This window comes from Staurois parvus, unplaced genomic scaffold, assembly GCF_062004578.1.
Source record: "Staurois parvus isolate SC_StPar_1 unplaced genomic scaffold, SC_StPar_1.0 ptg000087l, whole genome shotgun sequence".
Taxonomy (NCBI): Eukaryota; Metazoa; Chordata; class Amphibia; order Anura; family Ranidae; genus Staurois; species Staurois parvus.
This window is the reverse complement of record NW_028317883.1, coordinates 516868-770327: the sequence shown is the minus strand read 5'-3', so window position 1 is coordinate 770327 and position 253460 is coordinate 516868. Positions and strand designations below refer to the sequence as shown.

At 42.2% G+C, this 253460-nt stretch overlaps 3 protein-coding genes across 5 annotated transcripts; 2 read left to right on the top strand and 1 right to left on the bottom strand.

Annotated features, from left to right (window-relative positions):
* The first annotated feature begins 28418 nt into the window (after nt 1-28418).
* Nucleotides 28419-62888, top strand: TAGLN (transgelin). Of its 2 annotated transcripts, none has more exons than XM_089670141.1 (5): nt 28419-28590; nt 48159-48353; nt 49602-49779; nt 61763-61865; nt 61961-62888. In XM_089670141.1, the coding sequence occupies exons 2-5, from the start codon at nt 48171-48173 to the stop codon at nt 62103-62105; spliced, it is 609 nt and encodes a 202-aa protein (XP_089526267.1). In that variant the 5' UTR covers nt 28419-28590; nt 48159-48170; the 3' UTR covers nt 62106-62888. The 2 variants fall into 2 exon arrangements, with proteins under 2 accessions (XP_089526267.1, XP_089526268.1); XM_089670142.1 differs by lacking the exon at nt 28419-28590 and adding an exon at nt 28909-28926.
* Nucleotides 62889-66382: 3494 nt separating this feature from the next.
* On the bottom strand, nt 66383-170656 carry PCSK7 (proprotein convertase subtilisin/kexin type 7). The gene is given in 17 exon segments (XM_089670139.1): nt 66383-74272; nt 74275-74583; nt 77144-77261; nt 80881-80974; nt 81430-81524; nt 83012-83168; nt 125337-125439; nt 125987-126094; nt 134984-135151; nt 139448-139548; nt 143872-144010; nt 144486-144540; nt 146209-146299; nt 147083-147248; nt 147357-147491; nt 162744-163228; nt 170599-170656. Coding segments are annotated over 16 exon segments (2397 nt in total). The 5' UTR covers nt 163182-163228; nt 170599-170656; the 3' UTR covers nt 66383-74152.
* Nucleotides 170657-170678: 22 nt separating this feature from the next.
* RNF214 (ring finger protein 214) lies at nt 170679-224677 on the top strand. 2 transcript variants are annotated; one of them, XM_089670137.1, is made up of 15 exons: nt 170679-170753; nt 181469-181649; nt 183417-183479; nt 183566-183706; nt 187648-187787; nt 190880-190948; nt 194103-194199; nt 195949-196037; nt 198512-198602; nt 209249-209347; nt 210741-211060; nt 213078-213228; nt 217634-217726; nt 217799-217876; nt 224491-224677. In XM_089670137.1, the coding sequence occupies exons 2-15, from the start codon at nt 181518-181520 to the stop codon at nt 224554-224556; spliced, it is 1629 nt and encodes a 542-aa protein (XP_089526263.1). In that variant the 5' UTR covers nt 170679-170753; nt 181469-181517; the 3' UTR covers nt 224557-224677. The 2 variants fall into 2 exon arrangements, with proteins under 2 accessions (XP_089526263.1, XP_089526264.1); XM_089670138.1 differs by having other exon boundaries at nt 170741-170764.
* The last annotated feature ends 28783 nt before the right edge of the window (nt 224678-253460 follow it).

Below are 253460 nucleotides of genomic sequence, written 5' to 3'. Positions count from 1 at the left end.
TCTGAACTGAGGCAGCGTAGCACTTGCTGCTAATTACCTCTTTCACACAAAATATTCTGGAAGCTGTAAAGTATTGATATAGACTTTGAAAGATACTTTAAAAGCACCTAAAAGATTAAAATATTTTCAGTTAGTTTTCTGATAACCTGCAACGGTTTTCTTGGTTCTGATTTGGTCCCTAAGTCCTCATGCACACTGGATGTTTTTGCTAAATCTCCAAGACACCTTCCCTCCTTGAAGTGGTGTTTTTTCGCAGAAAAAAAAAATGCTTGAAACTTGAGGTTCATCAAGTGCTTAGGTGTTCAATTCATCGGCTAGAATAATTCATTTTTGGGGCCTTTGAAATAATTTAACCCTCAAGCGCTAAATGTGCCTAGTGTTAACATGAATTTAGACACTGGTACACACGTCTAGCTTTTTTCCACCAAAATGACGATGCTGCTCCTGGACGTGCTGGAGGTGGGGTTTTTTGGGGGGGGATTTCTACTTCGAAACTCCTTTGTATGCTTGGACACATAGGCTGACATGCTAGGGCGTTTAGAGGTATAAAAAAACACCAGATGCAACTAAGATATCCAGTGTGCATGAGGCCTTAACCTACTGACATGTGTCACCCCTTTCATTATTAGCAAGCTATTTTTTGTGTTCAACGCTTTGATATGTTGACTGAAAATTACTTGGTCAGCCAACACTATTCAAATGAAATGTATTTCATTTTTTGGGATAGATAAAGCTTTTTCGAAGGCATTTAATAGTCATTGGGTATTTATTTTTTTACTAGATAATGGAAATGAAACTAATTTGAAACAAAGACTCCCTTACGTTCTGTTTTTAATCCATAGCAAATTCAAATGTCAGGACAGTAGGAAAATACCAGCAATGATTCCTTTTTGGAAAGTAGACCCCCCCCCCCCAAGGTGATTTGAGTTTTTGCCACAATGAAAAAACTTGCTGGTATTGCAGGAGTTAGCATATGGCACTTGGTAATGGTGCTCTAGGTACATTAAATGTGCAGATCATACACAGAGGAATCAGGAGTTGTACAGATTACATACAATTAGAAAATGGAGTCAAAGGGGTAAATGTTTAGATGTGCAGGATAAGGTAGGTGAGGGGTTAATATACAGGTCAGATCAGAGACGGGATGGAGCTGACACATACAGGAGAGGGGTGAATGAGGGTCGGGGTGGAATTTAGTAATGTCGGCACTGTACTGTATTGCACTGATAATGGTTGAAGGTCAAGAGGCTTTCTTTCCTCGCACCCTTTGGTGTGTTAGTGCTTCCTGATCACATGGCTGCTAGCTACCTGAGCATAAATACTGTGATTGGTTAGTGATCACATGGTACAGAGCCACTCACATATAGCTTTTGTCTGTGATCCACTGTGTCCAATAACAATCACAGGACTGTGCACAAGCAGGCATGCACAAAAGCTCAGTTTTCAGTGTGTTCTTCGTGGAACAATAGGGGAGTGGACCAACCATATATGTGTAGGCTGGTCCTCGAGAAGTCATCTTTGATTTCAATCTGGAACTCCCATGCAGTAATTCTTTGCTGCCCCAACATGCCCTCAGTTGATGGCCAGCATCATTCAACCCACTTGCTCTTAGCCCGCACTGTCCTGGACCCACCCCAACCTGTTATTCCACATTAAAAGCAGAAGCTGCACAGTGAAGAACTAATCTTTCCATCATTGGATTCTGTTTCTATCATTCTATCATCATGATTCTTGTCGGCACAATAACTCATTGGCTCCTTGCTCAGCCTACGCCTTTCACAATCTAGTTCTCCTGTAAGGGGAATACAAGAAGTTGATACCAGGTCAGTTCAGGTATTTCGCTTTTCTTGCATTTAAAGAATATATGTAATATATTAATGATTTACAGAACTACATTATTTTGTGTCTACACTGTGTGCACATTTATTAGGCAAGTGAGTATTTTTGACCAAATCATCATTTTTATGCATATTGTTCAACTCCAAGCCCTATAAACTTGAATGCTTATTGGATGGAAGCATATCAGGTGATGTGTATTTGTGTAATGAGGGAAGGTATGACCTATGGAGATCAACACCCTATATCAATGTGTACATAATTATTAGGCAGCTTCTTTTCCTCAGGCAAAATGGGCCAAAAAAAAAGATTGAACTTAGTGTTACTGAATCCAGGACCCTGCATTCACTATATCTGGTTTCCCACAGTACACAGAAATGCAATTATTTTAGTAAATATAAACTGCTAAATACCTTTCCTCATCAGAAGTTAGAGCAGTCTTGTGACTTCCATCAGTGTCCAGTTCAGCACTAGCTAAAGCTTGTAGGAGGAGTTTTCTTTCTGCTCTAGGAGGATGTGAAACCTCTGACCTGTCTGAACAGAGCCGATTGGCCCTGTGCTGATCACATGCACTCTCCCAAGAAAAAAAAAAACCTCTCTAGCAATACACACCAAACTGAGCATGTGCAGAAGGGCTATGGGTTCAGTCTTTATCGGGTGGTCATTTAAACAAGAGGAGGGGCATAGAAGAAAGGATCACACAGCCTTTTTACACAATGCAGAGAATTAACCCCTTACTCCACACTGAGTATAACCAGCATGATTTACTGCATATACAGACTGATTTTACTGTTGTGGGTTTAGCAACGTTTGATTCGGCAATTAATTTGTCTTTTTGTTTTTTTTCAACGCATTTCTTGTGACCCTGTTGACTATTTGCAATAAACGTTTGATGGTTCTGTGATCACGTCCCAGTATCTTAGTGATTTCAATAGTGCTGCATTGCTCTGAAAGACTTGTAAACATTTTTGACTTTTCAGAGTCAGTTGAATCTTTTTTTGGCCCATTTTGCCTGAGGAAAAGAAGCTACCTAATAATTATGTACACCTTGAAATAGGGTGTTGATCTCTTTAGGCCACACCCTCCCTCATTACACAAATACACATCACCTGATATGCTTCCATCCAATAAGCATTCAAGTTCATACAGCTTGGAATTGGACAATATGCATAAAAATGATGATTTGGTCAAAATGCTCACTTGCCTAATGTGCATACAGTGTTTTACATTTGATTTACATTCGATTTACTAACCGACATATCAGACTGGATGTCACACCACTTCCTAAAACTCAATCTATCCAAAACTGAGTTCATAATATTTCCTCCACCATACGCGTCTTCTCCTGAATTCTCGGTCAGGGTCATTAGTACCACTATCAACCCGTCCATGCATTCTAGGGTGCTAGGGTTAACCCTGGATTCTGAACTATCCTTTCAGGCCAACATCCAATCCCTGTCCAAATCTTGTTGTCCCAGCCTCAGCAACATCTCCAGCATCCACTCCTTTTTAACCAATGATACCACAAAGCTCCTAATTCACTCCCTGGTTATCTCTCGCCTTGACTACCGCAACTCCCTCCTCATTGGCTTACCTTTACATAGACTATCCCCCCTCCAGTCCATCATGAATGCTGCTGCCGGGCTCATCCATTCGCCCAACTAATAAAATTAAGAACACTGACAACAACTTACAGAGCCATCCACAACTCTGCCCCCAGCTACATCACCAACCTGGTCTCAAAATATCAACCAAACCGCTCTCTTTGATCCTCCCAAGACCTTCTGCGCTTTAGTTCCCATGTCACCTCCTCCCATGCTCACCTCCAGGACTTCTCCCGAGCTTCTTCCATCCTATGGAACTCCTTACACAAATCTGTCTATCTCCTAATCTATCCACCTTTAGACGATCTCTGAAAACCTTTCTCTTTAAAGAAGTCTATCCTCCTTCTAACTAGTAAACTGCCTTTTATTTCCTCCATCAGCTCATCCCCCACAGATCTTACCTTTTGTATCACTCAACCCTTCCTCCTAGATTGTAAGCTCTAATGAGCCGGGCTCTCTGTTTCCTCTTCTACCAAATTGTATTGTAACTGTAATGTCTACCTTCATTTTGTACAGCGCTGCGCAAACTGTTGGCGCTATATAAATCCTGTATAATAATAATTTGCCTGGAGCTCAACTTTACATTTTCATTCTTTCTCCATCCGGGCTCTTTTGATTTAATGTTCCTTTAGCAAATGATAAGACTCATGCACTCCTACTCATTTCTCTTGGAAGAATCGTACACAAACAATGTTGTATTTTTAGTCTAAACACGTTTCTTCAACACGTTTTGCAGCTGTAAGGCTTAGGCTGGATTCACACTTCATACACTTGTGTTACAGCGTGATTATCAGAAGCATTTATGACGCATTGTATTGCCATTCTTATCCAAAGTGCAATGTTCATTAAACAAAAAAATGACATGAGAACATAATCAATTTTTTTTGCAAATGCACTGTATTGCCAAAAGTATTGGGACACCACTCCAATTCATTGGATTCAGGGGTTCCGATCACCTCCATGGCCACAGGTGTATAAAATCAAGCCCCTAGGCATGCAGACTGCTTCTACAAACATTTGTGAAAGAATGGGTCACTCTCGGGAGCTCAGTGAATTCAAGCGTGGTACTGTGATAGGTTGCCACCTGTGCAATAAGTCCATCCATGAAATTTCCTTGCTACCAAATATTCCACGGTCAACTGTTAGTTTAGTGGTATTATAACAAAGTGGAAGCAACTGGGAACAATAGCAGCTCAGCTATGAAGTGGTAGGCCACATAAAATGAAAGAGCAGGGTCAGCGCATGCTGAAGCACACAGTGTGCAGAAGTCACCAACTGACTGCAGAGGCAATAGCTAAAGACCTCCAAACTTTGTGTTGCCTTCAGATTAGCACAACAGTGTGTAGAGAGCTCATGGAATGGGTTTCCATGGCCGAGCAGCTGCATCCAAGCCTTACATCACCAAGTGCAAAGCATTGGATGCAGTGGTGTAAAGCATGCCGCCACTGGACTCTAGAGCAGTTTTTCAGGGGTTGGGCTTGGCCCCTTAGTTCCAGTGAAGAGAACTCCCTAGGGCATCAGCATACCAAGACATTTTAGACAATTTCATGTGCATAACTTTGTGAGAACAGTTTGGGGATGGCCCCTTCCTGTTCCAACATGACTGCGCACTAGTGCACAAAGCAAGGTCCATAAAGACATGGATGAGCAAGTTTGGGGTAGAGGAACGTGATTGGCCTGCACAGAGTCCTGACCGTAACCTGATAGAACACCTTTGGGATGAATTAGAGTGGAGACTGCAAGCTAGGCCTTCTCGTACAACATCAGTGCCTGACTTCACAAATGCACTTCTGGAAGAATGCTCAAACATTCCCATAGACACACTCCTAAACCTTGTGGACCGCATTCCCAGAAGATTTGAAGCTGTTATAATTGCAAAGGGTGGGCCAACTCAATATTGAACACTGGAAAAAGACTGGGATGCCATTAAAGTTCATGTGCGTGTAAAGGCAGATGTCCCAATACTTTTGGCAGTATAGTGTATGTGACCTAGCAACATTAAAAACAGTGGCAAATGTTTACCTTGTTAAAATGCATAGGTGTGAATGAGCTCGAAATGTGCTGTACTTAGCTATTATAAATGCATAGTCAGACCAACATCCAAATCTCCCAGTATTTCCCCTGGAATTTGTATCTTAAGGATAGTATACAGTAAAATGGCTAAGTACAGCACTTTAAGACCAGTGGTATGGCCATACACATAGTGATTTGTGATCAGTCTAGGAAAGCGCGATTGCAAACAAATGATTCATCATCAATTTGAATTGTAAATGAAGTTACAGACAAACAAAAAAGGAAGGAAACCGTTCTATGCTTATATGCCCATGTCCTATATTTCATAAATAGAACCAGAAATTTGTGTAACCAAGGACTTTAAAGGGTATATCCATCAAATAAAATGGTAACACAAATTTCATACAATTAAAAACTGAAATGTTGTTATACAAAAGATTAAAAAAAAAAAACATATATGATCATGTCCTTCTATTACATCAAGGGCCTCACATACATGATTCTATCAAATGAACAGTCTATGTGAGGTCTCAATGTTTCAAACATTCATGTGAACAAAAAATATGTTACCCTGGATAGTCAATCGTGATCTCTAAAAACCTGTATAAATTATCATTTCTGCAGCATAATCCGTGTGAAACAATAGAGACAGAAGGGAGAATTGTGACACAAGGGACTCCAAAATAACTGCCAAAATGTTTTCAAATGGTAAATACCATGCAAGGAGAACAGACAAATGAAGGAGAACCCAAACATCCTCAAACAATATGTTCAGATTTCTAGATGCTCGGCCCAAAAGATGTCATCAACAAATATATCTCCAACACACAACGCCTATTAATGATTGTTTCATTGCTCTGTATTACGATTGGTTCTCTAGCACAAATGCAGATATTTGTTAGATTAATTTACAAGTTTCCACATTGGTTGTTCTGCTTGGCAGAGTTGATTTGTGATTTTTCATCCAGAGGGTCTTTGAAGTTTAATTGATTGATCATATTAGTACACATGTGGTTGACATTATACTGTAGCTACCAATTCCAAGAGTACAGTTGTGGCCAAAATTATTCAACCCCCAATGCTGTAAAGGGGTTTAGGGACTATAGTGTACATTTGGAATTGTATTCAGAATCAAATCCTACAAGGACGTTGTAACTACCCAAATGCAACTAAAATGACATCAATTGTTTATGTAATACAGTAGTAAATGGTTCTTATGTGGTTTCTTCATTGCCACAATTATTCAACCCCTTAAAGACTACCACTCTGAAGAACAGAGGTTCATACAGGTGCTTTCCATCAGGTATTGAAAACACCTGTGGATGTCACCGAGCAGCAATCAAGCATAATAAGCACCAATTAGGCAGCTTTAAAATGACTGTGATACTCAGCTCCTTCTAGACATTTACTGGTGTGGTTACAAACATGGTGAAGGCAAGAGAATGGTCCAGGAAGACAAGAGAAGAGGTGATTTCTCTTCACAGGAAGGGCAATGGCTATAAGAAGATTGCAAAGATGTTAAACATACCAAGAGACACCTTAGGAAGCATCATTCGCAAATTCAAGGCAAAGGGCACTGTTGAAACGCTACCTGGTCGTGGCAGAAAGAAGATGCTGACTTCGACTGCTGTGCGCTACCTGAAGCGTAGAGTGGAGAGAAGTCCCCGTGTGACTGCTGAGGAACTGAGAAAAGATTTGTCAGATGTGGGTACAGAAGTTTCAGCCCAGACAATAAGACGCACACTGCGTAATGAAGGCCTCCGTGCCAGAACTCCCAGGCGTACCCCCTTGCTGTCTCCAAAGAATAAGAAGAGTCGACTGCAGTATGCCAAAAGCCATGTGGACAAACCACAAAAGTTGTGGGATAGTGTTCTGTGGACTGATGAAACAAAATTAGAACTGTTTGGGCCCATGGATCAACGCTATGTTTGGAGGAGGAAGAACAAGGCCTATGATGAAAAGAACACCTTGCCTACTGTGAAGCATGGTGGAGGGTCAATCATGCTTTGGGGCTGTTTTGCTTCTGCAGGTACAGGGAAGCTTCAGCGTGTGCAAGGTACCATGAATTCTCTTCAGTACCAGGAGATATTGGATGGAAACGTGATGCAGTCCGTCACACACCTGAGGCTTGGGAGACGTTGGACCTTTCAACAGGACAATGATCCCAAGCATACCTCCAAGTCCACTAGAGCATGGTTGCAGAGGAAAGGCTGGAACATTTTGGAGTGGCCATCGCAGTCACCAGACTTAAATCCGATTGAGAACCTCTGGTGGGACTTAAAGAAAGCAGTTGCAGTGCGCAAGCCTAAGAATGTGACTGAACTGGAGGCCTTTGCCCATGAAGAATGGGCGAAGATACCCGTAGATCGCTGCAAGACACTTGTGTCAAGCTATGCTTCACGTTTAAAAGCTGTTATAACTGTAAAAGGATGCTGTACTAAGTACTAAGATTGAATGTCACTTGGGGGTTGAATAAAACTGATAATGCTGTGAGCACAGAAAAGACATTTGTGGTTATTTCATTATAACTGTTATGTTATATTTGTCTGACCTACAAGTGCCTCTTTAATGTAAATGTAAGCAAGATGACTGAATGATCAAAAGCAATGTCAAACTGGCCAAAACACTCAATTTCAGTGGGGGTTGAATAATTTTGGCCACAACTGTAGAAGCATTCACTCATATTTTTGAATCACATAGACCAGGGGTGTCCAAACTTTTTTCAAAGAGGGCCAGATTGGATGAAGTGAACATGGTGGAGGGCCGAACATTTTTCCAAACATTCTTTGAACCATTACAATTAAATGCAAATAAATTATTTTATGCCAAGTTAATTGCAAACGACATACTTTTCATTTCATAACATTAAGATCAACTGACAGCTGAGTTTTCACAATGTATTGAAAATAAATTTTAAAAAAACTTACCTGCACTAATGTGAAGGGTGAAAAAGGTAGCTGGAGCTGAAGTCTCTGCTCAGCAGCTGGGAGGGGAAGAGAAACACACTTCACGCTGGAAGCCCGGCCCTGACGTCACCGCCCTCTGTCGCTCCCAGCGCAGCGCAGTCACGCATGCGCACTGCTCTCAAGCAGAAGACTCTCTGCCACAGAAGGGAGGGCCGTACGACAGCCGCATTTACACAGACCAGGGAGAACGCGCTGCAGTCAGGCATGCGCACTGCCCTCTGCTCTCAAGCAGAAGACTGTCTGCCATAGAAGGGAGGGCCGTGGGAGGGCCACATTACACAGAGCAGGGAGGGCTGTTGGAGGGCCGTATTAAACCGACCCCCGGGCCGTAAATGGCCCGCGGGCCGGACTTTGGACATGCCTGACATAGACCGTTCTATTTTTGGCCACTATAGACTGTACCCATACACACCAACTTTGTATACATACTAACTGGAAAAACATTGGAATAACAGTCGATAGCTGATATATTTCAAATATTCTGGAGTGCTGGATGCATGAAATGTAGATCGTATGTAGTATCTGTTTTTTCCTGTAGCTGGATAAAACTGGCCATGGAAGAGCAGATGTCTCCAGAAGGAAGGAGAGATATCTTCCTGTTGTCTATTGTGTTTCTTGTGCATAATAATACATTATTAATAATAAAAATTGTTTCACTCTATCTCCCAACCATCTGTTTGAGCCAGAACTCCTGTTCACATGCCACAAAAAGGTGATAGAATGCAGCAGCACATTCGGTGTATAAAATATCTTTTACATTACATTACATTACATTGAGTTTATATAGCGCCAAAGGGTTTGCTCAGCGCTGTACAATAGAGGGGGGGACAATACATGAAACATTACAGCAACTACAAACAGCACACGAGGGGTTATAGGGCCCTACTCTTTCGAGCTTACAATCTAGGAGGGAGGGGGTAGTGGTACAGGAGGAAGTGGCTGTGGGGGATGGAGTGGTAGGAGGAATGAAATAGAGCAGCAGTTAGGTGAGGGTGGGGTAGGCTTCCCTGAAGAGGTGGGTTTTCAGGGAGCGCCTGAAGGTGAGGAGGGAAGGTGACAGTCTGATGGATTGGGGTAGTGAGTTCCAGAGGATGGGGGAGGACCTGGAGAAGTCTTGCAGACGTGTGTGTGAGGAGGAGACCAGGGAGCAAGATAGGAGGTCCTGTGAAGAGCGAAGGGTACGGGTAGGGTGGTACTTGGGAATCAGGTTGGTGAGGTAGTTAGGGGCAGTGTTGTGAATGGCTTTGTAGGTCAGAGTGAGTAGTTTGAATTTGATGCGTTGGGCGATAGGGAGCCAGTGGAGGGAGAGGCAGAGGGGGGTGGCAGAGGTGGAGCGGGTGGTGAGGTGGATGAGTCTAGCCGCTGAGTTGAGGATGGTCTGAAGCGGGGAGAGCCTGCACTGGGGTAGGCCGGTGAGGAGGGAGTTGCAGTAGTCAAGGCGTGAGATAATCAGGGAGTGCACAAGTAGTTTAGTGGTGTCTGGGGTAAGGAAGGAGCGTATTTTGGCGATATTGCGGAGGTGGAGTCTGCATGTGTTTGTGAGCGATTTGACATGAGGTTGGAAGGAGAGGTTAGAGTCCAGAATGACTCCAAGGACTTTGGCTTGCGGGGCGGGATTGATGGTGGTGATGTTAGTAGTGATGGATAGGATGGGGGGGGGGGGCGCGGGCAGGAGGGAAGACAAGAAGCTCGGTTTTGGAGAGGTTGAGTTTGAGGAAATGGAGCGACATCCAGTCAGAGATGTCGTTTAGGAGGTGAGTGATGCGGGCGGAGAAAGTGGAGGTGAGGTGAGGGGTGGAGAGGTAAATTTGAGTGTCATCAGCATAGAGATGGTAGTTGAAGCCATGGGAGTGTATGAGTTTGCCAAGGGAGGAGGTGTAGATGGAGAAGAGAAGGGGTCCAAGGACAGAGCCCTGGGGGACCCCAACAGAGAGGAGGAGAGGGTGTTAATCAGGTTTACCAAGTAAGCCTGCTTGGCGGCGTGGAGGGAGGAGGTGTAAGTGAGGAAGGCAGATTTGTAGAGGGAGAATGAACGGGGGGACCTGGTTTTGCGCCATAGTCTCTCTAGCGCGCGCCTGCGACGTTTGAGGCATTTAGTGTGGTCGTTCTGCCAGGGTTGGAGCGGTCTGGGTTTGATGTAGCGTGTGGTTAGGGGTGCCACAGAGTCTAGGGTAGCTGATAGTGAGTCGTTGTACGTGTTAGTGGCTAGGTCAGGACAAGACAGTGGAAGGATGCTGTCGTGTAAGCGGTCGGCAGCTGAGTGGAGGGGGGCCGGGTTCAGGTTGCGGAGGTTGCGGCTGGTGATGGTTTGGCGCTCTGGGGGGGGGGAGTTAGGGGAAGGGGAGATGGAGAACGTGAGGAGGTGGTGGTCGGAGAGAGGGAAGGGGGTGTTAGAGAACTGGTTGAGGGTACAGAGGTGGGAGAAGACGAGGTCCAGGGTGTTCCCAATGATGTGGGTGGAGGATTGAGTGTGCTGTGTGAGCGCGAAGGAGGAGGTTAGGTGGAGGAGTTGGGAAGTAGCCAGGCTGTTGTCATTGATGGGGATATTGAAGTCCCCGAGGATGATGGTTGGTAGCTCAGAGGAGAGGAAGAAGGGAAGCCAGGCAGCGAAGTCATCCAGGAAGCGGGGTATGGATCCGGGCGGCCTGTAGATCACTGCGATCCTTAGGGGGGTGGGGGTGAAGAGCCGGATACAGTGAGCCTCGAAGGAGGAGAAGGTTAGGGAGGGAGGATTAGGGAGGACCTGGAAGGTGCTCAGCGGTGATAGGAGCAGGCCGACCCCACCACCTTTGTGACCACTCAGTCTTGGTGAATGGGACCAGACGAGACCTCCATAGGAGAGTGCCGCAGGGGAGGTGGAGTCAGTGGCCTGTACCCAGGTTTCGGTGATGGCTAGGAGGTTAAGGGAGCGGGAGATAAAGAGGTCATGGATGGCAGTAAGTTTGTTGCAGACCGAGCGGGCGTTCAGGAGTGCAACCGAGAGAGGGGGGATGGATGCGGGGAGAAGGGGCACAGATATGAGGTTGAGGGGGTTACGGCAGCTGGCGGGAGCAGGGGGGTCTCTAGAGGAGGGGTGAGGTGGCGAGGGGCCAGGGTTCGGGGAGATGTCCCCAGCAGATAGGAGAAGGAGAAGGGTGAGGAAGGTGGCATGGGGATGGGAAGTGTAGGAGCGTGTGGGTCTGATAGTGGTGGCACGTGGGTCGACGGGGGAGTGGAGTAGCAGGAGGAGGTGGTGAGTGCCGTAGTGGGGAGAGGGGAGAAGTGAAGGGGCAATGTAGAGCTGTTTTGGGGGGGTAGGCGGGTAGAGGGAGGTGATTTTTGGGATGGTGGAGAGGAAAATGAGGAGGAGGAGTGCAGGAGGCATGTTGGGGTGGGTGGGGTGACAGTTGGGTCAGGGGAGGTGAAGGGATACAGGTCAGGGCAAGGTGGTGTGGGGAATCTGTATTACCGTGGGATAGTCATTTGAGTCCTTCTGTAGGGGTAGAGTGAGGGTGGAGGGCGGCAGCTGGTTGGCAGCAGTCTGTGGGTGCAGTAAGCTGGCGACCATGGGTGCTGTGGCATGTCTTCAGTGGGTACGGTGGTTCGGCTAGTGGAGGGTCGTAGGGTGCGATGGCTGGGGGCGATGGTAGGCACGGCGACTGGTGATGCTGGCGGCTCGGTGTCTGGGGTTGTTGAGGCCAGGCGTCGGGTGCTGAGGGCTCGGCGTCGTGAGGCGCTGACGGTGTTGAAGGATCGTCATCAGGGTCGAGCGGGGCGTTGCGGTAGCGATCGTTGACCCTGCGTGGTTTGTGCTCAACCGTGATCTGTTGCGGCCGGTAGGAGAGACCGCGGCTTCAAGGGTCGTGGTGGGCCATTAGTCGCCGGGGCATCGCCAGAGGGAATAGCGTGCCAGAAAGCAGGGTGCTGGGCGAGCGGTCCCTGGTGTGGTGGCTGGCTGGTAGTCCCAGGTGGGGTGGTGGGCAGGGGATCCCCGGTGGGATGGTGGCCGTGCTATCCCTGGTGGGGTAGTAGCGATCCCTGGAGGGATAGTGGCTTAGGGTCCCTGGTGGTTTGGGGTTTCAGGTGGATGGTGGGATCCCTGAGTGAGTCCCTGGAGGCTGGCGGTGTGATGGTGGTTGGGCTCCCTGGTGGGTAGTGGGCGCCCCTGGTGAAGTACCTGGTGTCCTGGGGCGTCGGGGTGGAGGTGGATCCCTCCTGGGTTAGCAGGACCGTTGGTGGTGGTGGTGGTAGCTTCCCGGAGGAGCGGAGGCATCCCGCCGCGGCCGCAATTCCCGCCGCGATTCCAGCCACGGCTGGCAGGAAACACCGCGGCTTCGGGTGCCGTGGTAGGCCTCAAGCTGCTGCGAACCGCCGGAGCTCCGCTGGAGGGACGGAGTGACTGTGGGTGTTGGTGGGGACCTCGGCAGCAGGCACAGGGGCCCGGATGGGCCCTGATGGCAGCGGTAGGGGCGCAGGGGTGTTTAAGCTGACCATCCAGTGGCTGCTCCGGGCGATCTGGTACCCGGTGGTCGGGGATGGACCCAGAGTCGGTGAGGGGGGCCCTGGGGAGGCTGGCTGATGGGTGGGGACCGAGGAGCGGAGCGGCAGTAGTCCGGGCTGATGTCCGGCCGCGCCAAAAATATCTCTTAATTTATGACTTCACTATACCAGTTGGTTCAGTTTAGAGATAACATCCTTGGTCTGCTTTAACTGATATTCTCCCTTGGATATAAATGAAGAAGTATTTTGGACAATGGGCATGCTGCTGTTTTTTGTCTCCTTGTGTTACCTTACCTAATGAAAGTTCAAAGTGCTTATCATCACCCCCTAGGGTATTTATTTATTTCAGGTACTTATATAGCTCCGTCAATTTACGCAGTGCTTTACATATATATATTGTACATTCACATCAGTCCCTAACCCTCAAGGGGTGTACAATCTAAGGTCCCTAACTCACATTCATACACTAGAGCCAATTTAGACAGGATCCAATTAACCTACCAGCATGTCTTTGGAGGGTGGGAGGAAACCGGAGTACCTGGAGGAAACCCATGCAGGCACAGGGAGAACACGCAAACTCCTGGGAGGTAGTGCCGTGGTTGGGATTCGAACCAACAATCCTAGTACTGCCAGGCAGACGTGCTAACCATTTAGCCACTGTACGCCTAGAGTTCCTCCTCCTTGCCTGAGAATCATTTCATAAACAGCAATACAGTCTCCTTTATCACTAGATCTATTACCAAAAATATACAATATGTGTTTTGTCTGGAACTGTCCTTTAACAAAAACTGGGTTGGACAACTTTCTGTGGAGGGTATTTTTTCTGAATTTTTGTGAAAACATTTTGATAAAAAAGGGGTAGATAGACAGCAAGGAGAATTAAAAGGTATTCCTCATCCCTATTTTAAATAATGAAAACATAATACTACATAATTGTAGCAAAAAAAAAAAGCATTTTGAAGATGATGCAACCAGGTGAGATAAAGGAACTTCCACCTGAATTGCTCCAGATCCAGTATGATATTTTAGTACAAAGATGGCTAAGTGCAGACATGCTCAGAAAAGCCTCTTCTAGCAGTTAGTATGATGTCTGGAACTAGTGTCCTTTATAATTTTGAATAGAATTTGTCAATTCCTTGGCCTAAAATGGCAAGAACGTTAGTTATAACAGGCCTCAATTTTTTTTTTCTAGTAACAACCTAATTTTTGCAAGACATTTTGGCAGATAGATGGGTAATGAAGTTCTGGACCCCATCTTTGAAGTGGATGTCACAATGGACTGTGTCTTCCTCTTGAGTAGAGTGATCATGGTTGGGACCTTGGGGCACCATGTTGAGGAGCAATAGGAAAAGAAGCACCACACAGTGTCAGGAAACCTGGAAATTTTGTATTCTAGATTAGCCATCTGAGCAGGTTTTGTAATGGATATAATTTTATAAATCAGGATATTAATCTATCCAGAGTATTTCTAAAACGTTGTTAAAGTGTTACTGAACTCATGACTCTGTATTCACTATATCTGGTCTCCCACGGTACATAGAACATGGAAATGCAATTATTTTAGTAAATATAAACCGCTAAATACCTTTTCTGATTGGCATTTAGAGCAGTCTTGTGACTTCTATCAGTGTCCAGCAGAGCACAGGTTAAAACTTGTAGGAGGAGCTTTCATTCTCCCCTGATTATCCTTTGAGGCTGCAGGACCCCTGATCCTCTGTTTGGACAGTGCTGATTGGCCCTGTGATGATCACATGCACTCTCCCAAGAAAAAAAACAACTCAGCAGTACACACCAAACTGAGCATGTGCAGCTTGCCCCCAAGGCTCTGTTCTATCAGCAAATGGATTGGGGACAGTGGAAGAAGGGGAGGATCAGGGAAGACAGGATCAAACATCCTTTTTACACAATTCAGAGAATTAACCCCTTAGGTTCCACAGTGAGTATAACACTTTACTGCATATACAGGCTGATTTTTCTGTTGTGGGTTTAGTGACACTTTAAGCCCGATGAAGGGGACTTCTAAAGTCTCAGAATGCACTAGATGTGAGCAAAGTTTGTAACCTATAAAACTTTTCTTGACTATATGTACAGGGTGGCACTCCGGGAATGACCAGAGGTGTGTGGACTGACACAGGGAAACACAGACTTCAGGTATAGCGTGTAAACAAGATAATTTATTCAGGACAACACAAACATAAACGCAGTGCAACAAACCAAACCCAAAACTAACACAAATACAGTTGCAAGAAAAAGTATGTGAACCCCTTGGGATTACGTGGAGTTTTGCATGAATTGGGCATAAAATGTGCTCAGAACGTCATCCAAGTCAAAACAATAGAAGAATACAGTCTGCTGAACATAATACTACACAAACATTAGATGTTGCCATGGTTTAATTGCACGTAACATGTAAACATTCACAGTGCAGGGAGGAAAAAGTATGTGAACCTTTGGACTTAATAACTGGTTGACCCTCCTTTGGCAGCAATAACCTCAACCAAACGTTTCCTGTAGTTGCAGATCAGACCTGCACAACGATCTGGAGTAATTTTGGACCACTCCTCTTCACAAAACTGTTTCAGTGTAGCAATATTCTTGGGATGTCTGGTGTGAATCGCTCTCTTAAGGTCATGCCACAGCATTTCAATCGGGTTGAGGTCAGGACTCTGACTGGGCCACTCCAGAAGGCGTATTCTGTGCTGTTGCAGCCATTGTTTTGTTGAATTACTTGTATGCTTTGGGTCATTGTCCTGTTGCATCACCCATCCTCTGCTGAGCTTCAGTTGGCAGACAGATGGTCATACGTTTTCCTGCAAAATGTCTTGATAAACGCTGGAATTCATTTTCCCATCAATGACAACAATCCATCCAGGCCCTGAGGCAGCAAAGCAGCCCCAAACCATGATGCTCCCTCCGCCATGTTTTACAGTGAGGATGAGGTTTTGATGTTGGTGTGCTGTTCCTTTTTTTCTCCACACATAGTGTTGTGTGTTCTTCCCAAACAACTCAATCTTGGTTTCATCTGTCCACAGTATATTTTGCCAGTAGTGCTGTGGAACATCCAGGTGCTCTTTTGCAAACTTCAAAGGTGCTGCAATATTCTTTTTGGACAGCAATGGCTTCCTCCGTGGTGTCCTCCCATGTACTCCATTCTTGTTTAATGTTTTCCTTATTGTAGATGTGTCAACAAAAATGTTAGCATGTGCCAGAGATTTCTGTAGGTCTTTAGCTGACACTCTGGGATTCTTCTTTACCTCATGCAGCATTCTGCGTTGTGCTCTTGCAGTCATTTTTACAGGATGACCACGCCTAGGGAGAGTAGCAACAGTGCTAAACTTTCTCCATTTGTAGACAGCCTGTCTTACCGTGGACACATGAACATCGAGGGTTTTGGAGATACTTTTGTAGCCCTTTCCAGCTTCATGCAAGTCAACAATTCTTGATCGTAGGTCTTCTGAGAGCTCTTTTCTGCGAGGCATGGTTCAAAACAGACAGTGCTTCTTGAAACCAGTAAATCCAAAACAGGTGTGTGTTTTTTAAGGGCAGGACAGCTGTCAGCAACACATCCGATATCATCACACTGGTTGGAGTCAAGGTTGGCTCACTCCTGGCTCCAATTAGCTCTGGGAGAAGTCATTAAGCTAGGGCCTCACATACTTTTTCCTCCCTGCACTGTGAATGTTTACATGTTATGTGCAATTAAACCATGGCAACATCTAATGTTTGTGTAGTATTATGTTCAGCAGACTGTGTTCTTCTGTTGTTGTGACTTAGATGACGTTCAGAGCACATTTTATGCCAATTCATGCAAAACTCCACGTAATCCCAAGGGGTTCACATACTTTTTCTTGCAACTGTACATACAACAAGGTGAAACAAACCCAAACCTAAACTGATATATATATATATGTATATATATATGGAGCACAACGTATTCAGGCGGGCCGGGTCAGTAGCTAATGGGAAAACGGTACCAGGAGCGAGCGGAAGAGTGGTCAGGACAGGCGGAGTTCGTTCAGAGTCAGGATCAAAGCAGGATCAGGCAGGAAGCAGACAGGATGCAGGTACAGGGGCTCATGGGAAACATACACCAAGGCACTGATCACAGGCCTGGTCCTGCTTAATACACCTCCTGCAATCAGCCTCAGGTGATGGCCTGATTGCAGGAGTGAGATTCTGGCTGCTGAGAGCACCTGCTGGCCAGCCTTGGTACTGCAGCCCACAAGGCAGGTGAGTCCCACCACCATTGGCGAGTCCATTCCTGACACTACTAAAACTTGCCATTTTGCATGACAACGTTGACTATGCTATTAAAATATCGTAGTATCTTGTGAATAAACACATAATGCGTCATACAAAAACGTTAGCTTTTAGTAGATATGGTTTGCAAAGAAATTAAGTTGCTAAAATTTCAACAGCAAACTATTTTGCCCCATCAATAATTCAGAACAGTTTAAATGTGGAAATGTAACGTTGCACTATTACTAGAGAAGCAGTGGTATTCTAAGAAAAAAGTTCTCAATTGTACACAGTAATGAGAGGTTCATTCAGCACTATAGTGATTGGAGCTTGCTGCCTCTTTCTGCCTCCGAAAGTAAATACATTGCTCAAAAAAATTATAGGAACACTATTTAATCAGAGTGTAGCATCAAGTCAATTAAACTCCTGGGATATTGATCTGGTCAGTTAAGTAGCAGAGGGGGTTGTTAATCAGTTTCAGCTGCTTTGGTGTTAATAAAATTAACAACAGGTGTACTAGATGGGCAACAATGAGATGACCCCCAAAACAAGAGTGGCTTTACAGGTGGAGGCCACTGACCTTTATTTTCCCTACTCATATTTTCTGACTGTTTTTCACTAGTTTTGCATTTGGCTAATTGCGCTGGTCAGTGTCACTACTGGTGGCATGAGAAAAATACCTGGACCTTACAGAGGTTGCACAGACAGTCCAACTCCTCCAGGATGGCAGATCAAGCTGGGCCATTGCTGTGTCTCCCAGCACAGGCTCAAGAGCATAGAGGAGATTCCAGGAGATAAGCAGTTATTCTAGGAGAGCTGGACAGGGCCGTAGAAGGTCCTTAACCCATCAGCAGGACCGGTATCTGTTCCTTTGTGCGAGAGCAGGGTAAGCACTGCCAGAGCCCTACAAAATGACCTCCAGCAGGCCACTGGTGTGAATGTCTAACCAAATAATCAGAAACAAACATGAAGGTGGCCTGAGGGCCCGATGTCCTCTAGTGGGCCCTGTGCTCACTGCCCAGCACCATAAATCTCGATTAGCATTTGCCATTGAACATCAGAATTGTCAGGTCCACCACTGGTGCCCTGTGCTTTTCACAGATGAGAGCAGGTTCACCCTGAGCACATGTGACATACGTGAAAGGGTCTGGAGAAGCCATGGAGAACATTATGCTGCCAGTAACATCGTTCAGCATGACCATTTTGGTGGTGGGTCAGTGATGGTTTGGAGAGGCATATCCATGGAGGGATGCACAGACCTCTACAGGCTAGACAATGGCACCTCGACTGCCATTATTTAATGGAATGAAATCCTTGGACCCATTGTCAGACCCTAAGCTGGTGCAGTGGGTCCTGGGTTCCTCCTGCTGCACGATAATGCCCAGTCTCATGTGGCGAGAGTATGCAGACAGTTCCTGGAGGATGAAGAAATTGATACTATTGAATGGTCCCCATACTAGCCTGACCTAAATCCAATAGAACACCTCTGGGATATCATGTTTCGGTCCATCCGCCGGTTGCACCTCAGACTGTCCAGGAGCTCAGTGATGCCCTGGTCCAGATCTGGGAGGAAATACCCCGCAGCTTCCGGTTTTACGTCTACGTCCGACGTCATGTCACTTCCGTGACGTAAAACAGGATGTTGTGGAGCGGCCATCTTGATTGAGGTTTTCATTCATTGATTGACATTTTCTGAGGATTCATGTTCCCTATTATGGAGGAGTAAAGTTGTTTACATTTTTTTTATTGTTTACACGGATTTAAAGAAATGTCTCCATGAAGGTGAATTAAGAGACTGTTCCTTTGACTTTTTGGACATTCGGGGAGAAAGTGAAACTTTTGCTTCTAGGGAGACATAGCATTATTTTGATTGATTGTTTAGTTTGGGTTAACTGTATTTTTGTGACCATTTTGAGTTACTGCAATGAAATTTCAGCAAAATGGACTAGCCTCCTGCATCATTCTTTCACTTTCATTTTCAGGGTGTCTTTGAATTCAGTCTTCTGTAGGTTGATCATTTTCATTTCCATCAAATGATGGGGCATCCTAACATTCCTAACACATTACCCAGTCCATCTCAGTATAGATATCCAGCATGATATTTCTCCCCATTGAGATTTGATGTTTTCAAAGTGTTCATTTAATTCTTTTGAGCAGTGTACAAACAATTTCTCTTTCTGTAAGAAGTATTCAGTGTATACACCTGCCCAGGGGCGGACTGACAACTCATGGGGCCCTCAGGCAATAGGGGATCATGGGGCCCGTGTATCCTTGCTCAAACTCAAAAAAGCCTATGAAAAAGGTACCAGGGGCATTTCATGGGGCCCCCTACTGACCCCGGGCCCTCAGGCAGTGCCCGAGTTTCCAAATGGTCAGTCCGCCCCTGCGACCTGCCTACCTAACACACACCATCCTCATCCTCCAAACATGAAATGGCAGAGGCTTTACACTTAGCTGCTGCAGGGGTAAGCAAGCCATGTCCTGGAGCCTCGGGTATATCAGGGATTTTAGGAGGCCTTTCTATCTCACAACAAGTGCACATGTGCTACCAAAATGGTGCTGTTCTTGTGAGTTCTGATTCATGCCGTTTGATTAATTCTTCTCTGTTGGGCTCCATTCACACTAGCATTTAGCCACGCTCAGGGCTGGTGTTACCACTAGGCAAACTCAGCAGCCACCTGGGGTGTACTTCAACCTAGGGATGCAGCTACAGCCACTGGTTTCCCTACTCTACGCCATGGCCGGATCTAGAAGGGTGCTGGAATGGGCTTTAGTCTAGGTTCACACTGATGCAGTTTGCATTTGATCCGTTTCTGCATTGCTTTTTGCGGTGCATTTTTGCACGTGTTTTTGACATTTTGATGTTTTTTTTCCAACTTGTTGCTGGGCAGATTAAAATGCAAAACGCGTCAAAGATGCATAAAAAACGCACTACATGGTTTTCTGCAGCGTCTCCATTGAAGTCTATAGAACCAAAAACGCAACGTTTTGCATTTAAAAAAGTCCCTGACCCCTTCCAAAAAATGCACCGGGAGAAAACGCAGAGATGTGAACTTGTCCCATAGGAAATCATGTTAAATAGTGTATAGGGATAAATATGATCCTTACTATCTCCTCCATCATAACAGTACATCTTAATGAAAATGTTCAATGATATCATAAGTAAGTACATGAGTGTCTTATTGTAAGGTCCATTACACTAATAGTGGCTATTATTATGATGCATATATACATATATACAATCAGAAGTTGATATATATAACATTTAACATAAATTGCATTTTTCTATTTGTAATAAGCAGCTAAAATGTCGTCCGAATAATTTCTGTTTTCTTAACCGCATATTCCTCTTGGTCCACTATACATACAGGTGTTGGTAAACTGATAAGTAATGATGAGTGTAGCCTGTGCTAAAGAAACCCTATAAAAATGTGAACTGTGATCAACGTAGTCAGATCACTAGGTGGCCAGAAGGAGTGCTCTCATATAGCTGTATCATCACCAATTAATATATAATTTGGAACTCTCGTGCTGACAGGTTGATTATTTCAGGTTGAAACCACAAAATTACATACTCAATAGACTGTTGTGCATTTCTGCAAAATGCAACAGAGAACGCATAGGTGTGAACCTAGACTTAGGAGGATTTGGGTAAAGTGGGAGGATTTTATGCTGGGAAGGGTCATTTGGAGGGGGTTTAACTAGAGGAGGGATTTGGGGGAATTTGTCCTAGGTGGGGGGATTAAAGGAAGTGGTGTGATGCTGGGAGGAAGGATGGTGGGGGGATTTTTGCTAGCAGAGGGGATTGGGAGGACTTGTGTTAGGAAAGAGGATTGGGAGGATTTTTGTTAGGAGAGAGGATTGGGGGGGATTTGTGTTATGAGAGAGGATTGGGGGGGGGGATTTGTGTTATGAGAGAGGATTGGGGGGGGATTTGTGTTATGGGAGAGGATTGGGGGGGATTTGTGTTAGAAGAGAGGACTGGGGGGGATTTGTGTTAGGAGAGAGGATTTGGGGGGGATTTGTGTTAGGAGAGAGGATTTGGGGGGTATTTGTGTTAGGAGAGAGGATTGTGGGGGATTTGTGTTAGGAGAGAGGATTTGGGGGGATTTTTGTTAGGAGAGAGGATTTGGGGGGGATTTGTGTTAGGAGAGAGGATTTGGGGGGGATTTGTGTTAGGAGAGAGGACTGGGGGGGATTTGTGTTAGGAGAGAGGATTTGGGGGGGATTTGTGTTAGGAAGGAGGATTGGGGGGGATTTGTGTTAGGAGAGTGGATTTGGGGGGGATTTGTGTTAGGAGAGAGGATTTGGGGGGTATTTGTGTTAGGAGAGAGGATTGTGGGGAATTTGTGTTAGGAGAGAGGATTTGGGGGGATTTTTGTTAGGAGAGAGGATTTGGGGGGGATTTGTGTTAGGAGAGAGGATTTGGGGGGGATTTGTGTTAGGAGAGAGGATTTGGGGGGGGATTTGTGTTAGGAGAGAGGATTTGGGGGGGATTTGTGTTAGGAGAGAGGACTGGGGGGGATTTGTGTTAGGAGAGAGGATTTGGGGGGGATTTGTGTTAGGAAGGAGGATTGGGGGGGATTTGTGTTAGGAGAGTGGATTTGGGGGGGATTTGTGTTAGGAGAGAGGATTTGGGGGGGGGGATTTGTGTTAGGAGAGAGGATTGGGGGGATTTGTGTTAGGAGATGGGATTGGGAGGACTTGTGTTAGGAAAGAGGATTGGGGGGATTTGTGTTAGGAGAGAGGATTGGGGGGAATTGTGTTAGGAGAGAGGATTGGGGGGGATTTGTGTTAGGAGAGAGGATTTGGGGGAATTGTGTTAGGAGGGAGGATTGGGAGGGATTTGTGTTAGGAGAGAGGACTGGGGGGGATTTGTGTTAGGAGAGAGGATTTGGGGGGGGGATTTGTGTTAGGAAGGAGGATTTGGGGGATTTGTGTTAGGAGATGGGAGTGGGGGGATTTGTGTTAGGAAGGAGGATTGGGGGGATTTGCGTTAGGAGATGGGATTGGGGGGGATTTGTGTAAGGAGATGGGATTGGGGGGGATTTGTGTTAGGAGATGGGATTGGGGGGGATTTGTGTTAGGAGAGAGGACTGGGGGGATTTGTGTTAGGAGATGGGATTGGGAGGACTTGTGTTAGGAAAGAGGATTGGGGGGGGATTTGTGTTAGGAGAGAGGATTGGGGGGAATTGTGTTAGGAGAGAGGATTGGGGGGGATTTGTGTTAGGAGAGAGGATTGGGGGGAATTGTGTTAGGAGGGGGGGATTGAGGGAAATTGTGCTCGGCAAGAGGATTGGGTGGGTTGTGCTAGAAGGGATGATTGGGGGGATTTGTGCTAGGAGGGGTGATTGGGGGGGGGGGGATTTGTGTTAGGAGAGAGGATTGGGGGGGGGATTTGTGTTAGGACAGATGATTTCGGGGGGGGGGGGGGGGAATTTGTGTTAGGAGATGGGATTGGGGGGATTTGTGTTAGGAGAGAAAATTGTGGGGGGATTTGTGTTAGGAAGGAGGATTGGGGGGGATTTGTGTTGGGAGAGAGGATTGGGGGGATTTGTGTTAGGAAAGAGGATTGGGGGGAGTTATGTTAGGAGGGGGGATTGGGGGGATTTGTGTTAGGAAAGAGGATTGGGGGGGATTTGTGTTAGGAGAGAGGATTTGGGGGGGGGGATTTGTGTTAGGAGATGGGATTGGTGAGGACTTGTGTTAGGAAAGAGGATTGGGGGGGATTTGTGTTAGGAAAGAGGATTGGGGGGGATTTGTGTTAGGAGAGAGCATTGGGGGGGATTTGTGTTAGGAGTGAGGATTTGGGGGGAATTTGTGTTAGGAGAGAGGACTGGGGGGAATTTGTGTTAGGAGAGAGGACTGGGGGGGATTTGTGTTAGGAGAGAGGATTTGGGGGGGATTTGTGTTAGGAGAGAGGATTGGGGGGGATTTATGTTAGGAGAGAGGATTCGGGGGAGTTATGTTGGGAGGGGGGATTGGGGGGATTTGTGTTAGGTGAGAGGATTGGGGAGGATTTGTGTTAGGAAAGAGGATTGGGTAGGGATTTGTGTTAGGAGATGGGATTGGGGGGATTTGAGTTAGGAAAGAGAATTGGGGGGGACTTGTGTTAGGAGATGGGATTGGGGGGGATTTGTGTTAGGAAAGAGGATTGGGGGGGAGTTGTGTTAGGAGAGAGCATTGGGGGGGATTTGTGTTAGGAGTGAGGATTGGGGGGAATTTGTCTTAGCAGAGAGGATTGAGGGGAATTTGTGTTAGGAGAGAGGATTGGGGGGGATTTGTGTTAGGAGAGAGGATTGGGGGGATTTGTGTTAGGAGGGGGGATTGAGGGAAATTGTGTTCGACAAGAGGATTGGGGGGGTTGTGCTAGAAGGGATGGTTGGGGGGATTTGTGCTAGGAGGAGTGATTGGGGGGGGGGGATTTGAGCTGGGAGGGGGGATTGGGGGGTATTTGTGCTAGGAGGGGGATTGGGGGGGTATTTGTGCTAGGAAGGGTGATTGGGGGGGATTTGTGTTAGGAGAGAGGATTTGGGGAGGGGGGGATTTGTGTTAGGTGAGATGATTTGGGGGGGGGATTTGTGTTAGGAAGGAGGATTGGGTGGGATTTGTGTTAGGAGAGAGGATTGGGGGTATTTATGTTAGGAGGGGGGATTGGTGGGGATTTGTGTTAGGAGGGAGGATTTGGGGGGGATTTGTGTTAGGAGGGGGGATTGGGGGGAATTTGTGTTAGGAGAGAGGATTGGGGGGGATTTGTGTTAGGAGATGGGATTGGAGGGGGATTTGTGTTAGGAGTGAGGATTGGGGGGGATTTGTGTTAGCAGAGAGGATTGAGGGGGATTTGTGTTAGGAGAGAGGATTGGGGGGGATTTGTGTTAGGAGAGAGGATTGGGGGGGATTTGTGTTAGGAGAGAGGATTGGGGGGAATTTGTGTTAGGAGGGGGGATTGAGGGAAATTGTGCTCAGCAAGAGGATTGTGGGGGTTGTGCTAGAAGGGATGATTGGGGGGATTTGTGCTAGGAGGGGTGGTTGGGGGGGATTTGAGCAAGGAGGGGGGATTGGGGGGTATTTGTGCTAGGAGATGGGATTGGGAGGACTTGTGTTAGGAAAGAGGATTGGGGGGGATTTGTGTTAGGAAAGAGGATTGGGGGGGATTTGTGTTAGGAGATGGGATTGGGAGGACTTGTGTTAGGAAAGAGGATTGGGGGGGATTTGTGTTAGGAAAGAGGATTGGGGGGGGGATTTGTGTTAGGAGAGAGCATTGGGGGGGATTTGTGTTACGAGAGAGGATTATGGGGGATTTGTGTTAGGAGAGAGGACTGGGGGGGATTTGTGTTAGGAGAGAGGACTGGGGGGGATTTGTGTTAGGAGAGAGGATTTTGGGGGGGATTTGTGTTAGGAGAGAGGATTGGGGGGAGTTATGTTGGGAGGGGGGATTAGGGGGATTTGTGTTAGGAGAGAGGATTGGGGAGGATTTGTGTTAGGAAAGAGGATTGGGTAGGGATTTGTGTTAGGAGATGGGATTGGGGGGGATTTGTGTTAGGAAAGAGAATTGGGGGGGGACTTGTGTTAGGAGAGAGGATTGGGGGAATTTGTGTTAGGAGAGAGGATTGGGGGGGAGTTGTGTTAGGAGAGAGCATTGGGGGGGGGGGGATTTGTGTTAGGAGAGAGGATTGGGGGGATTTGTGTTAGCAGAGAGGATTGAGGGGGATTTGTGTTAGGAGAGAGGATTGGGGGGGATTTGTGTTAGGAGAGAGGATTGGGGGGGATTTGTGTTAGGAGAGAGGATTGGGGGGGATTTGTGTTAGGAGAGAGGATTGGGGGGGATTTGTGTTAGGAGAGAGGATTGGGGGGGATTTGTGTTAGGAGGGGGGATTGAGGGAAATTGTGCTCGACAAGAGGTTTTGGGGGTTGTGCTAGAAGGGATGATTGGGGGGATTTGTGCTAGGAGGGGTGATTGGGGGGGGGATTTGAGCTAGGAGGGGGGATTGGGGGGTATTTGTGCTAGGAAGGGTGATTGGGGGGGATTTGTGTTAGGAGAGAGGATTTGGGGGAGGGGGATTTGTGTTAGGAGAGATGATTTGGGGGGATTTGTGTTAGGAAGGAGGATTGGGGGGGATTTGTGTTAGGAGATGGGATTGGGGGGATTTGTGTTAGGAGAGAGGATTGGGGGGATTTGTGTTAGGAGGGGGGATTGGGGGGATTTGTGTTAGGAGGGAGGATTGGGGGTATTTATATTATGAGGGGGGATTGGGGGGATTTGTGTTAGGAGAAAGGATTTGGGGGGGATTTGTGTTAGGAGGGGGGATTGGGGGGAATTTGTGTTAGGAGAGAGGATTGGGGGGGATTTGTGTTAGGAGATGGGATTGGGGGGATTTGTGTTAGGAGTGAGGATTGGGGGGGATTTGTGTTAGCAGAGAGGATTGAGGGGGATTTGTGTTAGGAGAGAGGATTGGGGGGGATTTGTGTTAGGAGAGAGGATTGGGGGGGATTTGTGTTAGGAGAGAGGATTGGGGGGGATTTGTGTTAGGAGGGGGGATTGAGGGAAATTGTGCTCGGCAAGAGGATTGGGGGGGTTGTGCTAGAAGGGATGATTGGGGGTATTTGTGCTAGGAGGGGTGGTTGGAGGGGGATTTGAGCAAGGAGGGGGGATTAGGGGGGATTTGTGCTAGGAGGGGAATTTGGGGGGGGGGGGGGAAATTGTGCTAGGAGGCAGGATTAGGAGCGGATGTAGTAGGAGGGGGGGGGGGGGATTTGTGCTAGATTAGGGGATTTGGGGGGGGATGCAAGTAGCTGGTCTTGTCTAGAGTGCAAAATAGTCTCGTACTGGCCCTGGCCACGCTGCAAATCCCAGCAGTAAGAATCTAGTGATTCCTGCAGTTGGAATTAACAGCTGCATGTGGATGGCTGATAGTGAATGGCTACCTGACTGCGCAGCCGTTGTTTACCTGTGGAGGTCACAGTTGGCTGCGCTCAAAGTGCGTCCAGCCACAATCACCACAGGTAATTACTGACACACGCAGCTGTCAATCCCAGCCGCAGGAATCACTAGATTCTTGCTGTTATAATTCGCAGTTTGGCTAAATGCCTATGCAAAAGCAGCCTTGAAATAATAGGCACTTAAAGTGTTACATTGATTATTTTCCTGCTGATGCTGACCATGGTAGGTATCTGGAAATACATACAAAGAAAGTCTTTGCATATAAAGTCTATCATGTCACTAATCCTAGTCAATGAGACAATAACACTTTACCCATCTTTAAGGTGATATTAAACCCCAAAGAAAACATTTATTATATCACAGCTTACCAAGTCTTAGATGTGCTGGCTGCATTCCTTTTCTTTTTTAGACTTTATTTCCATTATTTTCGTCTGGTGATCCAGTTAGTGAGTCTTTTGTTTTTCAACAGAGCAAGCTGTCCTGCAAGTGTATCAGTTTGAGTGTTGAGATAAACCATTTAACAATGCCAGGGGTGTTTACAATGATCGTGTCATATTTATTCATGTAAAGCCTTTATCCCAAAAGGAAAAAACCTGTTTGCTGGAACTGCTTGTGTGTGAGCTGGATTCATTTTGTTAGTGTATTCAAATCTGCTAATACATCTAACACTCCCCTCCCCCCAGACTGACAATGCTGCTGTCCAAAGGTACCTCATGTGCTCCTCCATCCAGAGTGGGGGCACTCTAATCCAGGAGGTGTGTTACTGGTCAGATTACCAGGTGAAAACAGAGGGAAGAAATGCCTAAAAAGGAAAATGAATGCAGCCACCACATCTAACGATTGTTCAGCTGCAATATTTTACATTTTTGGTTTTGTGTTTAATACAAGCTCATTTAGAATACAAACATGACTGTAGTTCTGCGTTCATTACTGCAGCAGCAAGTACCTGGATTTTACATGCATTCACTGTACAGCAGAGCTCAGGCTGGAAGAGGGAGGAGCAGCACAAACAGCCAGATATTATTTCAGGTACTTAGCACCATCAATTTACATATATATTATACATTTACATCAGTGCCTAACACTCAAGAAGCTTACAATCTAAGGTCTCTAACTCACATTCATACACATAATAGGGCCAATAAGCCTACTAGCATGTCTTTGGAGTGTAGTAGGAAACCCAGAGTACCCCCACACAGGCACAGGGAGAACATGCAAACTCCAGGCAGCTAGTGCTGTGGTTGAGATTTGAACCAACAACCCTAGTGCTGCCGGGAGAAAGTACTAATCATTTAGCCACTGTGCAGCCAGAGTTATTGTAGTGCTCATGCACTAGTATGTACCATGCAGAAAGCAGGAGAGAACAGAGTGACAGAAATGAGCTCATCAGACTGCTGCTTCTCCTTTCACTGTCCATTCACAGGCTGGGGGAGGGATAAGACTTGTAAGTGTTACTGAGCTACAGCAGAGAAAACTCCGGTCTCCTGTCCGGCCAGACGGGGCTGTGTCATTCCCAGAACTGGAGGGAGAGAAATACAAATCCTTTGGCAGGTTAAACAACCCCATATTGGCTGTTTTACCTTGAATTTAAATTTAAAAAAAAAAGTGAAAAAGAAGGGGTTTTATTAAAAGTGGATACAATATGTGGTAAAAAAAAACAATTTCTAGTTACAAATATGTCTTGGGTAACAGTTTTATTTAGAGAAAGTGGGAAAGTGGTTGGAATTCCACCAGACAAGCATAATGTACATAATGGAAGACTCCTGACCAGGGGCGGACTGACAACTCATGGGGCCCCTGGGCAATAGGGGATCATGGGGCCCCTGTGTCCTTGCCCAAACTCAAAAAAGCCTATGAAAAAGGTACCAGGGGCATCTCATGGGGCCCCCTACTGACCCCGGGCCCTCGGGCAGTGCCCGAGTTTCCAAATGGTCAGTCCACCCCTGCTCCTGACTCGGTCTATGAACACTGCCATGTATTCACTGCTAGCACAGAGGTTCAGGCCATCTAAATTGTCATCTCTGTTCAAAAGGAAGAAAGCATGTACAATAGATCCTCCATCATTCATCGTGGACGACATGGAGATACTAGATAATAAAGTCATGGAGGAGAAATGAAATGGTTAACTGTCTCTTGCATTGCATCACTGCAATCATCCGCAGCCCCCATGAAGTGTGAAGGGTTTATATGAAATCTGTTACCCCCGAATTGAGTCTATAAAAGGATTTGCTGGAGGGAGATTTCCCCCCTCCCAGTGAGTCATTAACACTGCCCCTTTCCCGCATCCTTTAGGTATCCAGAGAATGTCTTCAGATCCCAAAGTCTGCAGATCAGTGAGACCTTCCCCTAATAAGGAGAAGGGATGATCAGGGCCTGGAGGGGGGAGAAGGTGGGCTGAGACTCCCCCACTCTGCATGCACAGCCACAGGGAGACTTTTATCTCCCCATCCTTCTCACTTCTCACTCACTACTTTGCATCCTGGAGACAGAAACAAGCAGCCAGTAACAACCTGTGAGTTGGGGAGGGATGGATGTGATGGCTGGGGAGGGGGGCTTGGGTGATCCTCACCGCTCTACATATATATATAACACTGTATCCTGTCTGGTATATCAGCAGAGCATGCATTATGGGAAATATCACCAGTTGTGTTAGCTTACTGTATGGGTGATATGATCTACCCAGCTGTATGTCATAAGAGGCAGATGACGGCGCCCGCTGCTCACTTTTCTGTCTGCTCGTTGCCCGGCGTTCATTGAACAACATGAATTCTGAATGATCAGCTTCTGACATTTCTCCTACTGATCAGTGACTCCAAGTATTGAAGCTGGGAGTCACCGAAACAGCCAGGTACCTAGCATTCTCAGAAGGGAGCTCTTGCTCTGTATTAAACCAAAAATATAATATATTGTGGTTAGCAGTCCTTAGATGCGGTGGCTGCATTTGTTTTCTCTTTTTAGGTTTTCTTCTCTCTGTTGTCACCTGGTGATCTGGACATTGGCACACCTCCTGCATTAGAGTGCCTTCATTCTGGATAAAGGAGCAACAGAGGCACCTTTAATCAGCAGCATTGTTAATCTGAGTGGGGGGGGGAGTGTTAGATTGACTAGCAGATATAAAAACACTAACCCATCGAAGCCAAAATCTAGCTAACACTTTATAAACAGTTACAGCAAACAGTTTTTTCCTTTTGGGATAAAGGTTTCACATAAATATACTCTGAGCACTGCAAGCACCCGTCAGTGTTCAATGATTTGTCTCAATCCTGTAACTGCTACATCTGCAGGACAACTTGTTCTGCTGAAAAACAACAGACATATTGGCTGGATCACCAGGTGAAAATACAAGAAAGAAAGCCTAAAAAAGAAAACAAAAGCAGCCGTCACTTCTAAGGATTGGTAAGCAGTAATATAATTAATGTTTGCTTTTGGGTTCAATTCCTCATAATACCATGAACAGCACAGTAACCCAAAGCAAACACTGAATGCAGTCTACTCCGATGATTGAAAGCTGCACTCTGTTTTCTACAGGCTGTATTACTGAGAACATTGAATATAACAGTCATAGGGCTGTAGAGCAGAAACACAATAGATTTGTGGATTACTTCAACAGAGTGCTTTTCCAATGTTATTGTCTTTATAATATACTGTCAGCAATATGATGTCATGTGAGATTGTATTGAAAAAAGAGTTTCTATATGAATATGCATTTATCATTGCCATGTGCCGTCCATACCGAACAAAGCAGTGCGGTTATTTGATTCCCTTGCATTGGTCACAATTATTATATTGGGAAATGTATATTTTGTCCTAATATGCCATATATGTAAAATGTACACAGCATATGTGTATTCTGGTGCAGCTCCAATATTTGATTGGAAAGCGAAGAAAATATATGTGATTTTGAGTAACAGCTTTAAAGGAGAACTCCTCCAACAATTTTGGATGAAAAAAGTTTAGAAATCCAGCAGCTGTTATGCTAAGCTTGTCCTGGTTCGGATGCTCCGCACCCTGTAACTCCACTAGTCCAGTTTGTTTGTATAAAGTGTCCGGTATTTACCGATATGTCATTTTCAGCAAAAACAAAATGTGATTACAGTGGTGGCTTTAACTTGTTAGTAGTAATGGAGCAAATACTTGGGTACAATTTCATGGATTTGCCACATAATTATGCCTCTATTTAAAAGTCCTAGGTGTACTTTTGTTTAGATTTCCTTTCTTAATTTTCATTGCTAATTTCAATTCATTTTTTTGAAAAAAATCTGTTCGATGACCACATTCTACAATGTATTATCATGCATACTGTATGTAAACAGAAAATGACTTTGATGAAGAAGCTTCATAGATAAGTTCTGTTTTTTTTATTTCAAAACTTGATAATTGTAGGTACTGACAGGGATGATTGTGTACCAAGATCAGCAATTCCCAGCTGGGCAACATGTGTGTTAGGGTTGTTCTTGCAGGGTGACCATTGTCCTTAATGACTTCATCATTGCTGATGTTTCATATTCTTCTTAGGAAATGAACTGTGGAGTGGTAACAGGGGGTTTGTGTGTCAGCTGCATCAGCTTTGGAGATCTTTAGCTCTTTTCTTACTTTGCTGTTTACAGTGGTCATATGGTGAGGGATGGAGTGGCCAGTAGCGTCCCTAGGCAGATGTGGGGGGTGCGTGCCGCACCGGCTGACACCTATCACACGGGGTGACACCGGACTCTCTCCACGAGCTACAAGAAAAGGAAAGTTTTAAAGCAAGCCGACGATCCCCGCAGGATGGATCGGATCTGCGGATTGAACATAATGGATCGGACTACGATTCATTATACTCCCCAGTCCACAGATCCGATCCATCTTGTGGGGATTGTCAGCTTGCAACCTATACGGGGTTAACTGATCTAGGTAAGGCTGTGCAAGATCCAGGACTTGTCTGTAACCAGGAAATGCGGCCGTGATAGCAGGAACCTCCTCCATCTGACATGACTTCTCGAGCATGTGCAGACTGGACCGGTGTTCAAAGATCAGTTAACCCCGTATAGGTTGCAAGCTGACGATCCCCGCAAGATGGATTGGATCTGCGGATTGGGGAACATCATGAATCAGACACCGATCCATTATGCTCAATCCACAGATCCGATCCATCCTGCGGGGATCGTCGGAGGGGTGACACCTCACCGGGTGACACCAACCCTAGGGACTCCCCTGGGAGTGGCACAGTGTATTATATAAGACATTATACACTACTGTATATCATATTGGGGAGTTGACTGTTCAGGGTTGGAAAACAAGAGGATTCTGAGTAAAGCCCAGCAGCAGTTCCCCATTTGGATATAAAGTGGTATGGTTAAAGGACAAAGAAGCCAATGAAGCCTTGAGTTGGTTTGATTGAGTTAAGCCTTGAGTGATTTGGTAGATAATCTGGTAAAAGAGAATGCTATAGTGGCTTTATACATTAGGTGCAGCCATCAAACCAGGAAAGGATGGGGGAGAAAGAGAATCATAGGATATCAATATAAAATGAGGTTGTTGCCTTGATACCTAAAACATTACACTTTTTAAAATATAATTATGTATGTCTGTAGATGTTCTCATTTAACCAGGTCATGGTAATGCTAATAAGTTAGTTATAATTAATTTGACTTCAGCATACTGGTTTCTACTTTGTAGCACAGCTGCTTTGGCTTCTTGTTTCAGGCCCTTGTCCATTCTTCCAGACAGTCTCACAAAGCTCTGTGCTAATATGCACACACTGTACACCTTACAGTTCCCTACTGTACTGGCCCACACCCTTACTTCTGGGCAGAGGCCTCCTGCCCCCTGGGAAGAGCCTTGAACCATAGTCAGTACCCATATTAGGAAAGCACATCTGCACAATCAGGATGCTGGTTGCTGACAATTGGGGATCCAAGGTTGGAGCTTTCATACCACATAATATTCTGCAAATTCTACCGGCTTCGGGACCCTATCCAGGACCTACTAATTCTGAAGGTAACTGACAATTAGGGGCGGACTGACAACTCATGGGGCCCCCGGGCAATAGGGGATCATGGGGTCCCTGTGTCCTTGCCCAAACTCAAAAAAGCCTATGAAAAAGGTACCAGGGCATCTCATGGGGCCCCCTACTGACCCCGGGCCCTCGGGCAGTGCCCGAGTTTCCAAATGGTCAGTCTGCCCCTGCTGACAATCCAGTCTTTTCCACATCCTGGAGCTTTTCAACCTGCACGGGTGAGAACCCTGGGTGCCACTAACTCCTCTTCATACCATAACAAAGTGCAGCACCGTCACAAAGGAAATGGCAAAATCAACTGTATTCCATTAAAAATTAAAATGGTAAAGGCCTCAGACTAATGCACTTTGTTAATTAATGACCCAAATTTGGAATTCTAATACTATTTTATGTTTAATTTAGTTAACCACTTGCCTACTGGGCACTTATACCCCCTTCCTTACCAGGCCAATTTTCAGCTTTCAGCACTGTCGACACTTTGATTGACAATTGCACAATCATGCAAGATTGTACCCATATGAAATTTTTATAATTTTTTTCTCACAAATAGAGCTTTCTTTTGGTGGTATTTAATCGCAGCTGGTCACTTTACGTTTTGCGCTATAAACAAAAAGTGTGCAAAAAATTAAAAAAAAAAAAGTTTCTTTGTTTCTATTATAAAATTTTTCAAACAGGTAATTTTTCTCCTTCACTGATGTGCGTTGATGAGGCAGCACTGATGGGCACTGATAGGCGGCACTGATGGGCACTGATAGGCCGCACTGATGGGCACTGATAGGCCGCACTGATGGGCACTGATAGGCCGCACTGATAGGCAGCACTAATGAGGTGTCACGGAGAGGCGGCACAGATAGGTGGCACTGATGATGGGTACTGATAGACAGCACTGATAGGTGGCACTGACTGGCATCACTGCTGGGCACTGACTGGCAGCACTGCTAGGCACTGACTGGTGCAACCGCTGGGCACTGACTGGTGGCAGCATTGCTGTGCTGCATTGATAGGCACTGATGGGTGGCACTGGTGGGCACAGGTGGGTGGCACTGTTGGGCACAGGTGGGTGGGCACAGGTGGGTGGCACTGCTGGGCACAGGTAGGTGGCACTTCAAGGCACAGGTAGGTGGCACTGCTGGGTGGCACTGGTGGGCACTGCTGGGCACTGGTGGGCGGAGCTAGTGGGCTCCACTGCTGGGCACAGGTGGGCGGAACTGGTGGGTGGCGCTGCTGGGCACCAATCATCAGGGCACTGATCATCAGTGCCCTGATGATCGGTGCCGATTCCTGCTCTGACAACTGCCGGTTCTCGGCAGTACTTTCCTCACGCTCTGACAGCGTGAGGAAAGTGCAGCCGAGATTCGGCAATTGCATTTCCTGGTGATCATTGGACACGGCTAATCACGTGGTAAAAGGCCGTTGTGATTGGCCTTTTACCACACCACATGATCAGCTGTGTCCGTAGGACACAGAGATCATGGAGATCGCCGGGTGCGCGCCCCCGGGGGTGCGCAGGAGAGCGCGTTCTGGGAGGACGTCATATGACGCCCTCCCAGAACTAGCCGGCCGAAGTGTAGCCATCATTCGGCTATCTGCGGTTGGCAAGTAGTTAAACAATACAATAATATTAAAGAGGAACAGTGTTGTATTTGAAGGGGGGGGAAACATCTGCGCTGGGCTCCTTGTGAACACGTTTCCTAGATAGCCAGACTACCAAAACAGAGTGAGAGTGAGTGTGGGCATTGATTAAGTGGTGCTTTCAGGTAGCTTCCTTGATGAATTTGGTAATTCTCTTTAAACAATTTCTTTACGACACTTAATTACAATAATTTAAACATTACATTTACCTTCCAATATGATTACAGCGAGATCAATTTTTTAGATTTAACACTTTTTATCGATGGGACCAGTATCTTTACTAAAAGTTTTTTTAAAGCAACAGACAGGAATAGTTTTATACCGAAGGATAGCTGTCATCACCCAAGATGGCTGGATAACATCCCCAAGGGGCAGTTTCTGCGTTTACGCAGGAATTGCGATAAAACTGATAATTACATCTCCCAATCAGAGATCTTGAAAAAATGCTTTATGGAGAAAGGTTATAATGCCGTCACCCTGGATAAAGAGATCAAAGAGGTAGGTGACCTCAATAGAGATATCTCCTTGTCTCTAAAAACAAAACTAAGGGTGAAAGATTTTGCCCATTTATAACCAAGTTTTCAGTGCAGTACAAACAAGTAGAATCATCAGAAAAAACTGGACAATACTTAAAAATGATTCGGTTTTAGGTGCAGCATTACCTAATTTTCCTGAAATTACCTACCGAAAAGTACCTCCTCTAAGGAATATGTTAGCCCTCAACATCATTAATCCACTCAAGCAACTATCCTTCCATTTTAGTCAGAAAGGGTTATACCCATGTAATCGATGCATGTTATGCGTAAATAATGGTATTCACAAAAAAACAGTGATAAACGTTCGCTCCAATTCCACTGGCAAGTCATATGACATTCAATCAGTCATTACGTGCAATAGCACGCATGTCGTGTATCTCCTTGAATGTTCATGTGGAAAACAATACATAGGAAGTACCACTAGGAGATTGAGAGACAGACTGAGAGAACACCTGAATAATATTAGGAAAGGTTTTAAGGAGCAATCTGTTTCTATGCATTTCCGGGAAACGCATAACAGGAACCCAAACCACTTAAAATTTATCGATATAGATACTGTGAAGAAACACTGGAGAGGTACCTTCAAACGTCGAGCGGTATCCATGTTAGAGACCAAGTGGATTTTATTACTGCGTACCCTCACACCACTTGGTCTCAACATAGACCTCGACCTTAACTGCTTTATTGACACCAGCTAATTTATCTCTATATTAAATCAACCATGCAGACATGATAGTATCTTTATGTATACAAGGGGTACCCACTAACTGCTGGTATCCCATAAGTTTTATACAGCATCTATCATGTATATTTTAGACATCTACTTATTCTTGATATTTTACCCGGCATAATCCTAACATCCAGTTGGATTTAACTATTTACTATTTTTTATTGATAATTATAATTATTCTTTTATGGTCTCCTGAAATTGATTATTATATATAAATATTTATGATCTCGTTGTATATATTTAATTTTTTTCATTTTTTTTTTTCTTAATTTTACATTTTGCCATAAATCCCATGGTATTCTGGTTTTTACCTTTGAGGCAATTTACTGTTTTAGCGTTATTTTCCCTGCTGAGGTTAAGTTTTTAATATTTGGAGTTCATTATCTCTAGGGGTCTTTTTCCCTATATTTTATCTAAATTTTTATATACACATTTATTTATTCATTTCATGTATCATCATTAATAATCAGCAATCTAGGTTTTTATTTTTTCCATTTTGGATATTTTACATTAAGTAAAAGTTTTTGATTTTTATCATATACCCTTTATTATATGTTTGTTTTACATATTTTTATCATTATATCACACTTGTATTTGTATGTCAGCAGCATTTTATTATCATTAATTATTATTAATTATTTTAGCTATATTTATGTATAACTTATGTGTTCATTATTAGATTGTTGGATTCTCCTACATTATGCCTTATCAACATGTGAATACTTCCAATATCAAGTCCATCTCGGTACTTGTAGTCCCACTTATTATACCTGATGGTCAGTGCCCACTTTAATCATTTCACGATATTATTAGGGTGGTAGTCCATTTTAATACATACCATGTCCCATATTTACTACCAACAACTAACATACCATTGGACGAATAAATTACACTATTTAAATGATTTGATAACATATTGCGTTTGGTGATTAATCTTCACCTCCATGCTTCTTGGCTGGGATGTCTTCAATGTGTGTCTTGGCATAATGTTTTTCAAGAAAATGGCCGCCGTTCGCATGCTTCGTGCATGCGCGAACGGATAATAGCTACAGCGAATGGTACTGCACATGCGCGCAATACAGTATAAAATAACTGTCAATAGACATGGCACGCTCCCTTTGATAACATGCATGCGCACGAAACATGTAAGGGAGTGCCTTATCTCGTGACGTCATCTTGTGCGGCCCACGTGTACGGCCAGCGGCCATCTTTGATTTCATCTTTATGTGAGTGTGATCTTTGTAATACCATTTATCCCCATTATTGAAATAAAATACTACACTATGGGAGTTCTTTTTGCTCTGGCTCGTTTGTTATGAGCCCCCCCCCATAAAGAGATCTGTGAAGACCCTGTATTATCTACACGTGTGGTTGCCCCTGGTGTTGAATGTGTGTACTTCTGGTACCTGGATGTCTTGATGGTTTGCTGCCTGCTAAACTGATGCCTACCTGATGACCCCTAGTGTTCCTGCTACCAGATGTTGATGACCAGGAGTTGGTCCTATATATATACTCAAACACGCATTCATTTGCACCCTCTGGTTAGTGCAATCTACACTCGTTTATTGCAACACGATTGTCACGGATCTTCACCTAATTTTTGGATTTTGTTCACTTATTTGCACCTTATAAACGCCAAACCAGGACGTTTTTACATGTGAATTTTATACAACGCCCTAGTGCGCTTATTCATTGGTTTATTTGCTTAAAGTTATTGCTACTTATTTCATATAGTCACTGCACAGTCACCTTTTATTGGACTATTAATTGGATGTATTTTATATATTTATATATTTTTTTTATGATATTTATATCTTCTAATTTCATCACGTTATCTAGCGCTGCATGTTTATTTATATAATTTGGCAATTGTAGGAAGTTAATTCATTCTATTGTATTCAGATTATAGAGATTATTTATGGGACTTCAATTGCAGATTGTCCATAATATATTTTTTATTTGCACATATTAGCATAGACTGGACTGATACTGCTTCACTACAGACGGTTGCTCTGGTATAACTGTTAGTTGCAACAGCTAAACCATGTTTGGTGTTCTACTAAGAAATACAGTATTGTTGATGTGTAAAAGGTATACTCACCCACTGAACACTGGGTATCAATATTATTCCATCATTTCACACCTGGATACTGCCCAGTAATCAAATAAATAAGAACATTCTATTTTTTCTATGGTTGAACTGGATGGACAGCCAGACTAACTATGTAATTATCCATGAAAATAGGGTGATAATATTAGATAATAGGGTAGTTGAAAAAAATTATGTTCCAGCTTTTATGTTGAGTAGATAACAACCTTTTCCTTTTAACACTTTAGAACCTTGTTATTCATTAACTAAATTAGATGAACTAATAAAGAAATTATGATATGATGCCCAATTGCAGAATTATAACCCATCTCGCTCCAAGTTTCCAGTTCTGCTGGCATCCATGTGCTCATTCTGGCATATTTGTTTATACAGTTGCCAGACGTTCAAACAGAAATGTGGACAAGAAGAAGGAGCTAGGAGCACAAAATGTTTTCTTGAGCTTTTCAATAACAGGATCAGATTTAGTGCCAGTAGAAGTGCCAAAAAACATGGACTAATTTTCATGGGAAAGTATTATTTTTTCTGAGTAGGTGGCATGAACAAGAGGTACAAAAAATTAAGTAGCATGGAGCTATAGACCTTTGTTAATGCTGTCTAAGGACCTTTTCGGGAGATTGCTCTGTAGTCTATTCAAGTATTGCCCTATAAATAGCCAAAGTATTATTTTTTTACCTGTATTCTGGAAGAGTATGGCATCAAAGGACTTAGAAAAAGTGGATAGAGATCCTTTACTAGATGTGGGAAACTAGGACCATTTATTAAGAAATTAGATCCTAAGAAGTGGGTCGCTCCCACGAGCTCAGTGAATTCAAGCGTAGTACTGTGATAGGTTTCCACCTGTGCAATAAGTCTACCCATGAAAATTCCTTGCTATTATATATTCCACAGTCAGTTAACTGTTAGTGGTATTATAACAAAGTGGAAGCAACTGGGAACAACAGCAACTCACCCACGAAGTGGTAGACCATGTAAAATGACAAAGAGAAGTCAGCACATGTTGAAGCACACAGTGCGCAGAAGTTGCCAATTGTCTGCAGGGTCAATAGCTAAAGACCTCCAAACTTCATTCGGCCTTCAGATCAGTACAACAGCAATGCGTAGAGAGCTTCATGGAATGGGTTTCCATGGCCGAGCAGCTGCATCCAAGCCTTACATCACCAAGTGCAATGCAAAGCATCGGATGCAGTGGTGTAAAGCACGCTGCCACTGGACTCTAGAGCAGTGGAGATGTGTTCCCTGGAGTGATGAATCACGCTTCTCTGTCTGGCAATCCGATGGATGTGTCAGGGTTTGGCAGTTGCCAGGAGAACGGTACTTGCCTGACTGCATTGTGCCAAGAGTAAAGTTTGGTGGAGGGGGGATTATGGTGTAGGGTTGTCTTTCAAGGGTTCGGCTTGGCCCTTTAGTTCCAGTGAAGGGAACTCTTAAGGCGTCAGCATACCAAGACATTTTGTACAATTTCATGCTCCCAACTTTGTGGGAACAGTTTGGGGATGGCCCCTTCTTGTTCCAACATGACTGCACAGCAGTGCACAAAGCAAGGTCCATAAAGACATGGATGAGCGAGTTTGGGGTGGAGGAGCTTGACTGGCCTGCACAGAGTCCTGACCTCAACCCGATAGAACACCTTTGGGATGAATTAGAGTGGAGACTGCGAGCCAGGCCTTCTCGTCCGACATCAGTGCCTGATCTCACAAATGTGCTTTTGGAAGAACGGTCAAACATTCCCAGAGACACACTCCTAAACCTTGTGGACAGCCTTCCCAGAAGAGTTAAAGCTGTTACAGCTGCAAAGGGTCAGCTCAATATTGGACCCTATAGACAAAGACCGGGATGCCATTAAAATTAGTGTGTGTGTAACGGCAGGCGTCCCAATACTCTTGGCAATATAGTGTATCTGCTGTTTTTAAATCTTTCTGTAGTTCAGCTGTAAGTAGTGGAGCAGCGAGTGGAGTTGTTGAACAAGGAAAAAACTGCAGACTGAGAGAGCAAGATGTTTCACTATTTGGAATGGTGTTCATCTTTGTAAGGAAAAATCCACTCAAAAATACAAAAAACAAAACAAAAAAAATACCTATGGGTCCTGCTAAAGTATTTCGGCAATGTAATCAGCCATACCAATGTAGAGTATGCATGACTGTCTTGTGCCTCCCAAGCAGATACAGATTTTAATTTTCAATAGCTTTGGCAATAATGGCCATGATGCACGCATAGCTCAGCGGCCAAAGACTTTAAAGGTGGTTGTGGAAGCAAAACAACTAGTTGGCAATACATCCCCCATCATGATTGAAATATTTTTCACAATTCAGTGGAGCTCTATTTAGAGTGTTGAACTATATCATGGAAAAAAATATGCCGTGTCTTTATTTATTTCAGAGGTGGTGAGATCAGGAATAGTTGCTGAGTGAGGTTCAGCAGGTGCACAATGATCTTTTAAAATTAAGTCGACTGATGTGTTTGTTGCAAGAGACTCGGTAAGGTATTTTACAGTATGCAAACTATGTGTGATACACTGATAGTTTGTTGCATGAAATCCCAACTGAAAAAAATCAACCCATGTACCCAATATCGTGTATCAAGAAGTAGAAAATGTATTCGGACAGTGGGCCAAACCAACTGACCTTTTTCAAATGAACAAAAGCTTGAGGTTATTGGTGCATTCATGCTCAGATTACTGGATATAAATAGTTTGGTTGAAAAAATACACAAATTCATCTAGTTCAATCAATATACTGTACATATCCCTTGCAAACAGAGCACTCTATTATTGCCCAGGAAAGAGCTTAATATTTTTTCTTATTGGATTTTAAGGGAGTCCTGTAGGAGTCCTGATACATCAAAACTGAAGTCAAGTAAAAATTGTCTGTTTAAAAAGTTTTCAGTTGGGTGTGCATTCTAGATTTGAAAGGAGAAAACAAAAAGGGGCCACTATCATTACAAAGATCAATGCATTTATTTAGTTTATTAAAAAAACAATCATTTTGTACACTGAAAGAATTGATATCTAAAATGAGAAGCCTAATTCACCCACAAATAATTTTTCTGAGGCATTTTAGCTAATGGCAGCTGTGCAAATTGGAAATGAATGTGTACAATATATGTCAGTAAGAGTCTGTGAGAGTTAGAGTCACATTTTTTTTCTTTTTGGTGTTTTTCTTGAGCGCACATAATTGAGCTACAACATACTTAAAGTTTCATTATTCCATGATAACCACACATGATTCTAATATATTTACAAGGATCACAATATTACAATGGTCAAAGACATTTCTGATCAATTTGCTACCCCAGGCCAGACATCTACCGTTCCCCGCCCCTCCCATACTAGTACTAAACAAAATTATACCCACTGCCATAAAATGAAACTTAGAATGAGGATATTATGTAAGTTTACATTGCTGACCTCTTGTGCTGATTTTCTTGTGAAATATATACACACTCTGTTTTATTGGTACAAGGGAGTCAAACGGTAAAACGTCTTCTCCTTTCATACACTGCCAATAAAACTGTCCCTGTTTCACAATTTACTCGGCTATTTTGTACCATAGATTTCTGTTCATATGAGATGTGTGGATGCCGGCAGTTTACACCATGCATGGGTAGAAGTCTGCAGAACAAAGAAGCATGCACACTGAAAAACAAAAAAGGTGCATGTACAAGGGGTAAAAGATCAAGTCTTTAAAAAGTTAAGTGAACTTGGGCCAATACATAGTATGAGAACAATTTACAAATTATTTAGTGCAATATTGTTCCTCCCTTAAACCTAACATTGCCTTTATTATTTGCCTTATAATCACCAAGTTTACCTATGCATAGAAACATCCCTGACTGATGGAATATCTACAGGGATGGTATCCTTAAGCCTTTTTAAAGTATTACCTTTGTGGATGGAAAAAACATTTCCACTGCCAAGGAATGCCCAGACATGCCAGAAAAGATACCAACAAGCTGTCCCAAAGGCCAGAACTGACGTTGGATTTTGCCAGAAATGATGTCCTCTGTGCAGATCTGTAAAGCAGCAGACCCTTCACCAAATCCTAACTTAGATCATAAAAGGAAGCAAAATAAAAAAATAATTATTCACCTTCTGTAATATCTGTAGCAACATCATCATCATGTTATCTTCTCTTAAAAAAAATGGAAACACTGGCAGCATTAGGGTCTCTGGGGTCCTCCTTGCTTAATATCTGTAGGACTCACAACAGGAAGTAAAGAAGACTTTCTGGGTTCAGAACCAAGCACCCCAGCTCTTCAGAACATGACAACCACATACCCTCAACACTAGGACAAGAAACTGATCGCTGTCTACAATTCATATAAATTCTCTTTTGCTTAATCCATAGAAACATAGCTGTACCAAATGAATTACATTCAGCTGCTCATAATTAACTTCACATGGAAGTGCCAGATCTTCTAACCCAAATTTTCACTACATCAGGATGCTTCACAATAATAAAGTTAGGACATGTCACTCATGTCAGCACCAATGTATACCTCCTTCAAAGCAGCCTTTGGTTGTCATAGTGGAAACAAGTTCCCCAACATGATAATATTTCCTAATGCATTTCCTAACAGTGTTAGAGCCATGTTCCTGCAGAGAATACCTTCCCCTGACTTCTTACTAAGCCTTAAATGACTAGTAAAAAACAATGCTGTATCTGGTTTGCTTCCTAATAATTAGATTTTAAAAACTGTAAGGCGTCGTTTACATCGTTTAGAAAAACTGATTGAAACTGACGCGCAGATTTCACAGACATCAGTTTACATCAGTTTTCAAGTACGTTTCAATGAGTTTTATACATGTTGCAGATTCCTGTGCAGAATATCTGCATGTGATACTAGTGTTATGGTGTGAATAAGGCTCAGAGAGAACAATTAGTTTCATTGTGCCCTTGCAGAACGCATGCAGAAAAACTGATGTCTCTGCAGCATGGTGTGAACAAGCCCTAAGACATTAACTTTTATCACAGTTAGAATCTGGAGAGTATTCAAGTAAGCTGAATAACTCATGTAAAATGAGAGTGTTGAGAGTGTTTGTAATTTGTGATTGGCGTTTGAGTTTATCAGTTTTATCTTGAAGAGAATTGATCCTGAGGGAGGAATCCTGTACGATTTTTCCCAAAAGACCACAAATAGTTAATAATTTGTTTTAGGGCATCAGGGTCAAAGTGATTGTGGTATTGGTTGAGTGGAGTTTCGTGATTTTTTTTAGGTCCAAAAGAATATTGGTAAAAATATGGAAAAGATATTGTATTCTCGTTAAAAATTATTTTTGTGGAGTCCATTGGGGGGCACAAGAAGTCTTTCACCTTTGGGTTATATTACCACCTACACTAGCAAACAAAAAACACTGTAGGCCAGCCCAAGAAAACCCCTCCTGCTACCAGCATGCATCTGTTTTGTAGCAAAGCAGTACCGAAAGCATGATCATAAACCAGGGGTGTATTTACCACAAGGCAAACAAGGCACTTGCCTAGGGTGGCATTTTTCAGGGGGGCAGCACCTCTCCCCAGAAGAAGGGAACCAGGTGGGATCCAAGAGAGGCTGCGGGCTGCTTGATGGTGTATGTACAGCCTGACTCTCGTTCCTGGGGATGTCCAGAGCTGTGAAGATGTGTGTATTTCTCTCTATCGCCAGAGTAGGGGGGTAGTGGAAGGCTCTCCCAGATGGGGTGGCAGGGGTGTTGTTGGTCATTGTCAGGCTCTCTCTGCGGGAAGGAGAAGGGGTGGTGGTGTTGGTCGGTGTCTGTGGGGGCAGACGATTTTTGTGTTGCCTAGGGAACCAGTGCCCAAAGGTTAATTCTAGGGCATCCAAACAACTCCAGTCCAGCAGGATCGGCACATGGCATTCTAAAAGCCAGTCTGAAGACAGCTGCAATCTCTCAGCTTTGAATAACTGCTGTCCACTATACTGTATATCCAGAGCTGTGGGACTAATATGCTACCTGAACTGATAAACAACGATGGTGTTCACTTGGGTTCAAATCTATTATATAGGTTATGCAATGTAAGCAATATATGGCCATTGAACTTGACTAAAGTGTGAACATTCTGTTACGTATTGGTATTTTTGCATTGTATATATGTTTATCTTATTATGTGCTAATTCTTAGTTACTAACTGCTGGATCTCCCTTTGGCATTTTAGGTTTTTTGAGTTTGCTGATTTTTAATAGGCGATAGAAACCAAGCAGAATAGGCGCAAAAACCAGCTGGTTTAGGATTTACAGTATATGCCTGATTGCTGTGCTTTGCTAAATAAAGAGAACGATGACATATAGCATCTATGTTGATGGTTGCTGGATATTTTGATACGATTCTACACTGCTCAAAAAAAATTAAAGGAACACTTTTTAATCAGAGTATAGCATCAAGTGAATTAAACTCCTGGGATATTGATCTGGTCAGTTAAGTAGCAGAGGGGGTTGTTAATCAGTTTCAGCTGCTTTCAGGTGCACAAGATGGGCAACAATGAGATGACCCCCAAAACAGGAATAGTTTTACAGGTGGAGGCCACTGACTTTTTATTCCCTACTCATCTTTTGTGACTGTTTTTCACTAGTTTTGCATTTGGCTAGGGTCAGTGTAACTACTGGTAGCATGAGGCAATACCTGGACCCTACAGAGGTTGCACAAGTAGTCTAACTCCTCCAGGATGGCACATCAATACATGCCATTGCCAGAAGGTTTGCTGTGTCTCCCAGAACTGTCTCAAGAGCATGGAGGAGATTACAGGAGTCAGGCAGTTACTCTAGGAGAGCTGTACAGGGCTGTAGAAAGTCCTTAACCCATCAGCAGGACCAGTATCTGCTCCTTTGTGCAAGGAGAAGCAGGATGAGCACTGCCACAGCTCTACAAAATGACCTCCAGCAGGTCACTGGTGTGAATGTCTCTGACCAATCAGAAACAGACTTCATGAGGTTGACCTAAGGGCCCAACATCCTTAGTGGGCCCTGTGCTCACTGCACGGCACCATAGAACTCAATTGGCATTTGCCATTGCACACCAGAATTGGCAGGTCCACCACTGGCGCCCTGTGTTTTTCACAGATAAGAGCAAGTTCACCCTGAGCACATGTGACAGACGTGAAAGGGTCTGGAGAAGCCATGGAGAACATTAAGCTGCTTGTAACATCATTCAGCATGACCGTTTTGGTTGTGGGTCAGTGATGGTCTGGGGAGGCATATCGATGGAGGGACACACAGACCTCTACAGGCTAGACAATGGCATCCTGACTGCCATTGGGTATCAGAATGAAATCCTTGGACCCATTGTCAGACCCTACGTGGTGCAGTGGGTTCTGGGCTCCTCCTGGTGCACAACAATTCCCGGTCTCATGTGGCGAGAGTATGCAGAAAGTTCCTGGAGGATGAAGGAATTGATACCATTGAATCGCCCCCACTCTCGCCTGACCTAAATCCAATGGAACACCTCTGGAATATCATGTTTTGGTCCATCCGAGGACACCAGACTGTCTTGCACCTCAGACTGCCCAGGAGCTCAGTGATGCCCTGGTCCAGATCTGGGAGGAAATACCCCAGGACACCATCCATTGCCTCATTAGGAGCATGTCCCGATGTGAAAACAATGGCATGCACATTGGGGCCATACAAACTACTGAGTAGTGTTTTGAGTTGCAGTGAAATTTCAGCAAAATGGACTAACCTACTGCATAATTTTTTCACTTTGATTTTCGGGGTGTCTTTGAGTTCAGTCCCCTGTAGATTGATAATTTTCATTTCCATCAAATGATGGGGCATCCTTACGTTCCTAACACATTACCCAGTCCATATCAATATAGATATCCAGCATGATATTTTTCCTCATTGAGATCTGATGTGTTCCTTTAATTTTTTTTAACAGTGTATAATTATTAATCAAGATAATTTTGTACTATTATAAGTTTCTCAGCATTTTTTATATTCCATGTGAGTCCTATAGAATCATCCTCTCTATTGGACTAGAGCCTTTCTCTGGTCACTAGCAAAAATTGGTTACTATTTCACACAACAGAGAAGATTTGTGAAGGTTTTCCAGGGCTGACCCATGGTTTTTTTTTGTTTGCCAAGTGTCCAGTCCTCCTATAGGTATCATTATTACACAAAGATGAAAGACTCCCTGTGTCCCTCAACCTATCATCCACCACTCTCTTGGCTTCCATATATTGGGCCCTTTGTAGATGATAGCGATACACTTAGGAAGCCTAAATATTGATACTGTTCATTTTAGCATGGTCTGATATGCACCTTTTTCTGGGCTGAGTTATCTATCAAGATTTGCTGCAACATAGCCATCAGATTCTGTTTAGAGACAAAATATTAATATGTTGGTTGGTATATATAACCTCTGTTTTCACTTCATACATCAGACAGGAAATATCTGTTCCATCACCTTTGTTGTGGTTTATTCTTTAAATTATTACTCCATTCAGCCAAATACACTGTTGAACTACATTTATTACTTGTTCTACCTGCCAAGAAATCGATAGCTCTGCTTAATCAGTCCTGTGATCCAGGTGCCCATGGCAGAAAGCACAGCCAGCGACTATACTCCTTGGGATCTCTGTGAAGAGTACACTATGGTTGAGCAAGTTAATGTGCAAAAATAATCAAACTTGTTTTATAATAACATAATATCTTGGATTAAAAATAGTTTCTATTTTCTTTTTTCTAACATTTTTTTATGTCCACGCTCCCCACTCACACCACCTACTGTAGGAAGGAGTTCCACACTTTTACCACCTTAACAGTAAAGCACCCCTTGTGAAGTTTAAAGTTAGACTGCCTCCTATATTGAGTGGCCAAGTGTCTTCTTAAGAGATCTGAGACTGAATAATATACTCCCTATGTTAGAATGACCTTTTAGATATATGTATATTGCTACCATACCTCCTCTTAAGTAACTCTTCCCCAAGGGGAATAGGTTTAATGTTTGCAGTTGTTCCTCATAACTGAGGTCCTTCAGCCCCCTTATTAGCTTTGTTGCTCTTCTCTGGAATCTCTCCAGACTGAGCATATCCTTTCTGTGGGAACTGGATGGCATACTCAAGATGTGGTCAAACCAATGTTTTGGTAAGTGGTAGAATAGTTTTATCTCTTAAGTAAATAACCTTTTTAATGCATGCCAATAGTCTGCTAAGCTTTACTTGCTGCAGCTTGGCATTGCATGCTCTTGCTAAGCCTGTGATCCACCAGATCCCAGATCCTTTTCCATCCTCAATTCTCCCCACTGAGTAACTTGCATTCAAATACTTTACATTTTTCAATATTAAACCTCATTTGCGATATAGTAGCCCACCCCTTTCATTTATTGAGGTCTTCCTGTAAAGTTGCTATATCCTGTTGTGAAGTTATTACCCTGTTTAGCTTTGTAACATCAGCAAACACTGAGATTAAACACTTAATACCAACATCTCTATCATTTATGAACACGTTGAACAGAATTGGTCCCAGGACGAAGCCTTGGAGTACCCCGCTTACAAATCCAGACTATTCAGAAGATATGCCATTTATCACCACCCTCTGGATGTGCTCCTGTAACCGGTTTTCTATCTAAGTTCACACAGTATACTATTGTCAATGCCAACTAACCTCAATTTGTATATTAAGTGTTTATGGGGCAGTGTATCAAATGATTTGGCAAAATCCAGATACACCACATCCACAGGCCTTCCTCTATACATATTACAGCTCACTTCCCCATAAAATGTTAACATGATGGTCTGGCAAGAGCAATCCTTCATAAATCCATGCTGGTCACCACTAATTACACTATATTACTCTTGTGTATAGTCAGTTTTTACTTGTAAGTGGATGTGGCAAATTAGAAAAAGAGACACCAATCCCTTTGTAAGTTTATATGTCAATAAAATATTACTGCCTATAAAATTAAAAAGGACATAAAGTGTATGCAATAGTTTTGTCCACGCAGGCATACTTAGCGATACTAAAGGCTTATTTTTTTTTGCACAGAGCAACCCGAATCCTCATCTTCTTAGGCTCCCTGCAGGCTCTCCTGGCCCCTCCCTCCTGTCGGATGCCGCCACAGCAAGCAGCTTGCTATGAGGGCACCTGCTACTTTGTGTGTCCATTCAGAGCCCCCTCTCTCTTCTTATTGGCTCACTTGTTGTGATTGAAAGCAGCGGGAGCCAATGTCTCCAGCTGCTGTTTCAGCCAGTGAGGAGAAGAGGTCCCAGGATAGCCAAGACTCCAGTGCACATTGTTGGATGGAGAGGGGGCTTAGGTGAGTATTAGGGGGGCTGCTGCACAGAGAAGGTTTTTACCTTCATGTACAGAATGCATGAAGGTACAAAAGCTTGAGTCTTTACAACCATTTTAAGTGCCCTTATTGTTCAATATTAGATATTTCCTAAAAATGCAACATAACTCAGTTTCCTATCAGTATCCTGTTGATATTTATTGTGCTATATAGTCATTTTCTGTTTTTTTATTGAAAAACAAAAATGACTTAACTTGTGTTATGAATATATGTTTGACCATCGTGTGGTAAACAAAGTGCACACTTCTCTGATGTGAAACTTAAATTTGTGGTTGTCCTTCTGTCCATCAACAGCCTGTTCTACAGCAGCCTGTTCTAAGACCCCCTCCAGCCTGTGATTAGACAATGAATGAGTAGTGGGACCAGGGGCGGACTGACAACTCATGGGGCCCCCGAGCAATAGGAAATCATGGGGCCCCTGTGTCCGTGACCACACTCAAACCACACCTAAAAAAGCCTATGAAAGGTACCAGGAGCATCTCATAGTGCCCCCTACTGACCCCGGGCCCTCGGGCAGTGCCCGAGTGCCTAAATAGTCAGTCCGCCCCTGAGCAGGACACTGATGAGATCATTCACCAGGAAGATTCTGAGAAAGCTCTGTGTTAGATGGACAGTGCAATAGTCAAAGGTCATTTTTAGCATTAGTCTACATTCAGTGTTTGTTATGCCCATACATTTCAGTGTGTCTGTTTATGTATCTTATCAAAGTACAAGAACATAAGTCTGTGGTACTGCTTTTGGTATGAATTCCTCATGACTTTAGATTAACAAACCTTTCTAACTTTTTCATGTATGCAGGTCTAAGAAGCCATGGCTAATAAAGGCCCTTCATACGGCATGAGCCGTGATGTCATGTCCCGCATAGAAAAAAAGTATGATGACGAATTGGAGGCACGTCTACTGCAGTGGATTAAGCTTCAGGCTGGTGCTGATGCAGGGGAACCACCAGAGCAAGGACGATATGGATTCCAGCAATGGTTGAAGAATGGAGTGGTGAGCATGGAGTCAGAATGGGTTATAATTCATAGTTCTTTTGTTCAGAATCACACATGGGAATTTCTGTACAGGAATGCTAACTGCAGCCATTATACCATTCTATCTTGAAGGCAGGTTTGGAAAAAAAATGCAAAATTCAAGTACCCATCTATTCTCCAAACAATCACCCAGTAGCAGTACAGACATTAGTCTTAGGCTATTGAAGAGTGTTAATCTGATTCATATTACAGTTCCAGTCATCTCCTTGCATTACATTTTAATTAGTTAATTATATAGGAGAAATTCTAACCAAAAAAGTTAAAGCCTGACTCCAGTTTTTTCTTTGGATTTGGATAAAGTTGGGAGGAAATGAAGAACAACTATCATTACACATTTTTCATAATGGTCTGCCCCATGGGACAACATACATGAAGTACTTTGACCCATATAACTAGGTACTTCCTAAGTCTAGTTATGAAGTCTGACCTGACGCCTTTTCTTATCCGTGTGGCAAATCCGACAACAGCTTGGAAGGAGACAGACCTGACGTAACTGCAGCTTGTCTCGATGCAGAGCACTTTCCTGAGACAAGCTGCAGGAGGAGGGAGACAGTGGGCTGACACTTGCCCCTTCTCCTTCTGCAATCCTCTTTTCTCAGGGAAAGTGCTCTGAGGCAAAACTGTCAGCAGTTATGATAGATCAATCTCCTTCCAAGCTGTTATGTGATTTGTGCGTGAGGAGGGGATATGGGCAGGTCTAACTTCATAACTAGACTTAGGAAGCACCTAGCTATATTGGAACAAAGTACTACATACTTTGTCCCATGGAGGGATGAACAATGTAAATGCATTTGTAATGATAGTTCTTCTTTAAAAATTTTGTCAGGTTTTTATTCCTGTCCATGACTCCAGGGATTCCCCTTCACTACCTGTCCCGGTGACACCCATACAGAAACTGTGAGTGTGGTTGTCACTGGGACAGAAATGGAAAATATTGTCAGAGGCTCTAACCCTTTCTTATGCTATTCTAAACTTTTTTTTTGTTTTTCTTGGTATTCCTGTTGCAGATTTCACATCACTTTCTGCATAAATGAACTATTCCAACAGTCACACAAATGTCAATAAAAACATGAATGAGGCTCTAGCCCTTCCTCTTCTATTCAAAGCAACGCAGAAAGTTTAGCTGACGCTGGGCTGTAAAATACTTTTGACAAAGAATCACAATAAATCCAAGTAGTCTAAAGATTATCCTTTGGCCTTTTCATAGGTTCTTTCAAAACTGATAAATAGCCTATACCCAAGGGGCTCACAGCCTGTTAAGATCCCTGAACCCCCTCCCAGCATGGCCTTCAAGCAAATGGAACAAGTGGCGCAGTTCTTAAAGGCAGCCGAGGATTATGGAGTGGTGAAAACCGATATCTTCCAAACCGTAGACCTGTATGAAGGTAAACCCTGCCCTTACTAAGTCACATTCATAACAGACAAGAGATTCTCATTTTTAGATATTGGAAACATATCATATGCTGTTATAATGAGGTATAAAGACTTTTAATAAGAAATACAGTTTTTTTTCTTGTCAATAGATCATTTACACATCATTGGGGATCTTGTTGAAAAGCAGAAAAATCTGAGGTTTTCATCTAATCTAACTACTGTACATGATGGTGATCAACCTACTTACAAAGCATTGAGTTCAGTGTGTTGGAAATGTAGGAGCTTGCCAGCAAGATGCTAAGTAACTCAGTAGCATAGAAATTAACCATACAGTTTAATGCTAATTGTGAGCTGTCTTTCATCAATCCTGAGGATCTTCATTAGCTCCAGGTTGTCTATGAAAAACAGGGGGACAATGTATATATTAGTAGGGCTGCCACCGGTCTGGTATTTTACCATCATGGCCTGTAAAAATTGGCTCACTGTCAATGTTAATATAAAACAGATAATAGGGCCACCATTTTTTAGAATTGTCTATTGGCTGTTGGTGATAGAAGAAAAAAATAGCAATAGAATCGCCCCAGTCTATTCACGGCCATGACCTATGCCTCCAAAAGCAGGATTTTCTTTCTTTTTTCACTTACCTGTAATATTCCTTTCTTGGAGTACACTATAGGACACAGGATTGTTAAAATATTAGAAAATTGGGTTCATTTCCACGGCCAGGTGGACACAGGTAAATAGCAAAGTTTGACATTGTTCAGTATATGAGTATCACCTCAGTTTTGTCAGCAAGCAATATCAGAGTTAATGTAGTGGGGAGAGACCTGTGTCCTATGATGTACTCTGAGAAAAGGAATTTTACAGACAAGTAAAATAAAATCCTGTTTTATTAATTGTACATCACAGGACACAGAAGAGTTAATTATTAGATTAGTTCGACATCCAAAAGAAAACCCCATGGGGGGCAGGCAACAGCAAACAATGGCTAAGAGGAAGAGGAATAAACTTTGAAGGCCCCTACAAGGCCACCTTTAGGAATTTCCAGCTGAGGACATCATCTGCCCAAGAATGAACATGTACCTAGTAAAACTTTGTAAATGTATGATCAGAAGGCCAGGTGACCACCTTATGCACCTGATGTTGAAAAGGCCACAAAGCCCCAACACATCTGCTGAAGTGGACCCTCACAGGAAATGGAGAAACCCCACCTTTCAGGTCATACGTTTGAGTGATAATTTGTCAAATCCATCTAGCAATTGTGGATCTAGAAGCAGCCAATCCTTTCCAGGAGACTTCAGGCAGCAGGAACAAACGTTATTGGGAGAAAGTGAAGGTACATTTATTAAATACCTTCTCAAGCTTTGTCTATACAAAGGAAAATGGTGGGATCTTAAGTCCTTAAGGGGGGTAGTATTGATTTAGCTCCAAATGATCCTCAATGGCTCATAGTTGATATGGTTCAGAAACACTTAGACCAGGGGTTAGCAACCCATAGATTGCAATCTACCAGTAGATCACGGTCTGGGCTTGTTGACCCATCATTCCAGAGCATCAGAGTGCAATGCAGAAGGACTACTTGTAAAGTTGGAGCTGTAGTAGGGAGCAAGAGCCACATAAGTTGATGCCTCCTCTGTAGTGCTGGCTCCTCTCCCATGCTGAGTGATACCACTGCACTCCACCTCTTATCCCAGCTACAGGTCTCCAGAGTGAAGCCAACAGCAAGAAAGAAGAGGTCTTCAGGTCAGTGTGAAGCAATACACTGGGCATAATAGTATAGGGCTGCTTTCACCTTGGTGTGCTGTGATTTACCCACAGCGCGGGGGTAGTGCAGTGTACATGCAGCTTTCCTGCGGGTTTGCTATGCTTAGCCATAGACTTCTATTATATCCCAAGGGTTTGGTGCACTTTCTGAAATTTCACCAAAACTCCGGAATGCAGTAGTTTTGGTGCACTTTTTGCACCACACCTGAAAAATATAATAGAAGTCTATGGTAAAGCACAGCTAACCCAGGAAAGTTTCAGATGCGGTGCAGGTAAACCCCAGCACATCAGTGTGAAAGCAGCCTTTTAGGGGACTCAGAACAGTAAGGGTTCATTTACATTTGCAGTTTTTGGGGGTGGTAAAAGCCCATAGTTAAGATCTGTTTTTACCACTCCCTCCCCAACCGCTCCCCTTTTAGCTGCAGTGGCCAGGGGTGTACACATGTCGCAGCCACAGCAGCCATTATATGCTCTATCATGGTTGGTGGGTGTACCTGCATGATTCAAGTCAATGAGGCCGCTCTGCAAGTTCCCTGCACAATTTTACAGTACAGCCAAGAAGGGGTTAAAGCAGGCAGTGTTGTTTTGCTTTCTCACCACCTGCTTTAACCCCTTGGATCCTGCTGAAGCATGCAGTTGTGGGACGCTTGCTGAGTGGTCCTATTTACTTGAATGGGTCGCAATTGGCAGATAGTAACACCTACCCAAAGCAGGGGGCTTAATTAATACTGCGGCATGTGTACACCTTTGGCTGCTGCTTCAGCAGCTAAAGGAGGTAGGGATTGGGGCAGTAAAACCGTGACTCAACCACAGGGTTTTACCACCCTCTACTTTACGTGCGAACAAGCCCTAAGTGTGCCACTGCTAAATGCAACCAAGGGCTCATTCACAAATGCAGCAGGCAATGCTGCAGCTCTGAAAAGCAATGTGAGTGTTGGGGTTGGTTTCTAAGCCATTGTTTCTAATTTTCAGAGATTTGTTAATGACTGGCATAGCACCATTGGATCATGTAAGGCCAATGTGGTGCCAATATTTAACCGCCTCCCGCCTGCAATATAAGAAAATGACAGGCGGGTGGCGGTTCTCTCGTTCTGGGAGGACGTTATATGACATCCTCCCACTCTAACTGCCCTTGAGGGTGCGTGGCACAGCGATCGGCAGTGTGCTGTGTCCCTGGGACACAGCAGATCACTGATCACTGTAAAGAGCCGATGATGTTGGCTCTGTCATGTGATCAGCTGATCACGTGTAAATAGGAAATGCCAGTTATTGGCAGTCCTCTCCTCCTGCTGACAGCTCTTGAGGACAGGAGAGCCGATAATTGGCATTACTCAGAGTGGACATCTACACTGATGATCAGTGTAGCCCCATCAGTGTCACTTGTCAGTGCCCATCAATGCCACCTGTAAGTGCCCATCAATGCCACATACCAGTGCCCATCAATGCCACATATCAGTGCCTACTAGTGCACATTAATGCCACATATCAGTGTCCATCTGAGCTGCCTTTCAGTGCTGCCTATCAGTGCCAGCCAGTGACACCTATCAGTGCCTGTCAGTGCCGTCTATCAATGCCTGTCGGTGCCACCTAATAGTTCCAGTCAGTGCCACCCATCAGTGCCATGAGTGCTGCCTTTCAGTGCCCAGTGATGCCTGTCCATGCCCATCAGTGCCCATCACTGCAGCCTCATAAGTGCACCTCAGTGAAGGAGAAAAATTGCTTATTTACAAAATTCTATAACAGAAACTAAGAAACAATTTAAAAAAAGAAAAATTCAGTCTTTTTTAGTTTGTTTAGCAAAAAATAACAACCCCAGTGGTGATTAAATACTACCAAAAGAAAGCTCTATCTGTGTCAAAGAAATTAAACAAATTTTGTTTGGGTACAGTGTTGCATGACCGCACAATTTTTATCCTTTTTTTCACACAAATTGAGCTTTCTTTTGGTGGTATTTAATCACCACTGTTTTTTTTATATTTTGCACTATAAACGAAAAAAAAACCTGAAAATGTTTAAAAAATTTGTTTTCGTTGTTTCTTTTATAAAGTTTTGCAAGCAAGTAATTTTTCTCCTTCACTGATGTGCGTTGATGAGGCTGCACTGATAGGCACTTTTGGGGCTGCACTGATTATCAGTGTAGATGAATCCTTTCACAGTTGCCGGTTAACAGCAGCACTTTCCTCGCACTGTGACAGAGTGACAACCGACAAGTGTATTTACATGTGGATCAGCTGTGATTGGACACAGCTGATTACATGGCAAAAGGTCGCTGTGATTGGCCCTTTACCATGTCATGTGATCAGCTGTGTCCAAAGGACACAGCGATCACAGAGAGCGCCAGGTGCATGCCAATGGAGGTGCGTGTTCTGGGAGGAAGTCATATGACGCTCTCCCAGAACTGGACGACCGTGCTGTAGCTGTCATTCAGCTATAGCGCGGGCAAGGAGTAGTTAATAAGAGACCACCCACAAGAGTTTTTGTTAGTAAATAATATTTTAATCAATAGTCAGCATAAATTCACGAAAGACAGAAGTTCTCAAATCCCATTTCTTTTTATGAGGAGGTGAGCAAAACTTTAGACCAAGGTGTGGCGGTGGACGTGGTATACTTGGATTTTGCAAAAGCGTTTGACACAGTTCCCCACACACAGCTAATGTGTAAGGTAAAGTCTTCGGGCTTGGAAAAATCCATATGTAAATGGATAGAAAACTGGCTAAAAGATCATATTCAGAGAGTAGTGGTTAATGATTCATATTCTGAATGGTTTAGTGGTGTACCCCAAGGTTCAGTGTTGGGACCCTTACTTTTTAATATTCCGGTATTTATAAACGATATAGGGTCTGGGATTAAAAATCCCATTTCAGTCTTTGCAGATGGCACCAAGGTGTTTAATTGGGCAACTACAGTATGCAGCAAATGAGGTTTAATGTTGATAAATGAAAGGTTATGCACTTGGGGCTAAACACAAGCATGTATCATACACTCTAGGAGGAGAACAGCTGGGGGAATCGGTAGTAGAGAAGGATCTGGGTGTTCTAGTAGATCACTAACCTAATAGTATGCAATGGCAAGCTGCAGTTTCTAAAACTATCAAAATCCTTTCTTGTATTAAACTGCTATTAAACCCAAAACCAAAAAATTAAACCAAAACCAAACAATTTTTCCTTTTGGGATAAAGGTTTTACATAAATATATAAAAGCTGGTCATTTTAAGCACTCTACCAGGTTTTGTTTTGGTTTAATACTGGTATGGACTCCAGAGAGAGATACAAATATTTGATCCTGTACAAACCATCATATGCAGTTCAATTATGGGCACCAATTCACAAAAAGGATATTGGAGAACTGGAGTAAGTGCAGAGAAGAGTAGTCAAACTGACAATGTATATGGAGGTTTCCTATTTTTTATCGGTTGAACTAGATGGATTTGTGGTTTTTTTTAACCTAACTGCAACTATGTGACTGTGAATTAGACTGATAGAGCCTTAACCACATCCAGGCAGTGAAGAACAATCACCTTAGTATGACTTGGAGCCAGACAAAAGGAAGCAAACAATCTGTCCTACTTTAGAAAAAATGCTGAGACCACTTAAATCCAGCCATAGATGGATCAATGAATCAGCTGGCTCAGCAGAAACCAGATGAATTTCAATCTATCTATGGGTAGGCTGGATCTATTGATCAACTTCAGTACAACCAGCTTGTTGTAGGGTGATTTTGTGCGATCACTGCTAGAGGCTATAACTACCAGCGGTAATCATTGTATTCTGCTGGTGGGGAAGGCTGGCAGAACACAATAATGCTGCGTGAGGGATTCCCCCATCAACACTGACTGTGTTGATAGGGTAATTGAGCACTTTTCTTTCTTTCAACTCATGGTTGAAGATAAGAAAATTGCACAATCTATGGCTAGCCTTAGGTAGGAAGAGTTTTGTAACCCCAAAACAACCTTGTCCTTGTAAAATACAAGAAGAGATTCTTTAAAAGGACAAACTCAGACACCCTAATCAAGGTGCTAGCCACAGGAAAAGCAACCTTGGTGCTAGGAGAGGGAGAGAAATATCCTGAACAGGATCAAATGGTTGCCTCTGACCTTTTCTAGTCAGGGCTAAGAACTTGTACAGTTCTGACTGAAGAAGGATAAAATCTGCTTTTCATGTGCAGTAGTAAACCCTATGAGAAGAGGGCTTTCTGGCCTTCAGCCAAGTGGGAATCAATCAGCAGCACCCCTGTCCTTTTGGACTTGGGCTGCGACAACAACCAAGCCATCAAATCACATGACCATAAATTGGGATGGAGCACGTGACCTTGAGAGGTCCATACTGTCCGGTATGGCCCAAGGAGAGTCTATGTCCTAGTGCCACCCCCTCCTGGGCCAATTCACAGCACTGCCTTTCCTCTCTATCCTTGGAAGAAGACATTCAGGAGTTTTGAGAGAGGGAAACGCATAAACCAGGTTGAACTGAGTCCAAAGTTGGTGACACACCTGTGGGTGGAGGTTCCACTCTCTGGGATTCAGCCTTTGGCGGTTTAAGAAGTCTGCTTGCCAATTATCCACTCCAGGAAATTTGCACCAGAAAGAATCACAACATGTAGTTCCACCCAAGTCAGAGTTATTTTTGTTTCTCTAAAGCAGCGGTTCTCAACCTGGGGGTCGAACGACACTTTCCCAGGGGTCGCCTAAGACCATCGGAAAACACATATTTCCGATGGCCTTAGGAACCGAGACACCGCTCCTTGACCCGTCTCCAGGTGTGGGCGGGATGACATGCCGTCCCTGTCATCTGGACACACCCCCGGGATCAATCCTTCCTCGTCGGTGATTGGCCGCCGGAACTGTAGCTCAAGAGAGGCACACAGGCGGCCAATCACCGGCGAGGAGGTGGAGCTTGGAAAGGAGGAGCCGAGCGGCACCGCGAAGCACGAGCGAGTGAAGAGGAGGAAAGCGGCCGGAGAAGGAAGCCATCTGACCGGTAAGTGTTTGTACCATGGGAGAGGGAGGGAGCGAGCGAGCCCAGGCTGGAGCAGGGGTCAGCAAGGTAAGTATCAGTGGTGTCAGTGGGAGGAATAGTGCCCAATCATTGGTGTCACTATTACCAATGATGGGGCACTATTCCTCCCCCCACTGACACCAACGATGGGGCACTATTCCTCCCACTGACACCAACGATGGGGCACTATTCCTCCCACTGACACCAACGATGGGGCACTATTCCTCCCACTGACACCAACGATGGGGCACTATTCCTCCCACTGACACCAACGATGGGGCACTATACTTCCCTCTGATACCAACGATGGGGCACTATTCCTTCCACTGACAGCAATGTTGGGGCACTATTGCTCCCCCTGATGCCAACGATGGGGCACTATTCCTCCCACTGACACCAATGATGGGGCACTATTCCTCCCACTGATACCAATGATGGGGCACTATTCCTCCCACTGACACCAATGATGGGGCACTATTCCTCCCACTGACACCAATAATGGGGCCGTATTCCCCCCACTGACACCAATGATGGGGCACTATTCCTCCCACTGACACCAGTGATGGGGCACTATTCCTCCCACTGACACCAATGATGGGGCACTTTTCCTCCCACTGACACCAGTGATGGGACACTATTCCTCCCACTGACACCAGTGATGGGGCACTATTCCTCCCACTGACACCAATGATGGGGCACTATTCCCCCCACTGACACCAATGATGGGGCACTATTCCCCCCACTGACACCAATGATGGGGCACTATTCCCCCCACTGACACCAATGATGGGGCACTATTCCCCCCACTGACACCAATGATGGGGCACTATTCCCCCCACTGACACCTATGATGGGGCACTATTCCTCCCATTGACACCAACGATGGGGCACTATTCCTCCCCCCACTGACACCAACGATGGGGCACTATTCCTCCCACTGACACCAATGATGGGGCACTATTCCTCCCACTGACACCAATGATGGGGCACTATTCCTCCCACTGACACCAATGATGGGGCACTATTCCCCCCACTGACACCTATGATGGGGCACTATTCCTACCACTGGCACCAATGATGGGGCACTATTCCTACCACTGACACCAATGATGGGGGCACTATTCCTACCACTGATACCAATGATGGGGCACTATTCCTCCCATTGACATCATTAGAAAGCATTAGAAAGGTTGAGAACCACTGCTCTAAAGTGTCCTGACTTATAGTACCCTTGATGGTTTTTGTACTCCACTGCCATGGGGTTGTCAGATTGTACCCTGACTGGCACTCTCAGGAGCAGGGGGAATTGCCCAGAGTTCCTGGATGTTGATTGACATCCACATTTCCTCTGATGGATGCATGCCCCACACTAACAGGGAGTCCAAGACACCCCTCTTCCAGCCTGACAGGCTAGTGTTCATTGTCAGTACTTTCCAAAGCATTGCACCACTTGGAGAAAGGTTTTCTGCAATTCCAGCACAGAGCTGGACAGCCACCATTCCAAGAGTAACCTGGTCTTGGTACTCAGAGACATAGGGTGATCCAAGAACAGAGTCTCATAGTCCCATGCTGTCAGGATGTTGAATTGCAACAGTCTGGAGTGAATCTGAGTGTACGGGACTGCCTTGAAGGAAGCTTTAACCCCATCACCATCATCAATCCCTTCTACCATCAACCCCAGCACCCTCACACAGAAGTGAATGAAGGGGCATTCCAGGGAATTCAACTCCTATTCTTAGAGCTGATGGGTCTGAAGCTTTTCTTGGGGCTGTGTCGAGGACAAGGGTCATATATTCTAGGTGCTGTGATGGCCCCTGGTTGACTTCTTGAGGTTGAGGCTTGCACCATTTCTTGCAGGCCTTGCACCATTTCACTTCAGGCCAAAAAACAGAGCCACAAACTGAAAATGTTGTTCCCCTACTGCAAAGAGCAGGCAGCCCTAAAGAAGCGGAAAAATAGGGATGTGAAGAGTAGTCATCATTGATGTCCACTAAGGTCAGGAAATCCCTCCTAGATGGAGAGAAGCAGCCACTAACCATACAGATTCCATATGGAACTTTTGAACATGTAAGAACCTACTTAGGTGCTTCAGCTCCATCAGCATTTGGCTTGGGCCCAATGAACAGGTTGGAATAGTAACCATAAAACCTTCCTGTTCTGGAACAAGGGCAATGAGCCTCAGAGTGCAACTGATCCAGAGCAGTAAACAGGGCTGTTTTAGTCATGTGCAGTAGGCACATTCGATGGCATGACATGTTGAGAAGGCAAGATGTGAAACTCCAGTTTGTAGCCTGTGAATACATTGTGACATGGTTTTGGGCCCATATGGCCGTGAAGGCTGCCAAGCATCCATCCTCTTGCAGAAGTGGGGTGTTCCTTTACTGGGAAAAAGGTTTGTTAGTGATCTTGGCGGGCCTGGGTCTCCAAGTACACTTCTTAAAGAAAGATTTATTTTTTGATCTTGAGTTCTGAAAAGAAAGTAAGGAACCCTTCTTGGTTTCAGATAAAAACAGCTTTTGCTGCTTTATTAGAGGTAAGAGTGCTCTTTCCTCCTGTGAGTTTTTTTTGAATACACGTATCCAGAGCATTGCCAAAAAGGATTTAACTTTCAAAAGGCATATATTCCAACTGCCTCTTGCTAGTAAATTTTGCTGACCAGCATTTTAGCTACAGCAATCACCTTATGTGCACTGACACAAGCTCCAAATCCATCCACATAGCACTTCCGGAAAGAGCTACAAGTGCTGATAGGCCAGTGAACTGGATCTAAGGTTCCAGGTTCTTTCATTAAAGGCTATGCCCAACCAGTAAATCCAAGCAGACTGCCATAGATGCATCGGTGGGTTGCATGGCTGTCCATGGAAAAGAATGACTTAAAAGGGACTGCATGGTCCTTAAACATTTGCTTGTTATCCACTGGTACTGTAAGGGTTCTATTTATGTGAGACACTGCAAAGACCTGCTTTTCGTGAAAACTGTTATTCATTAGGTATTGTACAAATTCCTTGTATGGGTGAGCCCAGTCCTTGTATAGATCCTTTTCAGTGTAAAGATGTAATGGACAAGTTTTCATTGGCTTGGACACGGTCAACCTTAGGCCCTGAAGGTTTCAGTAGTGACACTTTTTGTTACGGGACACCTCAGTGAAAAGGCTCACTGTGGATCATTGAGATGGAGACACATTAGCAGTCTGGGCATCCTCTTCAAACGATTTGTCCACCTCAGAGGTGTCTGCTTCTTCAGACCCTCCCTTCTCAATTTCCATTCCAAGGGTGGTAAGGGAAAGTTACAAGGTAGCTTCGGTGGGGATGGAGACCTAGACCTGAGTCCGATCCCTCTACTGCCAGATCTGCCATGCCTTCAAGGCTTACAAGAGGCTGAAATAATCACAATCCTAAAGTACTGACACCAATAATGGGGTATGGGTAGCCTCACAGTATTCCACCATCTGAAGAGCTTCAGGATCCCTGGTTATGCCATAGCCTGTGCTGTAGGAGCTCTGCAGTACACATTCTACTCATCTGGTGTTTTCTGTGACAGGGAGTTTCCAATATGGCACCCACACATGTCCAGTGCGGTCTCCCAGTTGCACTTGTGCAGTAGCACAGATGGGTGGGCCATGCCTGTGCAATAGTCAGTGGTCCTAGCACTGACAGGCTGACTCCCCACCCCTTCAACGTCTGCATCAATTCTGTCAGCACTCATACGTCTATTTCCCAAAGAATCTCTGGATTATGATGCTGAGCACGTGCACTCAGCTTCTTTGGTTGACCATGGGGAGGCCTGTTCTGAGTGGAACCTGTCCTGTTAAACCGCTGTATGGTCTTGGCCACCATGCTGCAGCTCAGTTTAAGGGTCTTGGCAATCTTGTTTTAGCCTAGGCCAGGGGTGGGCAATCGTTTTGACGTGAGGGCCGCAATGGGTTCATATATTGGACCCGGGGGCCGGACCAAGAGTAGATGAATGATGTGTATGTGTCATCCATAGTAAGTATAGTAATATTCCCCCATAGTAAGCATAGTAATTAATCCCCCATATAGTAATTCATCCCCCATAGTAATTCATCCCCCATATAGTAATTCATCCCCCATATAGTAATTCATCCCTCATATAGTATTTCATCCCCCACAGTACTATTCCCCCCCAAGTAGTAAGCCAAGTCCCCCCTGTGTCAATTCACTTACATTTGCTCCGCGCGTTCCTCTCGCCGTGTTCCCGCGCCGTTCCGGTCTTCAGGGCGGACTGTGAAAGGAGCCTAGCTCCCCTCCCCTCACGTTCGTCACGCTGCCCCGCCTACACACATCCTGACAGCCACATCCGCGGGCCGGATTAAAAGGTCCGCCGGGCCGTAGTTTGCCCATTGCTGGCCTAGGCTATCTTTATGTAGAGTAACAATTCTTTTTTTCAGATCCTCAGAGTTCTTTGCCATGAGGTGCCATGTTGAACTTCCAGTGACCAGTATGAGAGAGTGTGAGCGATAACACCAAATTTAACACACCTGCTCCCCATTCACACCTGAGACTTTGTAACACTAACGAGTCACATGACACCGAGAGGAAAAATGGCTAGTTGGGCCCAATTTGGACATTTTCACTTAGGGGTGTACTCACTTTTGTTGCCAGCGGTTTAGACATTAATGGCTGTGTGTTGAGTTATTTTGAGAGGACAGCAAATTTACATGTTATACAAGCTGTACACTCACTACGTCACATTGTAGCAAAGTGTCATTTCATCAGTGTTGTCACATGAAAAGATAGAAGAAAATATTTACAAAAATGTGACGGATGTACTCACTTCTGTGTTAGTGTGTGTGTGTTAGTGTGTTAGTGTGTGTGTGACACGCACAGTTCAGCCACGACTTTATCACTGCTGACAGGTTAAGTGAGCAACAAAATAAAATGGGAGTGCGTTGGTTGGGCTCTGTCACAGGTGTCACAGGCACTTGGCTAAGACAGCTGCATCCACCCGTCCCTAATTTATGGGCTGCCTTTCCTGTCCTACGGATATTTATGAACAGGAGAAATCAGCTTGCTTTTTACAAACTGTCCATAAATTTATGAACAGTTGGCAACACTGCCCAAAAGTTCTGCCTAAAGAGAATAAAAGTTGATATAAAATACTTCGCATTTACCTAAAATACTTTAAAACGTCATGTTTTTGTCTTGACAACAGTAAAAGAATGATGTACAAAATTGTCATATTTACATTGCTATACACATATATGGAAATGTCTTTACAGGAAAAGATTTGGCTGCTGTTCAGAGGACAGTTGTGGCTCTTGGAAGTATTGCAGTCACTAAAGACGATGGCCAGTATCAAGGAGATCCCTCCTGGTTCATGAAGTAAGTGGTAGGACTCAATAAGTATATTATTTCCCAAACAATTGATCATTTTGATGTTTACTATATACAATGACCATTTATATTGGTTTCCCTAGGAAAGCCCAGGAACACAAACGGGATTTCACTGAAGACAAGATGAAACAAGGAAAGAATATAATTGGTTTGCAGATGGGTAGCAACCAAGGAGCCTCCCAGGCTGGCATGACAGGCTATGGCCGCCCAAGACAGATTATGAGTTAAAGCCAAAAAAAGAGGCAAGAATTGTTAACCTCTTCACTGCTCTAAGAGTCCCTAAGCAAATCTGCAGCAATGAAAGGGTGAGACCAAATCTGGTTCTCCTAGTCATTCCACTATTTCCATGGAAGAAGAAACGCAAGCATAGCCATTCCAATGACATATCTAACAACGAAGGATCCACCGCAAGAAAACACTTTCACTTTTGTATCATAAAAGTGGTCATTACTATCCAAAACAATTTTATGCAGCCTTCTAACTATATTTTCAGCTACTGAAAGTGAAATGTTATTAAACATAACAAGGTCTTCTGAAATATGGTTGGCTGCTTGAGATCCAGTCTTCATTCATGACATCCATTCCATCCCCTTGGTATATGTCCATCCTAGTAAAAATCCTGTCTTGTTCAGAAACAATATTTCTCTCAAGACATCTCCAGAGTGCTTATTCACCAACTATAGCAGTTTTGAAATGATTAAAAACTCAATATTGTTCATCTGCATTTCATGCTCCTCTCTTATAGCCCTCATTCAATGCTTTAGCTCATTAGCTCACACTTGGCTATTTTCATTTGTAGAAACAGATCTCTATGTAACAAGGTCTTCACAAATATTGCTCATCATTTCTTTGCTATGCAACAGCATGTTTTCTATTCAATCTGACAGCAGTTAATGAGGTTAATTGTCACCTACATTTTCAACCGTAAATTTCTCTACCCAGTTAAATCAGTGTTTATTATAAGGATTTTTTATTCTTTGTTGGTCAAAATAAAACATTTTAAACCATTAAGACTGTATTTTGTTAGTACATTGTGCTACCTACACTGCTATATTTAGCCATAATGCAGAGTTCCAAAAACTATGAACTTTGTTCAGTGTTGGTGATGGTTGGACACTTGTCATTTTTCATTTCCCTGGGCACTTCCACCTCCAGACTGCCTGTGTCATGTGTGCATCTGGAGATTTGCCAGTTCAAATCTGGCACAAGCCCTACACAGGTATAGTGGACTGCAAGCAGAACTGAAGCACAGGAATTAAAACTGCAGCAGCCAGAGAGAAAGGCAAGCAATTTGTTTTCATGTAGGGCTTGTAGCTTTCTATTTCCGAACAGACTTGGGTATCATTACAGTGGTTTACAGTGACTGCCAACTAAAATTCATTGGGTTTTCACATTAAAAAGTGGATGGGAAGCCATGGATTCTCAAGGATATTGTCACACCTAAAGATTTGCTTTATGGAAATGTGCTTCTTAGAATATTTATTTTTTTTAAGTTTAATTTTATTAACATAAGGCAGTATCCATGACAGACAATATATATGGTTACAGGTACAAAGGCAGGTTTCAGTCCAAAGACTGAATACAAAGAAACTTCCAAGAATAACAGTTATGTCAAAATCCATATCCTGAATCAAATTACTGGAAAAGTAAGGAAACAATGCAGTGCAAAATAAATAAATAAAACCACAGACATCATAGATGCATAGGTACTTTATTTGCACACCGAGGATAACGAAACCCTGCATCCAAGACATATCCAACCATAGCTCCCTTATACGGAGAAAGGGTACTGCCCATTCTTGGAATATTTTAACAAACTATATGTTAAAGACACAAGCCAACACCAAGTATACCCAATAAGTTAAAGTGTACCTAAAGCAAAAACATTTTTTTTTTTAATTATGAAATGGTGAGGAGTTATAAACCCTGTTGGGCTGTTATTGCTGTCTGTGCTCTCAGTAGCTAGGAGAGGAGAGAGTTTTAGGTCAGACAATGCAGCGACTGTCAAACTTCAGGTGACCCCTAACCCCTTTAAGAGGACCTTTCCCTTTTTCACTAAAAATTACATCAGCTTGTAACTCTGCATGCTGACATATAATAATCTTGCATTATTTAAACATTTTATTCACTTACAAGTACTGTTTTTCCACTTTTTGGTTAAGTGAGGCACTGGTGATGTAACTAGGGCCTCACAGATGCATTCTGGGAAGGTTCTCCCTGCTCAGATCATATGCACGGTCACATGTTCCAAGAGGCAGACCCAGAATTGCACAAAGTAAAGGAAAATGGATTAACTTGCCCTTAGTGAAAATGGCCACTGTGAGAAGTGCAAAGGGTTTATTTTGAACACTTATTAGAGCTGAAGGGGTGGCTTGGATAAGGTATGAAAATGTCTTCAACATTAAAGAACAAGCCAACTGCAAAGCTACATTTCATGACAGTTTAGCTGCAGCCCTGACCTACCCAACCTACCTGTGGTCATATTTGGCCAGCACAACTTCTGTCTTACCATGCCCCATCCCTTTTATTTTGAAATAGAATAAAAACCCTGCTGCCTTTGACAGCATGATATTCTCTATATATGAAGTGTGCATGGTTTGACTAGAAGAACGGTCTGGATAAAAGCGCACAGATGTGTCCCAAAGGAAATAAGTGAATGGTATATGTCAACTATGATTGGTGGGGAAAAAACTCACTGCTGCCATGGTAAAAACACATCGGTTTGTGGGAAGTATGAACAGGAGCCAGGCGCTGTGTAGTTTTGTGATAAAAGTAATACACCTTGTATGGAGGTGTGCCTTTAATAGTCATACGGTAAAAAATAATTAACCAGCCTGTGGCTTTAAGAAGCCAGGTTCCAAGATAGACGGCCCGTCCGCTCAGAGGGAAGCAGTGGAGTAGAATACCTGTCAGTGCAGGGACCACGTGTACCCGACATCCCAGCGTCCTGGATGACGTCACCACGATGTGGAGAGACAGAGGGGGGGGGGGGGGGGAACTCTTGCAATCCGATCCTGTTGTGAGACGAGCCATCCGCTCCTGATTATCCCTTTGATTATTCCCCTGGTTGTTAAGCCAGCCCCTTCTGTTGTGCAGGTCTGCTATAAAATGGCCGATTGCTGGACTTTTCACAGACTTGATAAAGTGCATGCGCGCGAAACATGTTGTCCCGGCAACCGGCCTTTTCCTTCTAAAGCTGCGGCTCCTGCAAGAGTTCCCCCCCCTCTGTCTCTCCACATCGTGGTGACGTCATCCAGGTCGCTGGGACGTCGGGTACACATGGTCCCTGCACTGACAGGTATTCTACTCCACTGCGTCCCTCTGAGCGGGTGGGCCGTCCATCTTGGAACCTGGCTTCTTAAAGCCACAGGCTGGTTATTTTTTACCATATGAATTATTAACCTCCTCGGTGGTATGATTATTTCCGATTTTTTGTGCTGAAAGCGGTACCATTTTTTTGCATGGAAATATGTAGTTTTTTATTGTAGGCTCTAATTTTTAGGAATAACTCACTAAAATCTGTACGAACAAGAGTCTAGTAAACATCCCGGATATGATAAAATTTGAAACACAAAATCATAAATTATAATTTAATAATCATAAAAAATAATAATATAATAATAAATTTAATTCAATAATATAATCAAACCAAAAACACTGAAATTTGAAATACAGACGCAAATTCGCACATCGCTGAGCAAAGTCGCAAAATCGTTGTCAGTGTCTGATGACGAATTTCCCCACAAATCATTATCACTCAATTCTGCAAGTGGTTCTGATTTACTATCGCTGTTCTCTAGCCGGTCTAAAATCGATTTTGACCTAAAGGGACGCTTTTTGGACGCCATGGACTTTTCTAAGTTTCCAGGCAGAAAGAACGGTCAAAATGCAGGCAGGGCACAGGACAAAGCAGTAGGGACAAAATATATGTGAAATGGTTTGATACAGCAATGTTTTACTATGTAATAATCATTTAAAAAAAAAATTACATTTTTTAAAAATTTCAAATTTGCCGCCGGTTCCGGCGCCCGTACGTCCCGACGTCACAGGGACCGGAACACGAAAGCCGGATGCTGGCATCGACCGGAGGAGATGGCCGGGGATGCTGCAGGGGACACATCGTGGGAGCGAAGGACAAGGTAAGTGCTGCAGGGACTCCCTGAGCAACGCCGCATGGTAAGTCCGAGTGTAGCTCGGGGTTACCGCTCTTGGTACTCAAATTTTACCCCGAGCTACACTCGGGAATACTGCTAGGGAGGTTAAAGGCACACCTCCATATAAGGTGTATTACTTTTATCACAAACCTACACAGGCTCCTGTTCATGGTTTGACTAGTCATACATTATTTGCCATTTGTTTCATCTTTAGAATCCTATTAAACCCTGTCAATCAGCAGCATACATTCAGCAGCACATTTTCTTTGTAAAACTATAATAATGAATTAGAACATAGTGAGTCAACACTCCTCTTTCTTTAATGTACAGAAGACAAGGAAACTAGATGTGTTCATGTAAAACATTTTATTGCTGTTAAAATAACATTTTCATCAAGCAAATCATATTCATCAGAACACACAGAAATTCTTCTCCAACAATCATACAAATAATAAATTAACTCGGTCGCGTAAAGCTCTCAGCATTTAATGTTTCATGTAATATGGTGAAACATTTTCATTTCTATTTTTATTTTATTTAATTAACGGGTAAACAGGATCACAGTGAAAGTAAAAGGTCCAGCATGTCTCAGGGCATATACTCTAGAATCGGCCTCAACCAATGTCATCATGCCACTGGCCCTGGGACCCTTCAAAATATGGTTACCAACAAAACTCATTTTTTTTTCAATGAAAAAATATATAATAGCTGATTTTGTTTAAATCTGAGCTTTGGGGAAAAAAACCTAATTAAATAAATACCTGAATAGCCAAAAGGACAGAAAATCCAATTTGTTTGCATTAAATGCCTTTGCAATCCCAGATATTACCTTGTAAAAGTAACATCATCACTATGCTGCACAGATCCAGTGCAGAGAGAAGAGCAAGGTCCTCCCACCCCAGGCTTCCTTGTAGAATACTACAGGCGTGAGGCAGACACAATACTACTCACTCTGCAGAATGAGAGCAGCAGTGGTTGGTCTCTATGCCAGGAAACTCATGCAAAAAGGCAAAATACAGAAGTTATTTCATGCTGGATTACTGCACAGGTCTGGAAGGATGAAGGACATTAAGATTTAATGTAAGAGTGCATATTTCTTGTATTTGGCCAATATTTACTCAGCCAGGATTTCAGCTTTACATTTTTAGACGAAGTATAGAACTTCTAAAAGCTAAGCTTGGTGTTGGGCGGCCAAAGTAAAGCAACTACTTCCCCTAACTGGCGTTGCTCTATTGCTGGCCTGGAACACTGCTCTGTAGTAACAGTAACTATGGAGCAACACCTTGCAGGTCCAGCCAGTGAAAAAGCATCTCTATAGGAAATAAATTGGCCTCTTTGGGATTCTGTAGATGGTGAGTTTTTACTGCCGTCTTTATCCCTACTATGGAGATTTTCTCACGTCCTGTTTATAGGACAATAAAGTGAGGAAAACCCTTCCAAATGGGGACAATGAAAACTACAAAAACCACATAGATATTCCCAGCCCTTCTTCCACTATCCAAAACCAAAAAAAAGGTTTGGTCTAAAATACACTCCAAATCAACAAAGAACCTTCCAATTTGTGTGTGCGTGCGTGTGCGTGCCAAGTTCTTGCATAAAGTGGATCTTATGTTCTGCAAAGTGCATAAACTAAAAGTATTCATTCCCTTTGTGTCTGGGGAGGACTCTGGATCCTCTTCCCATGCTGTATACTTAAAATGTTACTGAACCCAGGACTCTGCATTCACTATATCCAGTCTCCCACAGTACACAGAACATGGAAATGCAATTACTTTTGTAAATATAAACTGCTAAATACCCTTTCTCATCAGCAGTTAGAGCAGTTTTGTGACTTCTATCCGTGTCCAGCTGATCACTTTTTAATTCTGTAGGAGGAGTTTTCATTCTCCCCTGATTGTCCTATGATGCTGCATAACAACTGACCCTCTGTCTGGACAGTGCTGATTGGCCCTGTGCTGAATCATATGCACCCTCCCAAAGAAAAGAAAAACTCTCTAGCCATACACACTAAACTGACCATGTGCAGAGAGACACCTAGAGCTCTGTACTATCAGCAGATGGATTGGTGACAGTAGAAGAAGGGAAGGATCAGAGAAGTCAGGATAAAACAGCCTTTTTACACAATGTAGAGAATTAACCCCTTAGGTTCCACAGTAAGTATAACAAGCATGCTTTACTGCATATACAGACTGATTTTACTGTTGTGGGTTTAGTAACACTTTAAGTAGAGAGTAAGCCTTGCCTCCTCCGCACACCAAGCCCCTGTCCTGTGCTTTAACTGTCAAATGGCACAGCCTCAGTGGCCAACAGAGGCTCTACCATTTAATAGTTGAATGGTAGGGATGGCTTAACTTTGATTTGAAGAGAAACGGAGGTCCTGTGTATAGCCTGTGCCTAGGAACTTCCAGAAGCTCTGAAGACATGTGTAGGTTCCTGCAGGAAACAGAAGGTTCTTGGATATCACTAGTAATATTCAGTTATATACTTTGGTGACGTGAAAGGGTCACTTTAAATATGAAAGTTTAGGAATGTTTGTCTAATAGTCTGGATGATAAAATCCATCCAGCAAATTGTGCAATATAGCTCACAGTAACCATATTGTACAACAATCTGGTCTGGAATCTACTATTTTGGAAAATAAACTCTCACTGCTCTTTGATACGTTTGCGATTTCACTAAATTACAGCAATGCGTTTATAGAAAGCCTGGTATGGTATGGATTCACACACGCAGTCCGGCAGCAGTGAACTCAAGTTTAGGTATATAAACGAGAAGACTTATTTACTATATCAGAGTGTGCACAAAGCAGAAACCCACAGCAACCAATCCATATTAACATTTCACTGATCTTTGCCCTTCCTTTCTGAATAAGCCCCCCCCCCAAGAAAAAAACCCCCCAAAAAAAAGAAAGGATCATATAAAGTGCTTTGGAACTGAAAACAGCTCTTGGGACTTCTAAACACAATACATACTGTTTAAATATCCCATGTCAATATTTACTCAAGTGATAAAACCATATTTTAGGCATTATCCAAATCAAAATGATACCAGTGTTAAACAAACCATAGCAATTCATTAGATAAGTCCATTCTATACACTTTTTAAATTATCATAGCAACACACATAATTGCTCTCACAGCTCCTAACAACAGTAAACTAGGATAAATACGGGCTGGAAGCAGAGATTAAGCACTGTGTGATCTCTGTGCATGGTTGCTGTATGTAGCACTTACTGAACTATATCAGTTAGACCACCAAAGAACTATATTACTATAGATCAGGGGTAGGCAACTTGCGGCTCTCCAGCTGTTGCAGGACTACAAAATCCATCATGCCTCTGCAAGTCATAGCTGTAACTGTCAGTTTTGTAATGTTGCAATGCCTCATGGGAAATGTAGTTCCACAACAGCTGGAGAGCCGCAGGTTGCCTACCCCTGCTATAGATAGAGGTGATCATAGTCTCTAAAATCTCAAAAAATATTTAAAATGTCTACTTATTTAAGCAGGGCCCCCAATCCCATGGCAAAACACTGTTAAAGTGTAAAAAATATATATATATCGTGTATGTATGTATGTATGTATGTATGTATGTATGTATATATATATATATATATATATATATATATATATATATATATATATATATATATATATATAGATAGATATAGATAGATATAGACACACCCAGGAAAAAGTAAATATATGCTTTCTTTAACCACATCCTCCCCCTTCTGCATTGCAAAGTATTATGTTATGAACCTTCAGACAAGATCTTGGGAACCACTGGCATCCTATATCTTAGTGTCTTCTCCTCACAATTCCCAGGATCTCTGAAGAATCAGGACATCACCCCTTGCTTAGGAGTTATAAGTAAAGTAACTACATACATGTATATATAATTTTTAATACAATACATTTTTTTTGGTCCAGTTTTTTTACACTTTAATGCAGCTTGTTGGCATGGTGGTGGGGCCCCTGAAAAAAAAAAAAACAGACTTTTTGGTGCAAGGTCCTCTTTAAACAAATATCTGGAGCCCTGCCATGAAGGTCCTTGTTCAGACACGATTTGTTATGGTGTCACAATGCTCTCTCCCTGTCTCACAATTGCATTACTACCTTGTCACCATTGCATGTGCTTCTGGTGGAGACCATTAGGCTGCATTCACAGCGATTTGTAGCTTGAAGCTCAAAGCTCCAAAAACATTCAAACTTAAAAATCATTTGTCCTCTATGATGCCTGTTCACACCGGATCATGCAAACAGGCACCATAGAGAACTACTGATCTTTTAGGTTTGAGTGTTATTTGGAGCTTCCAAAATGCAGCCGTCTGAGACAAGGATTATTGCACTGATACTATGAGCATTAGAAAGCCTGCCCTGAGCAATGACATGCAACCACCACTGCTGATGTGCAAGCATGTAGACAGGAAGTGCCTGAATGAGGCTGGAAGAGACCTACAGAACTAGTCATTCAGAAAACAGATCTAAAAGAAAAAAATAAAAACATAGTAATTGTGACAGTATTTTAACACAATAAATATTATCCAGCTAAAGTTTACACTTACTTTAAAACACTATTTAACATGAGAAAAGTATTCTATTATCTCTTTTAAATGGCTGGAAAAACAGCTTTGGTTCCCAATCCTTTCCTAGGTGCAACCAATATACAGCAAATGATGCCACCAAAAAAAACTGTCAACCAAAGTCCATTATTTAAAAGGTATTTTTTTTAAAGAATAGAAGGAAACCTCATTTTGCCCTTGTTTAACATCATCTGATATCAAAGTACACACTCTAGTCTAGACCAAAGTCTAAAAAAAATGACTATGAGTCAAAATTTTAATTTTTGTTTTGCAAAGATGTCTGTATTTCAGAGGAGTTGGATAAATACTCTTCAGTGGCCTACAAATTTTGCATATTGCTGTTCCCAAGACATCAAAGGCGATTTAACTATTTTTCAAAGATTCAACTCTAGTTTTTTTTTTTTTTTTATTAAATAAGGAGCAATCACTACCAGGAGTATGCTACAGGGTCATGTCTAGCTGCCTCAACATTCCTTTTTATTAATTGATTTTTAGTTTTTCCTTTGGTGCTTTTTGTTTGCTTCCAGATCACGAGCAGAGTTCCCTCTGCGGTTAGCCCAGGATAACAACTACTGTATGTATTCAGGTGACAAACTTTAGCAAAGGTGGAAAAAAGGCTAAAGAGAATAAAAACGGATCTGTTGAAAAATACAGAAAAGTAGGCATTGGTGATGACGTTTCAACGATGTTTAAAAATGGGCAGTGCATTGCCAGGTATAATTATAAGGCTCAATAATAAATTACTTAAAGGGACTGTAACAAAGTCTAGATTAGTCACTAAAATTCTAAGCATATTACAGACCAGTATTTTAATAAATTAATTTTAAGCACTGATTTACTTTGCCATGTTCACAGTGCCATTGTACAACACATTTACCATTGTAGAAAAAAGCTTGTGAGTCCTTGGGGACTTCTAGATTTTGGCATGAATGGCTCCTTAAAATGATCTCAGTCATAGAAATATAGTATTACCTAATGGGCCAGACATGAACCATGTATTGCCATGGATTTACTAAAGAAAGGATCAAATGGTAATCGGAGTCAGGTGCTCACATTAATGAGTCCAGAGATCCAGCCTATTACAAGATTTACACATTTTTACAGCTATAAATCTGCTCTTAGGTGCTTTGCAAATATGCAAAACAAACATAATATGTAACAAATAAAAATACAGGACAAAAAAACCATGCCTTTTGCAAATCCTAATCTAACTGTGCAATTGTTTTTGGCATTATATAATGGACTTCACACAGCAGCAGTCTGATTAAAGGGACACTAAGCCTTGTACACACATTAAGGCCTCATTCACACCATGGTGCAGAGACGTCTGTTTTTCTGCACGTGTTCTGCAAGGGCACTAAAAAAAAACAATTGTTCTCTATTGCACATAGAGAACCTGGGCACCTGTTCCCACCACAACACTGGTATCATGTGCAGATTTTTTTCTGCGCAGGAATCTGCAACGTGCATGCACTTTTCTGCACAGAAAAAAAAAAGACATCAACACTCTGGTGTGATTAGTTATGTGCACTATTCATTCACACTGTTGTGTGAATAGTGCACATAACTAATCCAATCACAATATTCCCCCTGAAAATGGCTGTTTGGTGTCAGGTGCTGCAGTGGTCACAGGCTGGGATATGTCACTAGCACACTAAGAATTTCTCAAACAGGTCCAAAGTTTTTTTTTTTTTCTGTGGTCACATAGTGCAAACAAAGGCAAAGTTTCACAGCCACGGAGGGGCCCTGCGTGGCTCCGAAATGTTGCCTTTGTTCTCACTATGTGACCACGGAATAAAAATTAGTGCACATAGCTGACGAGCATGAAAACTGCTACCAACGTGCATGAAAACTGATGTGAAACCAATGTAAACTGATGTCTCTGCAAATGAAATCTACGCAGTTTTCATGCACGTATGGTGTGAACGTGCCCCAAATATTTTTTCGCTCAACCCAACGGGCTACAAAAACAGAGATCACTGTACTAACAGAAGAGATGTTAGAGCACCGATCTCTCCCATTGTGCCTTTGTGTTATGACAGCAGGACTGCACAGCCCCCCCCTGCCAGAACACACAAATCAGCTCCTGCAGCCATTGGCTGATCGAATGCTGGGTTTCTAACATGCCCCTTTGATAAAAGCCAGTAATTAGACTAGCTTCTGTCAGAAGACATGGACCTTGCTTTATAAATAGTCCAAGTGTTAAATAGAAGTCTTTTGTTAAAGTGAACTTGACATGTCCATGAAGGTGGATAAACAAACATTCCCAGTAAAATGCAGCTTGATCTTGCATTTGTATTCAAATCAGCCAGATGATCTGTGATGTCTGATGATGAAGGGACGGAGCTTAAAAAAATTCTGGAGAGAAAGCTTGGGCCTGGCAATCAGGGTCCTCCCTTGCCATAAATGAATTGATGTGAAGAGAAATGCAGGAGCATTTTATATGTATTATTGACTTTGGTGGCCACAACCGGTTTGCTTTAAAAGGGTTTTCTACTTGAACTGAAACATATGAGATCTTTCCTGCAGAACAAGAACAAACACTATCATAGAAAGGCTACCGTTCATAGTCTATGAAGTGGACTAAGTGATCTTCTAGTTCAAGAGGATCAATCTTTTCTAGGATTGTAAATCTTAAAAGAGCAAAAACATGGTCAGACTTTATGTAATAAGGCAGTATAAACAGCCACAGGAGAAAATCTAAAGGGGCCCCCAAAGTGTTGATGAGTACATGGGTATGACATAAGGGTCTCCCTTTCACAACAAACAGTATACAACTGTAAGCACAAAAAACAATGCAGTAGAATTCCTTTAATTTGGCTACCTGAACCTATTCTGATGAAAAATTCTGATAACCCAGCCTATTAAATATTTAACATTATACAGAATTTTTAATGTTCATTTAAAACTGCTTATAACATTGTTCAATGCTGTAAATATTACAGAATTGTCACACATACCTAAAAAACAGTGTTAGGAACAATAAGAAAGCTTTGCTTGTAAAATGTTTTAGTTTCATCCAAATAGTTTAAAGTAGACCAATAATCTGAGTTACAACTTACTAGCCCGGTCTTGTAGATGCTGAATTAAAGGAATTCCACTGTATCATAGGTAGAAAAATATCTTGCTGGGAAGGAAGAAGTGAAATCTATTTTAAAGAAGTCATATCTTCATAAAAATACACTGAAAGTTTGTATGTAAAAAGATTTTTTTGTAGAATTTTTTTTTTTTTTTTAAAGTTGAAGTGTCCCTTAAATATACTTTAAAAAATGGTCACCCGTATTAAAGTTAAATCAGTAAAGAAATTCTGTGTACAATATGCTTGTTTACAGTCCCAAACTTCTAGCAGCTGAAGAAATTGTCTAAAACCATCATGTAGGGAAGATTCTAGAAGCTGCTTTCCATAATCATCAATTAACAAGATAAGATAAGGCAAAAATCCAATATTACATCTGGACAAGCACAGACTGTTCTGTATAAACTGCTTGATCCTGTTCTTAACATTTTCTTTTTTCCTGGCTCAATTATCATTTTACTTTTACTTGTATCCAATATCCTTTAAGTCATATATATTTCCATCGACTTCATGAGCAACTTGCCTGCTATCTTTGTGCAAATTAAAGTTGGAGATCATACTTTGCCTATGTCCTGTTGTCCTGTAGATGCTATAGTTTCTCTAATGTGATTTGAAGAGTAGTGATTTCTGTGAATAGTACTGCAATCTTCATCCTCCTCCTCTTCCTCACCCTCCAGAACAGTATCTTTTAAACCGCACAGAGGTAAAGATTCAGTCTCGGTGCCTGCTTCTAGTTGCCGGGGGCTGGGTACAGCTCGGTGTTGGGTCCAGATGCAAGGGGAAACATCACAGCTAAGATCGAGATCTTTACTACTTGATATCCGAGAAAGGTACAGCTCCACAGTATAGTACAGGGACCAAAATACAGCAAAACAGCCCAGGAGCATCAGGGTCTGAGAAGATAAAATCATACAATCATATATTATACCAAGAAAAAGAAAAAAAAAACACTTAGAACAGTTCCAACTAAATGAGGTGTAATAACGATATCATTCGTTTTATAGCTCTGATTAACAAAGAAGACTATGCTCTGAAGATCCATGATCTTTGTGAAGTTTCTGCATTCTCTCCCCTCACATTTTCTACTGTATCGGTCAGTGTCTTAGCAGATTTTCCATGTAAAATAGATGTAAAACCTCAACCACTGAGCTCTCATACTGCAAAAGTAACAGATTGAAAATGACTTTTAAAATTTCTCTAAATAGGTTTAAAATTTGCAACTTTCAATAAAATAATATCTGGCATTTCTGCCATAAGGGTCCCTGTTCAGGAACCTCTTGTTATGGGGTGACATTTTCAAATGCTGTCCTGCACTGTCACTTTTTCATGCAGGCCTCCAACCGAGACAAAATGTGGCTATTCCAGCCTGTCCTAACACATGCTATGCAGCCATCCCTGGAGAGCAGGTAGACTGGAATCACCTTCACAGACTGCAAAAGAGAAGCAGCATGGAGATGGAAACAAAAAAGTGAAAACAATTATTCTACAATTGTTTATGATACACAGTGCTTTTAAGTGAAACTGAATTAAAAATGAAGATCTGCTAAGTTATAAGACAAATTTAGAAAAGGTAATTGTGCATAGGAAATACCCTTACAATATGTACCTTTTGTCTGGAATCCCTCCTTAAAACAGCAGTGGACTTTTTGTTATACGAGAGTGACTAGACAATCCTGTGCCTACAGCCCCATATCTGTAATTCTGCAGTAAAAGACTGAGGTACTGTTTCCTCTGACTGGTAGTCTCATGAAATTGGAAGTGAAATCGGGTCACTACTGTGCTGAACATTGTTCTTGCTGGACATACTAACACAAGGACTATCAAGATGGCCACATCAACACAAAGTATCTGATGTGTAAATTCAAAATGTATCAACAGTGAATCATGGTAAAGACTTTTCTCTGTAAAGTTCTACTATTCCCCTCTCTCTGAGAGTGCCAGTTATGCTATGTCCCAAATCACTTGAGATAAATGCAAAACCTAAGGCTCTTTCACATGGGGCATGCTTGGATTTGGATTGGAGATAGGTGGGTGTAAACAGGCAAAAGTCTGTTAACACCAGCTGGTCCATAGGAATGAATGGAGGGTCCGATCAGGTCCACCTGAAAAACTGACAGGCAGACCTGATTGGACCCTTCATGTGAATCTGAGTGACAATTGGTTTGTTAAAGAGGAAGTGCACTCTGGAAGCTGTGCCCAAAAACAAGGCAGGCAAAGAGCAAATAACTAGTCCCCTGTATTGCATGAGAGACTGGGACTATGTAAGTTCTGACAAAGCTGTGAGAGGACAAAAGCATTCAGAGAGCTCACTGGCTCAGGTTAGGCTGCTCACAACAGACAAGGCTACCCATAGATAAAGGTTTTTAGTATTTGCAGGAGCAATCAAGATAAGAACCTTTATTTACTGGAAGGTAGCCTTGTCTGTTGTGAGCAGCCTAACCTGAGCCACTGAACTCTCTTCTACTATTCTTTTCTCTTGTAGAGAGAGGAGAACAGTAGAATTTTACAGGAAGGATTTCCACATAGGATACTATAATCATCTAGTGCCCAGAATGTTTATATGAGAACATCATCAAAACTACTATGTCAGGTTTATAATCATATGCTTCCTGAAGAACCCCTTCGGAGCAAGATTACACAATATAAAGTCAGTGGGGCCACAAGTGTAACTGATTATGGCAGTGAAGGGATGACACTGATCAAAGATCTTCGTAGAGCGCTCTGCCAGTAATAGTTTAAACTGTATATCTTAAACATCTTTTATGAAAAACAAACTTACTGTTAAGGAAACGAAAAAAAAGAGACATTGCAAGCATTTTAACAAAGTTTGTTGCAGATTCCTATCTCTTGTTCCTCTGAAGAAATAGCTGCTAGTTTGTCTGAGTCCATGTGCAAAGTTAATGTGAATCGGAGTGATTTTATAGTTATCAGTCAGCTGATGCATTTGCAGGGATCTAATGAGAAAAGTGGCAGGGTCTGCATCCAATTACAAGTGCTTTCCCATTGGGAGTATCTCACGAATAATGGCATTTTTGTTATAGGGGATGCCCAAAATCAGACTTGTATCTTAGTGCAGACCTCTGGGAAAATTAGTAAGCCAATAACACAAGCAGGAAATTACATTTCTGTGTACAGAATGCCTCCAGGTTGCCATATTGCTTTGCAATTTACAGAAAATTACAGTGCTGCAGATTGAAAGGTACTCTTTATTAATATTCAATCACAATATGACTTGTTTAGCAATTGTATATGCCATGCTATTTTTTTATTTCCTATTTTTTTCCCCAGGAAAGTGGAGTCACCCTTTAAGAAAATGTGGTGGTGGTGGTGGAGTAATGGATAAATGTCCAAGAATTATTAATAAAATTGTGTATGACAAACTAGTATTCACTATGCATTATTTACTAATCATGCACCATTGCAAAAAATGGGTACCTTCTCAATGATTCTTACCCGCAGGGTGTTATTTGTAATGGTGTAACTTTCCTGTTCAGATATCTCTAGGCCAGGAGGACAAGGCAGAGAAAAGTTTTCATTGAGAAATTCACCACTCTGAGCAAGTTCCACCAGCCTGATAAACAGAAACCAAGGTTACATCCTTACATACATCCCACATACATCAGTTTTTTTTATAGATAGTAATAGTTAGTCCTGCACAACTGAATGTGCTCTGTAAAGTTAAGGACATTTCATATCTTATCCAAGCATATTCTTGAGTTCCAGGAACACAACTCGGCATTTATAGCCAAATGTGTAACTCAGTCAACTTCAGCTGATCACTATGAAATGTATCAAGGCAGTTGACTGTCCAAGAACAGGATGGGAAGTCTGAAAGTTTGTGAAACCTCCCTGATCTAATTGCATAATCCAATCACATAGTGCCATTCAGCCTGGGGCAGATCCTTCATTTTACATGGCTGAAAGTGTGAATTGTCAAGATCGCCATCGTAGAGATGTTAAAATGGCATTACATGTGGGTAGCAGATAGTGTCAAAGGGCTCCATTCCTGTTTAAAAATGATTGTTTAGGTGGCCTCCCTAATTATGATAATCGACTGGTTCCATGGGACATCCACTAAGCTTTGGACCTTGATAGAACATGACTTAGTAGATCCAGACCTTACTTACCTACCACAAAGAGACCATCCATGACTTTCCTTCCGCTATTGACCTCTGCTACTCTACAAATATGGGACACATACATTACCAAAGGTCTTCTTTCTTCTCAAACAAGTCCTATGACCCCTTTATTTTTGGGTGGTCGGTCTATCCCCCTGCAAACCCTTGGTTAGGTCACACTCTTTACAGAGGTAAATTACTTTCCCTAGCTTTATAGAGGTAAAATACTTTCCCTAGCTCAGATACTGTTGAATTGCCAGAACCCCCTAGGAGTCTGGTTGTAATATACTCAACTTCAACACTACCTCAAGAACCTATTACCCTTGGACTCCTTCACCAGACCCTACACGGACTTGGAGTCCTTGCTTTCCCAGTTCACTAGACCAGAACGTCCCCTTTCGTTACTATACTAGATCTTGTTAAAGGAATTTTTTCCAGAGCCTCCAGCTTTTATCGCCAAATGGGAGAGGGAGTTGGATGAGTCCCCTGACCATCTAGATAGGGACAAGACACTGGCGTTGGCATACACACTATTGATCTCTTCTTTAGCCCAAGAATGTCCAGGTGCTCCATGATTCTGCATCTATCCCGGATAGGTGCTGGAGACGCCTACAGGCCATGGGCACTATGACCTAAATTTGGAGCACATGTTCTAGGCTCATTCCCTTTTGGGATAAACTATTACAGCTGTATGAAAGATTGGTAGTGGATACGATTCCGAATACATGTCAAATTACAGTTCTCTCTATGCTCCTAGGTTCTTATAAACAAATCAAGAACAGCTTGATTAGACATTTTCTGATAGAGGCACGGTCTGTAATCACTAGACACTGGAGGAAATTTTAACCCCTTTCCCTGGCTGAATGGGAATACAAAGTAGATAAAATGGATCACATGGAACATATGATTGCTAGGGAAAATGACAAGCTGGAATCCGTTTCCGTATTTCCTTTATTCATCTGACTGACTCCTTTGTATCCTGAGTGTGGGCTGGCCTGGTCTGTAATGATATTATCCAATCCTATAAGAGCATAAAGCTACACACCTCTTTCTCCGTTTCCTTTACCCCTTTTTTTTCTCTTTGTTTTCCTTCCTCCCTATTTTTTTTTCTCTCATTAACAGTATGAATGTTGTATTGGTTCACAGTTTGGTTTCATTGTTTATACTAGCCATAAATCAGAGCATTTGATTCCTAGGGCATGATTTATCCTATTAAATGTCTTCAAGTGATGATAAGTATGGTTGCTTTTTGGGCATCTTATGCTCATAGAATCTGTCTTACACAATTATACCTATTGCTTCATGTTCTTCTTTTCGTTCCTACAAGGAATTTGTACCTACAGTTGTTCTGACTTCTGATATTTGTTCTTATTTGTGAGCTTCATATTGTGCTTGATACCTTTGTATCCAAATTCTTGTATTATACTCACAATGCAGTACACCTTTGTGTTATATGTCTTTAAACTCTAATAAAAGATTAAACATAAACACATGGTTGTTCCAGAAGGTCATCTGTCATATTTAAGGATGTGTTCCTTATAAATCAAACAGCCATTGCTGATTAGGGGAACCATAATGACCTAGCGCAGTCATGCTAAAACAGAAAAAAGCCTTCCCCATTGTGTTTAAAGGATGGATGGAGCAAATGGTTGAGAAGGAAACTTCAATACAAACCATTATTTCTACTGATAACTACGTATCTTAGTGCTGTTTCTTTGACAGTGAGGCAGTCTGGGCGAAAACCTGTCAGTCAGTTTCCTTGTGCACACCTCTGTGTATGACTTGGGGAGGACCTTTTCACTGTATAGATTTAAGCATGGGTACTAGGAGAAATACATCTGTCCATCAACACAAATATTGGGGCTGAGGCCTACCCACAAAAGGAGGGACTCAACTCCAAGACACATACAGCTTGTATTTCAACCCCTCATATTCCCCAGCACTCCAATGACAGATCACTGGGGACAACTGTATCAGCAGAATCACCATCTTTTTCAATACCACCTAATGAAGAAAGAAGACTGTTAGCAAGTACCTTCTTCGACAGGATCAGAAATCTGTGCTGGTGGTAGAAAATGTAATGACCATAAAGTAGGGTGTAATTTGTGCACTTAACAATATGTACTAATACACATTTTGACTAAATTTCCACTGTAAAGCTGAACTCCAGGCAATGGGTAAATACACAGATAAAATACATAGAAGGGATTTGTTTTAACTACTTAAGTTTATGTATTTCTTTACATTCAATTATTATACATACACAGGAGACCTAATTTTTCTCTCCTGCAGTTAAGGAATGCTTAAGCAGGCCATAGATTACTCAATTTTCTTTCCTTTCAATATGGGTTAGTGTTGATGGGGGAATGCCATCTGCATCATGTTTTGTCAGCACGGGCGTATGGAGTGCCTTCCTGGCGAGCAGAACACAATGGTTACAGCTAGCAGTTATAGCTGCTGGCAGTAATCGAATGTCAAAAAATCAGACAGGCTGGTTGTACCCAAGTCGATCTATGGATCGACTTGGGTACACTCAGCCTGCCCATACATGGATCAAATCTCAGCCAGTCCCTGCTGAACCAGCCAAATTTCGATCCATTTATGGCCGACTTTAGAAGTCTTTTACCTTCCCCAACCTGTGGCCGGACAGTACAAAGAGAAGCAGCAGGCTGATAAGCTCATCTCTTTGTCACCCTGGTCTCCTCTCCTTTCAGCATATTCCTTGGAAGCACAAGAGCACTGCTTCACAGCTGACTGACTCATTGTGCTGCTTCTCTCTCCTAATCTCAGCTCTGCTGCACATGAGATTGCAAGATGTTTCTAGGTCAGACTCAGGGACTTACACTGCTCACATAAAAGAAATTATGTATTAATTAATGTAAAATTGTATTAATTTATATCGTTTATATCTGACTAGAGTTTAGCTTTAAGCAAACTTATTAAGCAAAGGTAAACAATCTAAAACAGACACACTCCAGATTAAAGTGAACCAACCAGCTAAAAAAGGAAATTCTGGTTATTGCTCCCATATAGTACAAAAGTAAACATTTCCTTTTATTGCTAATTATTCACCTTCTTCTCTCTGCCACATCATCAGGTGTCCAGGAAGAACCATAAAGTGTTAGCTGCCAGGTCTGAAAAACGCCTTTTTTTAAAGTTTCATCTCCTGTACAGAGTAAATACATGATTATTAGATTTATCAAGATGGCAAAACATCTCACATGGCTACATATGCAGTGTTCAAATCAGAAAGTTTCAGCAGTTTTTGGCTTTTACACAATTAATTTTCATATGCAAGTAGGTACATGAGGACATGATGTCAAACTATCAGGAGGAAAATTAATCTTAGTAAGTTTTATTTTAGAGAATGTAGTTTATGGTTGGAATGGACTTCCAGCAGAGGCAGCTAGTCAGTCAACAGTAAGTAGATTTGCTTGGGACAAAACATAGATCTATATGCAGACAAAAAAAGGTAAAAATATAAAAAGTAAAAAATATAATTACAAATGGGGCAGATTTGATAGACTACTTGGTCTTTTTTTTCTGCGGCCACTCTTCTATATTTCTGTACCATCTGGCAGGGCCTAAATCGAGGCTCTTCCTCAGCCAATGAGAGCTTACCTTGGTCAGTTACTAGCACTCTGTACATTCCTTCAGCATTTTCTCCCCAACAGCGGACAGTTGAAAATGTCCAGTCAGAAAAGCCAGTTGGATCACTTAAATGAGAAGGATATCCGTTATATACCAGGCACTTGTCAACAAAAAAATGTGAACTTTATATAGTCTAATAATTCTAGATTTCTCTATATACTATATGTCTATACCCACTTTCCTAGCAGACACCACTACACTACACATATATTTGTAATCTGAGTACATTTGTATGCAGAAACACTACCTGGCACTCAAGAAGAACTGCATATACATTTAGATCAAAAGAAAGTCCAGGAGGCCGCACTTAAGCAAATATCCACATTATTATATAGAGAAGCAGATAAAACACCATACTGTATGGCAGTGGGGGGGGGGGGGGGGGGGGGAAAGTTTACTCATATCGCGTTAACCTCAGAGCTGAATCGTAACCCATTATTAATAATAATGAGTTATGATTAAGCACTGAGGTTAGCGTGATACGAGTAAACCTGTGTTTTCCCCCACTGGCATACAATATGGTGTTTTTAGGCTGCTTTTCTATACAATAAAGTGGATCTGTGCTTCAATGCGGCCTCCCGGACTTTCCTTTGATCTACAGCACAGGCGTGCCAACTGGGCCAGCACACATGCTGAAGGGCTGAAGGATTGTGGAGTGTGGGGGGGGTGAGCCTACCTGGAGCAGTGCTACCTTCTCTCTATATTGCTGAACTTGAATACACATTGAGTTATTTATTTCTGAGATTGTTGGGGTTATGTCAACATGTAGATAAAAAGCTATTTCAAAGGAAGCAAGATAGAGGTACAAGCTATAGGCCCATAAAGCATTCCTGGATGTGTTTCTGCATGCATGTTCTGATGCATTTCAAAGCATTCCCCCCCCCCCCTTTTTTTTTCTTCTTTCTCTCAGGGCATGTGTTCTGCGTTTTGATGTGTTTTGCAACATTCCAGATGCATTCCATACAGAAAAATGTAGCATGTTCTACTTTTGTTGACTGCACTGGAATGCACTGAACTGGTGTGAACTAGGGCCTTTGAAATTCATGCTAAACACTGTCCATGTGTTTTTGATGCAGAATAAAAGTGCACTGGAATGCATCTGGTGTGAACCAGCCCTAAACAAAAAAAGAGTAGATATGTTGCATAAAAAGCTAAAAAAAACACAACCCTAAATTAAATCTAAATATCTTGAGTTAATTTATATATTTTTAGATTTAAAATGTTTCTAAAAAAGGTATAATTTTTTTTAACCTCAATGCACTCTATGCATAAAGGTAAAAAACCTTCTCTGTGCAGCTCCCCCCTCCAGCCCCCACTTATACTTACCTAAGCCCGATCTCTATGCAGTGCTGTGCATGAATGCAGCGGCTCTCCCGCTCTCTCTCTTCACTGGACAGAGGCAGCAGCAGGAGCTAATGGTTTCTACTGCTGTTAATCACAGCCAGTGAGAAGTGAGCTCTGTGTGTCACTTTAGAATCACTTTAAGTGTAAAGCCAGATATAACCTAACGTGTTCATTCAGCATGAAATACATCTCATTTCATAACACCTACTTGTCTATCTTCCTTGTGGCTCCAATGAGGGATGACACTCCACTGGGACAAAAGAGTTGTATCTGCAAATTACCACGTCGCGGGTGTGTGATAGTCACTGTCACTGCTACATGCTCCAAGGTCCTCATTCCAGAGAGCAGGAGATCAGAAGCAGTCACTAGAAACAGATAAATTAGCATGTCATATTTATGTATTTATATATTATAGGTACTTACAGTCAGGTCCATAAATATTGGGACATCGACACAATTCTAACATTTTTGGCTCTATACACCACCACAATGGATTTGAAATGAAACGAACAAGATGTGCTTTAACTGCACACTGTCAGTTTTAATTTGAGGGTATTTACATCCAAATCAGGTGAACGGTGTAGGAATTACAACAGTTTGCATATGTGCCTCCCACTTGTTAAGGGACCAAAAGTAATGGGACAGAATAATAATCATAAATCAAACTTTCACTTTTTAATACTTGGTTGTAAATCCTTTGCAGTCCATTACAGCCTGAAGTCTGGAACGCATAGACATCACCAGATGCTGGGTTTCATCCCTGGTGATGCTCTGCCAGGCCTCTACTGCAACTGTCTTCAGTTCCTGCTTGTTCTTGGGGCATTTTCCCTTCAGTTTTGTCTTCAGCAAGTGAAATGCATGCTCAATCGGATTCAGGTCAGGTGATTGACTTGGCCATTGCATAACATTCCACTTCTTTCCCTTAAACTCTTTGGTTGCTTTTGCAGTATGCTTTGGGTCATTGTCCATCTGCACTGTGAAGCGTCCAATGAGTTGTGAAGCATTTGGCTGAATATGAGCAGATAATATTCCCGAAACACTTCAGAATTCATCCTGCTGCTTTTGTCAGCAGTCACATCATCAATAAATACAAGAGAAGCAGTTCCATTGGCAGCCATACATGCCCACGCCATGACACTACCACCACCATGCTTCACTGATGAGGTGGTATGCTTAGGATCATGAGCAGTTCCTTTCCTTCTCCATACTCTTCTCTTCCCATCACTCTGGTACAAGTTGATCTCGGTCTCATCTGTCCATAGGATGTTGTTCCAGAACTGTGAAGGCTTTTTTAGATGTCATTTGGCAAACTCTAATCTGGCCTTCCTGTTTTTGAGGCTCACCAATGGTTTACATCTTGTGGTGAACCGTCTGTATTCACTCTGGTGAAGTCTTCTCTTGATTGGTGACTTTGACACACATACATCTACCTCCTGGAGAGTGTTCTTGATCTGGCCAACTGTTGTGAAGGGTGTTTTCTTCACCAGGGAAAGAATTCTTTGGTCATCCACCACAGTTGTTTTCCGTGGTCTTCCGGGTCTTTTGGTGTTGCTGAGCTCACCGGTGCGTTCCTTCTTTTTAAGAATGTTCCAAACAGTTGTTTTGGCCACGTCTAATGTTTTTGCTATCTCTCTGATGGGTTTGTTTTGTTTTTTCAGCCTAATGATAGCTTGCTTCACTGATAGTGACAGCTCTTTGGATCTCATCTTGAGAGTTGACAGCAACAGATTCCAAATGCAAATAGCACACTTGAAATGAACTCTGGACCTTTTATCTGCTCATTGTAATTGGGATAATGAGGGAATAACACACACCTGGCCATGGAACAACTGAGAAGCCTATTGTCCCATTACTTTTGTTCCCTTAACAAGTGGGAGGCACATATACAAACTGTTGTAGTTCCTACACCGTTCACCTGATTTGGATGTAAATACCCTCAAATTAAAGCTGACAGTTTGCAGTTAAAGCACATCTTGTTTGCTTCATTTCAAATCCATTGGGGTGGTGTATAGAGCCAAAAATGTTAGAAATGTGTCGATGTCCCAATATTTATGGACCTGACTGTATATAGCACCATCAATTTACGCAGCGCTGTGTGTATATATATATATATATATATATATATATATATATAGTACATTCACATCAGTCCCTAACCCTCAAGGGGCATACAATCTAGGGCCCCTAACTCACATTCATACATATACATACAAGGGGCAATTTAGACGGGAGCCAGATAACCTACCAGCATGTCTGTGGAGTATATAGAAAGAATTGTAATGCATGGGTTGTGAATCTAAAGGGCACGTAGGAGAGTAAGGGAAGATGGAATTTGACGGGGGAACGGGGTCAGGGAAATAAGGGGAAAAAAATAAAAAAATGAGCCTAACATTCTTGTTTCCCAGTGTAGCAGATACTTCAAAATGCTGTTACAAGTGTGATACAAATAACTACTTTATGGGAAGTAAGTAGCTGGACACCTTTAGCTGCAATGACTGAGACTGAAGGTTTCCTGTAGTTGAAGTCTCACATCACTGGGAAGCAATTGTAGCCATCTCTTCTGCACAGAGTGCCTTTATCTAGCACAGCAACATTTGTAGGTTTTTGAGCATTAACAGCTCATTACAGGGCAAAACACAGTATTCCAGCTGCACTCAGGTCAAGGCTTTTTTTAATTGTACAATCTTGCATTTATATGCTTCTTTCTCACATACCGTGGGTGTTCTATTCCTCAATGACAGAGTTTTCAGTGAGCAGTGGTGTCTGTCTCACTAATCTGCTGTGCATCACATTTTTTGGAATCTTTTTTTGTTTGTTTAGTTGTTGGTATGAATCAGAGTCAATTTATACAATTCCCTGGATGTTGATTCTTTTCAAACATCTTACTGATTTTACGCCCAGTTCACAGAGCACAGTATCAAAGCCTATCCTGCTGTTAATTATGGCGTCCTATACACAGCTCAATAAAAAAAAAGTGATGTTCTTGTTTTCAAATGGTGGGACTGATTTATTAAACAGATGGAAGCATGCTGACTTTGCAAATTAATTTTCACATAATGTAGTGAATGCGGTGAAGCCAAGTGGAAATTCAATTTGTAAACATCACCAAATTATATGCAAGGAAAATGGGGGGGGGGGGGGGGGAGAATATTTTCCTGCAACATGATTGGATGAAGTAACCAAAGCTTCCCCTCATTCACCAAACTAAATGAAAAAATTGAATGAGGTGAAGCTACGCCGAACTCAATCATGTGTGAACAAAAATCCTGTTTTTTTTCCTTGGACAAGACTGGCTATTCTTTGCAAAATGAACATGCTCTACTACTTTATAAAACAACCCCTCTCCTTGCAGCTATCCAGCCATTTTTTCCTCTCCTTGAGGTAAATCGTTCACAAACTCAGTTTGTGTTGTTAAATGCATAAGCAGAGGTTACTTTCAGTGAAAAGCATATATCAAAATAATCAATAGATCCAGACACAGGTAGCTGAATTTATATGCAAAGCTTGACTTTTCCTTTGTTTGCACCCTCCTCCTCCTATCCCAAGTTTCATACTGATAGTTTATTGTGTCAACTGATTTTGCTGACCAATGGGAAGGCTCGACAACAGGCAGGCGATGGTTCCTTTACTCTTTTACAAATCACAAATTGATGGGCAGTTATTTCCCCAATGGACATCACAGGAAGATACTGTATGTGACAATCTATAGCTGTTGGTATAACTGGAGGTTTTTGCGAGTGGAGAAAATTAGAAATTAGGTAAACACTTCTTCCCTCACTGTAGAGTGTAGAATTGGAGGAAACAATGCACAGTCAGCAAAAGAAAATATGCCAGTAATAAGTTAAAGCCGTCAGGGACCTTCACTTCATAGATCTCGCTTTCAGATGTGAACTACCATATATGGTGTCAATGTGGAAGAAAGAATGTTAGAACAAATGCTAAAACAATTTGTAAGGAAAAGTGAGGTTGATGATAAACAAAGCTGATTGTGTCAATGTGCATACTGTATATATAAAAAGCTTTGTGCGCACATCTTTGTATTACATAAAATTTTATTGGATCAGTGAAGTAGTCATAGAAAGATAAATAGACAGACAGACAAAAAGAAAAAACAAACAAACAAACTGGAAAAGACAGAATCTGAAGCAGCTATGCATGGTAACCAATCCACTTCACCTTGGGTTTGTTCAGCTAACCTTTGAAAATGCAAGCTAGAAGCTGATTGGCTGCCATTTACAGCTGCTCCAGATTTTGGCTGCTTCTTTTTTGATAAATTCCCTTCAATATGTTTTTATGCATTATCCTTGGTGAGAAAGATGTGACATATGTAAATCATAGAAGTAAAAATGTAACTGCCCCTTACAGATTCCTTGAACTATTAATCATGATCCCACCTACTTGCAGTTATTCCAGTTGGTGCCTTAGATAACTACCAATAAGAGTATATAAAGCCTAAACTTTTTTTTTATATATATTTTTTTAGTTGTATTTACACTGTGTACACAATTATTAGGCAAGTGAGGTTTTTTTTTTTTTTGACCAAATCATAATTTTTATGCAAATTGTCCAATTCCAAGCTGGATAAACTTGAATGCTTATTGGATTTAAGCATATCAGGTGAGGTGTATTTGTGTACTAAGGGAGGATGTGGCCTAAGGAGATCAACACCCTATATCAAGGTGTGCATAATTATTAGGCAGCTTCTTTTCCTCAGGCAAAATGGGCCAAAAAAGATTTAACGGACTCTGAAAATTAAACAATTGTAAAAAGTCTTTCCAGAGGGATGCAGCACTATTGAAATTGCTAAGATATTGGGGCGTGATCACAGAACCATAAAACATTTTGTTGCAAATAGTCAACAGGGTCGCAAGAAACGTGTTGAGCAAAAAAACAAAAAAACAAGACACAAAATAACTGCCAAAAATTTGAAGAGAATCAAACTTGAAGCTATCAGGAACCCATTATCCTCCAGTGCTGTCATATTCCAAAACTACAACCTACCAGGACTGCCCAGAAGTACAAGGTGTTCAGAGCTCAAAGACACGGTCAATGTAACAGAGGCTGAAACCAGACTACCACTGAACAAGACTCATAAGTTGAAACGTCAAGACTGGGCCAAGAAATTTCTGAAAACAGATTTTTCAAAGGTTTTGTGAACTGATGAGATAAGAGTTACTCTTGATGGACCAAATGGTTGGGCCTGTGGCTGGATCAGTAACAGGCACAGAGCTCCACTTCATATCAGACGCCAGCAAGGTGGAGATGGGGTACTGGTATGGGCTGGTATTATTACTGTAGCAATACACTGGCACAGCTCTCGAGGACATCCCCCCCCCCTCCCCGGGTGCCTCCCCTATATACCTGTGATATCTCAGTTTTGTAGTAAGCAATGCAGAGTAACCAAGGAATGGAAGGGTAGGCAGCCTGTATCCTGTACTGTACTCCAAGATATTTTACAGGGAAGTCAAAATTCCTATTAAGGTAATCATACAGTAGGGAACACAGGCAAAGTATTCATAGACCCTGAGATGTCCACAATCAATGAATGAGAAGGATGGGCAATAACTAGGAAAACATAACAGTGCCAACAGGCCCAACATCATCCCAGGTAAAAGCACCCAACCCAGAATGCTGCCTTAAGAACCTTGCAGACAAAATATGCATTCATAGAAAAGTGGACATCTACCTGGTAGAAGTTTGAAAAAGTATGAACTGCAGATCAGGTGGAGGCCTTACAAAACTCGGTTACAGAGATCTGGTGCCAAAATGCCCAGCAAACACCCACTGATTTGGTGGAATAGGTGAGTAAAAGATTTCTTATCCATCTTGTGATAATGGACTTGGAAGAAGAGTGTCCTTTACAAGGTCCTGCGGACAGAACAATATAGAGAATCTAATGGTCTATGGAAATAGAAGAAGGGGATGGCATATTTGTCACAAGTCCTAGAAGAAATAACAGCTTTAATACGTCTATTTTTGCCCAGGAATCATACAGTAGATGCAGAAAATTCTGCTTTTGTCAGGTAAGCTGCTTGTTGCATGTTTGAAACAGAACTAGAAGCAGATGCAGAGACTGGTGTAATAGCTGGCTCTTGCTCCGATGCAAAGGGCACATCATCACTCAGATACTGAGTGTTCTGTGGGTCTTCAGCAGAGCAAACGTTCACCTGCAGTTCTGTAACGGCTGCATTTCGCCTGGTCTCCAGCATAGCTATATGTGAGGGTATTCACGGTGCTTACTGAGTAGTCTGGGGAATATATTATGTAAACATGTCAAGAAGGAGAATGCAGCAACCACGTGCATTGTGCTCGGCTGTGGCAGGGTGATTCTGCATTTAAGGGGTTCAAACGGGCATTGAGGAGGACACATATCGTCTTCTCACCACCTGTCAAATTAATTTGAAAAGTGATCCAGATAATTTTTCAGAGGAGCAGCCGGCCTTGCCACCATTGTGAATGAGCCCTAAAGAGTAGTTCAGGTCATGCAGGATTAGGGTTCAAAATTAAAAGTAATGTACATATATACATGCACACACACCTATATAAACATACAAACACTCACATACATACAAACATACAGTACATACAGGTGAAACTCCAAAAATTAGAATATCTTGCAAAAGTTAATTAATTTCAGTAATGCAACTTAAAAGGTGAAACTAATATATGAGATAGACTCATTACATGCAAAGCAAGATAGTTCAAGCCGTGATTTGTCATAATTGTGATGATTATGGCTTACAGCTCATGAAAACCCCAAATCCACAATCTCAGAAGATTAGAATATTGTGAAAAAGTGCAATATTCTAGGCTCAAAGTGTCCCACTCTAATCAGCCAATAAAGCAATAACACCTGCAAAGGGTTCCTGAGCTTTTAAATGGTCTCTTAGGCTGGTTCAGTAGGAATCACAATCATGGGAAAGACTGCTGACCTGACAGTTGTGCAGAAAACCATCATTGACACCCTCCATAAGGAGGGAAAGCCTCAAAAGGCTATTGCAAAAGAAGTTGGATGTTCCCAAAGTGCTGTATCAAAGCACATTAATAGAAAGTTATGTGGAAGGGAAAAGTGTGGAAGAAAAAGGTGCACAAGCAGCAGGGATGACCGCAGCCTGGAGAGGATTGTCAGGAAAAGGCCATTCAAAAGTGTTGGGGACTTTCACAAGGAGTGGACTGAGGCTGGAGTCAGTGCATCAAGAGCCACTACACACAGACGGATCCTGGACATGGGCTTCAAATGTCGTATTCATCTTGTCAAACCGCTCCTGAACAAACAACGTCAGAAGCGTCTTACCTGGGCTAAAGAAAAACAGACCTGGTCTGTTGCTCAGTGGTCCAAAGTCCTCTTTTCTGATAAGAGCAACTTTTACATCTCATTTGGAAACCAAGGACCCAGAGTATGGAGGAAGAATGGAGAGGCACACACTGCAAGATGCTTGAAGTCCAGTATGAAGTTTCCACAGTCTGTGTTGATTTGGGGAGCCATGTCATCTGCTGGTGTTGGTCCACTGTGCTTCATTAAGTCCACGGTCAACGCAGCCGTCTACCAGGAGATTTTGGAGCACTTAATGCTTCCTTCCACAGACTAGCTTTATGGGGATACGGACTTCATTTTCCAGCAGGACTTGGCACCTTCCCACACTGCCAAAAGCACCAAAACCTAGTTCAATGACCGTGGGATTACTGTGCTTGATTGGCCTGCAAACTCATCTGACCTGAACCCCATAGAGAATCTATGGGGCATTGCCAAGAGAAAGATGAGAGACATGAGACCGAACAATGCAGAAGAGCTAAAGGCCGCTATTGAAGCATCCTGGTCTTCCATAACACCTCAGCAGTGCCACAGGCTGATAGCTTCCATGCCACGCAGCATTGAGGCAGTAATTGCTGCAAAAGGGGCCCAAACCAAGTACTAAGTACATATGCATGCTTATACTTTTCAGAGGTCCGATATTGTTCTATGTACAATCCTTGTTTTATTGATTGCATGTAATATTCTAATTTTCTGAGATTGTGGATTTGGGGTTTTCATGAGCTGTAAGCCATAATCATCACAATTATGACAAATCACGGCTTGAACTATCTTGCTTTGCATGTAATGAGTCTCTCATATATTAGTTTCACCTTTTAAGTTGCATTACTGAAATAAATGAACTTTTGCACGATATTCTAATTTTTCAAGTTTCACCTGTACAGTATATACACTGCTCAGTGTGGACTGTCACAAGACAGATGGCTTAGGAAAGGGGGCAAAAATATAAATCTAGCCTTGTTAGTAGGCAAACTTGAAGCTTCTCTGTGACTTTCGCCACCATCATGTCATGCAAGTCTGAGCATCACTTTGCGGTCAACAACCCCTTGGCACCGCCATGTCACCTGCAACACCTGGGCACCTCCATGTAACTAACACATGGGCATCGCCAAGTCACCAGCAACAACTAGGCACCTCCATGTCACCAGCAACAGCTGGTAACCCATATCACCAACACCATCTGGGCACCTCCATGTCACCAACACCACCTGGGTACTGCCATGCCACCAGCAACACCAAGGCACCAGTACGCCACTTTTCAGACCTGGAGACAACTATACTTCATTATCAGAGCAATGGCAGCCTGCATGTAACAAAGTACAGAGCAGTTTGTCCTGGGCACTGACCCTGCCTGTCACCTCTGGGCTCTGTTAGCCTCACTTGGTGTAGAGCACTGATGCCATCTTGGTTGGTGGTGTCAGTGATCTCCTTTCCCCTCCACCTCCACCAGGTCTTCCCCAGCACAGGCAACCAGGAACTCTGCCTTCTTCTTGAACTGTACAGCACTACCAGCGTTCTCGTCTGCCTGGACTCCCTGCTCACCCAGACACCTCCTTCACCTTTGCCAACTGGATTCAGCTGCCTCCTGGTTGATGCAGTATCCTGCACACTGGCAGAGCTGCTCCTTCTGCCTGCCCTGATTAAGCTCCTGCTCTGCCTATGTACCATTAGGCAGAACAGTTGGAGCTCAGTGTGATCTGATTGAATGCCATTCTCAACACAGATGCTGTGGCACCCTGGATGACCTGAGACAGCACCCAGGTTGAGAAAGGCTGCTGTAGTGAATACTCATAAGGAAAGGGTGAGAGGAAGCAACTGAGTACCTTCATTTGTTTGACTAATGGTGTGATGTAACACCTGGTCATCCATCTGAGACTAGGTTCTGAGTGGTTGTATTAATGTGCCAAATTTGAGATGTTTAGTGTATGCTTTTCAAATATATCCTGGTTTTTGTGCCTTAAGTTGGTGCAAGGTGGTCATTAAATCTTTCTTTTGGTCTAAAACTGGCAGATTGGAAGGTAAAAAGAAAAGAGGGGACAAAGACAGAAACTCCATTTTGAACCCCTTTGAAGTGACAGATTGGACCTAGAGGTCAAGGACATCTTGGATCCAAACTAGCGCAAACTCCAAAAGACATCCAATCCACTTCTAAAAATGAGGTTGCCCCTTCATTTTGAGTAGGGCTTCTGGACAGGCTTGATTTGGAAACTGATGCAATTGAAGATTGAAAAAGTGATGAGTAGAGGTAGCAGCTTCAAGAGAGGAAGACTAAAGCTGTCTCTTATGGGGGTGATTGTAGCCAGTTGTCTTCTCTGGACCAACACAAGTGCAGAAGAATTGGTGTTGTGATTCTATTTGGGGGAACCCTCCCCCAAGTAATTTCCATGATGAATTTATCAAGGGATTCCCTGTAAAAAGGCACGTGCAGAAGATTCTTTTTTGCGAGCAGGTTCACCAGACAAAGCTTTAACTACAAAATCCTCTGCATATGCACACAGATAAGGAACATTCTAGACTTGCACACAGATAAGGAACATTCTAGACTTGGCAGATTACAGTCTCCACAGCATCAACACAAAACAATAATTTTGAGGAAATTGCTAGATAGCTCAGTTCATCAAGCAGTCAGATCTTGATAGAAGCTTCAGAAAAAGGAAAGTGACCAGTTAAAAGACAAATACTTCTCCAGAGGAGAACAGATCCATCACCTAAGGACACTAGCAAAAACTGGAGGCTCATGGAGTGGGTGAAGGTATATGGGTATGCTCTAGGGGAGGCCCTTGCAAGCATTTTTGCCAGTGTCCAATAATCTGAAGGTACCCTGAATATAACCCATGGTCTATGACAAGTCCTGTGTCCTATACTATACAGTTAAGATATACTAATATTCTGAAAGTCCGTTAATAAAAAAAACAAAAAAAAGTTGAAAAAAACATTAAATACAAAAAAAAAAAAAAATTGTGGAAGACTCAGTGGAACACTTGGTCTTTTTCCTGCTGCCACTCTGTTTTTAAAGAGATTCTAAAGGCTTTTTTTTTTTTAAATAACAAACATGTCTATACTTACCTACTGTGTGCAGTGGTTTTGCACAGAGCAGCCTGGATCCTCTTCTTGAGTCCCAGCAGGCTCTCTTGGCCCCTCCCTCCTGCCAGGTGCCCCCACAGCAAGCAGCTTGCTATGGGTGCACCCACTGCTTAATGTGCCCATTCACACATGGAGCTGCGGCTCAGCCCTGCCCCCTCTCTTCTCATTTGCTATGATTGACAGAGGTGGGAGCCAATTGCTCCCGCTTCTGTCTCAGCCAATGAGAAGAGGGAGTCCCGGGATAGCCGAGACTCCAGTGCACATCGTTGGATCGAGAGGGGGCTTAGATGTGTATTAGGGGAGGCTGGGGGTAATGCTGCACACAAAGTTTTTTACCTTCATGCATAGAATGCATGAATGCAAAAACCTTGAGCCTTTAGAACCACTTTAGGTATTTGCACAGGCTGCTTCAGTGTATCTAAATCTAAGAACTAAAATATATATTGCAGTTTACTAATCTTTAGGATGTGATGGCTACATTAACTTGCTGTTTTAGACTTTTTTCCAATTAGGCCCAGTATATTTGTAAACAGGTAACAGCATTGTAATTTTCCTAGAAAACAAATTCCTGTATTGCAACCTGGGAGTCATATACACTTTTGAGGTACATATAGCCCCTAGAAATCGTAATTTCTTTACACTGCTTTTCCAGGAGGTTTGCATAGAGCCTAAATTCAAATAAAAATCATCTACAACAGCAGTTTCATTTTGGGTAAGAAACTTTCTAAAACTATGGCACTCGCCTAACAAATAGTAGGCCGTAAATCATTACAAATCTAAGACTTATAATATAAATATATAATATAATAATATAAATTACTTGGGACTGTTTTTTTTATCCTTAAAGTTTAATTAAATGTTTTGTCTATATTAAAAATATAGGAAGTTAGGCTGACACTATCCCCACTCTGTTTTGCTCTGTGAACAATTCCTGCTAATGTAAACCATGTTCAAATATTAATTTAACATTTTTAACATTTTTGTTGGATAAAATGTGACAAAGTATGAAGTACTCAACTTTACTAGTGAAAAACTGGATCTGGGTTTTTTTCTTGTGACACTCATAACCAGTAGTCTACATTTTTGATCTCATGATCTTGTTATTGAGTTGTTTTTAAGTTTATGAAAGTCTAACTAAATATACAGTTTAGCTTAAGCCTAGTACACACGATCAGAAAATCGCACAGGAAAAAACGCTTTAGAAGCAATCGTACAATAATCTGTTCATTAGTACACAGCTTTTGTCTGAAATTATTCGAAGGGACAAGTACAAACATTTTTCTTGTACAATACCAGGTTTGTACAATTTTCAATTTAACCACTTCAATACCGGGCACTTTTACCCCTTCCTGCCCAGGCCAATTTTCAGGCTTCAGCGCTTTCACACTTTGAATGCCAATTGCGAGGACATGCAACACTGTACCCAAACTAAAATTTTATAATTTTGTTCACACAACTAGAGCTTTCTTTTGGTGGTATTTAATCACTGCTGGGGTTTTTATTTTTTGCTAAATTAACAAAAAAAAGACAGACAATTTTGAAAAAAAAAACTAGTTTTTCTTTGCTTCTGTTATAAAAGTTTGCAAATAAATAATTGTTCTTCAGAAATTTAGGCCAAGATGTACTCTGCTACATTTCTTTGGGGAAAATAGGCCAAATCAGTATTTATTATTTAGTCTATAGGAAAGTTATAGAGTTCACAAACTATGGGATATATCTGAAAATTGATCAATCCTGAAGTACTGATGGCTAATCTAATTTCTTGAGGCCCAAAAATGTCAGAACAGTACAGATATCCCCCAAATGACCCCTTTTTGCAAAGTAGACAGTCCAACATATTTCATAAGAGGCATGGCGAGTTTTTTGAAGTTGTAATTTTTTTGTCATAATTTTTTGGAAAATTAAAAAAAATGTTTTTTTAATTTTTTTTAACATCCTGTCACCAGTGCAGTACAGCGTCATCATATAACTGGTGTGGCTGTGATCAGGGGCACTGACTGGTGACAATACGAAAAATAAAAAAATTATATATTTTTATTTCATTATTTTTTATGACATTTTTTTTTTTATATTTCAGTATTACCAAAGTAGTATAAGGTTACCATAGTAACATTGTACTCCTTTGGGAAAGTGATCAGTGTTTATTTTTTTTCGTTTACACAATTTGATTGATTAATGCAAAGAATGTATTTGCTGTAAGCAAGCATTTAACTGAATGACATCAATTCATTCTGTTTTTTTTGTTGTAATTAGCTGTGATTGACCATGGCTAATCACATGACACAAATGGGCTGTGATTGGCCAGCCTGTGCATGTACAGTTTGGCAAAAAAGTATCTAGTCAGCCACCAATTATGTAAGTTCTCTTTTATACTGATAACAAGTTCAAACAGGTGCCATTGATACAGGTAATGAGTGCAGGACAGAGATGCCTCTTAAAGAAGGTACAGGTCTGTGAGAGCCAGAAATCTTGCTTGTTTGTAGGTGACCAAATACTTATTTTCTACCATAATTTGCAAATAAATTCTTTCCAAATCAGCCAATGTGATTGTCTGGATTTTTTTTTTCTTATTTTGTCTCTCATAGTTGAGATCTACCTATGATGCCAATTACAGGCCTCTCTCATCTTTTTAAGTGGGAGAACGTGCACCATTGGTGGTTGACTAAATACTTTTTTGCCCCACTGTAATCGCTGTGACTATTCACAGCTAGACACACTTGTATACAATGGATGGCATGCAAGGAAGCCATCCATTGTATACAACTGTCATGTGACCTGCTGTGATTGGACATAGCAGGTCACATGGTACTGGCAATGGGGCCGGTACACAGAACTGTCATCGGCCGTGTCCTAGGTACACGACCAGTGACAGATCTCACCACAGCGCGGCCCTGCAGGCATGTGCAATGCGCATTCCGGGAAGGATGCCATATGGCGTCCTCCCGGAGGGACGGAGTGTTCTGTGGCCAGATGGCGGCCGGGCAGCAACTGGTTAATCAGTACAGTTTTCGTACAAAAATACAACACATATACAATGCAATTTCATCGCTTTAAAATTTTTATTCTGTCGTACAAGAATTTTCGGAACTTTAGTAACCTCTTCTCTTACGAGGCCAGCATGCAAAACAAACGGATGATCATTCGTCCGATATTCTCATTGTGTGTACGGGGCTTTAGCCAAATACATTTCAGGAGCATCAAAACAAAATGTTCAAAATTTTATTTTTTTTCTTTAGAAAGCACCCACAGCCTAAATAGATAAGCCTGTCTCCTCTCAGCATACTTTAGAGAAGGAACCTTGCTCTGTGTGAAAGCAACGGTCACTGTGCAAAGGTCTGACAACTCCTACAGACTCAGAACTAGGGATTTCCAATCAGCAAGGAGGCATGAGCATTGCAGATGTGTAGATCTGGCTCAGCAGGTAGTGTGTTGGACATCTACAAATGCTATTCTCATATGTGTATTTTACCTGTATACATAGTTAGTCTGGTTGAAAAAAAAGACTCAAGACTCAAGTTCATCTAGTTCAACCAATATGGAAAATGGAAAGGAAAAAAAATGTAAAAATATATACAATCCTATACCCACAGTTGATCAAGAGGAAGGCAAAAGAAAAAAACCCAGCAAAGCATGGATCCAATTTGCTTCCTGATCCCCCAAGAGGAAATTTGATATTCCCTGGATCAACTTTACCTATAAATGTTAGTATCCAGTAACCAGTTATATTCTGTGCATTTAGGAAAGAATCCAGGCCTTTTTTTAAAGCAATCTACTGAGCTGACCATAACCAGCTCTTGAGGGAATCTATTTAACATCTTTTACTGTGAAGAAACCTTTCCGTATTTGAAGATTAAATCTCTTTTCCCCCAGACATAAAGAGTGGCGCCTTGTCCTCTTTGATGACCATAAAGTGAATAACACTACCCCGAGTTCACTGTATGGACCACTTATGTGGTCATACATGTTGATCATATCCCCCCTTAATCTCCTCTTATAAAGAGATAATAAATTCAGTTGCTCTAATCTTTCCTCATAGCAGAGTTCCTCCATGCCGCTTATCAGTTTGGCTGCTCTTCTCTGCACTCTCCAGTTCCCGGATATTCTTTTTGTGAATTGGTGCCCAAAACTGAACTGCATATTCCAGATGAGGTATTACTAATGATTTGTACCGGGGTAATATGATATATCTCTCTGGAGTCTATACCTCTCTGGATACAAGAAAGGATTTTGCTCGCTTTGGAAACCACCGCCTGGCTTAATGTATTTACCGTTTTGTTCTGAAGTTCAGCTTTAATATCCCACTTCAACAATATCCTGCTTTAAATGCGAATCTACAGACAAATATTATGACTTTATAATCCCCCACACTTGAGAGCTTCAGTGAGTAATTCACAATGGGTTTGATTTACTAATGGCAAATAAGATGTGCACTTGGAAGTGCACTGAAATTGCATTTGCTGTAGATCTGAGGGGAACATGCAAGGAAAATAAAAAAAACAGAATTTTTGCTTGCACATGAATGGATGAAAGAAATCATCAGAGCTTCACCTCATTTCAGAGCTAACTCTCGGATCTAAAGCACCTGCACTTTCAGTGCACAGCCTATTTGCCATTAGTAAATCAACCCCAATGTGTCACAATGTTCACATCTGAGTGTTGTGTTGCTTGATGCTCAGAAAACTACATGATCTTTTCTGGGGCAGACTTGTGCAATTTTAGCCCCACAAAGTTTAATGGGTGCAGCTGAAAAAAAAAGCATTGCAAAAAAGGTGTTTACACATATTTTTCAGGTGCTTTCATAAAAGTCTATGGGGCCAAAAAAGTGCTATTGTGCTCATGTAAAAATGCACGCACAGAAAAAAAAAAATGCACGAACCCCCCCCCCTTAAAATCATTTGGCTATGTTCATGTTCCAATGTGAATGTGGGCTAACAAGTTTCTTGCTTTCCTGAATCCACCATCACCTCTTCCAGTAGGGTGACCAGTAATCCAGTGCATCGGTCTGTTCCCGCGCCGACCTGTCAGCTTGTGGAGACTTTATGATGTGCCTTCTAAAGCCCAAAAGGACATTGCAACTAGAAAGCCAATAGAAGTGTCCACATCACCCAGGCAGACATGAGGACACCCCAAGAGGGACCCTCTTCACCTGTAGTGAGAAGGATAGAAGACTTGGGACATGGCACACCATATTGCAATGAGATTTAGGCAAGTAAAAAGAGGCTTTAGGGTAGCTTTTCTAACCAGTAATTAGAGGAGTGTGGATGGCTGCATTCAAAGCAGCTTTACTGGTTTTCATTTTTTGAATCCTCTTAAATGAGTTAATTGTGATTACATTGCATAGTCAATCAGAAGCATCAATCGTGGCAAATAGTAGGCAAGAACATTACAAGCCTCATGAAAAGCATCTTTGTATACAAGGTTTTTCACAAGTAAAAACACAAAAAAACTACATGAAAATACTTAGAAAGTGTAAACACTACTTAGTATCCAACTCATCTGCCCTGCTTGCCCATGTTCAACCTTTTTCCCTCATTTCTTCTTATATTAGCATTTTTCCTATACCATAGCTAACTTTTCTATTCACCTTCATTCTATCCAGCGGGTTTACCTCCTCCCTTTCCTATTAATGTCTTCTGCTCTCTCACATTTTACAGGCCAAGTCAGAAGCAGTAAACATTGCCTAAAAAGGAAAGGGAAAGAAATCTTGAATTCAGGTTGGCAGATGCCCAAAAAGCTGAATGTGCCAATTGCACCACACTCAAATTCAGCTCAGGAACAGCACATTAAAAGAAAAAGAAAGAAGAAAAAAAAACCCCTAACACCATAAGGGTTAATTTGCAGGCTCCAGTAATGTTTGGAAACTGTCTGATGCATGTCAACACTCATTACGTAAATTAGGTAGAGGTGATGTCTAGAAAGAAAACATGATGTGTCATCACACTATGATTTATGTAATGTGTTAAATATACATTCCAAGCTTACTGTCGTTCCAACAAACAGCTAAACTTGGCTGCACAGCCTGACTCTTATTATGGGCTGTTTCTGAAACGTAAAAAGATGTTAAAAGAAATCCTTCTATGTCAAACTGTATTATTAGAAGCCTTAGTTCTTCACATGTTTAGCTATATTGTTTTTTTAGGTGAAAGCTATTTTTAGTTTTGTTGTTTGAAATATTTCAGCTTACCATCTAACATATTTTGCTTGACCGTTAAAATACCATTTTGATAGAAATATTCTGAGTCAGCCCAGTGCCCATCTGTTTCATTCCAAACATAACACTGCATCCCTGACAGTTTTTCTTTGCCTAATTGTATTACGGTCAATGGTTTCATGTATCAAATCAGAAGGATTAACCTTACATTCTCTGAAGTTTCAAAGAAACTACCTTGGATACCTACCAATTCTTGTTATGGTAAGGCACTTTGATTCATAAACACAAAGGAGCTCCTACAGTTTCATAAAATGTAATCAGTCTGTAAATGCATTCCTTTATTTCTTACGTAGGGGACAGAAACCTTCTTTGTTACGGAGTCCCTGAAGTCTATGTACCATCAAAGAATGATGATAAAAGCAATATTTGTATCCAGCGCTCAATCCAACTAGTCAGCAAAGGGGATGTAATTAAAACATGTTTTAAAAATCCTGAGGTCGACGTTGCTTATATTTGCATATATACTGTATGTGGAAGCCAAACCATCGTAGACCCTTTGTAAAGTGTGCTCCTACCTTAATCTATGGAAGCACTAACACTAGGACACATATAGTAATGAATAAAATGAGAAACATCACAACTGGAGTAAGTAAAAGTGCCTGTGTGTTTCCTGAGTGCGCTCTCTTTTTGTCCCACCTCTATTCTTGTTTGTTTTATTCAAAGATTTTGTGCTGTGCCAGTTAGGTTGAAACATTTTGTCATTGCAGCAAACACAAAGACTTTGACCTTGGAGTCAGGTCCTTGATTTAAAGCAAGCACTCTTCAAACTGCTTCAAGGGACTCTACATCTATTATTGTGGACAAGGAAGATCCAACAAAATCCATAACAGTTTATCATGTCCTCAACATCTGATTTCTGAACATTACTTCATCTTTGGGTCAGTGTCCCTGATCACCGCCACACCAGTTATATGATGACCCTGTACTGCACTGGTGTCAGTATGTTAAAATAAATAAATACATTTTTTAAAAGTTCTCAATTTTCCGAAATTTTTCAGAAAAAAAAATGACAACTTACAAAAAACAAAAAAAAAAAATCACCGTGCCTCTTACCAAATACCTTGGACTGTCTACTTTCTAAAAATATTTGGGGTAATTTGGACGATATTTGTACTATCCTCGCATTCTTGGACCTCGACATAGGCCATCGGTACATCTGGAATTATTATTTATATATATATATATATATATATATATATATATATATATGATACAAACGCATACACACACAAAAAACATATTTTCTGAAATGTAGCAGAATTATTTAGTAAAAAACCAAAAATCCAGTGGTGACTAAGTACTACAAAAAGAAAGCTCAATCTGTGTGAACAAAATGATAAAAATGTTATATGATAAATTATTAAAATTTTAGTCATTTATTGCAGCACTGTACCAAGGACCGTTGCTCTTGTTTACATTGTAGAATTTTGCTCAATCCTATCAGCATAAACAGGGTTATTGGCTTTAAAATTAAATCTGCCTTTAAGTCAAACTAAAGAGAAATGTTTAACAATTCTAATAATATTCAAACAAAACTTTGGTTCCGATACTTCTCACTTATCGTAGGAGGTTGGTTGTATGTCTTGTTTTAATACGGTGTCTGCAGATCATACCCTAATGAAAATATTATTGACACAAAATCTTTAGAAAGTCTGACAGCCACAGTTAAAGCTGAACTTCAGGCAATCTGCTAAATAAACAGATGAAATACATATATGGGAGCTCTGAGCTGCTAAAGGATTTGTATTTCTGTTCATCCCTTTCTAAGATTTACACATCTCTGCCACACAGCACAGCCTGGTTTTGCAGGGCAGAAGACTTGATTTTTCTTTGTTGCAATCCAGTAACAAGTGTGCTCCCACAGCCTGTGACTGGAGAGTGAAAAGAGAAGCAGCAGACTGATGAGCTCATCTTCTAGTCAGCACCACCTTTCTATCAAGATGTTTGTTCTTAGCACATGAGCCGTGACATACAGCTGGTTCCTTGTGCTGCTTTTTCTTTACCTCAGTCTGAGCACTGCTGTACAGGAACTGCCAGAGGCTGATACCAAATCAAATTCAGTTACTTGTATTAGTTGCATTAAAAACACACTTTCAATGATGTACTACGCAATTTTCTACCAGGGTATTTTTTAAATATTTTCATCATACAATTACAATCTGCATTTTTTGCTAGAAAATTACCCAAAAACAATTATTTATTTTCATAAAGACGTGGCACTGTAAAAAAACAGGTGGCAGTTTCACTTTGTTACATTGCATAATACTTGTACTACTGTTTATCACATAGTTTCAGAAAAAAATATCCTAAAAGTAGGATTTTTGGTTTGCCTGTAAAATCATTTTACTGGAATACATCAGTATGCTGCCACCTGCAGGTTTCCTTCATGGACACTGGCCAAGAACAGCAAGAATCCCTTCCCAGGCATTATCCCTTCTAGCTCAGCTAAGCCTGTAGCCAGTAATGAAGGATACAAAAGAGGAAAGGATCTCTGTGTCGTGTAATGTACTAAGTCCTAATTTTCTTTATAATCATACAACACAGTTTACAGAGGAGTTCATATTCATGACTACTTAGGCTGTCTCAAAGCACTGAACGTGAGGGGTGGGAAACACAGAAACAAGGTCAACATGCCCAAAACAGAGGTGGAAGCCCACCACAAAGCTGTCTGCAAGACCTTTCACCCAAAACTGGTTTCAGCCTCTACCTAGTAAACCGTGGTAAGGTAAATGCACAATAGCATTGTTTTTAAGATTAAAAAAAAACGCTGGCAATAGCGTTCTTTTAGTAGCATCTCAGTAGTGTTTTAGTAGTGTTTAGGAGTCTTAGCATTTTATTAGTGGTTTCTACAGTGCATGCAGGAAAAATGCTAGGGAAAAAAAAACAGTTGTGAGCATTCCAATAGGGTTTAGTAGCATTTAAGCTACTTGCAGCATTTAAGCATTTGCAGCTTTTTTTCTGCTGAAAAAACACACCCAAAAACTCTAAAAAAAAATTATTTTTCTGCTCCTAAACACTGAAGCTTGAAAAATGCTATTAGCCTAAACTTGAGTGCATGAACACATAGGATAACACTATTTAGCTTTCAGAAGCAGACAAAATGCTGATAACAGCTTCCAGGAGCGTAAAAAAACACTGGTGTGCATGGAGCCTTAGCATTTAAGCTCAAAAAACGCTGGAAAAACCACGCTCGTAATAGCGTTTAGAAGCGTTAGCGGTTTATTAGCGTTTTTACAATACATTTAGTGGGGAAAAAAAAAAGCTAGAAAAAAGCTGTTAGTGTTTTAGTAGCATTTAGTGTTTAGCATTTTGTTTTCTGCTGGAAAAATACTCCAAAAAACTCTGCAAAAATATTTTTTCTGCTTTTAGCAGCTAAAGCTCAAAACATTCTAATAGCATAAAGTAGTGAGCATGGACACATAGGATAACACTATTTAGCTCCTAGGAGCAGTAAAAAAAATGCTAACAGCAGCTTCTAGGAGCTGAAAAAAATGTTAGTAGGCGTGGAGCCTTAATGTGTAAAGAGAAGACCAGACGCAGCCCTAAAAACTTGAACAGAAGCTTGATGCTACAGAATCCAGGATGTACAGATATTCCTGGTGGAAGTAGGAAATGACCAGGTTAACAGCAGGAGGACCCTATTTTTTGTAGCATTGCTCCTCCATGGGGTACTGGTAAGCAAAACACCTTGGCAGGGGAAAACACCTTCTTCAAGTGAGCCCAAATCAGCATACATCACCTCCTGTGAGAATGCACTGAAAAAGACAGGTGACCACCTGGACCCAAACCCAATAAATTTAGGGAAAAACAAAAATTCCAGCAGCACTAACTTTGGGTTAGTGCACACCACATCCTCTAGGAAACTGACTGTGGTCCTCTGTATCTGAGACAATCCTGGACCCCAAGTTTGCTCCTGGGAATCCTCGTCTACAGAGGATTTCCAATGACCATCAAGTTTTCTCCTCTTCCTCATCCTGAGGATTTTCCTCATATATCATATTCTTTCTCAAAACGAGAGCCTATGTTCATGTACCAAGCCATTGAAAACCCCTGAGAGACGATATCACAGACCTGAAATGGCTGCAAAAAAAATTCTCCCTTGACACAAAGGAAGTGGAGGACTATGTCCCTGAAACAGTGAAAATACTAGAGAGGAGTAGGAATTGAAAGCCAATATGGCCCTTTGGTTTGCCACTGCAGGCTGAACTGTGCAGGGGGTCCTCCTTACCTGACAAAGGAACTCTGGAGCCCACCCCATGAACGTTCTCCTCATCTCTATGCCTGTGTGAGGGCATGGCTGGCTGAGGGTCTGTAAACCCAGCACAGGAGAGGCCATCCAACTGAAGGTAGTGTAGGCACAGGCCAAACACTGAAGTGGTTGTCAACCACTCTGATCAAAAATTTGCTGCGCTGAGAGAACTATGCCGTGCAGGTGCTGTAGGGTTGCTGGCTGTATGGAGCTGCAGAAGCTGAAACATGTGCTGCCTGACCAAAGGAACCAATAAAATGGCACCCACACATGCACAAAATGTATGCAATGACATCGCCATGCACAAGCATTGTCAGCCTGTGCCTTCCGAATACCCCTACTGCAGCAGAGCACAGAAAAGCCAGCAAATCAACCCAAATACACGGGGACAACCAAATAAGCCCACTCAACAGTCTATGTAGCTAGGTCCACAGATCCAATCTTCATCCATCACAGTGGCCACGCCCCACAGAGTGTTAAAGTGGAATTTTACCCATAAAAACGTAAAAAATAATGTTCTTTAGCAAGGAACGTGCTACAGTAATAATTATGCTACCAAAATAAGTGTCTGTTGTAAATTGCCTACAACACTGTTCCTGTTCATTAATGCTAGAGGCTGTCATTTTAGCAAAGCTCAGCGCTCCAAACAGCAGATTGGCAGCCACACTTTTGGCACAGTGCCAAAAATTAGAGAGCAAATGTGCATGTTCAGAGCAGGGTTAGACAGTGTATTACTGAATTTTAAACCGTATAGGAACTTATTCTTAATGTTTTCCTTAGCTATACCTGCAAAAGGAGCCAGCATGAAGTGATCTAGCAGGACTTCATTTTCTGACTAAGGTTCAACTGTAAGGGACTCCACTCCCCCTCCAGAGGATTACTGCCCTGGACCTTTAGAGTACCCTGCCAATGATTTCACCTGGAATGCTGTACCCAGGAGATTGATGCCTGCAGGATCCAGCACTGACCAGCAGCTTTACAGGCATTTCCCACTCTTGCATGGGGGGGAGCAGGGGCTTGGTACAGTTCTTCATCCCTTGCTGGTTACAATGAACAATCCAGATAATGCTTACCTCTGCCTTATCTGGGCTGTTAGGAATGAGCTAGAATTTATAGGGATAAATGCCCATGAAAGATCTTCACAGAAATACACGGATGTACATCCATCATCTAAGGACAACAGCTGAAAATGAATGCTTAGCTAAGCTGGGAGGGGTTATTGGTGGAGACTCCAGCCAGTGCCAATCATTCGAAGGTGGCAGCATAACCAAAGTACTCTTCTGTGTCCTGTGATGCCCAATTAAATTCTAATGCACACAAACACAATATAATATTCAATTTTTGGTAAAATATAGAGGATGGGGTTGTGTTGAGTAGACACTAAACATGTCAAGCTTTAAAACTGTGTGTGCCAGTGAAGTGGTGATAAAACTATGGCACTCAAAATCAGTCATAGCTGATAGTTAAAAGCCTTTACATGTTATCAATTTCGAATTAGCATTAATGGTGGCCCAAGGTTTCATCTTCACAGTACAGTAAAAGTTATCACTGCCCAGAGCACTTTTACAAAAAAGCCGAGAGCTAGCTTAAAAAAACAATACCAAACTCACGTTGCAGTAGCAGCTGTGAACTAGTTTTAACCCCTTAAATACTAGGACATTTATAAAAGGTACCTTAGTAGACAAAGGGTTAATGAATACAGAGCTGTAGACAAAGGGTTAATGAATACAGAGCTGCATTCATTATTTGTCTATTAGATCTGCATGGAGTGCAGCTTTATCCTTGTAAGGTCTGTACAACATCCACGGGCTCACTGCTTTAAGTGGAATGCTAGCCAAAATCTTTCTATTTTTAGTTTTGTTTACATTGGGAAAGGGTGAGCACCTTTTTCAGATTCTTACTGCTGTCTTTGTGTCTATTGGGGACATCTTTCCTCAATTCCGATCTCAGTGACCACATAGGATGCGAAGGGAATCTCTTTAAATAGGAACACAAACAGAAATAAAAACCCTGAGAGAGGTTCTTTTCCTTCTAAGTTCTACTATACAATGTATTTTATTGCTGCCAGTGTCCACACCAAACAAACTCCACTTTATCAAGTTCCACAACATGAACAAATTAAAACCATTTATGTACTTTATTACAGGTATTATTTTCTCTCTGAACAGTTGTAATAGCACACCACAAGTACCAATGCTGGTTGTAATCTGCAGGTATGAGGTAACTACATGGCTGTATATGTGTTTGTTTTTAGAAGAAGAGTACTGAGGAGCTGGAAATTATTTTATCTCCATCACTGCTGGGGATAATTTACTGTATACTGAATATATGCCATGGATGCTTCTGTTCAGTATGGCATAGGGATATCAGTTACAGTACATTATGGCAGAGGAAGGTATTTTGGAACCCTAGTTCTCCATCACAGTGATTTATTGGCTTCAGTGCTTTCGAAGTTAGTCTACATGCTTGCTCCAGTTCACTTTCTCAGAGAACAATAGTGCCCTCTCTAGCTTTCTGTTGTTCTGATCATTTGGTCTCTCAGTCCAGAAAATGTTCCTGTTTGACATGGGTATTATCTTGTCCTGCCAGTTGTATATATTGTAAAATGATTCAAAGATTTCTCTGCCAGTTTCCGGTCCTACTGCACTCCAGTCCCTCCATGTATATAGTTATACACTCACCGGCCACTTTATTAGGTACACCTGTTCAATTGTTTGGTAATACAAACTGCTAATCAGCCAATCACATGGCAGCAACTCAATGCATTTAGACATCTAGACATGATGAAGACAACTTGCTGAAGTTCAAACCAAGCATCAGAATGAAGAAGAAAGGGGATATAAGTGACTTTGAACATGGCATGGCTGTTGGCGCTAGATGGGCTGGCCTGAGTATTTTAAAAAACTGCTGACCTACTGGGATTTTCATACACAACCATCTCTAGGGTTTACAGAGAATGGTCCAAAAAAGAGAAAATATCCAGTGAGCAGTGGTTGTGTGGACTAAAATGCCTTGTTGATGTCAGAGGAGAATGGCCATTTGATTTCAGCTGTGCTATTCAGATGGTAAGGTCAGAATTTGCCGTAAACAGTATGAATTCATCTTGCCTTGTATCAATAGTTCAGGCTTGTGGTGGTGGTGTAATGGTGTGGGGGATATTTTCTTGGCACTAGCAAGGTGTACCTAATAAAGTGGCTAACGGATTCAAGCAAACAGCAACACAAGGTAGGACCATCCTGCTGAAACACCAACAGCATACAGATAAAATTATATAAAAAATAACTTTAAACAGATTTCTGTACCTAAACATGGAGCAGAACAAAGCAAATACCCCAAATACAGACTCCATTACACAAGCCAAAGCCATCAGGGGGTCTGAGGGTTTGTTTACTCAGAGGGAGAAAAGAGCATACAAACAAGGAAAGACTTTAGAAAAAGAAACACTTAAGCAAAGTCCAGAGACTCTGCTGATTTTTCCAGTACTGAACAGGATAGAAGGAAAACAGATTTGCTATTCTATACTGAAAACACAGAAGCCCGGCACACAGCTTTCTGCAAATACTACAAGAATAATACAAAGGGAGGTATCTGCAAGGGCCGGCAGATTGAGGTCAGGGATGAGGAAGATAACTGTGCGGTACTCACCCTGAACATATACCACAGGGGCATTATCATAGTGCAAGGCACTGAGGAAAAATTAGAGGAGTTCAAGTGGGTCTTCCCCCGAATTAAAGATTAGGCCTTAGGAACCGATTCACCACTCCTCGATCCGTCTCCAGGTGTGGGCGGGATGACATGCCGTCCCTGTCATCTGGACACACCCCCGGGATCAATCCTTCCTCGTCGGGTGATTGGCCGCCGGAACTGTAGCTCAGGAGAGGCACACAGGCGGCCAATCACCGGCGAGGAGGTGGAGCTTAAAAGGAGGAGCCGAGCGGCACCGCGAAAGATCCAGCGAGTGAAGAGGAGGAGAGCGGCTGGAGAAGGAAGACATCTGACCGGTAAGTGTCTGTGCCATGGGAGAGGGAGGGAGCAAGCGAGCCCAGGCTGGAGCAGGGGTCAGCAAGGTAAGTATCATTGGTGTCAGTGGGAGGAATAGTGCCCAATCATTGGTGTCACTAATACCAATGATGGGGCACTATTCCTCCCCCCACTGACACCAATGATGGGGCACTATTCCTCCCCCCACTGACACCAACGATGGGGCACTATTCCTCCCACTGACACCAACGATGGGGCACTATTCCTCCCACTGATACCAACGATGGGGCACTATTCCTCCCACTGATACCAATGATGGGGCACTATTCCTCCCACTGATACCAATGATGGGGCACTATTCCTCCCACTGACACCAATGATGGGGCACTATACTTCCCACTGATACCAACGATGGGGCACTATACTTCCCACTGATACCAACGATGGGGCACTATTCCTCCCACTGACACCAACGATGGGGCACTATTCCTCCCACTGACACCAACGATGGGGCACTATACTTCCCACTGATACCAACGATGGGGCACTATTCCTCCCACTGACACCAATGTTGGGGCACTATTGCTCCCCCTGATACCAATGATGGGGCACTATTCCTCCCACTGACACCAATGATGGGGGCACTATTCCTCCCACTGATACCAATGATGGGGCACTATTCCTCCCACTGACACCAATGATGGGCCACTATTCCTCCCACTGACACCAATGATGGGCCACTATTCCTCCCACTGACACCTATGATGGGGCACTATTCCTACCACTGACACCAATGATGGGGCACTATTCCTCCCACTGACACCAATGATGGGGCACTATTCCTCCCACTGACACCAATGATGGGGCACTATTCCCCCCACTGACACCTATGATGGGGCACTATTCCTACCACTGACACCAATAATGGGGCACTATTCCTACCACTGATACCAATGATGGGGCACTATTCCTCCCATTGACATCAGTGATGGGACACTATTCCTCCCACTGACACCAATGACGTGGCACTACTCCTCCCACTGCAAAATTACAGTTATGAAGTAGCAACGAAAATAATTTTATGGTTGGGGGTCACCACAACATGAGGAACTGTATTAAGGGGTCGCGGCATTAGAAAGGTTGAGAACCACTGGTCTAGAAGCATCAAAAAAACTCCAGTTAAAAATGATGAGGAACAGATATCAACAGAGACATTGTCCAGAGACATGCCTGATCTCCCCTCACCGATGTCCTCAGAGAGTGCTTATCTCAACTAGAGAGGGACTTTATTCATAACAGCTTCAAAGACAGCTAGGTGACAAAAATGTAAAGCTACAACAAACTCAAACTGGAATACAGGTCCAACAGTGCTTGTCGGTCTGAGCTGGGTAATTTCCTTTGCTTCTCGCAGTACAGAAGAGGCTTCAATACTGGGGCCATCTACAAAACAGCAGTCCTAACTCATACCACCATAAAGCCCTACTGACCAATGGGGACCAGTCAAAGCCATGCGGCCTGCAACAACTCATCAGCGCCTGACAAAATCTCAAATAAAAAACACAATGAATGATTCCCAAGAAAAATATGTCGAGAAATGGAGAAATGAAATAGCAAACTCATAGAAATGGTTTACCAATCACTGCAGAGAGACTACAAACTGGCCACGTACCTGGAGGTGCTGCAAGACCCCAAAGACAGACAGCCCCTGAGCCGCAACAGACTGAGTGCCCACGGCCTGGAAATCGAATCAGGACAGCACAGACAGACCTATAAGCCCAGGTAGAGTAGACTGTGCCAGCAATGTGACCAGGGGGTCCTGGAGGACGAGGATCATTTCCTGCCATAGTGCCCCAAGTACTCATCAGTGAGGGGACACTCACTTCCAGGAGACACTCCACTCTCACCCCAGACTTCACTTCTATAGAAGAGAGGAGGAAACTCCAAATTCTACTGGGAGAAGAGGAGCCAATGGTGAAAATAGCTGCACAATATGTGACACTGTGCCACAGACTGACAGGGACAAAAAAAACTGAGGACTTAAAAAGCCATTACATGGACCCTTCCCCCATCCCCTTTATATTACATCTTCCCCCCTACGCCCTTCCTCATACATACTGCTTTGGCAATGCTAAAATGTTATTTGGTCCTGCCAATAAAGCTCTTTTGAAAGAGAGAGAGAGAGAGAAGGAGAGGGAGAGAAGGAGAGGGAGAGAGCGGGAGAGGGAGAGAGCGAGAGAGGGAGAGGGAGAGAGGGAGAGAGGGGAAAGAGAGAGAGGGAGAGAGAGAGAGAGAGAGAGAGAGAGAGAGAGAAGGAGAGAGGGGGGGAGAGAAGGAGAGAGAGAGAAGGAGGGAGAGAGAGAGAAGGAGGGAGAGAGAGAAGGAGGGAGAGAGAGAAGGAGGGAGAGCAAGAGAAGGAGGGAGAGCGAGAGAAGGAGGGAGATAGCGAGAGAAGGAGAGAGATAGCGGGAGAGAGAAGGAGAGAGAGAGAGGGAGAGAGAAGGAGAGAGAGAGCGAGAGAAGGCGAGAGCGAGCGAGAGGAGAGAGAGTGCGAGAGAAAGAGCGAGAGGAGAGAGAGCGCGAGGGAGCGAGGGGGAGAAGGAGAGAGAGGGAGAGCGAGCGAGAGGAGAGAGAGAAGGAGAGAGAGAAGGAGAGAGGGAGAGAGAAGGAGAGAGAGAAAGAGAGGGAGGGAGAGAAAGGGAGGGAGGGAGAGAAAGGGAGGGAGGGAGAGAGGGGGAGAGAGAAGGAGAGAGAGAGAAGGAGGGAGAGAGGAGGGGGGGGGAGAAGGAGAGAGAGAGGAGAGAGAGGGAGAGGACAGCGAGAGGAGAGAGAAAAGGAGAGAGAGAGGGAGAGAGCAAGAGAGAGAGAGCGCGCGAGAAGGAGAAAGAGGGGGGAGCGAGAGAGGGAGGGAGAAGGAGAGAGAGCGCGAGAGAGCGAGAGGGGAGAGAGAAGGAGAGAGAGAGAAGGAGAGAGAGAGAAGGAGAGAGAGAGAAGGAGAGAGAGAGAGAGAGAGAGAGAAGGAGAGAGAGAGAGAGAAAGAGGAGAGAGAGAGAGAGAGGAGAGAGAGGAGAGGGAGAAAGAGGGGCAGAGAGGGGGGGGAGAGAGAGGGGGGAGAGAGAGAGAGGAGGGAGAGAGGGAGGGGGGGAGAGAGGGAGGGGGGGAGAGAGAAAGAAAGAGAGAGAGAAGGAAAAAAAACAAGGCACGCACAGGCAACTAGGAACCAAGGTAACCTTCTGTGGCAATGTAGGAAGGGACGCCAGTGAAGAGGATGCAGGGGAGAGAGAGAGAGAGAGAGAGAGAGAGAGAGAGAGAGAGAGAGAGAGAGAGAGAGAGAGAGAGAGAGAGAGAGAGAGAGAGAGAGAGAGAGAGAGAGAGAGAGAGAGAGAGAGAGAGAGAGAGAGAGAGAGAGAGAGAGAGAGAGAGAGAGAGAGAACCATTAGTGTCTTTTGTTCATTATACCCTTCTTTTTCATTCGTATAAACTGAGGAGAAGAATGTACTTAATACAGTTGCCTTCTATCTGTGGCTTGTGACCATCCTCCCCTGATCATCTTATGGGGCCAGTATGTGGTTTTTTTACTCTACTCAGCACTGTGTTGCTCATAATCTATTTTAGGCGCTCTGATCCATCTCTTGCACTTCTTACTGCAAGCTTTTTCTCATTCTTATGCCACTTTACACTAGTGTTTAACCACGCAGGTTTAACGTTTGAAAAAAAATGTATTGCCCAATAGAATACAATGACGAATGGCATCACTTTTCTTCAGTGTTGCAAGAATTGTATCCCATTTAGAGTCATGTTGTATGAAGCACTGCTTATTAAAATTGGCTCTTTTGAAATTTAGTGTTCTTGTCTTATCCTCGTGTCTCCTTTTTCTATAATTATTGGCAAATGTGATTACTGTGACTACCATTTCCTAAGTTATCCCTTACTTTTACATCCGCAATTGGCTCTGTGTTGTTTAGTAGTAGGTCCAGCAGAGAATCATTTCTAGTTGGGGCCTCCAACATTTGAATCATGAAATTGTAATTTATCATATTCAAGAAATGATGAGCCTTAATTGAGTGAGAAGTTCTGTCTGCCCAGTCCACATTAGTATAGTTGAATTCACCTTGATGATCTCCTAGATTGTAAGCTCCAAGGAGCAGGGCCCTCCTATCCCTCTTGTATTGAACTGTATTGGTGCTGTATTGTCTCCCGTTATATTGTAAAGCGCTGAGCAAACTGTTGGTGCTATATACATCCTGTATAATAATAATAATAATAACAACAATAACACCGCCCTGCCTTCCTGCCATTTCGAACTGTGACAGTCAGGTCTGGAAGTGGCCATAGATAAGGTGGGTCCTGAAGTGAAATTTCTGCTTTTCCTTCAGCATCAAGGAAACAAGTGCAGAATACAAACACAATAGAAGATTTAAAGCCAAAAACCATCCAGTACAGTGCAGGAATAGTGAACATGTTATGAATAGGTGGGTGGAGGAGGGGATGAAGCGTGAAATCGCTACTCTGGCACTGTGCCAAAGAACAAGTCACAGCAGCAGAGCCCTAAAGATCAAAGCTGACAGCAAATGTCATTAGGAAGACTAAGATTTTTAGTATCCCCAGGAGCCATCTGGATGCAGTATACGCAGCTTTACAGATAATGAAGCTTGAACCATCTAAAGTGAAACATTTTTTAAGTCTCCATGTAGCATAATCTTAAATGTTTTCATTGCTTTTTTTTGGTTTGTTCTGGAGTTCAAGGAGGAACTATGCTTGTGGCATCTGTGCATGCTCCCTATGCAGGTTATTTTGTTCTTATAGAAATCACACAGCACTTATACCAACCCAAACATTTGTAACATTATCTGTGTTCTAACATACTGACTGATTACATGTTATAAAATTATCCACAGTTCAGTTTTCAGACCTAGTGACCACTGATGTGTTATAACATGCAGACATTCTCAGATTTTCTATTATTACACTGCATGTATTATATTGTGACAGTTTGGTAATCAAACTATTTTCAGCACACTTCCCCAGACACATTTTCACAGCAGTTATCAAGCAATATATACAGTTGCAAGAAAAAGTATGTGAACCCCTTTGGATTACGTGGAGTTTTGCATGAATTGGGCATAAAATGTGCTCTGAACGTCATCTAAGTCACAACAATAGAAGAACACAGTCTGCTGAACATAATACTACACAAACATTAGATGTTTGCCATGGTTTAATTGTACATAACATGTAAACATTCACAGTGAAGGGAGGAAAAAGTATGTGAACCTTTGGACTTAATAACTGGTTGACCCTCCTTTGGCAGCAATAACCTCAACCAAACGTTTCCTGTAGTTGCAGATCAGACTTGCACAACGATCTGGAGTCATTTTGGATCACTCCTCTTCACAAAACTGTTTCAGTGTAGCAATATTCTTGGGATGTCTGGTGTGAATCACTCTCTTAAGGTCATGCCACAGCATTTCAATCGGGTTGAGGTCAGGACTCTGACTGGGCCACTCCAGAAGGCGTATTCTGTGCTGTTGCAGCCATTGTTTTGTTGAATTACTTGTATACTTTGGGTCATTGTCCTGTTGCATCACCCATCCTCTGCGGAGCTTCAGTTGGCGGACAGATGGTCGTACATTTTCCTGCAAAATGTCTTGATAAACTCTGGAATTAATTTTCCCATCAATGACAACAATCCGTCCAGGCCCTGAGGCAGCAAAGCAGCCCCAAACCATGATGCTCCCTCCGCCATGTTTTACAGTGGGGATGAGGTTTTGATGTTGGTGTGCTGTGCCTTTTTTTCTCCACACATAGTGTTGTGTGTTCTTCCCAAACAACTCAATCTTGGTTTCATCTGTCCACAGTATATTTTGCCAGTAGTGCTGTGGAACATCCAGGTGCTCTTTTGCAAACTTCAAACGTGCTGCAATATTCTTTTTGGACAGCAATGGCTTCCTCCGTGGTGTCCTCCCATGTACTCCATTCTTGTTTAATGTTTTCCTTATTGTAGATGTGTCAACAAAAATGTTAGCATGTGCCAGAGATTTCTGTAGGTCTTTAGCTGACACTCTGGGACTCTTCTTTACCTCATGCAGCATTCTGCGCTGTGCTCTTGCAGTCATTTTTACAGGACGACCACGCCTAGGGAGAGTAGCAACAGTGCTAAACTTTCTCCATTTGTAGACAGTCTGTCTTACCGTGGACACATGAACATCAAGGCTTTTGGAGATACTTTTGTAACCCTTTCCAGCTTCATGCAAGTCAACAATTCTTGATCGTAGGTCTTCTGAGAGCTCTTTTCTGCGAGGCATGGTTCACATCAGACAATGCTTCTTGAAACCAGTAAACCAAAAACAGGTGTGTGTTTTTTAAGAGCAGGACAGCTGTCAGCAACACATCCAATATCATCACACTGATTGGAGTCAAGGTTGGCTCACTCCTGGCTCCAATTAGCTCTGGGAGAAGTCATTAAGCTAGGGCCTCACATACTTTTTCCTCCCTGCACTGTGAATTTTTACATGTTATGTGCAATTAAACCATGGCAACATCTAATGTTTGTGTAGTATTATGTTCAGCAGACTGTGCTCTTCTATTGTTGTGACTTAGATGACGTTCAGAGCACATTTTATGCCCAATTCATGCAAAACTCCACGTAATCCCAAGGGGTTCACATACTTTTTCTTGCAACTGTATTTGTACTATAATGGAAGCATATTAAACCCAAACATGTAATATACTGCAGCTTTCTAATCATTAGAATTAGTTGCGGTGGCTGCATTAATCTTTTTTTTTAAGTTCTGCCCGTCTGTTTTCACCTGGTGATCAGGCCAGTAACACACCTCCTGTATTAGAGTGCCCCTGCTCTGGACGAAGGAGCACAGGGGCAATTTTGGACAGCAGCATTGTCAGTGTGGGGGGGGGGGGGAAAGGAAGTGTTAAATGTACTAGCAGATTTAGATACACTAACAAATTGAAGCCAAACCCAGATCGCACTCTGTAAGCAGTTACAGCAACAGTTTATTTTCCTTTTGGGATAAATGTTTTACATGAATAAATAAAGCATCCCCATTAGTGGTAAATGCTTTGTCTCATCCCGGTAACTGCTACATCTGCTAGAAAGCTTGTTCTTTTCCAAAACAACAGACTGACAGATCACTAGGTGAAATAAAGGAAAGAAAGTCTATGAAAGAAAACAAATCCAGCCACCACATAAAAGAATTGGCAAACTGCTACAGAAGATTTTATTTTTAGTTAATACTACTATAATGATTAGAGAGCTGCATTAGTGTGCAGTATGTGTTTTATAGAATGCAAAAAAGCGTTGCATTGCTTATAATAGAACCCCAAAATTATATATACATAAATATAATATATAATGTGCAAAGTGGTGTGTACAGCCAAAACCCTAGTGCTGCAAGGTTCAAAAATACATTTCAAATGTGTCCAATATCCAGACATTCAAAAGTGACAATAAAAAGTACAAACATAATGAAATAAGTGTAGCACAGAACTCCGGTGCTGTCAACAGAAATATACACTTCTTCATGCAATAATGTAATAAGTGTAGCACAAATCGCCAGTGCTGTAAGCAGAAAAATCACAATACAAAAATGTGATAAAGTGATCATTTAAATCATAGATATTAAAAAAGTACAGTCCACAGATATAAGTCCATATCACATTTTCCTCCTTCAATTTGTAACCTTGGAACCAATGCTGCAAGGATAGCTGCCCATGAATGTGAATAAACGCACCACTGTGTGCCCCACATTAGTAGATCTAAATTGACCTTATCCACACGTTCCCACACAGGGTCTCAAATGCAGCTGTGCCAGGAACACCCAGATAAGGTGACTGCTAGATGCTCTTTCTGTCCTCTACATCTAAAACTGAAACTTTGGCTTCACAAGAACTGGGGCAAAGTGAAAGCACCGCACATGCCTCATCAACTCTGACACAGAAAAAAAGATGGTGGCACTTATGTTGGTTTTTTTTAACATTGCTGACAGAAATATCCAGGGGACAAAATAATACATACTGAGAGGTAGGATTAGTAGACACTTTTGCAAAATATCATAGATTCAGCACAGAAAGCAATTATTGTACTTTGGCCATGTTTTTCTTAATTGTCAGACATGTCTAAACTGCCTAGAGCTATAGTAGGTCTGTGTTTTTAATCACACAGCAGAGAAGTTCTCACGGTTTACCTTTTCCCATAACTAAATAAAATTCCTATCCTGTTTAGGTATTAAGTTTGAATAGATCATTTTAACAAAATTTTCTCAAAGGAAATCCTCTCTGAGAGAACCATGGAGGCTGTCATTGCTGATGTCCCCTGAAAATGCTAGTTGGTTGGCCATCATGCTGACACTCTTGCATCAATATCGCAAATCAAGAACAAGTATCCAGGATAAGGTTTTTTTCTGATCTTTATACTGGTTACAGATTAATTATGAAATGCATGGATGCCAGCGAGCTAGCATGTCCAGCAGGCAGCTAGCTATTTTAGGAGGACAGCAGTGGAAGTTCCTATATTACTATCACAGCTGGTTTACTTTGTCTCCCACTCAGATTCAAAAATCATTGACTTTTCACAACAACTCTCATGGGACAAAAGGTGGAGTATACAGGGGGAACTGGCCCCTTAATAGTCCAACATGAACCAACAGTCACTCATAAAATGGCTGCAGCTCCCCTTAGACAGAGTTCCTTCAAACTTTAGTACTAAAATGTAAAACTTATTAAAAACCATCAGGTTAAAATATATGCACATGTATTTTTTTTAACCTGATGCTTTTAATAAATTCTATACTTAAATAAAAACAAACAAAAAAACAGAAGTTCATGCCTTCTGCTTGGTTTTTCTACTTGACTTTTTATTTCATCTGTTTATGTGGTCTGCTTCTGCCTGTTTTGCAACCACACCTTCTGGATTCCAAAAAAAAAAAAAAAAGTATTGCAGTTTTCTGGCTGAAAAATTGGCTAAAAATCAAATTTTATCATCTGAGGGTTAAGCTAAAAATGCAATTTTAATTTCAATAATTTTTATTGAAGGTTTTCAAGAATCATTTTTAACAGAGATAAACATTAGGTTCAGTTTAGAATGTATGCATACAATACAGCTTTATTAGACAGTTACCCCACCTTTTGGCTGGGGTCGGAGCTATAGTTACGGATAAGCATCAGAGGTATGCTTGTGGTAGACTGAACCGTGGGGCGGTGTAGTAGGAATTGAGGGGGATTAAACAGGGGGGGAGAGTAATAGGGAGGGGTAGTGGAGGGGGGGAGGATAGGTTGTGTGAGGATGGGGGAGAAGTACCAGTCTGACGTGGATAGTTTATGCAATTGTTTGTACAATATCAGGGTTTTACGGAGCAGTTAGGATTTTGTAACCAGTTAGACCATAGAGAATTAAACTTATTTTGGGTGGAGTTATTAGTGGCCAGTCTTTTTTCCATTTTGCATTGGAAGTTAAGATCTGAGATTAGCGAGTGAAAGGAAGGGGTTGTGGTGGTATTCCAGAGTCGGGTTATGTTTAGTTTTGCTGCAAAAAGAATGTGGACCATGATGGTACGGGAGGTATATGGGAATTTGTTAATCCCAATATGTAGGAATGCAAGTGCCGGATTGGGGTTTATCATTATTTTGGAGATTTCAGCTATTAGTTGGAATACGCTATTTCAAAAGGATTTAATAGATTTGCAAGACCAAAGTATGTGAAGAGTGGAACCTACATCCCCGCATTGTCTCCAACAGGAAGGGGAGTGTTTTGGATAGAAAATGGCAAGTCTGGCAGGGGTTAGGTACCATTGATGAAGTATGTTCAAATAAGATTCCCAGTGTGAGCTGCAGTGAGAGGATTTGTAAGTGTAATTAAATGCTGTAGTCCATGAGTGGGTTGGGATAGTTTCCGCTAGGGTTTTTTCCCAATTGGATAAAGAGGTAGATTTTAAGGTAAATTGTAGGTCTGTTAAATATTTGTAGATGGTGGAGATGCCTTTACTTGGGTAATGCGGTTTGGAGAAATAAGTGTAGGCCATAGCCGGGATTGTTATGGCTTGGGGTATGTTGTTCGTTCGGATGCAGTGGATGATTCGTAGGTAGGTGAAATATTCAGCGGCCGGGAGGCTACATTTGGTGTGAAGGTATTGAAATGAGTGTAGGATGTTATTTTTGTAAAGATCTGATATGTGATGTATGTTTCGTTTTTCCAACTGGGTTAAATCTAACGAGGGCGTAATGGAGTGTAGTATGTCTAGTGGGGTATGGAGTTGTTTGGTGTCTGCGTAATCTGTGGATAAAAGATCTTTCCAAGCTTGAAGAGTGGCTTGGATGCATGGGTGTTTTAAGTGATATGTCATTTGTGAGAATATTGTGGTTAAGATTAGATGTGATTTAAGTAGAAGGAAGGGTGAGGTTTCCATTATGGACCAGGATTTTTCTCTGGTTGGGTGCCACCAAAAATAAATTTGGTCCATGAGAGTGGCATTATAGTAAGATTTGAGGTGTGGTTTTAATATCGCTACTCCGCCTATTTTAGATAATTCTGAGGTATGAAGGTTGGCAAATTCTTGGGGTACAGTTTCAAGTAATTTTTTATGGTTCGAATTAAATAGTTGGTCTGTTGTAGCAGAGTTTGATTCCCAGATATGGGATGGTATTTTTTTCCCATGTGAAGGGGAATTGTTTAGCAAGGGATAGTTGAGTGAAATATGGTGTGTGGAGGATTAAAATTTAGGATTTGGGCTCATTTAGTTTACAACAGGAGACTATCATATATTGCTGGAGATAGGTACGAATTGTTTGGAGGGATTTGACTGGATTGGTAATCATCAATATGATGTCGTCTGCGAATAGGCTAATTTTGCTCAGTGTTAAGGTGCCGCATGCCAGTGAACATTGGGTCATCCCGAAGTTTAGATGCTAGGGGTTCAATGAGTAGTGCGAATATGATAGGAGATAGAGGGCAGCCTTGTCTGGTGCCATTGGTAATATCAAAAGGTATCTGATAGTGTTCCGTCTGTTAACACTCTGGCTGAGGGGAGGGAGTATAGTGCCAAATGGCTGTTAACATCCAACCTGTGATGCCAAATTTTTGTAGGGTCATTTGCAAAAATAGCCAGTGATTTTATTTCAGTGGAAGTGATCGGTATTGATAAGTCATCAAGTTGGGTTGAAGAAAGTTGAGGGAGATTAATTGTGTGGAGGAATTGTTGTATGGACGTAGGTGTTGGCTGGATGGTGTTTGGGTCATCTTTAAGGTTATATAGTTGTTGGTAGTAGGTCGCGAAGGCATTAGCTATATCTTGCGGGTTTGTGGTTAAGGTTCGTGAGCATGGATGATAAATTGTGGATATTTTATTTCTTAGTCGTCGTTGTTTAATCATTTTGATTAGTAAGGAGTTGGCTTTGTTGCTAAGGGAGTAAAATGTAGTTTTTGTTTTTTGAAGGTTGAGGTCATATTTGTAGAGCAGGAGGGTTCTAAGTTTATTTCTGTCAGTGGTGAGTTGGGCGGCTGTTGTAGAATTTGTTTTTTTTTTGTTTAATTCTTCTTTTGTTTTAATTGAGAGGAAAAGTTCCTCAATTTGTTGGTTTCTCTGTTTGGAGGTGCGGGAGTTTAATTGTATAAGGATACCTCTCATGTATGCCTTATATACAGACCATAAAGTGGATACCGATATTTCAGGAGAGTCATTTATGTCAAAAAACATGTGTGCATCTAATATAGCTTTTTAGTGGTCCGGGTTCTTCAATAAAAGAGCATTAAGTCTCTAGATACGGGGGATTGTTGAGTGTTGATTGTGATCTAAAGAGATGGAGATTGGAGCGTGATCAGACCAGGTTATGGTACCAATTTCGGAAGATGTGGCATGTTGCAGAGTCCACTTGTGTGTGCTGAAAAAGTCAATTCTGGAGTATGAGAGTTGAGAGGAGGAAAAGTAGGTGTAGTCTTTTTCCGTACTGTGGTGGTATCGCCATATGTCATAGTAGTCATTGTTATGTAGAAAGACGTTAAGAGATTGTTTGGAGGAGCGTTTGCTAGAAGAAGAGTCCAGTACAGGGTTGCCGATGATGTTGAAATCTCCTATAATTAGTTTGCCTTGTTTTTGAGCAGAAATTGTGGAATTGATTTTATTGTAGATGTTGACCAGGGTGTATAGAATTCCATTAATTTTGCATATTAGGATATGGTAGCGACCCTGTGGGTCTGCGACTTCTGAAATGTAGTGGTATTGGAAAGAGTCTTTTATGGCCGTGATGACGCCGTTTTTCTTTTTGGGGTTGGTTGCCATATAAATTGGTGAGAAATGGTGTATGTGGAAGTTGGGGATTTTGTTTGGAAGTGGGATTCTTGAAGGTATATGATATCGGCTTGCAAGGAACGAGCCTCTTTTTGTAGTAGAGATCTTTTGAATGGCGAGTTGAGGCCACGGACATTTAAGGATGAGATTTCTGGATGTAATCTAGTTGTTTGGAGTAGCGGAGGTATTTCATGAGTCATGCAGAGTGAAGGCATATCCTTTTGTCGTTTTGGAGAAGTTTCCACAAAGAAGGGATATCGTGCTGGATGCGGTCGCTGGTTTGGTGTGGAGGTTCCATCTTGTAGGTCGGCATTTAGAGTGAGGAGGGGTTGAGACGATCGACTAGTAGCGGTAGGAGGGAAAGGGGGTAAAAAAAACTTGTTGAAAATACAAGTGGTATGTGTAGCACTTATTGCTACTGAGTGATGGGGGAATTGGAGCATAAATGACTCACGTAGCAAGTCATGTTGACGAGCAACTTGGGGTTCAATGATGGTCGTAATGGAGCCGTCTGCCAGCCATTAGTGGTTGATAGAGTCCCAGCTTGTTGGGTGGTTGTTCATGGTGATGATCTCAGGATGCTGACCACTCAGTTTCCATGCGCTGTATATGGTTGGAGGCGGGTTGGTGAGATTCTGCCGGTAGGATATTCCAGGCTTTCAGGAGATCAATGCCTGCCTCAAGGGATTTAATTGTAAAGAGCCTTCCTTGTTGTTTAAGAATGAGCTTTGTGGGGAAGCCCCATTGGTAGCCAATTCCGTGGTTCTGCAACGCTTTTGTAATAGCAACAAGCTTCTTGCGGTTGAGAAGTGTGGCTTTAGATAGATCTGCAAATAATTTTATATTTGCTTGGACTGGTGGTAATGTTGCAGTGTTTCTTGCGGCAATCATAATTTTTTTTAAGGTTAATCTGTTCTATGTCGGTGCCTTGGTCGGTGTATGCATCTATGAGGTCGTTATGGGCGGTGAACATTTCTCCCATTTTACATTCAATATGGCGGATACGGTTGTCATGTTGTTGTACCGCGGATGAGATTTGGGATAGCACCATCGTTAGGTCATCATGTAAAGTTTGTTGCAGTGAGAGAAGCATACTTTTCATAGACAGTTCAGTGATAGGTTTGTCTGAAGCAGGAAAATTTTCTATTAAGGATGGAGCAGATATAGCAGAATAGGAAGGCTGAGAGATAGGAGGATTTTCTGTGTCCAGCCTAGGTCTGACTTAGCAGGGCTGCTTGTGGTGGGAGACAGGGGCGGAGAGGACTCACCAGGGTCTCCAGGGTACAGGGATGCTTTGTGCCTGGGGTCTGTGGTGTGCTCTTTGCTGCATTCCTGCTGTGTGGTCTCATGCTGTGAGGAGCCGGAACCATCTTGGCTGCAGGAGCTGAGAGCTGGGAAAAAGCTTGTCAGCTTTCCCGGCTTCCCTGGTGATCTGCGGTGTCTGGGCATTTTCGCTGGTGATCCAGAGGAGACCTTCGTCCCCTTATCAGTGTGGGGAGAGGTCTGTGATGTCGCTGGGTCCGGTGAGTGCCGTGTTATGGCTGGCGGGGATACGGAGCTCTCTTCACAGAGCTGTCATCCCGGAGCCGGCCGCGCATTCGCCCCTAGAAATGCAATTTTATCTAGTTTATGGGTAGGGGATTTTTTTTTTTTTTAAAGTTAACTAGCAAGGCCCCAATAAAAAGTAAAGATGGCATGAAGAAATCTTCATATAAGATGACATATGTAACTAAAATTATAAACTTAGCCTATCCTAAAAGTTAGCTTCAGTGGGAAACTTGACATTTACTTTTATTCACAATTTTTTTCATGTCTGGAGAGTAACTGGTCATCAATTCTAATGCAGGAGGTCATCATGAAGGCAAAAGAATTGGTACTGCAAGTTGACTTGCTCGACTAATTCCAAGCCTGGCTGCCTGTTCTGGCTCCAGTGGATTAGGTTCTCGCCTCCGTAAGTAATACTAGGATATTAGGAGGGCAGTGCACAGGGGCCAGTAGTATGCAGGCCAGTGCACAGGGGCCAGTAGTATGCAGGCCAGTGCACAGGGGTCAGTAGTATGCAGGCCAGTGCACAGGGGCCAGTAGTATGCAGGCCAGTGCACAGGGGCCAGTAGTATGCAGGCCAGTGCACAGGGGCCAGTAGTATGCAGGCAAGTGCACAGGGGCCAGTAGTATGCAGGGCAGTGCACAGGGGCCAGTAGTATGCAGGGCAGTGCACAGGGGCCAGTAGTATGCAGGGCAGTGCACAGGGGCCAGTAGTATGCAGGGCAGTGCACAGGGGCCAGTAGTATGCAGGGCAGTGCACAGGGGCCAGTAGTATGCAGGGCAGTGCACAGGGGCCAGTAGTTTCTAGGGTCTGAGTACACAGGTTTGTAGGGCAGATTATAGGGATCAGCAGGGCAGAGTACAGATCGTCAGCAGGGCAGTAGGGATTAGTAGAGCAAACAGGGTTTAGCAGGGCAGAGAACCAGGGTCTGCAAAGCAAAGGAAAGGGGTAAGAAAGGTGGAGGACAGGGATCAGCAGGGCAATGTAAGGAGGACATAGCCGCACTTTATGGACTACCCCCCTCTGCCCTACGGACTCCCCAGAGCAGAGGATGGGGGTCAAAAGGGCAGTAAAATTGGGGTCAACAGGGCAGTGTATAAAAGTCAGTGGGGCAGTGACTTCCCCAATATGCAGAGCATGGAAGCAAGGTGACGAACTGCTGTTTGCTCTTCTGGTGGGCTAATCAGCACCGGCCTTCCTCATTCGTCCACCCACTACGATGTCACACACAAGCGCCTGGGATGGACAGGAAAGGAGGGCCAGCAGGGATCAGCGCAGTACACTAGACATGCTGCTTCCCTGGGCCGCTCTGCAAGTAGGGAAGAAGCACAGGGCCCACCAGTCACTTTCCCATGATCGACGGGGAGATCGTGAATGAAGGGTTGCCGACCTCTGATCCAATTCAAAATTATCTATGAGAACTCACAAGCCTATCTTGTATATCTTGAAGCCTAACTGCATGTTCCACAGCAGTGTTGGAACAATGTTCTGTAGGCAGATGAGACAGAAGTTTAACTTTCCAGTAAATGTACACAGAATCCTGTCTGGAGAAAAGAAAACATACAACGAAACCTCCCTTGCTGCCTCAAGGCTTGGACCGCTTGCAACCGCTGAAGGATCTGAATTCCATTGACAGTGAATTCCAAGTTTACAAGGAGCACAGGGATATACTTGTGATCAAACATTTGTCACGCAATATGACAATGAACAGAAACACATGGGTAAAAAAAAAAAAAAAAAAAGCGTGACTCAAAGAGAAAGAATTCTAAATCCCAAAATATGAACTAAAACTGAAAGTTTTTCATTTTATACATACAAAAGGCTAAAATAGCTGGTGGAGAAATAGTTGGTGTCAGTGGGAGGCATAGTGCCCGATTTTTGTTGTCAGTGGAAGGAATTATGTTCCATCACTGGTGTCAGTGGAAGGAATAGTGCCCCATTGTTGGTGTCAGTGGCAGGAATTATGCCTCAAGGGCACAATAAAGGCAAGCAAAGGCCCGCATCCGGCCCCAGGGCCATAGTTTGGAGACCACTGCTCTAGATGATACATGCATCCACCCCATATGCATCTAATGTGCTCACCTTCTTCAACTGTCCTCAATTTGAATCATGGTCTCAATGCACTTGTTGCCCCACCATGGGGTTTTGATTATCTGTGGCCATGGGAAATGGAGCTCCTATTCTTCTCTATCTTTTCACCAGCTTGACTTCACCTCAGGTAGGTATGCATGCAAAATAAAATGGGACCAAAAATAGTGCTCTCTGTATAGTGCTCTTATAAAAAAGCTCCTCAATGGGTAAATTCACATTAAAGATGCACCCTAAGTGCTATGTAAAGAGCATTAAAAGACACAGGTGGCAGCATCCACAGCAAAAACAGCTCACAAGCTCAGCTCCAGTTCCTATACGTGTTACGCTCCCAGTCAGAGCTTCATCATCTACTGGCATTGAGGAGCTTTTTAATAAAAGAGTATTATACAGAGAGCACTACTTTTGGTTTAGTTTTATTTTACATGCATACTTATCTGAGGTGGAGTAGAGCTGGTGGAGAGTCAGACGAAAACAGGAGTATCACTCCCTACGGCCACAGATAACTTAAAGCACATGGTGGGGCAGCAAGGGTATTGAGACCTTAATTCATATTGAGGTCAATTAAAGACCATGAGCGTATTGGATGAGTATGGGCTGGATGAATATATCGCCTAGAGTTTGGAGGAACTGAAGAGATTATTATTACAGCACATTGGTGGTGGATTTTTATGGACGCTTAAGAGGAGACTGCAGATGGGACTTTCCATTTTGTTAATTATTACTTTATGTTAATGTATATGATTGTGCTGCATTTTACATACTTCATAATAGTTATAGAATATAAAGCATTAGATTGAGGCTAATACCAATAAAGGAAATTCCAACAGATAAAGAAAATACTAAAGAGCTTATTTTTTCTATTTAGTGATATTGATTTATTTTTTAAAAAACACTTGTCTAATAAACATCCAGCAATATAAAATGTGTAAATTTAGTAAACTATTGGAGACCTATACCAATTTTTTACTGTGTGTGAACAATGACTTTTCAAATATCCTGAACTGTTGCTTGCTGTTAAAACAAAAAAAATAACAGCACCAAGCAGAATAAAAACAAAGGAAATGCAGATTTGAATTATGAAAAATGGAAAAAAAAAAAAAGGAGGGAAAAAAAGAGAATAGAATTTATCTTCAGGAAAAGTATAAACATTTTCCCTTTACTTGTGGATGGGTTGTTAAATAATTTACAGCTACATAACTTCCACGGCAGAACGGAGGGCTGTTTAAAGTAGGAGCCTTTTCTGAAATCAGTCATGTCACAACATGAACTGTTTATTTTAGGTGTGTCAGACTAGCTGAGCTTCACCTGACTCTGGCAGCATTTAGCACAGTCCATTTAGGATCTGGAATTGCCCTCCTGTCCACTACATTAAGGGTTTTTCCAACCCTATGATCAATGCTTATGGGATGTCAGTTTAATCTTGGCTGATTTGAAGAGTTCAGTATAGAACATAAGACTTGGCACTCTACACAAAACACACACACATTATATATATATATATATATATATATATATATATATATATATATACACACACATACATACACACACACACACACACACACACAGTAGGACTGCTACTCCTACACATCAATTAAATATAAATTCAACAGGCATAAAAGCCATTCCATCTAGTAGCTAAAATGAAATGAAAATAGCCAGGGGCAGACATAGCTTAAGCAGCATCAAAATACTTATTTAAACCTGGCAGTTCAGAGCTGAAGGCACGGGCAAATTGAATGAGAGCTGCATAGGTCCAGACTCACCATTCCAGCTTAATTCCAGCCTGTTGGGAGCCAGGGGAATGTTCTTGTTCTCTCTTAGCAAAGGACTGACAAAGGAAGCTAAATAAGGGACAGAATCCCAAATCTGTAAATGAAAAAGAAATATACATTTTTTGTTATTTTTAACCAGTAGACTTGCTTGCTTTTTTACTTCTTTTTGAAGGACATGCAAAAGCATTGGTATAAATTAATTTCAGTAAATGCTTATACAGTATTAATATTCCTCCAATATGAACATGTGTACTGTCTAAATGTAGTTATTCGTTAGAAGAAACTCATGCTGAAAGAAATATACTGACTGCTGTTGCTGATCACTCCTGAAAACACTCACTATCTGGCTATTGCGATGATCAAGTGTCATAAAGTCGCTTTCAAAGTAAATGGATCATATCAGAGGTTCAGATTTCATACATCATATGCTTGTTGCAGGTCAGTTATTCGAAAATGAGGTCAGTATAGCAGTTTCCATATTTTTCTCAGCAAAAGGTTTTGATTTAAAAGCTCATGGATAATGACAATGGAAAAAACAAAACTATGGTTATTATTTTGCAGGATGCAACTTTCAGTACCTACTACGCATCTCTGCATAAGGAAATGCCAAAAGATTCAACGGCTTACAATCCTAGAGTCACCTTAGCTGCATTTGTGAGACGCCAGGCATTTAACAAGCCAAAACCATGTTGATGACTGTGACTGAACCCCGCACCATTGGTTTCCCATGCTGCAAAACGGTCTTCGTACTGCAGAGATAAACCACAAAATAAAACTGTATTAATCACCAACAAATAATATTTAGGAACAAAATGCATAGGTTTTAATGTTGTATTTGGCTTCAAGTTGAAGTTAACGCACAGAAATCAACTTCTTCATCTTAAAGTTGACCTCTAGGCAGAAATACAAGGCACAAAAGAAAACAGCTCTGTAATCAATACTACACTTCTAAAGGTATTTTTAATGAAAACAGTGTAAGCACTTGAAGTTGACTTTGTATCAGCCTCTGGCAGTCTACTTTAAAACAATGTTTAGAGACGGGAAGCAGGAAGGAGCCAATCAAGTGTGTTGCAGTGAAAGCACAATGATAATAGAAGGCGAGAGCAGAGTGACAGAGATCATGATTGTGCTGTGTCTCCTTTCATTGTCAAGTTACAGGGTGGGAAATATACCTGTAAGTGAAAGTGAAAATGCAGCAGTAAAAAAGAGAAGATGCCCTCCCTGCTAGGCAGCACTATATTGTGTTGCAGAGACGTACATCCCAAGACTTGGACAGAAATATACTTTTGCTGGGTAAAGCAACTCACAAAAATGTATCTCATATACAGTTGTGTTCAAAATAATAGCAGTGTGTTGAAAAAAAGTGAATAAAGCTCAAAATCCTTCTAATAGCTTTTATTTCCATACACACAAATGCATTGGGGACACTACACATTCTATTCCAAATCAAAACATGAAGAAAAATATATCAAATTTGTGTTGTTCCTCTAAAAAAAATTGAAGAAAAGTGAATATTAGACTGTTTAAAAAAATATCAGTGTTTGTATTCTTCTTTACAAACTCAAACATTCACTATATAAACTGAAAAATGTTTGAAGATCTTGCTTTCCTTTGAATCACTTAATGAATATTTAGTTGTATAAGCACTGTTTCTGAGAACTAATGTACATCTGTGTTGCATGGAGTCAACCAACTTCTGGCATCTGTGATCAGGTATTCCAGCCCAGGATGATTGGACTACATTCCACAGTTCTTCACTATTTCTTGGATTTGCCTCAGAAACTGCATTTTTGATGTCACCCCACAAGTTTTCTATTGGATTAAGATCCGAGGATTGGGCTGGCCACTCCATAACGTCAATCTTGTTGGTCTGGAACCAAGATGTTGCACGTTTACTGGTGTGTTTGGGGTCGTTGTCTTGTTGGAACACCCATTTCAAGGGCATTTCCTCTTCAGCATAAGGCAGCATGACCTCTTCAAGTAATCTGATGTATTCAAACTGATCCATGATCCCTGCTATGCGATAAATAGGCCCAACACCGTAGTATGAGAAACATCCCCATATCATGATGCTTGCGCAACCATGCTTCACTGTCTTCACAGTGTACTGTGGCTTGAATTCAGTGTTTGGGGGTCGTCTGACAAACTGCCTCCGGCCACTAGACCCAAAAAGAACAATCTTACTTTCATCAGTCTACAAAATGTTGCGCCATTTCTCTTTAGGCCAGTCAATGTGTTCTTTGGTAAATTGTAACCTCTTCAGCACGCCTTTTTTTTTAACAGTGGGACTTTGCGGGGGCTTCTTGCAGATAGCTTGGCTTCACATAGGCGTCTTCTAATTGTAACAGTACTCACAGGTAACTTTACACCTTCTTTGATCTTCCTGGAGCTGATTGTTGGCTGAGTCCTTGCCATTTTGGCTATTCTTCTATCCATTCGAATGGTAGTTTTTCGCTTTCTTCCACGTCTTTCAGGTTTTGGTTGCCATTTTAAAGCATTTGCGATCATTTTAGCTGAGCAGCCTATCATTTTCTGCACTTCTTTATATGTTTTCCCCTCTCCAATCAACTTTTTAATCAAGGTACACTGTTCTTCTGAACAATGCCTGGAACGACCCATTTTCCTCAGAATTTCAGAGAGAAATGAACTGTAACCAGCATGTACAACATTTGCTGCCTTCCTTCCTTAAATAAGGGCAATAATTGCCACCTGTTTTTCAAAGAATGAATGACCTCACGAATAGAACTCCACACTGCTATTATTTTGAACATGCCCCTTTCAATTAGTGATTCAATTACACAGAATCAGCAGCATGCATGTCATGACTGTTGGGTCTGTTGGATTTCTATTACTCTACTACACCTGATAGTAAATTATTTGCCATGTAGAAATATTATTTCTACAAAAAACAGTGATTGATCAGGTTAGTGATGTCTGACTGCTATTATTTTGTATTTCAATGGTTTTTATTAATTTTAAAACAGTATAAAACACAAACAACAAAACACACCCACGCAGGGGCTATCAATTGCACCAAAAAAAAGGCATAATAGAGCAGACAACGCTCTAATTCCAATAAGGCAAAACGTATGCCCACGCAGGGGCTATCAATGGCACATAGATTACAATAACATCAGTGAGACTTTGATTATCGCAACTAAAGACAGCTGTCCACTGTCACATCAAAACAAACAGAAAAGGAGAGAAGAAGAGCAGAGAAGAAAGGGAAAAAAAAAAAAAAAACCACAACAAAGAGCAGGGGTCCACGAGCGCCAATACCAAACTCCATTACCTCCCCACACTGGTCGGGGGGAGCGTGGGAAAGGCGTATTGCAACCACGGCTCCCTAACTTTCAAAAATTTATGTTGAGAGTCGTTGCATATACTCGACATCTGTTCGTTGAGCATCATAGTAGTCATACGATCCCGCACCCCCTGGAAAAGTACAAACGGACTCTTCCAGGGCTGAGCAATTGTCCTAGTAGCCGATAAAAACAAATAGGAAGCCAACCGCTGCTGACGAGCCAAGAGGCCCGGTATAGGGCAATGAAGCAAAGCATACCGAGCATTCCGGCGTATAGAGAGATGGAACAAAGTGAAAAGGAGGCCAAACACACGAGACCAAAAACGAACCAACCTCGGGCATGACCACCAGATATGCAGTACATCGCCACGATGGCCACAACCCCGAAAACATCGATCACTACAGGCAGGGTTAGCCTGGGCCAGACGAGCCGGAACCCAGTACCAACGAAACAATACCTTGTAGGCTGCTTCCAGCGTGGTCGTATTAAATGAACATTTAGCTATGAGGGACCAGGCCCTACTTCAGTCCTCCGGATCCACAGCCACTCTCAGGTCGCGTTCCCACTGAACAACATATGAAAGAGAAGTGTGAGACGAGTGTCTGTTCAAAGCTGCGTAAAGAAGGGAGATAAGGCCCGGGGCGCCCGGGTGCTGCTGGCAAAGCCGTTCAAAGGCAGATTTCTGATATGGGAAAGCAGAAGTGGCCCTCAGCGAAAGTAGCCAGTGCCGAAATTGAAGGTACCGAAAAAATTCCGCTGGGGGAACATCCCGAGACTCCCGAAGGACATTCCAGGTGGGAAAGGACCGAAAAGTCAAAAAGTGTTGCACCTGTGAGAAACCATGAGCCACCCACCAAGAGAATGCCCTCGGGTGATCTAGACCCGGTGGGAAAAGAGGGTTGTTAACGATTGGAAGCAAGGGCAAAAAGGGTGACATCAGGCCACTGGAGTAACGTACCGAGTCTCAGACTTGTAGGCCATGGCGCAACATCGGACTCAGCGCCATAGGGCGCAGGGCAGGGGGAAGCCATAGGAGTGTCGACAGTGCGATAGGGGCACAATTAGGTAGTTCCAGCAGGACCCAGAGAGGAACATCGGAGGAAGCATGCAACATAGACAGCGGGGCAATCTGGCTCGCCTGATAATACTTAGTTACATTGGGTACCCCAAGACCACCCTGGAGTCTATGAGCAAAGAGCGTCTTTCTAGAGACTCTGGGGTGTTTATCGGCCCAGATAAAACGCATAAACTTCGCCTGAAGCAACCGAAGAAAGTGAGGGGGAACCCGCACCGGGAGGGTGCGAAAATAATACAACAATTTCGGCAAGATGGTCATTTTCACTGAATGAACCTGTCCTATCCAAGACAGGTGCGGAAATTGCCAGGAATGCATAAGAGAAGATAAAGAGCTAAGCAAAGGATAATAATTTGCAGCAAAAAGGGAGTCATAGGTGAGGGTCAAGCGAATACGCACCAAGTATTCCAGAGAAGAGGAAGCCCACCGGTAAGGGAAGTGGGATTGTAGGCACGAAACCAAATCTAAAGCCAAAGTAATATTGAGAGCGACGGTTTTATCCAAATTGATACGTAGACCCGAAATCAAGGAGAAGCGCTCAAGAACTCGTTGCAAGTTAGGAAGCGTCGTCAGAGGATTAGTAAGGGTCAAGAGGGCATCGTCCGCAAAGAGGCTCAGCTTAAACTCCTGTCCCGCATATGGAACCCCCGATATATTGCAATCGGTCCGGAGCGCTAAAGCCAGTGGCTCAAGCGCTAGGGCAAAGAGCGCCAGGGAAAGCGGGAAACCCTGCCTCGTCCCTCGCCCAACAGGAAAGGGATCCGAGAAATACCCAGCGTATTTAACGGAGGCCGAAGGAAAGGAATACAAGACCTGAATCCAAGAGAGAATAGAATCCCCGAAACCCCAAAGAGACAGCACAAACCACAGATATTCCCAAGATAGAGAATCAAAAGCTTTATATATGTCCAAGGACAGTAGGAATCCTGGGATTTTCCGTTGTTGCAGAAAATGTATAAGGATGGACCACCTTACGGACGTTATCACCCGCCTGCCTCCTGGGGACGAACCCTACTTGGTCCCTGTGGACCAAGCTACACAAACATTTATTGATGCAAAAACTAAGGATCTTGCCCAATATCTTCAGGTCTTCATTAAGAAGAGAAATGGGCCGGAAGGCTTGTGGGTCTTGGACATCGTCGGTCGTCTTAGGAATCATAGAGATATGTGCCCTAAGTGCGTCCGGAGAGGGCAAAGAGCCCTATCGTAACTCATTGAAATAGGCCGCTAAAAAGGGCGCCAATAGGGCTGAGAATTTTTTATAACAGAGACCGGAGAAGCCGTCGGGACCTGGGGCCACGGTGGACCGTAAAGATTTGATCGCTTGGAGCACTTCCGGTACGGTGGCACCAGCATTGAGGGCCGCCTGTGCTGCCTCGGTTAATCCGGGAAGATGGAGGTCTTGAAAGAATGCCTCTGCCTGGGCCACAGGGAAAGGATCCGGGGCAGCATAGAGGCGCGAAAGGAAGTCCGAGAATCGGGAAACAATCTGCTGGGGATTAGAAGTACAGCCACCTGTGGAAAGTCGAATCGGTTTATGGGGCTTCCCCACAGAATTGAGTTTCCTGGCTAGCATGGGACCGGGCTTATTAGCGCAGGAATAAAATTTATGTCTGGTCCAACGCAGGGCCCGTTCCGCCTCCGAAGAGGCAAGGAGGTCCAATTCTGTCACCAGAGCGTCCCGAGCGCGTTTATGGGCCACGGATGGAGATGACTTCCAACGCGCATCCGCAGAGGCCAGGAGAGAATGAAGCTCCAAGAGTCGGCGTTCCCGCTCCCGCTTCCGGACTGCAGCCAGCTGTATAACATGACCCCGCATCGTGGCCTTATGCACTTCCCAAAGGGGCACTGCTGAAGAGACCGATCCAGAGTTTTCCGCAAAGTATGTCCGTAAAAAGAATTCTATTTGTTGGCAGGTAGCCTGAGTGGTCAGCAAAGAGTCATTGATGCGCCAATGAAAAGGGCGCCGTTTTGACCCAGAAAGGGCAAGGAGGAGTACCAAAGGATCATGATCTGACCAGGGTGAGGAGGGAATAGTTATCCGCTGGACCGAGGGGAGCTGCTGGACCTTCATGAATATACGATCAATTCTACAAAAACTGTCATGAGGATTGGAATAGAACGTAAAGTCGCGTTCAGTTGGATGAAGTTCCCTCCAGACGTCCGCTAGCCCCGCCGTCCGCAAAAGAGAGCGCATACGTTCCTCTAGCACCAAGTCATGAGAGGGGGTCGCTCCCCGTGAGTAGCGCCTATCCAATGTGGAATCCAAGGTAACATTCGAATCCCCCATAAGAAGAAGAAGACACTTAGAATGTCGAGAAACAATGGTGCAAAGATGCGAAAAGAATTTATGCTGGAAACGGTTAGGCGCGTAGTAAGAGACAAAGGTAACCTCCTGGTCCCAGAGGGTGCCTTGCAGAAGCAAATACCTGCCCGTGGGGTCCGCTATATGCCTAGAACAGACAAAGGGGAGATTGCGTTTAAAAGCTATCAGAACACCCCGACGCTTCTCAGGAGCCGAGGCCGTGTAAAAGATGGGATAGTGAAGTGAAAGAGAACGCGGAGCGGAGGACTGAGAAAACCTGGTCTCCTGTAAACATACCACATCAATTTGTTGCGATTTGAGGTGATGAAAAACTTTAGCCCGTTTCTGAAGCCTTGAACATTTTGTGAATGTATTTTCAAAAGGGGCGAGGCCATGGCGGTACCAACGCAACACGCTCAGCAGAAAAAAGCCCAAAGCAGCCAGCAATCTCCACTCCCAATGGCGATCGGACCATGGCGTCCCGGAACCCTGCAGAAAACAAAAACGAAAAAAAACAGAGAAAAAGAAAAGAACAAAGAAAGAAAAAAAGACACAAAAAGTATACATAACAGTGCAATTGTGTCACACCAATGGTGACGTGCATCCTACACATGAAGGATACAGTTAGGGGTAACTCTACCACCGGACACATGGCTGCAAATGAAAACATCAAAACAGAAGCCCTCAGAGGGCAAAAAGGCAATAAACATAATATAATGTAGTAAAACTTAATGAAACTAAAAGTCCCAGGAGCAGGGACCTCCGCGATAACCTCCCCATAGGAACCCAGAGAACCATAGGGGCCAACCCCCTTCCACCCAACCAGGCCCACCGGGTCAACCTCCCACCCCGGAGCCCGAGGAGCAGTACCAACCCAAAATGCAAACAAACTGGGGGAGCCCCAAGGGCCAAACTCACGGTCCCGTCAGAGAGTTCATCGGTGAGATGATACATGGAAAATCCAGGACGCATCTTCAGCCCGGAGAAGAACAGGAAGGACTTGATCGCAAAGGGGTCTGAGAAAGGGCCCTCTTCCTATTGGACGACCGCTCCCAGATGCGGCTCGGAGGAAGCGGCCTCGCCGGTAATCCAGATGAATGAACTGGCCTCCGATCCGCAGCCTCCGGCGAAAGAAGGTGTAAGGATTCCAGGAGAGAGTGAGCCACCCATGGTGTAGCCACAGAGTGACTGCGGCCCTGGTAGGTGAAGGTGAGGCGGAACGAAAAGCCCCAGGCGTATTTAATACTATGTTTCACCAGGACCGAAGTGAAGGGCTTCAACTGGCGGCGCTTTTGAAGGGTGGTCTGGGAGAGGTCCGCGAAGAGCTGATAGCGATGCCCCTGAAAGCTGAGATCAGGTTTATTTCTGGCCGCCAAGAGGATGGTTTCCTCAGTGCGGTAATAAGTGAACTTGATGATAATGTCTCTCGGGGGCCCATCCGGTCGTCTGGGGCCCAATGCACGATGTATGCAATCAAATTCAAGACGGTCAATGGGAATGGCGGGCGTCAGCTCCTGGAACAGAGCAGTAGCAGTGGAGGTAAGATCCGTAACCGTTTCCGGGATACCCCTTAACCGCAAATTGCCACGGCGGGAACGATTTTCAAAATCCTCAAGCCGTAGCAGCGTGTCCGCCAATTCTTTCTTGAGGTCGCATAAATCCTGTTCGTGATTTTCAAGGACCGTAGCCGCAGCATCCATTTTATCTTCAAGGTCGTTCGTCCGGCTGCCCAACTCCCGAATTTCCCGTGAGAGACGGTCGGCCAGCTTGGAGGTGGCGGGGGACAATACAGATTGTAACATAAACTGGAAGCAGCGCAGGAGCTCAGCATTCCGCAGAGATGGCATGGGAGACTGCTGGGATGGCTCCAATGGCATGGGAGACTGCTGGGACGGGTCCTCCACACTGCCATGATCCGACCCACCTGCAGATGGTGATGGCATGGAACCCAAAATTGCGGCTGGGGCTCCATTTAAAGTCTCCGGCGGGAGCCGCGAATCCGCGGCCGGGGTCCTGGAAGTGGTCGGCGGCCAGCCCAAAATCTAGGCCGCGGCTTCAGCCGCGACCTCCGGCGGGTAGGCCGCAAACTCCGGCGCCGCCCGCCGGGAGCTGGAGGCACGGGCGGCCGGCGTTTTTTTGCCCATCGGGGCACCAGGGTGACAAGGGGCCAGAGAAGGAGCAGGGGGACCCCCCGAGGGGCAGAAATCGGCCGATGTGTCCGGCGGCCACAGCACAGATCTAGAAGGCAACCATCCTGGTTGCTGCTCACGAGTGCTGACTGCTATTATTTTGAACACAACTGTATATATTTAGCAGTTGGCATGGAGTTTAGCTTTAATAAGAATTCAGTTAAAACCCAACTTCATTCAAACTTCGTCTTTTTTTACTTTCGGACACAGTGGGGGAAAGGCTAGAACCCTTGTGTCCCCCTTACTTCCTGGAACTCAATGTACACAGATGGAACAAACTTTTATAGTAAAATGGTAAAGGGTTAAAACTTGCAGTCTGTGTTGTCATGCTCTAGTGACAACTGCTCCCTTTACTTTACTGCTGTCACAAGGACAGGAAATAAAGTGAACTCTTCCCAAACAGGGTCATGAACAGAAACAAAAAAAAGTGGCAGAAGTATTTGCTGTTCCCAATTCTATCCTACCAGACAGCATTGGCATGTCCTAGACCTCCACAGCAGTTAAGTTACAGTTAAGTCTAATACACACCTTCTGCCGGCTTAAAGGACAACAAAGAAACAGCAATGCACTTTTGAATGACCGCTCATTCTGCCAAGAAGCTATTTTTAGGGCAAATTCTGGTAGTTATAATAGATGCATTTCAAAATAAAATTAACAATTTTAATGAATATTTAATTGCCATTTAATTGAAAACCACTGGAACCTCAGTTCAATGTTCGGTAGAATTAGTCAAAAGAAGAGTAAATAAATAACTCTTACTGTACCTTTGTTGCAGTAAATACGATTATATGCTGGATATCTCTCCATGTCAGGCAAGGTCGGACCTGCAGCATCAAAGCGATCATTCCTGCAGCAATAGGAGCTGCTGCAGAAGTTCCTGTGTGGCCTTCTGTGCAACCTGTGCCTTTCTGCAGGTCCCAGTCTGAAGTCACCTGCAAAAATACAAAAGCAAGCACTTTTTGGTCTAATTCCGTTTCAGCTTAATTTTTATTTTTTGCAGAGTCTCTTTTCTTGACCATAACAATTATATTTGTGCTTGACAAACTGCAGATAAACAATTTATTAAAATCCAAAGGATAAAATGTATACATTGCACTTACATTGATTCAATAGTAACAAGCATTAAAAACCACCAAACCAGGAAGTACCGCTGGATATGACGTCACTACGGTTCTGCAACTGATGCGTTTCACCCCTCCCACAGGGACTCTTTAGAGGTTCTCTGAACACACCCAGTGGGAGGAGCAAAATGTGTCAGGGGAGGAGGACTACAGGTCCCAGAAGAACCAGAATGTCACTTCCACCTAAGCACATTTGACTTGTTGAATTATAAAAGTCCACAGAAGTTGGGGAGTGATTGGGACCATTGGTGGGGAGCACAGCGCATGAATTACAGGATTTCATGAAGAGCACTTAAGCACTTTTTGGAAAATATTAATACCACTTTCACACAAGTTACAAAGGACTTTATTGAGATATATTTTTATTATTATTATATTATTATTATACAGGATTTATATAGCGCCAACAGTTTGCTCAGCTCTTTACAATATAACGGGAAACAATACAGCAACAATACAGTTCAATACAAGAGGGATTTGAGGGCCCTGCTCCTTGGAGGGCTAGTGGTACAAAAGGTAGTAACTGTGGGGGATGGACTGGTTGGAAGAGTAGAAGATTCCAGTATTAGCTGAGGGCAGGATAGGCTTCCCTGAAGAGATAGGTTTTCAGAGATTGCCTAAAAGTGAGCAGAGTAGGCGATAGTCTGATAAATTGGGGTAGAGAGTTCCAGAGGATGGGGGAAGCTCTGGAGAAGTCTTGGAGAAGAGCATGGGAGGAGCAGACAAGGGAGCTAGAGAGTAGAAGGTCTTGAGAGGAGCGGAGAGTACGGTTAGGGTGATATTTAGAGACAAGATCAGTGATGTAATTTGGGGCAGAGTTATAAATGACTTTATACGTTATTATTAGTGTTTTGAATTTTAGCTGTTGGGCAACGGGAAGCCAGTGGAGGGAATGGCAGAGAGGGGTGGCAGATACAGAACGGTTAGTAAGGTGGATGAGTCTGGCAGCAGCATTCATGATAGACTGAAGAGGGGATAGCCTGCGATGAGGTAGGCCAATGAGGAGGAAGTTACAATAGTCAAGGCGAGATATAACAAGGGAGTGAATAAGTTGCTTAGTGGTTTCCGAGGTTAGGAATGGTCGTATCTTGGAGATGTTGCGGAGGTGAAGTCTACAAGATTTGGACAGTAATTGGATTTGGGGCTGAAAGGACAGATGAGAGTCTAGGATTACACCTAGTACCCTGGCATGAGGGGAGGGACTGATGATTGTGTTATTGATCTTGATGGAGAAGTCAGGGGAGGGGGCACGAGCGGGGGGGAATACTAAGAGCTCAGTTTTGGAAAGATTAAGTTTGAGGAAGTGGAGTGACATCCATGCCGATATGTCACTTAGTAGGTTAGTAATGCGAGTGGAGACTGAAGGGGTAAGGTGAGGGGTAGAAAGATAGATTTGTGTGTGATCAGCATGGAGATGGTACTTAAAGCCATGGGAGTTTATCAAGTGACCAAGGGAGGAGGAGGTGTAGATAGAGAAGAGAAGGGGTCCAAGGACAGAACCTTGAGGGACCCCTACAGAAAGAGGGAGTGAAGGGGAGGAGGCAGCATTATAGGTAACGCTGAAGGAACGCTGTGATAGGTAGGAGGAGAACCAGGAGAGAGCAGAGTCTCTGAGGCCAAGAGAGTAGAGTTTTTTTGAGGAGGAAAGGATGGTATCAAAAGCCACAGAGAGGTCAAGCAGTAAGAGCACGGAATAGTGGCCATTGGTTTTAGCAGTTAGTAGATCATTAGTGAGTTTTAGTAGGGCAGTTTCAGTGGAGTGTAGTGATCGAAAGCCAGACTGTAAAGGGTCAAGAAGGTTGTTGTCAGTGAGGTGGGAGCTCAGGTGATTGTAGACTAAGCGTTCTAGGAGTTTAGAGGTAAATGACAGCAGGGAGATGGGTCCTAAGTTGTTCAGGTTGGTGGGGTCCAGGGAGGGCTTTTTAAGTATGGGAGTGATGTGCGCATGCTTTAGAGGGGAGGGGAAGGCACCAGTAGAGAGGGAAAGATTGAAGATGTGAGTGAGGGAGCATAGGATGGAAGAAGAGGGTGACCATAGTAGTTGTGACTGGACAGGATCCAAGGGGACAGGATCCAAGGGGGCAGGTAGTGAGACGGGCTTCTGAGAAAACCTTAGTGACCTCTTCGGTAGTAGCAAGGTCAAAGGAGGAAAGTGTTGAGGGAGGATTAGTATAAGGTATGCTAAGTGGGATGGATGTCAGTGCAGTAGCGATGCCCCTACGAATTGCATCAATCTTGTTTCTGAAATGATTTGCAATCTCATGAGCAGTGAGTGAGGTACTAGGTGGAGGTGGAGAAAGTAGAGAGTTAAAAGTAGAGAAGAGATGACGAGGACTGGATGAGAAGGTATTAATAAGAGTGACAAAGTAGGCTTGTTTGGCAGCATGAAGGGAGGACTTGTATGTTAAGAAAACAGATTTATATAGGGTGAATGCTTGGTGGGATTTGGTTTTACACCACAATCGCTCCAGCACACGACTATGTCCTTTAAGATTTCTGTTTGTTTTGCAATGATGAGGAGACTACACAGTGCAGTGCTCTTATATTTTTGATTGTACATTTGTGAGGGTCAGCACCCTTAATACGAGCTGCAGCCACTTGACATTTTTTGCTGGACTATCTTAATTTTTTTGTGGTTTACGCTATTTGTTTATACAGTTTTTATGTTATATTTTATGGTGTTATCACAGGTTGGTAAATTTACACAAAGTTTATAATCCTGAGCACGGGACAAAAAAATCTTTAATTACTCTTCCCACTTAATCCCCCCAACTCAGGATGCTGGCTCCTGGCGGTCATTGACTGATCCATAAATTCCACCCGCAGACTCAGAAAAAGAGGGGAAGCCACTCACCGAGATAAAAGTCTTATTCAAGTTTTTTGAGTAATCCAATATGCAAACTGTTTTGTCTAGTTCACAGAAGGTCAACACATTTCACTCCTTTGGGAGGTTACTCTTTCTGTGAGTTAGCATATTGGGAAGTTCAGTAAACTTGAAAAAATGTTTTTTGTAAATTATTTATGTTTTCAAGCAGTAGGGGGTCAATTCTTTAGTACATGGCAAATAAAGAGCAACCCACAGTTGTTGAGTAGTAGTGAATCACAACAGAAGGTTTTGAAGTTAACAGCCTAGATATCTTTTCTAAATAAAAAAAAAAAAAAAAAAAAAAAAAAGAAGGATGTGGTGGTCCATCTTGCCTATGAGGACAGGAGGTAGTGAGAAAGGGCAGTAGTAGCAAAGGGATGATGCTACTATATGGTAAATCTGTAGATATTCCTGTGTGGTGATAATGGGTATTACAGACATTTACTAAGTGTTATAACTTTATCACTGTTATTGTGAAGGGTTGATAAGCCAAAAATCATCTGGAGGCAGTGATAGAGAAATTTAATAATTTCCTCAATATTGTGGCTCACTAACATTTAAGAATGCCTCCAAAACTTTGGTTAAAGGGCTATATGAGGAGAAAGTCTGATTACCTTAAATAACAAGGAATGTGCCTACATGGACAAGTCAGCTCACTTTCCCTTCCTTAGAAGGTCATGATGTTGTTTGCTTGAGGCGGGGGGGGAGCTTGCGGTAAGCATGCGTCTGTTGTGATCATCAGCCACGCCATATAATGGAAGGACCCGTGGCGGACAACAGCATCTTTAGTTACATATTCTTGTTATATTTTCGTTATCTTTATCTGTATCTGCCATTGCTTGTAATAAATGTTTATTTATAAGTAATTGTGTGATCTCTCTTTGCACATATCAAAAACAACCGCAAAACATAACAAAAACAGGCAGAATACAATGATAACTGCTAGTTACTATAGCCGCCAGCAGTGATTATTCGTGATAAACCCTACAGGCTGGCTGTACTGAAGTCGATTGATGGATCAACTTTAGTATAACCAGTCTGCCCATAGATGGATTGAATCTTGGCTGGTCCCTGATGAACTGGCTGAGATTTCAACCATCTATGGCTAGCTATAGTTTGCAGAGGTAAGAACAAAAACACAAATTAGATCAAATCAAGAAGCTGAAATACCCAGTCATTTAGACCTTTTGAGGATACAGGATTTAAAGCAGCAGGAGGTACTAAAATAGTTGACAACTTACAATACTCCTCATCTGTCTGTCCCCACTGCTAAAGGTCACTGCCAACATTGAAGCACACTCTTCTGCATAGAAAGGCATTTTACCAGCTTCATTAACAGCACCTGTAAACATACATTAAAACAAGACTGAACTAAATACTCCAAAAAACATTTAGAATACACAAATACCAAAACTCATATGTCAGAGAGTGAACGGTACCAAAACCAAAAACTTACACTTGTGCACAGTGTGAATGTGATGTTGTATCTGAAAAATACAGCAAAAAGTACTTAAGTGTACATCAACCTTTAGACAAGGCCAAAATTCTCAGATAAGGAAAGCCAGACTTTAACCACTTGCCCTCCTGAGGATTTACCCCCCTTCCTGACCAGGCCTCTTTTTGCTATTTGGTTCTGCACAATTTCAACTGGTAATTTCGCGGTCATGCAATGCTGTAACCGAACAAAATTTAAGTCCTTTTTTCCCCCACAAATAGAGCTTTCTTTTGGTGGTATTTGATCACGAAAAAAGACCGAAAATTTTTAAGAAAAGAATATTTTCTACTTTTGGCTATAAAAAATATATTGTAAACTCAAAGTTAGTTATAAATTTAGGCCAAAATGTATTCTGCTACATGTTTTCGGTAAAAAAAATCCCAATAAGTATATTGATTGCTTTGTGTGAAAGTTATAGTGTCTATAAACTATGGTATACATACTGCAATTTACGACATTTTTTTGCTATACAGCGCTGCACTAGTTTAACTGAGAATTGCGGGGTCATGCAATAAAATTTATGTCCTTTTTTTCAAACAAATAGAGCTTTCTTTCGGTAGTATTTGATCACCTGTGCGCTTTTTATGTTTCGCGCTATAAACAAAAAAGGACCTAAAATTAAAAAAAAAAAAAAAAAAATGATATTTTCTCACTTCTGTCATAGAAAAATATCCAAAAAACTCAAATTTCGTCATAAGTTTAGTGCAAAATAAAATCTGCTACAGGTTTTTGGTACAAAAAATACCAATAAGCATATATTGATTGCTTTGTATGAAAGTTATACTATCTACAAACTATGTTATAAATAATGGAATTTACACAGCTTTTACTTTCTGACTGCCCATCACATTTCTTGAGGTGCTAAAATACCAGAACAGTAGAAACACCCCCAAATGACCTCTTTTCGGAAAGTAGACACCCTATGCTATCTGCTGAGAGGCACATTGTGTCCATGGAAGATTTATTTATTTCCACAAGTTTTTTGAAAATGCCAAAAAGATTTTTTTTTTTTAACACAAAGTTGTCATTTAAATGATATATTGCTCACACAAGCTATGGGTATATGTGGAATTACACCCCAAAATACATTCTGCTACTTCTACGGAGTATGGGGATACCACATAAGACTTTTTGGAAGCCTAGCCACATACAAGAGCCTGAAATCCAATGACCACTTTGAAAGCCTGAAGGTGCGTAACTTCCTCATTTCATTTCCTCACTACCTATCACAGTTTGGAGGCCCTGAAATGCCAGGATAGCAGGGGTCCTGTACTTGGCTAGACTGCCAAAAAGTCTCTCACATGTGGTATCCCCATACTTGGAAGAAGTAGCAGAATTTATTTTGGGGAGTAATTCCACATATACCCATGGTATGTGTGAGAAATAAATCATGTAAGTGACAATTTTGTGTAAAAAAAAAAAAAAAAAAAAGTCGTCATTTTCCAAAAACTTGTGGTAAAAAAAATAAATTATTCTATTGACTCAACATGCCTCTCTGCAAATAGTTTGGGGTGTCTACTTTTGGGGGGTGTGGGCATTTTATGCCCAGCATTAGAAAATTATGCCACAATCATTCTCTCTTCTAACCACCTGAAGACCAAGCCTTTTCTGACACTGTTCACATGAAAAAAATCTGTATTTTTTGCTAGGAAATTACTTTGAACCCCCAAACAATATATATTTTTTAAAGAAGACACCCTAGTGAATAAAATGGTAGGTGTTGTAATTTTTTATGTCACATTGTACTCGCGCAGCAATTTTTCAAACCAAATTACAAAAATACACACTTTTTTTACTTTTAATGCACTAAACACAATATATTGGCCAATTACCTGGTAAAATATAAAAGATATAGTATGCCAAGTAAATAGATACCAAACATGACATGCTTTAAAACTGCGCATACCCCGTGCAAATGGCGACAAACTGCATGCATTTTTAATACACATAGGCAACGCTTTAAAAGCCTTTACAAGTTACCATTTTAGATTTACAGAGGTCTAATGTTAGAATTACTGCCCTTGACCTGACGTTCGTGGCAATACCTCACATACATGGTGCAACCGCTGTTTACATACTGTCACAGGGTCATGGGTGAGCGCAGGGGACGAGGATGTTTTTTTTTTTTTTTCTTTTTTTAAAGTTATTTTGATTTTTTAAAATTATTTTTACACTGCCCCTTTCATGTTTTTTTTATCACTTTTAATGCTATCACAGGGAAAGCAAATAAGCCCTATAACTTCAATGGGCATGGTCATATATTCTTTTTTGAGAAATCTGGGGTCTATCAGACTCTAGATATCTCCTCTGCCCTTACATGATCTAATCAAACCAAGATCGGTGTGATCAGATGCTTTCCCAATTTACAAATGACGCTGTTTATATCCTGTGAAACTGAAGTGATGAAATGCTCGCAGCTTCTGATTTCTTAGACTATAGAGATGATTGGCACCATTCCGGTCTCCAATCAGCTCTATGGTCAGCTGGCAGAAACACCGGCTGCATTCTCAGGTTCCCCCGATGGCACAGGGCTGCCCGAGAAGGCAAGGCAGCGGGGGAGGGGGGCACATCTTCTCCCGTTGCTTGTAAAAGCAATCCTGTAGCTAATTAGCCACTAGGATTGCTTTTACGTGAAAGCTGATCGCCACCTGAAAAAAACAATACCAGGATGATGCCTGCAGCCTGTAAGCAGCCACATTCGGCACCATTGTCGGCAAAGCACAGGAGGATTGCTGACTGTCTAGAATAGACTACTGTTTCTAATCAATCAGCAATTGCAATATTGCATATAAGAAACATTTAAGTTTTTATACATAGTAACCAAGGGATTTCATTTTTAACTAGAATTCCACTTGAGCAAATGTGTGTCACCAAATATATATCATGGTGGTATTGCAGCAAACTATTGAGAACTCCAGGTATTGTGGGTGTTTTCCCTTTATTGAGCACTCTTGGGAGATGACTATTTTCAGGAATTTTTGATACTGTGAATAAAAATTATATTTTCATCATAACAAAATATATATATAGAAATGATGCCTTAAAAGTCCATCTTTACTTATCTGAGAATTTCAGTATGATCTAATTAATGTGGTACCGTATGAAATCCACCAAAAACTTAGAATTTTATGGTCCTTTTGAGTGAGACTATTGCAGTGTTATGCTGCACATAGAACATTTCAGCAAGGCCGCTGACCACTACTTAACAATGTTGTTTTATCTAAAGGACAAGTGTTATCTAAAAACAAAAGACTGAGGTTCCGCTGTTTGTTTACATTCAGAGGTGCAAGGCTTCACTGCCTTGGCCGCACCTGCAATATAGTCCCTCGAAGACTTTGATTCTTTATTATCATAATAACAACACAGGATTTATATAGCGCCAACAGTTTGCTCAGCGCTTTACAATATAAAGGGAGACAATACAGTTCAATACAAGAGGGTTAGGAGGGCCCTGCTCCTTGCCAGAGATGACTGGAGATGGTCCAATAAAGGACTTACATTGCTATATGTGGCCGTTGAACCAAGGTAAATATGCATCTATGGAGGAGGAGGGTGGGTAAGTTAGGTCTGGGACAAAAAGGAGAATGCATTACTATTATCTTTAACTTATTTTTATTGTGTATTGAAGGTCTTGCCACATAAACATGCTGCACTAATCGCACACTCTGCTAACAAACATTTTAAGTAAATGTATAGTGTTGTTTTACATATGGTTTCACTTTATATAAGCAGGACTAAAAAATGCATTTGGTCAGGTAAATATGAAATATAACATATAAATGTACTGTATACTTGCTCCCAGAAAGGAGGAGCTATAAGTTTTTTTCCAGGCTCTCCCCATCTCCTGTTGGAAAAAGTCTGTTTACAGAGCCCAATAGCTCAAGATGAATTTTTTTTTTACACTGTTAAATGACTCGGGGCAATGGCTCCTCCTTCTCTTCCCCCCTCTATCTGAGGTTTAAATGAGACAGTGTGAGCCCGAAGGCAAGCCATTATTGCCGAGCACTTTGAGAATACATTGTCATGTATAAAATGTTTGACAACATAAATAGAATATACATAGTAAAAAACGATAAAACGTCACTTTAAAAACATGAATTTAAAAAACAAATAAAACTGACCCAAAACTAATGTAGCTTCCCTTGGAGGTAATAAATATACTTAATTTACCTATAGTGACAGTATAAATAGAGTTGGCATATCCATCATAATTACAGTTGTCATTGTATTGGCCTCCATTACCACTGGCCACTACAAAAATGCTTCCAAATCCTTTCCGTCCAGCAATGACTCCGTGCTGCAGGGCAGCCTAAAGGTGGGAGGAAAAAAAAAAAAAAAAAAAAGACGACATCAATACCATATATTATTATATTACAGCTACAAATATTCTTCTGAAGAAAAAAAATAAAGAAATGTACTGTGAGCCTGACCACTTGTAAAGTCTCCCAATTCTAACCTCAGTACTCCACTCATCGATGTTGTAGAAAAAAACAAACCAAAAACAAACAAACACGAGATAACCACTTCATGGGAGAGTATGGGTTTCTATACATTTAGGGGGAACTAGGATTGCTATAGAGGTTTATGGTAATGGATACATGCAGTAGATTCTAAAAGAGAAATGTTGGTTAGGAGGGGCCACAAAATTAGAACCTGAATATCATCTGAAACAAAGGTCTGTTTTGCACCATATAGAGGCAATTTCTATTTAGTTTCAGGTTGTTTCTGGTTACATAGAGAAGTAATAAAATTTTTAGAGTGGGTAAAAAAAAAAAAAAAAGTACCTTTCCCAGCTGATGAGGTCCATCAACAGTCTTCCCATCATCATCAGGGCCCCAGCTTATAAATACACAAGAAAAAAAACCACACACATTCAGTAAGTTTAGGAAAATCATGCTCTGTGTAAAATTTCCACATCAGGAGTTTTACTTTAACTGGTTGCACAAAATACTTTGTCTTACAAGCAATATCAAGAGAAATGCAGAGCATGACACGTCCCCGATACCTCTGTAATCCTCATGCCGTTGCTTGTCTCACTAAAATGCGCTCTGCCAAGACAAGCTGCAGCTAGAAATAGACCCTCTCCTTCTCAGCCATTGTCAGAACGACCGTGGAAGAAGGGGAAGGAGGCAGGTCAGACCTCATAACTAATAACTAGGTTTAAAAAGCACTTAGAAACATGGAGCAAAAGTACCACATACACTTTGTCACATAGGGGACATAACTGTAAAAAAAAAATATATAAATTCTTCCTTAAAATCCCCAAACATTATATTTTCTGAAAGCAGAAACCCTGTAGAACAAAAATGGGGGCATAATTGTCAACCGCAGCAACTTTGTCTTTCACAGTTTTACAGGTTGCGGGCAGCAGGGCTGGATGGTGCGCCTGCGCCTTCTGTCTGCACCTAAATGTTGGAGTATAATGCACTGAGGATAAACACCCAGTGTGCATGTGGAAGAAAAATCATTCATTTTTGTTTTTATGCTATGTAAAGAACTGTTAATTTATTTTCACCTTTTTTTTTTTACTTCACAGGGGACCAAGTTGTCCTCTAAAAACACCTGTATATGCTGGCTGTAGCTGCACCCCATTTTGAAGACCAAATTGTGAGTGTTCCTGTGGAGGGAGGTACAGCCAGCACAGAGCCCTGCCTCCCTCTAAGCTGAGTGATCTGTCACTATTAGGACTACAACAATCAATCACTGCAGCTTGTTCATTCATAATAGTGAAAGATCATTGAGAGTTTGGCTCAATGTAAAGTATCTGTTCTGAGTGTGTATGAGCAGCTGCAGATACGCGCAGTTAAGCACTGAGCAAACTGTTGGCGCTATATAAATCCTGTATAATAATAATAAGATACATTACACAGAGGCGCAACACAGTGATTTTTTTTTTACTATTTTGAATGAACAAACAGTGCTGCTCATTTAATAACAGTAAAAGATCACCCAGAGCTGAGGGTCTCTGTGTTTCTATCATGACTGCTTGTACACATCCATAGCCTGGATGATGGATCATAAAGCATTGCAGCACTGTGTCAGCTTTCACTATTTAGGAACGAGCGATCCAACTATTCACAGGGCTGTGTACGTTTAAAAGAACTGATAGACACAAAAGTGCTGCCGGCTGTGTGATCTGTGTTTGTGAATGGCAGCAATGGTCTCTGGAGCATCCCATTCTGCCAGAGACCATAGCTGTCAATCACAAACTCATCTCCTTTCTAGCAGCATTGGACATGGGGGAAACTTGTTTGACCATGCTGCTTGGGAACGAAGGAATGGATTTGAACATGACCAAATACTATATGCACTAACAAAATTAAAAATATATAACTTTTTCACTCTCTGTGGGACCCAGTGCATTTAATAGTTGGTCGTATTCAAAATCTGATGATCACCAATAAAAAGTCTGCAAATCAAAGAGCATCAAAGACAATAAAAGAACCAAAAACTATGTCAACGTCATCCGTTTGATCAACGGCTATAGTAGATGTACGGTTTTATCACCTGCAACTGTAGATATCATTGATCTGATAGTGTTTGTTGAAAGCAATTGCCTCCATGCTGTCGGTGAGAGGGCCGTCGAGAACTCTGATTCCTGAAATAAATAAATAAATCAGTATAAAAAGTAATAAAAAAAGAGGAAACATATGTAGATGCTGAGACAGGGGTCATAACATTAACAGATATTCAGCAACTGTTAGGAGAGCTCCCAGTTATGAAAACTGTCTCAATAACCAAGGAAGATCTTCTAGTGCACAGAAATTAAACCATAGCAGTCAGTCACCAGAGCAGACTGACAGTCACCACTCTCTGCTCAGAGCAGCTGTGAGAACTCAGCAATCAGTGGTCAAGTAATTGTCAAGTTCTCGCACTTAGAGCCAGCGGGGGACAGATGCAGTATCAGACCGATGCTGCATCCACCTAGGTAGGTATAAATGATGAAGGGGGGGTGCAGGCAGGGGGAGTCCACACTTCTCTTTTAAGGTGCAGTGCAGCCTTTATATAAACATTTCTCAGTAGCTTTTGCCATCTTGTACAATCCGACCTTACAATGCAGAGTAAAGGTTTTTAAACATCCAAGGCAGAGATGGCAATGCCTTTTTCAGATTCTTTCAGGTCGGACATCCTCTGCCTGAATTCACACATTATTGTCCATCATGGGGTGTATCACACGGCTATTATTGTTGCTTTTTCATCTTCATTACAATGGCTAAGATCATCAGTAGTACCCACATCTGCAGGGAGGATGAACAAGTAACACAGATAAAATGGGAAATTTGTCCTGTCTTGGCATGCAGAAGTAAGCCTTGTGCAGAGAGTAAAATTTAGATAAGCCATGCATCGAAGCCAATTTTACACATTGTTTATACTGACAAACCTGCAATTTTGCTTCCATAGGCCACACCAACTGCACAGAAATTATTGTTGGGCACTGCTGCAATTTCCCCTGCACAGCGGGTTCCGTGATGGTTGTCACTAAATTTGTCAGGATGAGGCATGGGGTCTGGATCATTGGAGTTGAGGTCATAGCTACCTTCCGGACTCTGGAGAAGAGAGTGTTTCAGTTATGATTTTTCATTACATATACTCTATTTAATTGTTATGCTGTTATTGTCCTACATCATAAAGAATTGTCAGCTGAAAATTCTCACATAATTTGACTGAATGTCCTGGTTTGTGTATTGGACACCATCATCAACAACCACCACAGTGACTCCATGGCCAGTAACATTTCTTTCCCACACACCAGTAATATTAATGTCCATTCCAGGGTAACGAGTATTGTTCTGCAGAAAAACACATCATAAAGAGTTATGCAAGTTAGTATTAAAAAACTGCAAGAACAAATGACACCAAAAACACAACTGCCCTAAAAGAAGGCTAACCAAGACCCCATTCTCCCTCATGGGACTGGATGAAGCTGTGCATACTTTACCTGCGGTCATTCTGACAATGACGTTCAAATGAAAAACCCAACTGAAGCATCATGCCTATTCACATTACAGTGCATATGATACAATCTGTGGATATAATACGCAAAATAGCAGGAGCGCTGCCTCAATGTATGTTATATGACATGAAAAGCATGATTAAATAATAAACAGTTGTGAAATAAAGTCCTAAATATGAAATCAAGTGAACAAAAATCCCTTTCACATCCAGAAGTTGATAAGTGCTCTGTGCTCCCCGCCTGTGTGCCCCCTCACTCACCAACTTTAATGGACTCTTATGGTGAATGAAGAGTATTTCACGCTTTTGGTGGGGCATAGGAAGTCATGCTGGAGCTTGTAGTCCGCCTGATTAAAATGTTGCTCGTCATTCCCAGTGATTCAAATGTAGGAAGTCATGCTGGAGCTTGTAGTTCTCCTGATTAAATGTTGCTGGTCATTCCCAGTGATTCAAGCTGATATATATATACACATGTAGGGAACGGAGAGAGGCATTCAAAATAGTGTAATTCCATTTATTAGTAAAAGCAGACACACGGATATTGCATATATCTATCGGCTCTACATCACTGGGAATGACAAGCAACATTTAATTAGGAGGACTACAAGCTCCAGCATGACTTACATTTGAATCACTGGGAATGACAAGCAACATTTTAATCAGGAGGACTACAAGCTCCAGCATGACTTTCTATGCCCCACCAAAAGCGTGAAAGACTCTTTTCACCATAGAGCACTTATCACCTTCTGGATGTGAAAGGGATTTTTGTTCACTTGATTTCACATTTAGGACTTTATTTCACAACTTATTGTTATATGTTCATTATTTAAGAATGCTTTTCATGTCATATAACATACATTGAGGCAGCGCTCCTGTTATTTTGTGTATTATATCGAGAAGGTTGTACCTTTTATAGGAGCAGCAGCCCAGTTTTTGTTTTATATTGAGTGTGCACTACTGGTGTATCCTAAGCGCATGTGATCATTATCTATCACAATCCGTGGATAGGCTGTTCATACATGGCTAAGGAAATGAAAACATATATCCAGATAATCAATACTGAGAGATATATGTATGCCTTCATTGCTGACTTTTCCTAGAAATACTAGCTCCTTGTCAGTCATACTAATTCTAATACTTTTTGATTGACTGACCTGGAACAATTATGCAGATCAGGAGTTCCTATTTCACTGGCTGCATACTTTTTCCAGGATAGTTCCTAAATCAATAATATAACTAGATACAGCCAGGCACCTAGCCCGGGTAGTCAGCATTAGTATTCTACGATTTTCTTTTACGGCTTGTTTACACTTACAACTAGTGTTTTTACCGCCCCTAAATCACCCCTTTTGTGCATGGGCAGAGGTCAGGAGTGTACACAGGCCACTACAGGAATACTCGTAACTCTCAGCAGGTGGTACCAACCGACAAGTGTGACCTATTAAAGTGAATGGGAATATGCTGCAATAACATGGTTGCGGCGTGGTTTTGTGGTATTTAGGGGTTAAAGCAGGCAGTGAGTAGACAATACAAAGCCTTGTCATTGCTTGTCTAATGCTGTCTGACATGCGATCCGAATGGGAAATCACTTTTAAGAGAGCAAAGCATGTGTAAAGAAGCATATTTCCATTGAAGCCTGACATAAAGGATAACTAAACCTAAAAACAATGTAATAAATCATGGCTTACTGCAGCTGCAGTGCTTGCATTAGTATTATCCTTTCAAGTCAGAACATTTTCAGCAAGTACATAAAAATACCTGTTGCTCTTGCCAAAAATATAAAGTTCTTAACCACTCCTGTAAGTATAACAGAAAGAAGAACAAAATCTAATTTTTGTCCTGTAAATAGCTTATCCCATAATGTAATGAACGACGACAGACCTTTTGAAGTCCATAGAAATACAAAAAGGGGCACCAGACAAACACTGGATAAGAGTCCAAGATAAGTTTAATTGTTGATAAAAAAAGGCTTATAAAATCATCTGAGGGCAATACCACTCCCCCTTCATCAGGGTTCAAAACTGGATAAAACTTGGATGGACTAAGAGGAAAACTGTGACTTCACAGATCTATATTACAACCAGTATTGACTTCTCTTCATGGAGGAACAACTATACATAATTAGTGTGGCTGAAAAAAAGACACATTGGTCAACGAATAAAAAAAAAATAAAAATACATTCATACATACATTCTTATACCCACAGTAAATGTTAAAAAAAACCAATAAAGCATGATCCAATTTGTTCCAGCAGTGGAAAAAAATTCTTCCTGAACCCCCAAGAGGCAATCAGATATTCCCTAGATCAACTTTACCTATAAATATTAGTATCCAGTTATATTCTGTGTATCTAAGAAAGAATCCAGGCCTTTTAAATCTACTGAACTGCCCAGAACGCTTTTGAGGGAGTCTATTCCACATTTTTAGCTCTCCTGTGAAAAAGCCTTTCCGTATTTGGAGATTAAATCTCTTTTCCTCCAAATGTAGAGTGCCCCCTTGTCCTCTGTGATGCCCTCAGGGTGAATAGCTCTACACCAAGTTCACTATATGAACCACTGATGTATTTATACATGTTGATCATATCCCCCTTAATCTCCTCTTCCCAAGAGAGAAAAAAAAAATCAGTTCCTCTAATCTTTCCTCATAGCTGAGCTCCTCCATGCCTCTTGTCAGTTTGGTTGCCCTTCTCTGTACTTTCTCCAGTTCCCCAATGTTCTTTTTATGAATTGGTGCCCAAAACTGAACTGCACATTCCAGATGAGGTCTTACTAATGATCTGCTCTGGGGTAATATGATATCTCTCTCTCTCTGGAGTCTATACCTCTTTTAATACAAGAGAGGATTTTGCTCGCTTTAGAAACCACAGCTTGGCATTGCATGCCATTATTAAGCTTGTGATCTACCAGAACTCCCAGATCCTTCTCCACCATTGATTCCCCCAGTTGTACCCCCCTAGTATGTATGATGCATGCATATTCTTAGCCCCCAAGTGCAGGGCCTTACATTTATCAACATTAAACCTCATTTGCCACATACAGTGGATATAAAAAGTCTACACACTCCTGTTAAAAGGTCAGGTTTCTGTGATGTAAAAAAAAGATAAAGACAAATCATTTCAGAACTTTTCCCACCCTAGTGTAACCTATAAACTGTACATCTCAGTTGAACAACAAACTGAAATCTTTTAGGTGGAGGGAAGTAAAAAAAATGAAAAGACAGAATACAATAAAAAAAAATTATTCCCCCATCCACCTTGAATGTATGGATGAGGGAATCAGATCATTTTCTTTTGTTCAACCAACTGGTTGAAAGAAAAAAAAAATAGCCAGTGTATGGGCTGCTTTATTCAGACACCTCACCTAAGGACTGGTAAACTGAAATATATATATATAAAAAAAAAAAAATCAATCTACTGTAACTTTTGTTTAATAGTATGTGTTTCCTCCTTTGAGGGTTGGTCTCTTTGCCAAATGAGCATTCGATTGGTGCCAGCTTCCCCTTAGTGATTAAATTGTTTTGATAGAGGTAAGCTCTCATTTCATACTACATGTATATTTTGTGCACCATGTCAATTGCAGCAACAGAGGTTCTTAATATTTCAGTTTTTATATTGCATGACCCAGTCTAGGATGTGTTTCTCGGTTTTTCCTTTGTAATACTATTAAACCCAATGTAACTGCTTATACAAGTATTGGTGCCTAATTCACCTTTTAAAAAGGTACATCCCTTCCCATTCAATCTTCATAGAATTTTTTGTTTGCCTTTTGGATATTTTTGTCCAATCTCAGTGTATGCTGATGAAGTTTTACAATCTGTTATTTTATTGCCCTATCCAGCTTATGTGGCCCTCCAATAACCATGAGAATCGCCATTTTGTCTGGGCCTTTATGAGATCTTATTGTCCAACTAAAGTGTACCACAATTAAATCGTTATCTCGCATACCATGTGTCACTTATGAGTTATACATGAACTGTTTGGTAAGTTGCCCCACATCAATTTTTGCAATAGGTCTACTAGTGGTGCACTGAAATTAAAATTCTGGTGCCGAAACCAAAAATTCAAAATACACTTGGTCGAAAACCGAAGCCGAAATGTGCAGTTTTTAAAAATAAATATATATTTTTTGGAAAAAAATACAAAAAATTATATATATATATATATATATATATATATATATATATATATATATATATATATATATATATATACATATACATATACACATACAGCGGGGCAAAAAAGTATTTAGTCAGCCACCAATTCTGCAAGTTCTCCCACTTAAAAAGATGAGAGAGGCCTGTAATTGGCATCATAGGTAGACCTCAACTATGAGAGACAAAGTGAGAAAAAAAAATCCAGACAATCACATTGGCTGATTTGGAAAGAATTTATTTGCAAATTATGGTAGAAAATAAGTATTTGGTCACCTACAAACAAGCAAGATTTCTGGTTCCCACCGACCTGTACCTTCTTCTTTAAGAGGCTCCTCTGTCCTGCACTCATTACCTGTATCAATGACACCTGTTTGAACTTGTTATCAGTATAAAAGACACCTGTCTACAACCTCAAACAGTCACACTCCAAACTCCACTATGGTGAAGACCAAAGAGCTGTCGAAGGACACCAGAAACAAAAATTGTAGACCTGCACCAGGCTGGGAAGACTGAATCTGCAATAGGCAAGCAGCTTGGTGTGAACAAATCAACTGTGGGAGCAATAATTAGAAAATGGAAGACATACAAGACCACTGATAATCTCCCTCGATCTGGGGCTCCACGCAAGATCTCACCCCGTGGAGTCAAAATGATCACATGAACGGTGAGCAAAAATCCCAGGACCACACGGGGGGACCTAGTGAATGACCTGCAGAGAGCTGGGACCAACGTAACAAAGGTTACCATCAGTAACACACTACGCCGCCAGAGACTCAGATCCTGCAGTGCCAGACGTGTCCCCCTGCTTAAGCCAGTACATGTCCGGGCCCGTCTGAAGTTTGCTACAGAGCAATTGGATGATCCAGAAGAGGATTGGGAGAATGTCATATGGTCAGATGAAACCAAAATAGAACTGTTTGGTAGAAACACAACTCGTCGTGTTTGGAGGAGAGAGAATGCTGAGTTGCATCCAAAGAACACCATACCTACTGTGAAGCATGGGGGTGGCAACATCATGCTTTGGGGCTGTTTCTTCACAAAGGGACCAGGACGACTGATCTATGTACAGGAAAGAATGAATGGGGCCATGTATCGTGAAATTTTGAGTGCAAACCTCCTTCCATCAGCAAGGGCATTGAAGATGAAACGTGGCTGGGTCTTCCAACATGACAATGATCCCAAACATACCGCCCGGGCAACGAAGGAGTGGCTTCGTAAGAAGCATTTCAAGGTCCTGGAGTGGCCTAGCCAGTCTCCAGATCTCAACCCCATAGAAAACCTTTGGAGGGAGTTGAAAGTCCGTGTTGCCCAGCGACAGCCCCAAAACATCATTGCTTTAGAGGAGATCTGCATGGAGGAATGGGCCAACATACCAGCAACAGTGTGTGCCAACCTTGTGAAGACTTACAGGAAACGTTTGACCTCTGTCATTGCCAACAAACGATATATAACAAAGTATTGAGATGAACTTTTGATATTGACCAAATACTTATTTTCCATTATAATTTGCAAATAAATTCTTTCCAAATCAGCCAATGTGATTGTGTGGATTTATTTTCCCATTTTGTCTCTCATAGTTGAGGTCTACCTATGATGTCAATTACAGGCCTCTCTCATCTTTTTAAGTGGGAGAACTTGCACAATTGGTGGCTGACTAAATATTTTTTTGCCCCACTGTGTATATATATATATATATATATATATATATATATATATATATATATATATATATATATATATATATACACACATACACATACATACATACACAGTGGGGATCGAAAGTTTGGGCACCCCAGCTAAAAATTTGTATTAATGTGCATAAAGAAGCCAAGGAAAGATGGAAAAATCTCCAAAAGGCATCAAATTACAGATTAAACATTCTTATAATATGTCAACAAAAGTTAGATTTTATTTCCATCATTTACACTTTCAAAATAACAGAAAACAAACAAATGGCCTCTGCAAAAGTTTGGGCACCCTGCAGAATTTATAGCATGCACTGCCCCCTTTGCCAAGCTGAGACCTGCCAGTGTCATAGATTGTTCTCAATCATCGTCTGGGAAGACCAGGTGATGTCAATCTCAAAGGTTTTAAATGCCCAGACTCATCTGACCTTGCCCCAACAATCAGCACCATGGGTTCTTCTAAGCAGTTGTCTAGAAAACTGAAACTGAAAATAGTTGACGCTCACAAAGCTGGAGAAGGCTATAAGAAGATAGCAAAGCGTTTTCAGATGTCAATATCCTCTGTTCAGAATGTAATTAAGAAATGGCAGTCATCAGGAACAGTGGAAGTTAAAGCAAGATCTGGAAGACCAAGAAAAATATCAGACAGAACAGCTCGCAGGATTGTGAGAAAAACAATTCAAAACCCACGTTTGACTGCACGATCCCTCCAGAAAGATCTGGCAGACACTGGAGTTGTGGTACACTATTCCACTATAAAGAGATACTTGTACAAATATGATCTTCATGAAAGAGTCATCAGAAGAAAACCTCTTCTACGTCCCCACCACAAAAATCATCATTTAAACTTTGCAAATGAACATATAGACAAGCCTGATGCATTTTGGAAACAAGTTCTGTGGACCAATGAGGTTAAAATTGAACTTTTTGGCCGGAATGAGCAAAGGTACGTTTGGAGAAGAAGGGGCACAGAATTTAATGAAAAGAACCTCTGTCCAACTGTTAAGCATGGGGTTGGATCAATCATGCTTTGGGGTTGTGTTGCAGCCAGTGGCACAGGGAACATCTCACGAGTAGAAGGAAAAATGGATTCAATAAAATTTCAGCAAATTTTGGATGGTAGCTTGATGCCATCTGTGAAATAGCTGAAGTTAAAGAGAGGATGGCTTCTACAAATGGATAATGATCCTAAACACACCTCGAAATCCACGGGGGATTGCATCAAGAGGCGTAAACTGAAGGTTTTGCCATGGCCTTCACAATCTCCTGACCTCAACATAATTGAAATTCTATGGATAGACCTTAAAAGAGCAGTGGGTGACAGACAGCCCAGAAATCTCAAAGAACTGGAAGACTTTTGTAAGGAAGAATGGGCAAAGATACCTCAAACAAGAATTGAAAGACTCTTGGCTGGCTACAAAAAGCATTTACAAGCTGTGATACTTGGCAAAGGGGGCAGTACAAGATATTAACTCTGCAGGGTGCCCAAACTTTTGCAGACGCCATTTTTTTGTTTTCTGTTACTTTGAAAGTGTAAATGATGGAAATAAAATCTAACTTTTGTTGACATATTATAAGAATGTCTGATCTGTAATTTGATGCCTTTTGGAGATTTTTCCATCTTTCCTTGGCTTCTTTATGCACATTAATACTAATTTTTAGATGGGGTGCCCAAACTTTCGATCCCCACTGTATATCCCCCAATTTTTTTTGTAAAATATGAAAGAGGATGTTACGGTGAGTAAATAGACAACCAACATGTCACGCTTTAAAATTGCGCACGCTCATGGAATGGCATGAAACTGCGTTACTAAAAAATCTCCATGGGTGATGCTTTAAAAATGTCTACAGGTTAGTAGATGTAAAGTTACAGAGGAGGTCAAGTGTGAAAATTATTGCTCTTGCTCTGATGTTTGTGGCGATTCCTCACGTGTGGCTTGAACACCATTTACATATGTGAGCATGGCCTACACATGCATTCACCACAAGAGGACTAGGGCACTTTAAACTTTTTTTTTTCAATTTATTTAATGATTTTTTGTTTTTTTTTTGCACTGTCCCTTTAAAAACATTTAAATCACTTTTATTCTTATCACAAGCAATGCAGCATCCCTTGTGATAGAAATGATCAGTGACAGGTGCTCTTTATGGAGAGATATGGGGTCAATAAGACCCCACATCTCTCCTCTGCAATGTAAAGCATTGGATCGAAAAAAAAAGCATTGATCTAGTGATTTAAAATAAATAAATAAAAAAATGGTTGGAACCAGAAATGACATTGCTCGGGTCCTCCAAGGGCATAGAGGTGAGTGGAGGCCATCTTTCCTTCACTCATCTCTATGCCCGGCGCCGGGATCGTTCGATGGTGTCTCAGGAACGGCTGAGAAATACTGAATGGCGGCCAGTGTTCGACAGCATCAGGTGGGCGGCGGCAAGGGGCAGGGTTATTTCGGCAACTGTATCGGTGCTTTTTTTCATTTCGGCTGACGGGTGTTTTTGGCCAAAACGTTTCGGCCACCGAAATTTCGGTGAATCCTTAATGTCTACGTATATGTATGATACATGTCGCACATGATTTGTAGTGATTTAAACTTGTTTTATTTTGATACATGCATATACCACATGTAATCTGTTGGTCAGTTTTGTAGTCAACATGAATCTGTTGTTGTAGGTGTTATATAAATAAAAGAAAATAAATAAAAGAAGCCTGAAATAGGTAAAACATGTTGAGAAATATTACACCGGAAACATTTTTATTGAACAAGTATAACTAACAATGTTGGGACATTAAAATGTATCTTTAATATTGACTCAACAATAAACATTGTAAATTTTAACTTTTGTTGTTGTATTATTATATGGCACCCTTAAAATCCCGCTATTTTTTCTTCAATATGAGGAGCTTTCTCTCCTTTTTTTCTTTGTGTATCTTTTTCTCTCTTCTCTTGATAAAATAAAATGTTTGCTTTTGGGTGAAGGTAAAAAATTAATTTCACACAAACCAGTAAAAGCCAAAAACCCAAAGAAACAGACTCTTTACTTCCTATCCTCACATACTATCTCCTCATAGACTAAAGCTGGCCATACATCAACACAGTAAGTGTTGATAGGGGAAAAACTCCCCTACTGTGCTATTGTATTCTGACAGTGACAGTATTCCCCGCCATCAGAATACAATGATCGTACGGAAAAACCTGACAGGCTGGTTGTACTGAAGCCAATCAATAGATCAATGTCAGTACAACCTTCCTTCTCATCGATGGTTCGAAATTTAGTCGGTTCCTGATGAACCCGCCGAATTTCGATCCATCTATGGCTGGCTTAATTTCTAATTGTTAGTTTTCCAATATTTTAGGCCCTATAACTCCTTACTTTGTTAACCCATCATTCCCCCAGCCTGACTGAATCCCATTTTGGTAAATCTGGAACAAGCTAAGCCACCTTCGACAAACACAAATCTCAATCAGGGATCTCTCCTCTCCCTAGAGACCCTAATATTAGGTACTAACCCAACAACCCTACAATGGTTAGCATACCAACAGCTTCTCTCCTTCCTACCCTCACTGCCAGATAAATAGAACCTTCCTTTTCCAACAAAACCATTCAAGAACTTTATCATATAGTTACTGAGGCTGAAAAAAGACACTAGTCCATCTAGTTCAGCCAACAGAGAAAAAAAAAAAAAAAAAAAGAAGATACTGAAAAAGATACACACAGTTTTTTTTTTTACAGGACTTTCTCCAAACACACACAATCTCCTCACCTACAACCATCCCTCTCCCCCCGACTATACGGATCAATGTTTAATTGAACTTGGGTTTTCTTTCTCTCCCAGAGACTGGGGAAAAAAGGCTTCATCTAACATATGGACTCTCCATAGCAACCAAAGCTCAGGAAACTCATTTCAAAATCCTTGCTCACTGGTTCCATTGCCCCACTGTGCTTCACCTTATCTTTCCCTCTGTCTCAAACCAATGTTGGAAATGCCAAAGCCAGCCTGGCACTATGTCCTACATTTAGTGGGCTTGACTCCCCCCATCAAAAAATTATGGAACACGATCCTGGAACTCTACACTAAGACTAAAAGTTTCCACTTTCCCTAATCTCACATTGTTTACTCCCAATATTACCAGGTTTCATTAAACATGCCAAACAGGATATCCTTCAGCATTTCTTCTTTGCATCCCTCGCCACAAAAACTCACCTCCTTTCAGAGTGGTCACAAAATTATACTTCATCTCCTGCAAGGAACTCTGCCTAGCCCAGGAAAATGATCAAAAAGGACTGCTATACTAAGATCTGGCCCGCTTGGACTAGGGCTTAGCTAGGGTGGGCAAGGAGAGTTCCTAACCCAGGAAAATGATCAACAGGACTGCTATACTAAGATCTGGGCCGCTTTGACTAGGGCTTAGCTAGGGTGGGCAAGGAGAGTTCCTAGCCCAGGAAAATGATCAACAGGACTGCTATACTAAGATCTGGGCCGCTTTGACTAGGGCTTAGCTAGGGTGGGCAAGGAGAGCTCCTATTGCCCTCCCCTCCCCCCACGCTACCTCTGCATCCCTCTTACCACCACCCCACAAACTCTCTCACTAAAACCATTATTTTTCTGTCCCCCCACCCCTTCCCCCCTTCACTTTCCTTCATGCTCTCTCTTAGTCCAAGAGAGCAAATCTAAAAACCAGACACATTATTCTGTGAAATCATACAACTTTTAACAGGAAGCATATATGTATTTTTGCAGCAAGATAGTTAAAGTGGTTGAAAAGGCTCAAAGTCTTTTATGCATAAAGGTAAAAAAATCTTCTGTGTGAAGCAGCCCCTCAATTCAGCGATGTGCACCAGAGCAGCGTCTCTCCAGGGACTCTTCCTCCTCATTGGTTGATACAGCAGCAGGAGCCTTTGGCTTTGGGCTACTGTTGATCACAGCCAGTGAGTCAATAAGGAAGGAGTGTGGGGCGGGACAGAGCCATGCTCCACGTGTGAATGAACAGACAGATCAGTGGCTCGGGAGCGAGCCTGCGTGGGTGCCTCCATACCAAGCTGCTTGCTATAGGGGCACTTGGCAGGGGGGAGGGGCCAGGAGCGCTGGCGGGGAAGCCGGGAAAAGCAAAACTGAGGCTGCTCTGTGCAAAACCGAGGCTGCTCTGTGCAAAACCATTGCACAGAGCAGGTAAGTATGACATGTTCATTATTTGAAAAAAAAAAACAACTGCCTTTGATATCACTTTAAGTATCAAGACAAGATAAGTGACTTAGTAGACATACAGTATTTGTCAGCTATATCCATCTACATTTTGTAACAAAAAGTTCACTTAGTTTTGTTGCTTCACTGAGATCTTTATCACTTGTAAGCTTTCAACTTCACAAAATTTCACATTTATTGCTTAATTAATTAGCTCACTACAGGAAGGTTTCTACCTAGCCCAGAGTTTCTAAAGCTTCTGCTCATAGGATGGCTGGCAAATCAGCGTATATTTTTCAGCAGCTTTTTTAAAAGAAACAAAAAACATCGGGGAAATAGACGTATATTCCAGCAACGTACTAGGTATTTTTTTTTTATCATGCCCATACAAACAATACATCTGAAACCAGCATTATTCCAGAGTAGCTAGGAAAACATTTTGGCTTTTTAAAATTGTATTCAATGAAAGGTAAGTACATGCTGTTACTTTTTATAGCTTTTTAAAACCATATGTAGTCTACAAATGGCTGGTGTACATACAATATGCTCTGCAGATTGCAGCTCTGGAAAAATTTCTTGTATGTCCAAAGATTACTATGTAAACATCATGGTCCGGCCACAGGACAGACAAATATCCGTGTTTTCAACATATGGAACATTGCCCTGATCTTATAGTTCTCTAGACTGAGCAAAGCACAATCCTTCCATCAAATATATTTAGCTCCATAAATGATGACCTTTTACTATACATTATTTGGTAACTGCAGATAAAACAACATGAAGGTAAAATACAAAGTTATAACTAGGTGGAAAACTCCCTTTACAGCGATTCAACCACATAGAGGGCTCAGGGATATGCAAGTGTGTATTCTAGACTTGTGCAAGGATTGCTCGATCTTTTCCTCCAGTTATTTTATAACTACGCCTTCAAAAGGAAATTCACAATTTTTCAAAAACTTGGATACGGCCACAACCACCATTTTGCCCCAAGTCTAGGTTTAGCCTAAATTGGAAGCATAAAAATCAGCACAAGAGCAAAGAGGCATAACTTACATTTATTATATGCTGGTTCTTTTGGTTTAGGAGAAATTTTCGTCTTTCCTACCCCCTTCCAATAATCTTTCGATGCAGTAGGGGGTAATACAACTGAGGGGCTGTCAGGAGCTTTCTTCAATCGAGATTGACTATGGCCACCCAATCCGCACCAATGTGCCGTTCACAGAAGCCATTACTACAGCTTCCATAAATGACACAGGATCTCTGAATGAGGGATAGGTGGGATTGATAGCCCCAGCCCCTCCATTCAGTAATCCTGTGTCATTCATGGAAGCTGTAGTACAGCATCTACAAATGGAGCAGCGAGGCAGAAAGGGCAGGTACAGTCAAGCTCTCTTGATGAGAGATCCTGACAGCCCTCAGTTGTATTAACCCATGCCACACCAAAAGATTATGGCGGCATGGCGAGAGGGGGGTAGGAAAGACGAGAATGCCTCGTAAACCTAGAAGAGTCAGCACAAGGGGCACATTATAATAAATAAGTTATGTAACTTGTGCTGATTTTTATGTTTGTAATTTAGGCTACATTTGAGCCTTATTGAACTCCACATCAAAATGGTTATTTTTTGTCAGTTCTCCAACAAATGATGTTACCCAGCTCTTTCCATTCATATTTACCCAAGCCAGTATGGACGAATAGAAAAGACCCTCGACTGTTCAGTTCATTGCTCCTCATAATCCAGTTCTAAAATATTTTTTCCCTGTTTGTCAAGAGAAAAAGTAGGCAACTCTGACTGCCTGTAAGAGCTCCTCAATAAGTCTACCTTTTAAAGAATAGCCAGAGGATCTGACTATACCTAAACTTGTACGCACCCCAATTCCACCTCATTAAAGCATCTGAAATAAAAGGCTGACTCATCTGAGTAAGTGCATTTACATGATTAGGCAGGTCTTGAGGAGCAGGAAAAGCCAGAAAGGGGACCATAATAATCACAGGCACACTCTCTGGCTGTAAAAGCTTCTTGAACCTTTACTTGAATGGTAGAAATCACAGATTTAACATAAGAGGAACCCCTTTTCAGCCAGAATGATTTCAGGATATCATAAGGGTTCCTATTTGATGATGATAATTTGTTTGGACAAATTCAACACGCATTCTTGGTTTTATAGGCAGTATTCTTTCTCTATATTGGCAACACAGCAAGAGGGAAGAAAACACTAAAATAATTAAAGCCTGGTTCAAAATAGTGAGCTTTGAGTTTTGAAAGCGATTACGGGTACAGTGCAGTGCAATTTTTGTGTAAGTGCTTAACAACTGTAATGTGATTTTTGAGGTGAGCGTTTTGGCTGTAATTTTATGGACTACTACTTAACAAAATTGCATCAAATACACAAGTACATGCCTTTCTGATGCGTTTCCATCGAAGCCAATGACCACAAAATCGTACTGCATTGCACCGAAGCAGCACAGGACTCTTTCCCAAAGCCACACTGCAGCAGCACTGCACTGATGTGAATGGCCACCGTTTAATGTTACTTCCAACGGCATGCAATTCTGTACAACTTAAGCTGCATCAGAAATCGCACTAGTGTCAATCAGGCCTAAAAGTAAATATAGCCTTGCACTATTACTTGTGAAAAGGATAGTGGTATGCAAGGACAGTACATGAAAAGACCACAGGAAGCCATCTGGACCTTACACTGCAGAAGTTTCAGTCTGTGACATAACCCCAGTCCTCTGAGCAGAGGACTGCTGCTACTGTGATGATGAAGGCTGTTGTACAGTCTGCTAGTGCTTCTGTGATTTCATAGTCGCAATGGTAACCCGAATGCAAAAAAACATATACAGTATAACATGGGGAAAAACAAGCTACCCTTTTCCTGATCTACAGGAACTGCCAAATCTGTAAGTGATGTACCTGGTAAAGTACCTTGAGCCATTTGGACTGAAGTGCAACCATGGAACTGCTGCACAAGGAGACCAAAGTAGTCTGAAGCTGCCCACACATGGTTCAGTTTTTTCTGGTCAGCCAGCCGACTTAACACAAAAAAAAAGAAAACTGAACCAATTTCCCCATCCACACATTCGGTGTAGATGCAGAAATCCTCCCCGCTGTGACATTGTGTTATGACAGGTGGAAATGTTTCCCTGCCTACCTGCCATCCTAATACACAAAGCAGTGCTGCAGAACTGATCGAATGGAAATTTTCCAGCAGTCTCGTTTGTGAGAAGTCGATTGACAAATCAACTTCTCATAAACAGGAAAGGCTACACATGGATTGAAATTTGCCAGGTACCTGCTGAACTGGCCAAATTTTGATCCATGTATTGCCAGTTTAATTTTGGGGCACTGGTAGCACCCCCACCCAGAATCTTTTCACCATCAGACTAAAAGAGAGCAAGAGACAATAGTCTAGGGATCACCAAAAAGAAAATAAAAACAATACTGCTGGGAGCTCTGATGTTACCTAGTAGAGACACGAAAACAACTGAATGATTATGTTGGAGTTTTTTTTTTAAACCTTCCTGTATGCTTTTTGTACCTAGTGGGTGGAACAGAGGAACCTCTGGAGGGCCATTTTATGCAAAATCTGTTGAACTTTATGGGTATTTCTTTAAAAGGGATTTTAACAATTTACATCAGCAATATAAATATACAGCCCAAAAACACAATAAACAACTCATTCTAAAGTATGAGAGCTTCCACATTTCTATATACTTCTAGGGAAGGGTGACTGAAGTGATGAAAATTCACAGAGCCACAGTACAATCCACAACTTAGCAGGCAACTTTGAGGAGTTAGGTGCAAGCTGTAACATACCCCCAACCCCCTTCTACACACACTTTACACCACCAAGATTTCCCATCTTGGCACCATCAACCTACCCTGGGTATAGGATCTCACTCTTGCCCCACTATAGATCTAAAATTAGAAGTGAGACCCTTTGGTCATTGGTATATAAGTGGACAAACTGAAACTCAGGCGCAGAGATCTGACTCCTGAATAGGTTTAAACAGTGTTTTTCATACTGTACTGGAATTTCAAGATTCAAAGAAAAGGTCTTACCAAATGCCACTGTAAAGGAAATTTAGGATCATTAAAGTGCAAGCTCCTTTTGGATCTCTTCAGTAGTTTTTGTTCTGAGAACCATCTCACGCTGTCATGTTGTGTGAAAAGGTCATGAACTGTCTGACGAACTTCGTCATGACAATGTGCATCACCTATATGTACAAACAGGTAATGGTCTTTTAATTCTCCAACAACTCCTCGGTTTTCAAGCCCTGCAGCGTCCGAAAGTTCATTGGCGAGGGCATCCAACTCCTCTCTCCGTCCAGAGCCTTGAGAGGGGTCCAGACGGACAGCCCAGGTCAGCTCTTCTGCCAGCCTTGTGGCATCGGCGTCGTTACTGGAGTGAAAGCAGGCAGCATGTGTGGAAGCCAAGAGGAAGACTGACCAGGTGAGAAGACAACAAAGGCACATGTAGAAGCTGGAAAAATACAACATTGTGATGGCCCATTACACAGGAAATGACCCAGCGAGGGCATTGGGACCTGTGGGAAAAAGCACACGATCATTAATAATGAGATCCAAAATAAAATCAAAGATCTGTGGCCTGAGAGGAAATTCATTTTCAAGTTATTTTTTTGTAGTCACCACATTTATCCTCTCCACTATAAAAAAAATTATGTTTTATTTAATGTAACAAAAGCAACATTGTTAAGGTATGATATAGGGAGGCATGTTATAAAAAAAGAAAACTAAAATAAAATAAAAAAAAAAGGTTTAATTTGAGATTATCCAGACTACCCTGACTATCTCAAAGTAAACCTGTGTTCTGAGAAATATGATTGCAACCAATGCTGATCCCAATTTATTGTCTATGCTCCATTTGGAAGTGCCAGATACCTGCCTATCATGCATCCCACTAGATTCAATACTATTTAAGCCAATGACATGGAACAGATATTCAGACCAACCAAGTCAAATAAATGTCATAAATCTTTATCTCCACATTGTTCCAAATCAGTGACTTAAAGCCTGGCCGAAAAACTCATAGTTAGCAAACCCCGTTCTGACTTATTGCTTGGACACTCCAGTCAGTGGGCACTTGCCCCCCCCCCCCCCAATCACAGAGGAAAGCACTAGTCCTCATTCAAAATCCGTCAGCAATGCTGAGCTCATCCAATGCTAAGGGGAAGACCGAGCATGTGTGAAGGACGGGGAAGGATCATTTCTTCAGATACCGATCTCCAACTACCATGTCTTTTACTTTTCAAAAAAAAGGGTCTTTTTACTGAATAGAGATTTAAAATGTATGTTTTATTTTTGTTTTAACAAAATGACCACTATTTTCCAATGAATAAGTCCATTAAAGGATAAGTTCAGGTTTTAGGGCAAAATTTCACTTTTCATAATAAATAGAAGCGTTTTCCAATGTCATTTCTGGCCCAGCCATCCCAATATGTTTTCTCTCACTTATCCATGGGAGGTTTAAAATCTAGTCAGTTTATTTGAATATTTGAACGGATTTCCAGATTCCATCACTTCCTGTAGGTCATCTCTCAGCAATCACTTCCTGTAGACCATCTCCCAGAGGCCTTCACTTCCTTGTTGCATCACAGTCAAGGGTGTGATAGAGTGTGTTCACCACTCTGGACCACACCTCCCTTACACTTACTTTCTATACAATCTGATTGTACAATCACCTTTAGATCTCCCCTCAGCTATGTAGTACAAGGACCTGTCTGATTTGATACAAATTGAATAGATTGTTCAGGTGTGTCCTCCTATTCCATAGGTCTGGTAAATCTAAAGGATATTGTACAATCAGATTGCATAGTGTATGGCCATCTTTATACAAGTACATAGGAGGGAGTGAACAGAGATTCTCAGTATTCAGACCCCGTTCGCATCTCCACGAAGTGAAAACTCACATTCCCACATGCATATGTTTTGGAGCGTTTTCACTCACGCATAGGGCAGCCCATTCACTTGAACAGGCTGCCATAAATGCAACAGTTGCCCCAAAGAAGCTCCAGAACTTTTTTTTGGAGCAGAGAACGGTGCATTAGTGTAGTTTTTTTTGCTTTTGTCACACTTGGGGTGCCTGTAGCATCCCTAGCGGTCTGATTATGTCAGTATTTCTGTGCTCAAAGCGGTACATTTTTTGTATTGGAAATATGTAGTTTTTTTATTGCAGGCCTGTAATTTTTAGGAATAACTCACTAAAATCTGTCCGAACAAGAGTTTAGTAAACATCCCAGGTATGATAAAATTTGAAACACCAAATCATAAATTTCGCACATCACTGAGCAAAGTCGCAAAATTGTTTTCAGTGTCTGATGACGAACTTCCCCACAAATCATTATCACTCAATTCTGCAAGTAGTTCTGATTTACTATCGCTGTTTTCTAGCTGATCTAAAACCGCTTTTGACATAAAGGGACATTTTTTGGATGCCATGGACATTTCTCAGTTTCCAGGCAGAAAGAACAGTAAAAATGCAGGCAGGGCACAGGACAAAGAACTCGGGACAAAATGTATGTGAAATGGTATCATGTTCTACTATGTGATTTTAGTGTATTTAGTGAATGTCACTTTTTGACCTTTTTAAATTTCCCTCCATTTCCATCCCCTGTACGCCCTGACGTCGCAGGGAACGGAACCCGGAAGACAGATGCCGGCATCGGCCGGATGACATTTCCGGGGACACTGCAGGAGGGACATTGCGGGAGCGCAGGACAAGGTAAGTGAAGAAGAGATCCCGGAGCAACGCTGCAAGGAATTCCTGAGTGTAGCTCGGGGTTACCGCTTGGGGTGCTGAAAGTTTACCCTGAGCTACACTCGGGAATACCACCAGGGAGGTTAACATGTAATGACAACACAAACACAATGCACATTTGCAGCGTGTTTCTGAAACGCATGGCAGCATGCATTTTTTGTGTGGTTTGCCATGTGTTCGGAAACACACAGATGTGAATGGAGCTTCGTTGTTCTTGCGAAAACACACCAATATTACTTTCAGGCCCTACTCACACCTAGGGTAGACGCAGCACAGGTTTTTTTGGTTTGTTTTTCCAGTGACACACATAGGGCAGACCGTTGATTTTAATGGGCTGTGCTACATGTGGCAAAGGCTCATGGGACATCTGGTGTGATGTGGGTTGCACGTTTTTTACTGTGCGTTTTGCTGCACTTGTCACTCATTTTTTCACATGGCAAAAATGTGTTTGCTTCTGTGTTTGGAATGTCGTTAACAATTAAAGGCACTGAAAGTGCAACTAGTTCATTTTAGGTGTATGAAGTTGGCCACACACCATACAGTCTGATTGTACAATCTCTGTACGATCACCTTTAGATTTACAAAAATTATATCATAGGAGGACATACCATCTATCCAATCAGGCAGGTCCTAGCACTACATGGTTGATGGTAGATGGAAAGGAGATTGTACAATCAGATTGTATAGTGTATGACAAGCTCTATAGAACCCAGGACACACATCTCCTGTTTTCAATTATACAGATTTACCCACATAGGCTGTTATCTGATTGCTCAGAACACTCTGCGAAATGAACGATGTATGTAAGATGAAATTAAGATAGAAAAAAAATGGATGCCTGTGCATTTAGTGAGAACGGTGGGTGGTAGTGATCTGCTGGAAGAGGGAAGGCAGCCACAGGTGTGTGCTGATGAAATCCTTCCTGTGCCTTAGTGCCCAGTCATACCGGTGCGATTTGGGAATTGAAATCGCACCTGAAGTCACATCTAATGAATGTCAGTGTCTTGACATCTGCGATTTGCTGCAACACAATTTCTAAAGTAGTTCTTGCATTACTTTTTCTGCAGTTTTGTTGCAGGTTTACATACATAGAATATAATGGAAATCGCACTGCAAATTGCAAGAAATTGTTGAAAATCTTCACAAGTTGCAATAAAGTCTTCAGAAATTGCGCTTAAATTGCACACAAATCGCGCAATTTTAAATAGCAGTGGTGTGACTTACGGTTTTTTCTGTCCTAAATCTACATACCAGCAAGTGATGAAACTTTCTAAGAAATACAGCAAGGGATACGAAAGCTTTTATTTTTCTGCAACAGAGATACATTAATGGTATACTGGTATATATGGGAGATGGAATTTAGAGAGAAATAAAAAGGTGAACTTAGTCTTTAATTTGCAGCCATTTTTATGTTCCTGTTCTCTAAAATCGCTTTCAGGCTTGAGAAAGCAGTTACAGTGCCTTGAAAAAGTATTCACACCCCTTGAAATTTTCCACATTTTGTCATGTTACAACCAAAAACATAAATGTATTTTATTGGAATTTTATGTGATAGACCAACACAAAGTGGCACATAACTGTGGAAGGAAAATGATAAATGGTTTTCAAACTTTTTAAATAAATGTCTGAAAAGTGTGGTGTGCATTTGTATTCAGCCCCCTTTACTCTGATACCCCTAACTAAAATCTAATGGAACCAATTGCCTTCAGGAGTCACCTAATTAGCAAATAGAGTCCACCTGTGTGTAATTTAATCTCAGTATAAATACAGCTGTTCCGTGAAGCCCTCAGAGGTTTGTTAGAGAACATTAGTGAACAAACAGCATCATGAAGGCCAAGGAACACACCAGACAGGTCAGGGATGAAGTTTTGAAGATTAAGGCAGGGTTAGGTTATAAAAAAATATCCCAAGCTTTGAACATCTCATGGAGATGTTTTCAATCCATCATCCGAAAATTGAAAGAGTATGGCACAACTGCAAAGACATGGCCGTCCACCTAAACTAACAGGCCGGGCAAGGAGATCATTAGACCGAGAAGCAGCCAAGATGCCCATGGTAACTCTGGAGGAGCTGCAGAGATCCACAGCTCAGGTGGGAGAATCTGTCCACAGGAGAACTATTAGTTGTGCACTCCACAAATCTGGCCTTTATGGAAGAGTGGCAAGAAGAAAGCAATTGTTGAAAGAAGGCCATAAGAAGTCCTATTTGCAGTTTGCGAGAAGCCATGTGGGGGACACAGAAAATATGTGGAGGAAGGTGCTCTGGTCAGATGAGACCAAAATTGAACTTGGCCTAAAAGCAAAATGCTATGTGTGGCAGAAAACAAACACTGCACATCACCCTGAAAACACCATCCCCACTGTGAGACATGGTGGTGGTGGCAGCACTATGTTGTGGGGATGCTTTTCTTCAGCAGGGACAGGGAAGCTGGTCAGAGTTGATGGGAAGATGGATGGAGCCAAATATAGGGCAATCTTAGAAGAAAACCTGTTAGAGTCTGTAAAAGACTTGCCACTGGGGTGGAGGTTCACCTTCCAGCAGGACAGCGACCCTCAACATACAGCCAGAGCTACAATGGAATGGTTTAGATAAAAAAGAATATTTATCTGGTTAGAATGGCCCAGTCAAAGTCCAGACCTAAATCCAACTGAGAATCTGTGGCAAGCCTTGTAAATTGCTATTCACAAACGCTCTCCATCCAATTTTGCAAAGAAAAATGGGCAAAAATGTCACTCTCTAGATGAGCAAAGCTAGTAGAGACATCCCCAAACAGACTTGTAGCTGTAATTGCAGCGAAAGGGGGTCCTACAAAGTATTGACTCCGGGGGGCTGAATACAAATGCCGTCACACTTTTCACATATTTATTTGTAAACAATTTTTGAAAACCATTTATCATTTTCTTTCCACTTCACAATTATGTGCCACTTTGTGTTGGTCTATCACATAAAATCACAATGAAATACGTTTACGTTTGGTTGTAACATGACAAAATGTGGACAATTTCTAGGGGTATGAATACTTTTTCAAGGCACTGCACATGTTTTATTTATTTCAGGTACTTATATAGCGCCATCAATGAACGCAGCACGTTACATATATATTGTACATTCACATCAGTCCCTAACCCTCAAGGGGTGTACAATCTAAGGTCCCTAACTTACATTCATACATATACATACTAGGGACAATTTAGACAGGATCCAGTTAACCTAACAGCATGTCTTTGGAGTGTAGGAGGAAACCAGAGTACCCGGAGGAAACCCACACAGGCACAGGGAGAACATGCAAACTCCAGGCAGGTGGTGCCATGGTTGGGATCCAAACCAACGACCCTAGTACTGCCAGGCGGAAGTGCTAACCATTTAGCCACTGTGCTGCCACTCCTGTTTACCAATTACGATAACTTGCTACCTGAAAGGATTCTCTTGCAGCATCGCCTGTGCACAGCGTGGATGCATCTAGCTACTGGCTGTCGCTGTCAGCAGCATCATTTTCTTTGCTAGTCTTTATTATGCTGCATTCACACTTGACCGTTTTGTAGCTCAAAGCTCTAAAAATGCTCAAACTTAAAAAAAAAAAAAATCAATCTTTCTCTATTGTACCTGTTCGTGTGACCAGGTGTGAACAGGCACCATAGAGAACATTTTAATTTTTTTTTAACTTTGAGCTTTTTTGGCGCTTCAAGCTACAAAATGCTCAAGTGAGAATGCAGCCTAAGTGATCCATCCTAGTGGTCTCCATTCTGTGAAGCTTTGGAAAGCCCGATATCTGAAGCATGGACTTCGTAGACTTAACCTCCTCTGACAGCTCTATGAAGGAATTTTGGCAAGCTTACCCAACATGCTAGGTTGTAGCTGTGTCAGTAACAGGCATTTTAACAGATTTATAACAAGTGAAAAAAACTATAAGAGGGAAAAAAGAAGCTTATACATAAAATAGGAATTTGTTCTGAGTACAGGTAAGATTTCATTTCTGCCCAATTCTAAAAATGCCTAATATCTGCTTGTCAGGCTGATGATCAACACATTCTTCAACGCTCCGTTCACACTTGTACGACTCCAAAGTTGCACGACTTTTGAGTGCAACTTTAATGCAACTTGGATATGACTTTGGCTTTCATTAATGATAATGGACAACGGTTACATGTATAACATTCAGGTGCAACTTTCATACGACTTTTGAGGGTTTTCATTGCAGTCTATGGCACTCACATTGCATGAAAGTCGTACCAAAGAAGTGCATGAACAACTTGAAGTCGCACAGATATGAATGGTACCTATTGGGAAACATGGGGGGTGACTTATCATACAACTTTGGACCACAAAGTTGCATGACAAGTTGCACAAGTGTGAATGGGCTCTCAGAGTGCTGGGAGAACCTGACAGGGGATGGGAGGGTAGGAGAGCTGGACAGGACAGGGGAAAATTAGGAGCCTGACAGACTGGGAGGGGAAATATACAGCCCGACAAAATGGAAATGAGGGGGTGCAGAGCCCGACAGGATGGGAGGGGGGGAGCAGAGCCCGACAGGATGGGAGGGGGGTAGGGCAGCCTGACAGGACGGGGGGGGGTAGGGCAGCCTGACAGGACGGGGGGGGGTAGGGCAGCCTGACAGGACGGGGGGGGGGGGGTGTAGGAAGTTACACAGCCAGGTATTGGAAGGTGTAAAGGAACTGACACACAGAGTGGAGTCAGCAGAAGCCAGGCAGCTTGCACTATTATTAGGGGCCGGCAGTGGAGGCCTCCATACGTCGGCCATGGTAGGGACACTTCACAGTACACCTGTCACCAAACAGCAGCAAAGACAAGTCATAGAAATGTCACAAACTAAAACCAAAGCATCTGTACCACAGCCAGGCAATCAGCATTGTAAGGGGAGGCCAGTAAAAACTCCCCATGTGTATCACTTATGACAACCCCCCTTTAACAAGCCATGCCGATTGTACTATCTAAAGCAAAGCAGTGCCCGGTACACAAGGAGGAGGAAATGACACCCACAGCCTGGCTCACCCCAATGACACCATATCCATAGTGTGTACACCCAGCAGAGGAATATGACTTGTGTATGCCATGTCCCCTCTCCCCCCCGTACACACCTGCCGGGTCCCAGCTCCCACCTCACCTGTACACTTCACATACCTGTCCCCTCCTCTACTACCCGCTCCACTTCCGCATTCACCTCTGTGTTGCGGGTGACGACAGCAACACTTCCGGGGTGGGGCTCGGTGAAACGCACAGACCGGAAGTACACCGGAGTTTCCTGATGCTGCAGATGAGAAGAGGCATGTGTCCAGGTATTGGAGCTGTGAGTGGTGTCGTATGGAGGGGTTATACTGAGTGTCAGCGTTATATGGGTGTAGCACGTGTGTGAGGAAATGGGGGCATATATGGGTGTCAGTCATGCCGCGTGGTCAGCCGTCCCAGGTCTCCATGCCCCCACACAGGGTAGGAAGATGTGGCCCTGTTATATTGGTGTAGTAGGTGTGTCAGTCATGCCGCGTGGTCAGCCGTCCCAGGTCTCTATGCCCCCACACAGGGTAGGAAGATGTGGCCCTGTTATATTGGTGTAGTAGGTGTGTCAGTCATGCCGGGTGGTCAGCCGTCCCAGGTCTCCATGCCCCCACACAGGGTAGGAAGATGTGGCCCTGTAATGGATGTAGTAGGTGTGTCAGTCATGCCGAGTGGTCAGCCGTCCCAGGTCTCCATGCCCCCACACAGGGTAGGAAGATGTGGCCCTGTAATGGATGTAGTAGGTGTGTCAGTCATGCCGAGTGGTCAGCCGTCCCAGGTCTCTATGCCCCCACACAGGGTAGGAAGATGTGGCCCTGTTATATGGGTGTAGCAGGTGCGTGTCAGTCATGCCGAGTGGTCAGCCGTCCCAGGTCTCCATGCCCCCACACAGGGTAGGATGATGTGGCCCTGGCTTTGCTCACATATAATTCATAACAAGCCCTTGTTTCAGGGTATGGCACTCATTTAACATCATATAAAATGGATGTGCGCCCCAACTGAATGACAGTATGCTGTGTTCATCATAAACCATTACCTTGCCTGCTTCTCCCCCAGCTGAACTACAGAACACCTCCTCAGCTCATAACATGGAGGGGAGGAGATCAGTAGCCCAGCAGGCGAGACCGCAGACAGGGCTGATAACAGTGTTTGGGATTTCTGTGCAGCAGAGGCATGGTGTCATCTGACTTCAGGGTGAGGAGTACACTGGCTTTCTGGTAGATCAGCAGAAGGGATGAGGTCAGGTGTGTTGGGATTCCATTCTGAACCCAAGTAAGCAAGCCTCCAGGAACCGCCACCAGTAGTGTGCCCAGGGGTGGACTGACCATTTGGAAACTCGGGCACTGGATCAGTAGGGGGCCCCATAAGATGTCCCTGGTACCTTTTTCATAGGTTTTTTTGAGTTTGGGCAAGGACACAGGGGCCCCATGAGTTGTCAGTCCGCCCTTGACTGTGCCTATCATCTGCAGCTGTGGGCTGGGGAATGCCTCTGCCTGAGATGATTGGCTCCGCACAGGTGACAGCTTCCTGTCAGGCTCACTTATGCAGGCCATAGATGGGTCGAAAATCGGCCGATTTTTCGGCCGAAAATAAAATCGGCCGATTTTCGAATCGTTAGTGGGCGATTTGGTCGGCCGATTTTCGGTATTTTGGCCGTTTTTTTTTTTCGGTAAAGTTGGAAAAAAATCGGCCGATTTTGCCGATCGGCCGATTTTCGCGGCAATTAGTGGGCGAATCGGCCGATTTTTTACCGATAAAAAAACTGCGCATGAGCAGTGACCTGCAAAAGGAAGACAAAAAGAAGAAGAAGAGGAAGAGGATGAAGAAGAGGATGAAGAAGAGGATGAAGAGGATGAGGATGAAGAAGAGGATGAGGATGAAGAAGAGGATGATGAAGAAGAAGAGGATGAGGATGATGATGATGAAGAAGAGGATGAAGATGAGGATGATGAAGAAGAAGAGGAGGAGGATGATGATGAAGAAGAAGAGGATGAGGATGATGAAGAAGAGGATGAGCAAGAAGAAGATGAGGATGAAGAAGAGGATGAGGATGAAGAAGAGGATGAAGAAGAAGAGGATGAGGATGAAGAAGAAGAGGATGAGGATGAAGAAGAAGAGGATGAGGATGAAGAAGAAGAGGATGATGAAGAAGAAGAGGATGATGATGAAGAGGATGAAGAAGAAGAGGATGAGGATGATGAAGAAGAAGATGAGGATGAAGAAGAGGATGAGGATGAAGAAGAAGAAGAGGATGAGGATGAAGAAGAAGAAGAAGTAGGATGAAAATAAGAATAATTCCAGTCCAGCAAAAAGTGTCTCTGCAGAGAGCTCCGCTATTTCTGACAGTTCTCTGACAGTTCCTTGACATTTACAGCGGTTGAAACATTGTATCTATTTGTTTCCGAATAAAAACATCTGTATCCTAAATGGAAATAAATAGATACAATGTTTCAACCGCTGTAAATGTCAAGGAACTGTCAGAAATAGCAGAGCTCTCTTCAGGGACACTTTTTGCTGGCTGTAGAAGGGATGAAAATCGGCCGATTTTTTTTACCATTGATGGCAACGTCGGCCGCTTGAACGACCGAATTTTCGTTTTTTAAAAGAAAAATCTGCCGTTTTTCTCCCCATCTATGGCCTGCATTACTTGAGTTCAGACTGAGAACCTAACACACCTGGGATCATCCCTAATCACAAGGTATTTCTCTATACTTGCAGCAGTTTGAAAGAAACAAAACATGGGGAATGTGCATGAAGTGCAGAGATGTACAGAACATGTTTTCTTTTATTTTCCCGAAGGCTCAGTTCACACTAGCTTTGTTAGCAGGTGTCAGACAGGCTTTTGGGAAGCGTTTTTAACAACCATTCTGCACATGGCAGCACACAGTGCTGTTAACACTGAAGCGTTAGCGTCAAGACGCGGCAAAACTGATGCCTCGTGTCCAGTCAGGAGGAGTTGAAGGCTCCCATTCAAGTCTATGGGGCGACTCTGCAATGCCAGGCAGATGTTTGCGTTGCGGTACGGTTGCGACGTGTTAATACCATTTAAGGTCATTATAGGCGTTTGTGGTGCGGTTTTAACGCTTGGCAAACGCCTGTCAACCGCCTCAAAACCGTGCATAGGGAGTTTGAGGAGTGTTAAAAACTCTTCCCAAACGCCTGTCTAATGCTATAGGGGTGTTTGGCAAGAGTTAGAAATAAAGTCAAGTGTGAACAAATGTACACTTCAGGTCCCCTGTATACAGAATGTAAACCGATTCTTTGTAATAACTGTTAATTGTTTGGCTGATTTGACATGACATATACTGTAATAGCATTTTATAAATATTGCTAAAGTGAAACTAAACCCTCCTATCCTTTTCAGCCATGGAAGCTGCTGTCTTGGCCTCTGTTTGATCTGCAACTGCCATGGTGCTGCACATGAGATCAGTTATGATACCAGCCATTTGATGGTTTGAGTTTGGCTGAGAGCACAAACAACTGTGACAGCATTCCCAACATCTTGGGAATGTAAGGGCTCTTTCACAATGCCGTTCCATATGTCTGTTTTTTTCATCTGTTCGTTTACAGATGAAAAACAGACACCCATGTATTTCTATGGACTAGCAAATGTAAACGGGTGCTCATCTGTTAATGTCTGCATTCGTTAACATCCGTTTTTGTTGAACAGAAGGATCCTTTCACAGGGCATTCTGTGTTTTTCATCAATTCAGTCACGTTTTTTCCGTTTTTTAGTGTGGGCTCTTGGCTTGACAGCCGGGTGCCCAGTGCGCATGCACGAGTAGCGCTGCACTTTGTGAATGGTACGGCATCTTCTGGGACACGTGACAGGTCCCATTCACAAAGCGCAGCGCTTCTCGTGCATGCGCACTTGGCACCCGGCTGTCAGCCGGGTGCCCACACTAAAGGGAGGACAACTCCGCGGAAGTGGGAGCGGGTACCTGTCAAATTCAGGTACCCGCTCCCCCTCCCTCCCCAAAGGTCAGCAGTCATCCCCTGTACTGTCCGCAGTCTCCGGTCACCCCCTGTACTGTGTCCGCAGCCTCTTGGTCACCCCCTGCGCGGTCCGCAGCCTCTTGGTCACCCCCTGCGCGGTCCGCAGCCTCTTGGTCACCCCCTGCGCGGTCCGCAGCCTCTTGGTCACCCCCTGCGCGGTCCGCAGCCTCTTGGTCACCCCCTGCGCGGTCCGCAGCCTCTTGGTCACCCCCTGCGCGGTCCGCAGCCTCTTGGTCACCCCCTGCGCGGTCCGCAGCCTCTTGGTCATCTCCTGTACTGTGTCTGCAGTCCATTGGTTCAGAATATTTTTTATCTTGTTTTCTGCCTCTAAATACGGTATATCCCATCAACAAGTGTCCAAAATGACACTTGTTGAAATAAATAGTTCTCCAATATTAATATATGGATTTGTTCCAACACATTGGACGGCTTCAGGATAATTGTTCCTCTATTATGCGCTTACCTCCTTATTTGCCTACTTAATATAGGCTGAAATAGCTGTTTGTCCTACAGGGACAGATGCAAATACTGCTGCTCCTGAACTCCTTCCTAGATGGTTCCACACTGCAATTTACTAATTATCCACCTGATGTCTCTCCAGTGTGTAGTTTCTTATGGTGTTATAAGGATGGATGGATTTCCCCTTCTCACCTCCTGGGGTCTATTCCTCCTTGTATCCCCTCGAGGTCTCCACATACATGATACAAAAAAAAAAAAGGAAAAAATAGTGCCTTATCCTTTAAAAACCTTTATATAGCCAGTAATCCCACTCACATATTTAACAAATGAAATGCGCCTTATCAAACTTTGTGTGTGCTCAGCACAAATCTCGTACTTGCTCCCTGATGAAGCCACGTGACCGGTGGCGTAACTCGTAGGGGAGGAGCTCTGACGTCATCACGCTAAGTTGGCTTGTCACGGCGAGTACGAGATTTGTGCTGAGCACACACAAAGTTTGATAAGGCGTATTTCATTTGTTAAATATGTGAGTGGGATTACTGGCTATATAAATAAAGGTTTTTAAAGGATAATGCACTATTTTTTTGCTTTTCTTTTGGTATCATGTATGTGGATACCTGGAGGGGATACAAGGAGGAATAGACCCTTGGAGGTGAGAAGGGGAAATCCATCCATCCATCCTTATACCACCATAAGAAACTACACACTGGAGAGACATCAGGTGGATAATTAGTAAATTGCAGTGTGGAACCATCTAGGAAGGAGTTCAGGAGCAGCAGTATTTGCATCTGTCACTGTAGGACAAACAGCTATTTCAGCCTATATTAAGTAGGCAAATAAGGAGGTAAGCACATAATAGAGGAACAATTATCCTGAAGTCGTCCAATGTGTTGGAACAAATCCATATATTAATATTGGAGAGCTATTTATTTAAATATCATTTTGGACACTTGTTGACGGGATATAATGTTTTATTTGATTGGATAATTATATTGTTTTGGTCATTAATATACTTGCATATATTTAGGTTAATTGTATAGATTATTTTTGGATTTATAATCACAAGTTTAGGATTTATTAATTTAAGAATATACAATATTTTTTGGTACACTAATATATATATATTTTTTAGTACACTAATTAATTAGCAAGGGAGCGCTGCACTATTGTTTGAACATATAGGATGATCATCTGTTTACATCTGCTAGTCCATAGAAATACATGGGTGTCCGGGTTTTCATCTGTAAACGGACAGATGAAAAATGGACATACGGAACACCCATGTGAAAGACCCCAAAGAAAACACTATTTTTCTTCCGTAAAGAGAACGGATCAAAAACTGGTATAAACGGACGAAAAATGGATGTAAACGGACATATGGTCCGTTTTTGCATTGGTAAAGGATGTGAAAAAGCGGATGAAAACTGATGAAAAACTGAGGTGAACTGATCCTTTTTTTTGTTGGAAAAAACATGCCTGAACTGATGAAAACAACGCAACTCCTGTGTGAAAGGGCCCTAACTGTTTTTTGAAACACTTAAAGTATAGTGTTTAGTTCCAATTTAAGTGGGTGTTTTCTAGGATAATTTCACATGGGACACTAGCTATTGTTTTTTGTTGTTTTTTTTTAAGTGCAGGGGCTGAGCTGGAGTTCTACTTTAAAATTTCTTCACACAATTTTTTTTTTGGTTTTAAAGTGGACAGATAAGCTTTCAGGTAAATATAACAAGTAAAACAATATAAGATCCAGAGTACCTTCATGAATAACAAATTACACTGTACACAGAATCAAAACATCTGACCCATGTTCATAAAGAGAAGTTACATGTCCTACTCCCAGAAACTGACGCAGGAAAACTCAGGTTGTTGTCATAATATTATCCTTTACGTAGTTCTTTGGGGTCAAGTCAAAAATTCTACATTCAAAGCTATAGATGGAGATAGAGCAGTGGCCTAGTGTTACCTAAAGCCAAAAATGCTACTTTAAAGTGTCATATTTCCTGCTAACATTGTTACAGCCCAAAAAGTAAAGAAAAAAAAAATAGAATATTGTTACAGCTCGCTTGCACTATTCCTTTATAAGATGCATTTTGCAGAAAATAAACACATATTGCGTATTTTTGCACTGACAGTAGCAGCACAATGGAAGGCATCCTCTAAAACAGCGGTTCTCAACCTGGGGGTCGCGACCCCTTTGGGGGTCGAACGACGCTTCCACAGGGGTCGCCTAAGACCATCGGAAAACACATATTTCCGATGGTCTTAGGAACCGAGACACCGCTCCTCGCCGCCGCCACCGCCGTCTCCAGGTGTGGGCGGGATTACATGCCGCCCCTGTCATCTGGACACACCTCGAGATCAATCCTCGCCTGTGATTGGCCGCCGGCACTGTAGCTCAGGAGAGGCACACAGGCGGCCAATCACCGGCAAGGAGGTGGAGCTTGGAGAGGAGGAGCCGAGCGGCACCGCGAAGATCGAGCGAGTGAAGAGGAGGAGAGCGGCCGGAGAAGGAAGACATCTGACAGGTAAGTGTCGGTACCATGGGAGAGGGAGGGAGCGAGCGAGCCCAGGCTGGAGCAGGGGTCTGCAAGGTAAGTATCATTGGTGTCAGTGGGAATAGTGCCCCATCATTGGTGTCACTAATACCAATGATGGGGCACTATTCCTCCCACTGACACCAACGATGGGACACTATTCCTCCCACTGACACCAATGATGGGGCACAATTCCTCCCCCCACTGACACCAACGATGAGGCACGATTCCTCCCCCAAATGACACCAAGGATGGGGCACTATTCCTCCCCCACTGACACCAAGGATGGGGCACTATTCCTCCCCCACTGACACCAAGGATGGGGCACGATTCCTCCCCCCACTGACACCAACGATGGGGCACAATTCCTCCCCCCACTGACACCAAGGATGGGGCACAATTCCTCCCCCCACTGACACCAAGGATGGGGCACAATTCCTCCCCCCACTGACACCAAGGATGGGGCACAATTCCTCCCCCCACTGACACCAAGGATGGGGCACTATTCCTCCCCCCACTGACACCAAGGATGGGGCACTATTCCTCCCCCCACTGACACCAAGGATGGGGCACTATTCCTCCCCCCACTGACACCAAGGATGGGGCACTATTCCTCCCCCCACTGACACCAAGGATGGGGCACTATTCCTCCCCCCACTGACACCAAGGATGGGGCACTATTCCTCCCCCCACTGACACCAAGGATGGGGCACTATTCCTCCCCCCACTGACACCAAGGATGGGGCACTATTCCTCCCCCCACTGACACCAAGGATGGGGCACTATTCCTCCCCCCACTGACACCAAGGATGGGGCACTATTCCTCCCCCCACTGACACCAAGGATGGGGCACTATTCCTCCCCCCACTGACACCAAGGATGGGGCACTATTCCTCCCCCCACTGACACCAAGGATGGGGCACTATTCCTCCCCCCACTGACACCAAGGATGGGGCACTATTCCTCCCCCCACTGACACCAAGGATGGGGCACTATTCCTCCCCCCACTGACACCAAGGATGGGGCACTATTCCTCCCCCCACTGACACCAAGGATGGGGCACTATTCCTCCCCCCACTGACACCAAGGATGGGGCACTATTCCTCCCCCCACTGACACCAAGGATGGGGCACTATTCCTCCCCCCACTGACACCAAGGATGGGGCACTATTCCTCCCCCCACTGACACCAAGGATGGGGCACTATTCCTCCCCCCACTGACACCAAGGATGGGGCACTATTCCTCCCCCCACTGACACCAAGGATGGGGCACTATTCCTCCCCCCACTGACACCAAGGATGGGGCACTATTCCTCCCCCCACTGACACCAAGGATGGGGCACTATTCCTCCCCCCACTGACACCAAGGATGGGGCACTATTCCTCCCCCCACTGACACCAAGGATGGGGCACTATTCCTCCCCCCACTGACACCAAGGATGGGGCACTATTCCTCCCCCCACTGACACCAAGGATGGGGCACTATTCCTCCCCCCACTGACACCAAGGATGGGGCACTATTCCTCCCCCCACTGACACCAAGGATGGGGCACTATTCCTCCCCCCACTGACACCAAGGATGGGGCACTATTCCTCCCCCCACTGACACCAAGGATGGGGCACTATTCCTCCCCCCACTGACACCAAGGATGGGGCACTATTCCTCCCCCCACTGACACCAAGGATGGGGCACTATTCCTCCCCCCACTGACACCAAGGATGGGGCACTATTCCTCCCCCCACTGACACCAAGGATGGGGCACTATTCCTCCCCCCACTGACACCAAGGATGGGGCACTATTCCTCCCCCCACTGACACCAAGGATGGGGCACTATTCCTCCCCCCACTGACACCAAGGATGGGGCACTATTCCTCCCCCCACTGACACCAAGGATGGGGCACTATTCCTCCCCCCACTGACACCAAGGATGGGGCACTATTCCTCCCCCCACTGACACCAAGGATGGGGCACTATTCCTCCCCCCACTGACACCAAGGATGGGGCACTATTCCTCCCCCCACTGACACCAAGGATGGGGCACTATTCCTCCCCCCACTGACACCAAGGATGGGGCACTATTCCTCCCCCCACTGACACCAAGGATGGGGCACTATTCCTCCCCCCACTGACACCAAGGATGGGGCACTATTCCTCCCCCCACTGACACCAAGGATGGGGCACTATTCCTCCCCCCACTGACACCAAGGATGGGGCACTATTCCTCCCCCCACTGACACCAAGGATGGGGCACTATTCCTCCTCCCACTGACACCGATGATGGGGCACTATTCCTCCTCCCACTGACACCGATGATGGGGCACTATTCCTCCTCCCACTGACACCGATGATGGGGCACTATTCCTCCTCCCACTGACACCGATGATGGGACACTATTCCTCCCACTGATACCGATGATGGGGCACTATTCCTCCCACTGACACCGATGATGGGGCACTATTCCTCCCACTGACACCGATGATGGGGCACTATTCCTCCCACTGACACCGATGATGGGGCACTATTCCTCCTCCCACTGACACCGATGATGGGGCACTATTCCTCCCACTGACACCGATGATGGGGCACTATTCCTCCTCCCACTGATACCGATGATGGGGCACTATTCCTCCTCCCACTGATACCGATGATGGGGCACTATTCCTCCCACTGACACCGATGATGGGGCACTATTCCTCCTCCCACTGACACCGATGATGGGGCACTATTCCTCCTCCCACTGATACCGATGATGGGACACTATTCCTCCCACTGATACCGATGATGAGGCACTATTCCTCCCACTGACACCGATGATGGGGCACTATTCCTCCCACTGACACCAATGATGGGGCACTATTCCTCCCACTGACACCAATGATGGGGCACTATTCCTCCCACTGACACCTATGACGGGGCACTATTCCTCCCACTGACACCTATGACGGGGCACTATTCCTCCCACTGACACCGATGACGGGGCACTATTCCTCCCACTGACACCGATGACGGGGCACTATTCCTCCCACTGACACCGATGACGGGGCACTATTCCTCCCACTGACACCGATGACGGGGCACTATTCCTCCCACTGACACCGATGACGGGGCACTATTCCTCCCACTGACACCGATGACGGGGCACTATTCCTCCCACTGACACCGATGACGGGGCACTATTCCTCCCACTGACACCGATGACGGGGCACTATTCCTCCCACTGACACCGATGACGGGGCACTATTCCTCCCACTGACACCGATGACGGGGCACTATTCCTCCCACTGACACCGATGACGGGGCACTATTCCTCCCACTGACACCGATGACGGGGCACTATTCCTCCCACTGACACCGATGACGGGGCACTATTCCTCCCACTGACACCGATGACGGGGCACTATTCCTCCCACTGACACCGATGAAGGGGACACTATTCCTCCCACTGACACCGATGACGGGGCACTATTCCTCCTACTGCAAAATTACAGTTATGAAGTAGCAACGAAAATAATTTTATGGTTGGGGGTCACCACAACATGAGGAACTGTATTAAGGGGTCGCGGCGCTAGAAAGGTTGAGAACCACTGCTCTAAAAGGTACCATTAAATTTCTCCCAGGGCATGCTGAAAACCCAACTTTCCAAGACATACGGTTTTCATTACTTTAGTAAGAAAAAGTCCCTTCGAGAAGTGGCCTTCCCTTTTGCTACAATTTCAGAATTGACCAGGAGCACTGGCTTTGGACTAAAGCCTGCATTTGAGTCAGCTTAAAAAGACATCATACTCCCATATGAATGCTAGTATATCTCTGTGCGGGACATTAGTCTGATAAACAAACGGAAACAGTGGGATGAAAGTCCTTTTGCAGCTTTTTGGGTGGTATTGGGGGCACCGTGTTACCACACAAAGAAGTCAGACACTGCAGTACTGTTTCCCCTGGAACTGTTTGGTGAAAGGTACATGACATAATCAATGCATATGAAATGACTTCTGATCTTTGAATTTACAGGCATAGTTAATTTGATGCCAGAAAAGCTGACCTGTCCAAAGCTGGTAAAATGTTAGAAACTCACAGTCCTGAAGGTGACATTGGATGCCAGCTGGATGCACAAAAAGACCATTGCCAACCACTTACGACCCAGAATGGAGAAAGTCGGAATGAACCTCAAACCAAGAGCATTTCTGTGCAGGTGAGGAATTTATTTGGGTATGCTGGAATAAAGAGTTTAAATGTGCATTCCAATCAGACCTATAGATCACATGTAGGGTACACAGTCTTCTTACCCAGTACCTTGCTTCTCTATTCATGTGTACCAAGGAAACCCGTTCCTTGCAAACTTCTATGGTTTTTGGTAATCTTTGTTTCCATTTGATACAATTAAGGGAGTCTAAAACACTCCCACCACTGGTATTTCAAAAGTCTAGTGATGGCATTTGTTTTAATAGAAAATTTTCCGTTTATTCAGAAATATTTTATTTGTGCCCTTGAAGGGCCCTCCAGTGCAGACTCATGGAAGCTGTGTGCGTAGGGAGGCGTAGTTGTGAGAGGGAGGAAAGTTGTGCAGCACACAGTGACCTGTTTATTAAATATACTTTCCTGCCTCAAAGAGATACTGGATAATCATTACTCTGAAATACTTACCTTAAGGCCTCGTTCACACTAGTGTGATTTCTCCTGCATCTGCTGTCATTGCATGAATTAAGTGTATATTTTGTACATTTCACATAAAGTTTGTATAAAAAAAAAAAGGAGCTGTGTGAAGTGATGCACTGAATCTGCCCCTTGCTGCAGCCAGGAATGGACAGCTGACGGAGCTGTAAAGCACTCCAGCAGCTCTCTGTTATTGTATGAATTCACCCTTAACCTCTCTAATCTTCTACAACTACTGGTCCTGCATTGTACTAGATGATATTAGTATGCCACTGCCTGCTGGAGTGCCAAATGTGGGAGGCTTCAGAGAACCAGCCGCACAGCATGGAAGAAGTTTTCTGGATCGAGTAATTAAGGTAAGTATTACACCTGATTCCTCTAAACTCCTCTATACTTATTGAACGTTTAACTCTTACAGTAAGGGGAGACCACACTGCCAGGGTATTTTATTATCTGGTGCCTGGAGTGGGGCTTTAACCATTTCAATGTGATCGCTGTGACCATTCACAGCTAGACACTAGTATACAATGGATGGCATGAATGAAGCCATCCATTGTATACAACTGTCATGTGACCTGCTGTGATTGGTCACAGCAGGTCACATGGTACCGGCAACGGGGGACGGTACTCAGATCTGTCATCGGCCGTGTCCGAGGTACACAGCCAGTGACAGATCGCGCCACTGCGCGGCTCTGCAAGCGGGCAAACTGCGCATGCCTGGGAGTACGCCATATGTATTTTTCCGGCCGCCAAACGGCTATTGGCCGGGCGTCTATTGGTTAAAGTAAATCTAAACCATAACTGGAAAACTTGTAGTTTGCTAAAGCACTGTGTATCTTAAATAATTGCCATGTTTTGTTCCATAAAATACTATTTTTCACCTTTTTCACATCTTAGTATGGCTGATGTCCTTCAGCCTGTTTCAGTCAGTTTTTATCTACATGTACTGGTTCCAGCATCAGCTGCATGTTATTGCTCTGAAGGGGCTTCCTGATAGTGATAGCAGTGGACAAAGCCAACATGCCTGTGCATTCTGTGTCAGCATAGCTGCTTCTAGTCTCCACCATTCATCAGGGTGACAACACAGATGCACAAATAAAGCATGGTTGTCACCCTTTACCATAAAGAGCCTGAACAGGGACTTTCAAAGAAGGTTTACCAAGTATTTCCTTAATTAAAGCAGCAGACTTGGGAAAAAAACAAACTTCTGGAATAAACCTGATATGAGATTTAATGAACACGTATAGATAGCTCTACTGCTTTAAATATTAAGTTATTGTATGTAATTGTTAACACTTTCCCCTAGACGGAGCATAAAAACAAGCAAGATGCTGAGACAGTCACAGATGGGGAGACTGAGCAGATCTTGGTGAGTGTGTAGTATTTGTCTGTGTACATTTGTATATAGTTGATCTGCGGTGCCTATGCTTCTTTGTTTTAATCTTCACCTTGCAGAAGCAACTTATCAGCTGCAGAGAACAGCTAAAGAACAGTTACCAAGAGGTGCTGGACAGGCAGACCCAGTCAGAAAAACACCTGCATGTTCAAATCAAACAACTAAAACAGAAGAGAGAAGAAGAAATACAAAAACAAAAGGTGTGGAATTATGTAAATAAATATAAACGGTAATTATTGTGATTCCCTTTGTGTCTTGAAGATTTCAAACTGTTTCCTGAAACATAATATGTAAAAGGTATGGAAGCCAGACTTTGCATTTTACAACAAAATGAAACACATTTTTTTCATAGTTCATCTCATTTAATAGAAAGTATAAGTTATCTTCTTTACAGCATCTAATCCAATTCTGTCATTCTCCTGTACTCCTCTCTCCTGAGAGAATGAGTGTGACAATCAGATGGGTTACAGTGGATGTTGTAAACTTTCTGCAACAATGTTCTCTGAGTCTTTAAATAATGAAGCACAAACCATGGATTTGTGCGACTGGCCTGTATGGAGTATGCAGGGAAACACAGTGCAGAGAAAGTTCATAGTGCACTTAAAATTTACTATTGCAACAGAGCTGCTTTTATTGATTCTTCCTGTGTAGTGATCAGAAGGAAGCTGGCTGAAGACACACAGGGACAGTCAGAGACTTAGGTGGGATTTAACCAGCTAGTGGAATATAAGACAGCCAATTCTCACATCACTTCATGCACACAGCTCATCTAAGCAATAATGTGTAGCAAAAAGCATACATTTTGTTTGGCTTTCCCAACATTTTTTGGCTCAGTGACAATGATCACCAGGATAGATAATGTGGGCGAATCCTCCCCAGAGGAGACACAGTTAGCAATAAAAACCTGACAGAATTCTGACTCTTCTGCACACTATCCTAAAAAAAGGTTAGCTTTAAATACCCTTTAAAGGATAAAGCTGTCCATACATGGACTGCAATTCAGCCAGTTCAGCAGGAACCAGACAAATTTTGATCCTTGTATGGCCATTCCTGTTCATGAGAAGTTAGTATGTCTATCGACTTTTCATGAAGAGGCTTGTTTGTATATTTTTACTGGATCAGTGCTACAGCTAATTGGCTGCAGAGTTGATCAGTGTATTCTGATGGCTGGAGAGGGACGCTGTCAGGATACAATGACACAGCAAGGAAGATTTGCCCCTCCACCTCAAGTCATGAATGGCCAGCTTTACTGTACTTTTAGAAGATGCTAGCTCTTTTAACATAGCAGGGTATACCAAATGACTTTGTATATATTACCTATTCCTTTTTAGCTTTCTTTCCTTGTGCTTTAAGAGCACCGGCCAATGTAAGCATTTATTCTGTTGTTACATTAACCTGGTCTGCATCTGTGTTGTAACCAGGCAGTAGGTGGGAACAAAAAATTCATGTGCAGATTTAATTCTATGTCTGAACTGCCAAATACTGTATACATGAAGATTTCCCTTATGCAGTGCAGTCATGTAGTCAATAGAGATCACAAGTTACTAGATTAAAGTGATTCTAAAGGTTAATTTTTTATTTTTGGAAATAAAACAAACATTTCTATATTTACTTGCTGTGTGCAGTGGTTTTGCACAGAGCAGCCTGGATCCTCCTCTTCTCGGGTCCTCCTGCAGGCTCTTCTTGCCCTTCCCTCCTGTTGGTCATAAAAACACTTGTTGTCCCACCTTGGACATATGTGGCATCAGATATTCATCACCTTGAAAACATCACATGCAAAAATTGAATGGGACCACATTAGTTCTCTCTGAATAGTAACAATTTATTAAAAGCTCCTAAAATCCACACTTACATAGCACTGTGTGTTCTTTTTAAATGTATCTCAGCATGAATAAACATGGGTCATAGTGATTAGTAAAGCCAGTGATTAGATACCCACAGCACGACTCCAAATGGGTATGAATGGGTAATGAATACTATGGAGGAAGGAGCGAGAGGAATAGCTGATGCCACATATGTCTAAGGTGGGTCAACAAGTGTGTTATGACCTTGATCTGTATTGGTCCATTGCACGAGGTGAACGCATATTACCACCAGCTGTTTGCATGTGTCACAGAGCTTGAGAAATGAGGATGGAGGAGATAAATCACATCACGGTGGTGGAGGAAATACAGCTTTATTGATATTGAAGGACTATTATATTGTTTTGAATTAAGGACTTTCACATTATTGGGATTGCATTGCATCATGGAGGACGTTATACAGGCGTTCTGATCCGTCACCACTCTATCCAAGAAAAAAAAAAGTTTGCCTTTAGTTACAGTCGGGTCCATAATTATTGGGACATCGACACAATTCTAACATTTTTGGCTCTATACACCACCACAATGGATTTGAAATGAAACGAACAAGATGTGCTTTAACTGCAGACTGTCAGCTTTAATTTGAGGGTATTTACATCCAAATCAGGTGAACGGTGTGGGAATTAAACAGTTTTCATATGTGCCTCCCACTTGTTAAGGGACCAAAAGTAATGGGACAATTGGCTTCTCAACTGTTCCATGGCCAGGTGTGTGTTATTCCCTCATCCCAATTACAACGAGCAGATAAAAGGTCCAGAGTTCATTTCAAGTGTGCTATTTGCATTTGGAATCTGTTGCTGTCAACTCTCAAGATGAGATCCAAAGAGCTGTCACTATCAGTGAAGCAAGCCATCATTAGGCTGAAAAAACAAAACAAACCCATCAGCGAGATAGCAAAAACATTAGGCGTGGCCAAAACAACTGTTTGGAACATTCTTAAAAAGAAGGAACGCACCGGTGAGCTCAGCAACACCAAAAGACCCGGAAGACCACGGAAAACAACTGTGGTGGATGACCGAAGAATTCTTTCCCTGGTGAAGAAAACACCCTTCACAACAGTTGGCCAGATCAAGAACACTCTCCAGGAGGTAGGTGTATGGGTGTCAAAGTCAACAATCAAGAGAAGACTTCACCAGAGTGAATACAGAGGGTTCACCACAAGATGGAAACCATTGGTGAGCCTCAAAAACAGGAAGGCCAGATTAGAGTTTGCCAAACGACATGTAAAAAAGCCTTCACAGTTCTGGAGCAACATCCTATGGACAGATGACACCAAGATCAACTTGTACCAGAGTGATGGGAAGAGAAGAGTATGGAGAAGGAAAGGAACTGCTCATGATCCTAAGCATACCACCTCATCAGTGAAGCATGGTGGTGGTAGTGTCATGGCGTGGGCATGTATGGCTGCCAATGGAACTGGTTCTCTTGTATTTATTGATGATGTGACTGCTGACAAAAGCAGCAGGATGAATTCTGAAGTGTTTTGGGCAATATTATCTGCTCATATTCAGCCAAATGCTTCAGAACTCATGGGACGCCGCTTCACAGTGCAGATGGACAATGACCCAAAGCATACTGCAAAAGCAACCAAAGAGTTTTTTAAGGGAAAGAAGTGGAATGTTATGCAATGGCCAAGTCAATCACCTGACCTGAATCCGATTGAGCACGCATTTCACTTGCTGAAGACAAAACTGAAGGGAAAATGCCCCAAGAACAAGCAGGAACTGAAGACCATTGCAGTAGAGGCCTGGCAGAGCATCACCAGGGATGAAACCCAGCGTCTGTCGATGTCTATGCATTCCAGACTTCAGGCTGTAATTGAGTGCAAAGGATTTGCAACCAAGTATTAAAAGTGAAAGTTTGATTTATGATTATTATTCTGTCCCATTACTTTTGGTCCCTTAACAAGTGGGAGGCACATATGCAAACTGTTGTAATTCCTACACCGTTCACCTGATTTGGATGTAAATACCCTCAAATTAAAGCTGACAGTCTGCAGTTAAAGCACATCTTGTTCGTTTCATTTCAAATCCATTGTGGTGGTGTATAGAGCCAAAAATGTTAGAATTGTGTCCATGTCCCAATATTTATGGACCTGACTGTATACTTTAATTAGGATCAAGATCATTTAGGATTATATGTGGCTCGTAAAATTTTCACATTTTTTTTTCACTTAAATGTTACTTACAAAAATTGTATGATTTTGGAGTACATTATCAGCTGGCCTTTCACAGAATAAATACAGAAGTTTGTTTAATAATATCCTTATTCTGCTACAGGAATATATAAAATCTATTCAGGATGTGACAGTTAAGAGGGAAGAGTCCAGGAAAAGGGCAGAGAAAGAGGGGAGAGAATTATCCCAGAAAGAACAAGATCTAAGCATTGAACTTTCCAGACTGCAGAGCAAGAGTGAGAGGTATACAATCATATGTCAGAATTTATCTTCCTCTGTGCTTGTAATACAGCTTTCGTGCCTTGTATAATGTGATGTGACCTCATATATATAATCCCAATTAACAGCCTATAACTTGCATACACAGAAAAGGAACCTAAATCAATATTTTGTATGTCCACCTTTTAAGGCAGCATTAATTTTCCCAGATACACTTGCACACAGTAGGAGATATTGCAGGCATAATGTCACATGGTTAAACAATTATACCAAATGGGCGCTAAGGATCAACAAGATGAGATTTAAGTTAAAGGGTAACTCCACTTTCATAGGAAAAAATACCAAATAAAAAATTATGTAGCATATACATTTGCTTTAGAAGCCATATTTTAATTGAATGTTATTAACCACTTCAGGTTCGGGCACTTTCACCCCCAGGTCGATTTTCAGCACTATCTTACTTTGAGTGACAATTACACAGTCATGCAACACTGTACCCATATGAAACTTTTATCAATTTTTGAGAGGGATAGGGCTTTCTTTTGGTGTTATTTGACCACAACTGGGTTTTGTTTTTAAATCTGTAAATAAAATAAACATATTAAGAAAAATATATATATATTAATACTGGAAATTTTGAAAAACAATTTTGGTGTTATTTGACCACAACTAGGTTTTTTTTTTTAAAAAAAGATGTAAATAAAAAAATATATTAAAAAAAGATGAAAAAATATATTAATACTGGAAATTTTTGAAACACAAAATAATTTTTTGTTTAGTATTTGTTGTAAAATTTTGCAAATAAATAATTTTTCGTCATAAATGTAGGTCAAAATGTATTCTGCTACATTTTGGGGGTACAAATAACCCAAAACAGTGTATGTTATTTAGTCTGTGTGAAAACTATAGAGTCTATAAAACTGCAAATTAATCTAAAAATGGGATATATATCTGAAAATTGAGCAGTTAACATCCTAAAGTGCCAGACGCTGGTATGACATATGGCAGTGATCAGGACACTGGTATGGAGCATGGCAATGATCAAGACATTAGCATGTGGTATGAAGGTGATCTGGATGCTGGTATAGGGCATGGCAGTGATCAGGGTGTTTAGCATGAGGTATGGAGGTGATCAGGACGCTGGTATGTTGTATGCCAGTGATCAGGATGCTGATATGAGGTATGGTGGTGATTAGGATGCTGGTATGTTGTATGGTGGTGACCAGGGCGCTGGTATAGGGTGCGGCGGTGATCAGGATGCTGGTATGGTGTGATCAGGATGCTGGTATGGTGTATGGGGTGATCAGGGCGCTGGTATGGCGGTGATCAGGGCGCTGGTATGGCGGTGATCAGATCACATTAAATACATAGTATATAGTTTACGATATATGACAGAGTAGCCGGAAACTCATTTCCTCATCATAATGACTTTATTGGCACACAGTGGAAAATATGGAATCCATAAAACATGACGTGTTTCGGCCACAGCCTTTCTCAAAGCTTTGAGAAAGGATGTGGCCGAAACGCGTCAGTTTATGGATTTAATATTTTCCACTGTGCGCAATTAAAGTCATTATGACGAGGAAATTAGTTGCCGGCTACTTTGTCATATATCTTGGATTTAAAAACCAGCCTGATCACCAGCACCCCACTCACATCTTTCAGATGAGCAGTAGAGCTAGGGTGAGTTGTTGTTTATAGTATATAGTTTGATTGAAAAAAGGCACAAGTATATCCAGTGCTATCATTATGCTGACTTCACTTTTCAATCGGAAGATGTTCAGTGCCAATATCAACTTAGTGGCAAATCCTGGCAAAAACTAGTGGGACCCTGGTACACCCCTCAGTATAAAGAAGTCTGCTCTGAAGTTGTCTGTATGGAAGATGTACATCTAGAAAGCTATACCTCTGACATGGAAACAAAGGCCAAGCAATTGTCTGTGCAAGAAAACACAGGAATTGGTGTGCACAAAAATAGCAGCAGATGTTCTGGACTTATGAGTCCAAATTTGAAATATCTGTTTGTAACAAAAGGGAATTTATTCACTGAAGGCCCGGAGAATGATATAAGGATAACTTCATACTGTGAAACATGGTGGTGATTCCAAGCCGGAGTAGGGCTCCATTTCTGCATATGGAGCTTGGGATTTGGTCAGAATTAATGGTCTTCTCGATTCTAAAAGTGCAGGCAAATACTTAATTGCATAATACCCTCAGGGAGGTGGCTGAGCAATCTTAAGTTCATTATGCAGCAGAATTAAAGCAAAAAGTCATAAAGAATTATCTTCAGCGAAAAGAAAAACATGGAATCCTGCAAGAGAAGGTATGACCCAGATAGCCCTGATCTCAGCTTCATTGAGTCTGTCTCAGATTACATGAAGCAATTTAGACCGCCTTAATCCCCACAAGAATTGTGGTTATTTCTCCTACATGGTTGGAACAACCTACCTGTTGAGTGTGCAAATGTACCTAGGAAAATTTTTGATACTGTTTTAAAGGCAAAGGGTGGACATAACAGAAATGTTGGCACCCCTTCATTTCTGTCTTATAATGCACTACTTTGCCCAGAAAATGATTGCAATTACAAATGCTTTGGCATTCTCATGTTTAATTCTTTTGTTTGTACATTATCTGACAGAAATGCAAGGGTGCCAATATTTTTGGCCTTGACTGTATACTTGCCTATTCTCAGGTCGCTCCAATCTGGTCACGTTATCTGCTCTCTTGTGTCATCTACAAGCAGCTTAAGGGGAAAGGAGAGAGCGCCGACAATGGATGGCTGTTGGTAAACCTATGGTGTGACACCACTACTCGGGCATTCCAGCTGTTGTGGGAGCACTCTGTCATTTTCCCTATAGCCAGCACTGGCTGATACAGGGGAGATCGTGTGACCTGCCCATAGCGGCCTGAGAATAGGTAAGTATATTCACCTTTCTTCTACATTGTAGTTAGTATAGGTGTGAGAAGAGAGGGTGGGAACAATTTGAAGATAGTTTTAGTTTGGAATTCTATTTTAATAAAGTTTTGTTTTGTCTGATTGTGGAAAATGTGAGAAGTAAATAGAAATGTTCATCCATGCCAGTTAATTGAAATAATTACATTGCTTCTTTTTTTAGCCTTCTGCAAGAGCAAGCTGAGCTTGAAAATAAGATTGTGGAGCTCCTTGCTGAGCAGACTGCAGAAAGGTGAGACAACAGTGCTAGGTTTTGTATATCTTTTATTCCTTCAAGATCTCTTAGTAAGCTGTATAGATCTACTTACTCTGTGTATAGTGTGGAAATGGGATTTTGAAATCAAATTGCAAGTTCGCCAACATGTTGTTTTATCTGTCACGGTTCACTTTTAAAAAGGAATGTTTGTTTTGGCTGGACTAAGGATTTCTCTACTGACCTAGGTTTTTTTTTTCCTTGACTAATGCTTTCACTTTTTGTTTGCTCTATCTGAATCAATTATCACAAGGGTGAATATTTTGCTAAAATATCTGATTTCCTGTGATTTCTTTCCCAAGTGTTTACTTTAGTCATTGTTTTTACCATTTTTTTCTAATCTGCAACAAGCTGCAAAACCAAGGCCTAGCTCACACTGACATTGAAAGCAAGTGTTTGAAGGGTGTTTTTTAACTCCTTTATGCCTAAGTGTAAAACAAATCCTAACGCCTAAACACAATCTTGCAACTTTGACATGTGTTATTAAAACCATACATGTCATCACAACTACTTTGTACATCCAGATGGGTTATACCTTGTTTTTTTCAGAAAAATTGGACTTTCATTTGGTGGTAAATGGTAATGGTTATCTCCTGATTTTGTTTTTTATTATCAAAGGAAACCTGGCCCAAAATAGTAAAAAATAAATTATTTTTATTAATTTAGCTTTGTGTTTCTTGTTACTACCATAACCTACTACCAAAGAACAACCCAAAATAATATTTTCAGCTCTTGACGATCGCAGCGATACCATATATGTGTATGTTATTTGTTGTTTGTACCTACAGTACAGGCCAGAAACAATAGTGTGCATTTTGTTTTTTTGTTAGTGTCACACTGACACTGATATCAATTAAAATTATTTTTTCTTTATTTCTTATTTTATTTATCTTTTTTTTTTTTTTAAGTTTTTTTTTTTCTTCTTTGCAAGGAGAGAGAGAGAGATTCAGTGTATCTCTCTCCTCCATTCGTAGAGAAAAAAAAACAAGGGGGCTGAGCTGTACGGAGGCTATCACAATGATCAGGTGACCCAGAATCGGGAGTCACAAGTCCCGATCGCTAGGTGACACCCTGATCTTTGTGCTGGGAGGGTGCTGTGCAGCGTGCTCCCAGCAGAAAGACAGGTACGCAAATATGCGGCCCCACAGAAAAAAGCCCAGTTCTGTGTGGCCGCATATTTGTGTGATGTTGGCGGAAAGGGGATAACATTCCTCAAACGTCTATGTAAATGATACTATGGACACCACACAGTGCTGTTTACATTATCAAAACATGAAGCATTAGCATTGCTTCACTTCAAAATAGAAGCCTCATGTTGAGTCTAGAGGAGTTTGAATCCGTTCAACGCCTCCCATTCAAATCTACGGGGACACTCGTAGCAGTGCTAGCAGCTATTAACTACATTATAGGTGTTTGTGGTATGGTTTTAAAGTATACAAAACGCTTAAAACTGCATCAAAACCATGCATAGGGTGTTTGGGAAGCGTTTTTAACGCTTGTAAAATGCAAGTCTAACCCCCATACTAAAGCTCAATAACGCCTGACTAAAGCTATAGGAGCTTTTGTTAAGAGTTAGGAATTTAGTCAAGTGTGAACAAGCCCTAATACATGTGAAATACTTATATACCTGTCAATTGAGCTGTCATTAAGTACTGGTATGTTTGAAAAGTTTAGGCAATTTACTGTCCTCCTATTTCACCTTTTAAAGAATATTTAATAATCAACTATCAAATTTACATGCTGTGGTTCAGGAATGCTGAATATTTTGCAAATACCTACAGGCTTTAGGTTGGCTATCCTAGGGCTTGCCTACAGGCATCGTTTGCATCAGAACTACTGCTGAGGGCAAAAGGCAAAAGCAGCTCAGACACAAAAAGTACCATTTACAAGAGTCCTTGTCAAATATCCTGAATGGAAGTTTTAACCTTACCTCTTGTTCTGATGCCAACTTTTGGATTTCCCATCATGTTTTATGATGAGATGTTTTGACAGTGGTCACCACGACAAACAGAACGGATGATATTCCCCAACATGGACACAGACAAAATTGACAGAGGTTCAAATTAAAATCTATTCAAAACAACAAAAAATGTTTTGGCTATTCATACACTTTAACAATCTGATCTCAACAGACTGCAGTATTAGCAGAGTTTGTCTAAGGGTCAGTTCACACACATATTGCACTGCTATCAGCAGACGTGCACGGGTGCCCTTGTGTGTGCACCGGCCCTAATGTAACACATGTGGATAACCCGATGAAGAAGGCTATTCTACCAGTAACCAGCGTCTCTGTGTGATGAAAACATCTGTCACAGTGAATTGATATATGTTCAAAGATTAAAAAGAGAAGTATGGCCAATTCTTCTGTTGCGGTTCACAGGAGTGCACCTATTTGTGCTCTCCTGGGACCCTAAATCAGTTGACAGCAGGTTAAAGCCGATTGTCAGCTGATGTCACAGAGCTGCTCAAGGCTCTGGAAGGATCTTAACCATATTATCAGGATCCTCCCAGCTGCCTGATTGGCAGTTGGCTCCAGCTCTCAGCGTGAGTCTGAGAGCCAGTGCCGGCTACGCCCAACCCCCTCTCCAGCCTAGCGTTCCAGTGAGTGCTGGAAGGGACAGTTTGGAGACCAGTGACTGACAGTCACTGCTCTATGCTCCAAGAAGACTGAAAACTGACCAATTAGCTCAGTCCTCGGCCTTAGATTCTGTGGACGACGGCTGCAATATCATAGCAATGCTGCAGCCATAATGGTGAGTATGTATGTTTATTTATTTTTTTTTTTTTCAATCTTCTATAAAGGTGGAAAGTCTGGCCATGTGAAACAGTATCAGTCATTGTGTGCTGCTTGTAAACACTTCTATCATCCCCCCTTTTAAGTGCATTCAGTTGTTATATACATAATGTCTGGTCGTATATACTGTATGTCTCTGTGACTAATGTGTATACTGAATGTACATGTTAACAGAAATAATAGTCTGTTATTGACTACTGTCAGACTAGAAGATAATTCCACCATTATAGACCGCTGCATCCTCTTATTTTTCCTGTAAAAGATGCCATTGTTATCTTTAGGCATTATACACAGTGTATTAAATTCCGTAGTTCATATAGCTCATCTTCTAATTGGCAGGGAAGAGTTGGATGCCGAACTGGAGTCGTTAAGGAAGAAAGAAAATGAGGTTACACAGGGTGCCTTGAAGGAGCTAGAGCGTGCACAAAACGCTGAGGTAAAATATTTATTTTTGGAGTTCAGTAGGGCTGACTCATAAAAAGATTGAACAAAGAAAAGACTGTCTTCTTTGTCCTCAACAGCTCATTAGGTACTTCCTAAGAACCATACCCCAACTTTCTTCTCTGCAAGTTTTTCTTTCCTGACGGTTGTTTGCAATGGTCATAGTCACAGTGCATAGGATATACAGTATTTGAAACAAACTTTTACCATGACAAATGTGTACGTTTGCTATCATTGGCCTCTTTCTACTTGCTGGGCTTTCTGGCTTCAATACCTTTGTAAGTCGAAACAAAATTATAAATAGCAGGTTTTGTGGTGTTTGGTGCAGTTTTATTGAGATGCCGTGAGACTGAAAATGTATGTTCAAACAATGAAAAGGAAGCCACTCTGCATATAAAAAGCCTTGTAAAAAATGTATTCGTTCTTCAGATGTACAGACTGCTCCACCATTGTTTGAACACTACAATCATGAAGTGGACAGTGAACCACTAGAAGCCTGCACCCATCAGAGAGAGGAGCGAGTATGGGACTGCCTGTAACTTAGCAGTTTAAACCTGCTTTAGAAAATGTGTATTGGCTACTTTTTCCGCCAACCTTCCTGTGAGTCACTGTTGGTCTTCAGCACCCATGTGGACTTTTATGATTTCTCTTTGATTGTGGCTTTTCTGCAGATTTCTATATTTTTTGGAAGGTTTAGTCCTAAAGGATTAGTATGTGCCCATTTGCTTTTTGTGCCGCTTGCTAGTTCTTGGCAACCCCTCCAGCCTCTCATGGGTCAGTGTTGTTTTAGTAGTGTGATGGACTGCATTAGTTGATCAAAAGGGAGCCATAGGGGGGTGGAGCCAAAAACTTACTAAGATGTAAATATTTGCATGTCCGGACCCACCAGGATTAGGGGTTTCCAAGTTGCTCTTGATCCCTGGTGCCCAATTTGTCACCTTTATTACCAGGTGAGCGATTCTGGGTCCCCAGCAGTCAGCCTGGTCATTTATTCAGGCCTCATCAGCAAATTACATAGAAAAGAATGTGCCCTTCCTTTGTTTTTTCTCTAATCTTTTATATTGGATCTTTCTCTGGGCAAATCAAATTTGGTGATGCCAATTTTTTCATGTTGCTGTAGGCAGAACATTTACAGAAGTATTCTATGGGCTCATTTGAGGCGCTCTCTGTTCTTGGCTTTTATCTCTTGCAGCACGTTCTCAATTTTCAATCATCCGTATGTCTTTGGCCATTTCAACCATCCGTATAGTCTTTGGCCATTTACTGCATTATTTCCCATACCCTGAGCATCTATACAACTTTGTCCACAGTCTGAAAGTCTTCTGTAGCATAAAATCCACCAAATATCTGAAGCTCTTTATTCATGTCATGGGCTGCACTTTGAGGTCCTTATATCTAATAGGCTTGCCACCACTCAGCTAGAAGATAACAGTACAGGCATCTCGAACTAACATGTCAGTGCTAGCCGATATTGGATAATGTGGATCCATTCACTTTTATACTGTATATGATGCAGATTGTTACACAATGAGGTTGGAAAAGATCATAAGGGGTTCTTTACAGTTAGAGCAGTAAGGATGTTGAACTGGATGGACTAGTGTCATTATTCAATGTTACCAATTATGTATATAATTATTTTTACTCTGTATTGAATACTAACTGTAAATCACAACCCGATAACTTACATAAATCCAATGTTTTCCTTGGAAATATAGGTTGTTAACCTTCAGTCTTCCTTCTTAAGGTGCTTTCACTGGAGAGCCGGAGACACTTGTTGCTTATATCTTTAGATGAAGCAGAAAAGGATGCAGAAGTAACTTTATCCTACCTTAGGTAAGTAGTTCATGGCCTATCAAAAAGAGAAAGTAGAAATCAATTCAAACCATCGAACACTAGCAACAAAGCTAAAGGAGAAAATGTTGATCAGTCTGTTCAGTTTATGGTTACCAATGAGAGCCAAATTTTACTGCAGATAAAGTTCATAGTACTCATCCCTGCTAGTCAGGAAACTGCACCAAATTAAAGCCTATTTCTAACATTTTAATAAAAGCACAGCTTGTTCTAGGCAAACAAACAAAAAACCCTTTAGTCCTCTTATGTATCCACTGCATTCATCCCCGTTAGTCAGGAAATGGAACCTAATTAAAGCTTATTTCTAACATTTTAATAAAAGCAATGCTTGTTCCAGGCAGACAAAAAAACTTTACTTCTCTTATGTTTTCATTTAAAACACCTGAATTTTTAAAAATACAGTTTATTTTTACTGCCCGATATCTATCTATCTATCTTCATAAAATTCCCAAAACAGCAGTAATCTACTGTTAATTAAAGTATAACTAAAGGCTTTTTGTTAGTTTTGGAGAAATTGCAGAGGGATTAGACCGCTTGTCTGGTGTTTATTGCTGTCTGTGCCCCCATTATGGAGATTCACCCTTTCCATTTGTCCTGTTTCCTGTTATTGAAAGTAAAAGAAAATCCCATCTTTCAGTGGGGACACTGTCTTGGTGAATTGGAAGTCCCCAAGGAATTCCCTTAATTTCAATGGATTTCCTCTCATTTCCTGTTAGGCTATGGGACAGGATGTGAAAGGAAATTTCCTCCATGGGACACAGATGGCAAAAAAATCTGCCGGTGGTTATAACCCTCCTTTGCTTTATTCAAAATGGGGGAAAAAAAGTTTTGCATATACAGGCAGTCCCCAGGTTATGAACACGACAGGGTCTGTAAGTTTGTTTTTAATTTGAATTTATATGTAAATTGATACAGGTACATTTTTTAAGTGTAGCTACAGCCAAACACAAATATTTTTACGTTTGGATAGCATAGGGAAGGGTTAACACCCCTGTAATAATTGTTTTGCTGTCTGTGCTCCTGTTCAGAAGATTTCACCTCACTTTCTGTCCCTGTGACAATTAGATTTTGAAAATTTTGGGTTGTCGTGGAAACAAGGATTGGCGATAAATCATCAGTGGAGACCCCTTTTTCCCATGATAACTCCTACAAGAGTGAATTTCCCTTTCTAGGGGTAGATTTCCTCTCACTTCTTGGTTCTCTCTCTGTTTGTAAGTATGAGTCGTTCGTAAATCGAATGTTCATAACTTGGGGCCTGCCTTTAGTTCCACTTTAAGCCTTTTTTCAGACACTGGAAAATGTAGGGGGTAAAGGTTAGGTAATTTACAAGGGAAACAAAGCCCAGGTGAGATATCTGTGTGTGGTGAAGCTTTTTTCACCGTCTGTAGTCCAATGTGAAAAAATGTGTCTGCTACAAGCAACAGTGCTTACAGGATGGGTGTTCTGAAAGCTTGCACTTTTTTTTTTTTTTTTTAGAAATTAGCCCTAACATAACTTAATATAAAACTTTAGATCTTTGTTTTAGCACACTTTTTTTCGTTTAGTAAGCTATTATTGTATTAATAACAGCAAGAACTGAGCCATTAAAAAGATTGTAAACCTTGTAAGCCCCGAACTATACCAGGCCACATGCCCTCAACATGGGAGGGTGCTTTGGGGCACAAGGGCCTCTTCCCCACAACCCTGGCCGGAGGTTGTGGGGGTCTGTGGGCAGGGGGCTTATCGTAATCTGGAAGCCCCCTTTAACACCCCCCCCCATGTGAATGAGTATGGGGTACATGGTTCCGCTACTCATTCACAAAATAAAAAAACAAAACGTGTAATGTGAAAAAAGACAGGACACGGTCTTTGACAAGTCCTTTATTAACAGGGAATAATAAAAGAATGCCCCCCCGCAATAGATCCAACGTCAATTACGACATCCGCTGCCGACCCAAAAAAAAAGAATTAAAAAAAAAAGGCTCCGCTTTCGACTATGGCCCCCCAGACTATCTGCCTGCTCTGGTGGTTTGACAGTACTTAAATAGGTAAGGGGCGGGGCCACCCGGAAGACATCACGCATGTGACCCCACCCCATGTCAATAGTCTGATAAGAGAACATTGTATAACACAAAGACTCTCTCATATCTGTGAAAGTAGAGAAAAGGAGGAGGGGGTTGAGGTAGGAAAGAGAAGAGTGGGGTAAGAGGTAGGAAAGAGCAATGCTAGAGCCGTGAAGGCACCATCTTGACAGCTAATGAGGGGAGACACATCTCATAAATCCCATAGGAGGCGATCAAAATCAGATGGCAAAAAGCTTGTGACCCATGGGTCCCAGGTATTGTGGAGGTTGCACATTGTGTCGTCAAGTTTGATGGTATTTATCACACTTTTTAATTGCATTCTATTTTGTTGTTTCAATATTTAGTAAAATCAATGCATTTTTACTTCTTTGCAATGTGTCTAATTTCCCTTAGAGTTGCACCACCTCATAAGGAATGGCTTCAACTTAAACAGAGATGGGAGGCTAGGCTAGCTGGAATCAAGCAAATGAAAGCAAATCTTCATGTAAGTTTTTTTGTTTTTTTTTTATTTTGAAGAGAAGATATTTATTAGCAAAGGACAGTGAATTCCCTTTAAACTACAGCATTATTTGCCAAATACAATTACTGAAATGAAACAACCACTGTCAGTTCCTCCATTTCACTTCTGTGGTCTTGATTGTCTAGTGCAGGGGTGGGCAAACTTTTTGACTTGAGGGCCGCAATGGGTTCATATATTGGACCCGGGGGCCGGACCAAGAGTAGATGAATGATGTGTATGTGTCATTGATAGTAAGTATAGTAATATTCCCCCATAGTAAGCATAGTAATTAATCCCCCATATAGTAATTCATCCCCCATATAGTAATTCATCCCCCCTATAGTAATTCATCCCCCCTATAGTAATTCATTCCCCATATTAAGTCCCCAAGTCCCCCCTGTGTCAATTCACTTACCTTTGCTCCGCGCGTTCCTCTCACCGTGTTCCCGAGCCGTTCCGGTGTAGCATGAAAATCTGTCTCCTATGAGGATCTGTCCCCCTCGACATATCTGCGCATGTGCAGTTTCAGGCATTAGCAGCCGATCGGCGATCTCCGGCACATGCGCAGATACGTCGAGGGGGGACAGATCCTCATAGGAGACAGATTTTCATGCTACACGGCGGACTGTGAGGGGAGCCTAGCTCCGCGGGCCGGATTAAAAGGTCCGCCGGGCCGTATACGGCTCGCGGGCCGTAGTTTGCCCATTGCTGGTCTAGTGCATCAACTGCTGACTTGCATGGATAGAGGCATCTCCCTTGCTGGCTATTGTACTCAAGCATCTACAGCTGCTTGAATACCTGAACTGTGACTGCGTCTGACTGGATGCAGTCACTGGCTGCCAACTTTACATCTGGCTTTTTTTATTTTCCAATCAAGTTTTGGCAAGTCGGGTGGTGCAAGAGGCATCAGACGAAATACAAGCCTTGTGTGATCAGCTTAAGTTTCTACTATGGTGTGCTTTCACTTTTTATAGTGCATGGCGTTCTTTGGATTTGACCAAGGTGGCAGTTCCGCTTTTCTTTGTTCCCCTCCTCACAAGCAGCCATAAGCATACCATAGTGTTTTTAGCGCCATATGCAGGGCTTCATATATAACCTTTACCAATCCTTACAGATGGAGGTACCGTATTTTCCGGCGTATAAGACGACTTTTTACCCATTGAAAATCTTCTCAAAAGTTGGGGGTCGTCTTATACGCCGGTATACGGCATACTGACACTTTTTAGGGGGGCGGCACTGCCGCCCCCCCCCCCCCCCCCTTCCAATGGAAGGGACACTAAGTACAGTGGTGGGCAGGGGCTGCTGTTTCTTACCTGGCTCCAGTCCCACGACGATCCGGTCCAGGAAGCGCGGCTGCTCCTTCTGTTCGGCCATTGGATGTTCGCGCGGCTGCTCGGCTCTGCCTCCTCACCGGTGATTGGCCGCCAGAACTGTAGCTCAGCAAGGCACACAAGCGGCCAATCACCAACTAGGGGGTGGAGCAGAGCGGCCCCGCAAAAATCGAGAGAAGGAGCGGCCGGTAAGTGTGCCGTGTAGAGGTGCTGCTGCAACCACATATGCTGGCTGCTGCAGCACCATACTATAACAGAGGTCAGCAAGTGTAATTGGTGTCAGTGGGAGGAATAGTGCCCCATCATTGGTGTCACTGATACCAATGATGGAGTACTATTCCTCCCACTGACACCAACGATGAGGCACTATTCCTCCCCCCCACTGACACCAACGATGGGGCACTATTCCTGCTACTGATACCAATGATGGGGCAGGATTCCCCCCACTGACACCAAAGATGGGGCACTATTCCTCCCACTGATACTAATGATGGGGCACTATTCCCCCCGCTGACACCAATGATGGGGCACTATTCCCCCCACTGATACCAATGATGAGGCACTATTCCTCCCACTAATACCAATGATGGGACACTATTCCTCCCACTGACACCAATGATAGGGCACTATTCCTCCCACTGGTGTGCATTGCTAGAGGGGTAGTCTTATACCGCGAGTATAGCCCAAACACTACATTTTAGCAGGAAAAGTAGGGGGTCGTCTTATACGCCCAGTCGTCTTATACGCCAGAAAATACGGTAATCAAAAAGGGTACTTTCCTGTCCCAATATAAATGCAATAACTTTCTCCAAGACTTGGATTAGGTGGAGTGTCTTCCCCCTAAACCTCATAAAACGAAGTACAACTTATAGTGTGACCTATATTGGAAACTCCACTTAATCGTTAAATGCATGCCTTTGCTTATATGCCATAATGTGGCCTGCAGTTCTCCATAAATGAATGTGGATTATGGATAACTGTCAATTGTTTGCTTTTCTTGGCTTTTAATACCATGCTATGTGAGACCAGAGCTCATTATACTTGCTGTTTGCTGAGCATAGATTTAGCCAGCTTTAGGTGCAAACATGCTCAAATCCATCTGATAGTTGTGCCGGTGCACATAATCCTACTATGTTTCCTCATCCCTTGTGTGCTCCTTACCTGCTTTCAGCATATTTGTCACTTGCTCAGGATAGTTTTATCACCTGTTATACATAGTTTGCATGATACACGGTTTGGTATAGTGTCTTGCTGTGCCATTAGGCAGCACAAAGGGGATTGTGGTAGTGCTCAGCATCAATGTGTTTTGCTCTTTTTCGTGGGGCTTTCTCAGGATTTTACTATGCATAGTTGGATGTAGCCACAGGAAGAAAATCGACCTCAAATTGAACAGATTGAAGAATCGTGTCAATGGTCGACTGAGTAAAGGAAATTTCCAGAGAGATACAAGCTGAACTATAAGGTCAAGGAAAATCAGTGTCTGAATGCACCATCCATCACTATTTTTAGTGACAGTGGGCACAAAGCAATAAGACCCAGGAGAACTTCACTGTTGGGAAAAAAAAAAAGTTAAGTCACACTGGCATTTGCTAAAATGCATATTGACAAGCCACAGTGCTTCTGGGAAAATGTCCTTTGGACAGATGGGACAAAGCTGGAGCTTTTTAGCAATTTACATCAGCTCTTTGTTCACAGATGAATAATGAAGCTTTCAATGGAAAAAGCACTATACCTACTGTGAAACATGGAGAAGACGTCATGTTTTCGGGCAGCTTTGCTGTGTCTGGCAATGGAAAGAGCACTATACCTACTGTGAAAATGGAGGAGACGTCATGTTTTGGAACAGTTTTGCTGCATCTGGCTTGTTCGTAACCTGTTACACCCTGAATATGGGTGTAACATTTTACAAAACGTGAACTTTTCCTTTAAGCTAAAAAAAGGACATAAGTTCATCTAGTTCAGCTGCTCCTACAATCTAGGAAAGAGCTGAGATGTGCAGTATGGATAAGGCAACCTTCAAACCTAGGACAGGTGGAACAGTTTGCTCAAGAAGAGTGGACAAAACTACCTGTTGGCAGGTGCAGAATTCTCATCTCATTGAGAGCTGCAGAATTTGCTTGTTTGCACTGAGTGTTGCTAAAGTTTTCAACTAAAATATTAGGTTGAGGGTCTCATAACGTTTGTCCAAGCCATTTTCATTTACTTTCTTATGTAAAAATTATATTGTATCAAAAATCAAAAGCAAAGTCTGTTTTATTAAAATGTAATATGCGATTAATGGGAGTCATTCCCACTAGGGGTAGACTGGCTAACCGGGATCTGGTTATAGCAGCTGGGGCTAGGCAGTGGCATAAGCCACAGATGAGACACAGAGCACCAGTGGAGTCTTGGAAAAAACCACACTTGGCGGCACTGAAGGAATAGCACTTAAAGCTTGTGTTTAGGGAAGCTGAGGCCTCGTTGCAGGTACAGGATCTAAGGACTCACCTGGTCTTCACCAGAGCATGCTGCAAGGAATGATGGTTTGGCTACTGACAGCTCTCAAGGCTGTGTATGGATATGCACCACAGGGATCTGAGAATTTGGGTAAGTAGTAAGTAACGTCTATGGCAGGCAGGATTGCCAAGGGAAACAGAACACAAAGACGAGAGTCTTAACGCTGGAGCTGGATGCAGATTCTGGTTCACAGGGTCACAATGGAACAGGATACAGGCTGGAAAGACGCTGAGAACGCTGGAGGCACAGGCAGAAAGGAGGCAGGATGAATGTTGTCAACACTATGGATTGCCTAAGGCACACAGGAGTTGGATACAGGCAGGAAGCATTCTATGAAAATTGGGGATCATCCAGACAACACTGGGTGGGGGGGGGGGTTCCTTCTGCTAGCACATTCATGTGTTGCGCGAACATATGGCAATTAGCCAGTGCCCCTCTGTAATATTGCTGCCTTACCATTCTGCTATTTTACATACAAGTGGCATGTGCACATTATGCACATATTGCTTTGGGAAAAAGTGCAGGAAACTGCAGTTTTTTTATTCTTTACAATTTATTCACAATAAAAACCAAGGAAATAAAAATGTGTCAAATTTTTCTAGCAAATTACAGGCAAATCTGTTGTGAAAAGATTAATACATCAGGTAGGCATAAAGAACTTAAAGCAGAGCTCCACTCAAAAGGGGAAGTTGCACTTTAAAGACTGATCTCCCGATCCCCCATTAAAGATTGGCACCTTTGAGGAGCGGGTACCCAAAATTGATAGGCACCCACTCCCACTTCCGCTGTGATCGCCTAGGCGTTCGGAAGCAGAAGTTGTCCTCCCTCCACGTAATCTTCTGGGACACGTGACAGGTCCCAAAAGTATATGGAACCATTCAAAAAGTGCAGCATTACTCGTGCATGCACAGTGGGCACCCGGCTGTGAAGCCACAAGCTCTCACAGCTTGGTGCCCACACTGAAGCTCCCGACGCCGGGAACACCTGACGACCAGTGAAACAGTCTGCAGGGAGGACACCGTGGGATCAAGGGACAGGTGAGTGTTTTTTAAAAGTCAGCAGCTACAGTCGGTGCTTCAAACTCATTGTGTTCCTCAAGCCATCCTTGAGCCCTTTTTGCAGTGTGGCTGGGCACATTATCTTGCTGAAAGTGGCCACTGCCATGAGAAAATCCTTTTTTCATATCGTTCATGAAGGAGATTAGTTGGTTATCAACAATGTTTAGGTAATTGATGCACATGCACTTGGCCATCTATAGAATATTAAAGAAAACATCATTCATCAGTTCAGGCCACCTTCTTCCATTTCTTTGTGGTCCAATTCTAATGCTCACATGCCCCATAGTGGGTGGTTTTGGCATGCTGACATGAATCGGTGAGATCACCCTGACCAGTCTGCAGCTACTCAGCCGCATGCACAACATACCGCAATGCCCATTTTTTTTCTGCTTTCAACAAGTCAGCTTAACTTCCCTAGCAGTCTGATTATGTCCATATTTCTGTGCTCAAAGCGGTACATTTTGTTGTATGGAAATATGTTTTTTTTTATTGTAGGCCTGTAATTTGTAGGAATAACTCACTGAAATCTGTCCGACAAGAGTCTAGTAAACATCCCGGGTATGATAAAATTTGAAACACGAAATCATAAATTATAATTTAATAAATAATCACAAAAAATAATATAATAATAAATTTAATTTAATAATATAATCAAACCAAAAACACTGAAATTTGAAATATAGCGCCAAGTTTGCACATCACTGAGCAAAGTTGCAAAATCGTTTTCAGTGTCTGATGACGAATTTCCCCACGAATCATTATCTTTTTTTTTTAATTTAAATATTTATTTGTTTTCAAATATAGCAATATAAATATCTCCAACACGAGATGTAATAAAATACAACATAACAATTTTCTTCTAAAAACACTTATTGCATAACATTTTCTCCCCTTAACCCCCATCCCTCAGCCCCCCTCCCTCCCATCCCTCTTCAATAAACCCCTGACATCTGACCAATTCCCATCTTTGTTCTTATTCACGGAGTAGCTTCTTTCCTCTTTGTTCTAAATTCCTCCCATTTCTTCCATTTTGTATAATAGACCTCCATCTTATCCTCCTGTATATAATACAGTTTCTCCATTCTAACAATCTGATCCACTCTGGCTATCCAATCATCTACCTCCGGTGCCTCCACTTTACGCCAGAACCTAGGTATCAATCTGCATTAAGCTGCATTTAAGTAGCACTCTATACCCATATTCCTAAATGTTTTCATTGATATTTCTGTGATATGAAAAAGGCATGTCTCGGGGTCCAAACCAATCTCAATTTCAGTGATATTCCTAATTTGATTTACAACCTTCCTCCAGTAAACTTGTATTTTTGGGCATCCCCACCACACGTGATACGTTGTGCCCCCCTCTCCACATTCTCGCCAACACCCAGGTTGTTTCTCACTACTCATTTTGTGCTCTACCCTCGGAGTGATATACCACCTACTTTTATAGTTCAATTCCACCTCCCGCATACTAACATTTCCATGTACCATTCTATATATTTTTCTTTGTGTTTGTTCCTCCCACTCTACCCCCAAATCCCTTTCCCATTTTTCTATATATCTTAATTTTACCTTACTATCTAAATCAGTGAGAATTCTATATGTTTTAGCAGTGTTGTGTTTCCCATCACCTCGAACTTCAAAAAATTTCTCAAATAAATTCCAATCTTTTCTAATTCTAAGGGGCTTCGTCAATTTCCCCATGAATCGTTTTAATTGATTATACCTCCATATATCTATTTTAGTGAAAATCCCTCCCTCTTCTTTTTTCAAATCCTCTAGTGTTCGTAAGTTTACCCCCTCCATTACATCTCTCAACTGAGCATCCTCTTTCTTAATCCATTTACCCGTAATTTCCTCTTTACCTGGGGGGAAAAACTCTGAATTTCTTAATGGCATTAACAGTGAGTTAAAATCCCAATTCCTCTGTTTGTGCAATCTATCCCATTCTTTCAAAACAATCCTAGTGTATGGACTTGTGCTCTCAGCTAATTCTCTAAACTGTGTTGACACCCAAACAATCCCACTCAAATCTTTCCCACTAAGTGTATTTTCTATTGTGACCCAATTTTTACTCTTTATATTATGTTTCCAGTCAAAAATTCTTGATAAGATCACTGCTCTATAATACCTTTTGAGATCCGGCACTCCTACCCCCCCCCCCCTTTTCTTTATTTCTACTAAGCACGTCATATGATACTCTAGGTTTTTTATTTTTTCATATATATCTTGTTACCATTTGCTTAATTGTTCTAAAGTATGTCCCTGGGAGTTTAATGGGAATCATTTGGAGTTTATACAAAACCTTAGGGAGAATTACCATTTTTATTAGGTTAATACGACCTAACCACGAAGGATTCCCTCCTCCGATTCTCTTCAATTCCTCCCTAATTTCATTTAGCAATGGTATATAATTTGCTTTATAGAGATTTTTCTGTGAAGAAGTAAGTTTTACTCCCAAATATTTTATTTCTCTATCTTTCCATATAAAGGGAAACTCTCTCTGTATCATTTCTTTTTCGCTCTTTGGAAGGTTTATATTTAATATCTCTGTTTTACTCGGATTAATTTTTAGGTTTGCCAATTCCCCATATTCCTTCAATGTTTCCCCACGAATCATTATCACTCAATTCTGCAAGTGGTTCTAATTTACCATCACTGTTCTCTAGCTGGTCTAAAACCGCTTTTGACCTAAAGGGACACTTTTTAGACACCATGGACGTTTCTCAGTTTCCAGGCAGAAAGAACAGGCAGGGCACAGGACAAAGCACTTGGGACAAATGTATGTGAAATGGTTTGATACAGTAATGTTATACTATGTGATTTTAGTGTATTGAGTGAATGTCACTTTTTGTCATTTTCAAATTTCCCGCCGTTCCGTCCCCCGTACGTCCCGACGCTCGCAGGGGATGGAACCCAGATGACAGATGCCGGCATCCGCCGGATTACATTACCAGGGACAGCGCAGGAGGGACATCGCGGGAGAGCAGAACAAGACAAGTGAAGAACAGATGCCGGAGCAGTGTCGCATGGTAAGCCCGAGTGTAGCTCGGGGTTACCGCTTTTGGTACTGAAAGTTTACCCCGAGCTACACTCGGGAATACCGTCAGGGAGGTTAAGGGACTACATGTCAACTTGCTATCTAATATATCCCACCAAATATTACATGCCAATGTAATGAGATCAATGCTATTCACTTAACCTCTCAGTGGTCATCAAGTTGTGGCTGATCAGTACATATGTGTATGTAATGCACGAACCGTGAATTCGTGAACTTTTTTATTTCCTGTTTTGATCAGAAATGTTTTCTGCTGCGGTATTTTGAGAGGGAGCTGATGCTACAAAGAAAGAAATTGGCCACTCAGCTACTGGTTAGCTAAAGTTATAGGTTAAGCAAATTCATTACAAAATGTACAGTATTTGCCCATTATTATAGTAATTGTGGTTTAATGAAACTCAAAAGGGCTGTATTATAGGAATAAAAAAAAAACTGCTGCAGGTTTAAAGTGAAGGAATCTTGAGGTCCCTGCACATATCCTCAACAGCCTTCAATATCTTGCTGTTATAACCAGACACCAGGCGAAGACTTTCAGTGTAGTGTTGAAGTTTGCTGTTACCGCTCAATACATTTTAACAGACTCTTCACCGTATGGGAAGCCTCACTGATAATAGAAATGGAGCCAGGAAGGGGTAAGCTAGCTTCTTCACTATCAGGCCTGTTAGAATGGCCTGGTAGTTGGCATTACTAGCAAAGTTTTGGAGACTCCTGTAGTTATGTGCAAGCACCTCATACCTGTAATGGTCTTGTTTTTTGTTTTGTCATGACAGGGCCTCTTTAACCACTTGACCTCCGGAAGGTTTTACCCCTTTTATGGCCAGGGCATTTTTTGCTATTCAGCATTGTGCTGGTTTAACTGGCAGTTGCTCAGTCATACAACGTTGTACCTAAATTAAATTTGAATCCATATTTGTTTATATAAATAGAGCTTTTTTTGGTGGTATTTGATCACCAGTGGAGTTTTCATTTTTATTACATAAATAACAAAAGACCAAAAATGGTTTAAAAAAAAAAAAAAGCAATATTTTTTACTTTCTGTTATAAAACATATCCAATAAAATCCATAATCTTCATAAAGTTTACGCCAAAATATATTCTGTTTTATGTCTTTGGTAAAAAAAAACGCTAAAAAATCCCAGTAAGTGTATAAGAGCTGGTTGTGTGAAAGTTATAGTGTCTACAAGCTATGGTGTATATATACTGGAATTTCCGAAGCTATAGACACTATACTAGCCATGGCGGTGATTAGCGACTTATAGTGTGGCGTGCAATCTGGCACTAACAGACTGGGAGGGACCCTAACTGACACTGACGTCACTACTGACATTAAGCCCTGGTTCACACTGATGCAAATTTTCATGTGATTCGACCATTCGGATCGCATGACAAATCGCATCCAATGATCGCCAGTGGAACCATTCTAATCGGAGCGAATGCGACTTCAGGGTTATACCAATCAGAAAAGTACTTTTGCCGATTTGGGGTGCGACTTGCATAGATATCTGGGCATACAGCTGCACAGATGTCTATGAAGTCGCACCCGAAGTTGCACTACCATCTGACTGAAATCATGTGACCTCAAGTGAAGTTGCAGGATTTCAAAGTCAGATCCAGTGTTAACCAGGGCTAATACAATGATCTGTAATAATACTGTACAGCAGAGATTTCCAGCCAAGGTTCCATGGAACTCTAGGATTCCTCCAGAGGTTGCTAGGGGTGCCTTGAGAAATTAGCAATTTCTACCTCTCAGAAAAGTTCCTACTGACACCAATGATCTTTTTAACTATCAGTAGGGGGGGGATTCTTCCCAATGACCACAAGTGTAAGGATCATTCTTCCCACTGACATCACAGTAATGTATCATGAATTGTAGATATAGTCATTTTTAGTAGGGGTTTCCTGAGGCAGAAAAGTTATTTAAAGGGTTCCTCTTTGTTGGAAAGGTTGAGAAAGGTTACTGTACACTGTACTTGTGCCACTCCCTGGGAAGGGGTTAACATCAAGTGGCAATCAAGGGGTTAACTGTGTGCCTAACAAGTGTAATGTGCATAATATGCGCTGCCATCCGTTTGCAGTATATTTAAAGTGGGCGGGTGGCAAGCTGTTAAAAGCTAAGTTCATCTTTACAGAAAAATATAAATAAATACACAGATTTTTGCAGAAAAAACACATGCTTTTATTTTTTTTTTCCTGCAGACCTGTCCTCTTTCAGCCTGTACCTCTGTAGGGGCTTTCTGTTTGAAAGTGGACACGAAAATGCTCATCAGTACCCTGCAACCCATTGAAACTACAACTTGCAATTTATTCATTCATAAGTTTTTGTTTTTTTTTTTTTTTTCTTTTTTTGAGGGCGGTGCCTTGCATGGGCAAATACAGGTTCAAAGGTGAACGTATCCTTTAAGCTTCAATAAACTCACAATTACATAAATAATTAATCTATAAGAGATCTGCATGGACTGTGAACCTCAACATACTGCTCCCCAGCAGCAAAGTGGCAAAGCATGCTTCCCAAGCACAAGTAGACAAAATTAAAGGTTTTCTTAGTAGTGTTTTTCTCTGGGTGCCTTCACTTAATACCTGCAGCAGTTTTTCCCTCCTTAAGATCCAGTAAAGGTTTGGAAAAGAGAATATGCATGTTAAAGCAAACATGGCTTTGATCTTCTTTTAATGTTTATTTTCTGCTTTTTAGGAACAGTTTGAAGTGCAAATAAAACAGGTCAAAAGTGGGACTAAATTAGGCAACCTTCCTTCAATACTGGCTCCAAATCTGCCGCCTCCTCCCTCTGATGTAAGTAATATTTACTCTATTAATTCATTACCAGCTCATGTCGCTGGCTTTTAGCTGACATTGGTAGGGAAATAAATACCAGGAGCTAAGCAAAAAATGTTTTTCAAGTGTATCTAAAATTTTTTTTATTTTACTTTGTAAAGAGTGGGGAAGAGCCAACACTTCTGTCATGCTTTTATTGTTGTCTGTGTCCCTACATGCAGAGGTGATTCACCTCCTTTGTGTCCTTGTGATCATTGTCATAGGGGCAGACAGCAAAAACCAATGCGATTTATCCAGGTTAACCATTTTTTTATTTTATTTTTTTGCTGTATGATTTACATCACACTTTCAGTGAGCATAATGTAGAGGGTGTGGGCAGGGATGCAACATTTTTCTGGGTATCAGGTCCAGAACTGTTTTTTTCTGCTGTCCAATTATAAGGTAAGGCGGGAAAGTTTTGTTCAATTTTAAATCGGATCTCCAGATTTTAGTAAACTTTTTAAATATTTGGTTTGGACCAAGCTGGTCCAAACCAACTATTTACTTCACTAAGAGATGCAGCGGCTATGAGTGCTGTATAAACTGTATGTTGCCTAAGCTACATAGAGTATACAGCGCTGTGTTCCAGCAACAAAACGTGAACTTGCCACCCCGCTCCTGAAACAAAACAGAGGTGAGCAAATGCTGCTTAGCATTTCACAGGGTGTTTTGTATTCTGTGAATGAATACAAAGCTTCTTCTGATTGGTCGAAGCCGAGAGGCGGGTGAATAATGACAAAGTCTCCACTTCAGCCAATCAGAGGAAGGTTTTTATTCATTCATAGAATACAAAGCTTCCTGTTAATGGCTGACTCGATTTGGTTCTGGGGGCTGAACAGGAAGTCCTCATCCTGCTGCCGAAACACAGCGCTGTATATTGTATGTGAAGCTGTATTTGTTAGTGAAGTAAATAGTTTGTACCAGCTTGGTCCAAACTACAACATATTTAATGTTCACTGAAACCTGGAGTTATGCTTGAAATATTTCCTAGCTCCTTTTTTTATGTACAGTATCCTGCTTTGTCACACCTGGCCTTTCTTAAAAAGTTTGACAAATGAATACTGACACTTTGTTTAAAGATAAATAAATGGATCATTTCAAGTCAATATAACTGTATCCTGGCCCATGCAGGCCTTAAAAAGTGTATACATCTATTTGTGTAATTGAAACAGCTCTTGGTCTTCTGTGTTTACTTTTCAGTTTTCCACATCTTTTATATCATAAAATAATATCTTCAAAACATTGTCAGTTATTGAACTCTGCTTAGTATTACGTTAATAAATATGACTTCATGGTGAAAAAGGAAAAATATATTTTGTATTACATTGTTTTTGTGCTCTCTGGATTGTTTATGCTTCTTATTCTTTTACAGCCCAACCTCATGCTACAAAAAGTTGCATTTGCAACTCCTCCAATGCCCAGCCAAGGCCCAGCTGTTCCATTATCAGCACCAATACCATCTAAAGACCATGCATTCCAGCAGCCATTTCTTGGTCCAACATCGTATCTTTATCAGCGCCCACCTCCATTGGCATTTACTCCAGGGAACTTCATGGGTCCCTTACAGTCAGCTCCAAGGTTATCTGGTATATCTGACCCTCACAGCAGTACTGATATTCCAGGGCCCCCAAGTACAGACAAGCTAAACAAGATTCTGGAGAAGCTGCAAGCCAGGTTTCCACAGTGCAACAAGTGGGTTGTTTGAATCATTTTGTGACGGAGTGAAAAAACAAATATATATCAATATAACAACACTGCCATTCACCTTTGGCAATTACAAATGTTATCAAATTAAAATGCTTAAAAATACAATCTATTATATCATGCACAACAAATATATCACAGTGGCATAAATACATTCTTGCATTCAGATAACCGTAACACACAAAAAAGGTTTTGATTAATTAACAGTTTTTGTGCTTTTGCTGTCATGAGTATTAAAAACCCCAAATGTGAAAAACCATCTTCCAACACATCACTCCCTGTTTTTACCACCCCTTGACTTCTTGTGTGAATGAGGCCTAAGACTGAATCTCACCCTTTATCAATTACTCCTATCAATACAGAAGGTATGAAAATGCAGTTGGTATAAAATAACCTCCAATCAAATATAGAAACATAGAAGAGTTATAGCAGTAAAAAAACAAGTGGTCCTTCAAGTCTATCAAAACTATTTCATACAGTGCCTTAAAGTATTCAAACCCCAAGAAATTTTACATTTTGTCATGTCACAACCAAAAATATAAATGTATTTTATTGGGATTTTATGTGATAGGCCAACACAAAGTGGCACATAATTGTGAAGTGGAAGGAAAATTGATAAATGGTTTTCAGAATTTTTTTTACAAATAAATGTCTGAAAAGTGTGGTGTGCATTTGTATTCAGCTCCCTTTACTCTGATACCCCTAACTAAAATCTAGTGGAACCAATTGCCTTCAGAAGTAACCTAATTAGTAAATAGAGTCCACCTGTGTGTAATTTAATCTCAGTATAAATACGCTGTTCTGTGAAGCCCTCAGAGGTTTGTTAGAGAACATTAATGAACAAACAGCATCATGAAGGCCAAGGAACACACAAAAGACTTGAGACTGGGGCGGAGGTTCACCTTCCAGCAGGACAACGACTCTAAACATACAGCCAGAGCTACAATGGAATGGTTTAGATCAAAATATATTCATGTGTTAGAATAGCCCAGTCAAAGTCCAGACCTAAATCCAACTGTGAATCTGTGTTAAGACTTTAAAAATTGCTAATAACAGACACTGTCCATCCAATCTGACAGAGATTGAGCTATTTTGCAAAGAAGAATGGGCAAAAATATCACTCTCTAGATGTGCAAAGCTGGTAGAGACATCCCCAGCTGTAATTGCAGCGAAAGGTGTTTCTACAAAGTATTGACTCCGGGGGGCTGAATACAAATGCACACCACACTTTTCACATATTTATTTGTAAAAATTTTTGGAAACCATTTATAATTTTCCTTCCACTTCACAATTATGTGCCACTTTGTGTTGGTCTATCACATAAAATCCCAATAAAATACATTTACGTTTTTGGTTGTCACATAACAAAATGTGGAAAATTTCAAGGGGTATGAATACTTTTTCAAGGCACTATAACTATAGCCTCATTAATAACTGGGGGTGCACCGAAGTTCGGCCGAAAACACCCCTATTGGCCGTTGGCCAATATGAAAATAAACACCGATACAGGTGCCGAAAATAACCCCCTCGCCGCTGCTGCCCGGAATTATAACAATTTTGTCACACTAATTTACAGCATGCTTTTCCAGGCCTGTGACTTAAAAGTACTTCATTCAGAAGCATCTAGTCAACTAGTATTTTAAAAAGGAGGCCAGCAATTGCAGTCCTTTTCTGTTTTTCATGGCTGAGTTACTTTAAACATTTAGAGTGTTTTTATATTGTTTTATTTAAATGACTACCAAAATAAATGAAGAAAATTGTCTTCCTGTTTGGTAAATGTAAAGATTGTATGTAGATACTGTAATTTTTTTTTATTTCCAGTCAACAGGTGGAGCCATAGGTTCCTTTTTTAACATGTATTCCAGGCTATCCTTACCTGCTTTTCTAAAAAAAAATACTTTTTGATTACATAGCCTTATTGCTAAAATGTACACACACTTGTTCAGATAGACCTTTATCAAGTTTCAACTTTGATGTGTAATATTGTTTGCCTGGTCTTTTTAAGGGCACAGTTGACTGACATTTTGCAGCAAGTTAAGTTGAAACGTGGAACACTTGCTGGTCTTACTGTGGAAGAACTGTGCCACCTTGTAGCTACACAGCTGCAGGAACCACTACTAAGAGAAGCTTCAAATCCAGCTCTTAAAGTTACACAGGTCAGTTTTATCTCGGGATATAAAGTTAGACCTGCTTAGATTACACTGTTCAACAAATTTTTATTTTTTGCCAGTTTTGGAAACAAAAGGATCCAATTCTTAATGAATTTCACATTCTGAGTTCAAATATAACAATGAAATTTGTCAATTGGCTCTAGTTTTTCTGTAAACGGAAAGTTTTGTTCTATAGGCGTAATGACTACATAATGCACAATAATTATATAGATAGATGTCTTTCCACAAATATAAAGCAAGTGATATTGACTACATAACAAAGCCTAAATGGCATAATATATTGCATAGGATTACCAAGAAAAATTATAGCCATAAGCTAAGTTGAATCATTTTAATACTTAGGATTCTCACTAGTTTTGTCTTCAGTTTGTGTCGGTTTTGCTTCTCTTGGCTTTTCTCTTGTATTCGAGGAAAGGGCTATCTCTTACAACTGCACGTGACTACACGCTTCAGGTTCTTCCTCACTTGACTCAACCACGAAGGATTCTGGTGCTTTAGGAATTGGTAGCCCCTCTCCATGAGGAACTGGACGTATTGCCGATGGAATATTTGGATAGTGCACAGATAACTTTTTCTTCTTATTTAGCCCTTTTACAATTGGAGGCACCATACAAAAGTAACAATTACTAACATGATCTGTTAGCTCTCTCCAAATCATTGGCACAGCGAAAGGCATAGATGCCTTTTTTCCATTCAACCATTGCTCCAGTGTCGTCCCACAAGAATTGCAGCATATATGTGGTGCCCAGCTCTTGTCCTGGTCTCCTATCTTGCAGCCAAAATACAAGTTGTAGGCTTTCTTAATCATTCCTGTTATCCTCCTTTTTTGTGAGATAAGTTATTTCACCGCAGATATAGCAGAAATTATCTGCTTTATTCACACAAGTTCGAAGCATTACTGAGTAGCCTATATAAGCATAAAACGAAATGTAAAGACGCTGTCGAACTACAATCAGCTACAGATACTGCAGCTTTTATGCAGTGAAGTGATGCAATTAAAGGCTAATATTGCATCATCTCAGTATACATGCAATTTTCTATTGGTCACCAGTATCAATTGCGCAATATGCAGCTGAAGTTGCATCATAATTTTGAATGGCTTACGTCATTAGATGGGTGAATATATCATGGAAACTAGAGCCAATCAACATTTTTTAGGGTCATTTTCGTTTTCAGCACCCCAAAATTATGTAAGATTAGCTAATTTTATGCCCAAAACTTTTTACCTGTTGAACAGTGTTATTATGAATAATAATAAAATACTTCCATTACTGCTACTGCCTTCAATATAGGGAAGTGGTAATATGTCCAGATAAGGTTTCTCTCAATTTCACACCATTTAGGCTTCCGCCATTGCATGCATATGACAGTTTGGGTACATTTAGATATTTTCACTGCAGTGCAGCTCGTTAATAATCCTTAGAAACAGATGACTCATCAGCCTTTCAGGTCTAGTATGGATTTTTAAGAGGAACCCGCACCAAAATAATAATTAAAAAAAAAAACGGTGAGGTGTTTCCCCCCCTCCCCAAATCCAATCCACACCAGACCCTTAGGTTTAGTACGGATTTTGAAGGGAACCCCATTTTTAAAAAAAATGGTGGGGGGGGAATTTGGGTCCTCTCCAATATCCATACCAGACCCTTATTCGAGCAGGAAATGGGGGGGGACTAGTGACATCTATGCCAGACCACATGCCACAACTTGCCCCCCCCCCCTCCCCCAAGCATCTTGTCCCCATGTTGATGGACAAGGACCTCTTCCCCATACTTCATTCACCAAAAAAAGTGTCAAAAATAAATAACACAGACAGTTTTTTGACAAGTCCTTTTTTTGAAAAAAAAAAAAAAAAAAAATATATATATATATATATATATATATGTGTGTGTATATATTGTCCGCCATAAATCCAGTTTCAATTACAATGATTGCCGTCAACCCAGAAAAAAAAGAGCTCTGCACCTGACACTGGCTCCCACCGTTTAACAGCTACTCCGCCTCTGGTCGCTAAATAAACAAAAGGCGTGGGTCCGCCCGGTGACATCACCAGGTGACCCAGCCCCTTTGTGACTTCATCGACCCGGCATGAACTTATCTAAGGTGTCTGTTTATAAATGTTTTCACACAAGATTCACACATTTTTTAACTAATTAGAAAAATGTATGAATCCTGGTTAAAAGTTGGTTGACTCTTGCATGAAAACCATTATAAAAGTCTCCTAACTGTTAAAGTACCGTATTTTGCGCTCCATAAGACGCACCTGACCATAAGATGCACCTAGGTTTTAGAGGTGGAAAACAAGAAAAAAAATATTCTGAACCAGTGGACTGCAGACGCAGTACAGGAGATGATCAGAGACTGCGGACATAGTACAGGAGATGACCAGAGACTGCGGACACAGTACAGGAGATGACCAGAGACTGCGGACACAGTACAGGAGATGACCAGAGACTGCGGACACAGTACAGGAGATGACCAGAGACTGCGGACGTAGTACAGGAGATGACCAGAGACTGCGGACGTACTACAGGAGATGACCAGAGACTGCGGACGTACTACAGGAGATGACCAGAGACTGCGGACGTACTACAGGAGATGACCAGAGACTGCGGACACAGTACAGGAGATGACCAGAGACTGCGGACAATATAGGGGATGACCAGAGACTGCGGACAGTATAGGGAATGACCAAGAGACTGCGGACAGTACATTGGATGACCAGAGACTGCGGACACGGTGCAGGAAATGACCAGAGACTGTGGACACGGTGCAGGAGATGACCAGAGACTGCGGACACGGTGCAGGAGATGACCAGAGACTGCGGACAGTACAGGGGATGACCAGAGACTGCGGACAGTACAGGGGATGACCAGAGACTGCGGACACGGTGCAGGAAATGACCAGAGACTGTGGACACGGTGCAGGAAATGACCGGAGATTGTGGACACGGTGCAGGAAATGACCAGAGACTGCAGACAGTACAGATGACCAGAGACTGCAGACAGTACAGGAGATGACCAGAGACTGCAGACAGTACAGGAGATGACCAGAGACTGCAGACAGTACAGGAAATGACTAAGAGAATGACCTTTGGGGAGAGAGGGGGAGCGGGTACCTGAATTTGACAGGTACCCGCTCCCACTTCCGCGTAGTTGTCCTACCTTTAGTTGACAGCCGGGTGCCCAGTGCGCATGCACGAGAAGCGCTGCACCTTGTGATTGGTCCGGCATCTTCTGGGACCTGTCATGTGTCCCAGAAGACGCCATACTGTTCACAAAGCGCAGCGCTTCTCGCGCATGTGCACTGGGCACCCGGCTGTCACAGCCTTCTCAGCGCTGGACCGAGGAACAGGTAAGGTCCTGCTGCAGAGAAGAGACGAGCGGCCGGCACGGTATTCTGACGCGGCGGCGGTGGGAATACCGGACCGGCCACTCTATATTTGCTCCATAAGACGCACTGACATTTTCCCCCCCTTTTTTGGGGGGAGAAAAGTGCGTCTTATGGAGCGAAAAATACGGTATTTGTTTCATTATTTTCTTTAGTTATGCACACTAATGTTTTCTGTTGCTATTTGGATCTTTTGGGGTTTTGTTTTCTTTTGTTATGTGCACTAGAACAAATTCTGTTGAAATTGTGTATAATAACATACAGTCAAAAGTAATATATTAATTTGAATGCTTTAAAGATTATGTAAACCCAACATTTCATATTCCTGATCTGTGCCTGCTGTACAATTTACTTGTATGAAAAAGTATCCTGTTCTCTTTGTTTTGCTTCCTTTGAGTGAAATCCCTGGAGTTCCTGCTAGTCCCTCTGCTTTCCTATTAAAAACTGACAATAAAAAGCAGAATAATACACCATGGTCAGTTCTTTAGCTTTGCTGGGAACTCAGTCTGCTCTCCTCCAATATTCACACTTGTCCTAACAGTGCGCCCCCCCCATACTGCCATTCACTGGGAAGATTAGTGTACTGTTGTTTCTCCTTGCCTAGATCTTATGCAGTTGAGAACAGAGGGAATGTGATAACTTCTAATAAAAGGGAAAAAAGGTATTTATAATTTTTTTAATTATCCATCGCTGCTTGGAACTTGAAGAAGGGGACATACTCCTAAAGCTTGTCCTGAAAAATTGTATGTTAATGCAAATAAAGTTTCACAAACAATACTCAATTGTCCTAGATTGTAAGTTCCAAGGAGCAGGGCCCTCCTATCCCTCTTGTATTGAACTGTATTGTTGCTGTATTGTCTCCCGTTATATTGTAAAGCGCTGAGCAAACTGGCGCTATATAAATCCTGTATAATAATATTAATAATATATACAGAGATGTTTTGCCTTTTTCTATTTTAAACTGAATGGGTTGTTTTACAATCACTTTAATTTTATTCTACAGCCTATTGGACATGGTAGACCCCAGTATCAGAACATACAACGAACTTCACCATTCTTGCAGTCGGCTACAGGAGCATATGCAGTACGTCCACAGGTGAGTCAGGTAGAACTTTGAGACGGTATATATGTTTACTACACAGTCTAAGCATAATGCTTCTTTTTTCAGTTGTGTCTTATCTGTCAGAAGAATGTGAAGCCCCATGACCTGCAGCCCATGTCTTGCAATCATGTCATGCATATAGAGGTACGTATGATTAATATGAAGGGGATTTTATGTTTTTTGGTAACTCTAGTCACAATAATGTTTTAATGGCAGTGATGGGAAATCTCCCCAATGAACACAGCAATAAAAGCCTCATAGTTATCTATCCAAAACTAAACAAACAATTTGTCTTAAGTTGAGCTTTAAGACAAATTTCACTTTCTGCAGTCAGATTTGAGAAAGCTCTATTATACAGTATGTTTATGTGTTCCCTTTCACACAGCATGCCTAGATTTTTTTTTAAATATTTCTTATCTTTTAGATGTTTTTTGTATTTTTGCATAACGGGTAAAATGCACATTTTAGACCTGAAGCTTTGTTAAAACTCTAAACCTTATTATTTTCTGAAAAGTGGGACCCTAGAGAAAAAAATGGTGGTAGTTCCAATTCTTTCATATTTTATATACACAAATTTTCATTAAAAAACACACTAAAAATAATTTTTTCTATATTATATTACAGTAATTTTCCAATTTAAACCTATTTCGTACAATAAGAATAAGCTCTCATATCATTACATCTCAATATAAAAATACAAATACAAAAACAAAATACAATTTTACCTTCCCCCATACAAACCCCCCCCCAATCTTTTTTCCCCAAGCTCCATGTTCTTCACCCCTCATGGAAGTCCTCAGGATTTCCTCTTCCACTTTTTTTCTTACTTTCTACATTTAATTATACATGTCCTCTCCTCTCTATTTCTCTCGTTTCAGCATATTTATTTGATCTCTTAAACTCTTCCCATTTTTCCCACCTTTTACGGAAACTGTCCATTGTATCTTCCTCTATATGATAAAGTTCCTCCATTCTATACATATAGTCCACCCTTCCTATCCAATCCTTTATTTTTGGTGCCTCTTGTTCCTTCCAGAACTTGGGTATCAGACCTTTTGATGCATTTATAAAATAAAATAACCCAGAGTTTTTATATTTTTCCACTGTAAGCTGAGTTCCATGAAGTAAACAGACCCCTGGGTCTTTTGGAATTTTAATCCCAGTTATCTCCTGAATCTGGTGAATTATTCCCTCCCAATACTCCTGGATTTTAAGACACTTCCACCAAATGTGTGCCATTGTGCCCCTCTTCCCACATCCACGCCAACACAAAGGTGAATTATTTCCACATTGCATATGTGCTACACTCGGTGTAATATACCACCTAGCTAAACATTTATATTTCATTTCCACCACCTTCATATTTACAGTCCCATGTGCTAATCTATAAATCTTCTTTTTTTGTTGCTCGTCTAATGATAGACCCAGTTCCTTTTCCCACTTCTCCATACTTTCATTCCCAGGTGGAAAGAAATCTGTGGCCACTATAGGCATCGGCATAGAGTTACATTTCCATCCCATTTGTTTGTGAACTGTATCCCAAATTTTTAATACATTTCATGTATAAGTGCTTGTGCTTTCTGCCAACCTACGATATTGACGTGGTAGCCATACTATCCTACTCAATTGTGCCTCACTTAGTGTATTTTCTATGTTTATCCAACTTTTCCCAAGTGCATTATGTGTCCTATCAAAAATACTTGATAACAATACGGAATAATAATATTTCTTAAAATCTGGTACACCCAATCCCCCATTATCCTTATCTCTGCATAGAACTTCATAGCTTATTCTAGGTTTTTTTTATTTCCTCAGATATACCTTGTTATAATTTTTGTAATTATTTTAAAATACATTACTGGAAGCTGTATAGGCAACATATGGAATTTATACAAAGGTTTTGGAACAATTACCATTTTTATCAAATTTTTATCATCCTATCCAAGATGGAGCTCTTGTTACTAATTTCCTTATTTCATCCTTAATCTCGTTTATTAATGGGATATAGTTTGCTATATATGGGTTCTTTGAGGATGCAGTTAAATGTATTCCCAGATGTTTTAGTTCCCTTTCCTTTAATTAATTTCTTAACCATATTAATTTCTTAATCATACATCACAGGACACAGAGTACTTTATATTCATGATTACTCAGGTTATGTTACCTCCTTCAGGTTAATGGAAACTGGAAAAAAAATGAAAGAATTCCCCTCCCAGGGATAACCCCTCCCAGCTAAACTAAACCTTAATTTTTAGCTAGTGTCCTTAAGTGATTAATATGCCTACAGATGTCTCACTGAATATTTCTTTTTATAGCCTTAATTCCCCTTTTCCTATTCTGGGCACCCTGCTGGGGAAGACAAAGGTTTCATGCACCCCCTCTTAAATCAGGGGATTTGGTTGTCAGAGGAGCGGACCTTGCCGGTCAACATCTAGGAGGTTTGGGTGGGATCTCTATCAGTAGGGTTTTCCTCTATTTTGTTTTAGGGTTTTGGACACGTTGGCCTGGTTGCTGTGTTGTCCACCTCTCATGTTCCTGCTTTGGGACATCCCAAGTAGTCATGGTTATGAACCCTTTTGAGTCCTGTGATGTACAATTAAGAAATTAGGACATTTGATTTATGCATAAAATCCTTTTCTTGGAGTATATCACAGTACACAGGGATCCCTTTCCTCTTTGTCTAAGTTCACTACTTGCTACAAGACTAAGGTTTACCTGAGCTGGGAGAGGTTATACCTGGATGAGGAATTCCTGTCTTTTCTTGGCCTATGTCCATTCATCTGAAGTTGGCAGCATAACCCAGGTAGTCAACCATACGAAGTACCCTTTGTCCTCCAAATATTTTGCAGGTAAACCAGAAATCATAGTTTTAGTGCACACAAATGCACTGTTACCCTTTGTTAATTTGCAAAATATAAAATTTGAGGTTGTTTCACATAAATAGATACTCAACACATGAACCCTTAAAATTGTGCATGCCCTTGAAACTTTGGCACTCAAAATTGTTCATAGTCAAAATTTAAAAGCCTTTACAGGTCATCAATTTAAAGTTAACAGTGACTGATGGTTGTAGGATTATTCTCACTCTGGCATATGTGGCAGTATGTAACGTGTAGTGCAGTTGTTGTTGTTTTCTTATATAGCTTCACTTGATGCATGTGTTTATATAAGTATATGTGTGTACATGGGGACGGGGCTTTTAAAATTTGTGAGGGTGTTTTTTTAACTTGACTATTGCTATTATAAAGAGATCAATAGCCCTCCATGTTCTCTTTAATGAGATAGGGGGTTTATTAGACTGCACTCCAATAAAGTTAATAGATCACTTAGCTGCTTCTGTGGCCCCAGCTGCTTTATCAGTGCCGCTTTTGTGATCATTCACTGGAGGAAGGATCAGCAAACAGAGGTTTTCTGAGCTCCCTCTGCTCTGTCCAGTGACACTGGCCATGTCTGTCCCAGACCCATAGTTGGGACTGCTGAGCCCAGGATACAAGGGATTGGTGTGTGTTCTGGTGCCTGTGGGTGGCTTTGCAGCTGTCCAAATCAATTTCAGCCAGCAGTCAGTTGAGAAAGTGCACACCAAGTCTTGTGTTGGTGGCAGTGAAAGGGTTAAAGGGAGTCTATGAAGATAAATATTATACCGCTAACTTGCTTTTAAAGGTTCAGGCTCTAGAGCGGTTATCTTAATTCTGATTTCTTTATTTAGACCCTGACATAGGAAAAACATGGCGCCTATTTGAACTCCTGCCCTGCATGCTCACAAGATATAGAAGGCAGGATCAAAACAACATCAGCACCTTTCAAAGGGGTACAATGGCACATATATGGTGGAGTTGCCAGAAAATACAGAATTATTGGAAGGAAATAACTAAACTGATTCAGGAAATTTGTGAGATAACATTTCAGAGAGATCCGTGGAAGTGCCTTTTCTATTATTTTGAGCCCCCATTACAATTTTATAAGAATAAAATATTATATCATTTAATTAGTGTGGCAAAGGGTTTGATTCCCAAGTTTTAGCAGGCTAATGAAGCACCAAAAATTAGAGACTGGATAGAGAGAGTAGAGGGAATCTTTAGAATGGAAGAACTGTATCATATGGAAGAGGACAAAGTGGAAAAATTTAGGAAAACATGGTTTAGTTGGATGAAATGTAAAACCTCAGAAATATATAAGGAATTGATTAGAGGGGGGAGTTTAGAGTCTAGAAATTAGAAGAGTCTTTGTAGTAAATATGAGAAAGAGAAGAACTTGACAGATAGGTGCGAGAAATTATTTAGATGGGGTGGGGGGGAGGTTGGTGGGGAGGGAAAGGGGAAAAGTTAGGGGATAATGGAATATACATGAAATGTTTTATCTTTATGATGGAATTGATGTTTCTTTTTTATATATGAAAATCAAATAAAATTTTTAATTAAAAAAAACATCAGCACCTTTCAAGAGCGAATGAGCAATGGTAATATTATCCCAGTAGGTTCACCTTACAGGTCAACTTTAGCCAAACTTAAAAATATATTTTCTTTTTTTTCAAATCCCTTCTTTAGAGTTTCTGTTGCTGTGTCCATATTAGGGATATCCCCCCTTCCTCCCCAGTGTGACCAGAACAAGAGATAAGGCTGTTATCAGGACAAAAAATAGCTGTCTGCAGAGTCAATAGCTAAAGACCTCCAAACTTCATATGGCCTTCAGATTAGCACAACAACAGTTTGTAGAGAGCTTCATGGATGGGTTTCCATGGCCAAGCAGCTGCATCCAAGCCTTACATCACCAAGTGCAATGCAAAGCATTGGATGTAGTGGTGTAAAGCACACTGCCACTGGACTCTAGAGCAGTAGAGATGTATTCTCTGGAATATCGAATCCCTCTTCTCTGTCTGGCAATCCGATGGACGTGTTTGGGTTTGGTGGTTGCCAGGAGAACGTACGTGCCTGACTGCATTGTGCCAAGTGTAAAGTTTGTTGGAGGGGGGATTACGGTGTGGGGTTGTTTTTCAGGGGTTGGGGTTGGCCCCCTAGTTCCAGTGAAGGGAACTCTTAATTTTGGACACTTTCATGTTCCCAACTTTGTGGGAACGGTTTGGGGATGGCCCTTTCCTGTTCCAACATGACTGCATACTAATGCACAAAGCAAGGTACATAAAGACATGGATGAGTGAGTTTGGCGTGGAGGAACTTGACAGCCTTCCCAGAAGAGTTGACGCTGTTATAGCTGCAAAGCTCAGTATTGAACCCTACGGACTAAGATTGGGATGCCATTAAAGTTCATGTGCGTGTAAAAGGCAGGAGTCCCAATACTTTTGGTAATATAGTGTATGTGATGAGGGATATGGCTGTTACTCATTTCTGCCAGAAAAGAGCACATAAAATAGGAGCAGGAACCAGTGGTGGGTTATTTCTTTCTGTGTTGTTTAAAGTGATCCTAAACACAAGCTGTTTAATTTAGATTATCCTTTCTCTTTCTGTATATGGATTATGGCAGTGTAATTCTTTAAATTAAAAAAAAAAAATCAGAGTATCTTTTTCCTAATTAATATGCAGCAGTCACATGACCCAGCTCTTTCCCAGCCTACCTGCAGGGAAACATAAGCAGGTGGAACTTCGGGCCACATGTTCAAAATATACAAAAAAAAACAGTCTTTAGGATACAGAATAAAAATAATTATTATCAATAAACTGTTTTAAATTGTCATATGAATACATATTTGAAATCAAATCGTTCCTATTATTTGGCAGTAACATGGCGTGGGCAGATTTCTGCCAGTCACAGGCTGTATCACACCCCTCCAGCCTGTGTCTTAGAATAACAGGGAGGTAAAGCCTCCATAGATCAAGATGTAATATCCCACTCCTATTGTGTTTAGCTGGTTAGTGGGTATGGAGGAGGAGGGAGGAAGTGAGCTGTCATTTACCACTGTGCATACGCCCACATGTGTGACTCTGTAGTCACATGGGCTATTCAGATGTGATAGGGATACTGAATACACGGCTCACACAAATATTAAGCAGGAAACCTACGGAAATCCAGGATAATTATTTCATCATTACACCACTCTGCCTTATATGGTGCTCTGTTGGCTAAGATGACCCTAAATTGAAGACGCTAAGTGTTTTTTAACATGATTTTATTTTTTTCATATGTACACCGTGCTCATGTTTAACCTCCCTATGATCTATGTGATCAAATAAAGTATTGTTAAATTCATTTGAATTCACACTACTCCGCGTGGATTACTTAGAAACCTTCTTTTTTAGATAGGTGTGTTCTTGTCACACTATCATATTGTTTAGTATGCTGTTCCCTCGGTTTATGTATCCACACTTATATAAGTGAGTCGGAGATGTGTCTTTGACATTAACAATTAGTGTCATTTCTGGTGGCTTGCTCCTGCTTTGTTGTTGTGACTCTGTAGTCACATGGGCTATTCAGATGTGATAGGGAGGGAATGCTCAGCATAGAAAGTCACTGAAAACTGAGCAATGTGCACTAGCTGCCAACACTGCTCTGCAAAATCCCCAACTTCACTGGGGGGCATGGACAGGAGGGGGAGATAGAGAACAGCAGGACCAACAAGGATTTTTAAGGAATACAGAAGACTAATCCATTGTGACTGAGAGAATATAAACAGCAAGTACTACAGCATTTATTGATCATTTGTATGTTGTGGGTTTAGTGACATTTTAACTATAAAGTGTGTTTTATATCTTAATGGCTTTAATTTGTAATTCTTTCTCTCATGATTCACATTTATCATTCCACAGTGCAATCGATTCTGGACTATAACCAACAAAAACAATTCCTGCCCCTTCTGCCCAAACCAAAGATGACCTCAGTAGTTATGGAAGCCTTGTGATGCTGCTGTACAGGACATTGTCTAACAAATGCCCTTCTTTCAAAAGATAAGCTTTTTTTTAAGTTTGCATAAAAAATAAATGGTATTTAAAAGAATCTGCTTTGGCTTTTATTTCCAGACAATCACTTGAGGTCAGCATGAGTTTTGTATACTTTTCTTTTTGTTGGGCTTGTGAACAAAGTTGAACAGTTTAAAGCAACGGGAGTTACATAGTTTATCTGAAAAAAGACACTAGTCCATCTAGTTCAACCAATAAAAAAAACACAAACAGAAACCTCCATATACACAATCCTGTACCCACTGTTGATCCAGAAGAAGGCAATAAACCTGAATAAAGCATAATCCAAATCACCCCAGTGGGGGGAAAAAAAATCCCTCCTGATCCCCCAATAAGGCAATCGGATATTCCCTGGATCAACTTCCCCTACCATTATTACGTCCAAATAATATCTGGTTATATTTTGTTTATTTAGGAAGGCATCCAGCCCCTTTTTAAAAAACAATCTACTGAGCTGACCAGAACCAGCTCTTGAGGGAGTCTATTCCACATTTTCACAGCTCTTATTGTGAACAAGACTTTTCTGATTAAAAGTGTAAAAGCTAGACAAGAGCATATGAAATGGGAAGGAATTTTATTTAGCTCTTTTCAGAAATGTACTGATTTTAATGTGTAAAGCTAGTGATAAAAAATGAGGATGGATGAATCTTCCCAGCCGGCTATTGTATTCGGACAGCTATTGTATTCCAGTGATACCCAGAATACCCAAACAGTACCTGCATCTCTTCGGTTGACATTTTTCCATCCTTCTTCTTCGACAATAGTCGATTGGCCAATTGACTTTTGTTAAGCTGGGTGGAGCCAACAGGGCACCCACAGTTTAAATATCATCCAGTTCAATGTGCATCAGCTGAAATTGAGCCATACATGGTAACCTTTACTATTTTTTTCTCATCTTAAGTTAGTCTATTGTTAGACTTAATTTTGCTTATTGTATGATAATATTATCAGGTGTTCGTCTTGCACTGTCACACTCCTGTAACAGCAGTTCAAGTGTGAGTAGTGCTGTACTAGGTTTGAATACTTTGCCCATATAGAAGCCCAGGATGCTGGATTAACTTGCAACACTAATACCTTGGTGGAAAAGCTTGTAAGAGGAGATGGACAGGTCCTCCATGCAGAGCTGAGGGGCTGGGTTACAGTTAAGACATGAAGTATAGGGAAAAGGTGTCAGGGTGTACACTCCAATAAATACGCTATATTGAATGGTATTGGGAATGTAAGCCAGCACAGCAGCAGGATATTTTACCTTTCAAAAAATAAAGTTACAGATCTGGCTATAATAAATAAAAATGAAAATTTGTACAAAACCAATATACATTCCCTTTAATTATGAGTGAAATTGCAGCACACAATTGTAGCATTAAGGATTCTGTTGCTACAATAAAAGGAATGAGATTCCATGGATGGGGATGTAGTGAGCAAGACGTTCCAAGGGGAAGACTTTATCACTGTGTTTAACAAAAGATGAGACATGCCAGGGGGAGATTTATAACTCCCTCATCTATCTGTTTAAAATATACGCATTTGGGTCACTTCCTGATAAATCCGCTTTATTCTTCAAACGGTGAACTTGCAGGTGCTGGTTGTTCAATGTGAGCAGTATCAGGGAGATTATAGTACACTAAGTCATGCACTGGTTGCTTAAAGGTGATGGTGCTAATCCTGGTGTAGTGTGGATGTGATTTGTCATGGTACCAGACGACATATTGGCTGTCATAGCAGTGCTAGTTTAGTGCGCCTGTGCCCAATTTGCATGAATTTGATCTGTCTGCAAATTATGTTAAAGCCCTGTTTACACCTTCGCATTTAACGTATACATTTTTAGAGTGAAACAACACATGGTCATAAGAAGCAATGTTATTCAACATGGTTGCTCATGTTTCACTGAGCTGAGGTGGGAGACTGGCAGACAGATCCCATGCTTGCTTATTTGGGAGATGACAGTTGTGATTGCAGTAGGTCATCCAGTCTGTCTGATCACTAATTTCTCCTATACTGGTTATGGGTATCTGCAGATGGTCAGAAACATGATAAAGTCATCCTCCATTCCAGTCAAAGTCCACTGAACTGTTAACAGACATCTTGTATCTATGGCTACCTTTATTGAACAGTGTACTGGAGAGCTGTAACACAGCTTCCTGAGATTGGTGTTAATCTGAATCTCTTGTTATTTATTTATTACAGGTACTTATATAGCACCATCAATTTACACAGCGCTTTTACATATATATTGTACATTCACATCAAGGGGCGTACAATCTAAAGTCCCTAACTCACAATCATACATACTCATAGTAGGGACAATTTAGACATGATCCAATTAACCTACCAGCATGTCTTTTGAGTGTGGGAGGAAACCGGAGGTTGTGCCGTGTTTGGGATTTGAACCAACGACCGTAGTACTGCCAGGCGGAAGTGCTAACCATTTTGCTATGGTGATGCCCCCCTTTAAAACAATGTGACATTTTATGATTGGGGTGAAGGGCTTCTGGAGCTGAGTAGTCCATGTTAGTTTATTAAGGCAGCGCATAGAGCAATGATTATGTCCAAGTGCAGTATAAGCCTATAGCAAGCATGTGAATGAATATATCGGAAGCAGACTGCTGAAAAATGGTTCCTTACGTTCTGTGATTTACATCACTTTGAACATTGCCCTTTGTTAAAATTAATGTGAAGGAATATTTTTTTGTAATAACAAACATGATATACTTACCTGCTCTGTGCAATGGTTTTGCACATAGCAACCCCGATCCTCCTCTTCTCAGATCCCCCATTGGTGCTGTCCATTTCTACCCCCTTCTGAGTGTCACCATAGCATGCTGCTTGCTATGGGGGTACTCATGCAGGCTCAAACCAGAGCTGCTCTGTGTTTGTCCATTGACATACACACAGCGTGGCTCTGCCCCACTGCCATTCTCTCTTCATAGGCTGTGATTGACAGTTACAGGAGCCAATAGCTCCTGCTGCTGCTGCCACAATGGCCAGTGAATACAAAACACAATCACAAACCCATCCAGCGCACTACAAGTTCCAGCCTTCAAATTCCAAAGTCTAATAGTCTGTAGAAATGGGGGGAGCAGATGGAATGAAAATTGCCCAAAAGATCCTGCAGCTACCAATAGATCCGGGAAGATCCAGAAACAGCTTGAAAAAACAAAAGAACAGCAGTGCAGGATCTACATTAGCAATACATGTAGTTTTATTAAACCATAACAAAAAATTTTACACTGACATGTAAAATGCTTGTCAAACAGCTCTGCTGCAGATAGAACATACTGTACATAGAAACAATTCCAAGTGTGTGAAGTAGATGACTATTCAGAATCCCTCAGCCGGCATAATGAAGGAGTGCGTTTGACAGCTGTCAAACTCCACTAATGGTCACTGCCTTGTGGATCTCTGTACAGTGTAAACTCTTGACAAACAGTTCTGTTGCAGATTGCAACATTGTAACAATTCCAAGTATGTGAAGTAGGTAATCATTTAGATTCCCTCAATTGGCATAGCAAAGGAGTGAGTTTGACAGCTGTCAAAACCCACTAATAGCTAGTACCACTGACACTGCCTCGTGGATCTCCAAACACTGTAGGAGAGGAGGAAGAGGGCAAGGAGAGAGCAGCAGTGTGTTTCAAAGGACACACCTTCTTTTTCAAGACCCACAATGGCCCCTGAGGAGAATGAAGAGAGTTGTTACTCTCAGGCAGTCTGGATCAAGATCAGGCTCAGGTAGGCAGGGCCGGTGCTTCCACTAGGCAAACTGGGCGGCCGCTTAAGGCGCACTGCCATTTAGGGGCACCTTTGTGCAGCACAGGCCAGCACTCTCTGTGTGTGACGACACCATGTCATGAATGATCCTCCAGCTGAGAGGAGGGGAGGAAGAAAGGACAGAAGAAGATGCCCGGTGTCGGGCCAGTGTAGCAGCTGAGCTGTCGACCCTTCCAGTGTTCCACTCAGACTCAGTCCCTTACTGAAAGCTGCTGATCACTGTGGAGTTCCAGCCCTTCTCTTCCCCTTCAGAAGCGGAGGTGGAGCTATGCCTGCGGAGGAAGGTGATGTCTGGTGTTTGTGTGAGTGTGACCCGGCCATCCATCACATATGCAATGTGTCAGTGGGTGATAACATCAACACGATCCCAAAGCCTGCTCTTCTTGTGCCTGCTGATCTGTGTCAGTCTTGGTGGTGTGTTGTGTTGGATCTGTCACTGTGTGGGATTGCTCAGTTCAGGTGTTTTGTGTGTGTGTGGCTGGGCTGCCTGCTGTCGCAGCATTTTATCTCCCCCCCCCCCCCCCCCCAATTGCCTGGGGAATTCCAGCCTGTGATCTGCCAGAGTGTGAATCCATCATCCTTCACTCACTGCAACTATTACCCTGCTACTGCCAGCAACAGATACAGTCTGACAGTGACTTTTTCTTTAATACTGGTGTTGGTGGCATCTTATGGCACTTATTTTTGCAAATTAAAAGAAAATTAGAAGTTTCATGTTTTGTTGATTTAATATTTTCTACAATTTTTAAAATGTTTTATTTATCTTTTTTTGGGGGGCGAAAGTAGCTGGTCTTGCCTATGGTGCAAAACAGTCTAGCACCGGCCCTGCAGGTATGTATAATTGGAGGTGAGCTGCATACAGGAGTTTGGCATCTGCCTTTAGAACCATGTTAACTAGCCCCCAAATCTGCCCTACAAGTTAATACACAAATTGCATGTCAAATAAAACACATGCATATGTTACCTATTGCAAGAATAAAGTATACAGTGTATCCAGCCAAAGCTTTACTTTTGGATAAAATAGGGAAGAGTTCAAACCCCTGTCAGTCAGAACTGGTATCCCAGGCTCTGTTGGAGAAATTTCCCCTCAACATTCTGTCCTGCAAACAATGTTTTACCGGATAGAAAGTCACGGAAACAGATTTTTCCCTCACTTCATGTCTGATGAAACCATTGTCAGCAGGACAGGAATTTGGGGTAAATCTCTTTAACAGAGCTGGGGACAGCAGTAAAAACTCAGCAGCTTGCATTAATATACAGAGGTGTGAAGAAGTAAGTATGCCCTGTGGAAATTGTTGGCTTTTATAACATACAACTTACAACAGATCTTCATTCAAAACCCCTAGTATTTTCAGCCTTGGGCCAATCTGTCTAAGGCTTGGTTCACATTACTGCATGTTTCGGAATGCATGCAAAATTGCGCACATTTCCAACACGCAGACTAACACACTTTTTAGCGTTTAGCAGGGGTCTCGTTAATTCTTAATGGTATTGCTATGCACTGCCAAACTCAATTTTCAGAAAAGGGTTGGGGACTTCTTTTCCTGCATTTCTGTGGGTAGAACAGTCTGTTGAAATGAATGGGCTGTATGACATGTAGCATGCAGCTCCACAGATGTGAACCAAAGACTTATTTACACTTGAGGTTGGGGACAGTAAACCTACGTGGTTGGACCACGTTATTCCACTTCAAACTGCTCCTCTGTTGGCACAGAGGCAAAAACTAGAGATGCACACATACTGTGGCAGTGGCTGGAAGTATGCCCCCAGGTAAATGGGGCTGCACTGCAACCATCCCACAAACACGTGCATTGCATGCGGTTGCGGCATAATCATGCTGCATTATAAGGGGGTTAAAACAGGCAGTAAGGAGGCAACATATTGCCTCTTCACCACCTGTCTAATGCTTGCATTGCTTTTCATGGGATCAGCAGTTCTTGCTGCTATTATGAATGAACCCTAAAAAGGCATACACACACATACAGTATATACATACAGTATATACATATACACAATAACAAAATGAGTAAAAAAGAAAGTAAACGAACAGAAGAGAAATCCAAATCAAATCAATTTATTTGCCTTCAAAATGACATCAATTCCTCTAGGTACACTTTGTCTTGGAAATTCGCTCTAACAAATTTCTCCTTACCGTGAGTACTCGCAGTTGGATGCGCAGAAATCCCCCATAAAGCTGTGCGAATCTCGCTTAACAGCGACTTCAGCTAAACTACACGATTCCTGCCCCTCCAACTGATTTAGCTCTGTTGAGATGTGGGGAATGGAGCTCCCTATACCTGGAAATGATCACACGACACTTTCAGGTTGCTGTTGGAATTCACATAGAGAAGGTTTTCATTCTCACCCTCTAGTTTTATTACAAACACACACACGCCCCCCACATGAATAAGGTCAATCCCCTCCCACAGAACAATGCAATGGGGAGTGCCTATACACAGGATGTACATTCCGATTGGAGCATAGCCTTTCCTATTATCTATCACTGGTCCTTCCCCATGAGCCCTCTGAGGTCAGCAGACCTCCTCCCCTTCCCCCCATGAGCCTTCTGAGGTCAGCAGACTTCCTCCCCTTCCCCCCATGAACCCTCTATGGAGAGCATACTTTCTGTCCTAGTAGCTCCCATTGGTATGTAAATTCTTTGTACAAGCATTCCCTAGAAACATCAGTCTGTACCTGGATGGGCCCGATACGATCTTTATTAAAACACATCCATCCAGATTTCAGGTTGGTAATGGGTTGTAAGATATACATGAGCCTACACGCGGAGTTCACACCGCTTGGCGCCTTGCGTTATGAAGTTCATGTGGTACTATGCTGCTGTTATGTGGATACAGGCCCGCGGCCTACCGCCGGCGGCATTTGCATCGAATGCCGTGGTGGTATACACGCCGGTCTATAAGCGCAGATCTGCCATCTCATCCATTACCGAGCTGAGTACTGTAATACATACATTGTACATGCGCATGGCCCAATTGCAGCCTTCAGAGCTTTAATTAAGCCACACGAGAGACATATGAATAACACTCATATATGACACATTTAAAGTTCAACCAACAATACAAAATTTCCATGACAACTTGCACAAACTTTTTGAAGGAACTTGGCAGGTAGGTTGTTCCAACATTTTGGAGAGCTAACCAGAGTTCTTCTGTGGATGTAGACTACCCCAAATCCTCATGTCTCCATGTAATCCAAGACAGACTTGATGTTGAGATCAGGGCTCTGTCACTTCCAGGGCTCCTTGTTCTTTACACTGAAGATAGTTCTTAATGGCATTGGCTGTATGTTTGGGGTTGTTGTCCTGCTGCAGAACACATTTGAGGTCAATCACGCTTCTCTGATTGTATGGCATGATGGTTAAGTATTTGTGGGTATTTCTCAGCATTGAGGACACTGTTGAGCCTTACCAAATCTCCAACTCCATTTGCAGAAATGCAGCCTTAAACGTGTAAAGAACCTCCACTATGCTTCACCATTGCCTGCAGACACTCATTATTGTACCACTATCCAGCCATTCCAAAACAAACTGCCTCCTGTTACAGCAAAATGTTTAAAATTTTGAATCATTAGTCCAGAGCGCCTGCTTCCATTTTTCTGTACAGCAGTTCCTATGATTCCATACATAGTTGAGTCACTTAGCCTTGTTTCCACATTAGAGGTAAGGCTCTTTGGCCACAATTATTCCCTGAAGAAAACTTCTGGCCAGACAGTAGATGGGTGTACCTGGGTCCCACTGGTTTCTGCCAATTCTGTGCTGATGGCACTGCTGGACATCTAATCTTGAATGGAAGTAAACATGATGTGTCTTTTTATATGTTGCATTAAATTTCCTTGGCCGAACACTGCGTCTATGGTCCTCAACTGTGCCCGTTTCTTTGTGCTTGAAAAGAACTTGAACAGCACATCTTGAAACTGCAGTATGTGTTGTAATGTTTGATGCAGTATAACTACCTTGTCTTGTTGCTGTGCTCAGTCTTGTCATGGTGTGACCTGTGACATGAAACAGTCTTCCACAACCTCACCTTAGTAGCAGAGTTTGGCTTTTCCTCACTCAGTTTTAAGTCTCCTATGCTGTTTCAGTTAATGGCTGTGTTCCAACCTTAATATGAAATTGATTATCATTAGCACCTGGTTCATACAGTGCATCGTGAAAGTATTCACAGCGCTTAACAATTGCCACATTTTGTTATGTTCCAGCCTTATTCCAAAATTGGATTAAATAAATTTTTTTTCCCTCAACATTCTACTAATAATACCCCATAATAACAGCATGAAAGAAGTTCGTTTTGAAATCTTTGCAATTTATTAAAAAGCAAGAAAAGAATAAAAAAGCACATGTACATAAGTATTCACAGCCTTTGCTCAATACTTTGTTGAAGCACCTTTAGCACCAATTACAGTCTCAAGTCGTTTTGAGTATGATGCTACAAGCTTGGCACACCTATTTTTAGGCAATTTCTCCCATTCTTAGCAGCACCTCTCAAGCTCCATCAGGCTGCATGGGGACGCTTGGCATTCAGGCCAAAGAGTTCAGTTTTTGTATCATCAGACCAGAGAGTTTTGTTTCTCATGGTCTGAGAGTCCCTCAGGTGCATTTGGCAAACTCCAGGTGGGCTGCCATTTACCTTTTACTGAGGAGTGGCTTCCGTCTGGCCACTCTACTATACAGGCCTGATTGGTAGAGATCTGCAGAGATGGTTGTTCTTCTGGAAGGTTCTCCTCTCTCCACAGAGAAACGCTGGAGCTCTTTCAGAGTGAGCATCTGGTGCTTGGTTACCTCCCTGGCTAAGGCCCTTCTCCCTCGATTGCTCATTTTGGCTCTAGGAAGATTGCTGGTGGTTCCAAACTTCTTCCATTTACAGATGATGGAGGCCACTGTGCTCATTTGGACCTTAAATGCTGCAGAAAATGTTCTGTACCTTTCCTATCTGTGCCTTGATACAATCCTGTCTCAGAGGTCTACGGACAATTCCTTGGACTTCCTGGCTTGGTTTGTGCTCTGACATGCACTGTTAACTGTGGGGCCTTATATAGACAGGTTTATGCCTTTCCTAATCAACTGAATTTCCCACAGGTGGACTAAAACCAAATTGTAGAAACATCTCGAGGCTGATCAGTGGGAACAGGATGCACCAGAGCTCAATTTTAAGTGCCATGGCAAAGGCTGTGAATACTTATGTACATGTGTTTTTTTTTCTTTTTAATAAATTGCAAAGATTTCAAAACAAACTTCTTTCACATTGTCATTATGGGGTATTATTTGTAAAATGTTGAGGAAAAAAATGAATTTAATCTATTTTGGAAGAAGGCTGTAACATAACAAAATGGGGCAAAAGTTAAGTGTTGGGAATACTTTCTGAATGCACTGTAAACATGGTTAGTCATACACCTGACTCTAATCCTACAAAATCCCTGACTTTGTGCAAGTGTAGTGATTGATGCGGGTTTCGAGCCAAACGGTTGTCACACCAAATATTGATTTGATTTAATTTTTTCTTCTGTTTGCTCATTTTGCATTTTGTAAATTGATAAAATTAAACAATTAAAATATATATTTTTGAAAGCTTTCTTACTTTGCAGCATTTTTTCACACCTGCCTAAAACTTTTCAGAGTACTGTATACAGACACACAGAGCCTTTTTTAGTACCTGGTGCGAGTACAATATCTGTACTCACGCCGGGTACTGCCCTGTAAGGGGGAGGCAGAGAGCTCAGAGAGCTGCGTCCCCCTTCCAATGCTTTCACTTCACTGTGCAGACCGAGCTCTTACTGTGCTTTTTTCTTTCCCAGAGTGCTGCAGGTCTTTCATAATTTTAGTCTTGCTCACATTTTGTCATGCTGTTTTGACTTTTTAATGCTGTGCAGTGCTTTGCAGGCTCCTACAGTGCCTTGAAAAAGTATTCATACCCCTTGAAATGTTCCATATTTTGTCATGTTACAACCAAAAATGTAAATGTATTTTATTGGGAATTATTATTATTATTATACAGTATTTATAAAGCGCCAATAGTTCGCTCAGCGCTGTACATTACAAAGGGGGACAGAACAGAGGAATTGATGTGATAGATCAACACAAAGTGGCACATGTTCTCTAACCAACCTCTGAGGGCTTCACAGAACAGCTGTATTTATACTGAGATTAAATTACACACAGGTGGACTCTATTTACTAACTAGGTGACGTCTGAAGGCAATTGGTTCCACTAGATTTTAGTTAGGGGTATCAGAGTAAAGAGGGCTGAATACAAATGCACGCCACACTTTTCAGAAATGTATTTGTAAAACATTTTGAAAACCATTTATCATTTTCCTTCCACTTCACAATTATGTGCCACTTTGTGTTGGTCTACCACATAAAATCCCAATAAAATACATTTATGATTTTGGTTGAAACATGACAAAATGTGGAAAATTTCAAGGGGTATGAATACTTTTTCAAGGCACTGTACGGGTAAAAATAACAACTGTGCTTTTTTTTCCCTACAAATATATGTGTATTATTTTTTTGCCCTAAGGACTGTCAGGAGCCCCTGAAACCTTTCAACAGGTAATGGAATGTATGGTAGGGTGCATGAACTTGATTGAAGTGCTGGTGTATCTTGATGATGTCGTTATTTTTAGGAAGACCCTTGAGGAACACGAAGAGCGACTGGAAAAGGTACTGCTGAGACTGAAGAAGGGTAAAACTGTCATTGCACAAATGTCAGTTATTTATTTATTACAGGTACATACTGTATATAGCACCGTCAAGGCAGATGATACTGTGGTTGGGATTTGAACCAATGACCCTAGTGCTGCCAGGCGGAAGTGCTAATCCTTTAGCCACTGTACTGCCCCGGTCAAACTTTAGTCACTGGGGGTATGGGGCATGTTGTCTCCAATTAGGGAGTAGTCGCCAACCCTAAATAAGTTGAAAGCTGTCACTTCATGGCCTAGACTGAATAACATCACTGAACTAAGGTCATTCTTAGTATGATGTTCCTACTACATGCAGCGGCATGATGTCAGCACTGAGTCTCTGTCCCGAATAGTTTCATTCAAACGGACATTCGCAGGGGGTTACCCTTGGTGAGCTTTATCTGTTCCAGAGGGTGATGCCTTTTGCTGCTGCTTAAGAGCAGTGATTCCGGAGTGGAAAAAGCATAAACCTGGAGAGGATTTGTGCCTAAGAAACATGCTGTGTCTGCTGTACCTGTTACATATTGGAGGGTGTGATTTTGATTAAGGTGGTGGCACTCTGTGTTTTTGTTACATTACAAGGATGGTAGAAGATCTTTTTTATTTGAACATATGTGGACCAGGGGTGGATTGACCACTGGGAACTGGATTGCCCGAGGGCCTGGGGTCAGTAGGGGGCCCCATGAGATGCCCCTGGTACCTTTTTCATAGGCTTTTTTTTGAGTTTGGGCAAGGACACAGGGGACCCATGATCCCCTATTGCCCGGGGGCCCCATGAGTTGTCAGTCCACCCTTGATGTGGACTTTTTGTTACACTGCAAGGATCTGTTACATGGTGGAAGATCTTTTTTATTTGCATATATCTGAATTTTGATTGAAGAGAAACTTCACGTTTGGCACATTGAACACTGTTTATTTTTTGCATGTTTGTGTTATATTCACTGTATCCTTGCACGATATTGTAAATTGGCGTGCATTGACTTCCTGTGTCTGGAACGTGACTCGATTGGACAAGGAAATCTCCTGGTAGTCACCGACCACTTTAGCCAGTATGCCCAGGGGTATCCAACCAAAGACCAACAAGCCTCGACTGTAGCTAAAGTTCTTGTGAAGAAGTTCTTTGTCCACTATGACCTACCTCAGTGTATCCATTCTATCCAGGGAAGAGATGTTGAGAGAGAGCTCATTAAGACTGTTAGATCTACTCGGTAATCAGAAAGCTTTTCATATTCTATTTTCAAGTACGTACTTAATCTACATACAGTGCATTCATAAAGTATTCAGAACCCTTCACCTTTTTCAATTTTGTTTTGTTGCAGCCTGATACTACAGTTGTTTCAATTATTGGTTGTTTTCTTATTAATCTATACTCCCTATGATGACAAAGTGAAAACAGAATTTTAGAAATGTCTAAATTTTTTGGAAAGGCACACACCTCTCTATAAAAGGCCTCACAGCTGACAATGCGCACTGTATCAGAGCAATATCCATGAGGTCAAAGGAACTGCTTGCAGAGCTCAGAGACAAAATTATTGCAAGGCACAGATCTGGGGAAGGCTACAAAACAATTTCTGCTGTGTTGAAGGGTTCCCAAAAGCACAGTGGCCTCCATAATTCTCAATGGAAAAAGTTTGGCACAACCAGGATTCTTCCAAGAGCTGGTCCCCTGGCTAAACTGAGCATTCAGGGTAGAAATCCTGTGTGGAGATGGGACAGAGTTCCAGAATGGGAAATTATCACTGCAACCCTGCACCGATTTGGGCGTTATAGCAGAGTGGTTAGATAGAAGCCTCTCCTCAGTGCAAAACAAATGAAAGCCTGCTTAGAGTTTGCAAAAAAAAGCACCTGAAGGACTCTGACTGCAACAAACAAGATTTTCTGGTCTGATGAAACCAAGATTGAACGGTTCGGCCTCAATTCTAAATGTTATGTCCGAAGGAAACCAAACACTGCTCATCAACTGAAACGGGAGATAGAAATAACTATGGCGCTATGTTGATAACTGTCACCAATTGGGACTGTGGTAGCAAGTTAGTAAAGGTCTCTTTAAGCCCACATGGGCAGCTCCTCTGATGGGGCCTTGAGAAAACTATGGTACATATCACAGAAATAAAACTACCACAGGCCCAACAGGAACGTTTTCCTTTCTTCGCAATTTTTTTTGGTATGTTCCAGTGTTGTAAACCTTAGTGTTCGACTTGCGCATTTGTCCAACATGGCAAGAAACATTTTATGGCAAATGCAAAATCCTATCATGTTTCCTCCTTCTTTAATTGCTCAGCCAAATTTTTTTATCTATTGTATGTAGTGCGCTTGCTGACTGCTATACATTGGTTGCACTATCAGGGCCCTTAGAGCCAGATTTGGGGAACATCGCCAAACCACAAACAAAGCTCCAACAATTACAACCCCACCCCCCCCAAACACTTTAAGGAAATACATGGACAATCCACTGCAGGGCTCTCCGTCTGGATTATAGAGAGCATACCACACAACTGTACTAGAGCGGAACATTTCCACAGGCTTTGTGAGTGGGAAACATTTGGGATTTTTTCCTTCAACACCTTATAGTTTATATTTCTTCTGGATCGACATACTATTCCACCCTCCAACAATTTATTCATTTAGTCCTCATATTAACCACGGAACAGGATTCTCAAGAGCAGACAGTGGTGACTGACCGCACAATTGTCAGTTAAAGTAACGCAGCGCTGTAAAGCAAAACGTGGCCTAGTCAGGAAGGGGGGTAACTCCTCCGGAGGGAAAGTTGTTAATTAATTAAGAACTTGAAAATGAAATAGGAAAAGCTCTGGCAGCATTAGATGCCCAGACTCAATGGAATAAAAAAGAACTTTGATCTAAAAGTAAGAGTGCAAGATCTACAACTTGGGGACAGAGTTCTGCTGATAATTCTTTCTGTCCCTTGGAAACATAAGCTAGCTTACCGCTGGAAGTCCCAACCTTATATTGTCTGCACACAAGTGCCCGGACTGTCAGTCTATCACATATGCCCAGAAGGGAGGACTAGTCCAATAAAGATCTGGCACCATCTCTGTCCAATAGCAGAAGCAGTTTGGCTGCTCTCACAAACTGATGCCAATTCCACGCCTGCTGCTTCATGTAGACCCCATCCATTAACTCTCAGGGCACAGTGTTAGACACAGATGAAGAAGAAAGTGAGGGAGAGGATATGTACATAGACTGGTTGTGGGTCCCTCCATTAATAGAGACTATCACCTCTCCTCTTGCTGAATCCTCTAGCAGATGCTGGAGTTCGAAGACCAAGGTTCCAGAATGCATACCTCAAAATTAGCCATTGGAAGTTTAGGAAGACTGCTCAGTTTCTCTGATAGCAGAAGATAAAGAGATAACTCGACCACCTATAGAGTCAAACGAGCAAATAGTAATCTGAGCCATTTGACCTCCCAAAAGACTGGCATATGACACATTGAGAGAAAGCTCAGAGGAGGTAATTTACACTACTCACTGACCTAATGACAAGCTGACCAGCCTCACTACAAGTTTGGTAGTTCCTTGGACACAGCACATCACAATAGAGATAAAGAGCCAATGACAGCGGCTTTTTACCATGTGAACAGCTGTTTCCAATCACAGCCAATCACAAATGCAAACAAAGGCTGGTAACTCACTGTTACCAGCTTCTTCTCCTCACACACACATCCTGTGTGAGGAGAAGAGATCCAGGGAACATTGAGTTACTGATCTAAATACTGTACAGTGACTGCACAACACAGTTGTCCCTGTCACATTGCCCATCAGTGCACCTGTCTCCCATCAGTGCCCATCAGTGCACCTGTCGCCCATCTGCACTGTTACTGTTGCCCATCTGCAGTGTACCTGTCATCCATCAGCAGTGGAGCTGTCACCCATCAGTGCTGCCATCAGCAGTGTACCCATCACACAGCCATTCATCAGCAGTGTACCCATCACACAGCCACCCATCAGCAGTGTACCCATTACACAGCCACCCATCAGCAGTGTACCCATTACACAGTCACCCATCAGCAGAGTACCTGTCCTACAGCCACCCTTCAGAAGAATATCCATCACACAGCCGCCTGTCAGCAGAGTACCCATCCCAGTGTTCTTGACGTGCTAAAATGCTAGGGCAGCACAAAACCCCCCAAATTACCCCTTTTTGGAAAGTAGACACCCCAAGGAGTTTTCTGAGTCCATGGAACATTTTATTTTTTGCCACAAATGTTTGGAAAATGACGAAAATATTTTTTCACACAAAGTTGTCACCTAACTGATATATTGCTTATGCATGCCATGGGTATATGTGAAATTACACCCCAAAACACATTCTTCTACTTCTCCCAAGTATGGGGATACCACATGTGAGAGACTATTTGGCAACCTAGCTACATACAGGCCCCCAAAATCCAGTATTTCCAGTAGGGTATATTTCCTCATATCACTTCCTCACTACCTATCACAGTTTCGGAGGCCAAACACCCCCCCCCAAATTACCCCTTTTTGGAAAGTAGACACCCCAAGGAATTTGATAAGAGGCATGGTGCAGATTTGCAGATACCATTTTTGTCACATGGTTTTGAAAAAGAAAAACAGAAAGTATAAAAAAAAGTTTTTGTTTTCTTTCTTCGTATTCCTTGTGGCAACAAATGAGATCTGCAAAATACTCACCATGTCTACATTCCAAAAAGGGATAATTTCCGGGGGGGGGGGGGGGTTCTACTAACCTGGCATTTCCAACTTTAGAAGCTTATGCCAGACATCACCTACTTTTCTAACCACTTGAAGACCAAGCCTTTTCTGACACTTTTTGTTTACTTAAAAAAACCTTTTTATAGAATTACTTTGCACTCCAAAACATTATAAATTTTTTTAAACCAGAGGCCCTAGGGAATAAAACGGTGGGTGTTGAAAAAGCGCCCCCTTGTGTTGGCAAAGCACCAGCAACGTTAAGGGTACAACGCTGGTCTTGTAGCTGCTGCCCACCGAAAGTGGTTAAGGACAGTTTAGGCACAGGGACAAATGACTAAAACAAAAGCGGTATGCGTTCCCAAGGTGCGTACTGTCCTGAACAGAAGTACCGCTGAGTGTACAGTCCAGCTGCTGTCAGATTTTCATAGTTTTACTGGCTGATGTCAGTGGGACTGGACAGTGTGCCAATGCCCTTCAGTCTCTGCTACATGCCGAAGCCTCATGCAACCAGGCTAAATGCCCAGTGTACATGAGGCCTAATGCACACACACCACTTACAAAATCAAAATCGCTCAGTATATGTTAGCAGCAATGTGATCAACACTGGATTTCACTTAGATCATAGCTCAGTCTACTTCGTAGTTCCATTATGATGATGTGACCTCACAGACTCCGTCCTACCCATTACAACAAAGGCATCATCAGCTGCATAACTTGTACTGTGTATTTCTCTGCCAAGTCAATGTCTGTTGACATTGAGATCATTGGGAACTCGAGTTTTTGCTTCATAAATTCATTGTTTTTCTTTTTGTGCTAACTCTGACTTCCAGTCAGGCCCTGTCCAGTTTTTCTAATCCTTTCTACCCCCCCAGAATTGTATGCCACTAAGATCCCTGTTTTGACAAAGCTCACAATCCTTGGACACATTATGGGTTGATTTACTAATGGCAAATAGCCTGTGCACTACTCCAGAGCTTAGTAAATGAGGTAAAGCTTCACTTTACAAAAAATACACACATTGCACATGCAAGGAAAATAGAAAAACTGTATTTTTGCTTGCACATGTTTGGACAATGGAAGTCAGTAGAGCTTCTGCTCATTTACTAAGCTCTGGAGTGACTGCACTTGTAAAGTGCACTGTCTATTTGTCTTTTGTAAATCAACCCCTACATTTCTTAAATCCTGTCTTTATATTATAAATATAAACTTGACTCTCACTGATAAATTACAAGTTGTCTTTACAATGTCCAAAGGGGCATAGGAGCATATACACCATACCTATGGTGTCAGATGAGACAAATCCTTCACTCTTACTATCTCTACCTGTAGAAACCAATTTACATTACTTCATTTTCCTTTAGTTTTGCTCTATCTGTCTGCACACATTGGAGTTGATTTACTAAAGGCATATAGACTGTTCACTTTACAAGGGAAATTGTGCTTTGCAAGGGAATTTAGCCCCAGAGATTAGTGAATGAGATGAAACTCTGCTGGTATCCATCATTTAATTGCGTGAAAGCAAAAATACTGTTTTTATTTTCCTTGCACGTAATTGGGTATTCTTTGCAAAGTGAAATTTCACGACATTCACTAAGCTGTAGGAAAAATTCACTTTGCAAACTGCTAAACTCCATTACATTTCCCACAAGAAATAAAGTCTACTGCATTCAAAAACTTTATTTTTTTCTTATTTGGTGTGCCTAGTACAGTTTTTACAATGTTATTACTCAGCACTGAAGATTTTTTTTTCTATGTAGAATATCTTGTGTTTGTCTGGTATGACCGGTCCCACATATTTATCTTTCTGTAAACATTCCAGTGCCTCTTTGCAATATGTTCTACCTTTTTTTTTTATACTGGACTTTTATTATTTGAAACCATAGCTAGACCCTACTACTTATTCCATTCATATTTCTTCTCTTCAATTCCCAAAATGTGCTCCATCTAATTAATTTTTTATGTATTTCAGGTACTTATATAGTGCTGTCAATTTCCGCAGCACTTTACATATATATTGTACATTCACATCAGTCCCTAACCCTCAGGGGCGTACAATCTAAGGTCCTTAACTCGCATTCATACATACACATACTAGGGCCAATTTAGAAAGGAGCCAATTCAACTACCAGCATGTCTTTGGAAACTGGAGTACCTGGAGGAAACCCACACAGGCACAGGGAGAAAATGCAAACTCCAAGCAGGTGGTGTCGTGGTTGGGATTCGAACCAACAACCCTTGTGCTGCCAGGCGGAAGTGCTAACCATTTAGCCACTGTGCTGCCCATTTAAAGTAGTTCTAAAGCCTGCATATTTTTACACTTATGCATTCCCTGCAGTGAGGTAAAAAATGTCCTAGTGTTTTTATCGCCCCCTTACCCCCCTTATACTTACCTGAGTCCTATCTTGATCCAGCGCTGTGCCCATCTGCAGCAGCTCTCCTCTCTGTCTCTGCTCCCAGAAGCATTGTGTCCTACTCAATAAAATCCTGTGAACAGAGAGCAGGGCTGGAGCTTAGCTGCACTGTGTATGTCAATAGATGCACACAACCTGGCTCGTGATTGAGCCTGCAGGTTTGCCCCCATAGGAAAAGGCACCATGAAGAGGAGGAGCTAAGATCACCAGCAAGGGACCAAAGCAAAAGAGATTAAGAGCTGCTCTGTGAAAAACCATTGCACAGAGCTGGCAAGAATATTACATTTGTTATTTTAATAAAAACATACTTTTACAAACTCATTATCAATAAATCCTAATAATACCCTTTCTGTGCAAACCTTTCCCCTACAATCTTAGACTGTGCAATAAGATCAGTTTCTCTCATGCAAATTTGGATGTTAAAAGGTTACAGAAGGCAGTGACAGCTCATTAGGGAGATAGAACTAATTATGTCAATTTTTTTAAAGTCCTAGTTAAAATTTCTTTGTTTTGGATAAAAATTTCCACATAAAAAACAAATTAGTTTTTGTTTTATGATAATAACAAGATAATGCTATGTTCTAATTATTATTGTATAGGCCAGCTAAAAATTCATTTAGATGGGAAGTATGGGGTTTGTAAACAAAACAAACACATATACTCACCTCTATATTGCAGCACCAGTGTGATGCTGCAGCTATGCTCTAAAACTGAGAACTGAGTGATCACATGATCGCTGATTGCTCAATTATCAGTCTGCTCAGAGCTGAGAGCAGTGACTGTCAATCACTGCTCTCTGCTTTGCTAGTCCTGCACTAACTGGAGCAGCGGGCTGGACACGGGGTTGGCGCAGCTGGTTCCAACTGTCAGCTGCCAGAGAGAGGTGAAGACGGCTGTTAATCAGGTAGCTGGATTGATCCCAACAATATTGTAGTGATCCTTCCAGAGCCTAAAGCGACTTGTCCACTGAAAGCCACTGACAGCCAACTCTTGGTCACAGAAAAACGTTTTGGTTATACTTCTCTTTGAAAGTGGTTGTAAAGGCTCAAGGTTTTTACCTCCATGCATTCTATGCAAGACGGTAAAGTCCCTCTGTGGGCAGCATCCCCCCTGTCCACCGCTGATTACTTAACCTGAGCCTCATCTGGATCCAGCAATGTGCACAAGAGCAGTTCTCCTGGGACTCTTCTTCAGGCTGAGACAGCAGTGGATGCCATTAGCTCTGGCTAACGTCAGTCACAGGCAGTGAGCCAATGAAAGAGCAAGGGCGGGGCTGAGCCATGCTCTGTGTGTGTGAATAGACATGCAGAGAGACAGCTTGGGAGTGAGCCTGTTTGGGTGCTCCATAGCAAACTTTTTACTCTGGGGGCACTCAGTAGAAGGGGGGACCAGGAGTGTCAGCGGGACTTGAGAAGAGGACGATTGGGGCTGCTCTGTGCAAAATCACTGAAAAGTGCAGGTAAGTATAATATGTTTATTATTTTTTTAAAAATGCCTTTAACCGCTTCCCGAGCACCCTATAGCAGAAATACTGCTACAGGGCGGCACGGGTGCGCAAAATCACGTATATATATATATATATATATATATGTGTGTGTGTGTGTGTGTGATTTTGCATTTCTGCCATTCTCGGCCGCAGCTGTCAGTCACCGGGTCCTGGCCAGTGATTACTCGTTGGCATCCGGTGATTACTCATTGGCGCCCGGTGATTACCGAGGATCGCCGACGGGGAGAACTGTTTTGTTTACTAACAGTCCTCCTCCCTGTCAGCTCGGGCCCACTGCTTTGGAAGGCTATGCATAGCAGTGTGCTTACAGTGAAGCACACAGACACCGGCCCCTAGTAAAACACTCCCTGCACACAGTTAACCCTTTGATCGCCATGTTAACCCCTTCCTGCCCAGTGCCATTAGTACAGTGTCAGTGCTTTTTTTTTAGCACTGATCACTGTATTTGTGTCACTGGGGATGTCAGTGACAACAAGTCAGTTCTTCCCAGTGACAGAATGTCCACTGCAGTCCCGCTACAAGTCGCTGATCGCCGCCATTACTAGTTAAAAAAAGAAAAAAAAATCCCAGTATATACTGTATACCACCATTTGTAAAAGCTATAACTTTCATGTAAACCAATTAATTTACATGTATTGGGATTTTTTTTAGCAAAGACATGTAGCAGAATACAATAAAGTTTAATAGCAAAAAGTAAAAAATATTGTCTTTTTTTATAGCGCAAAAAAATATAAAACACAGAGGCGATCAAATACCACCAAAAGAAAGCTCAGTTTGTGGAGAAAAGAAATATATTTCATTTGGATGCAGAGTTGCATGACTGCGCAGTTTTCAGTTAAAGTAACGCAGTGCCGTAACGCAAAAAATGGCCTGGTCAGGAAGGGGGGTAAATCCTCAGGAGGGGTGGTTAAAATCACTTTAGAGGCTCTAAACTACCTTTCCAGACTGCGGTAATATAGTCAATAAATCTGTTTGATAAAATGATCTAATGGGATTTATTGCACAATATTTGTTCATTTTCCACTCTCTCCATGAATATATTTTCTATGCTTGGAGCAAACTTTCCTCCAATTGCAACGCCCATGTTCTACTGACCAAAACTTCCCCTAAACCAAAAATATTTATGCTTCAGTGCAAAGTCCAAGGCTTCTAGGAAAAAGTTATTTTGTTCTTTCCTTATTGCTTCTGAGAATTTTACAACACATTTTACAGCTCAAACTGCATTATCATATTTTATAATATACAATAAGTGTAACAAGTGTTTGTTTTGTATTTTTTAGGTAGGTTTCTGTACATTGCACTAAGAACTGCAGAAAATAATCTACGTATTGTCTTAATCTGGAGCATGGAGAATCAATGACATTTACAATTGTTCTCCCAGGGGGATGGGTGTCCTTATTTTTGTGAATCTTTGACATATAATGTATAATCAACATTCTGCATAGTGAGAAAACAAGATATTTCTTTTCTTTTTTTGTGTAACCACTTGTCTACCAGGCACTTTCAGTTCTTCGTGGCCAGGCCAATTTTCAGCATTCAGCGCTGTCGCACTTTGAATGACAATTGCGCGGTCATGCAACACTGTACACCAACAAATGTTTATAATTTTTTTTAGACAGAGATTTCTTTTGGTGGTATTTAATCATCACTGGATTTTTTATTTTTGCACAAAAAAAATAAAAAAGGCTGAAAATTTGGAAAAAAGTTTTCTCTTAGTTTCTGTAATAAAATTTTGTGAATAAATAATTTTTCTCCTTCACTGATGTGCGCAGATGAGGCTGCAGTGATGGGCACTGATAGGCGTTGTAGCAATCGTGCACACAGAGATGGATGCGAACCTCCATTTTGGCAAAGGATCGTCCATCTTGTATAATTTCTACTCCCAAATCAGCTTTCCTCATCCCCCCCCCCCTCTCTGTTGAGTGACATGTGGTCTGGATGAGGCAGAGGTCACAGGTGTCAAGCTCAGCATGAGAGCTTCAGGGCTATAAACCTCAATTAGCTGGGGCCCTGATGTCTACCGGACTGTTGCTAGAAAGGGATCGTAAAAACGTAAACCAAGTCCTTCATGGAGTTCAAAAGACCTTCCAAGGGGTCGTAAAAACAGACTTACATTTAAAAACTCACTTTTGCATATAAGTTTATATCTTCAAATAGGACATAATTACCTAAACATGGTGCACAGATTTGGATAGCTAACTTTGATACAAATCACCTGATTTATTACACCCCCTATCTGACATATACCAGAGAGCAGAAAAGTATATCTCCTGACCCATTCAAGTGAATATTTCATATCTAACCATTCCACAGATGCGTCTGCATATTAATCTACTAGTGGCAAGGCTGCTAAATGCACAGAGAATAAGTGATGAACCATATTATAAGCTATGGGAGTTTTTGGTCATAGCTTAGGTCTCCACCTACAAACGCCCCAAATGAGGCGATTGGGCACTGCTCCAGGGAGACACCCTGTGGAGTTGCTAGAAAAAGCAGGCTGAATTGAGCTGTGTGTGTGAGTTGAAGAATTCTCCCTTTTTAACATCGGAACCAACTTTGGGAGAAAACGCATTTTTGCTTAGAAAACTTGAAAGCTGCTAATTCCAAGGCTTTTGGCAAGTACTTTATCTATCTAAATTCCTTTCTGTTATCTCTTTGCTGTGTTATTGCTTTCTGTATATTTATATATATATATTGGCTACATCTTTTTCTGTAAATATTTTTATTGCACCTTTTTGACCTTTTAGTAATAAATCTTACTTTCTGAAAGCGTTGAACTGTTTCTAAAGCTCTTTAACATAAACTACAAATTACTGCTGCTGAAGAGCGCTACTGTGTGTGGGTTTAACCCTCTGTATAACCCGCCTGCGGTGACAGTGGTATACAGACGATTATCCAACCATCATAGTGTCATTGCTGATATTGCCGAGTTTCCTCTTTCTCTGTACAAAAAGGAGGTGGTGGCAGTGTGAAGGGTTAATTGCATAATTAACCTGACCCAGTAACAATCGCGCTCAGGCTGCAGGTACATCGATTGTGGTCCATTAGCTGGAAAATCATTGTGCAGGGTGCAGCTGGGCGTGGCATTGTTATGCACGTGACAGCGTGGTTTTAGATTGGCTAGTCCTTTAGCCACGAGTTTGGCGAGAAGGGAAGGGGTCTGACGCCGGGATTGTCACAGGTGGCACTGATGAGGAAGCACTGGTAGGTGGCACTGATGGGCATTGACAGGCATCACTTGTGGGCACTGAAAGGCAGCACTCATATATGGCATGGATAGCTGGCACTGACGGGCACTGATAGGTGGCACTGATTGGAACTGTTAGACGGCACTGATTGGAACTGTTACGTGGCACTGATAGACAGCACTGAAAGGCAACACTGACACTGACAGGTGGCACTGATTGGTGACACCGACTGGCACTGATAGGTGGCACTAAAAGGCAGCTCTGATGGGAACTGATATGTGGCATTGATGTGTACTCATAGGCACTGATATGTGGCATTGATGTGCACTGATGATCACTGGTATTTGGCATTGATGGGCACTGACAGGTGGCACTGTTGGGGCTACACTGATCATCAGTGCCCTGATCATCAGTATAGATGTCCCCTCTGAGGAATGCTGCTTACCTGCTCTCCTCTCCTCACGAGCTGTCAGCGTGAGGAGATGACTGCCGATGACCGGCATTTCCTTGTTTACATGCGATCAGCTGTGATTGGACACAGCTGATCACATGACAGAGCCAATGTCATCGTCTCTTTACTTTGATCGGTGATCCGCTGTGTTGATGTGTTTTAAATTTGACTAGCAAAGAGGAAAAATAAACGCAAAACGTATAAAAAATGGGGCAAAAACGCAACACAAAACTCAATGCACAATCTACTCAAATACAAACTGCATAGGTGTGAACCTAGCCTAAATCACTGTCTGTTTTATTCTAGTAGGACCTTTGCATGAAATATTATATGTCTCTCCATCTTCTATCTATTCCTCCTTAGTCAGCCAGTCTGATAATAATGTCTTCACGTTTCTCTAATTATAAAATTCCTTTTGGTAAATGCCGTGGATCCCAAACTTTATTAACTTTTTCAGACATCTATTACCATAGTTTTAAAATCATCAATCATTTTATTTCCAACTTACTATTTAAAAAATGTTTCATTTGTGGATAAAACCTCTTTGATGTTCAATTTCTTAATATACTTGTGTATACCTATATACATCAGATCTCTATCCTATACTGTTAGTTCCTTCTTTATTGATGAGGCACTACTGACCTTCACCCCAATTTTCATTCCCTATTGTCTGTCTACCTGCAAGTGATTGAACCAAAAGGGAAAAGCAGTCTGATATCTCATTTTACTCAATGATGCATATCTACTTGGTACTGAACTATTCTGTTATCAGAATACGTATTTCTCTGGTTGAAATATACTGTCTTTCTTTGGGGTGGCGGTCTTTAATTAGATATACAGTATGATTGTGTATATTCCCAATTTCTAAATAGATATTTTCCATCATCCCTCCCATTCTATATGGGGAGATTATCCTACTTTCTGGACTGCAAGCTTTAACCACTTGCCTACCGGGCACTTTTACCCCCTTCATGCCCAGGCCAAATTTCAGCTTCCAGTGCTGTTGCACTTTGAAAGACAATTGCGCTGTCATGCAATACTGTACCCATAGTAAATTGTTTATCATTTTTTTATACAAATAGAGCTTTCTTTTGGTGGTAAATAATCACCACTGGGGTTTTTAATTTTTTCATTATAAACAAAAAATGTTTCTATTATAAAATTTTGCACACAGGTAATTTTTCTCCTTCACTGATGTGCGTTGATGAGGCAGCACTGATGGGCACTGATGAGGTGGCATGGATAGGCAGCACTGATGGGCACTGATAGGCTGCGCTGGTGAGGTGGCACTGATGAGGCAGCACTTGTGGACATTGATGAGGAGGCACTGATGATGCTGCACTGATATGCAGCAATGATGAGCACTGATGGGCGGCACCGTCAGGCAGCACTGACTGGCTGCACTGTTGGGCAGCACTGATGAGTGGCACTGTTGGGCAGAACTGATGAGTGGCACTGGTGGGTAGCACTGCTGGGCACTGGTGGGTCGCACTGCTGGGTGGCACTGCTGGGTGGCACTGATGACCAGTGCACTGATCATCATTGCCCTGATCATCAGTGCGGGTGTCCTCTGTGACATTTGCAGTATTTTCCTCACGCTGTGACAGTGTGAGGAAATTGCTGCTCGATAACCGGCAACTGTATTTACTTTGTGATCTGCTGTGTCATTGGACACTGACAACGCCACGTGTGCGCCGCTGGGGGTGTGTGGGGGTGCGTTCTGGGAGGACGTCATATGACGCCCTCCCAGAACTGGACAATTGCATTGTAGCCAACATTCGGTTGTTAAATATCTTCCGTTCTCTCAGGTGTTGAGTTATGAGATAACAGATTAATTTTTTTGTCTTGTCATTTAAAAACTTGATTATTTATGCAGCTTTTAAGATCCCTCTGATACTATTTGCTTTTTTAAAAACCTGATCTCTTTGTCCATTTATGTAAGGCAGAAACAATTGAGTACTGTCTATGATACCTTTTTATTTGCACTAACATACAACTTTTCAGGACAAGCTTTTATTTAAAAAATTATGTAGTTCATCTGATAGCATAGTATCATTTGGTAATTATTTAAAGGGTAATAGTTAACTATGTTACATAGTTACATAGTCAGGTGGAAAAAAATAGACACTAGTTCATCTAGTTTAACCAAAAAAAGAAAAAAAAACACGCAAACAAATAGAAAACCTCCATATGAAATATTCTTTACACACAGTTGATCCAGAGGAAGGCAAAAAAAACATTAAAGCATGATCCAATTCACTTTGGTAGGGGAAAAAAAAAATCCTTCCTGATCCCCCATGAGGCAATTGGATATTCTGTGCATTTGGGAATGCATCCAGCTCTTTTTTTAGAATATTCTGCTTAGTTGGCCAGATTCTGTTTTTGAAGGAGTCTATTCCACATTTTCACAGCTCTTACTGTTAAGAAGCCTGTCTGTATGTGAAGGTTAAATCTCCTTTCCATATGTAAAGAGTGCCCCCTTTTCCTCTGTAATGACCTGAAAGTGAATAACTCTACACCGAGTTCACTATATGAACCACTGATGTATTTATACATGTTTAGCATATCCCCCCTTAATCTCCTCTTCTCAAGAGAGATAATACATTCAGTTCCTCTAATCTTTCTTCATAGCTGAGCACCTCCATGCCTCTTATCAGTTTGGTTGCCCTTCTCTGTACATTCTCCAGTTCCCCAATGTTCTTTTTGTGAATTGGTGCCCAAAACAGAACTGCATAACTGCTTTTATTTTTATCATTGATCACTGTATTGGTGTCACTGGGGATGTCAGTGACACCAAGTCAGTTCCCCCCCAGTGTCAGAATGCCCGCCGCAGTCCTGCTATAAGTCGCTGAACTTTGCCATTATTAGTTAAAAGAAAAATTACAGTATCTATATTTGTAAACGCTATAACTTTCACGCAAACCAATTAATTTGCATGTATTGGGATTTTTTTTTAGCAAAGACATGTAGCAGAATACATTTTGATCTAAATTTATGAAAAAAATTAGATTTTTTTCATTTTTTTTACTGGACATGTTTAATAGCAAAAAGTCAAAAATATTGTTATTTTTCCTCAAAATTGTTGGTCTTTTTTTTTATAGAGCAAAAAATAAAAACTGCACAGGCTATCAAATACCACTGGGGGGGGGGCAGTGTGTTGGTGCTTCACTGTAAACACACTGCACTGGATGGCTGTGCTGTGCACAGTCATCCAGAGCAGTGTGCCTGAGCAGACAGGGAGGAGGACTGTTAGTAAACAAAGCAGTCCTCCTTCCAGTTGAAGATGCTCTGTAATCACCAGGCGCCGGCGGGTAATCAGTGACCGGGACCCGGTGATTGACAGCCGAGGCCGCAAATGGCGTGAGTAGGGTGCGTGCCCCCTATCTGAAAATGCGAAATCACCTATATATACATGATTTTGCACACCCCTGCTGCCCTGTAGCAGTATTTCTGCTATAGGGCTGCAGGGAAGTGGCTAATAAACACAAAAACGGGTGGAACTCCACTTTACATTTGTGATCTACTAGAACAACCACATGAGTCTGATTTCAAAGTCTCTTCCCACCATTGACTCCACTGTTCTCCTCCTATGATGCATGCATATTCTTAGCGCCAAAATGCATAATGTTACATTTATCAACATTAAACCTCATTTGCCACATAGTTGCCTAATTACTGAGGTCGACTTGTAAGTTGCATACATTTTGTAAGGTTTTAGTTTGCCCCTAAAATCATTAATGTTTGAATCACTTTTAACATTCGCTCTCTCTCACTAGTATTAAACATAATGTGTTGCAGATTACATGTGTTTGGTGAAGTAGCTGCAATAGTTTTCTTTTTTCATACTTTTATTTTTGACCTGGTGTTCCTGCAAATAACACCCTTCCTGTCCCTGGGTGGCTACATCTCCACTGTATGGAGGGAGCTGTAGTTATTACTGTAGGCTGCTCTCCTGATTTGGACTACAAACATGTTTGTAGTGTTACGCCTGAAGGAGCCACTTGGTAGATAGAGTTCTCTGTTTTTGCCTGGACTCTGTGAACAACCTCGGCCCCTCTGACACACCCAGTTAAGCAAACAGATACTGCAATACTATTGGAGCACAAATAGAAATATTCTGCACACAACTATGTGTCGATATCAGAAAGCAAACACCAAACTAGTGTTGGGATCTATGTTCGAGTTGAACCTGAGTTTGACTCAAACATAGACCGTTCGTGTGTTCAGCGAACACACAAACAGTATGGGCTTTCAGCGGGCTGTTTGCTCACTGCGCCCCACAATGCACTGCACCCTGATGGTACATTGTGATTGGTCAGAGTTATGCACCACAGGTCAGGTGCAATGCTTTGGCCAATCACAGCACAGGATGACGTCACAAGGGGGTGGGTGAACTTCCGTTCCCTTGTGACGTCATGACAGTATTTAAGAACTGCCATCGGGGTGTAGCTGTGAGACGGCGGGAGCTGGTCTTTTTTTTTTATTTTTTCGGGTAGCGGCAGGCATCATGATTGACGTTGGATCTACTTCGGGGGGACAATTTTTAAACTTATTTAACTTATTTTAATAAATGAATTGTCAAAGACTGTCTCCTGTTTTTTTTTACACTGCACATTTTTTTTTGTGAATGGGTAGCAGCACCATGTATCGCATACTCATTCACATAGGGGCGGGGAGTGGGATCTGGGGGCCCCATTGTTAAAGGGGGCTTCAAGATTCAGATAAGTCTTCCACCCGCAGTCCCCCACAACCACAGCCCAGGGTTGTGGGGAAGAGGCCCTTGTCCCCATCAACATGGGGACAAGGTGCTCTGGGGGGGAGCCCCCCTGCCCCAAAGCATCCCCCCATGTTGAGGGCATGTGTCCTACTATGGTTCAGGAGCGAGCGCCCACCCCCCACTTTCCTGACCTGCTGGGCTGCATGCTCGGATAAGGGTCTGGTATAGATTTTGAGGGGACACCCACCCCATTGTTTTTTAAATTTCAGCATGGAGGTTCCACTCAAAATCCATACCAGAACCAAAGGGATTGGTATGGATGGGAGGGGGGACCCAACAACGTTTTTTAAAAATGTTTTAATTGTCGGGCAATGATGATAATTCTTTTGAAATTCAGCTGTCAGCGGGAACCCCAATATTAAAATACCACATGACTTATTATCATAACTCATGCAGTAGTTTAGTAACTGAGCGGTAACTTACTGCATAGTCAGATGCGCGAACTTCGTGTTCGAAGTTCGCGGTTGAACATTCTGTAAGTTCAGATGTTCGACTCTGAACCGAACAAGGGGGGTGTTTGGCCCATCACTACACCAAACTTGTTAGTGGTAAAGAAACTCAATATATTGTCATGGGTTAGAGAAAAAGGCAGTATACGCATAAAAGAAAAATAGAGAATTAGCTCAAACACAACTCACTAGACAATGTAATCACTATGTTAAAGTAGCTTAGGGTAGAGCTCTGTACCACTAGAATAAAGTAAACCTAGCAATCCACAAAATCAGCAATAAACAGTAGCATTGCTAAACAGTAACAGCAATGGTGATAAATACTCCTACAACTCTTCTGTTACCAGCAGGCAATAACCAATTTATAGTGCACAGTATATGAATGGCTACAATGAAATGTAATGCTCTCTTAAGAGGTACTTCTTACTATGGACAATGGGCAAAATTCTTGTGAAACAACTATCTGGGGGAGCAGTCCTTAGCTCTAGTTTTTCAGCCTGCTAGTGTTGGGGTCTAATCTTTATGGTGGTGCACATAAATACAGTCCTGATAAAGTCTGCATGCCGTGAATAAAGCTACTAATTAGATGGCCAGTCCCCATGGACTCAGTCTCTGCTTGCAGCAATAGATCAATGGCTCTCACCAGTCCCAGTGATACAGAAACTTTGGTCAGCTATGCAGATGCCAGCTCACATCTGGATCTGCCTGGAGTAACTCCAGTCCTCAGCACACAGGTTAACAGCACTCAATTTTCTGTCTCAGGCTGCAGACTTGTAGCAGGATCTCTCTCTCTAAAGTTCATAAATGTCCTTATTAGCAGTAGAAGTAGGTTATTTCAAACTAAGTGTTATAAGCTTTGACAATACAACCTGGAAGCTGATT

Coding starts and splice junctions, on each gene's coding strand:
- RNF214 (XM_089670137.1), top strand. CDS start 181,518: ATGTTAGAAACTCACAGTCCTGAAGGTGACATTGGATGCCAGCTGGAT. Junction 183,707..187,647: donor AAGAAATACAAAAACAAAAG/GTGTGGAATTAT, acceptor ATTCTGCTACAG/GAATATATAAAATCTATTCA. Junction 198,603..209,248: donor AAATGAAAGCAAATCTTCAT/GTAAGTTTTTTT, acceptor TCTGCTTTTTAG/GAACAGTTTGAAGTGCAAAT.
- TAGLN (XM_089670141.1), top strand. CDS start 48,171: ATGGCTAATAAAGGCCCTTCATACGGCATGAGCCGTGATGTCATGTCC. Junction 48,354..49,601: donor AATGGTTGAAGAATGGAGTG/GTGAGCATGGAG, acceptor GCCTTTTCATAG/GTTCTTTCAAAACTGATAAA. Junction 49,780..61,762: donor AACCGTAGACCTGTATGAAG/GTAAACCCTGCC, acceptor ATGTCTTTACAG/GAAAAGATTTGGCTGCTGTT.